This window comes from Pipistrellus kuhlii, unplaced genomic scaffold, assembly GCF_014108245.1.
Source record: "Pipistrellus kuhlii isolate mPipKuh1 unplaced genomic scaffold, mPipKuh1.p scaffold_m20_p_1, whole genome shotgun sequence".
NCBI classification, from domain to species: Eukaryota; Metazoa; Chordata; class Mammalia; order Chiroptera; family Vespertilionidae; genus Pipistrellus; species Pipistrellus kuhlii.
Genome location: NW_023425404.1, coordinates 168,181,051 through 168,444,080, shown reverse-complemented (window position 1 = coordinate 168,444,080; position 263,030 = coordinate 168,181,051). Strand labels below are relative to the sequence as shown.

At 38.2% G+C, this 263,030-nt stretch overlaps 5 protein-coding genes and 1 pseudogene across 12 annotated transcripts; 2 read left to right on the top strand and 4 right to left on the bottom strand.

Moving 5' to 3' along the window:
• Positions 1–2,565: 2,565 nt before the first annotated feature.
• Positions 2,566–3,532, bottom strand: LOC118706515 (annotated as a pseudogene).
• Positions 3,533–8,634: 5,102 nt separating this feature from the next.
• Positions 8,635–31,116, bottom strand: PDCL2 (phosducin like 2). The gene is made up of 6 exons (XM_036415879.2): positions 30,901–31,116; positions 25,556–25,676; positions 24,878–24,968; positions 19,752–19,895; positions 11,442–11,650; positions 8,635–8,827 (listed from the first exon to the last, which is right to left on the bottom strand). The coding sequence occupies exons 1-6, from the start codon at positions 30,904–30,906 to the stop codon at positions 8,670–8,672; spliced, it is 729 nt and encodes a 242-aa protein (XP_036271772.1). The 5' UTR covers positions 30,907–31,116; the 3' UTR covers positions 8,635–8,669.
• Positions 31,117–33,873: 2,757 nt separating this feature from the next.
• On the bottom strand, positions 33,874–61,379 carry NMU (neuromedin U). Of its 2 annotated transcripts, XM_036415857.2 has the most exons (10): positions 61,104–61,358; positions 54,187–54,245; positions 47,422–47,469; positions 44,996–45,055; positions 43,664–43,693; positions 43,524–43,574; positions 41,531–41,605; positions 38,528–38,581; positions 37,418–37,457; positions 33,874–34,195 (listed from the first exon to the last, which is right to left on the bottom strand). In XM_036415857.2, exons 1-9 carry the CDS (start codon positions 61,225–61,227, stop codon positions 37,422–37,424), a joined length of 537 nt encoding a protein of 178 aa, XP_036271750.1. In that variant the 5' UTR covers positions 61,228–61,358; the 3' UTR covers positions 33,874–34,195; positions 37,418–37,421. The 2 variants fall into 2 exon arrangements, with proteins under 2 accessions (XP_036271750.1, XP_045428406.1); XM_045572450.1 differs by lacking the exon at positions 41,531–41,605 and having other exon boundaries at positions 61,104–61,379.
• Positions 61,380–94,371: 32,992 nt separating this feature from the next.
• LOC118706492 lies at positions 94,372–168,136 on the bottom strand. Its single transcript, XM_036415843.2, has 14 exons — positions 167,965–168,136; positions 164,459–164,570; positions 162,817–162,891; positions 153,734–153,822; positions 142,039–142,198; positions 139,773–139,856; positions 120,960–121,024; positions 109,888–109,965; positions 104,739–104,799; positions 104,309–104,453; positions 103,944–104,020; positions 100,373–100,432; positions 96,776–96,823; positions 94,372–94,622 (listed from the first exon to the last, which is right to left on the bottom strand). Exons 1-14 carry the CDS (start codon positions 168,084–168,086, stop codon positions 94,422–94,424), a joined length of 1,377 nt encoding a protein of 458 aa, XP_036271736.1. The 5' UTR covers positions 168,087–168,136; the 3' UTR covers positions 94,372–94,421.
• A 16,106-nt stretch (positions 168,137–184,242) lies between these two features.
• EXOC1L (exocyst complex component 1 like) lies at positions 184,243–200,443 on the top strand. The gene is made up of 3 exons (XM_036423930.2): positions 184,243–184,917; positions 194,874–195,004; positions 199,923–200,443. Exons 1-3 carry the CDS (start codon positions 184,797–184,799, stop codon positions 200,187–200,189), a joined length of 519 nt encoding a protein of 172 aa, XP_036279823.1. The 5' UTR covers positions 184,243–184,796; the 3' UTR covers positions 200,190–200,443.
• Positions 200,444–211,369: 10,926 nt separating this feature from the next.
• Positions 211,370–261,894, top strand: EXOC1 (exocyst complex component 1). 7 transcript variants are annotated; one of them, XM_036415787.2, is made up of 21 exons: positions 211,370–211,517; positions 217,054–217,187; positions 219,804–219,934; positions 223,105–223,264; positions 226,438–226,458; positions 228,012–228,199; positions 231,401–231,628; positions 231,840–231,972; positions 232,594–232,703; positions 235,456–235,605; positions 240,139–240,244; positions 241,160–241,183; positions 244,459–244,503; positions 247,316–247,479; positions 248,044–248,151; positions 249,301–249,377; positions 250,107–250,335; positions 253,164–253,347; positions 255,357–255,556; positions 258,912–259,106; positions 261,243–261,894. In XM_036415787.2, the coding sequence occupies exons 2-21, from the start codon at positions 217,064–217,066 to the stop codon at positions 261,393–261,395; spliced, it is 2,730 nt and encodes a 909-aa protein (XP_036271680.1). In that variant the 5' UTR covers positions 211,370–211,517; positions 217,054–217,063; the 3' UTR covers positions 261,396–261,894. The 7 variants fall into 7 exon arrangements, with proteins under 7 accessions (XP_036271680.1, XP_036271688.1, XP_036271697.1 ...); XM_036415795.2 differs by lacking the exon at positions 226,438–226,458; XM_036415804.2 differs by lacking the exon at positions 241,160–241,183.
• The last annotated feature ends 1,136 nt before the right edge of the window (positions 261,895–263,030 follow it).

Genomic DNA, 263,030 nt, shown 5'->3' with positions numbered 1-263,030 from the left:
AAATTTCAAGAAGAGGAAAGACTCACAGCTCATTTTAAGAGGCCAACATTATTCTAATTCCAAAACTGGATAAAGACACAACGAAAAAAGAAACTTATAAGCCAATACCCCTAATAAATATAGATGCTAAAACCTTCAACAAAATATTAGTAAACCAGCAATACATTAAAAAGACAATACACCATGATCTAGTAGGATTTATTCCAGGGATGCAAAGTTGGTACAATACCCCCAAAACAATAAACGTGACACATCACATAAACAAAATGAAGAATAAAAATTACATGATCATATCAATAAATGCAGAAAAAGCATTTGATAAAATCCAACGTCCATTTATGATAAAAACTCTAAGCCAAGCAAGTCAAACTCAAAGGCTAACAATGGCCAAGTAAACAAGGTTTAAGTTTATGTGGACTGCAAAAAAACAAAAGCTTCAATTTTCATAGAAACATAGGCTTATTTCTATAGAGATGTGCTGAATACAAAGGGCTGAAATAAATGAGTCATCATTAACATAAAATAATAGAACATTTTAATAAAAACTAATATTTTTTTCTTGAACATTAACTTACCAGACACTGAATAACTGCTAAATTAATAAGTGTAACACCAATAAACCTATTTTTCTTATTCTCCAAAAGTGAAATATTTCCTGTTGCGCACACCAAACAAGTCAGTCCAGGACTAATGACGTGGCAATCGGCTGCTAAAATACTTGCTGCTAGTATAGTGGAGAGAAATGGTGCGCCTGTACGTAAAGCATGTAAGGGAAATGAATGCAACATGGTTTTAGTAATCAGTCATTAGCTAACATTGTATTGTAGTTCATTGTTAATAATTATGTATAACAGGATATTGTAAAAATTAAGAAATTTTTATTAAAACGTTTCTTACATACCGTTATATTGGCTGAGCCCCAAAAATATCATTGTGGGCCGCATGCGGGCCACAGGCCAAAGTTTGACATGCTTGCTCTAAGCAAAGTGGGAATAGAGGGAACATATTTCAACATAATAAAGGCCATTTGTGACAAACCCACAGCCAACACTATACTCAATGGGCAAAAACTACAAGCATTCCACTTCAGATGGGGAACAAGACAGGGATGTCTGCTTTCGTCACTCTTATTCAACATAGCACTGGAAGTCCTAGCCACAGCAATCAGACAACAAGAAGAAACAAAAAGTTAAAAAGGAAGAAGTAAAATTGTCATTAATTGTAAATGTGTATAAGTACCCTAAAGATTCTACCAAAAAAATTACTAGAACTGATCAATGAATTCAGTAGCTGGATACAAAATCAATATTCAGAAATTAATTGCATTTTTATACAACAATAATAGACTATCATAAAACAACAATCAATTCCATTAACAATTGCTTAAAAAAAGAATAAAATAACTAGGAAAAATTTTAACCAAAGACATAAAAAGCCTATACTTGGAAAATTATATGACACTGAATAAGGAAATTGAAGATGATACAAATAAGTGGAAGCATATACTGTACTCATGGATAGGAAAAATTAACATCATTAAAATATCCATACTACCCAAAGCAATTCAATGCAAGTTTTATCAAGAAACCAATGGCATATGTCACAGAACTAGAACAAATAATTCAAAATTCAAAAGATCTCAAATAGCAACAGCAATCTTGACAAAAGAACAAAGTTGGAGGAATCACACTACCTGATATCAAACTATATTGCAAAATGATAGTAATCAAAACAGCATGGCTTAAAAACAGACATATAGATCAATAGAACAGAATAAAGGGCCCAGAAATAAACCCACCTTAATAGTCATTTAATATTTGAGAAGGAGGCAAAAACATAAAATGGGATAAAGATAGTCTAATCAATAAATACAAAGGTGTTGGAAAAATTAGATAGACATATGCAAATAAATGAAGCTAGACCATCTTCTTACACTGTACATCAGAATAAACTCAAAATGAATTAAAGGTTAGACTCAAAACCATAAAAATCCTAGAAGAAAACATAGGCAGTAAAATTTCGGATACTATTTTTTTCTGATATATCTCAGAGTAATATTTTTTTTCTGATATATCTCCTCAGACAAGAGAAACAAAAGAAAAAATAAACAAATGGGACCATATCAAACTGAAACTTTTGGCACAGCAAAAAACCCATCAACAAAATGAAAAGACAACGCACTGAATGGGAGAACATATTCACTGATATATCTGACGAGTGGTTAATATCCAAAACTCAATATCAAATAAACAATCTAATTAAAAAATGAGCAAAGGACCTGAATAGATACTTCTCCAAAGAGGACACACAGATGGCCAATAGACATATGAAAAGATAGAGAGAAGCAGACAATGGGGGTGAGGGTGAAGGGGATTGTGCAAATAAGAAAAAAAAAGAATTCATAGACATGGACACCAGTGTGGAGATTGTGACGAATGAGGGAAAGGTGTGGGTGAAGTGGAAGAGGGTATAGGGAGGATAAATGGGGATGGAAATAATAAATAAAATAAATCCCAGCCCCATCACTTACTGTAATATCTACATGACTTTGATTTTTGTTTTTTGTTTTTTAACATATCAGTTATTTAATCGGGTTCTTATAAGAAATTCAGAACACCAGTTTGTGAGGATAAAGCCCATTGGTGAGAGCGAATGTAGAGCGGAAGTAACCCTGGAGCTGAGGAACAGCTTTGATTTTTGGCAGAATTTGAGAGTCCACAGCTTTCTGGTCAACCTTGCGCTGTTCTGTAATCTCGTATTTCTCCTTCTCTGTGTCGAAGATCTCACCCTCCTAGTGTTTGGGCTTGCGCAGCTTCTTCTTCTTGAAGTAAGCATCGGTGAGATGTTTGGGGATTTTCACACCACTGATATCCACTTTGGTGGAGGTGACGATGACAGATTTCTGGTGTGTTCTACGAAGAGGAACTCGATTGAGGGCCAGAGGGCCAGTCACAAGTAGTAAGCCTCTGTCAGCTGCTTCAGGAAAACCACCCTCTTGCCTCTGTGGCGCCCAGCGAGGATGATCAGGACGGCCCCAGGAGTGATGCTGGCCCGCAATCTCCTCACATGCTGGCTGAAGGGCTTCTTGTCATGGCTCAACAGCTTTCGAGGCACATCTTCAGTAGGATAATATCTAGGCATTTTGCGGAGTTTAACCACTCGGGTACCACCATTCTTGTCGCTACCAACTGGTTTTGTGACAGTAGCAAGGACTTTCTCCTTCTTTTTCTTTTCAATCCTGGATTTAGGGGCGGAATACTTCCTCTTGTACATGCCCTTTCGAGAACACATAGCCGACCGGGAATATCTGCCAAATGATTCCTCTGACGAGGACCGGGTTTTGGCTGCAGTGCGGCTTCCCCTTCTTAGGGGCCTTAACCTTGCTGCCGGCATCAGCCTTCTTGGCTTCAGGTTTCTTCTCCTTAGTGTCTGGCTTCTTCTCCTTAGTATCAGGCTTCTTCTCTTTAGTATCCGGCTTCTTGGTTTTCTTTTCACCCGCCATCTTGCAAGATAGGAAAGAGTCTACATGACTTTGAACAAGTTATTTCTGTTCTTCAGCTCCCTCGTCTGTAAAATGAAGATAATAACGGTCCCATCTGATAGGATAATTGAGAGGAGATATAGTATATAGATAGCACATAAGGGGTGTGTATGTATCTATGTGTGTAATTACACCCAGTACATAATAAATCCCAAGTTAGTGTTGGCTATTATTAATGATGTTCCTTTTTTGTATAATTCTTACATCTCTTTTGCTCAAATTTCCTAGTTCCCTATGTCCTGTCACAAAGTTCTTTCTGTACATTCATAGTACTTCTCTCATCCATCCTTTCACCAACATTCACTATTTTACCACTACATATTAAGGAAAATGGAACATAGGAAGTTTAAGACATGCATATTAGGGAATATAAGGTTTCTTTTATTTTCTTTTATTTTTTATTTTAAATATATTTTATTGATTTTTCATAGAGAGGAAGAGAGAGGGATAGAGAGTTAGAAACATCGATGAGAGAGAATCATCCATCAGCTGCCTCTTGCACACCCCCTACTGGGGATGTGCCCGCAACCAAGGTACATGCCCTTGACCGGAATCGAACCCGGGACCTTTCAGTCCGTAGTCCGACGCTCTATCCACTGAGCCAAACCGGTCCCGGCTATAAGGTTTCTTTTAGAAAAAGCTTCATGGTTTGCTCAATTACTCATATTCTTTCTAGATCCTTTAAAACAGAGGAAAGTGCAATAATACAAGATAGTATTATGAGCGTGACAGTAAAAGTCTAGACTTAAACCCTGCCTCTCCAGTCATATAAGCAGAAGACTTAGAAAGAGGAACAGGAGAGAATTACTGGCGCTAGCCATGTTCCTGGGCAGTACAGTGGCTTTTCCTTTTGATTTATCCCCCACCCCACTCCAAGTTAAACAAACAAGTCTCCAATAGAATTCGCTAGAGAAACTGGAGGGAGCTGTAAGGAGAAACTTTTATCTCATCCACTGACAGATTTGCTGACGTTACCTGCACCTACATAAGCAGGAGGATGGAGACTGGAGAGAAACATCTGGTTAAGGCATAGGATGAGTAAAGCAATGTACACTCCTATAATTTGGCATGGCAAGAATGTGTATGTTTCTCCTGGGTCCACTGATGCTCTGCAGAAGGTGCCGTTCAGGTTCGACACGGAAGAGGGGAAGACATTCTAGCAGCAAATGGCTGGATATACCTGAAAGTGGGAACTGAGCGAGACTGGAAGAAAGCAAGCTGCCGGCTGATCTCCATGTCAAAGAACTGTGCGTGGAGAGCCTGCCTCAGAGTTTATACAACTCTTGTGTCCACTAATGAGTGACCATGAAGATGCGACATGGATAGCACTTAACCAGCAGAGAGAAATGTATTCCTTTCTTCCCAATTTCCCTTCCAGACCCCACCCACACCAGAGAGAAAGGGCCTTGAAAAGAGAGGGAAATAATTGACTAAAAACAAACCGCACCTTCTGTCTTCAGAGTTCTTGAGTCACAGTTAAGTCAGAGAACTTGCCTTGGAACTGAGATTGGATTTTAAACCAAACATACTTTTATTTTTTGTTAATCCCCACCCGAGGATATTTTCCCATTGATTTTTAGAGACAGTAGAAGGGAGAGAGGGAGACACACAGAGAGAAACATCGATATGAGAGAGACATATTTATTGATTGCCTCCCACCTGCATCCTGACCAGGGACAGGGATCAAGCCTGCAACCCAGATATGTGCCCTTGACTGGAATCGAACCAGGGAACCTTCAGTCTGCACGCCAATGCTCTATCCATTGACTAAAGCAAACCAGGCACATTTTTAATAACCAAGAGTGTGGAGGAAAAAAAATAAAGAATATGTTCAAGATGTCTTTAAGGAATTTGCTACTCAATGCTGCTTAATCACCTAAGAATCTCATTAAAACAAAATTTCCAATTCAGTGAGTATGAGATGGGGCCAGAGATTCTGCATTTCTAACAAGCTCCCTGGGGATGCTTCTGATTCCAGGACCACACTCTGATAAACAAGGTACCAAAAGGTAAGAAAGGGAATTTCCAAAGAGCACAGTTGGCAGCAAGGAATAGAGGGGGGAAAAATATTAGGTTGGAACATATGAAATATCCATGTTTGTAGGTCGAAAAACAATTGAATATTGGCAACTAAAAAAAAAATCTTACCGAAACCGGTTTGGCTCAGTGGATAGAGTGTCGGCCTGCGGAATGAAGGGTCTGGGGTTCGATTCAGATCAGGGGCATGTGCCTGGGTTGTGGGCACATCCCCAGTGGGGGGGTGTGCAGGAGGCAGCTCTCTCTCATCAATGGTTCTCCCTTTCAATGTTTCTAACTCTCTATCCCTCTCCTTTCCTCTCTGTAAATCTTGTCCAGCTGGGGTATTCAATGGTTGAGCGTCAACATATGAACTAGGAGGTCACACTTCAACTCCTGGTCAGGGTACATGCCCTGAGTTTCAGGTTCAATCCCCAATAAGGGGTGTGCAAGATGCAGAAATCAATGGTTCTCTCTAAATATTGATGTTTCTACCTCTCCCTCTCCCTTCCTCTCTGAAATCAATACAAGCATTAAAAAAATTTTTTTGTTTGTATCCCATCAAATGAAAAATTCATAAAATGGGAAACACAATATTGGAATTATGTAATGCCTCTGCATTCTAACAAATATTTATGCCCTACTTAGAGTATAAATGAGGAAGCATAAGGAAGTAGTACTTTTGACCTGTGTACGGAGGCAGGAGTACTTGCCAGAAGTGTGTGTGTGTGTGTGTGTGTGTGTGTGTGTGTGTGTGTACGTACACGCATGCCCACTTTTAAAAATGGCTAGGGCTGGAATTACAGTCAGCCACCTTTAACAGGCTATATTTTTAGGATTTTTACAAATGTTAAAGTTTTCATGAACTGTGATTATGGATAAAATCTTACTGCCACCTGCTGGATTTGAGTTAAGAGTTAAGAGGGAAATACTATGCATCTTTTTAATTCAGATATCTTAAATATAATTTATTAGTATTTGCTCTTCATTTTTATTTAAAAAATATATACTTACTCGAAAAGGATTAAAAACTTTCTCCATTTGACTTCAATTGAGGGGGAAAATAATATTCATATTTATATGCATTAGGTGGCATTAAAGTTTCATTTTAAGTTTATGATTATATGGTTTTTCCTTTCATTTCCACAATGGTTTTATATTGAACAGAAATGTATCCAGTTATTTGTTAAAGAGAACTTCATGAGTTGGATCAGTATAGGTAATTATTTCTCTTATATAAGTGTGCACCATCACATGCAACTCACAATTTTCCTTCACAACTTTCCTTCCCTTCATCTCGAGCTGTATATTTTAAGAGCCCTTCTTTGCTCTTTTAGAAGGGGTCTTCCTAATTCCTAATTCCTAATTCCTTCCAAAGTTAGACTATTTTATGTTACCCCACCTGCTGAAATGAATTATAATTACCTTACTCAAATCTGTCTTTAACTTTTCTTCCAGTTCATCATTTCTATGCAGCCTCTATGATCCCTACATAGCCCTAAGAGCAGCAGTGAGCCTTTTCTTGACTCCTTGTTAAACTGTCTCACATCTCACAAATCTATTTTTGTAATCTAATCATTTCAACTTAGTCTAGATTCTCTCACAACTATAGTCAGAATGATGGGTCATCAAAATAAGCAAGGTAAAAAAAAAAAAAAAATCTGTTATTGAACTACTACCGGGTTTCCCCGAAAATAAGACCTAGTGCATGGAAAGATAAGACATCCTCTGAAAATAAGACCTAGCGCAACTTTGGGAGAAAAAATTAATATAAGACACTGTCTTATTTTCAGGGAAACAGGGTACATGCCAGATTTACCACGCTTTTCTCTAAAAATGGTGTTCATGCCCTGGCCAGTGTTCCTTAGTGGTTAGAGCACTGGTCCACACACTGAAGGGTCACAGGTTCAATTCTCAGTTAACGCCATGTACCTGGGCTGCAGATTCAATCCCTGGCCCTGTTTGGGGCCTGTGCAGAAGACAACCAATTAATGTGTCTCTCTCACATCAATGCCCCTCTCTCTCTCTCTCTCCCTCTCTCTCTCTCCCTCTCTCTCTCTCTCTCTCTCTCTCTCTCTCTCTCTCTCTCCTCCCTCCCTCCTTTCCACTATCTCTTAAAAATCAATGGGAAAAATATCCTCAGTTGAGGATCAACAAAAATAAAAAGTAAAAATAAATAAAAATGGTGTTCATTATTAAAACAAAACATCCTGCAGGTCTTCTGCAATATCCTAATTTGTATGTTTTCAGTTGATTTATTCTGGTATTACTATTAAAACATAGGTAAACTTCACAATATGCTTTTATCACTTCTACTGATTTAGAAACTTATAGTTGTAATGATTCTGTAGTCTATTAATGACAGTATTTATTCATTTTCTAACTTAATAATAGAACTGTTAAAACAGTAATAAGTGGATGTTTTTTATGTACTTTTTAGAATTGTTTACATTGCATTTTAAAATATATTTTTATTGATTTCAGAGAGGGAGAGGGAAAAGGAGATAGAAACATCAATGATAAGAGAATCATTGATCAGCTGCCTCCTTCACGCCCCCTACTGGGGATCGAACCTGCAACCCAGGCATGTGCCCTTGACCGAAATCAAACCTGGGACCCTTTAGTCCATAGGCTGACGCTCTATCCATTGAGCCAAACTTGCTAGGGCTAAATTGCATTTTTATATTGAGTGGTTATTTTTTTTAATAAGTGAAAAATTTCAAAGAAAAAGCATATGGTCACATTTTAAGTATTTACACTCAAGGCCCCTAAATAATAGACTTTAAATTTTATTAATATAAATTAAATGAAATTTCATGGTTCCCTTTCATCATTTTAATTCATAGGACTTGTAATATTATCATTTTTGTCCAAAATGGTTCAGAAAAAGAATAAGCCAGAGAAAAATAATTTAAGGATTCAGTATACATTCTGGTTTTGTTAGAGGCAATTTCTGCAATACCTGAAAGTTTTTTAAATGATGTCTAAGCTATAACTCTAACATGAAACTGACAACAAATCTACAAATTTTCTGATCTCTGATTATAAAGGCAGTGACAAATGAAATATTCAGTACATAAACACTTTAAATCTATTTATTAACTATTTCCCTCTATTTGGTATTGTCATCATCACTGTTTGAACTATCATTGTCATCATAAATAGAAGTGTTTCTTATTGAAGATACCATCACATCTATAATGCCTTTTTTGGGATTTTCTTCCAAATCAGTCTGTATTGCTCCAACTTCTGCTAACTTCCATTCAAGTTCTGCAATAATAACCCATCATTAAATTAGATTAAAATCTTAGAAAAATGAAAAGAATTTCTCATCTATATGAAGAGTTGATTCTAATAAAATTAATGTGAAAAGGGTATAGTTTTAGCAAATATGTGTGTGTGTATATATATATATATATATATATATATATATATATCTTAATTAAAAATGAATTGATACACCATAAATTCTTATATTGACACTCACCAAAATAGTCACATGGAAAACCCTTTTTTGTGACAAAGTACAGAAGGCTTGGTCACATTTAAATCCCTGAGAACTAGAGCAAAATACTATTGGAAAGGGTATTTTTAGAACTGTATGACAATGAAAGCACTACAATATCAAAATATGCACTGAATAGAGCATACTTATACTTAAAGGTAGAAATTTTTGTTAAAATTTTTATTTTAAAATTATTAAAAATAAGTTGTTTGAAAGTTCAAATCAAGAAGCTAGGAAAAGAACAATAAAGTAAACCCAAGAAAATCAGAAAGAAAACACTCAACAAAAGTAGGAAAACAAATAAGCAGAGGTGACCAACAAAATAAAAAGCTGGTGGCTTGAAAAGTCTAAAAGACACACCTTACACAAAAATGATGATAAGGGGGCGGGGAGGGGAAATAATAACAAGAATTGACATGGGACAAAGTAAAGATTTTAAAGCTCTGAGACTACTTATGAAAAAACTATTGCCAATACTTTTGAAAACTTTTATGAGAAAATTTCAACAAAATATAAAATACCAAAATATATCCAAGAGAAAAACTGAAAAAAATTGACTTGATAACCACAAACTCCCTCATTCCTTCAAATTCATCATTTTGTCAATTTTATTCCTAAGTACTGAGCAGATGAACAGCATATGAGGAAAATTACAAAATATATTACATTACAATATATAATATATACATATTATATTTATGAGGAAAATTATAAGAGACCAAAATAACTGACAAGAGATATCTCATTCATGGATAGGAATATTCACTGTTATTAGGATATGAAGTCTCCAACAAATAATAAATAATCAACAGGATTTTTTCCCAGAACTTGCCTGATTCTAACATTTATATGAAATTTTGAAAAAGATGCCCTACTAGAGACAACTAGATTGTTATAAAGCTATAGTTATAAAGCTAAGACCATGCTATATTGATTCAGACATAAACAAATAGTAGATATGTCAGAAAAAAAAACCTGAAGTATTTTTGAACCATAAAAAAATATATGAAACATTTAAAATAAGTGGGAAAAATACCTCACACACATTAAGATGGCTACAATAAAAATAAATAAATAAACAAATAAACTAGAAAATAGCAAGTGTTGGTAAGAATGTGGGACATTGGAATTCTTGTACACTGTTGGTGGGAGTATAAAATGGTGCAGCTAATATGAAAAACAGTATGCTGTTGCTCAAAAAATTATAAAAGAATTACTATTTGACTCAACAATTCTACTTCCAAGTATATGCCCCAAAGAATTGAAAACAGAGACTAAAACTGATTATTTGTACATAATGTTCATAGCAGCATCATTCTCAATAACCAAAAGATAAAAGCAACCCAAGTGTCCATCAACAGATAAATGGGTAAGCAAAATATGGTATAAAAATACAATAGAGTATTATGCAGCCTTAAAAAGGAAGGAAATTCTGATAAATGCTACATGAGGTCCAAGCTGGAAAAAAACAGGGTGATAAAACAAAGGGAGTCCTAGAGACTAGGAGAAGAATAGAGGATAATTCAGTAAGGCCAAAAACAGTTTTAAGGGAACTGAAGAGTGGATAAACTAGCTGTTAAAAACAACTATTCACAATGGCTTTAACACAATGGTAAGAGAAAAAAGATTTGTATAATATGAAATTAATACAGTTCCAAGTGATGACTTGATGAAGGATATGGCCTCAGAACTAAGTCAGGAAGTAAAAGTTAGTAAAGAAGTTAGAAATATCAAGTCCTGTGTTATGTACTGTGAAAAAGAAAATAATAGGATATATGGCCCTTATACTTATTAGGGAGACAAAATTCAAAGGGAATTAACCAACAAAATCAGATAGTATATGGATAAGTGAAAAGTAAGTTGTATAGAGAATATATGCAATAGAAATTCAATAGAGAAAAGGAAGACAGATATGAATTGGTCCAAAATCATATCATCGGATAAATGGAAAACTAGGAGACATATGAGGTTCTAGAGGCAAGAATAAAGAAGAGGAGGTAATTTGGGGCACAGGGAAGGAGTATGAAACAAAGTATAAAGGAACAAATGAGTGTGTCTGAGGTAGTGGCTGAAGACCAGCCTGGCTATGCAGAAACTAAAAAGCATTGGGAAATACCATTAGGTAAGTGGGCTGAAATTCGCAGGCAGAAGATTCCGAATTTTTAACTTATTTGAGACAAGGAACCAATAAGGACTTAAGGACTTGGGTGTTATGCTAAGAGTATTATTGTAGAAAATTAGTCTAGAGGAATACAAGCAGAGACTGGAAGAAAAGGAAGGCAATCTTAGGTTTTACGGAAATAAACTTCATGATATTGTTCATTTAGTGAAGTTTCATCTCTTTTTTTTTCAAACAAATTTTAAAAATAATATAATTACCTTCCATCTTGAGATTTATTCCTCCACATTCTATAATTCCAATGAATTTGCCTTCTATCTGACCGTTTTTATAAACAAAAATTGTTGGTAAACAATTATCATGATAGTGTTGAATACAGCTATTCACGATGGCTTTAACAAATTTAGTTTCTGGGAACTTTCTTGCTAGAAGACTGAGATGCTGATTAACCAGCAAACACATTGGTATGCTAAAAAGAGAAACAGTACATATAATATCTTTAAAAAAACAAACTACTCATCTTAGTCTAATAAAATAAGTGAAACATCTCCATAACAACAATATATATTTAGATATTCTTTTAATAAGCCCATATCAGTATTGTCCTTTATTGTTACCTTCAATCCTCCGATTTTTATTACAAACACCTTTATAGCCTGGGAATAAAGCTAGCTACCATGGGAATTTGATGCCTAACTAAGGCTAACCACATCTGACTTCCATCAGTTTAATCAAGCTAGTTCCTACTTTATAAGGCACTAGAGGCCCAGTGCACGGATTATGCACCGGTGGGGTCCCTCAGCCTGGCCTGTGCCCTCTCACAATCTGGGACCCCTCAAGGGATGTTGGACTGCCAGTTTTGGGCCTGATCCGGGCAGGGATGTAGTAGATATATTGCACAAAGCGGCAGGTGGCTGGGGAGGAGCCAAGCCGGAGCCCGAGCCCGAGCCCGAGCCCAAGCCTGGACCAGGTGCCACATCACTGGCCCCACTGTGCCTGCCGCCCAGTAGTGCTGGTGTGGAGGCCGGAAAGGCTCGCGACGCCTAGCTGCACGTGCCAGCTGTGAGCCTGGTGTCTGGCACCCGTTAGTCAGCTGTGCTTCCACTGTGGGAGCACACTGACCACCAGGGGTAAGTTCCTGCATTGAGTGTCTGCCCCCTGGTGGTCAGTGCGCGTCATAGTTACCAGTCGACCTATCATTCGGTTGCTTAGGCTTTTTTATATATATAGATAACAGAGAGAAAAAACTGACTCTTTTAGGGAACCCATGGCAGTTCAGAGTTGAAACAAAGGAATTCCAACTCTTGTCACCATCACAGGTTTATTTTCACTTGAAATTATCCAAATCCAAAATTCTATATCTCCAACGTCCTTGTTTTTCTTGACTCTAACAAACATCACCCACACTTTTCCTTGACATCCCACTCCATGCCACATTCTGTTCTCCTTAACCCAGAACTATTTCTCATTAGAAATTTAAAATTGATTGGAAGTGTAACCAAATCCTGTGATTTTTTTTTCCTGTTTTATCACTTATCTCCCTTTACTTCCATTTATCTCTTTTCTCCCAGTCTATCATTCACTCATAGCTTTATTAAAATGTTTCAAAGCTAGTCCTCTATTTATTCCATACTTCTTGCATTTCCTATGAAACTTTTCTCTGTTATTCTGCTTCCCTCCTTTCCTGTTTTCTCAATCTTTTCTTCTCCACTTTATATAAACACATTCAAGTCAGTAAATTTTTAAAAATTCCCTTATAACTCCCTGTCCCCTTCTAATAACTACTTTCTCTCCTTATGTTCACAGCCCAGATGAAAAAGAAAATAAAATCTGTATTTTTTGTTCACCTCCATTCTTGAAAGGCCCTCTTATTTTGGCTCCTGTGAAATACTTTCTATTGATTTCCTTTTTATTTCTTTGACTACCTTCTCCTATCTATGCCTCAAACATATATGTTCCATGGGATTGTGTTCTGAACCCTCTTATCAGTTCAGACACATTCTCTGGGCAATCTTATCCAATTTGATATAAACAGTTAATGAACTTCATTTCCCTTCCTCTCTTAACTAAAACAAAAATCTCATCTTTTGTCTCTATTTTCTTTTAATAAACTTAAATTGCTAGAAGTGTAGCCTTCCTTTTTGTTTTATACTCATTTCTCCATCATTAATATGAAGTATATTTGAAATAGTGTATGAGAAAACGATTAGTGTGAACTGTATTGATCAGGAAAAGCTCCTTTGAACAGACAAAATTGTTTTTTTTTCTCTTGGACTTCCTTTGTATGTCTTTAAAAAATATATTTTTTTTTAAAAAAAAAGTTCAACGTTTAATTGGCCTCTTTCATGATACCATAGAAGCATCCTATTTCCCTTTAGTATTTTCAACTCCTAAAACCTAACACACCCATAGTCTAAACTCACTGAGTGACTCATGCCAGGGCATGCTGCATGCTCCAGGCAGATGAAGATTCTTCTAGACTTTTGTGTGCTTTTCCTGTTTGTGGGACAAGAAAAATCATTGTAGTTCTTGTGAAAATCAAATGCATACTTCAGGAAACTTGATAAAAGTCACGAAGAAAAAAATGATGGTTAGATGTGGGCCAGACAAATATGAATGATCAGAGAAAAACACAGATTTCCCCAAATAGCTTTGCATGCATTTGAGTTCTTGCTCTCTTTAAACAAATCCTAATAATGGAAATCAATGAAAATGCACTAAGTTCTAATCAACATCTGGGAGAGGAATTTTATATATTATTCTCAATATATGTTTACTAAACTTGTTTCACAAATTTCAACAAAGTGGGTACAGAAAAAAATGTATGTCAACATTATAAAGGCAATATATGACAAGCCCACAGCTAACATCCTACTCAATGGTGAAAAGCTGAAAGCTGTAAGATCAGGAATAAGACAAGGATGCCCACTCTCATCACTTTTAATCAACAAAGTATCAGAAGTCCTAACTAGAGCAACTAGGCAAGAAAAAGAAATAGAAGGCAATCAAAATGGAAAGAAAGAAACAGAAGTGTCACTACTTGTAGATGATATGATATTATATGTAGAAAACCCAAAAGACTCGAAAAACTATTAGAACTAAAAAAGAAATTCAGTAAAGTTTAAGGATACAAAATCAATATATAAAAATATGTTGCATTTCTATACACTAACAAACTATCAGAAAGATAAAGAAAACAATCCCTTATACAATTGCATAAAAAATAACTAGAAATAAGTTTAACCAATGAGGAAAAGACCTGTATATTAAAAACTACATTAATGAAGTTAATTAAAGAAAAAAGCAAATAAATGGAAAGACATTCCATGCTAATGATTTGGAAAAATCAATTTTGTTAAAATGTCCATGCTACCCAAAGCAATATACAGATTCAATGCAATTCCTATCAAAATTCCAATGACATTTTTCAAAGAAATAGAATAATCCTAAAATTTGTATAGAACTACAAAAAAATACCTGAATAGCCAAAGCAATCTTGAGAAAGAACAAAGCAAGAGGTACCACACTCCCTGATTTAAAACTATACCACACAGCTATAGTAATTAAAATAATGTAGTGTTGGCATAAAAACAGACACAATAGGACGGAATAGAGAGCCCAGAATTAAACCCATACATATATGGTCTATTATTTTATGACAAAGAGCCAGCCAAGAATATACAATGGGAAAAGGACAATCTGTTCAATAAAAAGTGCTGGGAAAACTGGACAGCCATATGCAAAAGAATGACATTTGACCACTATCTTATACCTTAGACAAAAATTAACTCATCATGGATTAAACACTTGAACATAGGACCTGAAACCATAAAACTCTTAGAGGAAAACACAGGCAGTAGGATCTTTGACATAGGTCCTGGCAATTATTTTTTTAACCTGAAACCAGAAGCAAAAGCAACAAAAACACAAACTGATAATGGAAATCAATGAAATAGAATAAATAATCCTAAAATTTGTATAGAACCACATATGATTCAGCAATTCCACTTCTGGGTTTTTAACTAGAGAAAATGAAAACACTAGTTTTTTTTTTTTTTTTTTTTAAAGTATCTCTATGTTCATTGCAGTATTATTTACACTAACCAAGATACAGAAACAACCTAAGTGTCCATCAGTTCATGAACAGATAAAGAAACTTTGATATATACAGCCATAAAAAAAAGAATGAAATATTTCCATTTGCAACAACATGGACAAACCTGGAGGGCTTTTTGCTATATGAAAGACAGACAAGTACCTTAAGATCTCTCTTAAATGTGGAATCTAAAAACAAAACAACAAAAAGCAGCTCACAGATACAAAAAACAGATTGGTAGTTGCCAGAATGGAGGATGGAAGTTGGGAGAAATGAGTGGAGGTCACAAGATTAAAAAATAGGTCAAAGCAGAGAATTACACACACACACAAATCTTTATCTTCATCTGACATATACAAACATGCATCCATTTACTAATCTTTATACTGGTCCCTGGGCTGCTCATTGGAGTACCCCTTAGTTTTTTTCATCTAAACTACACCATGATGCATTGTCTTCTGTATTTCTGAAGTCTTGCACCCTGGCCAAAAATCTCTCTTTCTTCTACAACATCTAATGTTGATTAGATTGGTTCTACCTCCTCGTATCATACCCATCCTCTCCTCTCTGTCTCCTCTGCCTCACTCCTTTTCTTATCTGAGCTATGCCAGATTGCCCTAAATGGTCTGTTTCCAGGCTTGGTTCTCCAAATTCATCCTTGACCCTGCTGACAAAGGGAGCTCAGTATAAAAATCTCCTCCTGTAACAACTGCCCTTCCCTCAAGCTTAAAATCCTTCAACAGCTCTCACTGCCATTATGATAAAGCCTGGGCTCCTCAGTATAGCTTTCAAGGTTCTCCATGCTCTGGATTCTGCCTCTCGCTCCAGCATTATTCTCTGCCCGCTATCCTATTACTTAACGCACTCAAAAGCAAGATGATATCTCTTCTTTATGTGCGTTTGTTCAATCTGTACCCTCCACCTAAATTACCCAATTCAGCCTGTCTACTTCCTCCAACTCTGTAAACTTGAGGGATCTTTTCTCATTTGTGGAGGACAGTACCAGGGTAGAACTTAATTGCTCCCTCTTCAGTGCCATCACTCTACCCTAGAATTTAATCAAAGCACACAAAAGACTTTATTACCACATTTGTCTCTTCTCTAGCATACTGAAATTTCTTTAATGGCAGAAATAAATGTCTTATATATACCTTTGCATCTCCAACACCTACAAAATCTTCAGAAATACCCTTAAAATAAGTGATGTTATATATCATTTTATGGAGCAAGAAGCTAACAAGTTAAATGACTACATGTTCATTTATACTTCAGAATTCTTTTGATAATTATAACCTGCTACAAATGTAGACAATGCTTTATTTTAGTGAGTGGCCTACTAAAAGTAACATTAGAAATGCATGTACTGCCTAAATTAAATTTTCCAAACAAAACAATGCCATAAATTGACTTTAAAAGTTTCAGTTTTCCTCAAGTAGATGAACTTAACCCACTAATATCAAATTTAGGTTATTTTTCTCATTATTATCAGCATGAGAGCTGAGTCAGTGGTATAATAAACACTTATGGAGTGAGTGGTGTGAGTGGTGGAAGGCAGGTGGGCACTGGTGGTGGCAGTGAAGAGTATGACATTAAGAGAGTATGGCATAACAGACTGTGGTGCAAGGAGAAAGTAGCTTCTTGAAGACAGTTATGACAGCAAGCGGTAGGGGAACAAACGTGGATTTGGGCCAGAATTAAACTCCATGAAAATTATAAAATATTAAGGAGACCTCTAACATCAGAAAACAAGAGCATAGTTATGGTATGCGAGATTCAAAATATGCAATTAGGTATAAGAATAATATAGAATTTCCTCCTCCCACCCCACCAAAATCAGAACTTGGACACAGATGTAAGATTTAATAAAATCAGAAGCAAAGCTAATTTTAAGCTGAGCCACTAGGATCACAGGCCCAAGGTTAGTTAGATCCCTCTAAGGTACTCTATGTAGGCTGAGTCTTCACTTGGATAAAGAATGGGCCCAGTTCTAGAAATTTAGTGACAAAAATTATTAAAATTGTAAAACTTAGGAACCTAGTTAAAAAACAAACGCTTACCCTCCTATCATTACAAAAGGCAGCAGAAATACAAACTTAATAGTTATACTTCATTTTATTATATTAAACTATAACTATTATAAAGAATATTATGCCCTAGCTGGTTTGGCTCAGTGGATAAAGCATTGGCCTGTGGACTGAAGGGTCCCAGGCTTGATTCCAGTCAAGGGCACATTCCCCGGGTGGCGGGCTCAATCCCCAGGTGGGAGCCTGCAGGAGACAGCTGATGAATGAATCTCTGTCATCACTGATGTTTCTATCTCTTCCTCTCTCTTCCTCTCTGAAATCAATAAAAATATACTTTTAAAAAGAATATTATATTATATGAGTAAATATAACTAGACTTTATAAAGAATTATTTGTAACACAGATAAATCTTTTCCATTTCACAAATTTAATTATAAATTAACTAGGAACTTGGTGCACAAAATTTGTGCACTTGTGGGGGGTGGGGAGGTCCCTCAACCCAGCCTGCACCTTTCTCAGTCCAGGAGCCCTCAGGGGATGTCTGACTGATGGCTTAGGCCCACTCCCTGCCAGGCCTAAGCCGACAGCTGGACAACCTTAGCACTGCCAAGGAAGCAGGAGAGGCTCCCGCCATAGCCAATACGCTCACCAGCCATGTGCCTGGCTTCCGGCTGAGAGACACTTCCCCTGTGGTAGTGCACTGACCACTAAGGGGCAGCTCCTGCATTGTGCATCTGTCCCCTGATGGTCAGTGCATGTCATAGTGACTGGTTGAGTGGCCTTAGCATATAATTAGCATATTACACTTTGATTGGCTGAACAGTCAACCGGATGACCGAGCACTTAGCATATTAGGCTTTTATTATATAGAATTTTCTTATGTTTTATACTGACACATGAATGCATTTTCTTAATGTCAAGAAAACGAATATTTTATATAACTTTATTAGATTGCCCAAAAGAACCTTCTGAGCTCACAAATACTTAAAATATAAAAATGGATCCTTACACTTTAAGTTCATCAAAGCACATGGCAATTTGAAAAACCTGACACTAAAACTATTTCAACCTCTTCTATGAGTTTTTGAAAATTATTGGTCAAAACCAGTAATTTATATAGAAATAACTATTAAAATATTTTTATACCAGTGTATGGTAATTCAGAACCAATATCTATTCTGCTTATCATAATGGGTCTCAGGAGAAACATTAACACTTATGACACACAAATCTTAGTACTGTAAATGTTGTTATTTCATATACTTATTTGTGAAGAACCCACATCAGCAAATCTCCAAATTAGGTTAGCCAGATAAGTGGAATAGGATAAATGGGAAATTATTATTTAAAACTATTAAAAAATTATTTACCAACCATGTTAGTAAAGGTAAAATTATATCTTCTTTTATGGGGCATGATTCCTATCAAAAATTGTCTGAGGAGCTGGTGAGCTGATAAACAGCAGGGCTCTAATTTGCTCTTTATAGAATTTCTCTGAGGACCTGAAGAAAGAAGATGCTTTTTATTCAGAGAATGAAATAAGGACAACAAGGGCTACTGCCACGGCCTCCATTCCTGGATCGGATTAGAGCCCACACAGAGGGCTTGGGGCCTAACATTAGAGGTGCTGTTTCTATGAGAGATTTGTGAAGCTGGGAGTTTGTAGCTCCTCTTTGGCACAGATCTGGGGAAAGTTCACTCTTCCCATTATCATTATTCCAGGCTGGTGAGATGGGGGAATAGGGGGAAGGGCGCGCATATGGATTATACTTAGTACAGCTAGGTACTCTAAAATTAACTGGGGGGAACAGGGACATGCAAGGAAATTGTTCTGTTAAAAGAGACAAGAGATATGGTATATTCAAATGCACTGCCTGAGCCTTGGCTGGATTCAATTAAAAATATATGTATTTATAAAAGACATTTTTAAGTCAGTTGGGAGAATTTGAGTATTTGGGTATTAGACACTGTTAGAAATTATTGTTAATTTTGCTAGGTGAGAAAATGGAATTGTGGTATAGAGAAAAATGCCCTTATGTTTTGAAAATGCATGCTAAAGTACTTAAAAGTGTCATGGTGTGTATAACTTACTTTTAAATGTTTCTGTAAATACACACAAATGATACAAATATGGCAAAATGTTAACTATTGAATCTACCTGGCCAATATTTAGGGAGTTTATTTTATCCTTATATCAATTCTATATGTTTGAAATTTTCCATAAGTTTTATTTAAATTAACTGCTAAAGAATGCTTTTTTTTTCCTAAAAAGTATGACAAGTTCACCTAATTTAATCCCTACAGCCAATGACTCTATACATATATGTATGTGTAAATACATGTATGTCCTTTTGTGAGTAGTCTTTGTTATATGCTTTATAAACCCTTAAAACTAGTGATACATATTTTAAAACATTAGTATATTAATATTTTACAAAAAAGGTAATTACCTTGACCTGTACAGATGAATTATAACCCATACATCTTTGTCTGCATTTGTGACTTCATTCACATATTGATTTCCAGAAATTTCTAGTAACTCCCCAAATTTTTGTTTTTTCTTAAGAGCTTTCCATTCCTGTAACCGCTTTTCTCTAGTTAAAAAAATAAAATTACATAATAAAACTGTATATTCTTAAGGTCATTTCCATCTATAGTAACAATTTAGGGTAATGAATGTAATGCTAGTCAAAACCAGTAATTATTGGTCAAAACCAGTAATTTATATAGAAATAACTATTAAAATAATTTTATACCAGTGTATGGTAATTCAGACACTTTAAAAATTAGAGTAACTATTAATGGTGTTATAATGCAAATCAAACACTTTAAAAATTAGAGTAACTATTAATGGTGTTATAATGCAAATGTATCTGTTTATATGGAAATCTGTGTTGTCATTGGTATTGCAAGTAAGAAGTTAGCTACTTCTAAATTTATTTTTATTTAAGATTAGGTCTTAAACATAGCTATAGAGAGTTTATTTAGATACCGAACCAACAAATTCTCCTATACAGGTTAAATACTTGTATATAATAATCATAACAATGGCTAACATTTATGGAGTGCTTATTATGTTGCCAGGCACTATTTTAAGTGCATTAAGTTAACTTACCTTGCAAAAAACTATTTGAAGTTAATATTATTATTATCCCCATTTATGTACTCTCAACTATCATGCTAAACTGACCTTCAGTCTAAAGCCTTTGTGAATACATACAATTACTTGTTATAAAATTTATTGCAGGTAGAGAAGTGATAAAGAATGATGAGTTTGAACTCTACGGTGAGACTAGGCTGGGTTTAAATACCAGTTCCTAGTTACTAGCAGCATGAATTTGGGCAAGTTATTTGATTTCTCTAAGCTTTTGTAATGAGAATAATACTAATACCTACGGGTACTTGCACGGGGTTGTTGGGAATTGAATGAAATATTATAATACAGGTAAATGCCTTAGGATGGTGCCTAGCACACAGTGAGCATTCCATGTTACCTAGTTATTCATCCAGAGGGAGCCTTAAAGCTTTCTTAATCAATTCTCAAGATTTACATACTCTGATTCAGTTGTTGAATGCTTGGATTCATGAAGCAGATCTAAATGTTTTCTGATGCAAATGTCTTAAAAGTTACCAATTCTATATCCCTAAGTTATCTTGGGAATACTTTCTTCCCTTCTTTCTGTGTATTAATTGTATTTTCTTGTTTTCTGTATTCTCGCCTTATCCTGGACAGACTGCCCTTCCCAGGTCTAGTTAATTCTGAAAGATAGCAACCTCCTGCTGGAAAGCAAATTCCTCAAATGCAAACCAACCAGTCCAGAGCCCAATCCCTCAATCACCTCTTTTATTAAACTGAGCCACTACCCATCTGACCTAATTATCCCTGGGCCAGATACCAGATAACTAGAGGCAGCACCTTAGCCCACAGCCTGCCAAGGGTATTCAAACTAGCCAATCCTAAATGTGCTTACCCTGCTTCGCTTGTCTTTGCCATGGAAACCATAGTGAAGGCTGGTGCCCCTGTTATCCCTCCACTCCTGCCTCTCAACCAACTCCAGTGCTTCCCTGTGTGGCCTTGTACTGTGGGGCATGCCCCCTGTTCTTGAGAACTCTTGAGTAAAAACTCTTCCCAATGGCAATTATCTCCTCATCTGTTGGCTTCACTCTACATGAATAGATACAAAATCCTGGGTATATTTTAAAACACTCCGTCCTTATTTTACTAATTAGAAACATGTTAGGTGAAACCACACTACATAACAAGTAATCCAAGCGAAATGAAGCCTAGAGGAGAATGCCAAGAATACCGACACCCCTGAAGGGAGGGCCCCTCTCACAAATTTTCAAACCGAAGTCCTTCCACTTTCCCGCTACTGACCCAGATATTCTAAATTTAGTTACTCCAAAGATCTTTTGGGACCCGATTTTTTGTTGGCACTGGGTATTTAATATCAAATTCCTCAGTTTGATCTCACTGGCTTAGTATCTTTTAAAAATTTCAAAAAGTTTGTGTTTCCTACTTAACTATATCTCTTCCTTCTCCCCTATTCCACCTCTCTTCCTCATTGTTCTTTGTTATTTCAATGGAATCAGGCAGGGAGAGACAGAAAGACCTGGGTTAGCTTTGCCATCAGGAAGTGACTTAGTGCTCAGTAACCTGCATTTTACACCCAACAACACATCAGATGGGACTCAGTTGAAGAAAGTCCTAGGTATTTTAAGCAGCAAGAAGCTTACCTGTGAAATTAAGTGATTCACAAACTCAGTGGAAAGGAGGCGGCTCTAAACTGGGCCATCAAAATGACTCCCTGAGCAGCATTGCAAAATTGGTCTGCCAATGGAACAGGTTTCTCTGCTGCAATCCAGAAACTTGAGAAATTTGGAACTACTGTTCCGATTGTGCCCTAGAATCTAATTCCTCTGGGGATCAGAAAACTGCTGTAACAACTGTTCTTTCTAGGAACCTAACTCCTTAGCAGTTACTGAGAGAAAATGACAAAAGACACATCTGAAAAGGGACTGTTATCCTTACTACAGGAAAACTCAAAAATGCAACAATAAGAAAACAATCTGAAAATGAAAACGGGCCAGAGGCCTAATAGACACTTCACCAAAGAAGATAAAGAGATGACAAATAAGCCTATGAAAGGGTGCTCCACATCTATGTCTTAGGAAAAGGCAAATAAATCAAGAAACCACTACACCCCTAAGAGAATGGCCAAAATCTGGAACACTGACACCGCCGAAAGCCAGAGAGGATGTGAAGCAGCGGGAACTCTCATTCACTGGTGGTAGGAATGCAAAATGGTACAGCTTTCGGAAGACAGCTTGAATGGGCCGCACATTCCCATTTCTTTGTGATTCTTTTGTTGAAACTGAACATTTGATTCATATGTTATAACTCTGGAAATCAGATTCTCCTCCTTTCCCATGGTTTGTTTTATTATTATTGTAAAGTGTCTCTCTCCAGGGATCAGCCTGAGATGAAACCACAACGTCTTCTGTGAGCCTTCATCTTTTCCAAGGCATTTAAATTCCCCCTTACATATAGGTTGTTTTTTAATGTCCATAAAAAATGGATTTGGCTCCCTTAAATGCTCTGGAATCCTCCTGAGCCAATGGGGTTGACACAATGATACCCATACTCTGTGCCTGTACCTCTGCATTCAGAAGCAGCACTCCACAATCAGAACACAAGGTCCTTATTGCCCACCCTGCTCCAGCAAGCTTTACCAGAAATAAAGGTTGCTGTCCAAACAGCAGCCTGCCCTGGAACTAGAGGGTGAGAGATGGATAGCTATTACCAACTAAGGACTGAAATCGGCCACTACCAATTGCAATTTACCAGCCAAGTTTTATGGAAGCTGCAAGTGTCCAAATAGACTCCAGAGTTCCAAAGCTGTCACTTCAGACATTTTCAGCCAATGCAACTGTTGTCTATTGTCTAGGTAAAGAGATTGATTTCTGGAGTTTTCTATTTTGCCATCTTTCTTGACATTAATTTGGTCAGTTTTTTGAAAGTTCCTCAAATTTTGGTTTCTGATGTATTCTTATTAGATTGAATGATTATTAAAAAGGACACCGCAGAGGTGCTCTGTCATCTTCAGCATATCAAGTTACTTAATGTCAACATGTATTATTGGTGATTTTAACCTTGATCATTTCCATAAGATGGAGTCTGCCAAAACTCTACATTGTAAACTTACTATTTCCTTATAGTTATAGTATTTGGAGGGAGAGATACTTTGAGATTATGGAAATACCTTGCTTCTACTTAAAATTTCATCCACTCATTTTAGCATCTATCAGCAGATCTTGCTCACCGAGAATTATTGCTATGGTGATCTGATGGTGATTTTTCTATTTTCCTCATTCCATATACACTTATTATTTGGAATTTTTTAGTGAGGGAGAAGTGTTATTTCTTTTGAATTTGTTCATGCATTCAAGTAATTATATTATTATGAACTGATGGGTATTTATTTCATTATTTTATAATCTAATATATCTTTTTGTTGCAACTATCATCATTGAGAGATCTTTTTTTTTTTAATATATTTTTTTTATTGATTTTTGTACAGAGAGGAAGGGAGAGAGATAGAGAGTTAGAAACATTGATGAGAGAGAGTCATCGATTAGCTGCCTCTTGCACACCCTCTACTGGGGATATGCCCGCAACCAAGGTACATGCCCTTGACCGGAATCGAACCCGGGGCCCTTTAGTCCCCAAGCCGGCGCTCTATCCATTGAGCCAAACCGGTCCCGGCGAGAGATCTTTTAGTTTGGCTTCTATGCCTTAAACTTTTTCTTTAGCACTTCTTTACTTGCTGGCACAATAAGACACTCAAGACTTATATTGTACTTTCACAACTCACATCGTGGAATAAAGCAGTTTTCCAAGGAACACTAGTTCAATTTTTATGAGTGCCAGGTATGTTCATGGTGACTTGACATTGCTGCTTTTAACACAATTTACTGTGTGTGGTTTCTTTTTTTGTTGTTGTTATTTTTTTAATGTTAAAACAACCTTGCATTCCTAGGACTACTTGTCCAAAGTTCATTATTCTATTTTAAAAATTGCTAGATTAATTTGCAAATATTTTAAATTTTTGTGTCTGCATTCATAAGTGATATCTTCCTCTGGCATAACATTTTAATAATCTGTCTGTTTTTAGTATCAAGAAAAGTTGGGTAATATATGTACCTACTCTAATTTCCGAGAGAATTCATGACTGGCAATTAGTTATTAAATTATAGAAATCATTGGCAGACATCATGATAGAAGGAATATCACAGCCCTCTATTTATTGGCTGCTTATTGATATTTTCCACTTTACTCATATATCATTTGATGAAGTCCTATGGTACATTATTGAATAGTTTTTAATTTAAGCAAAGGCAAATGAATTTCAGGAAAAATTCCAATTTATATAAGTTAGTTAGTTTTAAAATCTTAAAAATTAGTTTTGTTATTTTTTAATCTATTTTGCAGACAAAATAGGGCTTTATCTTAGTTTCATTTTTACAATTCTTCATTCCAAAACTCATAAATTACCCCAATGAATCATCACTGTACCTATATGTTTCAATAGCTTTCATATCTTCATCATCAAATTCATCTTCAGCCTCTTTCAACTGTGCAAGAGTCATCTTTTCATATGGTTTAACTAAAACAATATAAATTGAAGGCAGTTGAGTTGTTTAAATATTAATTTTATTTTATAGTCACATATCTAGAAAAAAGATATCTTAGATAAATCAAGGTCAAAACTGTTTTAATGTTGCAGTGTTTGCAATATATAAAGCTATTTTGTGATTGATTGCTTTAGTTTTGTTTAAATATTATTACTCCCTCAGAGTCACAGAACTACCAGACTACATTTAAAAGTAGATGTAAAAATAAATTAGACCTCAGAAATTTAGATTTTCTCATGTATCAGGAAATCTTGACAAGTAATATATACTATATAGAATGACCAAAATATAAGATAATCACAAGGTAAAAAAATATGGTGGAGAGAGAAAAAAAAAAAGCTCACTAGGTTAGATATTAGGACATTTCAGCTCTGTTATTAACTAGCATGTGAATTTTTAACACGTGAATTAGGAATTTTAGGTATCAACAAAAGTATAATGGCACATATTAAATGATTTCTAATATCTTCTCCCCCTTGAAGTTCATGAAATACACTATCTCTAACATAACTGTATTACCCCCTTCATCCAGCCCACCAAATGCACAACTATAATATACCCATTGCTTCTTTCTGTAAACGTAAAACCATTTCTTCAATTTCATCTTTTGGCTCTTCTTTTGGAGGAAGAATGCCAAAATCTCTCAAAATTTCATTCCATTCTGTATCTTCATTTGGATCCTAGGTAAAAATAGAAAATCTATTAACACAGTTGTGTATTTTATTGTGTGTAAAATTGACATGTAGCATTTCCAACTGTGCAATGAACTCTACAGGTAAACATATAACTAGTTTCAAAGAATAAAACAAAGCGGTCTACTTTTTCCCATTTCCCAGAACTAATGGAACTACATACGTTGATAAACAGGATACATTCTCTACCCTCAAAATTACACTGAGGCATTTAATAAAAACAAACAAACAACAATTTAGAACACACCTGAAATATTAATGAAGTAAACTCAAAAAGTGAAGGAATATTCTCTGGTGAATATAGCACCGTGAACAATTCACACCATGAACAAATACTGTTTTGTTTCTATTTCTACATTCACATTCAAGACCTCCAGGTGAACTGGCTTCTCTTTTCAGCTATGCAGTTTCTTAGGACCCATATTCCCGGTTAAATCTTAGAAGAGGCCAGGAATCTTATTATAGTTCCATTTCTGTCTAATCACAATTTCTTCCTATGAAAGTTAGCCTTTTTTTCTTCATGATTTAGGATTTGATTTTCCTGCTTTTCCAGAAGTTGTCAATCATATATGAACTATTGTTTCTCTAGTTTGCCATCCATTTTTTCCTGATATTTCCAAAAGAAGGGAGTTAATACTGTGGCACACAAAGAAGATCACCTGAATGAGTTCCACCTTCTGCTATTCACATCCCTGAATAATCTCCTCTCCTTGATGATGGGTGGGAACAGTGCCACGCTGTTAACCAATGGAATATGGCAAAAGTGAAGGAATGCCATTTCTGTGAATTCCAGAGATTGGTAACTTCTATCTTGCCAGCACTCTCTATCATTTGCTGGCTTTGATGAAGCAATTTGCCATTGCTGAACACTACTGCAGATTTTATAAACATTGTCCCACAAGCCCACCCCTCCTTCCTCCCAACAGGGTCAGAAAGCGGACACTGAAGCTGCCAGAGCTGCTCCATGAACAGGGGTGTGGGCTGGACTGATTGGAAATATTTAAGAGAAACTGGCTGGCTAAGGTTTACATTACCTTAATAGTGCCTGCCAGGAGGGAGCATATGGTGCTCTGAGGAATAGGAGCAATAAGAAATCAGAGCATAAGGGATTGCCATGGCAATGTGGTTTTGGCTAGGCATGTTGGAGCAGAAGTCAGATTAATGAAGTTTGTGGTATTCATTTTTTTTTTTTTTTTAAGAGAGCATTTAACATGAAAAGGGTGTAGAACTGAGGACTCCATAGTTTGACTTTGGAAATTTGTTTTTGGCTCCACTGATCCCACCTGGTAAAAAGGGCTCTTTCTAGCATTGAATTGATGGGAGAAATGAAACTCATGCTTTGCATCAGTACAATCTGAGAGTATTTCCAAAGTATAGGAACAGGCTGGCTCCACGCTACTACAGAAAGCTTGTACTAAAGAGACAGTGGCACCTACTACTTATAATGGTTCCTGTGGACCTGTGTCCTTGTATAGGATTTTAGTTCCTCAACAAAGAATTACAGCAGGGTACTCTGAAGACCATCAACTAGATCTGAGAGGACTGTAGCACCCTCTGAACATGCAGTCCTAGGGAGATGGGCTCCTCCATGCTGAAACAGGCCAGTGTTTGATTGGGATGTAAACTGCACACTCGAAACAGCTGCAGTGAGAGGAAATCTATTGCCAAGCTCCCAGATATTGTTCTCATTAAAAAAAAAATCCTCTTGAACCATATCTTTCCATTTCTTATAGGGAATTCAGCTCCATTATAATCTTCTGTGACCACCATCATATATGCAGTCCATTGTTGACCCAAAAGGTCATTTTGCAGCACATGTCTATATTCATCCTTTTGTTACTAGCTTATTTCACTTCACATAATTTTTTCAAAGATCATCCATGTTGAAGCATGTTATCAAAATTTCCTTCTGTTCTAGGGCTGAATAATATTCCATTGTGTGTTCACACCACAGCTTGTTTTTCTAGTCATCCAATGATGGACATTTGGGCTGTTTCCACCTGGCTAATGTGAATAATGTTGCTATGAGCATATGCATAAAATATCCTTTTGAGTTTCTGCTTTCAGTTCTTTTGAGAATATACCTAGGAGTGGGATTGCTGGTTCATATAATAATACTATGTATGATTTTTAAAGGAATGACTGTTTCCCATAGCAGTTACACCGTTTTACAATCATACCAGCAATGCACAAGGGTTCCAATTCCTCCATATTCTCATCAATACTTGTCATTTTCTGTTTTCAATAATAGTTTTTTGAATGAGTGTGGTCTCTCACTGTGGTTTTTATTTACATTCTTATAATGATTAATGATACTGAGCATTTTTTATGCATATATTAGCCATTGTATATCTTCTTTGGAGAGGAGTCTATTCAAATTCTTTGTCCATTTTATCAATATATTTAAAATTTTAAATTAAGACTTAATATTTTTAGGGTAGTTTTAGGTTCACAGCAACATTGAGGGAAAGATACAGAGATTTCCCCTATACTTCCTGCCCCACAAATGCATAGCCTCCCCATTATCAATATCCACCACCAGAGTTTAAGCAAATTCTTCATTTAAAGCCAAAATAAAACAGCAACAATTTTTATTAGGACCATTATTATTATTATTATTAGCAGTTTTAGGTTCATAGAAAAATTGAGGGGAAGGTACAAGATTTCTAATATGCATCCTGTTCTCACACATGCATAGCCTCCCCCATTAGCAACATCCTCTACCAGAATGACATATTCGTTACACCTCATGAGACTTCATTGACATATCCTAATCACTCAAAGTCCATACTGTACACTATGCTGCACTCTTGATGTACACTCTATGTGTCTAGATAAAAATGCATGATGGCACGTGCCAATCACTATGCCATAATAGTGTGATTTAGAACACTAAAACATGCATCACCTATTCATCCCTCCACCACCCGAGCACTGGCAACTACTGAACTCTTTAACTGCCTCCATAATTTTTCCATTTACAGAATGGCTTCTTTCACTTGGTAATGTGTATTTAACTTTCCTCCATGTCTTTTTCATGGCTTGATCACTTCTTTTTAGTGCTGAACAATATTCCATTATCTGGACGTACCACAGTATGTTTATCCATTCCCTTACTGACAGACATATTAGTTGCTTCCAAGTTTTGACAATGATGATGTAAAGCTGCTATAAACACCCGTGTGCAGGTTTTTGTGTGGACAGTAAGTTTTCAACTCCTTTGAGTAAACACCAAGGAATGTGATTGTTAGATCAAATGGTAAGAATGTGTTAAGTCTTGTAAAAAACGCCCAAACTGTCTTCCAAAGGCTGAGCCATTTTGCATTTCTACCAGCAATGAAAGGGAACGAGTTCCTGATGCTTCCATATTCTCCTTAGCACATGGTAATGTCAATGTTCCAGGTTTTGGCCATTTTAATAGGTGTAGTGGTCTCTTGTTAGAATTTGCATTTTCCTGATGACATAGATGTGAAGCATCTTTTTATATGCTTATTTTTAATTGGTTTATCTTTTTGATGTTGAATATTAGTTCTTTATGTATTCTGGATATTAATTTTTTTTAATCAAATATATATTTTGAAAACATTTTATCCCACTCTGTGGTTTGCATTTTCATTCTATCAATAGTATTTTTTGTGCATAAAAGTTTAAATTTTGATGGAATCTAATTTAACTTTTTTATTTTATTGCCTGTGTTTTTGCTGTCTTATTCAAGAAACCATTGCCAATCTAATTATAGCAATTTCCCCCTATATTTTCTTCTAAGTGTCTTACAGTTTTAGTTCTCACTTCTAGGTCTTTGGCCCTTTTTCAGTTAATATTTGCTTATAATGTTGAGTTAGGAGTCCAACTTCATCCTTCTGCATATGAATATTGGTTTCCCAACACCATTTGTCCAAGAGACTATCCTTTCACTTAAATGATCCTTGCACCGTTATTGAAAATCGTTTGGCTCTATTTGTGAGGGCTTCTTTCTGTGCATTGTTTTACCCATTGGTCTTTCTGCCATTACCACACTGTATTTTTTTTAACCACACTGTTTTGATTACTGTAACTTTGTAGTATATTTGACATTAGAAAGTGTGTGCCTTTGTTCATTTTTTCAAGACTGTTTTGGCTATTTTGGGTCTCTTAAGATTTCATCTGAATTTCAGGATGGGTTTTTCTAGTTTTACAAAAACTATTATTGGGATTTTGATAGAGATTACACTGGATTTGTAGATTGCTTTGGGAAGTTCTGACATCTTAACAATATTATGTTTTCCAATTTACAAAGGTGTGATGTTTTTCTAGTTATTAGTGTCTTCTTCCTTTTTTAGCAATGTTTGGTAGTGGTCAGCGTACAATTCTTTTGTCTCATTGATTACATTTATTCCTAAGTACTTTATTTTTTTTTTTTTGATGGGATCATACATGGAATTACTTTCTTAATTTCCTTTTGGGTTACTTACTACAGTGTCTAGAAATGTCTTCATACATTGGATAAAATGTACTTGCTAGAAACCTTTATTTAACACCTAAGAGCTATCCAATTAAATGTATCTGTAGTTTGTGTTTAAAATATCCTAGTAAATTACATGGTCTACCTGAATGCCAAAATTAAATATGTAAAACAGGAGAAATCGCAGTAGTTTTAATTTGGAGAGGCAGGTGGGAAGAAGCTGTTTCTCCAAGTCAGAAAGTGAGAATTTGACTTTAAGAAAGACCCAAGAGCACAGGCTTCTGGTCCATCAGGGGGCTTTAGGCAGAGAGGAGCAGCCTGAAGGATGAATGAAAGCCTAACAGAGCTTTGGAGACCAGGCAGGAGAAACTTCAGGGGAACCTGGTCTTTTATCAAGACAGATGCAACCAGTATTTCCGTTCTGCTTGCTTGTTAATGCAGTGGGGCGGAATATTTAAACTGAATTACACTTGGGCTAAAGTTGCTGGTCTCTTTCTTAAGTCAGAAATCGTGCGGCAGTGAGATTTCCAAGACTCCTATGTGAAACACAATCTCAACCAACCAACCCCAGCGACAAATCTTGGGGAGTAGGGGAGGAGGAATGATGCTTTCCTAGAGTTAATGTGATTGTCTCTCAAATCTTGAGACTCACGCAGAATTCAGCTCTCCCCCAAAACAAACGTAGGCCCCGGCCCCGGAGGCCGCCCTCCCCTGGGGGGCTCAGCCTCAGGCCCAGGGGGGAGCTCCGCCAGCATCCCCTGGGACCCCGACCTGCATGACGTTCAGCCTCGACCTTCAGGCGACAGCGTCACTGGACCTTCAGGTGACGGCGTCTCCGGGCTCAGACGCCTCCTCGGGGGTTTGGGGGCGAAGAGAGTCCACAGCGCAGCCGGGACAGCGGTTCCCACCGCCGCCCCAGCGGGAGGGACCGGGCGCTTGGACTCGTTGCTCACGTGCCGCTGGCGCGGCTGCGTTGCCGGGCAACGCGGAGGCGTGGCCTGGGGTGGTGTGAGCGCTGATGCACCAGGTGCTGGGGGTTATTTACCCCAGGCTGTGCCTTCCCTGTTCAGCACGTGGTCCTGAGGGCTGCATCCCTCCCACCGTCTACACACCGTTCCCAGATCTAGGCATTGTTTCTTTCTTTTTTTTAAAAAATATATATTTTATTGATTTTTTTATAGAGAGGAAGAGAGAGGGAGAGGAAGAGAGAGGGGTAGAGAGTTAGAAACATCGATGAGAGAGAATCATCGATCAGCTACCTCTTGCACACCTCCTACTGGGGATGTGCCCCCAACCAAGGTACATGCCCTTGACCGGAATCGAACCTGGGACCCTTCAGTCCGCAGGCCCACGCTCTAACCGCTGAGCCAAACGGTTTCCGCTAGGCATTGTTTCTGAGCCCTCCAACACCCTTCAATCCCTGAGCCATGTCTTCATGGAGCAGTAATAACATCCTGGAGAAGGGACCATTCAGAGGAGACCTTCTTAGCGAAGAGCCCAGCCTCTGTAGTTGGATGGGTTTTAGGGGCTACCCAGCCCCAAGCCCCAACTGTACTTCCTGTGGTATGTGTACAATTTGGGGGAGAGGGTGCGTGCTGAGTTAAGGACCAGAGCTTTCATCAGATTCCCAAATGGCTCTTAAACCCCCCCCCCCCCCCCCCATCTTAAAAACGCACAGGATTAGGAGACAGGTTTGGCTTTAGGTAAGAAACCTAGATAGTTTGGGCTCCTTGGTGTTTAGGTTAAGAAAATGTTTACTAGGGCCGAAACCAGTTTGGCTCAGTAGATAGAGAGCATTGGCCTGCTGACTGAAGGGTCCCAGGTTCGATTCCGGTCATGTACCTTGGTTGCGAGCACATCCCCACCGGGGGGTGTGCAAGAGGCAGCTGATCGATGTTTCTCTTTCTTTCTTTCTTTTTTTAAAATATATTTTTATTGATTTTTTTACAGAGAAGAAAGGAGAGAGATAGAGAGCCAGAAACGTCGATGAGAGAAACATCGACCAGCTGCCTCTTGCACACCCCCCACCGGGGATGTGCCCGCAACCAAGGTACATGCCCTTGACCGGAATCGAACCCGGGACCCTTCAGTCCGCAGACCGATGCTCTACCACTGAGCCAAACCGGTTTCGGCCGATGTTTCTCTTTCATCAATGTTTCAACTCTCTATCCCTCTCTCTTCCTATCTGTAAAAAAATCAATAAAATATATATTTTTTTAAGAAGAAAATGTTTACTAGGAGCTGCCAGGATCATGGGATAAACATTTGAGGTTATCACAGCGTAACAACCATTTGCATGTTACATCTTTATTATATAGGATGGTCACAGAGAGAGTCTGATAAGATTTGGAGAAAAGAAAAAAAAAAAGATGTTTTTAAGGACACACTGGGGTAGTTTAACATCTGCAGTGCTCAGTTGTTACTTAATAAAAGCGCCATACTCCCTGCAGCCTATGTGTTTTGTGGTGTTTGTATATAAGATATAAATGTGTTAAATATAAAATATTTTAAAGCATCCCACAATTTTTGTAACTATGTTTTGGCATTTCTTCTTACCTTCATATCATGTGAGCCCTAAAACATGTAAATGGCCCAAGTCTCTGGATTTCTGAGAGTCCCTGGAAACTAATGGGACTTCCCCCCCCCCCCCTTTTTTTTTCCTAAAATATATTTTTTATTGATTTCAGAGAGGAAGGGAGAGGGAGAGATAGAAACATCATGTTGAGAGAGAATCATTGATCGGCTGCCTCCTGCATGTTCACTGCTGGGGATCAAATAGGCAACCTAGCATGTGGCTTGACCGGAATGGAACCCAGGACCCTTCAGTCCCCAGGCTGGCGCTCTATCCACTGAGCCAAACCAGCTAGGGCCCACTCCGTTTTCTTATTTTAACAATCCGAAATCCATGCTTGTTGGTTACTATGCATAGCACTACCTATGCACCTGTTGCTTTACAGCAGGAGGCCCTCTCCACTTTCAAGTCCCCAGCTCGTCAAAGCAAATCAATTTTCAAAGATGAATGTACCTTTGGTCCTATTCTGCTCCGTTCTTTACCTGTGTTCTTCACACAGATTGAGAAGTGAAATTCAGGGACTTTACTAGTTTAAGGTATAATTTAAACTAAAGTCAGTGGTCAACATTAACCAAGATACTCTGCTCTGATGAATATAATTCCTAATCCTGCCTAGTCAGAGCCACCCTTCCATCATCAGCCAGCGACCCGCTTGTTGGAGTTGGTGGTTATGCAAGAGTCAGGTTTCAAAAAGGAAAAACTCAAGGGAACTTGAAGGGAGATAATCTCAACATCTATCTGAGGTTAATTCTGTGTCCACCAAGCACTATTTGATGTAAAAAGTTCTAACAGTATATTCATGATCCTCTACTAGGAAGACTGTTTTTTTTCTGATAATGGACAAGACTGGTTGCCTTTTAGATGTTGCAAGATAAATAACTTATATTAAGATAAAGTGAATACTACTAGTTGGTAGAAAAAGCTAGTCCCTCGATATGTTTGTAGCAATAAGATGTCAATTTTACATAATATAAGTCAGAACTTGCTTATTGGACTGTTGGACGGATTATGGCCAAATTCCCCAATAGGCTTAGTTGGTATTCCTCCAGCAGGTTTATTTGGTATTCATAGTCTAAGATTGTTAGCTATTGGGCATTCTGGTATTTATAAGAGCTGGTGAATTTGTTACTGCCAAAATCCAAATAGGATAAACTAAAATAGCTCATTAAAGCTCAATTCTTTGAGTGCTTTTAATAAAAATAACAGAAGGGCATGTGTATCAGTACTGTCAAAAGCTGCAGGGATCAAAGGAATTTGATTTTACAGCTTTCTTGTACACTATTTATCATTACAACACTTAAGAAAAAATATTTTAAGATGCTCTTTTAATTTTCAACAAATTAGACATTTATAACTCCACCAAGAATGTTTACAACACAGATATTCTCAAACATGTTAAACTTAGCAAGGATTGCTTTTGAGAAAAGAAAACACACAAAATCTCAGTATATTTTGTATTCCATGGCATTGCTTCTGTGGAAAATAGTTGGTATTCTGTAAAAAGAGAAAAGTTGAATTTAGATTCAAGTATACATGAGCATGGAAATGTGTATATAATTTTTGTATATAGCTGTTCCTATAAATATTTTGTCATGTATGATAAAATTGACACTTGAGGTATTTCTCAGCGTTTCTTCAGTTTGTATATTTTTAGCTATCATTTAATCTTTCTAATCTTTCTTTGCTGGAACATTTACTCTGTATGTTTATATTTCCCCACAAAAATCCAGTATATAAAAGTGTTTTCCTAAAGCTCACTGATATCAACAAAGTTTATGAATAAAATATTTCAAAAGTTGAAGTTATTCCTCATGTATTTATTTCCTTATGTATTTGTAGTTAAATCTTCCCATTATATGTGTAACTGCTTTATAAATAAATATAAGTCATCAGGACAAAGTTTAAAACCTCAGATAATCACATAAGAAAAACAAAGAAGAAGTAATTATTGAACTGTTTTTTTTACTGACAAAATAAAATGAAATCCTGGGTGAATTAGTCTGTGTAAAGCCAAATTTTGGAAGCAATCCAGATAAAGCTCTTTTTCTCATCTTCAGAGAGAGTATTTTACTAAATTGATCAAATAATCGAATAAATTCTATTTCACATTTGTGTGCACGCTAATACTTAGTTTAATGTTACAATCATGGACTTTTTTTCCATTAAGTATTAGACTATTTTTTGTTTACATTATGTAAATGTCTCTACATTTGTAAAGTATTATGAAAGACTAGTAGCCCTGAGCACAAATCTGTGCGCCAGTAGCTCTCTGTGGGACCTGGCCACTCTGTGCCCACTGCCCAGAGGCTCTCTGAGGCCCAGAGGCCCATCTGTGCCTGGGCATGGCCAGAATCCCTCCACAGCTCCATGCCCGCTGCCTAGAGGCCCTCCGTGGCCAGGGTGGAATGCCTGCCTCGTCGCCAGAGCGACAAAACAAGCATTTCGCCAGGCTGGTCACTACATCTCTCCTTCCCCCCATCCCCTGCCCTGGAACTGGGGGACTCCACCAGAGCTTAGAGGACTGAGCGCCATCATCTTGTGACTATGGGCACCGCCATCTTTGTGACAGAGTGATGGTTAATTTGCATATTACCCTTTTATTAGATAGGATAGTTTCTTTTCCCATAACTCTTTGTTCTTATTTCCTTGAAAAAAGAAAAAATAAGAATATGTTGGCTCATATTTCTGATATGAGCAAGCCTTTGTTGAAATAGGAGTTAATGACAGAAATAGTTTGAAAATCTACATTCCTAACTAAGCCCCGTGATCATGTTAAATTTTTTCTTTACTTTTCTCATATTTATGTTTTATTTTTTTCCTTGTCCAACTGAATTGACTAATGCATTAAGAACCACATTAAATAAAAGGTAACAGAGCATCATTGCTTGATTCCTGACATTAATGAAAATGTTCTAAAGTGTTTTACTATCAAGCCTTGTACTTTGTTTGAAACCATTATATATATAATATGAAAACTCATCTCTTTATTCTGTTAATACTTCAGAAATTGATGTGGAATTTTACTAAAAGCATCTATTGAGATAATCATATAATTTTCTTCTAATGGTGAAAATATTTTAATAGACTCCCTAGTGTCGAACCATACTGAGTTGCTGGAACAAACTTCTGGTCATGAAATTCTTTAAATATACTGCTGAATACGGTTCACTAATATTTCTTTTCAATTTTGCATTAATATTGATAAACAACTTTGACCTTCAGTTTCATTTTTTAAAAATAAATCTTTATTGTTGAAAGTATTACAAATGGCCTCTTATTTCTCCATTAACCTGCTCCCATCCCAGGCCTTCACCACCCACATTTTCCTTTTCTGTAATACTTTTGTAAGATTTGGGTATAAGCTTCATTTAAAAAAATATGATTTTTATAAAAATATTTTGAGATTTTTCTTTCTTCTCTGAGGTGGAAAAATTCAAAATCTGTTAGCCTAGGACTTTTTGAGGGGATGGTTTCTGGATAATATTTTCAATTTTTTTCCATGGCTATTAGTCTAGATTTTTTTCTTCCTTCTAAAGTGAACTTTGGTAACACCTACTTTACTGACAACCCTTTATTTTATGTAGGTTTCTGAATAGATAGGCACAGAGATTTGTTAAGTACTCTTTAATAATATCCATTTCTTCCATATCTATTTTAATGTTTCTCTTTTCACTTGTAGTTTTGCGTATTTATGGTTTCTCTCTTTTTCTTAATTAGGCTAGGCTAATTAAATAGCTTATTTAACTTTTGAAGATAAACAGATAATTTGCTATATTTACCTATCCCTCCGCTTTACACTTTATTTATTTGATCTTTCATTTATAGTTTTATTTAGTTTGCTTTCCTTTCCCAACTTGTTCTTTTTTAACTTATTAAGTCCTTAATTTACTCATTCTTTCTTGCTTAAGAGTGTTTGAAGTCTTCAATTTTCCACCAAATATGGCTTTGGCAGAGTCCCATAAATTTTAATTTTCATTGTTTTCATTATCTTTATTATCTAAATATTGTATAATATGTTCAGCATATAATCTGCATTTAGGATTACATAAAATAGTAGTAGAACATACTTTTATTTCTGTGGTATAAATTTATCAATCCGCATTTGGGTTGATTTCAAAAGTCATAGCATAATAAGATATTAGGATTACTGTATTGTATTTATTAAACAAGTAGAGCAATTCAATAACCTCTAAGTGTCTACTGTATCTCCAGATTGGAGTGGGAACTGGGAGTCCCAAAGTAAAAGTCATGTTTTCATGTCTTCCACATTTTGTTATTCTGTAGAAAAACTATACTTGAAAAATAAAAATGATTTAAAAAAGAATCTTTGAATATGAATCATTTGGACGACGGAAGTACATTTATTCTGTAAGTTCTGACCCATTACATTGAATACTAATTGCCAAAATAAGAACACAATCCCTTACAAGTACTTGCACACCAAATGGTGGTGAGGTTACTGTCTACAAAAATCAATGATAACGAATATTGTGGCATAGCCTGAGGAATACACGACATGGATAAAGCAAATTTGGCCCTGAAATACTGACATTTTCCATCATATAGCCCTCACAGATCCTATAAGTATAGGCCGTATGGAGGAATATTAATGTATACATGCAATCAAATAATGGAAATATATTGCAAATAGTTTAATTTGTGGATATCTGAAAACAACAGAAATTTTCCAACTGGGTTGAATTGTGAAACACATACCATTTTAAATGTAACCTTCTGATCTTCTTCCATTGCGTGGCTAGAAAATAACAAATTAGCAATAAATCAGTGCAATTAAGGAAGGAAGATAATTTTATAGAAAGCAGCCTAATAATGATCTTGATGTGTGATATAATCTTTTTCCTCTATGTAGTCTTATTTCTTCCTTCAATTAATTCTCCAATTGGTTGTTAGAATTAGTTCTCAAAATGCAAATTTTACCATATGGTTCCCCTTATTTCTACATTAAAGTTGAAATTCCTTAGCTAAATATTTTATTGGCTATTTTCCATTAATTCTTCTCACTCAGCCCTTACAGCCTCTCTGGATCTCCTTCACTCCACAGCCTGGGTTGCATGTCTTTCTTTTAGAACCATAGCCTCTGGATTGAAGGTGCATTTAATATAGTATTTTGTATGTACTTATTTATCAATTTCCTGTATTAGGCTGTAAACTCATGGAGATAAGAATATAATCCTATCTGGCTTTATATTCTCAGCCTTTGATAGATTGTCCAGCACCCAATAGATATTCAATAATTAGCTGCTGAATAAATGAATGAAAAATTTCTGGTAATGTATTAGGGATACAAACATTTTAGAAAGTATAGCTGCTTAGGAAGAAACTCATACTTAATAGACAATTTGGACATACAAAATACTAACTTCAATGACAAAGATTTGTCTATTTATACCCTCTATTGTACTTGATTCTTTTACTTTTAAAAGTGGATGGACATAGTCATAACTCTCCCAATCTACTGAATAAAACATTTTGTAAATGAGTCCTTAGAACTTAAGGAGTAATACATCTTTAAGACACTCATTTCCTGCTTGTGAAATTTTATGGAACTAAACTGAGAAATAGGTGAATGTCTTCTGGGGTATTTACAAGCATGAGTAGTGGATTTGAGGCCACATATGCCAGTATTAAAGCAATAAATAAGTTGGTAAAAGAAGTAAATCTCAGACTACGACACTTGATGTCAAATATCTATAAATAAAGTTCAAAACTCAATTAAAACTTATAAGTTAATGCAAATAAATGCACAGTGAGAGTATTTTTCAATTTTGATACTGATTTTTTTTAAAAAGTACAGTACATGCATACCCTGAATAAAAAATATCTGCGGCTATGACTTGCAATAGGACCTTGAAATTCTCCCTGAAAGACAAAATGAGGACATTCCAAATCAAATAACAGGAGAAATAAGTGCAAATTCCTCTTGAAAGAACAGTGAAGCTCAAAATTATTTACTACTATCCTCATAAACAAAGAGGGAATCAAGGACTTGAGTATATAATTCATAACAATAGTTAATCTTTGCATTTATACTTGAAGAATTTTCAACTAGCAGTACAACAGAACCTTGTATTTTAAAATAATTTCCTTTACTAATATAAAGATTCTATTTTCAAGAATTTTGTCACAATGTATATTCGCCAATAAGTAGAAAGAGAAATGACAGACACTTTATAATGAACTGTATTTAAAATCTCCTTTCAGCATTTTGTTAGAACAAAGTAATTTCTTTAAGATACATATTATATGTGCTAACACAAAAAGGAAAAATATAAAATAGAATTGTCAGAGCTAAAATATACAATATTGCTATAGGAATTTATATAGCAATTTGAGAGTAAACCATATTTATTCATTGAGCCTTAAAAAGGGATTTTCCCAAAATAATTCTATCTATAAAAATGGTTATAAAAAATCAAATAGGAATAAATCAATTATTCATAATGGGTATATTGAGAAGTGTTTCTTTTCTTAAAACATTTCCTTTGAAATTTAATGGAAAAAATATTTAACATTTTATGATTTCCATAAAATTGGTTTTCATAGCTTCCTATTTTCAACTACTTACTATAAAAGTATCAGTATGGCATCCAGTAGGAAATGTGTCTACAAGACCTTTTTAAAGTTATTCTATAATATAAGTAAATACATATTTTTAAATTCTACGAAATAGCTCTGACAACTATTAAAATTCTGAAATCCCTGCATTATGACAAACATATCTTACATTTTCAATATTTTATATCTAATTCTCATCTTGACTAAGTCCACTCAAAATACCTAAAAGATTGGATTTTTTTTCTTTTAAAAAAGTACACATTGAAACTATACATTTATATTGTTATATTTTTAAAAAGGGCAAAATGTAACTTAAAATGTGCTAAAATTTAAAACTCTCAAATCCAAACATGCAGGTTGTTTTAGTCTTATCATTGAAGAAAAAGCAGTATATAAAATAATTTGGGAGGCAGGGGATGGAAGTGAGGATGTCTGGCAATCAAATTTTAAGAAAAGTGTTGGAATGTACTAGGATCTGAAAACTCAAAAATACTTCACTTAAAAAATATGTTTTAAAATTAGGCAACTTAGGCCTAGCAAAGCTAACACTACTGTAATTTTTTTTCTATTTATGCCTTACATTCTTTTCTTTCATAGGTTCCTAGGAAACTCATCTTTCAATATTGGAGTTATATTTGTCCAACAGAATATACTACCAAGTACAGTTTATATTTTTAGATTGTTGTCTGCAAATATAGTCTGAAATAATATTGTAAACTCATAACTTGATATATTTTAAGAAATTGAATCTTTAAATTGAAATCTTAGGCTATTCACAAGTGAAGCAAACTTCAAAGAGTAGAAGTTAATTTTTAAAAGCGCCTCTTCTAGAAAGCTTGATAATAATTGATTTGATCCTTTTCATACTGGAAATTCTGTAATAAAGGCTATTACAGTTCCTCTTACATTTTTATTTAAGCAGGTGGCAGCTACTATCTTCCTTGATGAAATCTTAGTTTAAGAAAGTGAAGAATTTGGGAGAAAACAGTGACCATAAAATTAAATTTTGAGAAATATATTTGCCTAAACTGTATGGATGTTTAAAAAATATTTGAAGACTTTCAGTGGTACATTTAAAAAGAATAAAATTAAGATGGCATTTAAATTAAGGGAACATATAAAACAAAATAATAGAAATAACCAAGACTAGACTATAAGGAATGGCATAGTGAAAAAAATATTTGCAAAGACTAGAAGTCAGAAGAATCTATTGGAATTTCTAGATTGACCACTTACTAGAATGATCTTGGGAAAAACCTTTCTTTAACTGTTCCAAATTGTTTTCCCTTTAGTAAGCAGGATAACAGTACTTACATAAGTGCCAACAGAGTTTCCAAAAGAATAAAATAAGAGAAGACTAAAAACTATAATTCATTTTAACAATGTAAGGCATTACTTAAAAATAATACCTAGAAACTTTCATCATTGAAAGAGTTAAAATTATTTTTAAATAACAATATAAACTCCTCAATTTCTAGTTTAAAAAGCTGTTAACAATGCTATATTTCTCTTAAACATAGATATTGATATAGGGCCATATTTTTGTTAATTGTGGGAAAAACAAAACACACCTACAATTAGTTCCTGATAGATCTATATCTTGACCCTAAAGTGTTACTTTTGCTAACACTTTAGAAAGATTGCCATCCCAGTTAGTAGCCAACTTGTATACAGAGGGACAGTACACTGTATTTTTTATTTTTTCTGTTCCCGTCTTCTGACTAGCCATAGAGGATGTGTCCTTTCTTTTTTTTTAAATTGATGAGAGAGAGAGAGAGAGAGAGAGAGAGAGAGAGAGAGAGAGAGAGAGAGAGAGAGATCAATTTGTTGTTCCACTTATTTAGGCATTCATTGGTTGATTCTTGTTATGTGCCCTAACCTGGGACCAAACCCACAACCTTGGTGTACCAGGACCACACTTAACCACTGAGCTACCTGGCCAGGGCCTGGCCGTGTCCTTTCTTCCAACCCAGAATAGGTTTCCTCGCTGGGAGGATCATGATCCTTGGAAGGGAATCTAATCCCAGCTTTCCTCACTGCGCCTAGCTTGAGATAGAAGGGCCATACTAGGAGGAAGGAAAATACCTGTGTTCTTTCTGAGTGTGAGAACATTTAGGCAAACAGCTGCTCCTCGGTTACCTGGGCGTTTCTGTGTGGTTTGTCCTGAATCTTTATAAATTACCCCAGCTGGGAATTGTCAGAAGGGCTGCCCCGCACAGAGTGGCAAAGCGCGCATGCAGCTGTGTTACATACGTCCGATTTGAACCTCTTCATTCTTCTCTCATGCAGTTGAGGAACGAGCTGCAGCAACGGATGCACAACAGACGACTGAGAGACACGAACACACACACAATGAGCACAGGGCTTCTCAGCACTGGGCATTCAGACGCGTTTCCTAATTGTCTCTCTTTACCCACTCTACTTGCTTCAAACAAAATAGAACCAGAAAGATGTTCTCTAAGGCGGCCTTCTGCGAGCATTTCAAAGAACTGGGGAGGATGCGCCAAGGGAGGCAATAAAATTTGGTGGCTCTGTGCTAGGATCTTTGCTATGACGCTGAGGAAGCATTTTCCCGAGGCTTCAGCATCTGCCAAGAAGTAGAACGCCTGCCTACATTCTACTTTTTTTTTTTTTTTTTTTTTTTTTTTTTTACAAAGAGCAGCATCTGCTTCCAGACTTACTCAATGATCTGGGGCAGATGAAAACAACTCGGGGGAAAATCAGTTTTTTTTTTTTATTATGGAAGCGTTTCTCTAGAACAGTGTTTCCCAAACTTCTCTCATGACGAGAATCACCTGGTGGAGTTGTTAAACTACAGGTTCCTGAATCCCAACTAAGAAGAGCTAAACTAGAATTTGGGGATCATATAGGTAAAATTGTATACTTACAATTTTAATATCCTTACAAAATTGTATACTTACAAAATTACTAAGCTTAGAGCACTAGTTAAGTATACAATTTTACCTATATGATCCCCAAATTCTAGTTTAGCTCTTCTTAGTTGGGATTCAGGAACCTGTAGTTTAACAACTCCACCAGGTGATTCTCGTCATGAGAGAAGTTAGGGAAACACTACTGTAGAAGATTACACTGTTCACACATCTAGTAATCTCCTTTATAAATGATATAGTTTATTGAAAATTCAACATATGGAACAGGATGACGGGGGACACACAAAAAATGACACAATGTGTTGTTGATAGCAAAAAATATGACTAAGATACATTTTTCTCGAAACGGAAAGATGCCAAGCAGAAGGAAATGAAAGCACATCGGAGACATGTGGTTACCTGCTTCAGTCTCATTTTAAAAGCATGGCTTCGATGGAACCGTCTCACAAGTATTAAAATCACTTATCAAACGGACTGCTTTAAGCCCTCTAGGAGGCTATCTGTCAACCAATTCAACTTGTCTTTGGTTTTTAAAGCCGGTATAACCTAACTTTCAACTCCTAATTTGTACGAATACTCAATGTAATAAACATTTAAAACTGAGTTTATGATTACAGTTTCCTTTCTACAGGTATATACATGTTTAAAATACACTATGCTCCTCATTCCCTAAATTGGTCCATAGCTGTGAGTCACAAGCTTAGAAAGAATATTATAGTCAAATTATTATTAAGTATTCTAACTGGAATGCCAAAGGAGGTTCATTAGCATTTTTTAAATGCATGCATAAGAAGAAAAATTACCACTAAAGCACAAAACTTCAAAGTGAACTGAATCCAAGTTATTGGTATCTGGCAAATCTTAGTAAATTCTCACTCTAATTGTCTAATGACAAATAAGGAGATCTTAGATATATCTAATTATATTTAATTATATTTTTGACAATTATATTTTAATAGTTTTGAATAAAACTATTTCTCCCTTGTACTAATCACCATCTAAAATAATATTTTTTTACTTGGTTTTATCTTTAGAATCTAAGTTCCATGACAGCAGGAATTTCTTTTTTAATTTTTAATTTTACTTACTGCTTTATTTCTAGCACCTAGAATTGTGATTAGCACATAGCAGATACTCAGTAAATAATTGTTGACTGGCTGAATGATTTTAATATATATGCAATTATTGAGATATAAAACAAATTAAATGTATAAATATTGAATGCTATTTGTTCAGGTATGTATAAACTTTTAAAGTAAAAAAAATAAATTTTGCTCTAGTTCTATTAAATAAACTGCAAAAATAGGTTTGGGAAAAAATACCAATCATTACTAATAAGAAGTAATTCTACTTACCACAACATTTGAGTTGCCCAACTTCCCTGTCTTCGAATAATGAAATAAGAACTGTTAAAAATAAATAGTGAGCTTTACTATAGATGATTAGTACTTTCCTTTATTATTTTTAATCTATATACTTATGGAAATCACCTTACCCTTTTGTTGTTAACTTTTTCATCTGTTTTCTGTTTAAAAAAGATATACAAATATCATTATATTATGCATAACATAAAATTATAATGTATATAATATGTAGTATAAAATTGTCACATAAGTTTTAAAACATGATAAGTTACATAAAAAATATAAGACTTAAATTGATTAAACATATATTGCTCTAAAAACATGAAAAATTAAAGACTGTTCATAAATAAAGTGTGTACAAGATCTTTACTATAGCATTATTCATAAGAGTAAAAAATTGGAAACATCCTGAAAGTTCAATATTGGGAAGGATATGATTATGTTTAAAATATTCAGTGAAATAGATAAGAAAGAGTCCCATGAAAATACTTGTAGCTGTTCTCACCAAGTAATAAGATTGTTATTTTTGCTTTCTTCCAAAAACTTTTCTATATTCCTCTTTTCCTCCACAAATCTGTTTTTAAGAATAAATCATCTCATTCCTATTTGTTGGTTTTTTGGTTTTTTTTTCTTCCTCATTTGCTTTTAATATTAAAGGAAACTAATGGATAAACACCATTGACATTTCTTTTATTTTAATTAGAAGAAAAAAAATTAGAAAATTACTATTAAAAACACTAGAAACAATACAGTCATAAACACTTAGTTTCAGTAAATATTTATGCTTTCAAAATATCAAGGTTTCTTTGATTTATTGTATGTGAAAGGCATGGCAGTCAGAATGTACCAATAATCATGGTTAAATTAGAATTATTAATGAAAAATAAAATTCTAAACCTTAGGCTGTTATCCTTAATAAGATAGTTTTAAAATAAGCTCATAGGTAAGATATAAAATATAAAATAAGGTTTGGTACATTATGCTATTTTTCAATTTCTCACCTATTCTTATTTCAGGACTAAAAGTTCTAGAAGAATCAAGTATTTTTAATAAGAAACCAAGACAGTAAGAATATAATTTTCAAACTGACATTGACAATATAATTTGATTTTTTTTTTTTTCATTCTTAACATCCTTCTCCCTAACAAAGATTCATGTGTTCTCCAATTGTAATGTGAGTCAGGGAGAGAAAAGAAGCCAAATGACCCCACATTTCTCTCATCTGAGGTAGAACACATACTTGAGAGGGACATATAACTTTTCAATCCATGACTGTAAACTTCATTGACCTTAAATCCTCAGACATCAGAGAAATTGAAGTATTTATTTCTCATCCAAAACCAACTTATTGTCTTCAAGCTCCTCTTGGCTTATTTCTTAAATAGGGTATTTTCTTCTAGTAGGAATTCCAAAATATCACTGAGCAATTTTTCCCTACAAACAAAATACTATTTCATCCTTACCTGGGCCTTTGGTAGAGTCCCCATAATTGTGAAGCAAAGCTCCGCCAATGCATTGGATGCCTAATGGAAATGAGAAGGTACACAGGCTATGCTTCTGTTTTAACAACATTTGCATAGAAGATATATAACTCAGAAAATTGGGAAAACAAGGATATTCCAATTACCTAGACTAGAATCCTTCTAGTGGCCCATTGAAACTGATGGAATTCCTTGATTTTTCTTGTGACAAAAACCTGGCTCTTAAACATAAAACCTTCCTTCCAATTAGCAAAAAAGGAATTATGTACAATATATATGCAATGACTAAGGCTTCCCCTGTGGTCCAGATACACAGTCCTCAGTACTTGCTAAGATTTCATGGAGTTCTATGACTGACAGTAAGGAAGGCATTGCCAAAAGAGGGATTATGGTTCCCTGTTTGTAGCAAAGTCTGAATCTACAGGCCAAAGCTGGGAGCCTGGCTGAATATTACTCATTCTTGGCTAATTTGGAAGTCCTTCAATTGCTCGAAAACAATGGGAGTTGGAGAGGAAGGAGCGGTCAATGGGGCACCCAACCTGACTTACCACCCTTCCAGGCTGCTGACTGCACACCCCGGGATCAGGTTTTTCAAAGCATCTGTGTACAGAAGTAGGGCAGGGCTCCCTGTGGTTAGCAGCCAGCTGGGTGTGGTGAGGAGCAGCACAAATGGACAAGCAGAGGCGAAACCTACTTTGCACAGAATTTAGCACAGTAGCGCCATAAACAATTGATGACTTAATAAAAATGCACACTGGAAATAACGAGGATCTGGAACCATAGGGTGATATAATTAGTGGTTAAAAACACGGGCTTATGAAGGTGAGCGGCCTGCAGCCCTAGAGCAATACAAATTCCGTTTCTACTCTTTGTTAGCTGTGCTGCTTTGGGCTGGCTACCTACCCTCTCTCAGCTTCGGTTTCTCCAGCCATAAATCAGGGATGACAACATCACTGCAGGGAGTTCTTGGAAGGATTAAATGTCAGTAAAGCTCTTAGTACAGTGCCAGGTATCTAGCAGTGAGCTAACAATGGCAGCATTAGAAAAATGTGTGAAGCTTGATTTTCAGCGGTATGTACTCATAATTTAGAAGACCTGTCAAAAGGGTTATTTGGGGCCACCAATATCCTCAACGTCTGAACAACAGTGAATGGGTGATGTGGTTGGGTTTAGTGAGAGATGTAGTTGTAATCATGAAACAGCTTCTTTGAGCATCCTTCCTAGCATCAGAGGTCTGCTGTGTTCTCTTCCATGTGTTTGTCTGCCACGCGAATTATTGGGTTATTTATTAATAATACTAGTGACCTGGTGCGCGGAATTTGTAATTTATTGAAGCACTATATAAACATGAGTCATTTAATTTTATATACATTTTACTAATTTCCTAGTAAATTAGTAAAGACTAGTGATACTGATTTAAAAAGTCAAGACACATGGATTTCAAACTCAATCGAGGGACAGAATATCAGCCCCCAAATACAGCAACAGGCTCATTATTTTAATTAGCACTTTAATTTCCAAAATGTGTGAATATTATCTGCATATATATTCTTCTTAGAGATAAAAGTCCTAGCACTTTACAACATAAGCTCTTAGCTCTCAATATTACCTGCAGATGATGTAATAATTTCTAATATATTGACATCTATACTAATAAAAGAGTAATATGCTGATTAGACTGGAAGACCTTCCGGACAAAGCCGAGGGCTTGGCTGGCCTGCAAACCGCCCCCAAGTGGCCATCAGCCCCTTGCCCAGACCAGCCATGCTCCCCAGTGGGGATCCCAACTCTGAAGGAGGTGTGGCCAGCCTGAAAATGTCCCTCAGCCACTCACCCAGGCTGGCCCCACCCCCCAAAAGGACCCCCACACTGAGCTGGACCCCCTTTAAGGCAGAGTTGGCTCCCACCTGTGCACCAGGCCTCTATCTATACTAATAAAAGGGTAATATGTTAATTAGACTAGGAGACCTTTTGGATGTCCTTCTGGACAAAGCCATGGTGGTGGGGCTGAGGCAGAGGCGGTTAAGGGAGATTAGGCCAGGAGGGGAGGGCAGTTGGCGGCAATCAGGCTGCCAAGGGGGGGCAGTTGGGGGTGAGCAGATTGGCAGGGGGGGCAGTTGGGGACAAGCAGGCCGGCAGGCAGAGTGGTTAGGGGCAATCAGGCAGGTAGGTAGGTGAGCAGATAGGAGCCAGTGGTCCCAGATTTCAAGAGGGATGTTCGAGAGGTCCCAGATTGGAGAGGGTACAGGCCAGGCTGAGGGACATCCCCCCCATGCATGAATTTCATGCACCAGTCCACTAGTGTTTTAATAAGTCCACAAAGTCAGGACAGATCCAAAGGGGAAAATGGAGCATTCAGCACTACACAAATGCCTCCATCATTACAAAACACCTCCCACTGGAGTTACCTGAGGCTGAGAACCAATGGACAGGAAAGAGGAACAAGCAGCATCTATCTGTAGAAAACAAAAATGCCAGTTACATCTTGGAGGTTGACAGAAAACAGCAGAAAATGGAAAGCAGATTTTACAAAATCAGGTTACCTATGCAATGGTAACCAAAGTTCCAATAATACTTGGATGGCCATAAGTCTGATTCTATAGTCTGGACTCTTGGATTTTGGGGAGAGGAGCCCCTTAAACTTTCTAAGGAAGTCCTGCAATTGGGATTTTCCAAAAATTCACCTCCAGTCACAGGGGTCCTATGTCCATCGGGATCATTAGAGAGTATAAAGATGCTTCAAACACTGAGGGAAAAATAGTTCCTGTGTTCTTCAGCCCGAGAAGTGTGAGTGGTGATCAAAAATGACCTTGGAATTAAGGAGCACCCTGTTATTATGTGGTTCTTTATTACACATAAATCTAGCCATACCATCTGAATTAAATGATAGTAGCATAAGTGCTAAATTACAAATATCATGGTTAGTAGTAGAAAGTGAAACACAACAAGGGCAGCCTACTAGTTTGCTACCACGGGGCCAGCATCAAAAAGGGTTCTATTGTACCAGAGTTTATTGAATCACATTTGGCATCTAGCAGTTCTCCTAAAGAGAAAACATGAAAGATTTTAAACTGTAATATAAAAGACTTACATTAATCATTCAAAAAACACTGTTGAGAAGTTAAGCACTAAGCTAGATGTCTGAAGTTATTTGTGGCAATTATTATTATTATTATTATTATTATTATTATTATTATTGGTGGCCTTTTAAAATGGAACTGGAAACAATGGAACTGATTCTTATCTTTCTAGAATCATCTAGGTTTATGACATACCATTGCAGGGGCCCCTTTCTAGTCTCAGAATCCTTTTTTGAACAGTTTAATTTAATTTCCATCCTCCCACCAAACTGAAGAGGGGTTATCATACTCTTCAGTCATAATTTCTCAAGTTCCTTGTTGCTTTCAAGTTGAACATGTCCTAAAATATATTATTCTCCAGTTAGAGAATAACAAAGGTGTCCAATATTATTATTTTTTTTAAAAAAGCAAGCTTAGATCTCTCTCCTCTTTATCCTCACAGAACTTGTCATCTTCTCTATATATCGCAGATGTGGGGGAATTGTTTTATCCCACGTATCCCTTGCTCCCTCTTCCATGCCATATAAACCCAGAATCATGAATATAAACACATACACACATATACACACACATGGTACACACATACACACACATAGTTATAAACTTCTTGAGGGCAGTGACTATGCCATATCTAACTCGGCTAGAGTAGGTTCTCAATAAATATTACTTAACTAAATGTAATTGAACTTATGGAAAAAAATATGAGACAAGTCAATTGAGAGAGGAAAGCCAAAAAAGGTACCCATGTAAGCTCTGAATTGTGACCCAGGTGTAATCTATCACCTCCCAATGATATTTACTGTGATTTAGCAGGTTGGAGAAAGCGATTTCTTCTAACATTTTTGTGCTGCTTAGGTATCTGAGCTCAAGGGGAAGGCTGTCCACCCACAGACCAGGCTGCCCATCTGCGCATGATGGCCATTGTGTCCAAGAATACAGAGCTCCAGAGCCCCAAGGTAAGTAATGAGTGCATCCACATCGTTTGAATAAAAACATCAGAATAAGAAAAAAACACCAATTAATTAAATTAAGAGATAATTGCAAAGCTTTTCAGCCTTTGTTCTCCTTTCTGTTAGAGGGCACAGCAACATCGCTGGCCCATTTGTTCATTGTACTCGGATTCTGGACCTAATGGTTTTAAGTGCCGCTAATGGCTTTCGAGAACTCTGCAGAATTCATTGATGAATTTGGTGGAAAATGTATTACCATATGACTGGCATTTCGTTTTTTTACAGATAGACGCTGCTTGTTCATCTTTCCTGTCCATTAATTCTCTGTACTTGGGTTGAAAATATGTGTTTCTAGTATTCTTAGCATCTTAACTTACTTAAATGATAGGGCTTTTACATCTCAGGGTTTTACCCAGCATTATCATCTAAATTATTTTTTTCAAAAATTTCCCACAGAATATTCTAGTAGATGGTTTCAAGCTAAAATAAATGTTTCTTTATTAGACTTTAGCTGTTGTCTAAGTGATCTTTCATCTTGTTTATATTTTTCTGGCATGTGTGTGTTTTGATATACCGAAGCAAAGATCCTTATAAAAAAAACTATGAATTCTATGCAATTAAAGACTGTTTAGTACTTGGCACTCACCATCTATCTTATCTTTTCCCTTATATATATACTATTGGGGGTGGCTAGGTACAAAGGGTATTCTTCTAGGTTCATAGCTCACTGTCATCATTGGGCTCTATTTATTATTTTTATCTTCCCATTTCCTACTCCTATTCCATCCTCTTATGGGCAACTCTTCTGTCATGTATGTGGGTCCTTCATTTGTTTAGGATCCTATAAAATGTTACTGTTGTTTGGTGAGCACATATGGCATTTTCTTACTTTTTTTTCTTTTTCAGTTAGCACTATACTTGGAGACCTGGCCATGATATTGGGTACTCTAGTATGCTGCTCCCAGCTGTTGGAGAATACCTACAATGTGTACCCACCACATGTTGCCTATACACTCCCTGATGATGGACAGCTGGGTTCCCTTGAATCCCTCCTTTACCTCCTGTATCTGTCCTCCACTCACGGATCTGTAGGAGAATATCTGGGCTATATCCTCAGGAGAGGAAATGGGGAAACCTAGGTGGCTTTAAAGATGGCTCTGGAGTTGACACTCTTACCATCAATGTGTGAGGGTACACACACCCCACATCTTTGCTAACGTTCGCCATTATGACACTTGGCCGCTTTCTTAATTTCCATTTCATTATTACTAATGAATTTAAGCATCGCTGTAGGCAGGTTTGTTGGCCTTTTAGGTTTTGTCTTAAATTGTCCTATCCTTTGACTATTTTTACCAGGATTCCCATCCTTATCCAATTGATTTGATAGTATTTCTTAGGTTATTCTAGAAATCAATCCCTTATCAGTTTAGACATTGTTCATATCTCATTTCAAAGGTTCTTTTCTTTTTCTGTGGCATCTTTTGTTGAAAGAAATCTTTACTTTTAATGTAAATCAATTCAGCATTTTTTGACCCTATGATTTATATTTGAAGTTTTATTTAGGGAGTCTTTCCCTGCTACTAGCTCCCAAAGATGTTTTCCTAGTAGAAAATGTTTTCTATTAATTTCATAATTTTACCCTTTATATTTAGACTGGAGGCCTGGTGCATGAAATTTGTGCACAGGTAGGATCCCTAGGATTGGCTGGCGATCAGGGCCAATCTGTGGGGCGACCAGCAGGGAGATTGGGGGGCCACCACTGGCACCTGCCTTGGCCTGCTTGACACCACCAGCTTGCCGGCCCCACCCCCCACCACTGCTGTCGGTTGCCTCCCTCTGCAGGCAACTGGGCAGGGTGATTGGGGGTGCCCTTCCTCTGGCACCCACCTTGGTTGGCCTGGGGCCTGCAGGCTAGGGGAAGCTCCTGTGTTGAGCATCTGCCCCCTAGTGTCAGTGCACATCATAGCAACCAGTAGTTCTGCCATTTGGTTGATTTGCATATTAGGCTTTTATTATATAGGATCTTTAATCCACCTGGAGCCCCCCTTTGTTAGGGTGTTAAGTTTTACTTTCCTCCATATAGAAAGACAGTTTCTCAACCCTCACTGGCCAAACACTCTGTCTTTTCCCCACTGAATTTTAGCATCACTTGTATTGTAAGTTAAGTTTGCATGTACCTGAATTTCTGTCTTACATTGGGTTCTCAGAAACAGGCCTTGAGATAAGGATGTTGATATAAGTAGATTTGGGGGAGGTGACCCAAGGAGCACTAATAGAAGTCCAGAGAAATAAAACAGGGACGAGAAGAAATCCAATGAAGGGAATGTTATCAAGCAGGTTATCACTATTCGTAACTGGGGTCAATATGTCTGGGGAGCTCTGGGAGCCAATGTAGAACTCAGAGTTAAGGTGTTTAGCCACCAACTCCCTTGGGTCACCAAGTGGAGGCTGCTCTCCGTGGGGGCATTTACTCTCAGGCATTTCTGGTGGTATGTGCCCTGAGCACAGGCCAAGCAGGCAGGTCCATAGGGGCATGCGATTAGAATCAGCAAATTCGGAGTGCCCGGAATGGTGAGTGAAAGGAGCAGAGCAGGGCACTGACAGTGTCTGTTAAACTCTCCAGGCTTTAGTCCCTGTTCCGTTAGCTAGTCCGTCTGTTCCTGTGTCCTTACCTTTTCTATTACTACAGTTTTCTAGTACTTCTTGATGACTGCTAGGGCTAGTTCTCATTCTTAGCTCTTTATATTTAAAATCTCCTTAGCCATTTCTAGACCTACACTTTTCCATATCAATTTTAGGTTACATTTGTGAAGTTTCTTAATGAACACTAAATGAATTTTCTTAATGTAATTCACTATGATTATAAAGGAGAAAAGGCATACTGCTTATTTCGAAAAATGCAGATAACGTTTTTAATTAAGTTCAAATTTGATTTAATATTAACAAAACTCTTAGTAAGATTATTATACTAAGCAAAATAAGCCAGTCAGGGAAAGACAAGTATCACATAATCTCACTCATATGTGGAATCTAATGAACAAAATAAACTGATGAACAAAATAGATCCAGAGACACAGAAGCATGGAACAGACTGAAATCTCAGAGGGAAGACAGAGGTGGGTAGATGGATGAGTGGGAAGAGATCAACCAAAGAACTTGTATGCATATATGCATAACCATGGACACAGACAATAGTGTGGTGAAGGCCTGGGGCAGCAGTGGGCTAAAAAGGGAACATATGTAATATTTTCAGCAATTTATTTTTGAAGATAATTTCCATGTCCAGCCAGTGTGGCTCAGTTGTCAAGCAAGAACCCATGAACTAAGAGATCACCAGTTTGATTCCAGGTCAGAGAAGCATTGATTAGATGCTCAAATCTCAGAGGGACGATAGAGGAGGGTGGGGGGAAGGGGAAGAGATCAATCAAAGGACTTGTATGCATGTATATAAACATAATCAATGAACACAGACACCAGGGGGTTAAGGGCATGAACAGGAGTGGGGTTGGGGGGGGGCAATGAGGGATAAGGACAGATATGTAATAATCTAATCAATCAATCAATGAATGAATCAATCAATCAAATATAATTTCCATGCCCAGCCGGTGTGGACCCATAAACTAAAAGTGATCAAGCATGGACCCATAAACTAAAAGGTCAGCAATTTGATTCCAGGTCAGGGCACATGCCCAGGTTGTGGGCTCGATTCCCAGTAGGGGGCATGCAGAAGAAACAACTCTCATCAATGTTTTTATCTATCCCTCTCCCTTCCTCTCTCTTTAAAATCAGAAGAGAATTTAAGAAGAGAATTTTCTTAACTCCATAAATTACATAATAAAATTCTAGAGCAAATGTATGCTTATTATGATTGGAATACTTTTAAAATGGATCCTTTCTAATTTATGGAAACTTTCCTTGCATGTTAATACTGGTCTATTTTTTCTTAATGTCCAATTATATTAGAAAAGAATGTATATACTATTTAGTGCAGGATTTTAAAAATATGACAGCTCAAATTTTTAAATTTTATGGTTAGGTCTTTGATAAATCTACTTTTGTGTTATCTGTTTTAATTATCTGTTTTGAGAAAGGCATATTAAAGTCTCTAACTACAACTGTTCATTATTCCCTGAAGTTCTATCAATTGTTAAATAAATTGTGAGGTTGTTTTGTTAATATATATTAAGAATGATTGTATCTTTATGTTTGTTCTTTTATTAGCATACAACATTCTTCCTTGTTATAACAGTTTGTTCATTTAATTCTATGTTATCAGATATAAGATTGCTATTCCGATTTTTTGCCATTCATATTTGCTTGGCACATCATTTTCCATCCTTTTATGCTTAGCCTATTTTGTTTTGTTTTCTGTTTTAAATGTACCTTTTATAGATAACATATGCAAACTCATATTTTTTTTCTAAAAAAATACAATCTGAGAAGCCCTGTCCTTTTTTTCACTTTTTAAAAATTTCTTTATTGATTAAGGTATTACATATGTATCCTTATCCCCTTATTGCCCCCCAAACCCCCACTCATGCCCTCACCCCCCTGTTGCCTGTGTCCATTGGTTAGGCTTATATGCATGCATATAAGTCCTTTGGTTGATCTCTCCCCCTTACCCCCACCCTCCTCTGCCTTCCCTCTGAGGTTTGACGGTCTTTTAAGTGGTGTATTTTAGCCCACTTTTTAAAAAAATATATATTTTATTGATTTTGTACAGAGAAGAAGGGAGAGAGAGAGAGAGTTAGAAACATCGATGAGAAAGAGTCATGGATCAGCTGCCTCTTGCACACCCCCTACTGGAGATATGCCCGCAACCAAGGTACATGCCCTTGACCGGAATTGAACCCAGGACCCTTCAGTCCCCAAGCCGACGCTCTATCCATTGAGCCAAACCAGTCTCGGCCCACTTTTTTTTTTTTTTTAATTTCTCTCTTATGAGGACTTATTTCTGCCACCTTACTTTGTTTCTTTTCACTTTTCCTTCTTTTATTTAATAAAAATTATAATTCTAAATGTTATAATATCAGAATGTTAGTAAAATTATAGCTGTCCCTAAACGTAATTATAGTATTTCATTTTACTATAAGTTCAAAGAAGGGTATAGTTTCCACTAATTTGTATGAGGGTAATTCTTTACCTCATTCCACAATTGTAGCTCTTCCTCAGGCTGTAATCCTTGAGGTAAAATTGGAGCACCTAAAAAAAAAAAAGTTAGACTCACATGTTAATATTATAATACGTATTAAAAAAATTAAACATTTATATATACATTTATTAGTTGCTTAATAGCGGGGATATGTTCTGAGAAATCCATTGTTAGGTGATTTTGTCATTATGTGGACATCATAGAGTGCACTTAGGGAAACTTAGATGGTATTGCTTAACATATACCTAGCTTAATATATACCTAATAGTATAGCCAATTACTGCTTCTAAGCTACAACTTACACAGCATGTTACCGTACTGAATCCTACAGGCAATTGTAACAAAATGCTATTTGTGTATCTAAACAGCCCTGGCCAGGTAACTCAGTTGGTTAGAGTGTCGTCATAATTTGCTAAGGTTACGGGTTCAATCTCTGGTCAGGGCATATATAAGAAACAACCAATGAATGTATAAATGAGTGGTTCAACAAATTGACATTTCTCTCAAATCAATACAAAATAATTAAACATATATAAATATAGGAAAGGTATACTAAAAATACAGTATAAAAGATTTAAAAATGGGCTCTGGCCAGGTTCTCTCAGTTAGAGCATCAGCCTCTAGACTGGAGAGTCGTGGATTTGATTCCTGGTCAAGGGCACATACCTCAGTTGCAGTTCTATCCTAGCTCTGATCAGAGTATGGCGGGGGCGGGAGGCGGGGAGTGGGGGAATGGAAGGGGGGGATGGAAAGTCAATAGATGTATCTCTCTCACATTGATGTTTCTCTTCCCTCACTCTTCCCCACCTCCACTCTCTCTATAAGAAAAAAACAACCAATGACATCACCCAAACCCAAGAAAGGTTTTTGATGCAGTCACAGATGTAATCCTCCCATAATTGCCTTAGTCTCTTCTCAGTGTTTTCCTCAGTTGCAGCAATAGCCTATTCAAAGTTCCTGCTCCTGTCATAGGCCTGAAAGGTGCTATAATTCCTTGATTCATTGTTTGGATCAAAGAAGTAATGTGTGAGATGATATAGAGATGAAAATCACCAATGAAAAGAGGATATCTTGGAGCATTATCAACAATAACCAAAATCTCAAAAGGTATATTATTCTCCAAACAGTACTTCATTTCACTGGCGCGGCAACTCAGGAGGACATCTTGGAAGAGAAGTTGGGTCATTCACAACTTCTTATTGCTCCTGTAGGACAGTGTGTGCTTATGGATAGGCCTCCAGGTCCTGGGGTTCTCACTCTGCCAGATCACAAAGGGTTTCCATTTGTAGCTTGTGACATGGCCCCGCGTAAGACTGTTCTCCTGTCCCGAAAAGCCTGGGAACCTGGCATCGACATGGCCTTCTTTTGTGTGTGTGTGTGTTTTTTTCTTTTTTCTTTTTTAAAATATATATTATTGATTTTTTACAGAGAGAGGGATAGAGAGTTAGAAACATCGATGAGAGAGAATCATCGATCAGCTGCCTCTTGCACACCCCCTACTGGGGATGTGCCCACAACCAAGGTACATGCCCTTGACCGGAATCGAACCTGGAACTTTTCAGTCCGCAGGCCAACGCTCTATTCACTGAGCCAAACTGGTCTTGGCAGACATGGCCTCCTTTTGGATGCAAGTCCTTTCAGGCATCCATTTCAGAATGGGGAGTTTTCATACATGCTGAACATTATTTGCTCTGGCAAGTAATTTTCCACTACAAATGCTTCAGCTGCCTTCACATCAGCCCGTCAGACGCACCACTCACTTTCTCATGATGTAATCAAAAACAAGTTTTGAATTGCCACCCGGAGGCTAGCAATAAACTCAACAGTGTAGTCGGGTCCAGCCTTTTCTCTCTCACATCATAGATTTGCTTAGGACTTTTTTGCTTTGACCACGATCATCATGGTGCTGAGAGGGGTAACTTCTGTGTCCGTTCTCCAATCCAGGCCGTGTCTGTCTGAGGCCCTTCTCAAATTATGTTAGTTTCTCTGTCTTTAAAGAAGTGGATCCTTAACAAGGAAGTAGATCCTGTCACTTTGTTCTTGTTCTTCAAGATTATAGTGATGGTGAAGTGGGGTATGCCTGACTGGCAAGCAACAACCATCACTGATCGTCCACCTTTGTAGTCAATCACTTTTAATTTTGTTTCCAGGTCAATCACTAAACACCTCTTATTGGCAAGATTAGCGGTGGATTTTGTTTGCTTAGGGGCCGTGATGAAAACAACATGAGATTAAATCAAGCACAAGAGAAAAGGAACAATTAACAGACACAGCAAATACGAGATGCATGAGGCTGCTGCTGGCATAACACAACATCCTGTTTTACAGCAAACCTTTTTTTTTTTTTTTTTTATCAGTATAAAGAGTACACTCTAAAATAATGATCAAAAGTATAATATAGTAAATGCATAAAACAGCACCATAGTCATTTTTTATCATTATCAAGTATCATGTACATTACCTAACTATTTGTGCTATACTTTTACACAACTGTCAGTGCAATAAGTATGTTTATACCAACTCACAAGCAATGCATTATGGCAGGACAATCAGATGGCTAGGACATCACTAGGCAATAGGGATTTTTCAGCTCTATTATATTACTAGAGGCCTCGTGCATGAAATTCATGCACTGGAGGGGGGTGTTCCTCAGCCCAGCCGGCATCCTCTCCAATCTGGGACCCCTTGGGAGATGTCCAACTGCTGATTTTTGGCCCGATCCCTGTGTGATTGGGCCAAAACCAGCAGTTGGACATCCCTCTCACAATCCGGGACTGCTGGCTCCCAACTGCTCGCCTGCCAGTCAGTCTGATCACCCCCTTACCACTCCCCTGCCAGCCTAATTGATGCCTAACTGATCCCCTGCTGGCCCGATTACTACCAACTGCCCTCCCCTGCCAATCTGGTTGTCCCCAACTGCCCTCCCTTGCTGGCCTGGTCACCCCTAACTGCCCTCCCCTGCCGGCCATCTTGTGGTGGCCATCTTTGACCACATGGAGGCAGTCATCTTGTGTGATGGATGGCATGAGAGTCAATTTGTTTATTACCTCTTTATTATATAAGAATAGGACCTCTATCATTGACTGAAAGGTCATTATGCAGCACATGACTGTAGTTACATTTGAGTTCATATAAGAAGACATACTTATGAAATAAACCTTTATAATATTATGAAGGCATTACTCTCAGGAAAGAATCACATATGTCCACACAAAAACTTGTATTAGTGCATGAATGTGCATGGCAGCATTATTCATAATAGCCAAAAGTACAAAAAAAACATCCAAATATCTACTGTCTGGTGTATCAGTAAAAAAATATAGTACATCCTCACAATAGAACACTATTAGCCATCAAAAGGAATGACAAATCTCAGAAGGAAGGGAGGAGAGGGAGACAGGAAGAAATTTACCAAAGAACTTATGTGTATATGGGCATAACCCATGGATATGGACAATAATGTGGTAAGGGCCTGTAGGAGGTTGATGGGGGCAAAATGAGGGTGGTGGTGGTGATATAGCTATAATATTTTCTTTCTTTTTTTTAAATTTTATTTTATTGTTGTATTACAAATAGTACATGTCTCCCCCCTCCCCACTATCTGAAATTCTTTCAACAATAAAAATTAATAATAATTATTATAATATAAAAGAACTACAGATGCTCCTCAACATATGATGGAATTACACCCCAATATCACAGCTTAGCCTAGCCCATATCAGATGTGCTTACATTAGCCTACAGTTGGGCAATTATGTTGAGTTTCATCTCAACAGTAATTGCCTCCCTCTTTTTGTCACCATAAGCAGGAGATACATTTTGTTGCCATGGTGGGATGCAAAACACAAAACACAATATCCCCAAAATGGTGGCAACACAGTGCTATTATAGTACCCTGCGGAGTGTCAGTTGGTTACCCTCACGATCACACGGTCCCCAGGGAGCTGTGACCTGCTGCCGCTGCCTAGCATCACAAGAGCTTGTCATACCACACACAAGGTGGGGCAAAAGTTTACAGTTGTTCGTATGGAAAATGATACAGTAATTAATAAATAACTACTAGTAATAGAACAAGAATAAACTCTGTTTCACATACTCACAACTGTAAGCCTACTTTTGCCCTATCCTTAATTGTTAGCCTGAGAAAGGATCAGAATTCAAAGAATAGTTTCCGCTAAATGTATATTGCTTTGTGCCACCATGAAGTAAAAAAAAAAATAAAAAAAATAGGACGTCGAGCCACCATTAGTGGGGGACTGTCTGTACTGGTATATATTACAACATCGCTGAACATCAGACATAAGAGACTAAGTCAAATACGACCAAACATTGTATGGTCTCACTTATATGGGATTTCTAGAAAAGGCAAATCAATAGTGATAGAAAAATGAATGGTTGCCTGGAGCTGGGAATGGAAATGAATTTTAAGAATTCTTCAGTGAGCAGGGGCCTGACTAGAAAAGGACACTTCTTAATTTAGTCCTGGGCACCTTATCACTTACTGTCACAGATCAAGTCAAGTGATAGCTTGTTGCAGATATCCCAAATGTTGCCCAGTTATAGGAAATTTCCTTCTTTATTTTAATACTAGTAGCCCTGCACACGAATCTGTGCGCCAGTAGTTTGCAAGTAGCTCGCTGCCGCTCTCCAGTAGCTCTCCACCCACTGCCTCGCCCTCCTGTAGTTCCCCCCACCCCACTCCCCTACTTCCCACCTCATAGCTTGCTGCCCTGCCCCCTCCTGTAGCTCTCCACCGCCCACTCATAGTTTGCTACCCCACCCTCCTGCTGATCCGTGTTCCGGTTGTTACATGGTCAGTCCTTATACTTCATGGCATAACAACCATTTGCATATTACATCTTTATTATATAGGATTGTTCTCTGAATAGTAAACAGTTTCCATCCACAGAATCCAACTGGCCCTTTGTCTTCTCATTGCTATCGCATGCTCTGCTAATTCATTCATTGACACTGTTTTATTTTCTTCTGGCTTCGTGACCTACATTAATATTTATTTGTTTTTAGACACATCCAGTTGCATCTCCTGTAAGGGTTAAATCCAGGTAGATTCTCTCCCAGGTGTGCTTATGTAAGTCAAGCTTCCCCATCAGTGTCATCTTTAGAGATTCAGGACTGGGGCACATCACACTGTGTATGCACCCTCTCCCCATTTCTTCACAACTGTGAGACATAAAATTAGCTTTTGGTATCAAGAGCAGTCTGAAGGGGAAAGAAGACACAAAAGGGCCATTTGGGAGGTCTCTGTGTACTGACAGATGTGTTTCATCCCTTTGCTTGAGAAAGGTTAGGGAATATTTATGAGTCAATCGATCAGACAGCAGATAGGCTATTTGGGAAATGAAGCCCAAGATGCATCTTTTTTAGAAAGCAGCTGCTGCCTTCCATAGTTTCTGTTCAATCAGCAGCACCCCAAAGTGCCCTCTCCTCAAAAGCAGGTATCTCTCACTGATGCCCACACCACTGCAAACACATACCAGGTAACCTGCATGGAAAGTACATTTGCTTTACAAAGGAAACAAACGAAAGAAAGAAAGAAAGAAAGAAAGAAAGAAAGAAAGAAAGAAAGAAAGAGAGAGAGAGAGAGAGAGAGAGAGAGAGAGAGAGAGAGAGAGAGAAAGAAAGAAAGAGAGAAAGAAAGAAAGAAAGAAAAAGACAAAATACACCACACGTTTAAAACTATGATTATCTGCTTCCTTGGCAAGCTAGATAAAGATCACCTTCCTAATTTTACCAATACTAAACTGAAAAATATCACCATTCCTTTGCATAAGTCACTGTGTCTCTGCTGGCTGTGATGGAGAAGGCTCTGGTTTCCTTTCTTTCTGTTTGCTTAGCTCTCAAAGTCAAACTACCTTGTTTTTCAAGCAGCGGACTCTTCCTTCTCTCCCCTCCCACCACCAGCAAGGAAAGGAGAAAACCAAAACCATTAGAGGACAATAATAAAAAGAAATACCTTGGGAAAAGGAAAAATAGCCTCTGTCTCCCCACCTCTACCTGAGAGCCGACCTGCGTGCTCTGAAAGGTCCCTGTTCCCGGTGACATTCTGAACAATGAGGAATGGGCCTGCTGTCTCTGACAGGGGGGAAGAGGGAAGCTGGGAAATGCATGGTCTTAGGCCAGTGGCTGCCCTGAAGGAGAATCCCTCAAGGCCCCTGGAAAGGTAACCCAGAGAGACTCGGTAAGGGATCTCCCCACTCTGAGGTGCGCTCTGCTCTACCCTCCCAAGCTTCCGACCTCCCCCCCTGACCATGTCTTTGCTTTTTCCACTTCTTTCCTCTAACCCAAGCTCAGGACGTCCCTGTGGCGATCAAGTCGCATCTGCTTTCCACCTGAGCTATAGCATAAGCTGAAAGCCTGTTCGCACAGGTGCCTCTCCAACCCTGTATGCTAAAAAACACAAACATAATAAATAAACACACACACACACACACACACACACACACACACACACACACACACACACACACCCCTTTTCCGGATCTGGCGCCTGAAACCTGCAAGGCGCAGAGCCTCTCGCTCTCACCCCTCTCTCTAACCCTCTAACCGGAGCGGGGCCGGTGTCTCCGGCGCAGACGGAGCGCTCTCCACACTGACTTCGCAGCGGCAGGTGCAGCAGCGCGCTCCCTCCGGTTCTGCTTAGACCACCGACCCCTGCGCTCACTCCGATCGCAGGGGAAGCATCTCCATTCCGCTCTTCCCGCTCCCGTTACCCGTGGGCGAGTTTCCCCGCCGCAGGCTGTCCCCCACCCCCCCGGGGGGCTCCGAGGCCCCTGCGCCCTGGCTGCAGCGCTGGGGCCGGGCGGACGGGGAGCGGGGCGCGCGGCCAGGAGGCTGCCGGGGGGCGCGGGGGGCGCGGCCAAGGGGTGCTGGGGGCGCGGGGCGCTCACCTTGGCCGGCGCCCGCCCAGCAGGCCAGCAGCAGGAGCAGCAGCAGCGGCGGCGCAGGGAGCAGGGGCGTCGCGGCCCCTTGTCCGGGGGGCGTCCTGGGGAGGCGGCTTGTTGCCGGCGGCATCTCGGCGCCTGCGGACGGACAGATGGACGGACGGCTCGGGGTTCGCGGGGTGGGTGTCGGGCCTCGCCTCTGCGTTCCCGGAGCGCACTCGTGGGGCTCGGCCGCGGATCTGCCAGCCCCGCTCGGCGCCAACTTTTAAGCCCCGTGGACACGTGGGCGGAGGCGGCGCGGAGCCCGGCGCCCCCCGCAGCCCGGCCTCCAGGCGTCACTCCGGCCGCTGCCCGACCCGCTCCGCCCCCGGGGGGACCCGCGCCCCCGTGCCCCCGCTCTGACTCAGGCCACCCAGGGCTTCGTCACCGCCGCCCTCGGGACTTCGGGAACGCGGAGAACGGAATTAAAACAATGAACCCCATTCCCTTCGTTGGAAAAATGGGGTGGCTTCGGAAGGGGAATGGCAGACAGGTGGTCCCAGGAGGCTGGGGCTTTTCACTTGGATTCGCCACCCTCTCTCGGTTCTTGAGCGCGTCTGGGACGTCCCTGCTTCCTCCCCCTCCTGGGGAAGCCTGCCCTGCCCTCCCCACCTCCTGTGGGACCCCCTCTTCTGACCACATAGCACCTGGCTCACTCATCCCTCCCAGCTCCTAGCAGGATGCCTGGTGCCTATGAAAACGCTGGTTCCACTGTGATGTTGATGCGCCCAAATTCCTGCGAGGCCTGAGGCCCCTTGGGGCAATGGACTTGTCTGTTAATGAAGGTCGAGAAGAAAGGACCTTGAGGGGGCTGGATCACACATACTGATAGGTCCTCCCTTCCCCCAACTGATGGACGGAGTGTGACCTGCACCTGCAGCCTGAACATTCCTGAGCACCTAACCAGGCACCTTCTATGGCCTGTACATTGAACCATCAATCAGCACCTGCCCCCGCTTTCTAAGTCCTTAATCATGTGCCTTATATGAAGCCACCAATCAGCGGGTGCCCAGTAACCTAAGCGCCATCCCTCCTCTTTCCTCCCCTCAAAAGGCGCCTTCACCCCTGCACTTGTGCTCTCTCTTCCTTTGGACGGCAGCCTAACAGGGCTCTTCTCTTCTAATAAAGCCTGTGTCCTGGTCTCCGGCCCTCTGTCTCATCTTTCACATGCATTTCTAACAAGTCTAGAAAGTCTCGGGGTTACCTTGTGGGTGGATTTCCAAGCCTAAGGTAACCCCTTTTCCTTTGCAGCTCAGCGGCTCTCCATCCCTGGAAGATGCATTCTGATTTCTAGGGTGACCCGACTTCTGCCGTCCCTGTGGGTGCTTTCCTTCCTAAGTGGAACTGTTCAGGAACAGCCTTTTTCAGGGTGGCCCCGATAAGGTTTTAATTTCCTTCTACAGAACGAGCGAGGGAAGGCCCATCTTGTTTTATCTCCATTTGAAAGGAACGCAGAGGAAAGCGTAGGAAGGAAGTACATTAACATTTCTTGAGGGATGTCTTTAAGTCAGGCACTTTCCCTTGCTATTTCTTTTCATATTCGTGGCATCTCTGGGATGTTGAAGTATTTTGCTCCTCCTTTGATGATGAGAGATTTATACCATCTGTTCAAGGTTGTCAGCATGTGAGAGAGCCACTGTCCCTTCTACTCTCCCAAGAGGCTCCTCCCCCAATCAGGCTTTTTAATGTATCAGGTGTGCATTGTGTGGCCCGCTATAATCAAGGCCTGCCCTTAAGGATACCACACTTCATAACAGAAGGACCTTCCCCAAAGGAATTTACAATTAGGTAAGGAAGCCCAAACTCACACTCAAAGAGCTGCATTACAAGGCAGCCTGGGAGAGTGCTCTGTCAGAAATACAGAGAGAAGCCAGGTTATAAGCCCCGCAGAAACAGTGAACAAAAATAATGGCTACCATTTTTCAGTTCTTTGTACACACAAAACCTGTGAGCTAGGCCAGATGATAGAGCCTGGTCCAGGTGCAAGGATGGATGAGAGCAGCTTTGATTCAAGAGTGCTTGTGCTTTGATTCATTCCCAGAGTAATAAAATAGTAGTGCAGACGATGCGAAGGAGGTAAATGAAATAAGGATGTAGGAAAGCCTCATTGCTTTCCTCCTGTCTCACTGAAAGATGCCACCTGAGTTCGTGGCCGATATGGAGCGAGATGTCAGTGGAAACAGAGAAGATAGTGGGCTCAGTGCTTTCTAATCAGGTGGCTCTCAAAGGATCAGCAAAAGAAAAACTCATGCATTACAAGTTCTGCTTTGTTTTTTTTTTTGTTTTTTTTTTCTTGCACAAACCAAGCTGTTCTGAATGTTCGTGTACAAGTTCCTTGGTGCCCATGTGGAAGAGTTTTCTGGGGTATAACTTCAGAGCAGAGGATTTAAGTCATAGGGGATAATCTAGTAAACTCTGCTCTACATTGGTTTTGCAATGTGCTGTGCCGATTTACACTCTACTTTGACCTTGCAATTACCTTTGCCAGTCTGGTGGGTGTGGCATCTCACTGTGGATTTGCAATTCCCAGTACGAGTGAGGTTGAATATTGGCCATTATTGTTTTCTCTTTAGTGAGATGTCTATGTATTTCTTTTGCCCATTTTCTCCCAGGGATTGTTAGGTTTTGTGTGTGTGTGTGTGTGTGTGTGTGTGTTTTCCATCCTAGTATAGGCATGTCTTATGTATTCCAGAACTTTTGTTAGTTAAATGTGTAGTAAATTTTACTCCATGTTTATGAGATTTTCTACTCTCTGTATGTAGGAGTTGTTACTTTTGAAGAAATGCTGAAGAAAAGCCTTGCAAACTAATGGTGATGCCATTATGTGATTGGATGATAAAAGAAGATGGATGGGGGATTCTGAGTACCATGCTGATTCCTCTCATCTGTTATTGCTTACATTCCTGACCACACATTGGCAACTGGACTTCAATTTCTGCTTACAACCTGCAAGAATTAAAACTCAGTTAGATCGTGGACTTCCAGATTGGCTAGACCTGCTAGCTTGTCATAGGAACGTCCAGAAAAGTCATCAACAAAAAACATTAGGAAGAGTAGGATGCTTGCATATCAGGAGAAGGGGAGAGTTGGCAATAAAAACCAAATAGAAATACAGGGAGGCAGTAGTTAACAATAGTGAAGTCTAGTAATAGGTGAAAAGACCCAGCTTTAGGAACTGAGAGTAAGGGCAAGATCTGAAGATTTAGTAATTCTAGGCAAGATCTGCATTCCTTCAACTATTAACTGAGCACCTAAGTTCCATTCTAGAAGCTTGGGATGCAGCAGTAGCCAAGTCAGATAAAAACTCTGCCTCGGTGGAGTTGGCAGATAGCAATGAGAAAACAAAACAAAAGTAATCTCAGATAGTAGTAAGTGCTACAAAGAAATTAAAACAAGGTAATAAAATAATAGAAGATGACTGGGAGTTGGGGGACATATACTTGAGACAAGAGTGTCTAGGCTTGCCTGCTCAGAGAAGATATTAGAGGCCAGAAAGATGAGAAGAAAACTGTCAAAAGAACTGTGAAAAGGTGCCAGGCAGAGGGAACATCACGTGCAAAGGCCCTGAGGCAGAAAGTAGTCTGAACCATTCAAGAAGCTGGAGGAAACCAGTGTAACAGACAGGAGGTGAATGGGTGGAGTGTGGGGGTCTGAGGTTAGATAAGTAGACAGGGTGGGTCCTGATCATTGAGAGGTCTTGGAGGCCATGGCAAGGAATTCAAATTTTTCTCTAAGTAAAATGGGGAGCCTTTGGGGGATTTTAAGTAAAGGGATAATCTGATTTAACTTTGGAAAAGAGTACCCTCACTTTTGAGGTGAGCAGGTTCTAGTAGAAGACTCTAGTAGGAGATTCTAGTAGTAGACTCTAGTAGAAGAGGTAGAAGGACATTGCATAGGTCCACTCCAGAAAAGAGATGAAGTACTATATATACCACAACATGGAGGAATCTTGACAATATTATGCTAAGTGAAAGAAGCCAGACACAAACAAATGGCTACATATTATATGATTCCATGTATGTATAATATCCAGAACAGGCAACACTAAGGAAACAGAAAAATAGATTAAGTGGTTTCTAGGGTCTGGGGAGATAGAGGAGTCACTGCTAATGAGTACAGAGGTTTCCTTTTGAAGTGATGAAAATGTTCTGGAATTAGACATCAGTAATGGCCCCATAATCTTGTGAATATACACTAAGTGGCCAGATTATTATGTGTTCAGAGATCATAATAATCTGGCCACTCAGTATATACTGTATATTAGAGGCCTGGTGCATGAATTCGTGCATGGGTGAGGTCTGGCCCGCCTGGCCAGGGGGAGGGGACATGGATGGTTGGCCAACTTGCCTGCTGGTCGACCTCCTGGTCAAGGGGACAATTTGCATATTAGCCTTTTATTGCATATGATACACACTGAGTGGCTCTATTATTATGAGTTCAGAGATCATAATAATCTGGCCACTCAGTGTACTAAAAACAGTGAATTCTGCATTTTTTAAAGGATGAATTTTATGGTATATGAATTAAAATCTCAATTATAAAAAAAGAAACAAGTCCAGACCAGATATGATGATGAGAACCTGTTGGACTGAATGGTGGCAGTCTGCAGTTTAGCACAAGAAAAATGTGTCTATTTTTGGTATGAAATATATAAATTTTGCTATTTAATGCCTAGATGTCCTTGGTAACTATGAAATCCTTCTCTACCACACTGTTCAGGCATCTACTTAGTTTCAAGGATACCTCTCAGCCCTCTCCACAAATGTCTTTGGCATCTGGATGAAATTTTATAACTGAGTTTGTCTTCTCTTTGAACACTAATATTTCATAAGTTTTATAGTGACTTCAATAAAATTGTCATAATTATTTTTTCTATCTATCTCTTCAACTATAAATAGATCAACCTCTGCTTCCAGGAATATCTCTTGACTAAAGTATTTTGAGTGAACTACATTGTCCTGAGAAATCATCCCAAGAGAAACACAGTTCTAAAAGACAACACATGAACAATCAATACCAAAAAATAATAATAAAAAAGGAAGGCCACGGACCAATTTACACCTACATTTCTCATGACTTCCTGGTGTAGGATAAATAACTTTGCCCTGATAATAACACTGTTATTCTTTTTTTTTTTTTTTTTTTTTTTTTTTTTTTTTTTAATATATTTTATTGATTTTGTACAGAGAGGAAAGGAGAGAGACAGAGAGCCAGAAACATCGATGAGAGAGAGTCATCGATCAGCTGCCTCTTGCACACCCCCCACCGGGGATATGCCCACAACCAAGGTACATGCCCTCGACTGGAATCGAACCCGGGTCCCTCAGTCCCCAAGCCGACGCTCTATCCATTGAGCCAAACCGGTCTCGGCAATAACACTGTTATTCTAAGATATACGGCACACAATTCTAAGAGATACATCATCCTTTGCAGGAGAGAGAAACTTTTCTTGTTTTCTCTAATTTCTTGAAAAATTAATTTGAACAGTTGAGAAAAATAGTGAGCAACATTCTTAAAAGTCCTTCCCCTGGAGCTGTTTTCAGGATCATCCAGTACCCATAGTGACTATGATGTGGACTGATGGCGAATAAGAGAATCTTGCCAATGTTTTTTTTTTTTTTTTTTCAAAAGCAGCCAGGTTTCGTCTTTTCAGTCTCTCGAGGTCAGGAGGTGCTGTGGATAGAGATACTGTGGGTGAATTCTCTCCACACAGGCCAGCAGCTGGGGTTCATCTCAGAGGGTCTTCAGAGGTAAATGCCTTTTGAGAATTTTTTTTAAAAAGCGATTTTTTTTTTTTTTTTTTAAAGCAACTCAATAACGTCTTGCAGTTCCTTCAGTGACCACAGGCTAGAATTTTCATGTGATAGATGTTCTGAGAGTAAAGCCATTATAGAAAGCAGTAACGTTTCTGCTAATTTGAAACATGACATTGAAAAAAATTCCCATCTGCCAAAGTCAGAATCTTTTCTTTGTTCCTTAATTTGCAATTAAAATATTAATACACACTCATGAAAGATTTATTGGATTTTCTTGAGATATTTATGAATCACCTCAGGGCAAATCTGGCAGTAAAACAGATACTTCAGACATATGAGGTTTTATTAAAACAGAACCTAAAATTAAATGATAGCTATAAAATACAAGGACGGATCAAGTAAATTTCATTATTTCTACACAGTTGTATAACCATTTTTTTATAGCTAGACTGGTTTTTTAATCTACTTAAGAATGAATCAAAACATTTTATTTTCTAGACATCTCATATCTATAAAAATACAGAATTTTCTTACATAAGCATATTCAAATAAAAATTTTTATGACATTTGGTCAAAGGAATTGAGAGGAAAAAATTGACATAATTTGTTCTTTGTAAAGAAATGCTATAATAATCTAGGAGACCTGGAATGAGTTTCTGAATATAAAAAGAAGTGACATTTCAGTTAGTATTATAAAAGGGTAATCACTACTCATTTTATCTCTACTGTCTCAAATAATTTTAGCTCTGATTTTTAAGTGTATCATACAGATATGAAGTGCTGAAAGTTGTATACATATGTATGCCATATCACTCTAAATTAAACACCAGTTGATACTATTTTAAGAAATTTGAGAATAAAATTAGCAATGCTGTCTGTCTTTGCTCATTTGTAAGGTAATCAAATTCCTTTTTCTAAAAAATGAATCACAGGTCCCTTTTCTATATTTCCTTACCCGTTAATATGATTTCAAATATAAGCTACCTTCGCCTGGCCAGTGTGGCTCAGTGGTTGAGCATCAGTCGATCAACCAAAAGGTCACAGGTTTGATTCCTGGTCAGTGCACATGCCTGAGCCGTGGTCCTGATCCCCAGTGAAGGGGCTTGCAGGAGGTAGCTGACTGATGTTTCTCTCTCATCAATGTTTCTATCTCTCAGTCTATACCTTTCCTTTTCTCTCACTCTGAAAAAATAAATAAAAGCATATATATTTAAAAAATATATTTTATTGACTTCAAAGAGGAAGCGAGAGAAAGAAACATCAATGATGAGAAAGAATCACTGATTGGCTGCCTCCTGCACACCCAACACGGTGTTCGTTCCCTCAACCCCGGGCATGTGCCCTGACCAGGAATCAAACCCTAAACTCCTGTTTCATAGGTTGACGCTCAACCACTGAGCCACACTGGCTGAATAAAACATATATTTTCTAAAAAGTAAGCTACTTTCAATCTTACTGAGTTTCAACCCTAATTTAAAAGCTTTTAAACAGCTTAAAGGGGGAAAAAGCAGAAATAGGTAGGTTAATGTATTTATTTCTTAGGGAAAACTGAATAATAAAAGTAGGCTTCCAAGCAGATCACCCCTGGTATCTTCTATCATGACATCCATATATTTAATGTCTATTGGGTCAAAGGCCAACAATTGGTTTGTGACAATTGTAGTTAATTAATCAAAATCAATTTGATCTTTGCATACCCTTCTATCCTCCTGTGCTTTAATTAACTCTATAAAACTGCGTCAGGGAATTGCCTCCAATTCCTAGCCTATCCTACAACGTCATTGCTCCACCTTAAAGTAGAATATTGAACTAATTTTATACTAGACAAAGCATCCCAGGCAGATAATATATTACCTTACTGATGGCATCTTCCTTCCTGACCACTTGATACTAAATAGCAACCTCCTCTCTCTAATCACTTCCTATGTTTTCCATATAGCTTCATTTTTTCTCCTTAGCACTTATTACCACTCAATATACCACGTTAGATATCTTTACCTATGTAGTTGTTGATTTGTTTATTATGTCTTCCTTTACTGGAAAAAAACTCCAAGTCAGATTTTTAATCTCTCCCATCATTTAAAATACACTTACTTTATATACACTTTCATTTTGTTCTGTTATCTCAAGTTCTTGGTGTTGTTCATTTGGCAACAACCTAAGTGCCCATCAGCAGATGAGTGGATAAAAAAGCAACTGTGGTACATTTACACAGTGGAATGCTGCACAGCAATAAAAAAGAAAGAACTCTTACCATTTACAACAGTATGGATGGGCCTGGATAGTATTATGCTAAATAAAATAAGCCAGGCAGAGAAAGATAAGTATCACATGATCTCACGCATATGTGGAATCTAATGAAGCAAATAAACTGGTGATTAAAAATAGACCCAGAGACTTAGAAGCATGAACACACTGTTGAACCTCAAAGGGAAGGCAGGGGGGATGGGTGGGAAGAGATCAACCAATGAACTTGTATGCTAGATGCATGACCCAGGGACACAGACAATAGGGTGGTGAAGGCCTCACAGGGAGGAAGGAGAGGCAAGCTAGGAGAGATAATGGGGGGTGGGGGGGTGGGAAAGAAGGACCTATGTAATCCTTTCAACAATCAAGATTTTTTTTTAAATGCTATGTGAGATTTACATTTAAAAATATATATATTTTATTGGTTTTTCACAGAGAGGAAGAGAGACTGATAGAGAGTTAGAAACATCAATGAGAGAGAATCATCGATCAATCGCCTCCTGCACACCCCCTACTGAGGATGTGCCCTCAACCAAGGTACATGCCCTTGACCAGAATCAGACCTGGGACCTTTCAGTCGGAAGGCTGATGCTCTATCCACTGAGCCAAACTGGTTTTGGCCAAAGGTAACATCTTGCATAACTACACTACAATATCAAAGTCAGGAAAGTGACATTGGTATAATCCATAAAGCTTATTCATATCTCACAAAGTTTACATGTACTCATTTGTGTGTGTGTGCAGTTCTGTGCAATTTTATCAAATCATAGATTCTTGTAACTTCCATCACTAAAACACAGAACAATTCTCTTGTATGTATGTACTTAAATTTGGTAATTTCATCTTGTTAAAAAAAAAAAAAAAGAACAATTCCATCACCACAAGACTTCCTTATGCTACTCTTTTATAACCATATCCACCACCCCCCTCATCCTAGCAACCATCTGATATTCTCTATTATTTTATTATTTTAAGAATGTTACATATATATATAATCATATACTATGTTACCTTTGGAGAATTGCTTTTTTTCACTCGGCATAATCCATGTTGTGTGTATCAAAGTCCATCTCTTTTTATTATGTTCTGTTTAACCATTCTGTTGTCACCTGTGGAAGGGCATCCAGTTGTTAGCTATTATGAATAAAAGCTGCTCTGAACATTTGTGTGCAGGTTTCTGTTTTCACTTCTCTGGAATAAATGTCCAAGAGTGCAATTGCTGGCTCATTTGGTTAATGCTTATTTAATTTTATAAAAGATTGAAAAAGTATTTCAGTGTATATACCATATTACTTTTCCATTATCAACGAGTGACCAGGTTCTCTGTATCTTTTCCAGCACTTGGTATTATTATGTTTTACTAGAGGCCTGGTGCAGGAAGTTCATGCACAGAGTGTGTGTGTGGGGGGTATCCCTCAGCCCAGCCTGCACGCTCTCCAATCTGGGACCCAGTAAGGGCCAATCCCAGAAGGGCAGTTGGACATCTTTCTCACAATCCAGGACTGCTGGCTCACAACTGTTCGCCTGCCAACCTGCCTGATTCCCCTTAACCGCTTTTGCCTGACAGCCTGATCATTCCCTAACCACTCCCCGCCAGCCTAATCAAGACTTAACTGCTCCCATGATGGCTCGATTGCCCTTAACGGCCCTCCTCTGCTGGCCTGGTCACTCCTAACTTCCCTCCCCTGCCAGCCTGGTCACCTCAACTGCCCTCCCCTGCAGGCATAGTCTCCCCTCAACTGCCCTCTGCTGCAGGGCTGGTCACTCCTAACTGCCCTCCCCTGCTGGCCTGATTGCCCACAACTGCCATCCCATGCTGGCAATCTTGTGATGGCCATCTTGTGTTCACATGGGGTTAGCCATCTTGTGTGTTGGAGTGATGGTCAATTTGCATATTATCTCTTTATTAGATAGGATGTTAGCCTATCTAATGGGTATATGTATAGTGATACCATATTGTGGTTTTAACAGCTTTTGATATTGGGTATCTTTTTATTGCTTTATTTGCAATCTGTATGTCCTCTTCAATGACATGTATGGTCATGTCTTTTGCCCATTTTCTAACTAATTTTTTTTTTTTTACTCTTGGGTTTTGAAAATTCTTTATATGTTCTAAATACAAAGTCCTTTATAGAATAGTTATTCACAAATGTTTTCTTCCAGGTAATGGCTTGGCTTTTCATCCTCTTCACAAGGTCTCCCAGAGAGCAAAGGTTTTAATTTCAATGAGGCCCAACTTTTCAAATTTCTCCTCTTATGGACCATGCTTTTGGTGTCATGCCTGAAAGATTTTCAGCTAGTCCTAGGTTCTAAATATTTTCTTCTGTGTGTTTTTTCCCTAAAAGTTTTATGGTTTATATTTATTTATATTTATTAGAAGAGATACTGTATTAATCCATCCACAGACCCACTCTCACTTTCCAGTACAGTCTTCCAGTTGACAGAAGGATCATACATCTATATTTATGTTTTATATTTAAATCTGTGGTTAATTTGAAATTAACTTTTTACATAAGGTGTAAAGTTGAAGCCAAGGTTTTGCCTGTGTGGACGTTCAATTGCTCCCACACCATTATTTGAAAAGGCTAGCATAAACTTTTAAAAACACTAAATTGCCCTTGGTTATATTTTCTCCCTTTTGGCATTATTTTCAAAGCTGTTTTAAAAAAGTAAGAGAACCACTTTTTCTTCAAAAGTCACTTTAGGATAATCTCGTTTGCGGTGATTTGATTTTACTGGATCTGCAGCGTCTGAAAGCCATTTTTGTTGACAGATCAATTGCATCTCATTACATCTCAGGAAAAAGAACACCACCCTCTCTCCCAACGAGCACACTCTTTAAGGCGGCGTGACCTTTTCCAGGCCAGAAAAAAAGTGCTGCTTGTAAAATTCATACTCAAACCCCAAGGGCCCAGTCATTTAACAGGCTCTTCTTCCTCAGCAAAGCCTGGCACTTACATGAGAGGCAATGACACCAATGCCTCAAGTGGGGCAGAGGAACTGTTTGAAAAAGCCCATGTGTGGGGGTAAGTCAGTTTACAATAAGTGTAGATCAAAACATGCTGGGGCATGACTTCATTTTTAAGAAAACACACTCAGTTTAGAATTTGAAAATGTCAAAGGAAAGACCTGGGCAATCCTTCTGTCAATTGGAAGACTGTCTCTGTGGATGGACTAATACAGTATCTCTTCCCCTGAATCCAATTCAGAGATCTTTATAATTCTCAGGGAAATTTGAACAGTTTTGTGTATATCCTAGAAAAAAAATCAATCCATCAGATGACAGGTAAGTGTACACAGTGCTGGTTATTTAATTATTGCTTAGATGTGGACATGAGAGAAGAGTAGTATTGGGTCTCAAGATTGGGATTTCAAAATCCAATATGGTTATATTGCTAAGATTTACCCTTGGCACTTTATGCCTGTGGAATAACAACAATGCTATAAAATAAAAGCCTAATATGCAAATTGTTCAATTGGGAGTTCGACCAGGAGTTCCATCGCTTGCTATGAATGTGCGATGACCACCGGGGGGTGGCACATTACATGGCAGGCTTTGGTGATATGGAGCTGGCAGTGGATGGCAGCTGTCAGCTCCGATGGGCCCCAATGAGAGCAGGACCACAGTGGGATGATGGAGCAGATGAACGGGCGGGGCCATGCCAAGGCGTGTGCAAGCCCGGGCCCAATCACCCCACAGATATCAACCAGCAGGGAGTGGCCGAGCTCCCTGTGGGTTTGCAGAGGAGCCAGTCTGTGAGGCTGGCTGGGAGAGAGCCTGATGCCCTCCTGGCTTCTCTGCAGTGTCACTGGGCGGTCCAGAGGCCTGAGGCATTTTGCTGCATCTCTGTGTGTAGGGACTCAGGCACCATGACTCAGGCGGAGAGGGGGATGTGGGGCCCAGGGGCTCAGGTGCTGCCCAGGGCCCAGAGGTCAGCTGGGACCTGCCTTTCCATGCCAGATGCTCACGCTTTGATTGCAGGCCAGGCCCAGGGACTGCACCTGTGCATGAATTTCATGCACCGACCCTCTAGTAATAATAATAATTGTACTTTACATATATTATTTTATTGAAGAAGGGGAAATTATCAAATAATAAAAATTAAAAAAACACACCACAATGGTATTGTGGAGGTTTATGCTTTATTTTTCCTCTTATTTTCACATGTTTTAAATGTGGTAAAAATAAGTTTATAAATAGAAATACATGTGCATATTTAAAAGATCATTGAGCTATACACTGAACACTTGTATTTTATTACATGTAAAATAGTTCTTAATAAAGTACTGAAAAATAGGGTAAATAATATGCACATGCAAAACACATTACCTATAAATCAATTTTGTTATTTTTTTTAAGAAAAAGAGAGACATACCAATTAAGGGCAATGTATGGGATTTATTTAGATACTAAATCAAACAAATCAATTATATGTAAATAAACAATTAGGCAATTCAGAACTAGATATTTGATGTTATTAAGAGATTACTGTTATGTTTTTAATAAATGTGAAATTTTCACACAATAAAATGCACAGATCTTAAATGTTCAGTATGACGAATTTTAACAATTGTATCCCCTTTAACAATATGGCTAACAATCACCCACAAAAAAGATACTGATACAGATATAGCTTTAGAAACAGAAAATTTCAATCCCTCAGAAAGTTCCCTCCTCTTCCTTTCCAGTCACTAAACCTTGGCTCTCAAGCAGGACATCAGTTCCTGGCTTCTGATGCCATAAATGAATTTTGCCTGTTCTTGGGCTTTGTACAAAAGGACTCACACAGTAATGTACTCTCAAATCCGCCCATTCCAAGAGTACAATTGAATTACTTTGAGTAAATTTGTCAAGATGTGCAACCATCATCTAATCTAGTTTTAGAATATTTTCATTAACCCAATTAGGTCCCTCATACTCATTTTCAGGTAATCCCATTTCCACAGCCAGGAAACTACTAATCTATTTTCTTTCTCCAATTAATCTATTTCCATTTTCTGGACAAATCATGCAAAATTATCCATTCAATAAGTGGCTTTTGTGTCTGTCTTCTTTCACTTAGCATATTTTTGAGGTTCATCTATGTTTTAGCATAGATCTGTACTTCATTCCCTCTTATTAGCTGAATATTTCATTGTACCATATTTTGTGTATCCATCCATCTTCAGATGAGCATTTTGGGTTCTTTCTGTTTTTTTGCTTGTATGGAAAATGCTGCTATGAACACTCATATGTGAGTCTTTGTTCTCACATATGTTTTCATTTATCTTGGGTAGATAAATGGGCCATATGGCACATTTATGTTTAACTTAAAGAAAAGGTCAAACTATTTCTAAAGTGGCTACATCATGTTACATTCTCATCAGCAATGAATGAGGAGTTTTGGTTTTCCATATATGTTATTGTCTTCTTGATGACAGCCATTCTAATGGGTATATATCAAGATACTGTTTTTGAGATCTATTCATGTTATTGCATATATTAGTAGTCTATTCCTATTTATTGCTCAACTAGAGGCCTCCAGAGATTGGGCCAAAATGGGCTCTCCGACATCCCCAGAAAGGTCCCAGATTGTGAGAGGGTTCAGGCCAGGCTGAGGGAGCCAACCGGTGCACGCTCAGAGCTGAGAGCAGCTACAGGAGGGATCTAGGGTGTGTCCAGCCCATCTGGCCTGGTCCCAATTAGCAGGACCCCAGCAGCAAGCTAACCTACTGGTCGGAGCGTCTGCCTCATGGTGGTCAGTATGCGTAACAGCTACTGGTTGAATGGTAAAAATGTTGAAGGGTCAAACGGTCTCCTAGGCTTTTATATATACTAGTAGACATTCAATTGTATGAAAATATCACGTTTTAAAAAATCCATTCTCCTGTTCATAGACACTTGAGTGAGTTCCAGTTTGGGATCTACTGAATAAAAATTATAAACATTCTTGCAGAAGTCTTTTGATACATGTAAGCTTTTGTTTCTTTGGGTGTAAATTCCTAGGAATAAAATTGCTAGGTGATACTATAGATACATATATAGCTTTATAAGAAGCTGCAAAGTAATTGTGCTATTTAAACTCCCAACAGCAATGTATGAGAGTCCCAGTTGTTCCTCATATTTATCCATCTTTTTTTTTTTTTTAATTTTAGCTTTCCTAATATTATTACTCTTTAAGGTAATGGTTGCATAGGAGTTACAGGTTTGTTTGTTTTTTATAGTGTTCTTATATTTTAGAGATAATGCTGGCATTTTTACAGGTGAAATTAAATGCTATTTGGAATTTTAATTCATAATAATTCAATGAGGGAGGTGGGCAGGGAGTGAGGTTGAGTTAGATGAGATGAGAAGCCATGAATTGAAGGTTTTGCTGCTGGGGGATAAATGCCTAGATGTTCACTGAACCTTTCTCTCGAATCCTGTAAGTTTGAAATTTTCATAATAAAATGTTTTAAAAATATATGTATACATTTTTTAAATGAACTGAAATTTGTAACTGTGAAAGCAGACATTATATGTCATTCTGGAACATCTATAATCTGTTCCCTAGGTACTACTTAGTAAATAACTATCTGAATGTTAAAAGGTAATAAAGTACCAATGTCTTATATACAGTTTCTCCTCAAAAACTACCCTTCTTGTACATGAGAATATCATTGCTACATTCAGTAATATAACAGCTTTGTTGTCACATTATTTGAACATTTAGAGAGAAACAAGTCTTAATAATATTGAGAAAATATTGGCATTTAGAGCTTTCTGACTAACATGGCTGATATTTTAAAGACTCATTTCTTATGAAATCATGATGGTATTATTTGTACCAATGAGAGAGAGAGAAAGAGAGAGAGAGAGGGAGAGAAACTCTATCAGAGAGAAAATAGATGAATTTATAACAAATAACTTTTGTTTTCTCTAAGCACTTTGATTGCCCCAGGAAAAATGGAAAACTACTTAAAGCCATTGTAATCAAATTTTATTAAATCATTAATATTATTTTCAGTATCTTGAAATTAAAAAACTTGCCCAGATGATAGATGAATAAATGAGAAATAAACATTATCTTTTTTACTATATAGACTTCTAATGTATTACTTTTGTTATTTCTTGTTAGAAATTAATTTTTACATTTATGAATAATATCAAAACTGCCAAACATTACCATTCTCATCTATAATGGTTGCAATTTTTTTAAACGACAATATGGAAATCTCAAAAAGGACACTGTCTAGTCTTGTGAGAGCCAGTCTCACAAGATAACTGATCATTCTTATGTCAAAGGACAGTTCAGAGAAAACAGTTCATTCCATGCATCATTCCTAAGAATTATGAACATTCTCTTGAAACGGCAATGAGACAACTCCCATTGTCCATCAGTAGCTCTGACAGCCAGACTTTCATTTGCAAGCACACACAGTACTCATTTAAAACTTATAAAGATATCTAGTGGATAATATCTCTTTTCTTCCCACAGTTTGATTGATGATTTAATTCTGTGACTTTCTCCTCTGTGCGGATATGACTTCATGAGAGCCCTTTTAAATTTCTAAGCCTAAGATAGAATTGAAGTGCTACTTTTCTTGGCTATTAACTGTAATATCTTGAAATTCACTTGACTCACTTTTGAATCTTATACACCAAAAAATGACATATTGCAGGCATCCTGAATTATTTAACTTTATCCCGAACAACTCCAGATTCATGAACTAAACTTAAGCTTAGCTGGATTATCAGTGATTGTGATAAAGGTAAATGGCTTTAGACAGTCCCCAAATTCTGTATCTCCCCAAGTCAAGGATTCCTAAACATTACAAAAGTGCCTGAAAATTATATACCCATCATAAATTATATTAAAAATATCAATGAAATGCTTATTTAAATGTTGTGAGTTTTTTTGTTTTTTTTTTTTTTACAGGAGTATAAGTAACTTAAAAGTGAAACTTTAAAGTTTTATTATAAAACTTTGTTTTATGAATGAATTTTCAGAAAATTTGAGCATTTAAAGTCCCCTTGTTTGGCAACCATTATCTCAAAACTAATGTCCCAGTGCACGAATTCATGCACATTGAAAGGAAATTAACAAGACAACAAGAAAGCCACTGCATGAGAGAACATATTTGCCAATGCTATCTCTGATAATGGTTTAATCTCCAACATTTACAGGGAACTCATACAACTTAACAAAAGGAAGATAAACAACCCAATAAAAAAATGGGCAATGGACCTAAATAGAAACTTTTAAAAAGAAAACATAAGGAAGGCCAAGAGACATATGAAAACATGTTCAAAGTCACTAATCAGCAGAGAGATGCAAATCAAAACAACAATGAGGTACCATCTCACACCTGTTAGAATGGCTACCATCAACAAATCAACAAACAACAAATGCTGGAGAGGATGTGAAGAAAAAGGAACCCTTTTGCACTGCTGATGGGAATGCAGACTGGTGCAGCCACTGTGGAGAACAGTATGTAGTTTCCTCAAAAAACTAAAAATGGAACTACCACTTGACCCAGTAATCCACTTCTAGGAATATGTCCCAAGAAATCAGAAACACCAGTCAGAAAGGATGTATGCACCCCTATGTTCATAGCAGCACAATTCACCGTAGCTAAGAATTGGAAATAGCCTAAATGCCCATCAGCAGATGAGTGGATTAGAAAACTATGGTACATCTACACAATGGAATACTACACTGCCATAAAAAAAGAAGGAATTCTTACCATTTGCAACAGCTTGGATGGCGCTAGAGAGAATTATGTTAAGCTAAATAAGCCAGTGTGTGTCATATGTACCAGCCGGTCAGTCTGTGGGACGGTCACTTAGCCTTTTATATAGATAGATTATGTACTATTCTTCCTCAAACTCTTGGGGAAATTTCAAGCTCAAATTATGGAGTTACTATACATAAATAACTACTCTTTTCAGCACCTTCCACATACTTCCCCCCAACCCCCAAGTACAGGCCTTTGAAAGTATTTTATTTCATAATTCCAAAGTTCAAGCTAAGCTTTATATTATATTTTTATATCTGAATGTTTCTCATGGGTCATGCCCAAGGCAAGATTTAAGAACAGAGTGTGTCTCCAAAAAGTGACTAAGAGATGCTGCATTTCAGGCAATAACACAAATCAATATTTTGTTCCAAAAATTCTGAACTCTGACACACATCTACCTCCTAAAATTTTGGACAAGGAATTATTGACCTGGATAATAATAACCATAACAACAACAATGTTAGTAAAAGTTTAGTTTTATAGTTTTCTCTCATTTTTAATTTTTTTAACAAATTAATTTCATATAGAAACCTCAATGATGAGAGAGAATCATTGATTGGCTGCCTCCTGCATGCCTCCTCTCCCTCCACTGGGAATTGAGCCAGCAACCCAGGCATGTGCCCTGACCAGGAATCAAACTGTGACCTGCCAGTTCAAAAGTCCTTAGCCACTGAGCCACACTGTCCAGGCCACATTTCTTTCTTACAAATCGTTGGTGAAGGATGAAAGCTGGGTCCTGCCATTTACATTTCACTCAGTCTATCTTCTTAACTCTACTAAAAACAGTTATTTATAGGAAGTAAAGAGGGAAATGAGAGGTGTCACAGTTTATTCTATTAATGGCATCAACTTATATAATAAAAAAATAAAGATAAATTAACAGGGTTTTCACTTTACTCAACAGGCTTTGTTTCTATAAAGAAAACAAGGTTTCAGGGAATTGGCTAAAAATCTTCTGTCCCTTTTAGCATATGGAATTTAGTAAAAGAGGTCAATAATTAATATCCCAGGATCATTACACTTGGGCACTAAGCTACTAAATGACAGGCCTATGCCAGGCCTAGATATGCCATCCATCCCAGGCTCTCTAAGCTGAGCAGCCTTGTCTCTGGATCATTCTGCCATCAACAACAGCCTTAGAGGATGACTTGAAATTTTAAGATAAGTGCTTATAAAACTCAGACCCTAATAATGATGCAATGCATTATTTTTGAGCACTGACTAAAGTTCTAGTAGCTTTCTAGTATAAGTATAAATATTAATTAATTTAATCTTCATAACTGTATGGGATACTATCATTCTTTTTATACAGGTAGAGAAACTGAGGTTTTAGAGAGATTATAACGGTAAAGACAGGAATCAAACCAAGGAGGTCTGATAACCCCACATGAGACAGAGACCTCTCAGTATTTTGAGAATCAATATGGTAAAGAGGAGAGAGACCACCTGACTCTCTCTTTGCCCATGTTGGGGGCATTTCTAAGTCCTATAAACAATTAGATAGGAACAGCCTTGAAAAAAGTATTCTTTCAGTACATATTTTATCTCCTCAATGCAACCATTTTTAAACTTTAATGTGCATATGAGTGAGTAAGGATGTTATTAAAATGTAGATTCAGACTCAGAAGATCTAGAATAGGGCCCAAGATTCTGCATTTCTAACAAGCTCCCAGCTAATCTGGATACTGCTGGTCCAGGGTCCACACTTTGAGTAGCAAGGCCATAAGATGCCTAAGTATATGTTTTTAAACACATAAACTCACAGACTCACCTCTTGTTAAATAGATATTATAACCAACATTTTATTCTATAAGTTTGTAAGGCTGCTCCTATATACTAGTAATTGTTTGTAGGACATAGAAATGCTCCCCAGATGGACCAAAGGGAGAGTCAGATGGTTTCTGATGCTGTGTGGTGAGAATTGAATCATTTTTATTTTTGTAACTTGGTATAACTGATATAACTAGCATGGGGGATTCTAAGGTATGCTTCTTACTTTATTGATAATATTATTTCCTAAGTTGGTACTTAACTTGCTAATGTTTTAGATTTTACCTAAAATAACAAAAATGTTAACCATAAGTGTAGTAAAAAGCAGTAATTTAATTTCCAGGATGTTCACACAAGTAAATTCTTTTTTATTATACTTTGTTATGAAGAAAGCAAACAATAAAAAGTTGTTTATATCTATTATTTTTAAAATACTTAAGTTTGAATTTAAAAAGTAAGACTAGAGCACATAAATTAAAAATGTCATTTATTGCCTATATGATACAAGGGAGCACAAAATTGCAAAATTACATCTCACACCTTTGCTTTTTAAATTTAAGGTTAGGTGAATATCAAAAGTAGTTTTAAATATAATATATCATTCAAAAAAGTGAACAGGCTTCAGACCAGCATACATATGATATCAAAGATGTACACACACACACACACACACACACACACACACACAAGGCAAGGATATGTACTGAAATAATCAATAGATATAGACACAATCAATGGTGAGAAGTCTTCTACCATTGTTTTAAGGAAACCTGAAAATGGCCCAACTGTTCCTTGTGAGCATGAAACAGTTCATGCTGTTCATCACGTTTTATTGAGAAAGTTGAGTTCCACCACTTCTGCTTGCCTCAGGATGGAAGAGTCAGTGAAAAAGATAAAAATCAGGAAGGATACATAGAAGCAAGTAGTGCTTTTCTGAAAGAATTACAATTACTTCAAACCATGAGTACAAAAATTAAATCAAAATATCACTGCACCTCTCTGTTTCCATACCTCATTTGTATCCAGAATTCTGAAAGTTGGGTTCTAAACCAAAATCGTCATGGGTGCCTACAGCCCACACTCATAATTCTGAATCTGCACTTTCATCAGCTGCCTGGATAAGAAGCCTAATGACTTTTTATTCCATAGTCTCCACTGTCCCTCAAGATGTCATACCTCATTCAAATGGGACATTCATCACCAGAACCTAAAGCTTCAGGGATCAGGTCTCTCCAGAAGAAGCTCAGCAACCCTTTTTACAGATAATCAAAGCCATGTGACTCTTCTCTGCCTGGCCACTTCCTGGTTGCTCACTGCAGGCTCCACCGAGAGCTCCACAGACAGTGGAGCAGAAGCTGTGGAGTCAGACACACCAGACAGACATTGCTCCCAATTCTGACCCTGGGGCTTGCTGCCAGCTTTATGCTCCTTTTTTCCTCCTGGATTTTGACATTTCAAACACTGCCTAGGTGCCTTGGTTGTTGAAGAACTTATTCTAACTTCTTCAGCACCTCCGCTGAAGGACAGCTCTGCACAGACTCTGCTGCAGGTTGAACAGAGCTTTTTCGGAGGACAGAATACTTAGAGCTCCATAAGGGAAGTAAGACTACTGTGTTTCCCCAAAAATAAGACATCCTCCGAAAATAAGACCTACTTACAGGTTTCCTTCTGAGTGAAATATAAGGCATCCCCCTGAAAATAAGGCCCCCCTAGGCTCTGTCTCAGAATGCTATTGCTAAACATGAGAGATTTGGTCCACTGATTCTGAAAGAAATGGAGTCACAAGAAATTCACCAGGAAATTCAGGAATTGGATTGTTATGATGGTGTTCCAGAAGATGATGACATGATTGTCATTGAATAAATGAGTAAATTCTTGATACTGTAGGATTCACAGTTTGTCTGGTTTGTGTTGACAACTACCGTACTACCGTACCATATACAAGTAATAAATTTCCTTTATTTTCATTTAACAATGAATGTGTACCGTATTCTTCTTCATGGAAAAATAAGACATCCCCTGAAAATAAGACCTAGTGCATCTTTGAGAGCAAAAATTAATGTAAGACACTACCTTATTTTCGGGGAAACAGGGTATGTGATGTTGCACCACATTAGCCTCCTACCCATCCTTCACCTCGGGCAGGTGCCTGTCAGGGGCCCTGTTCAGTAATGCCTGAATTCAGATGCAGGGAAACTCAGAAAACCATAGATTCCCCCCTTCGTGTGAGGTCTTCAGAGAGCAGAGGGGAGTATAACAACAAGAGCATTTATTCAGCGCCCATTGCCTATGTTTTAAGGCACTGTTCTAAGGAGTTTATACAAATAAACTTATCTATGTAATTATTCTGCAAAGCAGCCTCATGAAATATTGCCATAAAATAATACTTTTTTTTTGGACATGAAATAATGTTATCTCCATTGTATCAATATAAATGAAGACTTTGAAAAACAAAGGACTAAATTATTTAGTACAAGCAAAGCATCAGAACTGTGCCGGGGGGCACTTAGTAGGCTCGGTAAATGTTATCTATTTGTGTCACATGATGAGTAAGTGGCACGACTGGTATCACATAATTTGTATCACATGATTAGTAGGCTGGGATTCAATAAAGGCATCCACATGCTTACCCACCTTTTCCTGCCCCATCTATAACCTGAGCTCCAAAAACAGCCTGAAGTATCTGTAGTTATTCCATATAAATCTGGGAACAAGACTTGCTAGTACAGAGAGCTGATCCTGCTATTCCTTTGCTTAATAACCTTTGATGTCACCCTGCCACTTTCAGGAAGAGGACAACTCCCATCAGCATGGCATTGGAGGCCTCCTCCCATCTCACCCCAGTCACTGCTCCCCAACACCCAGGCTTCTGCTCATTGTTCCCTCACTGAGGCAGTATTCACAGCTTGTTCAGCGCGCTCTCTCTCTCTCTCTCTCTCTCTCTCTCTCTCTCTCTCTCTCTCTTTCTTTCTCTCTCTCTCTCTCTTTCTCTCTCTCTTCCTCTCTCCCCTCTCCAAGTTCTTTCTCTTGAAATGCCCTTTTCCAATTTCCCTATCTAATATCACCCCATCAATAAAATGTTCTCTGAAATCATTCCTTCACCTCCAATCCCATCCTGATGAATGGTTGGCTCACCTCTGTTTTCCCACAGAAAACTCCTCACATCTCCCTTAGAGCACTAACTACAGTGTATTAAACCCTCATGGTTTATATGTCAACCTCTCCCCATGGATTGACAATCCTTGAGTGGGAGAACACATGTGAAAATATTTTGGAAAGCATTCATAAAACAATTATTATTAAGTATCAGACACTGTCCTATATTATAGTTCATCAGCTTCTGGATACTGATTGGTCCTAAAGCTAGGAAGCTTTCCCTTCTCCATTGCATCACACCTTGAGCTCAGAAGAAAACCCTGAGACATGGAGCCAAGTGCAAGCAGTTTACTCGTGAGGTGCAGAAAGCACTGGTAGGGAATGAGGAGGTGAGCCAGGGAAAGGAAGGGAGCAGTCAAGGCTGTGTTATCGAGCCAGCTAGCATGTGGGCAGCTGGAGCTTAGTGGTGCCAGGAACCGGGAGGAACCGTAACACACACTCCAAAGTTACCCACCCTAGAGGAAAGGTCCCACCAGGCCTTGGCTGAGGGTATTCAGGGATATTCTCCCTTCCTTCCTTCTAGCCTGCTCCTTCCAATCTGGGCAGAGAGCATAGCTCTGGAAAAGCCCTCAAGCAACCGGTGCAGACACTGGCAGCTGGAAGTGGACTAGAGTGAGCTGAAGTGGCAGGGGGAGGAATCTGGGTGAGACCCTGGCAGCATCTGCTACAATGCCACTCTGAAATCCTCCAGGGCTGTGGAGGAGGAACGTAAGCCAACATTTTGGGAGGTTTCCAATCATTCTCACTGGAGAGTAAGAGCTTCTTTAACTCCTAGGATACAACACGAACTCCTTACCTTTGGAACTAAAGAATATAGATGGTTGGGAGCCTGAAAGTAATATGAGACTGAAGCAATGGATTAAAAAAAAATCTAATATAGGTTAGCTCTGGTATTACGTTTGCATTATAGATGAGGTTATAACTTCAAGGAATAGGTGAATATCCATGATGAACACGAAACCTTTTTTTTTTTTTTTTTTTTTTTTTTAAGAAGGTTTTAACAAATTGAGCACAGACTGCAAATGGAGAGCATGGCCTTTAGTCATGGATATAAGCCAAATAAATATAAGGGCATTTAAAGACCAAGTTAATAAGGAAGTCGGCAGATAGTGTCTGGGAAAGTACACCCCAAAGGGAAAAAAGATATTAAGAACTTGAATAGCCATCTGACACAACTGTGTTTGTGGTCTAGAGATCTCTTCTAGGTTTTCATAAGGGAGTTTTAGGAAGAACAAACCAATATAGGAGCAAAATATAAACGGCTGAAATCCAGGTAAAGGCTTGTGCGGAATAGTGCTATGTTATTTCCTAATTTCCCCCAGCAGTGTTTTCACGGCCATTTCAATAAGGAAAATGCAAGTTTCAAAAATAACTTTTTGCCTAGAGCTGTCTGATTTACCCCATTCAAGATAGCCACGTATATGAGGACAGTCTGGTGAAGGTAAGGAAGGGGGGACGGGGGTAAGAAAACGGCTTGATTGAAAAAAGGCAACACACATGCAAAGGTCGCCAAATTGAAAAGTAAATAAATAAGGATTCTTGCCCCCAAACAAGAAGAGAGAATGTATCTGTGTGATATTAACTCCTCTTAATAAAAATAAAATGTTGCAATATGAGAGGGTAGTCTACATAAATATATGGAAATGGGGATCAGGACAACTAAAGTTGGCAATGCCCATCTCACAGGGTCCAGGGAGAAAATACCAACCCTAAGGCAATGGCTACTTCAGGGCGGAAACCTGCTCTGAGTTAGAAATGACTGTTTTCTGAGACTTCAGCCATCTAACACCCTCCCTTTGCTTTGGTTTCATGCTGAAAGAGCAGCGAACTGACTTACGTCCACAATGGCTTTCAGATATTTTGAAACCAGGAGGACTTTCCTGGAGGGCAGATGTAAACATGTCACCATGAGAGAGCAGCCCCCATCATAATGGATCATTTGGCCAGCGTTTTTAGTTTTAGTTAGATCATGGAGGTCAGGAGACTTTTAGCAGGCTGAGAAAGTGAAGAGCCTAGGTCACAAAGCTAAGATTAGGGAATCTGGTGATTTCACCATAGATGGAAAGACCATCTATGAGGTCTTGCCTGGAAAACTAGCCAAGCCACCCCCACCCATATGGCCTCTGTACTTTCAAACTGGACAATATTACCCACATTCATTGTAAAGTGGAAAACCATGTACAAAAGAAAACGTTCTCAAAACACACAGGCAGCCGAAACTGGTTTGGCTAAGTTGATAGAGCATCAGCCTGAGGACTGAAGGGTCCCAGGTTCGATTCCAGTCAAAGGCATGTACCGTGGTTGTGGGTGCATCCCCAGTAGGGGGTGTGCAGGAGGCAGCTAATTGATGTTCCTCTCTCATCGATGTTTCTAACTCTCTATCCCTCTCCCTTCCTTTCTGTAAAAAGAAAAAAAAATCAATAAAATATAAATAAATAAAAATGGCTGTATTATTAAAACAAACACACACACACACACACACACACACACACACACACACATGCACGCAGAAAGCGCCAGTACCATATGAAGAGCCCAGACTTTCCAAGGCAAGCATAAACCTACGCCTACTCTGAAGATGTTACTCAACCCCCATGGCCTCCCCACTTCCCCCCAGCATGTGTTAGTGCCTTTCTACAGCAATTACCGTATTTTTCGGATCATAAGACGCACTTTTTTCCCCCCAGAAGTGGGGGGGAAAAGTCCCTGCGTCTTATGGTCCAAATATAGCCTACACATATACTTTAAAAAAAAAAAGTTTTTTTACTTGCCCGGCTCTGTGTGGTCTCTGTGTGCTTGCCCGGCTCTAAAATGGTTCTAAATGCTGCTGTTTACTTTACAGGGTTGATTACATGTATTTATGACTGTGATGTTGGGTTTTAATGCACATAAAATATTTTAGGACACTATTTGTTTCAGAATCTTTTTTTCTTCATTTCCCTTCTCTAAAAACTGGTGCGTCTTATGGTCCGGAGCGTCTTATGGTCCGAAAAATACGGCACTTGGCATCCTTGCTGGGACCTGGACCTGCTACGCCTGTAGAAGGGATTAGTGCCCTATCCATGAGGCCATTAAGATGTTCCTTTCGAAAAGAAACACAATGGCTAAAAGGATAGAGGCTTGTGTTGCAACAAGGGTCTTTTCACTAGCAACTATATCGTTGGGGGCCCAGCAGTTCCAATATTGAGGACACCGTCCATGTCAGGAACTGGTGAAGGCTTCCCAAGGGCAAAGACAGGTCTTCACTTTCTGTTGCCTGACCATGCCAACACAAGTCTTACTGCATAGCGGGTGCTCAACGGTAGACTAAATAAACTAATGCAATGTCTTATAGAAAATGTCATGGCGAATAGACATCAAACAAATGATAGTTTCATCATTTTCATTAGTGTAAAATATTATAAAATGTTATTTTCTCTTTTTATGCCTAAGTTGCCATGTTCTCCGATTTCCTGAATTTCTAATTGTTTTATTTGACTACTCTTATTTAAGGCTCTAATGGAAGACATGGGAAAGATGTTTTGTGTGTCCTGTAAACAGTTTAATTTATTAGGATTTTAGTGAGTTATTTCTAGATGACTATTTCTGCCTGTTATGTTTTACTTAAGTTGACTCAACTCAATCTCAACGTTTCCCAATATTTGATCTTGATATTTTGTGCATCTTTTATATTCCATAACAATGAAGTCCCTGCCTTGATAGAGCTCGTTTCTTAAGTTGGAATACAGAGAAGCAAATAAAAATAATTATAAGAATAAGTTAGATGTTATAAAAATTGCAATGGTTAGTATTATCCTAATATATAAAAACCCTGGGACATAACAACCAGTAAGAACAAGAGGCTGACCAACTGGAAGTCAGTGCTGGCCCTGCCCCCAAGCAAGCAGATAGGAGCAATCAGGCAGGCAGGCAGAGGGGTTAGGAGTGATCAGGTAGGCAGACCAGAGGTTAGGAGTGATCAGGTAGGCAGGCAAATGGTTAGGGATATCAGGTGGGCAGACCAGCAGTTAGGGGTGATCAGGTAGGCAGAACACAGCCACTCACAGGGCTGGCTCTGCCCCCCAGCAAAGAAAGAGGGAGGCCCAGGCCAGCCAAGCCATTGCACCCCAGCCTGTTGCCTGCAGAGGGAGGCCACCAGGGGCATTGCTGCACAGATGGCAAACAATGGCAGCAGCGGGGGTGGGGCCAGCTGCCTGCAGCCTGGGGAAGGAAAGCCCCTATAGGCCCTGATCTTAGACCAGGCCTAGGAATCCCAGATTATGAGAGGGTACAGGCCAGGCTGAGGGATTCCCCGCCCCTCCCCCCCCCCCCCCCCCCCCCCCAGTGCACGAATTTTCATGCACTGGACCTCTAGAATAAAATATAAGGGAACAGAGGGAATGCTTATTTCTGCTTCAGAGGGGGCAGCTCAGGTGGCCCCAAGGAGAAGAGGAATTCCAGGCAGAGGAAAAGGCAGGTCAGATGGAACAGAGGAAGGAGGTGCACAGTGAGAAATCTGTGGGGGAGAATGAATGGAGGTAAATCTGGAGAGATGGGCTCAGCAAGATTATAAAGGGGCTTTGTTTACTGTGCTAAGATATATTCAGAGGGTGATAATAAACCATCAAGAGTTTCAAGTGGGTAGATGCCTTGGTAAGATCTGTGGTTTAGAAAACCTGTGTTTTAGAAAGATCACTCTAATGCAATGTGGGAAGCTGGATGGGAGAAGAGTAAGCCAGAAGACAGGAGCTATTGTGCACACTCAGGACTGATTCAGGGAGTGGGCGTGAAGAGGAGATGGATGTAAAAGGCATTTCAACAGAACCCAGCAGCCTTACGATTAAAAGCGATGACGGCAACAGAATGGAAGAGAAACAGAACAGCATACAGGAGTGTGTGCATATCTGCCCATCCTTGTAGTCAAACTCAGTTTGTTACTTATTCCTTATTCCTCAAGCACAGCACCTAAGAAACTGCAGATTATGGATTATGTTTTACTTGCCTGTGTTTTGTGATTGCTCACTATTTTAGATTGGTTCTGAGTTTGTGATGAAGGTAATTGCTGGATATAATTTAACTTGGCCCCCTCTATTAAAAAGGGAAGGAAAGACCCAGAGAAACTATGAGATATAAATTCATGTTTGGGGAATGAAGAAAAATGTACTAAATTAAATTAAAATTATAAATAGGACTTCAAAAAAGGTTTATTCTGATTATAGCAGTTTGGGGCCTTTAAAAAGCACCGAAGTCCACAGAAATATGGCAAGCTGACTGCCAGTCCATCCACACAAGGAGCCACATCACTAAGCTACACTCTCTGCTCCTCACCCAAGTATCTCTCTCCTGTGGTTGCCAGGGAGCCAGGGGGAATAATCCTAGAGATACTAGAAAAACTGTAGGGTTTGAAGGGGAAGAAAAGAAGCATCAGCAACAAGTGGCAACCTGGTGAGGAACTGCCAACAAGGCAGTCTGCAAAATCTCCAACTCTTTCTCCCTCGCTACCTGGATCTTTGAAATTTGCCTCGTCATCTAGCCAGAAATCCTAGGAATAGCAGTTGCTCTGGGCTCGCACATATCCTGTTAAAAAATCCAAATAGTTCAGGAATTTTTTTAAAGGTTAGTCATTCTCAGATTACTATAAAAGGCAGGCATTTCTGCTCAGACCCTTCAATGGGCCAGAAGTAGAGCATAGTAGGACCAGAGAGGAGATACCTTAGGAAATAGGAGAAAGGAGGGGCCAGAACTCTGCATTCATTGCTCAGATAAGAGAGAGAAAACACGTTTTTGTTTCTAGAATTAAAACTGGAATGATTCCTATTAGTACAAATTCGGGTGCATCACAAGTAATTTAAATATGCTGTCATATCCAGAATTACGAATTTCATCCTAAAAACCCACTTCTTACAACTTATTGATTTGAGGAAAGGTGACCAGTCGCACAGAGTTTATTTAAGAACATGCTTTTTGATCTTGATACATATTTGGAAATTTTCATTAATTTCAATCCCCTCACTAAAGGTCTCCAGAGTCCTTTGCCTAACTCCTATCATTTTGGGTCCTTGAAAGCATGTTCGGTTAAATCAAGATGATACTTTATCTACTAGACTGAATCATGTAGGTGAGGTTTTACTATTACTATTGATAGTAATTACAATAATAATAGGTGCTCGAATCAAAGCACCTCAGTATGGAATTTAAGTAAAACAAATATTTAGTATATCCATGAGCAACATCAGAGTTAAATTTCATCTTTTAAACACTTAAAAATGAACTGTAATTGTATTATTTTAACCCAAATAAGCATGTGAGCAGTTATTTAATTTGGTATTTCTAACTCTTTTAGGTACATAGGTCATAAATAATTACTGCTAAATAAAGAGCTCCTTGAATCACACACAGCACTCAGCAAATATAAACTACTAACACTTTGACATATCACCATCGTTGATGTATATCATTAACTTCTGCACTTGTTACATGACAGGCACCTTGGACATACTTTTCAAAGGATACGCCAAATGTGTAGCATATTATCTTCTGTGACATTAATTATGATAGAGTAGAATGGAATACAGAGCAGATCTGATTTCAAGTCTCTCTGCGAAATGGCATTTTACTAATGGGAGCTTCCATGTAATTGTAAAATGGCATTGAGAATAGTATAATTAGAGAATAACATTGAGAATAATAATGTGGCAACATTCCAGCATATTGCATTCTTTTTTCTAGAATGTACTGCAGGGCCAGCATCACTTCCTCAGAGTTAGCTAATTGGGTCAGGACATGAATTAACTCCTCCAGACCACTGGGTACCAATTAATGCTAATTGTGGCTGTAATGAAGAATGGGCTGAAACAAACCTCAAGACATTTAATAGGATGAATGTAAAGTCATACTCCTAGGGACAAGGACTTTTAGAAAATGGATATCGTTCATCCTTCATTATTGGTGAAAGCCCATGAAATAGCACTGAGTGCTGAACCAGTTCAGAAATAAGACAATGATAGAGCACCTTATGACTGAAAAAGATAATAAAGAAATGGGCTTAAATCTGCAGGCAATGCAGGACCCCACTGCACCAATGCAGGCCTCCCTGGGGGCTCAAAACCCTTGCAAAACTTACTGCACAGGGAGAGCAGGCTGCTTGCTCCTAAAGAAAGAGGAGAAATGACATTGAGCTATAGCTGTCCATCTTCTCCCTCCAAACACCCATCAGATTAAATCATTCCTTCTGTAGGAAGACTGAGAGGAGTAGAGAGCCCAAGACCTGTTCAGGAAGGAGGTTCCCACCACACGAAAGGAGACATCGGGGGCGGGGTGGGGGATGGGTGGTGGTGAGAAGAATCCTGCCGTAAAGCAGGGAAGCCCAGAAAGACTACCCAACCTTCCCAGGATTACGTAGCTAAGTTTTTCTTGGGATATATCTTCTATAACTGAAACTTAGTACCCTTGAGAGGAGTCCTGAACCAGCCAGGGTTTGCAGAAAGCTTTGCTTCCTCCATTGCCAGAGGCAACCCTAGCCTCCCACTCTTTCCAGCTCCGTGACAGCTGCCATTTCTTTTTGGATTTGTTTACCTTCTACAATTGAAACTTCGTAGCCTTGAGTGGAGACTTAGGCCAGCAAGGACAGGCAGAAAGCTTGGCTTCCCCCATTGCCAGGGAAATCTAAGCCTCCCTCCTGCTCTCTGTGGCTGTAGCCATCTTTGTTGAGTTTATTTGCATACTCGCTCTGATTGGCTGGTGGATGTAGTGGAGTGATAGTTAATTTGCATATTACACTTTTATTAGGTAGGATTATGTTTTGATTGGTTGAACAGCTGACTGGATGACCAGACACTTAGCATATTATTAGGCTTTATTATATAGGAATATTTTTGCTCTCATTTAACCTGTAGCATATGCCTGGAGGTAGCTATGTTAAAGAAAAACACCTTAAAAGCAAATTAACCTCACAGTTCATGGCCTCTATCCTTGGGACATTGGGCAGTCACTGCTTTCTCTGTCCACATTGTCTTAACACCTCTTGTCCTCTTCTTGTGCAACTGCAAGAGTTTTGTGCCTGGGAAGAGTTATGTAGTGTTTTAAGAGTGAATATCAGCAGATCACACTATCCCAAAACCATGCAATGTAAGAACATGGAAAGAGACTGAAGATACAATTGGAAGAGAGGATAATTAATGGAGGAAAATTTTGGAGGAAGTGGAGCAAGTGCCTGCTCATCTGAAAGTCATTGAAGGCCAAGGTCCAGAGGTCCAGTAAAAAAGCTCAGAGTCCTCTAACTTAGAAAGTATTCAACTTTACAACTTCTCTATTGTTTAGACTTGTTTCCTCATATCAAAGCAACATAGTAAAATTATAAAAACTCAGGAAAAATTTGCTGTTTAGCTCTCAAAATACAGCCATTCCTAATACACATTTAAACTCTACTGGCTTCATTTCATTGAAAAATTCATACTACTTAAGGCCTAGGTTGATGAGAAGATTTAAGAATCACATTTATAAATGGTTTTACAAATGTCTATATTATAGAATAAGCATGATATAAATAATTTACTATTCAGTTATAGCCAGTGGGTTAATACCTAGACACAATTTGTGTCAAGGCTCATTAGTTAAAAAAAAAAAAGTGGAAAGTGGCTGACAAATTAATGGTAAAGGTAAAGGAAGATGACTTCTGTGTCTGTCAGAATAATAAGATTCATTGTCTCATTCTACTATTTTTAGAACCAATTAAATAACCAAACTCTGAGGAAGTGTGACACTTCCTAGCCATTTGAGAGTGGTTAATTTGAGGTGTGTCTTTGTTCTTTTTTTAAACTCTGTATTATGGAAAACTTCAAACTTATACAAAAAAGAGGAGAGTGTAATGAAAATTCAGGTACCCATCACTCAGCTACAACAATCTTGTTTCTTCTACACCCCTATGTATTTCCCCTGCGAATTATTTTGAAGTGAAGCTCAGATATCATTTTGTTTCATCTGTGTCTATGTATTACAATTTTTACTATTATTTCCAGTGCTTTCCTCCTGGGATTAAATTATTTATCAGTCATCAAAGAACAACAACGTAATAAGAACAACGGCAAGATTTTCAATAAATACTTGTTGAAAGACTATCTGTTGAATAAACAAAAGCCTAAAATTTATTGAGCATTTGCTGTGTGCCCAGTTCTGTACTAAATGCTTGGTGTGCAAAATTCACTTATCCTTATAACAACCCAAAACCATAAATATTACTATCTTCACATTTTAGGTGAGTAAAACAATGTGAAGAGATTAAGGGACTAACCCCAAAGATAAAACACAAATTAAATCAAATCAAATCATACAGAATAAAAGCAAATGACACTGGATATTTTAATAAGGCTTAGAATTTAGGCCTTTGAGAATAAAAGTAAATGTGGCAAGACATTAAAAAGTGGTGACTCTGGGTAAAGAACTATGGGAGGTCTTTATACTATTATTGCAACCTTTCATTTTAAATTACCTCTATATATAATCTCCATATATAAAAGGCTAATGTGCAGTGTCCCCTTGGGAGTTCAACTGGGAGTTCCATCACTCAATATGACGTGTGCTGACCACAAGGGGGTGGCACGGAACGAAGGAAGTTACTGGCCAGCAGCCAGAAGGCCTCGATCGGCCCTAATCATCAGCCAGGACTATGGGCCCTACCCACGCATAAATTTCATGCACCAGGCCTCTAATTTCCAAATAAAAATAAATTTGAAATAGGTCCCTTTTTTCCCCTCAACTAACAAAGTTCAAGGAAGACTTTGAGTGACATTTTTCATAATGGGCAAGGATTTCTCTTATTCCAGTCCCTTTGAAATGAGAACCTGAGTCAGGTTTATGTTTAGGTCAGTTTTGGGGGAGACTGGGGCAAAGGAAAATGATCCCAGGAAGCAGAAGTGAGGAAATGGGAAGAATGATAGGAAAGAAGAAAAAGACAACACAGGAATGCATTATCAGTTTGGTCTCTCACTCTAGGCACATGGGACTAATACAGCTGGCCACCTGTGGTAGCCAGCCTCCCAAATGGCCCCACTGATCCCTGCCTCCCGTGGTCACACCTGTGTGTCATGTCCTTCCACACTCCACCAGGGTTGGTCTATGTGACTAAAGCAGCAGAAGCGATGGTATGTCATTTTCAAGATTATTAGGTCATAAGAAAGACTACGACTTCCATTTGGGGCACTGGTCCTCTTTTAGACCACTCGCTCTGGGGGAAGCCATAGAGTGAGGAGCCTTAGAAAGGGGTCCATCTGATGAGGGGAAGCCTCCTGACAACAGCCACATGATGGAGTTGGCAGTGGGTGGTCAGGTGCAGTCATGCCTCAGGTGATTGCGGCCTTGGCTAACACACTGGTCGCAGGCTTGGAAGAGATTCTAGGCCAGAACCACCCAGCTACACTACTCCCTGATGCCTGATTTACAGAAATTGTGAAACAAGAAATGTGTCATTGTGAGCTAGCAAATTTGAAGTAATTTGTTACAAAGCAACAGATAACAAATATGGGACCCTCTGAGGGTCTGTGTTGAATATAGCTCAGAAACCTTCCATCAAAAATTGGGAGGCTGAGGCATTTACCCACAAAATCCAAGAATCTGGAAGTAGAATACTATCAACATGCCAGAGCTTGCATAGCTGGAAGTGGATGTGGGCAGCGGGTATCTGAGATAGGGCATCAGCAAGCTTCTGCTAGGGCCGTGGTCAGCAAACTGTGGCTTGCGAGCCACATGCGGCTCTTTGGCCCCTTGAGTGAGGCTCTTCCATAAAATACCACGGCCCGGGCGAGTCTATTTTGAGGAAGTGGCGTTAGAAGAAGTTTAAGTTTAAAAAATTTGGCTCTCAGAAGAAATTTCAATCGTTGTACTGTTGATATTTGGCTCTGTTGAATAGTGAGTTTGCCGACCACTGAGCTAAGGTATCTCAGGATAGCACCATGTTGACTTCGCCAAGATGAGACATGTTTCATATAATATGAAGCTCTCCTTATGAGCGCCCCCCTCTTTGTTTACTGTGTTGTTCTTTCAAACTCTGCCAAGTTCATCTCACAGAAACATTACGTAGGCAGAACTAGAATTTTTAAGACTATTTTTGTAATTAAAAAACACCCAGAGAAGAAAAGTTTAAACACACCAAAAAAATGGCATCATTCACAGGTCACCATTGATAAAATGTTGGGTCACTTAAAAATGAAATAAAATTAAATCATTGTGAATATAGAATAAAAGCAAAGCACAAATAACACTTGATATTTTAATAAGGTTCAGAATTTAGGACTTGGAGAATGAAAGTGAATTTTCAGCATAGCTGAAAATTTTCCATTGTAAAATGATACCACTTTACTTACTAAATCTTAAACACACTTTTCAGTGACAAACAGCAGTATATCTTATCAAGTTTCAATTACATTCTCCAGTATGAGGAAGTTAGCAGTTGGAGTTGTGAGCAAGTTAGGGTGTGGCATCATTTATTTAAGCAATAAAGAAACCCCAGGCCTGACCTCTGCAGAGGCCCTTCTAAGCGCATATTAAAATCACCTTCCAGTTGTGTTTTCAACCTCTTTTAAGATTTTTCATTATAAAAACAAAAATGAGCTGAGCCAGGGGGTCAGCTTCCCGTCTTCAGCTGCTGAGCCAGGAGCCTGGCCTTGTACGCATTCCACGCTTGTTGCTCTACCAGGTACTCCCTGATGTCCTCCTCTGTGGGGTATGCACACACCAGCTCTGCAGCAGTTCTCCTGCATCCGGGGCCAGCTTCTGCTAGAAACAAGCTTCTGGGGACAAAAATGCACTCCACTCCTTCACTAATCTAGAAGAGAGAATAAACATATTTGTTTTAAGTTGTTTAATTGATGAGGGAAATATAGCTGAGGGTCCAACGTGGATTTGAAAGAGTTAATGGGCCACTCAACCCCACCTGAGGACCTAATCAATCACCAGTATGTGCTGTGCACTCGAAGAGCTGCTGACCGTCTACCCAACCTGGGGACCAGGATGGCAACTGGGAAAGCCATTTGGGTCCATGTAATCCTGACATCCCTGCTTACCAAAATCCTAGGGCAGTGGTCAGCAAACTCATTAGTCAACAGAACCAAATATCAACAGTACAACGATTGAAATTTCTTTTGAGAGCCACATTTCTTTAAACTTAAACTTCTTCCAACGCCACTTCTTCAAAATAGACTCGCCCAGGCCACGGTATTTTGTGGAAGAGCCACACTCAAGGGGCCAAGAGCCGCATGTGGCTCGAGAGCCACAGTTTGCCGACCACAGACCTAGGGGATTCTGCATAAGGTCTATAAAGAGTTAGTTAAGCTGAAACCGGTTTGGCTCAGTGGATAGAGTGTCGTTCTGTGGACACAAGAGTCCCAGGTTCGATTCCGGGAAAGGGTATGTACCTTGGTTGTGGGCACATCCCTGGTAGAGGGTGTGCAAGAAGCAGCTGATAGATGTTTCTCTCTCATCAATGTTTTTAACTCTCTATCCCTCTCTTTTCCTCTCTGTGAAAAAAATCAATAAAATATATATTTTTTAAAAAGAGTTAGTTAAGAAAATATGAATCCTAATGGGATAAGCTATGCATGGTTTATGTATAAGATAGGTAGTTATATTAATATAATAATTTTCAGGTAGCATGGAATGTGAGTCTGATGTCAACCGTTAATCTTTCTCAGTTAACACACTGTTCTGTGCCTCTCTTCTGGTCCTAGTCGAGATCTACCGCTCCTTCCTTTGGGTCAGATGCTCTGCCTCTGACCTCTACGGTACACTTCTATGTTTTACATGGGTCCCCATGGGCCAGGGAAAGAGTTGTGAACAAGAGACTGATTCCTTTCTCACAGGAGACTTCATTCTCTCTTCAATTGTTCAACATTTCTGTCTCTCCCAAGGTTCAGCAGGGTTATTTCTTTTGGTTTTGCAGTTTGGGTTCTTTTTAAAATTGCTATTGCCCAATGCCCATGTAGCAGACATTTGGGCCTTTTAAATACTTCCAGGATGGGAGTGCCTCCAGGATTTTAAACAGGAAAACAGGATATTCCAAGTTGGATATGCCTGGAGGGCAATCTCTTATTATGTTAGTGACTTTGTTTCTAAAGTTGTTCCACTGCTCCAATATAAATGTCTCCATTGCAACTGCCTGCTCAGGAAGGCAGAGACTGGCCTCAAGCACACAGCTGCGCAGGTTCATTCTGTATGGAGTCTACAGGCCACGCTCTGGTTACGTGAGTTTCAGCACCTCCTTGAGTAAATACTGTTACTTCATATTATTTCAAAACTTTTGTGAATCTCAAAAAGTGAGAGAAAAGCCCAAGTCTTTATTTTTTTCTATTTTTTTTATTTATTAAATTATTATCTGTGTACATATTTTAACAATGCCCCCCCCCCCATACAGACCCTTCCTCCCCAGAGTTTTGTGTCCATTGGTTGTACTTATATGCATGTATACAAGTCCTTCGGTTGATCTCTTGTCTCCCCCAGATCTCCCTACTCTCCCCGCTGTAATTTGACAGTCTGCTTGTTACTTTACTGTCTTTATATCTATCTTTTGGTTTGTCAGTTTATAATGCTTTTTAATATCCATAAATGAGTGAGGCCATGTGGTATTTCTCTTTCATTGACTAGTCTTTAAAAAATTTCTGTTAAAATGGCATAAATCCTGACATGGAGAAAGGCAGATGAAAAAGATGTATTTGCTCTTGAAAACAAAAACAAAAACAACCCAGGAGACCAAATAAAATTACAATACAAATTTTAAAAATTTAATTCTATTTAAATTGTTTCAATAATTCCTAACCTGAAGTTTTTTAAATTCTCATGAGGACATGGTCCTCTTTGGATTTCACACCGTGTGGAAAGCTGCTGGAAACCGTTTTGGCTGTGAGCTCCCCACCAAATGGACAAAGCATATGACTTTGCTAAAAATGAGTCAGGGACCACTCTGGACAAAGGCCGTGCTCTTACCAGGTACACAGGAAGGTCACATGAATTGTCCAATACTTCTGCCAACCCCTAAAATTGTAAGAGAGCCTCAGTCACTACAGATGATAAGTACCTCTTTATCAGTTAAATTAAGCAAGAGACAGGAAGAGTTCAGTCAGAAGCATGGGTGTGTGTTTTTATTAATTCTTTTGTAGCAGTGGACCCACACATGGTTCTCAGGAGTCAAATAAAATGGGATCCTAAATTGTGTTTACAGAATTCTGAAATAAATATGAAGCTAGAATAATATGTTCATAAGGAATGTGCCACACTGCCAATGAAAACTTAAACATATCAAAGGCACATAATCTGCTTTTGTTAAGCTTTAAGAAATTTTCCTAACGGCAAAAATGAATGATTAGTCCTTCGGGGGATTGTGGGACTTGTAGGACAGAATAGTTTTTGTCCAAGAAAACAAAATAATAGTTGTCTAGACTATGAGGGAACGTGTAAATATTCATTGAAAATTATTGTTTTAATTACATATTTGCAAAAAAAAAAAAAAACAAACAAGCAATATATAGCAGATTTCTAATAGCAAGTTCTGAGAAGATTGTAATGTAATCTTAAGCCTCATTCCTCCAGAGCTCGCCAAAAATGGAGTCAGTGTAAAAAGCCAGCTAATGTGAGGCCAAATGAGGTGGGGTTTTTTTTGGTTCTACACCTGAGCTCATTCATAAAGACATTGCACAGTGACAACTTGCAAAGGCTATAGTCAGTTATCTTCCTTCACTGGTGACCACTGAAGTGCTAGAAATGAAGGCATTTCTTCTTTTGAGGTATGTAGTAAGTGATAATCTGTAAAAGTTACTGAAAAATACTGCAGGCCCTAGCAGGGTAGCTCAGTTGGTTAGAGCACCATCCTGCTATGCCAAGGTTGTGGGTTTGAGCTCCCATCAGGGCACATACAATAAGCAACCAATGCATAAATAAGTGGGACCACAGCCCTGGCCGGAGCAGTTCAGTTGGTTGGTTGTCCTCCCACGCATCGAAAGGTCGCTGGTTCAATTCCCAGTCAGGGCACATGCTCCGGTTGCGGGCTTGATCCCTGGCAGCCAATCAATGTTTCATTTTCACATCAAGGTTTCTCTACTCTTTCCTTCTCCCTTCCTCTCTCTCTAAAAATCAATTTAAAAATATTAAGTGGGATAGCACCTCCCCCATTCCCTCCCTCCCCCCGGTCTAAAACAATTTAAAAAGCGTATTATAGCCCTAGCAGTTTTGACTGAGAAGATAAAGTGTCAGCCTGTGGACCAAAAGGTCCCAGGTTCAATTTCCGTCAAGGGCATGTACCTTGGTTGCAGGCTCCTCCCTGGCTTGGGCTCTGATAGGGGATCCAGCAGGAGGCAACCAATCAATGCGTTTCTCTCACATCAATATTTCTCTCTGTCTTTCCTCTCTCTTCCACTCTCTCTAAAAATAAATAAATAAATAAATAAACAAGCAAATAAATAAATAAATAAATAAATGAAAAAATATCCTGGGGTGAGGAGTCAAACAAGCAAACAACAACAACAAAAAACGTATTATATGCATGTCTGATGGAAATGATTAACAATCAGGAAATATTTATTTAAAAATGTGTGTGAGACTGTGAGAAAGATAAATGAGATATGATCTTTGCTTTCAAGAAACCTCAGTCTTCTTTGGTACAGAAGACCTGCTTTTCAAATTTATCTAATTGCATTCTGAAAAAAACACACAAACTCTATTTTTTTTTAATGAAATCATGTTAGGAGGGAACTGACATGTTTTGCATAACTAATAAGTACCAGGAACTGAGCATATATTCTCCTACTTAATCCTCACAACAAGGCTATGAAGTGGATATAATTATTTTCATTTTGTAGGTAAGGAAACTGAGGTGGCTTGGATAAGGTCACATAACTAGGGCATGCCAGTCCCAAAAAGCCAATGCAAGCCGAAGTCTCTGGGTCAAATGCCAATGCTATTTTTATTACTACGGGATGCCCATGGGAACATGGGATGAAAAAAATCATTGTGAGATACACTTTAAAGGGAAATTTGCAAATGTTTTTAACTTCTAGGCTATTTATATTAATATTAAGACTTTATTAACAAAATTATATGGAGCCTTGATTAAATTTTAATGAAACCTTTCATAAATGAGATAAGGCAGGAACATCAGGAAACAGAAATATAATTAAATGTGTTGAAGGAATCAGATTAGGCTTATCCTCCAATTTACAAAGACCCAATCAGCCAAAACCGGCTTGGCTCAGTGGATAGAGCGTCATAGGCCTGCAGACTGAAAGGTCCCAGGTTCGATTCCGGTCAAGGGCATGTACCTTGGTTGCGGGCACATCCCCAGTAGGAGGTTGTGCAGGAGGCAGCTGGTCGATGTTTCTCTCTCATCGATGTTTCTGGCTCTCTTTCAATCTCCCTTCCTCTCTGTAAAAAATCAATAAAATATATATTTTTTAAAAATAAAATAAAAATAAAAAGACCCAATCACTTAAATACTAGAAAATGTATCATTGTCCTTTTATATTATGTTTTTAATATTATAATTTTAAATTTCAAAGGTAATGCCATGTAGATGAAAAAAGCATTAAGTCAGGAGATCTGAATTCAGTTTTCAGCCCTCAAATTACTGTGGTATTATTTTGGGCAGTTTACTTAATCAGTTTTAATCTTGTAGGACTACTAATATCTCTCCTATGCCATTCAAAAAACAACTCACCCACCCATCCATTCATCCATCTATCTATTCAACCACCCATTTATTACATTATCTATTCAATATATGTTTATTAAGCACCTACTAAGCGCCAGTCACCAGAGACAAGAGTTAAACTAGACTCAGAGTCTGCCCTCAAGGAGCCCACAGTCTAGAAAGAGACACAGACGTGAGTATAAAGCAATGTAGGAACATGTGGTGGGTGCTGTAAAGCAAACCTGCCCTGGCTGCAGCGGGCAGAAAGGAAAGATCACCTCCACTTGGTGAGAGATAGAGGGAAGGACACCCCACAGAGACCATGGGGGGAGAGAACAGGCGTCATGGAAAAGGTGACACTTGAGCTAAGTCTTGGGAAAGCATGAGCAATTTCCCCCAATGATTCTAGGGTGTGATGTTGGGAAAGGTGTTCCAGCCAGAGGCAACCACATAAATAAATACCCAAAGGTCCAGTATGGTGTGCTCATCAGCAAATTACACACAATTTGAGTTGGCTGAGATGTAGGGTAGGAGGAGGATGCAATAAAATGAAGACAGAGCAGATGGTTTGCCATTATGAGGAGGTTTAATTTTATTCTATGCGCATTGGAAAATTATTAAAACCCCTTAAATTAGAGTAAAGGAGTCAGATTTACATTTGAGGAAGATTATAGCTGTAGAGAATCAGTATGAGAATATTATAAGGAAACATGAAAATCTGTCATAAACCGTAAATGACTATATAAATCACTCTCTAAGTGTCCGCTTTTAGTTTTGGCTATATTACAGACCAGGTGTGATCAAGAAAACATGAATTCTGTGTAATTCTATGTATGTATTTAAATAAACCTCAAAATTTAAAATATAAATGAATTGTAATAAATTTAAAAAAAAAAACTTACAAAAACGTCACCTTGTTCCAGCACTCTTATCTCAACAAAACATGTTGCTGGTGAAGATCCCTAAAAAGAATAAATCAAAATATAGGTGATCTTTGAAAATGACAAGCGTGGGTAAGGTTGTAAAGAAACTGGAACCCTTGTGCAATATTGGCGGGAATGTAAAATGGTACAGCCACTATGGAAAACAGAATTGTGGTTCCTCAAAATTTTAAAAATAGAATTACCATATGATCCATCAATCCCACTTCTGGGTACACATCCAAAAAATGTGAATCATGGCCATGTTCATAGCAGCTTTATTCACAATAGTAAAAAATATAGAAGCAATCAAAGTATTCATTGATGCATTAACGGATAAATAAAATGTGGTATATATACATATAGTGGAATAGTATTCACTTCCTTAAAGAAAAGGAAATTCTGACACATGCTACTACACAGGAAAAATCTTGAGGACAATATGCTAAGTGAAATAAGCCAGTCACAAAAACACAAGTACTCTATGAATCTACTTATAGGAAGTATGTAGAGTAGTCAAATTCATAGACCCAGAATTAGAATTTGGTGGAAAGGGATGGTGCTCAGAGATATGTAAGTTTCACAGTGAGTGTGCAAGTACTAATTACAATGATTCTAAGACTAGTAACAGTTTCTAGAGGCTGAAAGCCCAAACCCAGTTGCCAGCAGGACTGTGTCTTCTGAGGGCTGTGAGAGAGAGTCTGCCCCGGGCCTCTCTCCTGGCTTCCGGGGGCTTGGTGTTCCCTGGCTTGTGGAAGCAATCCCTGAACTGGGCCTTCATCTTCATTTGGCATTCTCCCCGGGTGTATGTGGCTGTGTCCAGATTTCCCCTTTTCTAAGGACAACAGTCATTCCGGATTAGGACCCGCTCTAATGACCTTATCTTAATGACCTTAAACAACATCTATAACGACCCAAGTTTCAAATAAGGTCACATTCTGAGTTCCTGGGGGATAGGATTTCAATGTATGAATTTTGGGGGAACATAATTCAACCCTAACACTAGGATTACTGCCTCTAGTGAAACTCTCTGGATTTCCCAAATATCCCTGATTTTCACAAGTGTCTTTAAAAGCAAGGAGCCAATTTTACAAAATATTATCTTTACTAACATCTCCAGATAAAGGTAAATATCTTAATTCAATAAGCAAACAATTGAGATTCAACATCAATTTTAAAAATGATTAATCTAGAGCACATGTGTCAAACACAAGGCCCGCGGGCCAAATCTGTCCCGCCAGGCCTTGCAATGTGGCCCGCACCACGCTGTCATCACTGCACTCCGCTGCATTTCCATCACAATGACAGTTTATGACTGTTCAGTAAACCATTCGGCCCGCGATTTAGGCTGGATTTTAGATTTTGGCCCCTTCTCTGATTGAGTTCGACACCCCTAATCTAGAGTAACCAACCATGCTGTGGGCATTCGTAGGGGATAAATCTTTGCACGTGCCATGGCACCATGGAAAGGGCTGTGGCCTGGAGGTCAGGAAATTCGAAGCTAAGTCCCAGCTCTCACATTCACCATGGAAACATCTGGATGGCCACTGCCTCTTGTGTAGGAGTTGATATGATCTCTAGATTCCTGAGGATTCCTTCATTCCATTCTATTTTGTTATACTCCATTTTGAACTATTTTTTTCTATCCACACACAAATATATGAGCAACAGAGAAATGAATGACACAAACAGAGAAGCATGTTTATAATACCTGCTCATAGACTCAGAGATTTTTAGAAATAGAAAACTTTGATTTACTACCCTTATTTAATACACACAAAAATGGAAGCCTAGGGAAGCAAAATGACTAATCCTAAGACACACACATCATTCTTTGCTTGAATAACTTTAAATATGGAAAGAGTCCTAAAATTAAATTCACAGACCTAGGGGCTGCCATGAATGCACTTTGGGGGTCTATGTACCTTCTGAGAGTTTTGTGTAAAAACTGGTATGAATATGAATATGCATGTAAACATCTGCTTCTATTGGAAGGCGACTCTAGTTTTCATCATGAATCCTCAGCTCCTATGCCTAAATGTCTGGCATCTAAGAAATACTCAGTAAATATTTGATTTATATATATACTGAATTCTTAACCATAAAAAGTTAATAACCATTGAAATAGAATAAAATAGAATACAGTCATCCTCTGGGAAATAATCCTTACTGCTCCCAGAATGCTTTACCTGAAGTTTTTCATCATCCTGTAGTTGCAAGTCCTGGCTGAATTATACAATGTTGGATGTGCCTCTTAAACCAATTAAGGATGATGTTTAAATCACAATTTCATCTCCTTTAGGAAATCATCCATTTTTTATTTAACTGTACCATTCTGTTTAATTAACAAGGGTTTAGTGACAGTTAATAAATGATATGTTAATTAATTTAGGAAATTACATTGTGCTTATTAAGGTAATTTAAATTTTTTAAAGCTTGTAATTTTCCTTAGTTCCATCAAATAAGATATACCACATTCAATTAAAATTGAGTTACCTTATTTTATTTTCCTATTAGTCCAAGAACCTGGGAAAATCTCTAGTGTATCCAGGATACCTACTGGAATAATTATCAAGACCGTGACTTTCAAAAAGGCGGGGGAATGCCTTGGGCCCAAGAGAGGTGTTATCATAAGCAGAGACAGCAGCACTGTAGAAATAGGTGCTCAGGAAATATTTGATGAACCAGTGAAAGAAAAAAGAAGTAGCTAATGATGGTAGGAGGGCAGAAAACTCTCTTTGAGCAGGGAGTCACCAATATTAGAACAGCTGATGGGACATCCATCAATGCCGGGTGATGGGATTAATGATTAGATCCTCCTCTGCGAGAGAATGTGCTTTTTGTGGGACATTAAGGAATGGCACCAACATGATGATTGTCAACATAGATATCAAATACAATCATCTGTCTCTAGTTATCAAGCATTTCTTGTTGCTAATCCGTTACTAAGGGCTTGCAAATGGGGCCTCAAGACAAAAGATGTATGATACCCTGCATGAAGCAGGCCACGCCATTTGTGCCATAGAATTACATTTTTCTAAAAAACCATAAATGTTATTCACAAATCATTTGTAGTCTTTAGAAGCATTTGCAAATAATTTACTTTGCCAATGGAGATTAAAAGCTTTCTTCATCATAAGATTGGGTGCACGTCATAGTGAGCGATCGAAGTCCTGGTTAAAGTCCCAAGTGGACAATTTGCAAATTAGGCTTGGCTTTTATATATATAGATATTCAAAGAAGATTAAAAAAAACTTACAGAATCTTGCTATTTGTCTTGTATAGTTTGCTAGCCTACCCTATATCACAGAGAAAGAGTGGATTTCTGTCCTAAAAACTTCCTGAAAGGGTAAGTTATCAGTTTGACATGTTTAAGACTTAAAGAAATGGACACAGGATTTTGGGGTGCTCCCTAGGTTAGTGCGAAGACAACAGGGATCCTCCTATGTCTTTACTCTGCACCCCTGGAACAAAGATCTCTGATATTTTAGAGAGAAAAGAATCTTAGATTCAGACCTTCAATGACAAGTCAAATTGAAAGCATTTACCTTACCTGAAGTGGAGGTTTCTTGGTGTCTAGTGTTTTTTTCCTAGCAGCTGAGAATGAAGTCTTGGGAGAAACTGTGGATGCTTAAGCAAGAACAGATATTTTGTTGCTGTAAATTCTATTTTAACTTGTTCACATTATGATCCATTCTTTAGGTGTAATACTAGGCACTTCTTAAACATGGTGTTGTAGAATGAAAAGGGAAATGCTCATTTTATATTTTTTCCTCTTTTTAATAGTATATTGGAAATCATTTCATGTAATTAACAAAATAAATATAATGTGGCAGATATGCACTCAGAATTGGTAGATTACAACTCAGAAATAAATTCTAATGTTTATACAACATTATTAGACAGACATATTCTTACTTTCTAAACTTCTTCCAGTTACAGCAGGTGTTCCTTTTGGTGGAAGAAGAGTGTGGACATTTTTCCGGGTGGAAGAACGAGTCTTCATTACACAGGAACGTACAGATATTTCCTCATAGTTCATCTGAGCTATTATCCGACGACCCTAAAAAAAAAAAAAAAAAAAAGATGGTAATTAACTTAGTACGGAAGAAACTTGATGTTCTTAAATGCATCATCTTCTATATTGGCATATAAAGATGATTAACTTACAAGTGCACAAAGGAGTTGATACTATTGAATCATCTAATGTCACTTGGCAATCTGTATTTAGTTCAACTAGCCCCCTAGCTGATCACAAATACCACAGTCATCTAGAGGACATAATCATTGGTTGTAGCTCCCTGCCAGGATTTTAACTGAAAAAGCCAATGCTTCATTGTGTACTTACAGATATGATGAATACAAGAAAGTGGGAGTTTAAGTTGTCAGAGATAATGGTTGTTCCAGCCCTGAAAGAAAAGGAGGAGGGATGGAAATCAGAGACCACAGGGAATATTTATTCAACAAAAATGCTCATTGAGACTATGATGTGCTAGGCTAAAGATAAAAGGAGCAAAGCAGAGACAGTCTCTCAGTGTATGGAGTTTTATGTATTTTCCCATTTAGAGCAATTCTTGAGCATTGATGTGCCAACCTTGCAGATTTGAGGTGAAGGACAGCCCACAGTGCCAGTCCAAAAAAGCAACAATAGGTGCTATGTGTGCTCCCCTTGGAGATCTTGAGGAAATGCACCATAAACAAAAGTGGGAGGAGATAGCAGTTCAGTACATGGGCAATGATGGAGGCAGAAAGATTTGAGGTGAGGTTACTAAGTATTATATAGATGAAGCTTGATTTCGGTGCTCTGCTTCTGTCTATATGTAGAATTTCCTCTCAGTGGGTGACTCTGAAGCTCCCTGGCATCTTCCTAGGGTCGCCCTCTTGGTATTCACCGTGGATGGCCTCAGAGATCATCCAAGGCCAATAACTAATTTCTACTAATGTGATAAACTAATTTCTAAGATCTGATTTAAAGTCATTGATTTAAATAAAGGATATAAATTTTAACTTCAGCCTTTTAAATACACCTGGAATAGCAACAATGCTTTATATTCTCATGTGCTGTTAATCTATACTACTAAAAAGGGTAATATGCTAATTAGACCAGATAGACCAGATGTCTTCTGGATGTCCTTTCAGACAAAGCCATGGTGGTGGGGGCCCAGACAGAGGTGATTAGGAGTGATCAAATGGGCAGGGGAGAGCAGTTAGGAGTGACCAGGCAGGCAAGCAGAGGGGTTAGGGGTGATCAGGCAGGCAGGTGAGCGGTTAGGAGCAGTCAAACATCCCCAAAGGGGTCCCGGATTAGAGAGGGTGCAGGCCGGGCTGAGGGACCCTCCCCTCCCCATGCATGAATTTCATGCACCGGGCCTCTAGTTTAGTTATAAATATCAGTGTAAGTTAATGTGTGTTAAGTAGTAAGAGGCTATGAAGATGAAAAAGACATTAACCCTGCTGATAAGGGGCCTTATCACCTAGTATGGGTTGGGGGTAGAGGGATGAACAAACACTTTAATCAGTGAACGGTGGGGGCAGCATAGGCATGAGTGCCAAGACAGAACTGAGAGCTCACCCATGCCAGCTGCCATTTATGCACTCTGAGGTTCTGAGATGCAGCATGCTTATGGTGATGGGTTTTTGCAGCTAAATCTGCTATCAAGATCCCTGAATGAGCACAGGCCTAGATCTTCCCAGGCAGGAGAGGCAGAGAAGGGCAACCCCAGCAGAAACGGGAGCAAGGACAATCAGTGAGACCCCCCCCGCCCAAGGGAAAGATGAATCTCTAGAAAGAAGAGGCAGGGATCTGAGGCCCAGCCACTAGCACCCACATGAAAAATCTCTCTTTTTTCATTACCTTGGAGGATTTAGGTTAGATTTTCAAAGGAGCTGGCAGATTTCCTAAATGTACACACAGCTTTTCAGAGATCAGAGGGAGACTGATAAAAGGTTGCTGTCCCACTCTATCAGGTGGAAAGACTTTTGCATGAGTTTGATCTTTGTGGTTTCACCCAGTAAGGATGAACTCGTAAATCCAGGTCAGGCTGGAGGAAGGCAGTGCCTTGGCAAAGCAGCAGGAGACATTGTGGACAACTAGTCCCTTTAATCACTTCTCAAGTCACACCCAGCATTAGACCCTGAACATATGTCACAAAACTGATTCACAGGAGCCAATGCTCCCTCAAGTCTGCTGGATCCTTCCCTGCTTATGTTTTCACTTCTGTGACATTAGGTCAGGTTTTTCCCATTCTCTAGGAGGTTATCACAACAATCTCCTTTGTCTCCAGTAAATTTGATGGCAATGCAGCCTCTCTCAGCAAGGCCACAAGAATAATCCTTAAACACATTACCCCATGTCCTTCCTGTAGGTGCAGGTAGTTTTCTCCTAATGTCTTTGAGGCTGTCTAAAGTATTGAAGGCTTTCACCTACCGCCCTCTCCTAAGTTAATGTCTTCATCCTTCTACACCATACACTCTAGCCCAGAGCCACACACAGTCAGAGCTTGCTGTGACACCATTCTGGGCTATTTCCATTTCTGGACTCTCCATCAATCTGTGTCACTCAAAAGTTGGATTTATTGATAACTTTATTGTTTCCCGGGAAACCTCTAATTGATGACCTTAACTATTCACCTCTTAACACTTCTATAACTAGGTTGTGTTAATATTGATTTACCTGGTAATTTGCTTATTTTGATTTACCCTCCTCTAAATGTTATTTTGTTGTTTCATGTGTTATATTCTATCTCTCTAAGGAGCTTTCAATCTCCTTAAAATCAGAAACCATAACCTCCAGTCTTTTTTTCCCTACTCTCTTACTCTCATCTCCCCCATCTCCAAAACAGTATATTTTAAGCTATATGGACTTCTATCAATTAGCAAATTCATGAAATCAGTTTCATAAATCTCCTCCCAATATATTTAAGTGAAATAGAATAGAACCTAAGAAAACCAAAAACATCAGAGTGCCTCACCCATGGTGAGGACAAGGATCTTTCTAAAACTTTCCAGAAGCCAATTCCAGCATGTCATAACTGCAAGAGTTCCATCAAAAGGTTGATGAAACTTGGGGGAGGGCTGAGTCACATATGTTATCACCTGTTAGGAATGTCTAAAGGCATTTCCCAAAACCTGAAAAGGATACATAAATTGATTGTTTACTGCCAGACAGCTCCGGGCATATTAATCTACAAGTTATTGCCTCCTACTGGCCAAATACCTGAACAGCCAAAGGCAAATTCTTCCATTCTGACAATGGACTTTGTGTATACAAACCCTACCCTTTGATGTGTAAATCTTGCCTTAGGACAAATTGTGTTAATAAAAAGCAAGGGGTCCTGAGACGAGGAGAACTTAGTTCCTTTAGCTAAGTTTCCTCTGGCTCCTTCAATGCCTTCCAAAATTATGTTTTATCTCTGGACTCTTGATTAATTTACGCACAGCACCTTCTCCAGGTTCCTGAACCCTTCTAGATGCCAGATTAAGACCACCGGCAAAAACTCTCACATAATGAGAGAGCTGTGAGTGAGAGTGTGTTAGACTATGATTTAAAATATATTTCTTACTGAGTTGTGATCAGAAAACCTTGAGAAACATGGCCAGGGATCTACTAAGTATTGGCCCTATGCAAGAAAGTTGTCTTTGCACATTGATTTGGATCCCCCTAGCAGTTGCTCTTGGATTCCTGACACATTTCCTTTTGGTTTTAATGTCACCCTGTTGGCTCCAAGCATCATTTAATGACTCCCAGATTTGACCCTGCCTGCCCCTTGAATCACAGGCTGACCTCTGCATGACCCTATTCACACTGACCCTGCATGCACAATGCTCACATTGTATCGGATACACCTTTGCCCCTCCCACCAAAAAAAGCCCAGAAGCAATGGTGGCAAATGTGTTCACCTGGTTATTTTGGGAGCAGGGTCTAATATCCTCTTTCTAAATGATAGTAACTGACTTTATTATGTAATGGGGAAAAAAAGTCTCAAGAACATTAACATTTCGTGGGGCTACCTGGGAATAAAATTCTAATTCGTGAAGGAGCACTGAGACCCATGATCTTAAATGAGCAATTTAGTTGAATTTTAAAAATAGAGCAGCAAAAAAATTAGCATTTTGAAGAACTAAGTCCTGTGAAAAAGAAATTCTAATTACTAATTACTACCTGATGCAATAGTTGTTATAATAAAATATTATTTAAAAGGTCAATTGCTATGAAAATTCTATTTCAGTTATAGTTTTTCTTATTCTTGCCTTATACATAAAGATATAAATCAAAATTGGAGCCAAAATTTCTATAATTTCAAAAAAATATCTTAATGCAAAGAGGTTGCTTCAAAAATGGCTTAGAAGGGATTCTCCTCTACGATCACTTTGGTTAAAATATAGAAATTAGGTAGAGATTTGAGGGAAATTAGTAGCCTTTTTTATATTGCCCTGGTAATATCTATACTTTCACATGTTGGTACAGTCATAACATTCCATCTGCACTTTGCTCTGGAGCCATAAATGACTGTGCTGGTGCCATCAGTTGTTCTTACAACATTTAGAAAATGAAGATCACTTGCTTATCTTATTTGCTGTCATTTAGCTAAGAGAAAACAACATATAAACGAGGCTTATTCTTCAGAGGCAGCCGTAACTTGATAGAAAACTGCCAGGGATTCATTTCACTAGATACAGTAGTATATATTAAGTACACACTGGGGGAATAGGAATTCCCTGGAAAAATTGAGGGATACCCTGTCTCCCCGCATAGTTAGACGAATGGTCTTAGCATTTGGGCAAGGAAGCCCTTAATCCTTGAAGAAGCTAGAGGAAGACCTACCCAGATATCCATGGAGCTGGAAAGTCCTTTAGTGTTAGCACAATGAATAATAGACTGTTGCCTATTTTCTGTCAGCCAAACAATAGTAATAAGTGGGTAGATTAAGAAAATGGACAGGTGGGGCAAAATTATTAATATGAAGATTTCTCTAGTGCTGACTTGATGCTGGTCTCTGAATGCTTTTTCAGTTTGAACTGGTCTATAAGCCATAGGTGTGTCCCAACCCTGTTCTGCATTCCAGGAGAGCAGGGACGGCCTAGTTGTCCATTCTAGGACATGGCAAGTACCCAATAAATGTTTGTGACAGTTGGCTTCATCTTGTAGTGCTGACTTATTTTCTGTTCATTGCCATCTTCTCATTTATTTTATATTTTCCTCTATCCTCTTTGTGGAACAAGAAGAGTTATAAATGAATTCTACATAACGGCAAATTGAATATTGTTGAAGAGTGAAAGGATAGAGAAGTCACATTTAGTGAGAGGAGCCAGGTGAGACTTCATGAAAGAGGTGATTTTGACATGGTTATAAGCAAGAGGCAGAAGTGTAGCTGGCAAAGAGGACTCCTAAAAATGAAGAGAGCCAAGTCTTATAATTCATGTAATAAATTTTAGTCAAATGCTGATTTCCCGATTCTAAAAGAGAAGCTTAGGATACAAAAATGTAACAACGTGACCTGTAGTAACGTCGTAGAGAACAGTGAACCAGAAAGTCTATCTTTTCTTTTGGCCATGAGAAGAATAATGGGAGGCTCCTGTTGAGAGAGGAAAACAAATTGATCAGAATTTAAAAGAATACTCCAAGCTATTATTTTTAATTTTTAAAAGCAGCTATACTTTCTATTTTTCATTCTATTATTGTCTTAGTCCATTCAGGCTGCTATAACAGAATATCCCAGACTAGGTGGCTTATAAACAACAGAAATTTATTTCTCAAAGCTCTGAAGGCTGGAGAAGCCGAAGGTCAAGGTGCCAACAGATTGGTGTTTGTTGAGAGCTTACTTCCTGGATCACAGAGGTTGTGTTTTTACTGTCCTCACATGGTGGAAGGGAAGACTCTGATCTCTTCAGCCCCTTATGAGGGCACCAATCCATCATGACCTAATCACCTCCCAAAGGCTTCTCAACACCATCACGTTAAGGACTAGGTTTCAACATATAAATGTTGGCAGGACACAAAGCATTCCCTCTATAGGAATGATCAAAGACAAAATGCATTACTTTTCAGTCTAACAGTCCCTACTCTTGGCTAACCCCATCCCCCAATTAATTTCCTCTAGTTCCAACTGCAGTCAGCCTCAATCCTGCCCTTCCTTCTTCCATATTCCCAGCATGTGTTATTGTCAGGGTCACCCTAACCATGACACCTCTAACCCAGAAGGACCTCCCTGACCTATGATTCTGTCATGCCTTACGGAGAACTTTCCCTACCTCAGAGTTCCTAACCCCACATTCCGATGCCCTCAGATCAGTTTCCTTGGACAGTATTGCAGACCCACATCGAAATGGAATTTTTCCACTCTCCATGGACATGGTGATTTTCATCTCTGAGCCTTGCCTGAGAGGGCACCAGCTCTTTATACCCATTAGTTTTTTCTGGCTCTTGCTGCTAATTTCCTCTATGCTGTATAGCCCATGATGTTAGCAGCCTATTTATGATATTTCTTGAACTTAAAAATAATATATAAATATGTTTACCACAATGCCATGCATATGCAAATATTCCCAAATAATTTTTTCTACTTGTCTAATGTTTACGAGATTTGTCTCTCCAATATAACAATAAACTCAGTAATCATAATACCATCTGGTTTAACATTTTTCTTTATGCAAGCCATTTTTATATAAAATATATCTTGTACATATAATACAATATTTTTAATTTATTTTACATTTATCTTCTCCCTGAGAATAGAGCCTATAACCTCAACTTTCGTTCTTACACCTATGTATCCTCTACAACACTACAAACACAGGCACACAGTAAGTGATCAATAATTGACTATAATATTAATAAAATAAATGAAGGATTTAAGGCATACCACAACAACTGAGTAAGAGTGAGAGCTCATAATCAACTTCAAAGACTAAAATGCTTAGAAGTCACTGTCAGAGGAGTGTAATAGATATACCTTGAAATGTTCAAGGAGGAAGAAAGTTCTGCATTTTTAGCTCCTTGGATCATCTTGGATATCGAAGAGATCCATAGATCAATCTATACTTGGCAAGTGGAAAATAAAGCAGAACAAACAAAAAGCACAACAGAACCCAAATTTCCCTGTCTGCCTGGAAATAGGGAATGTGAAGGTTGGTGGAAATAACAATGGTCAGAGGAAGTCTAGAAAGTGGTGCTTTCCTTTTCCTGTTGGGACAGATCCTGTGTGGATGTGGCTGGTTGTTTCGGGGTCAGTACAGCTCATACATACAGGGAGAAGTTAGCTCTTCTGCCCAGGAATTCTGCTTCTAGAGGCTCCTGGTATAAATCATGATGGTTTTCTCTGAAAATGCTTTCCTTTGAACCAACTGCATTTTGAAATATAGAAAGCTCTAGCAGAAAAGGGATGGGATGGATGTGGGTTCACTTGGGAATGGTCGTTCCCTAAGCACTCAGTACTTCCCAAGCTCCACAGGCAATGCTTCATGCCTGCTCTCCCAGTTAGTCCGGACAACACCTTGCACACGGAAGCTCTGGGAAGTGAAGTAACTTGTCCCCGGCCACCCAGTGGCAGAGCCAGGCTCCTAACTAAGATCAGTCTGAATCCAGAGACAACGTTCTTTTCCCTGCATCAAACTGCCAATTAAACTCTATAAAAAGCTACTGAGCACGTGTGTCAGACACTGTTTTAGCTCCAGGGACATGGCATGAAACACACAAAATCGTGTCTTCAAGTAGTCTACATGCTTGGGATTCCCAAAGCATCGCTCGGGATAGTTAGAATCACCTAAGATATCTCTAAAATGCCCGGGGAGACAGAGAAAAGAATGGCGGTGCTATCCAAGTCTTAAATCAATAAGGACTTCATCCGGAGGCATTTGCATTCATTTTTATAAGGCTCACTAGAACCAGGGCAAATTTTTTTTCCTCTATTTGAAATTCAATGAAAGGCAGAAAAGACATGTGGGCACAGAATGATACTAGAAAGGGCCTGATTAATGTCTCATAGATGTTTAATTTCGTGACTCATCTTCTACCACTACAACTCCACAACATCCAACTGTGTTAGATACCAGCAGGTACCAGGGTCCACTTGGTCATTATTTGTTGTGTCATATTTAATCTTAAAAAGTCATTTTTTCCATTCTACACAGACTCTCCATGTAGCTATAATTACAATTTTATTCTGGCCTTCCCTTGACCCCAAAACTTCCAAAGTCTTTGCAGAGTGGCTACGATTATAAAGGAAATTGAATTTAGCAAGCCATTTCCAAGAATCTCCAAAGTGTATTTATATAATCAAGCAATGTAGAATCATTCTTCAATATTAATTAGAAGTCCTTTGCACCCACAATTTTTTTTTTCAATTTTAAGGATAGAATAAAAATCAACTGAGGATTGTTGTCTTGAAACCGTAGCACATTGACCTAAAGATTCAGGTAAGCATCAATCCCAAACAACTCTGGGAGAAACTACTTCGACCCCCTTAGTACCAAGAGGTCTTTTATTGGAATGAGAAAATTAGCAATTTTGAGTGTGACCTAATTCTGACCAAGATCAATGTTACAGAACACATTACCACCCTGTTTTTTTGTTTATTCAAGTTCCTTCCTAAGAGCATCCTGAAGAACACTTCTAAAAGTGAGCTCTCTGGGGACTTGTGTCCACTGTAAATAACTCTGCCATCCAAAGGAATAATTCAGTAAAATATAAATACAGACAAATCCTCTTCTCTGTCTCACCTTCCCCTGCTCATTAGGGTTCTTCTTTCCAGAAATTCACAGAAGTGCATATACACCATAACTATAAATGGAAGTGACTGACCTGGTTTTGGATTTTGTGGAAATAATGAGATTATATTATACACAATGAATAGAAGACAGTAGGAAAGAAAGAGAGACACAGAGAGCTGCCAGGTATCATAAAGGAACATAGGAGAATGGCAGAGACTGGATGAATTGGGAGGAGAGAAGACACTAGCACGGAAAGGAAACATTGTTGAGGAAATATTATTGGAACATCCCTATGGGTTATTAAAAACGTTCCTTCTTTTCCTGGGGCATTTAGTATCACTGCCTTATATAAGTACTCACAGAACTCACATTCTGGCATTTAAAAAAGAGAGAAACTCTTCATATATCTAGTAACTTCTTTCCACTGAGTAAAAAAATAATAATTTTTGAACTAGTTTAAGGCTCATAAGAAATTGTATACGTAGAACTGAGTTCCCATGGATCTTTAACCCAACTTCCCCCAATAATAATATGTTCCATCACCTTAGCACATTGTCAAAACTAGGACATTATGTTGTTCAATATTATTAAGTCAGGCACAGACCTTATTCAGATTTTCATTTAAACATTTTTCTTCTTTATTCTTTTTTTGTCTATTGTCCTACGAAGCTTCACCACATGTGCAGATTCCAGTAACAAATCAGGATATAGAAGTGTTCCATCACGACAAAGAAACTCCTTGGCGCTACATCCCCCACGCTGGCCAGGGCGACCACCATCGGGCTATTCTCTTTGACTCTAACGTTGTCATTTGGGGACTGTCATCACAGTGTGTGACTCTGCAACGGGCCTAATGCGCTTGCCCCTAAGATGCATTCATCACATTGATTTTTAAAGTTCCCATTAAGCAAACTTTAAAAGAAAACCAAAAACACTGTAAGCATCAAAACGGATCTGATCATTTTCCTCAAGCAGTATACATAGAAAAAAAGCATTTAGAATTCTTACAAAGAGAGAATGTGCCATGTGGAATAAACTGAAGAGCTGTTAATAGAGTTACTTCTTTTTTTTTTTTAAGCAATGTATTCTTTTTTAAAAATATATTTTATTAATTTTTTTTTACAGAGAGGAAGAGAGAGGGATAGAGAGTTAGAAACATCAATGAGAGAGAATCATCGATCAGCTGCCTCTTGCACACCCCCTACTGAGGATGTGCCCTTGACCGGAATCGAACCTGGGACCTTTCAGTCTTCAGGCCGACGCTCTATCCACTGAACCAAACCGGTTTTGGCTAGTTATTTCTTAGAGGAGATTAAAAGAAACAGCTTTGGCAAGTTGAAGGATCTTATTTTGGCTTTCCTAAAACTATGACATCAGGATCTCTGGGACCACAGCATTTTGGTTTATTGCTTAAACTAGAGACCTGATGCCCGAAATTCATGCAAGACTAGGCCTCCCTCCGCCTGGCTGCTGGCACCAGCTTCCCTCTGGCACCCGGACCAGGGCTTCCCTCGCAGCCCCCACTCCGTCTGGTCTAATTAGCATATTTTGCTTTTATTATTATAGATCGTTGTTGCTGTTTGTGGAGAGCAGACTAAAATTTTGGAGATAAAATTTTCATTAAGAACTTGATCAAATGCCAGTTCCTACACTATTTCTATATCTGTGATTAGTAACACTATTTTTGAAAAGTAGCAGATGTTCACAACCATTTCGACCATTAATGAAGAATACTTCTACTACACAATGTTTATTACTTCCCTCAGCACTTTAAATGCTCGGATTCAATGTAAAATCTGATGACGCTAACTTTTAACAAAACAGTGAAGTCTTCATAGCATAAAGTTACATCCAGAAACCTAAATTGGTTTTTAAACATGTAAATAGAAAGATCCTGTTAAACCTCTACAATAATAGTAACATATCTGCTAATGAGCAGCTTGCCAGTTCAATAGGTCCCTATAACTCACTATGCCAATGTATTTGGCCTGGGGCCGGGACTATCTTCTCTGAAGGCACAACTTCTGAGTTCTTTTCTGTCTTCTAATGATCACCTCACCTTTCTGGCTTCTTATTACAACCTTGGCCATGGCAGCCCCCTCCCAGGTTTCATGACAGGGCAGAACCCCCAGAGGCAGCTCTGCGGATCCTCCGGGAAAGGCCAGCTGTCTGTCAGGAGAGACAGACCATCTCCCAAGTCCAATTTAAAATACAACCGTTCTGCACACACCCAGGTGGAAATCACACACTCCGCTCAGTGCAGCTGGACAGCTCTTTCCCTAAAGCCGCAGGTCCAGTGATGGAAAGGAGGGCAAGTATGCCCTGGCCCGTGTTGCTCAGTGGGTAGAGCACCAAATCTATGCATTGAAGGGTAATGGGTTCCATTCCCAGTCCAGGGCACAAGCCTGGGCTTCAGGTTCAATCCCCGGCCCCCCTTCAGGTGCGTGCAGGAGGCAACCAATCAATGCGTCTCTCTCATATCGATGTTTCTTCCTCTCCAGCCCCCAACCCCTCCTTTACCCCTTCCTTACATTCTCTCTAAAAATCAATGGGGAAAAATATCTTTGTGTGAGGATTAAAAGAAGAAAGAAAGAGATAAGATAAAAGAAGGGAAGGCAATTATTTGTCAGGTTAACCCAGCAGCAGGAAGGGGGATCCCGCTGCAGCCAGTGGAGTGGAGGATGTGCCCCAGGTGCATGCTGTTAGGGATGGCAGCCAGGGCAGAGAGCAGGCAGGCAGCTGGCCACAGAGAGGCACGGCAAACCCCAGCAGGAGGTTGTCCCAGAGCACAGAGCAGGAGGCAATGAAGAACTGGAAGCAGCAAGATGGTGGGGGCCCAGACAGTGGTCAGCATAAGGAAAGTGTGGGAGCAGATGGCCATGGCAGGAGTAAGGGTTAGGGGAGCACAGCAGTGTCCCTGTTAGTGGCACTGGAGAACACATTTTGAGCTGGAGCACAGGAATAAGGTAAGGGAGAGAAAGGAAAGGGCAATGAATTTGATTGGCAGCCTACCAACCTAAGCACTTGAAACACGTGATCTTATTTAACCCCCCAAAACAACCGTGCAAGGTAAGTATTAGCCTCATTATACAGGAGAGAAAAGGGGTTCAAGAGGCTATCTTGTGTTGCCATCATCATACAGATGAGATGTGGAAGAGTGAGAACTTGAACTCAGGACAGGCTGGCTTCAAAAATATAATGTTGATATCCCAAGAAACTAGAAACACCAATTAGAAAGGATATATGCACCCCTACGTTCATAGCAGCACAATTCACCATAACTAAGATTTAGAAACAGCCTAAGTGCCCATCAGCAGATGAGTGGATTAAAAAACTGTGGTACATCTACACAATAGAATACTACACTGCAGTAAAAAAGGAGTTCTTACCATTTGCAATAGCATGGATGCAACTAGAGAGCATTATGCTAAGTGAAATAAGTCAGTCAGAGAAAGAAATATCACATGATCTCACTCATTTATGGAATATAATGAACAACATAAACTGACAAACTAAAACAGATCCAGAGAAACATCAATCAGACCATCAAACCTCAGAGGGAAGGTAGGGGAGTGTAGGGGAAAGGGGGAGAGATCAACCAAAGGACCTTGTATATATGTATATAAGCCTTGTATGCATGTATATAAGCCTAACCAATGGACACAGACAACTGGAGGGTAAGTGCATGAGTGAGGGGGATGGGGGAATAAGGACACATATGTAACACCTTAATCAATAGAGAAATTTTTAAAAATGCAATGTTGCTCCATTCACGCTGTTGTTTGTCGTAATTGTCCTATGTAATAAAAGGCTAATATGCAAATTGACCAAATGGTTGAATGACTGCTTGCTATGATCCACACTGACCATCAGGGGGCAGACACTCAACACAGGAGCTGCCCCTGGTGGTCAATGTGCTCCCCCTGTGAGAGCTCAGCCAGAAGCTGGGCTCACTGCTGGCAAGCTCAGCAGTGGTGGTGGGAGCCTCTCCCACCTCAGCAGCAGCACTAATGATGTCCTGTCCGACTGCTGCCTTAGGCCCGCTCACCCTGGGCTCCCTGATTGTGAGAGAGTGCAGATCGGGCTGAGGGCCTCCCACCCCATTGCACAAATGTTGTGCACCGGATCTCTAGTGTTCATTAAATGCCAAATATTTGAGAACACAGCTCCCAATACATATTTCTCCTCATGTCACTTACGTTTCCCCTTTCATTTATAATGTGCTAAAAATTAGAGACTTTTTTTCTCCCAGAATCTAAATTCACTTCCAGGGGCTAGATAGGGGTGTCGAACTCAATCAGAGAAGGGGCCAAAATCTAAAATCCAGCCTAAATCGCGGGCCGAATGGTTTACTGAACAGTCATAAACTGTCATTGTGATGGAAACGCAGCAGAGTGCAGTGATGACAGCGCGGTGCGGGCCACATTGCAAGGCCTGGCGGGACGGATTTGGCCTGCGGGCCTTGTGTTTGCACATGTGGTAGGAGATTGGGCATAATGTCAAGCGTATCTGAGAATGGTATTTGGAGGCAGCCAAGAGGAAAGCAGGATGCTGGGGCGAATAGGCCAGACCTCGCTTCTGAGGGGTCCCCAGAAGATGGAGGTGCACCAAACCAGAGACCGACACATGGAGGATGGGGCTGAGGCACGTCTTGTGAGAGCAGGCTGCACACAGAAAACCTGACGCTCCCAATGAGCTCTCCTCAGCCTCCCACAGGCACGCAGCCGGCAGGGGACAGATGGCTCTAAGAGGGGACCAGTTTCAGTCCAAGGAAACTGGGTGACGAATGTGTAAACATAGATTTCTTTTGGAATAAATATTCATTGTGAGTCTCTTGATTTTCAAAATGTATACTTCATGAACTATAAAGACATTTTTTTAAATGTCTCCAATTTTCCTCCTAATGTGCACCCTTCTAATAAAATTATTTCATCTAGTTATATAATATATATATATTGTCAGATAAGGAGTAGTCGGGCATGTAACCTTTCCAGTTTTGATAACTGTCAATACTGGAAGTTTCGAGCAATGTAATTTTTTAAAATTAAGGACTGAGGTTTATTTGGCATTCGAGAGCACCACCTGCTGGATTAATGAACAACAACAAGTCTGGAACAAAAGTGAATCTTCACATGGGTTTTTAAAGAACTGGTCATGGAACTCTATGAGGCTCATCCCTTCTCTTTTCTTTCCCGCCCAGTCGCTCCTTTCCTGCCTTTATTTACACCCTGAGGCTGTCCATGCCGCCACCGCCTAGCAGTACTGCTGAGCCCTCGGAGTGGCTACGGAGCAGGCTTCTCGTGCCTCATTTAATAAAATCTAGGATGTTTCTATGGTAAATATCGAGTAGAAAGGCAAATACTACTTTTGAAACTGCAAAGTTCAATTTTCTTCGAGGGACTGTTTCTTTTTGCCCGGGGATGGGTTTGTGGGGTTCTGTTTGTTTATTTTACACATTAACTACCATTCTAATAGATCGCTTTCACATTTCATTTGTAAATAATGCCTAGAGTCGACTGATTTACAGTATTTGAGCTTGTTGTTGTGATATGGCTTCCTAATGGCTTTTGAGAAAAAGAAGGTTGGTTTAGAGATACTTTTTTAAAAAGCCTCTGACCTCAAAGGACCCACAAGTGTTATGAGTGAGAGGAATGGCACAGATAAAAGACATTAGGGAGTGGTAGAGACTGGGGACTTAGAGATCTGTCTCAAAGGGTATACCTTATCCTGACCCAGCCAGCTCTTCAGTTTTTTGTTTTTTTATTTAAAGAAGCCAAAAAAGCCTGATTTTCATGAGACATCATTAAGTGTTTAAATGTTAGCAACAACAAAAACAACAAAAAAGACCTGCAGGCCAGAAGTGGCCTGTAGGCCAACCTCTGATTCAAAGTTGTAGATACTAAGAACTTACCAGATGTATTTTTTGGACTTCGCTCACTGGATGATAAAATATGAACAAGTGAGCGGTTTATGGCTAAAAATCCACTCCAGTCTCTGATCAAATCACTTTACCATGCCTAAGGACCTCGACCACTCAGTCAGTAAGTCTATGCTATATGCCCCCTGTTCCTTGACAGTCATGTGACAGGATCATGGATTGTTGAGATATCCTGGCAATGGCCTTTTATTCCTCTGGCTGCCCATGTGCCTTAAAGTAACCCAACACTCATCTTTTGACTACAATAAGCAACAGTTTAGCAGAACTGGGAAAGGCAGCTGTGGGGTTTATGGGCTTGAAACTTGCATTGCATTTCCAAACAGACACATGAATATGTAACTATAAAAATATATTTATGGCCCTGACCCATTTGGCCCAGTGGATACAGTGTCAGCCTGTGGACTGAAGGGTCCCAGGTTCAATTCTGATCAGGGGCATGTACCTTGGTTGCAGGCACATCCCCAGTAAGAGGTGTGCAGGAGGCAGCTGATCGATGTTTCTCTCTCATTGATGTTTCTAACTCTATCCCTCTCCTTTCCTCTCTGTAAAAAATCAATAAACTAAGTCACATGATATGAAAATTAAAAATAAATAAAATATATATATATATATATATATATATGTGTGTGTGTGTGTGTGTGTGTGTGTGTGTGTGTGTGTTAAAAACAAAACAAAACAAAAGAACACTTTAATTCAATTTTTGGCCATCATACGCTATAGTAAAGTCTCCTCATTCATACACCCTATTGGGACAACAGAGGCAATCTACCTCTGACTTAAGAAAGATGTTGACAGCATTTACACATTTTAAAGAGAAATTCATTAGCTTTCTTACTCAGAGTGCTCCAGGAAACAGTACAGGTTTTATGTTTTGGCCTGGGGAAAATTCATGGAGAGCATAACAATACTATGTAGATAACAAATTTCATGACAAAAAAAGATTTGAAGGATATTATTCTCTGCTTTGCTGAGCCCTCAGAGTGGCTACAGAGCAGGCTTCTCGTGCCTCATAAAATACTATAGATTAGATCATTTAAACAACAGAAATTTATTTCCTCACAGTTCTGGAGACAAGAAGTCCAAGGTCAAGGTGCTGGCTGATTTGGTTCCTGGTGATGGCTCTCCTCCAGGCTTGCAGATGGCCACCTTCTCCCTATGTCCCCACCTGGCCTCTCCTCAGTGCATGAGTGTGGACGCAGAGAGACTGCACTAGTGACCTCTCTGGCATCTTTTCTTGGAAGGACACTAACCTTATCAGATCAGGGCCCCATCCTTATGGCCTCATTCAACTTTACTTCCTAAAGGACCCCGTTTCCAAATTCAGTCACACTGCGGGGGAAGGCGCAGAGAGGACTTCAAGATATACATTTGCAACAGGACAGCAACGTTCAGCTGATAACAAAAGAGCTCCACTGTATTTCGTTATCATCTGTAGAATGCCTCTTGAAATTAAAATAATTAAAGCATCTCCTTTTTTAAAAATCGAGTATGAATGTTGGATTTTTTATCTTAGCCAAATTACTTTAAGCCCCCTTTCCCTGAACTACAGTCCTTTTCTGGTCTAATAGGCACACCTGGTGTTTATTTTTATATATTTGCTAGTCTTTCATAATGTTTCAACTTAGTCTCTGAAATGATTCTTCCTTCATTGTTAATGAATTTCCAGGTTCTAGCTTTCCATGGAACTTCAAGTCATTACTTATAATGTCAGCACTAGGTATAGCTTTTTCTCAGAACTTGCTTTAGAATTCTGGGATGTCATCAATTTATAATCGTTCTTGTACTCTCTGTGCAAGAATACACACCCTACTGGCTTTCCCCACCATAGACTTTTCTAGATTATCTTGAATTGTAAATAAGCAATATCAAACATCAGTTACTTTCCTCTAAAATTGCAAAAATTACATACAGGAAAATGCATACCCGAGGAAGCTGCATGTTTCTTGATATCGTTCTTGTACTCTCTGTGCAAGAATACAGTAGAAATCCTAAAAACAAAGTAAAAAATAATGACTTTCCACACACACACACACATATATAAAAATACATTCATATATGAAAAAACTATCCACCCACATATATATGAAGCAACCTTGGAAAATCATTTACTCTATTTTCCCCCTGTCAAGTCACATGATATTGTATTTTAAATCCTATACACCTCTGATTTACAAAATCGAATTTGTTCAATAAACAGTTATTTAGTAAATGAAATAAATTTCAACAGTAGTAATATTTTTAAAGCATTTCCATTTTCACTTAAAAACAAATTAACTGTGTGGTTGTTTTAAAAATCCTTAATTAAAAAAATTTTTTTCTTAATTTTTAAATTGTTTCATTTTATTATATAAACTATGGTGATATTATTAACTGTCCTTCAAATAAACTATTCTATTTCATAGATGATAATTTTTAATAATTTGAATAATAATATATGAAAAGATAATGAAGTACAAATGTATAAAGTCATTTTTTAAAAAGGCAATGCAGATAGACCTCGGGTTATGTTGGACTCGATGTACCTTGTTTTGTGGTTACATTGCCATCTCCCATTTATTTATTTTTTTAAATGTTCCATCATTTTGACGTATATACATATGTGCTTTATGTTTTTTTATTATTTATTTACCACAAGTAAAGGCCAGGAATTGTTATCTTTCTTTTATTTTTATTTTTTAATTTTTATTTCTGACCATTTCACTTCATTGCTGCTGTGTGTGTGCTCCACGTGAGTGGCACAGGTGCTCATGTAGGTGGGTTCCGACTGACAGCGAAAATCGCGGTACATTGCAGGAACGGATCTCTGATGTAACCTGAGGACCTACTGTAGTTGGTTTGACCATGTCCCCTAACATTAATATAAAACCAATGTGTGCACTGAAGGTAAAGAAAAGGTAAAAATAAACACTGGGATGTGTCTATGCCAGTTAAAATCCAAAATACTGCTAAAAACAAAACACAAGATATGGAGAAAAAGAAAAGATACACCAATGAGTAAAAAGGCAACTTTCTGTTTAATCTGAAACCAAGGATTTTTTCCCCTAAGTGTTTCAATCTTGGTTATTAATAGTGGCATTGTGTTTTATGATACAACTGAGCGCTAATTTCCAGAAATATCCGAAGACTTCCAGAGTTTAAGTTTATGTCAGTCAGGCTAGGCTAGGCTATTCTGCACTATCAAACAACCTGAAAACTTTCAGTTTAAAACACTATTTTATTTCTTACTCATGTGAATATCCATCGTATGTCAGCCATGGACTTTGCCTGCTCACAGAAGTTGCCAGATACCTAAGCTGACAGAGGCTCATCCTGACAAAAACAGAGGCAGGGAAGGCAGAAGATAGAGAACCCTGTGCTGGCTCTTCAAGGGTCTCCCCAGAAGTGCACCCAAGTCTACTCACATGCTATTGGCCAAAGTAGGTCACATGACCTAGCCTGGCATCAGTAGGGTGGGAATGAATCATTCTTGCCCTGGAAGAGACAGTCTTCCAATGGTCTTAACCGTATCCTACAGCTAGGATTACAAAAACAGACTCATCTGCTTCATCTCATTTGATTCTATTAACAACTCTCAGGTCAAGACAGGGGGGGGTGCTGTGGGACATTTCTGTAAAACTAACTCATCAGTGTTAACTGGTTCTGCTATTTCTGTTCTTCCACATTAGCTGTCAGACTGGCAGCAAAGGGTGGGACAAGCCATGCCAAGGCCCCTACCAAGCTGCTCTCAAGCCCACCTGCTTCATCCACCCTAGTTCCTGCCTTCAGAGAGTTCCCACTTCCTTGTACTCCCCTCCAGTCCCAGGAAAGGAGCAGGTGGGCCAGAGAGGAGATGACTGGCTGAGCGACATAAGCCTGGTTATCCGATCCAAGGGCATGGAGCTATTTGGGCAAGAGTGCAGCGGCGTCCATGGACAGTGATAGGAATGTGACATAGGAGAGGCAGGTGCCTGCGCCAGGTGAACCCTGGATGGATAAATGCTAAAAATAGCATGAGCTTCCTAGTTGATAGAATCAGCCAGGGCTTTCGGGAGGTTAGGCTCTTCGATCTCCAACAGGGGCCCAGGAAGGCTTCACAGATTGCTCCTGATCCAGATGTCAGTGATGCTCACTGCTTCTGCCACAGTCGTAGGTAAATTATGAGGGTCAAAGGAGTTCAGGTATAAAGCCTTTATTATAGGGTCTGACTTGCCGAAAGCCCTCGGTGATGTACTGACTGTTTGTTAATGTGCTACACACTGTGCAGGAGCCCACACTCCCTGGGCCTGCTGGGAAGTCACCGCCAGGAAAGTGGTTCTCACACACTCTCCCTAAGCCAGCAGGGTAAGGAAGCTGCATGGCTTCTCCCTGTCATCCCAGCGTCTCCTTTCCTCCTCCTCTCAGACGTAAAGGTGCAAGGCCCTGAGTTCCTCCACTGGTCCCTTTCATACATGAACCTGGGGCTGGAGTGCCTCCTGGGCCAACCCTCCCCAGATGTGCACGTTACACCTGACCTTCCACCTTCACAAACCCTGTTCCTCCGGAGGCTCAGAATGCATGAGGCACATGAGCCCTCAAGCACTGAACACAGATATGTTTACAAGATGAATAGCCGAAACCAGTTTGGCTCAGTGGATAGAGCATCAGCCTGTGGACTGAAAGGTCCAGGGTTGGATTCCACACAAGGGAATGTACCTTGGTTGTGGGCACATCCCCAGTAGGGGGTGTGCAAGAGGCAGCTGATCGATGATTCTCTCTCATCGATATTTCCAACTCTCTATCCCTCTCTCTTCCTCTCTGTAAAAAAAAAAAAATCAATAAAATACAATGTGAATAAAGAAAAACAAATTAACTTATAAATGCTCAGAATGTAACATCTACTACATCAAGAAGATCACAAAATCCAAATTAATCTCAACTCCCAATTCTAAAGTTCCATTAAACTTGTTATCCTCATAGTGTTCTACCCACTGCTCATTATTCCTTTTGGGCAGATGGACAGCAAATTAATTTGTCTGTCATCTTTTGGCAGGTTTCGCAGTATCAGAGGAAAATAAAAAGTGTTTTATTGATTCCACAGTGAATCTGAAAGGCTTTCAGATATATTCTAAAGTCAATGAATGCCCTGACAATCATCAAAAATAAAGGGCTAAAAAAAAATATGAAGAAAGAAAAGGATTGGGTGTCATGTTACTGGAATACTCTGGAAAGCAAACTTTAGTGCTAAAGCTACCAATAAATTTATAGCAGAGTGTAATGTAGTGTAAATAGTCCTAGAGTGGGGAGGAATTGGTTGTGTTCAAGGAACAGAGAAAAGGCCCCATACAGCTAGAGCATCGTGGGTAAGCTGTGAAATGTCAGAGAGCAGAGTGGTAAATTATCAGCCTCAATCTCTCTCTCCCTCCCTGCCGCCCCCCCCCCCTCCTTCACACACACACACATACATCCATGGCCTTTGACATATCACTTTGCAATTCCTCTCACAGAAGAAGAAATATATTTCCTTACTCCTGGACTCTGGCTTTGTTGTGAACTTTTATTTGGTCAATGAGATGTCAGCAGATATGACGTAACAACCGTGTTCAGATGCTCAGGTATGCCCTCTGGCGCTCACCCATTGCCTGTTGGTAACTGGTCCTAGGAGGAGAATGGAGCAGAAGGGCCCAAGGTCACTCGCAGTGTGAAGCAGAGCTGCCAGTCGGCAAAACCTAGATCAGGCAGCTGCAGCCAACCTGCAGGCCTGGGAGTAAGCCAGCCGACCAGCAGATCCAGGAGAAAAGGAGTTGTTTTAAGCTGGAAGTTTTAGGGTGGCTTATTCCTCAGTATCACTGTGGCAATATCTACCCAATACTGATCTTTGTGTGCCATAAAAAGAGTGTGTAATTGGAAAAAATAAAATATATTACACAACATACAGAATGATTGTATGTATGTGTGTGTGTGTGGAGAGAGACAGACATAGAGAGGAAAAGCACATATATGATAGATACTTTTTTAGGGGTTACTTCTTGAGCGTAGAAATAGTGAATGTTCCATTTTTAAGTTTCTGCAGTTTTACATCTTTTTTCCAGTGTTCCAGTGAGCAGAGTGGAACAAGGGATAAATAAGTAAGGTTCTATTTATCACAGCCAGCAGAGAACCTCAAAGGTCATTCAAAAGGTATTGAAGTTCCTTAGATGAATCCTGTTTGCCATTTAAGCTTGTCTGAAACCTCACTATTGTACTGACTAGTGTACTTACATATCCTGTTTTTCAAGTAAAACTGAGTCTGTAGCAGGGTATCCTGTGTCCTAACTAGACTGTGGTTTGCAGAATTGGTGACCTAGTGATCCTTACAGGATTCAATCTCCTTGAGAACTGATCATCACAGAGGATCATGTTTATGACTGAGGAAGAAGCTGCTCTTTTCTGACAAGGGTGCCAAGAGGGAAGGCAAGGAGCTGAACGAGATGGGATAGAATCTGTCCCCTGCACAGTCCGAGGCTCTGGTTTTGAATCAGGATGGAGAGAAGGTTTAACCATAACACCGAAGGGCAGGAGAAGACAGCCCTATCCCACAGTAGACGCACAGCGTAGAAATGGCTCTGTGCCCAGAGACATCCCACCCGAGCAGAAGAAAAAGCCTGGTGAGGAGGCAAGAACAAAAGAGTTTGAGAGGATAAGTTTCTGAGCACAAGAACACACCGCCTTGGGAAATGCCTGACATGGGAGGACCATTCCCAGGAGGGGCCGAGATTTACCGCGATTTGGGCAATCGTGTCATTAGAACTGAGAGCGGGGATGTGGGGCTCACAGGTACCCGATCACACAAGGCGCCAGGAGTTAGTCAGCCTGTCTTAGAGCCACGGTCCACCTCTCCTTCCCTGCTAAGGGATCTGTTATATATAATATTCCATGTCGATTATATTCCCATGTTTGTCGCCCCTTAGAAAAACACGATCCACAGGAACTTCTTTAACCATTGCTAAAGACTGCCAAAATTCTAGGTTTCCCTTTTCAAATTCAAGTTAATTCTGTGCTAATATCATAAAGACTCAGGAGATCTTCAATTACCTTTGAGTTCTCATCTAATTTTTTTTATTTTTATGATACATCTTTACTTGACATTGTGGTGAAAACTCTCCTCTGTGAACATTTAATCAAACACTAATCACATAAGCGTTCGTTTTTCAAAGAACAGCCCCATGAACTCGAAATCCTTGAAAATGTATTTGATTATGAGTGAAATCACTGACTATTCCTAAATAAAAATAGCAAGGTTTAAAAACTGGAGACTCCATGTCCTTTGCCACATGCCTCCATTCAGGTACTGGCCTGTACTTTTAACAAAGCTACATCTTTAAATGTGCCATAGGCGCTATTGGAAAGGACATAAATAATGGAAACTGGAGCCTGGAAAATGGCGAGCTGGCTCAGCCTCGGGGAGCATCATTTGTGAGATCCAGCTGCAAAAGCTAGAAGCCATAAAAAATGCATGCAGATTTCTTTTTAAGCATTAACACACCACTACTTTAAATGTTGGTTCTGACTGAGAAATTCCTCTCGGCAGGTGCTTTTTACCCCCATAACCTCTGCAAGCTGCCGGAGTCCCAGGAGACCAAACAAATTGCTAACTTAAAAATTCATTATAGAATTTGCTCCCTTTCCAAGACATGAGATGTACTCTATATTTGCTCTTCAGAACCCCCAGGGACCATAATCTTCAAGGCCCCGTGTGCTAATATGACGCCATCTCTTGTCCATTATTAATAGGCTGGGTAGAGTTTTTAAGAAACATATCACGCCCAAAAGTCCTAAAATGGGAAGTGAGAATGCCAGTAGCCGCATGTTAATTCCTTTAAACAATGTCAAAAGTGATGACAAAGAGGATCTCAATACACCCTATTGCTGAGAAGTGTGAAGTGTTACACTCCATACTTTTCCTTTGCCAACAGATGGTGGCAAGTGGAAGATGATGACTGGAGGCATGAAGTCACTGTGAGCAAAATAAATGCAATTCTATGAAGCTATGAAAAATAATATAAAATTATCCGAGATATAAAAGTATGGAGTTTAAGTATGCATTACACTGAGTAGCCAGATTATTATGATCTCTGAATGCATAATAATATGGCTACTCAGTGTATGTGTGTGTGTGTGTGTGTTTGTGTGTGTATACATATACATATATATATATTAGAGGCCTGGTTCATGAATTCATGCATGGGTGGGATCCAGCCAGCCTGGTCAGGGGTAGGGGACATGGGAGTTGGCCGGCCTGCCTACTGGTCGAACTCCTGGTTGAATGGACAATTTGTATATTAGCCTTTTATTATATAAGATATACACTGAGTGGCCAGATTATTATATATTCAGAGATCATAATAATCTGATCAGTCAGTGTATTTTGAAAATATAAAAACCAGCCATCTGGGCAAAGGCCCAGACTTAATACAGATAAAGCAGGTGGCTGCTTACCTTATCACATTTCAAAGACACTCATAAAGAGAGCACATAAACTCAAGAATGTTATAACTCAAATAGATTCAGTCAAAATGTTGATGTCAGAATAGGCCCATGGGGAGAAGGAGAACCAGTACTAGCATCCAGAACCAGGGAAATGGACCAAGAACAGAACAAAGCGATCTCTGAGAAAGTGCTAAAATGAGTGTGTGTGTGTGGGGGGAATGGTGTCATTAATATTATCCTATCTAAAAAAGAGGGAATATGTTAATTAACCCTCATGCCTTCACAAAAATAGTGGCACCCATAGCCAATAAGGAGGGAATATGCTAATCGACTGCCCTGTCCTCAAAGATGGCGGCATCCACAGGCACAAGATGGTGGTGCCCAGTCCCCTCAGCCCCACCGGGGAGGCAAGTGAGTGTCAGGTAAGCCCGGCCTTGCTGCACACCTGCCTCTGAAATCCCCCAATCCCCTCAGCCCCCCAGTTGCCCAGGGCCAGCACAAGGTGCAGGCAAGCCTTGGATGGTGCCTTCCCAGCCACCCAGAGCCACCCGAGGCTCAGGTAACCAGGGCCAGCCGAGGCTTGTGCTACCAGCAGTGGCAGCAGCAGAGGTGTGATGGGCTATCACCTTCCCCTGATCACCGAGTTGCCTCCTGCCCCTGAGGGCTCCCAGACTGTGAGAGGGGGCAGGCCAGGATAAGGGACCCTCCCCCGTCCAGTGCATGGATTTTTATGCATCAGGCCTCTAGTTTCAAAATAAACCCTTTGAGTCTAGTTCAAGATTAAGAACAAGATTTTCCTTCTCTGAAAGCATGGGTCTGAATTCAGTTCAAAGCACTTCTCTAAAATTTGGTCAATAGGTAATTATAGTATCATATAAGTAGATTAAATGGATGGAGGAATGGAAGAGGCCTAACCAAAGACAACTCATGGATTATTTAAGGATAATACTTCTGTCCTAAAGAAATACAGCACTTTTAAGAAATGCTATGGTAGACAGGTAGGAACAAAGAGAACAATTTGATTAGACAGAGGTACAACTAAAGTCCTAGAATGCTAAGAGTTTGGCTAGTAATTACAACCCATTCCAGAAGAGATAAGAGAGAAGCAAAATCATTTTAAAGAGATGGAATGGCTAAGAGTAAGATCTGGCTGTAACTCAATCTTGAAGACATTAGCATACATTATGAGAGAATGGTTACTCAGAATAGTAATAAGCCTAGAAACATAGCAAATGGAGGTGGAGATGGAGAAAGGGAAGAGTTGGAGGTAAGTACCCATCAGAGGTGAGACACAGAAATGGTGGGGGGGAGGTGACTGCCTCACTGTAGAGGTGCTCTGAGCTATGGGCTTGGATTTATTCCAGGCATCCCCTGGGACTGGATAAAAGATCCCTGGAGACCACTTATAGAACTTTACTTCAATTTTATTTTCACTTAGCATCCCTTTTACTGTGAATACAGCCTCTCAGGCCACCCTAATATTGGAAGGATTCATGAAATAATAAACATAACTATTTTAGTGACAACAAAATTAAGAAGCGAACATTCAGATTTACACCACTCTCTATAAATTAACACTAGTCTGTCCTCTCTTCTTCTCAGGAGGTGGCTTATGAAGCGCTGGCATGTAAATGTCTTGAATTGCAAATCTGACATCAGGCCCACACAACAGCCACTTCACCACCCCATGGGGAGGTTGGCTGCCTTTAGAGGCTATACTCCCTGATGTTACAAAAAAACAAAAACAAAAAGAAAAGAAAAAAAGAAACATATAGGAATACATAATCCACTTACCATCCTGTGAATTTAGCCCTAGATTATGTAGATCAGAAATCAATTGTATAAATCAATAGCCGATATTGAACCTATTAGGTTGTATAAGAATGAACACTGTACCTATTTTATTAGTAGTGGGCCCTAACACAAGGAATTTTTTCTTAAAATATTAGGGTATATTTTATTGATTTTTTACAGAGAGGAAGGAAGAGAGATAGAGAGCTAGAACGTTGATCAGCTGCCTCTTGCACACCCCCTATTGAGGATGTGCCCACAACCAAGGTACATGCCCTTGACCAGAATCGAACCTGGGACCTTTCAGTCCACAGGTTGACTCTTTATCCACTGAGCCAAACCGGTTTCGGCACAAGGAATTATTTTTTAATAAATACAAATTTAAGAAATGAAGGGAGATAAGGGGGTAAAAAGAAGGAATTCAGGTTCATTCCAGAAGATTAAGCTGCTAGTAAGATGTGATGACTTCTCATATGACTGTTAAGCCAGATGGCTTCAATCCTTTTGAGAAGTTGGTCATAAAAATTTTTAGAGGACAGAGAGAACTATAAAACTAGATCAGTTATGTAACTGAACTATTCATTAGAGTACAAGGCTATGAAGATGAAAGTTGTTCCTGCTTTAATATAAATATAAACAGATTATTTTGAGAACTATCTAGCTAAAGAGAGGAAAAAAAGGCATCTGAAAGTCTACTGTAATTTGCCTGTTATATGATTCAAGTTTACATGATCTATAGTGCTAAGTTTCACCAAAATGTATGATGGAGAGAAAATAGAAAAATAGGCAAGAGACCTAAATAGATACTTTTCAAAAAAAGACAGAAGGAAGGCCAAGAGGCTTATAAAAACATGCTCAAAGTCACTAATCATCTCAAAATGACAATGTGATACCATCTCACACTTGTCAGAATGGCTATCATTAAGAAATGACAAGTGCCGAAACCGGTTTGGCTCAGTGGATAGAGCATCAGCCTGAGGACTGAAGGTTCCCGGGTTCAATTCCGGTCAAGGGCATGTACCTTGGTTGCGGGCACATCCCCAGTAGGGGGGCATGCAAGAGGCAGCTGATCAATGACTCTCATTGATGTTTCTAGCTCTCTCTCTCTCTCTCTCTCTCTCTCCCTTCCTCTCTGTAAAAAATCAATAAAATATATTAAAAGAAAGAAAGAAAGAAAGGAAGGAAGGAAGGAAGGAAGGAAGGAAGGAAGGAAGGAAGGAAGGAAGGAAGGAAGGAAGAAAGAAAGAAGAAAGAAAGAAAGAAAGAAAGAAAGAAAGAAAGAAAGAAAGAAAGAAAGAAAGAAAGAAAGAAAGAAAGAAACGACAAGTGCTTGCCACAGGATGTGGAGAAAAAGGAACCCTCATGCACTGCTGGTGGGAATGTGGACAGGTGCAGCCACTGTGGAGAACAGTATGGAGTTTCCTCAAAAAACTAAAAATGGAACTCCCATTTGACCCAGTGATCCCACTTCTAGGAATATATCCCAAGAAACTAGAAACACCAATCAGAAAAGATATATGCACCCCTATGTTCATAGCAGCACAATTTACCATAGCTAAGATTTGGAAACAGCCTAAGTGCCCATCAGCAGATGAGTGGATTAAGAAACAGTGGTACATCTATACAATGAAATACTATGCTGCGCTTAAAAAGGAGTTCTTACCATTTGCAACAGCATGGATGGAAATGGAGAGCATTGTGCTAAGCAAAATAAGCAAGTCAGAGAAAGATAAATATCACATGTTCATTTATGGAATATAATGAACAACATAAACCGATGAACTAAAACAGATCCAGAGAAGAGAAACATCGATCAGACCATCAAACCTCAGAGGGAAGGTAGGGGAGGGTTGGGGTACGGGGGAGAGATCAACCAAAGGACTTGTATGCATGCATATAAGCCTAACCAATGGACACAGACACCAGGGGAGTGAGGGCGTGAGTGGAGGAGTTCTGGGGGGCAATGGTGCAATAAGGACACATATGAAATACCTTAATCAATAAAGAAAATATATATATATATATATATATATATGTTCTCATATTAAATGAGTTGTTCCTACTAAGCAAGTTTGAAATAAAGGCAAGACTGGTAATTATAAGTATGCTATGCATAACTGAGTGAAACATCTGAAAATCACTCCATTTTCTAAGTGATGGGGACAAGTTTTTGTAAAATCTGGGCCTTGGATGAGCAATAAGCAGCATGCTGTGAAGAGGTTTAACATTTATTCTCAGGAGAACATTTATTTCTCAGTGACTAGACCTCCCTTCGCTGGGATCCGGATCGAATACACTTGAAATGGTTTTGATGTATCGAGTTTCTGAGCAAACTACACACAAAGCCAGTAAGAGAAAACTGTGAAATTATAACGCCCATTGCAAACTTCTCGGGCAATCACAGCAAGTACCGCTGATAACCATCCACTCACGTGTAAGTACAACCTCTAATGGGTGTGTTCACATACAACATGAGGGTTTCAAGTTTCCTGTTACAAATCAGCTTCTGCCACAGTACTTGTTTTCCAGGCAAGTGCTGAAACCACTCCATGGCCTGGCCAGAACAGAGTACCCACCAGCTCTAGGCACCCCAGCATGAAACTCCCTTCCAAAACACAGGCCAGTTATGGACTTGTGAGGCTGGCTGGTGTCCTGAGATAAACTCCCACTGCTCAGTTTCCCTTACTGTTCAGGAAAGGGGCGTGGCTGCCAAATCCCAGGCAGCCAGGCACACCAAATGCTTACTTCTCGGTACCCTACACCATCTTTTATTTCGGAAAACTTGAAGGATAGTAAGTAAATGATTCGGCTAGCCGGTGAGGACAGAGTACATATGTCTGTGATTAAGGTGAGTCATGCCACAAAGCTGGGAATATGTTCTGGTAGCATATGACAGGATGGGCCACTATACAGTACATCTTGGCACACATGAATCAAGAGGCTTGTGTTATTATTCTGGGAGTTAGGAGGTTTCACAAACATCTCCCCACGCTTGCCAGTGCAAGCCTTTGGAACTTTACAGGCGGCCTCTCTCTTTCATTGCATCACTCCCCGGGAATTACTTAGACGGGAAACTGTGTGGTTGAGAGTGGAAGTTTTAGGGTCTGGTACTCTGGGTCTGAGTTCTACTGCTTATACGTCTTGGGCCCTGAACAACTTGCCTCAGATCTGCTAGCTTTCTTTTCTTCACTCTGTGAAAGAGAAACAAGAAGAGTCGCTAATGGAGTTATTGGGAGAATTGAATGAGATACTGCAAGTAAAATACACAAATCTGTGTTGTCGTTGTTTTTTAAAAAAATGTTTGGTAAATGATAGCATTTGGTATCTGTGACTCAGATGTGCCAGTTCCTCTAATCTCCCATTAGACCTCTGTCTATGGCCTTTTCCCAGCAGCCAGCTCCCCAGGGGCCCCAGGAGCTCATGATCACAGTCACCTCATTTACCGTACTTTCCTGCTCAAATATCCCGGGAGTCTACGGATGGCCAGTGAGTTGTATAACCACAGCAGCTCTGAAGTCAGAGTGCAGTGAAATCACTCTGGCCTGAAGTGGAACAGGAAGGCTTGGTGTAAGAAATGGAACTTTAAAAAAAAAAAAAAAATATATATATATATATATATATATATATATATATATATATATATATATATATATATGTGTGTGTGTGTGTGTGTGTGTGTGTGTGTGTGTGTGTGTATATATGTATATATATATATTATTGACTTCAGAGAGGAAGAAAGAAGGAGAGAGAGAGAGAGAGAAACATCAATGATGAGAGAAAATCATTGATTGGCTGCCTCCTGCAGACCCCACACTGGGGATTGAGCCCACAACTCAGGCATATGCCCTGACCAGGAATCTAACCGTGACTTCCTGATTCATGGGTTGATGCTCAATCACTGAGCCACACCGGCCAGGTGAAATGGAACTTTTTAAGTTAAGAAGTTATTTTATTTATATCTAACCTCAATCCAAAATATTGGTGGTATTTTTTAAAGCACATATTGAATGGTGAAAATAAATAGTGGAGAAAGTCAGAGGGAAGAGAGAATACACAGGGAAAAAGCATGGCTGGCCATAAGATTTCACCTAATTATGTTCCAGACCATCTAGAGCTAGATATGGGCAAATCTGGCTATAACTGTCCTATTACGAAAACAAAAAAAGGAAAATATGATCAATTGCAAAATTCATATATGCCAATATGTGTCTTCTATGCCAGCCATTGTTCTGAGCATTTTAGATGTGTTAACTCACTTACTGTCATAGTGGCTGTATGAATTGGTTCTGTGTTATTCAGATGGGAAAGTGAGGCTCTGAAAAGTTAAATAAATACCAGGACTCACTGTGGCAGCACTGAAATTTGAACTCTGGTTGCCCAGTTCACAGCTCAGGCTCTTAAGAACTAAGCAATGCTATTTTGATAGACAACATATAACAAATAATAGAAAGCCAGCAGTTCGGAGTGAGGATTTCCTAACTCTGAAAGCTAAGCCCACATAAAGACAAATAGTTTGACAAAGTACACTAGCTTCCAGATTGATGGACTTCCTAGGTCAGTTTAAAAAAATGTTTTATTGGCTATAGGCTCCTTCCTGGCATGGGCTCTGATCAAGGGCATGCAGGAGGCAACCAAGTGTTGAGTTTCTCTCACATTAATGTTTCTCTCTGTCTTTCCCTCTCTCTCCCACTCTCTCTAAAAATCAATGGGAAAATATCCTCAGGTGAGGATTTAAAAAAATGTTTTTATATATGATGCACAGCCCAGCTGATGTGGCTCAGTGGTTGAGCATTGTTCCATGAACCAGGAGGTCATGGTTCCATTCCTGGTCAGGGCACACGCCCAAGTTGCCGGCTTGATTCCCAGTAAGGGACATTCAGGAGGCAGATGATTAATGATGTTCTCTTATCATTGATGTTTCTATATCTCTCTCCCTTTCCCGTCCTCTCTCTGAAATCAATTTAGAAAAACATATTTAAAAAATATTTTAAAAATATGATGTACAGCTAACCACCTCTTGTTATTTGTGTGTGTCAACTAAGAACATAAGAACATTAAAACAACAACAGCTACCAGGAATTGCCAATATTATTTCAGGAAATAAATAACATGTAAGTACAAACACACACACACACACACACACACACACACACACACACACACACAAAAAATGAAAGAGTGTAACCTAAGCATAGAGGATCTTGCTTTACAATTTTGAATAAATTCAGCTTTGTGAAAAATGTTCACAGTCCTTGTTTTCTCATGTGCCTCTGACAGGTGAAGAACTGTCAGAGAGTGTCAGTATTTCTGACAGCCTCTCTTTGGAAGATCTATGACCCCAGGATAGCAAGGATCCAAAAGCAGACCTGAGACTCCATTCTACTCCAGGCCGGATCCCAGGAAGGTCTCAAAATTAAGTCTCTTAAGAACCAGGAGATATGAACACATCAAAAAACAACACAGAATGTCTGTGAGCAGCAGCCCGAGCAGGTGGACTCAATCCCACAAGATACACATATCACTCACCAACGTGAACACAGCACTGCAGGCTGTGAGACACGCCATGGCGACACGTGTACTGTCAGGCTATAATTTCAACCTGGAATAAAACTGAATACTCTATCTTTTCTAAGAGGACATGTTATGCTTAAAGAAAATGTAAGACTAACACCAGGAACATGATTCGATTTTCCTGATGCTAACACATGGGCAGCATTTTCCTATTTTGTTTGGTAAAGAATTTGAGTTGCTTCTAAATTTATGCTGAAACCCATTGGATGCTTTCTGAGGCCGAGACCAGCAGCTCCACTTGTTCAGGGAGTTGTATTTACAATACCTGCTGTTCCTATATGTCCATTAGAATGCAATTATCCTGCTTGGGGGAAAATAAAGGTCACTGGGTTAATGGAGCTCACCTTCTTTTTTAGCTCATAAATAATACATCAAATATAATATTTAAAAAGAAAACCACATCCCGCATAGCATTGTGTTTCTATTGCTTTCCTCACAGAACATTTGAGTACATGGCACTTACTATGGCCATAATCGCTGCAGCCCATCAAGTTCCTATAGCACTGGTTGAGACAAGAAATACTCAGCATGCATCTATTAAATTGATAGTCATAAAAACTCAAATGTTCAAGAAATTTCTCATGACATTTTCTTTTTAAAAAAATACATTTTATTGATTTTTTACAGAGAGGAAGGGAGAGGGACAAAGAGTTAGAAACATCGATCAGCTGCCTCTTGCACACCCCTTACTGGGGATGTGCCCACAACCAAAGTATATGCCCTTGACTGGAATCAAACCTGGGACCCTTCAGTCCGCAGGCCAACGCTCTATCCACTGAGCCAAACCAGTTAGGGCCTCATGACATTTTCAAGGTAGACTATAGTACATTCTACTCTGACTGTAAGGAGCAACTCACAAAATTATTTATACTAGCAAATATACAGAAAACCTATGGGCTTTATCAAAGTATTGGCAAAGATATGCATTTAAAATTTTTTAAACAAATGCGTACAGATTCAAGCACATTCCGTTGCTTCCAGAATGACTTACCAACAGTACTTGTAAGGAGACAGTCTTTACGACCGCCCCAATAATAATAAATATTTCTAGGCAAGAATCTGCTGCCACTAGTTCCCTAATGACAAAATGAAGACATTCCTGCCAGCTAAATAGCTGAATATGGCTCTCAGCCCAAAAAAGAGCCTAATCAATGTTTTCACTTCAGGCTTCCCAAGGGAACAACTAAGCAATCGCTCCAGTACCTGGCACATCAAGATTTATAAGGCAAAATAGGAACAGATGGCCTAAATAGCTTCAGAAAGCTATTTGTCTAGAAAAACTAAAACAAAAACAAAAACAAAAACCCACAAAAATGAAACAAAAACAGAGCATCTGCTACTATATCACTATATCACTCTGCCCCTAAAAATAAGGCTGCATGTCTCATGAGATTTACCTAAGAAATATTTTTTGAAATAAAAAGGGAGTTATAGTATACCTCCGAGCCTATTATAACAACTGTTAAACACTTATAAATAACTCAAAATAATGAAAATGAAAAAATCAGCTTTCCACTTGACGCAGGCTTATGTGACAAACTGCACCACAATCACCCAACAACAGAACCACACACAGCTTCTGCCTCCTCGTTACGAGTTTCCGCAGTAACCCAGCACAGCCCTGTGAAAGGCATATCAACGGACTTATAAACCCAGCAATGAACCAGACAACTGATTTCCTAAATAACACAGCAATGGTACTCCCAATTGTTTCAAAAGTTTATTCGAAGGGCATGTATCTGTCATCAACAGCCTATCATTATTTGTTTTTATCATCATTAATAGCAAAAGAGGTTGTTCTGCCAGGCACTGATCTAGCAGTTTTATGTCAGTTACCTAACTTAATACTTGAAAAAAAAAATCCTATGGTCTGTGAAGGGTGGCAAAATATACCACCCCAAAATATGCCACTTTGGCATAAGGATTATTTTGAGCTAAAGAAACCTAAAAACAACAACAACAAAAAACAGTGCATTCAAGAGGAGCATTCTAATCTCCCCTTTTCTTCTTGAAAACAAGAGATTAAAAACTCCCTCGTGAAAGATGCCCTCTCTGTACCAGAGAAAAGAAACATTTTTCAATGAAGAGTCAAAGCTGAGAGAATTCTATAAAAAACAGAACTTGTTAAAATAATTTGTATCTTCCTTTAGCCTCCTCATATATTTTAGCTACTTTTCCACAATCACCTCTTTTCATTTCCTTATGAGGACTCTTGTGTCACATAAAACTTATCTACATTTGTAAGCTTTTCTCTTGTTAATCTGTTCTATGTCAGTTTCATTTCCAGGCACAGCCAAAACACCCTAAGAGGGTAGAGGAAAAAGTCTGCCTCCCCTATATCTGTGATAATTTGTTATCTAATTAAGACTGTAGATCCATCAGCACAAAGCACTAACACTATTTATTTAATTTTTTAAATATATTTTATTGGTTTTTCACAGAGAAGAAGAGAGAGGGATAGAGAATTAGAAACATCGATGAGAGAGAATCATCGATCAGCTGCCTCCTGCACATCCCCCACTGGGGATGTGCCTGCAACCAAAGTACATGCCCCTGACTGGAATCGAACCCGGGACCTTTCAGTCCACAGGCCGACGCTCTATCCACTGAGCCAAACCAGCTTCGGCTAACTAATACTATTTAAATATAGACACTGATGAGGAAAAACCAAGATGGCAACATAAGGTAAACACCTAAATGTAGCCTACCACAACAATTTTAAAATTACAACTGGAAAACAAAGTGGGCATCGTCCCGAAACACCAGAAAGCTGGCTGAGTGGAAGCTCTACCAACTAGAAAAAAAAGAGAAAAGGACGCTGAGCCTCAGAAGCTGTGGAGGTGCAGAGATCCGTGAGCGTGGAAAGGGCAGGTAGTTAAATACGCCACTGGCTTAATTGCAGCATGCGAGTGGGCAGCTAATGCGCGGTGAGCTTTCTCTTTGGTGAGGAAAACAAAACCCCCCAATTGCACTGATATCCAGTTCTGGTTAGGGAGAAATTGGACTGTCTGGCGAAACTCGAGAGCAACCTTCTCTCAGAGCAGCGTGTGGCCAGCAGCCATTGCCGAGGGACTCTGAGAACAGGACACTCTTAGGGTGGGGCTGACGGGAAACCAAAGCTAGTCTGCACCACCCTGAGACTCTGCCCCATCCAAGCTGAGCACAGAACTTTCCTAGTGGAGACACTGCTAATCATCACAGCCATTTGGCTTGGAGATCAACTCTCCCCATTTGTGATACCAACAACAAGCAAAGCTTAACTACAACAAGACTGCACATACAGCCCACAAAGGGTCCACCACAGGGAACTGGGGAGGCTGAGCTACTGGGCCCTGCTAGGACACCTAGCACACAAAGCCACTCCATCAATTCAGGGAAGCAGCTAAAATGCGGAGACAAAGAGGCAGGCCTCAATTGAAGAAAATGGATGAAAGCAAAAGGCTGGATATAGAGTTCAAAACCACAGTTATAAGGTTTTTCAAGAATTTCCTAGAAAAAGCCAATAAATTAAAAGAGACCCTTGAGGATATGAAAAGGGATCAACTAAAAATTAAGCATACACTGACTGAAATAAAAAATATTATACAGAGACCTAAAAGCAGACTAGAAGATCGCAAGAATCAAGTCAAAGATTTGGAATACCAAGAAGCAAAAAACAATCCTCTGGAAAAGCAAAAAGCAAATAGAATACAAAAAGTTGAAGATAATATGAGAAGCCTCTGGGACAAGTTCAAGCGAACCAACATCAGAATTATGCGGGTGCCAGAAGAAGAGAGAGAGCAAGATACTGAAAACCTATTTGAAGAAATAGTGACAGAAAACTTCCCCCACCTAGTGAAAGAAATAGACTTACAAGTCCAGGAAACACACAGAATCCCAAAGAAAAGGAATCCAAAGAGGACCACACCAAGACACATCATAATTAAAATTCCAAGAGCAAAAGACAAAGAGAGAATATTAAATGCAGCAAGAGAAAAGCAGTTAGTTACCTATAAAGAAGCACCCATATGATTGTCAGCTGATTTCTCAACCGAAACCATGCAGGCCAGACGGGAATGGCAAGAAATATTCAAAGTGATGAATAGCAAGAACCTACAACCAAGATTACTCTACCCAGCAAAGCTATCATTCAGAATTGAAGGCCAGATAAAGAGCTTCACAAATTAAAAAAAAAAAAAAAAAAAAAAAAAGGAAAAGGAGTTCATCACCACCAAACCAGAATTCTATGAAATGCTGAGAGGTAATCTTTAAAAAAAAAAAAAGGACAAAAAAAGATAAAAATCAGGACAACAAATACGTAACTATCAACAAGTGAATCTATTGTAAAAACCAAGGGAATAAAAAATGTGATGAACAGTATTAATTGGTGAATATAATAGAATCAGGGGTATAGAAAGGGAGTGGACTGACAATTCTCAGGGAAAAGGAGAGTGGGAGGTGCGGGAAGAGACTGAACAAAAATCGTACACCTATGGGTGAGGACAGTGGGGAAGGGGAAGGGCAGAAGGTGGGGTAGGAACCTGGTGGAGGGGAGCTATGGAGGAACAATTGTAATAATCTGAACAATAAAGATTTGTTAAATTAAAAATAAATAAAATAAATAAATAGAGACACTTATTTTCCTTAGTGTTTATTCTCATTGTAAATATTTTTGTCTTTGAGCCCTGCCGGTGTTGCTCAGTGGTTGAGCATCCACCCATGAACCAAGAGGTAACCAGATCAATTCCTGGTCAAGGCACATGCCTGGGTTGTGGGCTCAATTCGCAGTAGGAGGCAGCTGATTGATGCTTTTCTCTTTCCGTGATGTTTCTCTCTATCTTTCTCCCTTCCTCTCTTTCTAAAATCAATAAAAACATATTTAAAAAATATTTTTGGCTTTAAAATGTATCTGGGCTCCCCAGAAAGGTTTCCTTAAAATATTAATTTTACTAAATATTATCAGATACTTACTTCTTTACTTATTACAAGAACCTTTACATCTGTTTTACAAAAAAATGAAGCAGGCCGATTTGCATTAGTTAAAAGGCAGGTTTCCTGAAAAATAGAAACAAATGGATTTCTTCAGGAATTATTTCAGCTCTGATGTTATTATTACAATGAAATTCTGGTACCATTGGAATTATAAGTATGCATCCAACTCTCACTGGGATTATAAGTATGTATCATTTTAAGCAAATAATTAAAAAAATAAATCTTGAGCAATAAAAAGCAATTGGAATTGATAAATAAGGACTGTCCTGATCTTACTTTCACATAATCTATCAGTCCCAGCAGCATTAAATGTAAGGGCTATTTTATAAAAACAGAATGCAGGGCTGAACAAGTCTTTATTCTGGAATACTTGCTATATTAAAACAACAGCATAATCTGCAAACACACAAAATGCTGTATGTTAACTCCACTCACCATTTATTACTTAAGAGAAAAGGGTGCTTTGTCCTACAGATGGCAAACTTGGAGTGGATGCTGACCTAAAACCATGAGGCTCAATGAGGGGTATGGTGTGAGTATAACCAAATACAAAATTATAACAAATTTTAGTGATTATAATATTGAAAAAGGTGTAGTAATAAAGAATCAAGGTGAGATTATCTTATTGAAGGAGGATAACATGACTTTAACATCTCTCTTTGCTTGCGATGGGACATCCATCTTATGCAACCCTTGGAAATAGGCACTCCTGGTTCTTGGGCCTTTGGACTTGGACTGAATTATATCTATGGCTTCCCTGTTTCTCTAGCTTGCAGACAGCAGGTTGTGGGACTTCTCTGCCTCTAATTCCTACAATATATCTCCTCTTACATATATCTGTATATTTCCTATTGGTTCTGCTTCCCCAGAGAACCCTATACAGATTTTGGTTGAGAAATACCAGTTCAGATGACCTCCAAATTTCTTCCTTTTAGTTAAAAAATAAACAAACATCAGTGGCTCCATTTGATCTGCTCACAGTTCAGGCAGCATGGCAGAGTAAACAGAGCACTGATTCAGGATTCTCCTTCATTTCTGCCACCAACTAGCTGTCTCAAGAGGAGCAATTCAGCTAACTGCTCTGGTTCTCCATCCACAAAGGTAGAGTGAAAGAGTTTGTTTAGCTGACCTCTGAAGCTCCATCCAACATTAAGGTGCTGATCCTGGGGAAGATCTTGATGTACAAAGGGCCAAAGGCTCTAAGTAAAAGTGCTTCCAGAGTGCCTCCAGCACTAGAACACTCAGCCAGTCACAGGCCAGCCAACATCTTAACCAAGGCTCAATCTATCAAGACATATTTGACCCACCAGAGAGGGTACATAATTAACAGAGGGAAGGCCGTGGAGAAAGGTTTGCTTTTCATTAAAAATCATTAGGAATACTTCTTTGTCCTTTGACTTCTCATTGGATTTGTTATCAATAAAATATATTGAATCCATCTCCTATTTGGTATTCCCATAGCCAGTGCCTTGCTTCAGAGTCTGCTCATCAATTTCCCACTGGCTCCATTTCCATGTTGTCCTATCCCTACTAACATAGCCCACCTATGTTAACATTCAGTAGATGATTCATCACATTATTCACTTGTCTAAATGTTAACCTGACTCATCTCCCTCTGACTTAAAACATTTCAACGAACTCTATTACCTATAGAATTAAGTCCAAACTCTTCATCATGGTTTTCAAAACCATATTAGACCTCAGCTGACATTTTCAAAATAAACGCCAGCAACTGTTCTCACCTCCAAGACCTCCACACTTAGGTAGTTTTGGATCCGAGGATCTTCAAATCAAATCTGTCCTCAACTAAATAAGAAATGAAGCAAGTTGTATTCTTACACACAAGCTGCTTTCTGCCCTAAATTTTATCCCTTTTGCACAAAGTATTTTACAAAAACAGACTTCCTTTAAAGAATTAAAAATATCTCCTTGAATCAGTAACTCTTTCGGTACACTTTTTAAAAAATACCAGCCTCCAAAGCTATAGGGTTTGTAACTCATTCATTTAATGGGCAATCATTCATATAGCAATCACTTATAAATCTTGCAGGTCCTGAATGTTGGCAAACTACATATCAGGCTACATGTCAGCTCTACACTGTTATAAAAAATATGCATTCTTTAAGCATTTCTATTACTGAAATATTTCATACTTGAGGATAATGTTATTTTAGTACAATGACACATAACTTAAATTTTTTTAAATAAAAATGGTAAGAGACTGAGAAATTAAGACAGTATTTACCCCTATGAAGTCACCTTCTTCAAACTCACTTAAAATGTCAGAGTTGGTATTTCTGTTCATGCTTGTATTACTTGACATGACCTTTAACTGTCCAGCAAGAATCAGGTAGCATTCAAGTGGTACATGTCCTTGTCTTAGAAGCATACTTCCAGCTTCAAATCTGGAGAGAAAGAATATTAAACACATTTCTCCTGCAAAATGGCAAGTTTGAAGTCATCATTGGCAAACAAAATGCTGTCATCTTCACCTGTAAAGAATTTTTATTTTTGTTCAGAAGCAATTATCTTCTTCTGGTATAGACCTTGAGGCAAGGATGGGAGCCAACCTGTTCACTGCCATGGCAGCGGTGCCGAGAATGGCACTTGGCCCATAAACTACGTCTTCAATGAATACATATGGAGTGGATCAGGAAGAGGCAGAGGGAGGTGTTGCACAATCACAGAACAGAAGGTCTCCATACAAATGAGTTCCTTAGATGAACCCTGTTTTCGCAAAACAGAGGCATTTTTAAAACACTTCTGCTGAATTCCTGATGTGAGGCAAGGTTTTTGGTTTTCTGGGAGACAAATTTGGTATTGATTAGTGTTTCTTTGATCAAGACTTTTTAAAAATACTTAAGTCCTCGCTTTTTAAAAAATTCATTTTACCATTTTATTTTCTTACATAAATATAACGCCTTCAAAAGGTTCTTGGAACTGTGGCAAAATGATTTATAAAAAAAACCCACCTTTACCATAGGCTAATTGACATAAACAAGAGTTAAGTTCCTATGGCATCTCAGCACCATTATAACAAATGACATTGAACAAAACAAGGTTATTTGAGGATGTGCTGTATTATACTCAGGAAAAGTTTTGTAAATCTGCTCCTTTTCCCTGTTTGTAGATATTGAGCCAGAGGACAGGAGTTTTCCCACTCCAAGTTTATAGAAACAACCATCCCTGGTAGTAATGCATAATAAACTTTAATGAACATTAAAAAAAAATCACTTCGGGCATTTGATAAAAAGATCAAGATTCCTTTATACCCTGGAAATTCTGGTTTGGTAGATCTGGAGTGGAGCCTAGGCATCTGTCTTCTTAAAAGGATCTCCAGATTATTTTGATAAGAACCACGCTTTGAGAAACATTGTATTTGAGACCAAGAACAAGCATTATTTACTTTCTTTTACTTACACGAGTAATTTTGTGAAGACTGGAACTGGGCATGTTCCATGAAATATTAGGAAGTCTGGATAACTTTAGAGTTTCATTTAATTACTACCCAGAATTCTTTCTTCCTAGAAGAATAAGAGTTATAATATCTATATTCCAAATTAGGCAGGAGTCATTAAAGAGAACGGTAGTGAGAAAGATGACAGTGTTATGTATTAAAGATACTCCCATCCCTGTGTTATCAGTGAGGAGGCCTGAACTCCAGCACTTGACATGGTATGAATCAATTAAATGATTTTAAGAAAATTGCTTACCTTCTATTATACTTCCAATTCTTTACCTATAAAATGGGAATGAATCTGTACCTACCACATACTTCATAATAATGTTTTAGAAGAAAATATGAAATATATTTAAATTATTCAAAGGGAAGATATTTATAAATAAAGTATTGGGATTTTGCCCTGTTTTAAGAAGTTTGACAATGTGAAGGAGAATTAGAAGCAGCACAGCTCCCCCCAAAATAACTATTCAAAGTAATAACCAAGTCTTCCACAGTTCCATGGAAGTTCTTATAAGAGAAGACATGAAACTCTTGAGTCAGAGACTCAAAAAGTATAACAGGAATATCAAGTGAATCAGTTGGGTGCCAGATGCCCATTATACTAATTGGATCACCAGCCTCCTCTGTAATTCATTGGACAAGGATTCCAGGGCTACCCATTGCTTCTGAAGCATTAAAATTTAAGAATATCACCCATACAATAAACCATTAAATATTCACAGGAGCCTGTACTCTAGTGTTAAATTGCAAAAGTATAACGGTAATCTCAGCATGGTTGCACCAGTCCCGAAGTCCCACGGAGCAATAGGGTGGCCCAGGGGAGTCTGCTTATGCAGTGGGGTAAGCCACAAGGGAAGAGCCAGAGCTTAGGGCATCCACTGCTTTTACAATAAGCAGTAAGTGAGCTGTCTGTCTGGAAGGAGACCAGGTACAGTATAATGTGTTAGTGTCTCAGGATTCCCAGTGGCATGAACAATCCTGAGGAGTGGCAGGGGTGGAGGCAGTGGGAGGAGGGGGTGGAGGAGGGAAGACCAGCCAAAGCCTTGAGATTTGGGCACATTCAGCAAGATGTATATGAGCACAAAAGGCTCCTCACAGATTGCATCTCAGGACACTGGGCTTATTAATGAAAATGAATAGAATTTTAAAATAAGGTTCTTCAGTTAACTTAAAGAATTATAATTCCAGTTCCAAAGGAAGAATATGTAAAAAGGAAATTTAACATTACTATCTTTCCTGCCTTTGGGAAGAGAATCACAGATTAAAATGTGACGACTCCTGATTTTCCACTATTTATGTTCATAGATACCAAATTTTCAAAACCATTTCTTTTACTCTGAAGAATTACAACATCATTAAAAATTGCTGAAGTAGGAGGAGGTAAGATGGCGGAAGAATAGATGGGCGGATTCTGAGCCCTCTCCCGAAGCAGAAAGAGAGAGCAACTGAGGGTCTTGTGCTGTGAGTGTTTATCGGCAAGCTGGGAGACAGTGAACACCAGTAGAAACTGCTGGGGGGCTGCTGACAGAGGTGCCCCTCACAGGGAAGCACCCACGAGAGCTGTGTCCCTGCCAGGAGCTCCCTACCGGCTTGGACAGGGAAACCTCGCCATTTTGAGAGGAAGATAGGATCGTGTCAGAGGCCTGAATATCCACAGCCGCAGCGACCACCAAGCATCTGTGACCCCCAGAACGCGGATCCCAGGCAGCGCAAACACCTGCCCTCATAGGATTGCCCCACTGCTCAGCGAAAAGGTCAGATTTCGCGGGGAGAGGGTGGAGAATGCTCGCGGCGAAAACAAAAAGCCTGCGCGCACAGAGCGCACTCGCAGAAGCTGGAGGACAAGGGCGGTGATTACAAGTAGAAGCCCCCCGCTGTTGGGCTGTTGTCACCCTTGAAAGAGGACGGGGCTCCTAACAGGGGAGATATCTAAAGAGCAACACATTTGGATCCGGCTCGGAGGGATATCGGAGAGTTGAGGGAGATTCCAGTTGCTCGGACCTGCCCCCTCCCCCCCTCCATAGTTCCAGCTTCAGAGAGGACAAAAAAAAAAAAAAAAAAAAAAAAAAAGCTGGAGAGGCTCTCAACCTAGAAACACTGCCCCCAGAGGCTAATTCACAAATTGACTCTAGTGTAATAAAAACAAAGCAAAACCTGCCTAAAAATCAGGACTGGATCATAACAATAGAGGAAGCGAATGACCTTCATTACTGCAAATTTTAATTAAATTTTTTAAATTTTATTATTATTATTTTTTTAAATTTTTGTTTTCATTATTTGCAACGTTTACTCAAGAAACTATTTTTTTTCTTTTTCCTCACTTGATTTTATCTTGATAATTATTACATTGTATATGTAATCAACATTATTACTACTACTAATTTACCTTTTTCAGCTTATTTTCTTTTGTTTATTTTTATTATTTTTATTTCACTTGATTATATATATATATATATTTTAATTTCAGGATTACTATTCTACAGTCTTTATCCTTCTTTCTCTAACGCTTTATTCTATCTCAACCCTACCTTTATGCCTTCACCCTCTTTCCAATCTTTTCCTTTGATACCCTGTTTATCTTAACCCTTTCCTGCTCTAGATTTCCCCCATTCCTTCTGTCTACCCCCTCCTAAAATTTCACCCTACTTGTATATATCTAATTTCCAACTACCTGCCCCAAACCCATTCACACCTCCCTCGCAGTTGTCCTAAAAACAAAAACAAAAAACAAAAAAAAAAATAGTCTTTCTCTCTAACTCTTTGAAGTTGTATGTTGAATGTTAACTTTACTGAAGTTGTATGCTTTTCTTTTATAAGATTGATTTGCCTATGCTTTTTGTTTGATTGTATGTTTTTGTTAGCTGGGTTCTAGTCACCCTTATTGGTGGTTATTAATAGCGCAAACACATTTCTATTCAGTGCCTTGTGTGTTGTACCTGGTTGTGCTGTATTTTGTGCCTTTAAATCAAAGCAGGAGAGAGAGAACTACACAACCAGACATCCTAGATCATGGGGAGACCAAAAAACAGCCCACATATGAAAAAAAAGCAGTCTTCACCAGAAAAGGAAGTAAACGACATAGAGGTAAGCAACCTACCAGAGCAAGAATTCAGAGTAACGATCTTAAGATGGCTAAAAAGAATGGAAGACAAATTTGACAATATGAGTAAGACCCAAGAGGAAATGAAAAAAACCCAAGAGGAAATGAAGATGACTCAAGATGAAATGAAAAATGACATCGCTACTATGAAGAACTCAATAGAAAGCATCAAGAGCAGACTAGAAGAAGCAGAGGATCGCATCAGTGAGCTAGAAGACAAGATGGAAAAAAATACCCAATTAGAGCAGCTTCTAGGAAAAAAAAATTAAAAAGCAGGAGGAGAGCCTACGGGAGCTTTGGGACAATGCAAAACAAAACAATATTCAAATAATAGGGGTTCCGGAAGGAAAGAAAACTGAGGTAGATATGGAAAACGTATTTCAAGAAATAATGACAGAAAATTTTCCTGAGATAGAGAAGAAAAAACCCACACAAATCCAAGATGCTCGCAGAGTCCCAAGCAAAATGGATCCCAGAAGACCTACGCCAAGACATATTATAATTAAATTGGCAAACACCAATGACAAAGTTAGAATCTTAAAAGCAGCCAGAGAGAGACAGAAAGTTACATATAAAGGAACCCCCATCAGACTAACAACTGATTTCTCAACAGAAACTTATCAGGCCAGAAGGGAATAGGATGAAATATACAAAGTCATGCAAAGAAAGGGTCTGAATCCAAGAATACTGTACCCAGCAAGACTATCAATCAAAATTGAAGGGGAAATCAGGAGCTTCACAGACAAAAAAAGACTAAAGGAATTTATCTCCACCAAACCAGCAATGCAAGAAATGCTAAAGGGTCTACTGTAAAAATAAAGAAATAGGAAGTGAAGAAGGAACACAGGGGTATAGAATAAAAATGGCATCAAATGAGTACCTGTCATTAATAACATTAAATGTAAATGGTTTAAATGCTCCAATCAAAAGACATAGGGTAACAGATTGGATAAGAAAACAAGACCCATGTATCTGTTGTCTACAAGAAACCCACCTCAGAAAAAGAGATGCACACAGACTGAGGGTGAAGGGATGGAAAAAGGTTTTCCAGGCAAATGGAAATGAAAAGAAAGCTGGGGTAGCAATACTTATATCTGACAAATTAGATCTCAGAGTGAAGGACATAATAAGAGACAATGAAGGCCACTTCATAATACTAAAGGGAGCAATCAAACAAGAAGAAATAACCCTGGTAAATATATATGCACCCAATACGGGAGCACCCAAATACATAAAAAAAACTGCTGGAGGACATTAAGGGAGAGATTAACAGCAATACAATCATAGTAGGAGATTTTAATACCCCACTGTCACCCTTCGACAAATCATCTAAACAAAAAATCAGCAAAGAAATATCAATCCTAAATGACTCACTAGACCAGATGGAATTAATTGACATCTTCAGAACATTCCACCCCAAAGCCACAGAATATACATTCTTCTCAAATGCACATGGGACATTCTCAAAGATAGACCACATTTTGGGACATAGGCAAAGTCTCTTCAAATTCAAGAAGATAGAAATCATATCAAGCATCTTCTCAGACCATAATGGCATAAAAATGGAAATTAACTATAATAAAAATAATCCAAAGAAATCAAACACATGGAGACTAAACAGCATACTATTAAACAAGGACTGGGTTACCAGAGAAATCAAGGAAGAAATTAAAAACATCCTGGAAACAAATGACAATGAAAACACAACAATCCAAAATCTATGGGACACAGCAAAAACAGTTTTGAGAGGGAAGTTCATATCCTTACAAGCCTATTGCAAAAAACTAGAAAAAAGTGTAACAAATGATCTAACTCTACAACTCAAAGAGTTAGAAAAAGAGCAACAAGAAAAGCCCAGTGTAAGTAGAAGGAAGGAAATAAAAAAAATCAGAGCACAGATAAACGACATAGAGACCAAAGAAACAATACATAAGATCAACAAAACCAAGAGCTGGTTCTTTGAAAGGATAAACAAGATAGATGGACCTCTAGCCAGACTAACCAAGAAACATAGAGAGAGGACCCAAATAAACAAAATCAGAAATGAAAGAGGTGAAATAACAACAGACCCCACCGAAATACAACGGATTGTTACAAAATACTATGAACAACTCTACTCCAACAAACTGAACAACCTGGAGGAAATGGACATATTCCTAGAAAAATATAATCTTCCAAAACTCAATCAGGAAGAATCTAAAAATCTCAATAAACCAGTGACTTGGGAAGAAATTGAAACAGTCATCAAAAAGCTTCCAGCAAACAAAAGCCCAGGGCCAGATGGCTTCACAGGAGAGTTTTACCAAACATTCAAGGAAGAACTAAAAACTATCCTCCTCAGACTATTCCAAAAAATCCAAGAGGAAGGAACACTTCCAAATTCCTTCTATGAAGCCAGCATCACCCTAATACCAAAACCAGATAAAGATAACTCAATGAAAGAGAATTACAGGCCAATATCCCTCATGAACATAGATGCCAAAATCCTCAACAAAATTCTAGCAAATCAACTCCAGAAGAACATCACAAAGATCATACACTACGACCAAGTAGGATTTATTCCAGGAATGCAAGGATGGTACAATATCCGCAAATCAATAAATGTGATACATCACATAAACAAATTGAAAGATAAAAATCATATAGTCATATCAATTGATGCAGAAAAAGCATTCGATAAAATCCAACACCATTTTCTGAAAAAAACTCTTAACAAGGTGGGAGTACAAGGATCATACCTCAACATAATAAAAGCTATATATGATAAACCCACAGCCAACATTATACTCAATGGGCAAAAACTAAAACCATTCCCTCTAAGAACAGGAACAAGACAGGGATGTCCACTCTCGCCACTCCTGTTTGACATAGTACTGGAATTACTAGCCATTGCAATTAGATAAGAGGAGGAAATAAAAGGCATCCAAATTGGAAAAGAAGAAGTAAAGTTATCCTTATTTGCAGATGACATGATATTGTACATAAAAAACCCAAAAGACTCCATTAAAAAACTAATTGACTTAATAAATGAATTTGGCAATGTAGCAGGATACAAAATTAATGCCAAGAAATCCATGGCTTTTCTATACACCAACAGAGAAACTGCAGAAACAGAGACTAAAAAAGCAATTCCATTTACCATCGCACCAAAAAAAATAAGATACCTAGGAATAAATTTAACTTAGGAAGTAAAGGACCTATATGCGGAAAACTACACGACACTGAAAAAAGAGATAGAGGAAGATGTAAGGAGATGGAAGAACATACCATGTTCATGGATTGGTAGGATCAACATCATCAAAATGTCCATACTTCCTAAAGCAATCTATAGGTTCAATGCACTCCCCATTAAAATACCAATGACATATTTCACCAACCTAGAAAGAACTCTCCAAAAGTTCATTTGGAACAATAAAAGACCCCGAATAGCCACAGCAATCCTGAGAAAGAAGAGTAAAGTAGGAGGGATCTCAATACCAGACTTCAAACTGTATTACAAAGCCACTGTTCTCAAAACAGCCTGGTACTGGCACAAGAACAGACATATAGATCAATGGAATCGAATCGAGAACCCAGATATCAACCCAAATCACTATGCTCAACTAATATTTGACAAAGGAGGCACGAATATACAATGGAGTCAAGACAGTTTCTTCAATAAATGGTGTTGGGAAAATTGGACAGACACATGCAAAAGAATGAAACTAGATCACCAACTTACACCATTCACAAAAATAAACTCAAATTGGATACAGGACTTAAACATCAGACGGGAAACCATAAAAATACTAGAAGCATCCACAGGCAGCAAAATCTCAGACGTATGCCAAAAGAACTTCTTCACTGATACTACCCCTAGGGCAATGGAAGCTAAAGAGAAAATAAACAAATGGGACTACATCAAAATAAAAAGCTTTTTTACAGCAAAAGAAACCATCAACAAAACAACAAGAAAGCCCACAGTGTGGGAGAACATATTTGCAAATGATACTACTGATAAAGGTTTAATCTCCAACATCTACAAACAGCTTATACAACTAAATAAAAGGAAGATAAATAATCCAATTAAAAAATGGGCAATGGACCTAAATAGAACATTTTCAAAAGAAGACAGAAGGAAGGCCAAAAGGCACATGAAAACATGTTCAAAGTCACTAATTATCCGAGAGATGCAAATCAAAACAACAATGCGGTACCATCTCACACCTGTCAGAATGGCCAACATCAACAAATCAACAGACAAGTGTTGGCGAGGTTGCGGAGAAAAAGGAACCCTCATGCACTGCTGGTGGGAATGCAGACTGGTGCAACCACTGTGGAGAACAGTGTGGAGTTTCCTCAAGAAACTGAAAATGGAACTCCCATTTGACCCAGTAATCTCACTTCTAGGAATATATCCCAAGAAACTAGAAACACCAATCAGAAAGGATATATGCACCCCTATGTTCATAGCAGCACAATCTACAATAGCCAGAATTTGGAAACAGCCTAGGTGCCCGTCAGCAGATGATTGGATCAAAAAACTTTGGTACATCTACACAATGGAATACTATGCTGCCATAAAAAAGAAGGAATTCTCATCATTTGCAGCAACCTGGATGGAATTGGAGAGCATCTTGCTGAGTGAAATAAGCCAATCAATGAAAGAGAAACACCACATGACCTCACTCATTTGTGGATAATAAAGAGCATTATAAACTGATGAACCAAAAGATAGATATAGAGACAGTATATCAACAAGTAGACTGTCAAATTACAGCGGGGAGGGGAGGAAGATCTGGGGGAGATAATAGATCAACAGAAGGACTTTTATATATGCATATAAGTACAACCAATGGACACAAAACTCTGGGGAGGGAGGGGATGTGTGGGAGGGAGGGGGGCAAAAAAAATCAATAAAATATATTTAAAAAAATTGCTGAAGTAACTGCTGCATCATAGAAGTATCTTCAAGATAGTAGTTGGTTTCTATGAATTAAGAATAGGAGCATAGTCAATAAGAATACCAGAGCATCAGAGAATGGAGCCAATCATAAGGATGTGATGGAAAAGAGAGAGAGGGGAAGCATGGGGAATGGAGGACTTACAAAGGGAAGAGATGGATGACAGGCATTATAATGGGAAAAGAGTCTGGTATTCAAGACAGTCAGATTTAACGCTTCACAGAAAGAACAGGATGATTCCACAATCCGTTTTCTCTCCTCTCTATTGTGAAAGTGGCTGAGGGCCACCATTCGCAGCCAGCTTTTCAAGTGCATCCCTTGGCTGCCAGATGCCCATTATGCTAATTGGATCAGCAGCCTCCTCTATAACTCATTGACACAGGATTCCAGGGCTCCCCATTTCTTCGGGAGCATTAAAATTTAAGAATATCACCCATACAATAAGCTATAAAATATTCACATGGGCCTGTACTCTAGTATTAAATTGCAGCTCCAGGATGGTTCTGCAATAGCCTATTTGAATGATGTGAAGGCATGCCAGTGCTGAATAGGCTTCTCCTGCTTAAACATTTAATTTTATACTTCCGGAGCACTCAAAGCTCTTGCGAATATTTATAGTTTGATTAAAATTATTTTCCTTAAGATTTTTTTTAAGCCCATAGATACAACTGCTCCAACCTAACAAATGCAGAAATTGGAGTATTTTTATTAAGAACAGAAAAAGATTTAATGCCATGACATTCAGGCATAGCTATGTATGTATATTGTATATTGAAATCTAAGAAGAGCCCATGAACATTATTAATTACTATAGATATACTGATTCATTTTTGTTTTTTATTCTTCATGGAAAAGGATAAATCTGAATAGTAATACTATCAATCTTCAATGAGTGAACTGTTGTTTATGACAAATAATTATCCATTAAAACTTATAAATAACAAGTAGCCCTGCACACGAATCCATGCACCAGTAGCCTGCTGCCGCCCTTCTGTAGCTCTCTGCCTGCTGCTCCCCTCTCTTTAGTCCCTCCCCACCACTTGCCTCTTCATAGCTTGCTTTCCTGCCCCTTCCTGAAGCTCTCCACTGCCCACTTGTAGTTTGCTGCCCCACCCTCCTGCTGATCCATGGTCTGGTCGTTATGTGGTCAGTCATTACATAACGACCATTTGCATATTAAATCTTTATTATATAGGATAATGATTTTTAAAATGAGACTGCATGTTATTACTACATCAGTTAACTTTTTCCAAGAAAGAATTATATACATGATGAATCTTGTATTAAACATGGTTATGAGATAATCATGGTTATGGGACAACAGAATCCATTCTGATTGGTTTGAGAAAGAAAGGATTTACTACAGGTATTAGATAGCTTATAGAATCTTCAGAAAGGTTATTTAAATAGTTTCTAGGCCAAATTGCCAGGAAAACCCGGTGAAGATGCTGGGCAGACCCCAGGACCATACAGTCAGGAAATTGGGCCACCATATCCCAACAAAAAATCATGTGGTCTTTGCCAATATCTATACCAGCAAAATAGATGGCCCGTGTCCAAGCTTCCCCCCACAACATATTAACATCACCTCAAATGACATGAAGAGCTATCTAAATCATATGTCCATAAGCTGAAAGAAAGGGGAAGCAGGAAAAGATAAGTTTTTTTATACTGTTGTTTTGCTTTCTTTGTATTCTAATTAAGATGGTAGGGTTTACATTAGGGAACACTATAAAAATATAAACCTCAAAAGATTTTGGGCAATCCCTAGTTGCAAATGTAAACTTCAGACTCTTACAATAAAGTTTAGAGTACTTTACCTAATACACTTTGCATATTTTCCTCTTTCTAGATAAATAAGTGAGCTGTTAGAACAGTCCAATCACTTCATTTTATTATTTTGGCATTTTGCTTATAATAAGCCTTGTCTTCATCTGATTTTCAATTATAGTTTCCTTTAGGTTGGTTTAAAATTCATGATTACACTAGAGTTCAAAGCACTAACCCCAAACTTTTACATATATCTTCTGGTAAATATTCAAGTTGTAACATGTGTTTTGTCTCTGAGTTTGGTTAAATTTTATTCACCATCTGCCCTGGCCACTGCTCTAACCACTGAACACACCAGCCAAAGCATACTATCTGCCTTTCCTAAGGGACTGCTAAGGCCCAAAGGAATATTTTTGTGTCACTTACTCTTTTTTAAAAAATACTTTTTTTTTTTTAAATTGATTTCAGAGAGTAAGGGAGAGGGAGAGATAGAAACAATGATGAGAGAGAATCATTGATCAGCTGCCTCCTGCATGCCCCCTACTGGGGATCGAGCCCGAAACCGGTCCATGTGCCCTTGACCAGAATCAAATCGGGAACCTTTAGTCCGCAAGCGGACACTCTATCCACTGAGCCAAAATCAGCTAGGGACTGTGTCACTTACTCTTGATAGATTGAAGTCTGGCAAAGTTGGAGCTGTACTTCTTTTGGCAAACTGTGAAATGCCCTATTCTTCTTTAAATATAGTTGAATCTTTAAATGAAAAGGGGGGGGGAGAAGAATAGCTTAGAAAAGGGCTAAAGGAAAATTATTATGTTGTTCTGTTATTAGTTCAGATCTGTTCAGCATTTCTGATAACCAAAACACGAGTAGATTTTATGTGTTCTGCAAAGATGAGCCATTTCTTATATGGTAGATGTTGGTAATTAAAATATTCCATATATGGATTTGTGAGAATTTGGTATGGTTTTAATATAGCAAAAATTCTCCTATGGAAGTAAAGGAAACACTAACGCAATAAGATGATCTTTTCCAGCATTTATGAAATCCCATGTTAGGACCCTGCCTCTGTGAAGAAGTTGATAAGGAATCCTTTAGAATTTAGTTTGTCTAGCAAAACATGCAGTAAAAACCAGGGACCATAAAAATAAAATCTGATTGTATCTGAAAGTCCTTCATTGGAAGATATTAGAGGTAAGAAGTTCAAACATGCCTTTCTCTCTCTCTCTCTCTCTCTCTCTCTCTCTCTCTCTCTCTCTCTCTCTCTCTCTCTCTTTTTAATATATTTTATTGATTTTTTTGGCCCCCCTTCCTTCCCTCCCATACATACCCTCCCTCCCCAGAGTTTTATGTCCATTGGTTGTACTTATATGCATGTATACAAGTCCTTCGGTTGATCTATTATCTCCCCCAGATCTCTCTCCCCTCCCCACTGCAATTTGACAGTCTGCTTGTTGCTTTACTGTCTCTATATCTATCTTTTGGTTCATCAGTTTATAATGTTCTTTATTATCCATAAATGAGTGAGGTCATGTAGTGTTTCTCTTTCATTGATTGGCTTATTTCACTCAGCATGATGTTCTCCAATTCCATCCAGGTTGCTGCAAATGATGAGAATTCCTTCTTTTTTATGGCAGCATAATATTCCATTGTGTAGATGTACCAAAGTTTTTTGATCCAATCATCTGCTGACAGGCACCTAGGCTGTTTCCAAATTCTGGCTATTGTAGATTGTGCTGCTATGAACATAGGGGTGCATATATCCTTTCTGATGGGTGTTTCTAGTTTCTTGGGATATATTCCTAGAAGTGGGATTACTGGGTCAAATGGGAGTTCCATTTTCAGTTTCTTGAGGAAACTCCACACTGTTCTCCACAGTGGTTGCACCAGTCTGCATTTTCACCAGCAGTGCACGAGGGTTCCTTTTTCTCCGCAACCTCACCAACACTTGTCGTTTGTTGATTTGTTGATGTTGGTCATTCTGACAGGTGTGAGATGGTACCGCATTGTTGTTTTAATTTGCATCTCTCGGATAATTGGTGACTTTGCCTTTTTCTCTTTTTCAAAGTATTTGGTTTTACTGTGCATTAATATTGCATCTGCCTGGCATCTTTGAAAAGGAATTGTGACGTGGCTACTAAATCTTTAAAATGTTTGCATTTTTAAAGGGTCTGAAAACAAAGATATTCTCACAACCCCTACCTCATACCATGTAAAAAGATTAACTCAAAATGGATCAATGATTTAAATATAAGACCTAAAAATGATTAAACCAGAAAACAAAGGAGTTTTCATGGCCTAGGATTTGGTGACGGATTCTTAGATATGACGACAAAATCACAAGCAAAATGAAGAATTAGGCTTCATCAAATTTAAAACTTTTTGCATGAGAGGAGAGTATCAGGAAAGTGAAAAGACTAGTTATAGAATGGGAGAAAATATTTGCAAATCATATCTGACAAGGGTTTAATATCAAGAACACAAAAAGAACTCTTACAACTCAGAAACAAAAAGACAAGCCAATGAAAAAATGGGCAAAGGATTTGAAGAAACATTTTCCCAAAGAAGACGTACAAATGGCCAATAAGTATATAAAAAGATGCTTAACATCTTTAGTCACCTGGGAAATGCAAATCAAAACCACAATAAGATACCACTTCACATCCTTGGGCACTGCTGGTGTAATTGCTGTGGGAAAACAGTTTGGCAGGTACTAAAAAAGCTATAGAATTATCATACCAACCAGCAATCCCAATTCTAGGTACCCCTTCCCAGACTCTCAATGCTGCCAATTACTTTCTTTCTCTATAGTTTTGCCTTCCACAAAATTATATAAATATAATCACATTGTACACTTCTTTTTATTTCTCACTTAGCAAAATGCATTTACGATCATCCTTGTCTTATGTACACCAGCATTTTGTTCTTTTCTATGGCCCATTTGAATTTCATTGCATGGATATATCAATTTTTCTAGCCATTCACCTGTTAACATTTGTAACAACTATCTTTAAAAGTTCTTTTTCATTACTAAAAAATTACAATGCCATCTAATTTCTAAATAAGTATAGCATTGTGTTAATGTTTTATTTTAATTCTTTGAAATTGGGTGATTGTAATGTACAGACTTAATTTACTATTGATAGAAATGCTTGACTAACTAAAAGGACTCCTTTTCTGACTTGCTAGATAAAAGTTTTCTGCAATAACTACTAAATTTAAAAACTTGGAATTTTAGAGTGCTTAAAATCTTAAGTTAGAGTTCCTGCATGTTATGAGCATACTTTTTCAAAAAATGTTATGCGATTTTAACCATTTTTTTAAAATATATATTTTATTGATTTTTTACAGAGAGAAAGGGAGAGAGATAGAGAGCTAGAAATGTCGATGAGAGAGAAACACCAACCAGGTGCCTCCTGCACACCCCCTACTGGGGATGTGCCTGCAACCAACGTACATGCCCCTGACTGGAATCGAACCTGGGACCCTTCAGTCCGCAGACCGATGCTCTACCACTGAGCCAAACCGGTTTCGGCCGATTTTAACCATTTTTAAGTGTACGGTAGATTGGCATTAATAACATTCACACTGTTATGCACCCATCACTACCATTTGTTTTCAAATCTTTTCCACCATCCCACTTGTAACTCTGTGTAAGTAATTGTTCTCCCTACTCTCTTCCCCAAGTCTCTGGCAACCACTGTTCTACTCTCTGCCACTGTGAGTTTGGCTATTTTATATACTTAATATAAATGAAACCATGAAGTATTTGTTATGTGATTGGTTTACTTAATTCAGCATAATGTCTTCAAAATTCATCATATTGTTTTATCTATCAGAAATTCATCCCTTTATAAGGTTGTCTTTTGATTTTTTTTTTTTAATCATAGTCATCCTAACAGGTATAAGTTGATATTTTACTGTGGGGTTTTGATTTGCAATTCCCTGGTGATTAGTGATCTTAAGTATCTTTTCCTATATCTGTTGGCCATTTGTATGCCTTCTTTGGAAAAATGTCTTCTCCATTCCTTTTCCCATTTTTTAATTAAATTATTTGGGTTTTGCTATTTAGTTTGAACAGTTTCTTACATATTTAGATATTAATTCTTATCAGAGAAATGGTTTGCAAATAATTTCTCCCATTTCATAGGTTGTCATTTTATTTAGTTTTTATTTTTATTTGGGAGATATTATTTTATTTTATTATTTTTGAATTGATTTGAGAGAGAGAGGAAGAGAAAAAAAGAGAGAGAAAAACATCAATCGGTTGCTCTGGCATGCACCCCGACAGGACCAAACCTTCAACCTGTGCTTATGCCCTGACCAGGAATTGAACCTGCAACCCCTCTGTACACATGATACTCAACCAACTGAGCCACACTAACCAGGCCTGTCGTTTTATTTTGATGATTGTTTCCTTTGCTCTACAGAAACTTTTTAACTTCATGTAGTCCCATTTGTCTATTTTTGCTTTTGTTGCTTGTGGCTTTAGTGTACATCCATGAAATAACAGCCAAGATCAATGTTGTTGTGGAATGCATCCCATTTACAATAGCATCAAAAAGAATAAAATACTTAGGAATAAACAACTGAGGAGGTGAAAGATCTGTACACTGAAAACTATAAAACATTGATGAGAGAATTTAAAAGCGATACAAACAAATGGGAAGACATCTCGTCATGGACTGAAACACTTAATATTCTTAAAATGTCTGTGCTACCCATAGCGTTCTATAGAGTCAATGCAATCTATCAAAATCCCAATGACATTCTTTACAGAAATAGAAAAACAATTCTAAGATTTGTATGCAACCACAAGGGATCCAGAATAGCCAAAACTGCCTTGAGAAAAAAGAACAAAGCTGGAGGCAACACACTTTCCGATTTCAAAATATATTATAAAGTTACCGAAAAAACAGTATGATATTGGAATAGAGACAGGCATGGGTCAGAATAGAGAGTTCAGAAATGAACCCACACATGTGTGGTAAACTGATGTTCAACAGGAATACACAGTGGAGAAGGATAGTCTCTTCAACAAACAGTGTAGGGAAACTGGATATCCAGATGCAAGAGAATGAAATTAGAGCCTTATCCTTCACCACACACAAAGATCAATTCAAAATGGATTAAAAATTAAATGTAAGACCTGAAGCTGTAAGGCTCCTAGAAGAAAAACAGTGGTCTTGCCAATGGTTTTATAGATAAATAACTTTGAAAAACAAAGTTTTAAAACTGTAGGGCTAAATGCAAAAGGCTGAAGACAGCCCTAACTGGTTTGGCTCAGTGGATAGAGTGTCGGCCTATGGACTGAAGGGTCCCAGGTTCAATTCCAGTCAAGGGCATGTATGTACCTTGGTATATCCCCGTGAGGGGTGTGCAGGAGGCAGCTGATCGGTGTTTCTCTCTTATTGATGTTTCTAACTCTCTATTCTCTCCCTTCCTCTCTGTAAAAAAATCAATAAAATATATTTTTTTAAGGCTAAAGACAAAACAATGCACTTGAGTTAGTAACTATGTATCTCATAGGGGTTCAGGTTAACAATTCTGAAATTACTTCACATATATAACAAAAAGGTAAGTATATTGTAGATAATAACAGCCAGGTTTGTGTTTTGGGAGAAAGATGCTATAAACAAGCAAAAGGGGAATGCTGGAATAAACGCCATGGTATAGACTGGAGTTGGAGATGTCAATATGACCTAATGTTTATTTTAATCTACCTACATATTGATATATGCATAAATGAATGTAGATACATAGGTTAGTATACATACAAACACTTGCTGGCTCTATGTGCTAAGAAGGCTTAGAAACAATGACTTTCAAGTTGCAATAAGAACAATTAGAGGGCAGATTTTGATTTCTAAATCTCATTCTGCAATAAAAGACTCCGTGCTTCTCAAAGAAATGGCTGGTTTTGGGGCAAGGGTATGGAAGAGACAAGATAAACCTGGAGCATCTTACAATGCCAGAAAGTTATTGCTAAAAAATAAATAAAAGTGTGAATTTGTCAAAAGAACACCTAGTCAACATTCCTGATGGCTAGAGCTGGAATAATTTGAGCAATATTGTGAACAATGATAGTAACTATTTATAACTCAAAGAATAAAATAAATACCTATAAGTCAATAAATATTCATTAGACCATTTATATATATAAAAATCTAAGCAATCAAATGACCTAACTGGTCAACTGGTTACTATGACGTGCACTGACCACTAGGGGACAGACACTCAATGCACAGGATTGGGCTCCCTCCTGTCTGGATCGGGCCTGTGGGGATTAGGCTGAAACTGGCTATCTGACATCCCCCAAGGGGTCCCAGATTGTGAGAGGGTGCAGGCCAAGCTAAGGACCCCACTGGTGCACGAATCCATGCACTGGGCCTCTCGTACTGATATAAATACACATAAATGAATGAAAAGAGGCAATTCTTCTACAGAAGAATTATAAATATAGATACAATGGGAAAATAGAACATCATCATTAGAGTATCAAAGTAATAACTGCTGCAAGATCCACTGACGAATGCTAAAATTAGTGAGTAAAACCTTAAAGAGAAACAGGGTATATACATTTCCTAAAAGGACCTCCCATCAAATTTTTATTAATAAGTGTGACAATTGTAACATACATCTACAATCTCTCTGGGCTGGGCTTAGCAATTCACTTTCAAAGGACAGAGTACAGAAAGAGGAAAATGGTAAATTTAAAGTAGAGAAACTGGCAGGCACCACCTTAGCAAAGTAATAAGATATTGATAGCACAAGCCCATAATCTAACCTCAGTCTAATCATGAAAAAAAGACAAACCAAACTGAAGGACATCCTGCAAAACACTGAACCAGTACTCTTCAAAAGTGTCAAGGTAGCCCAGCCAACATGGCTCAGTGGTTGAGCATTGACCTATGAACCAGGAGGTCACAGTTAGATTCCTGATCAGGGCACATGCCCGGGTTATGGGCTCAATCCCCAATGTGAGGCTTGCAGGAGACAAGTGGTCAATGATTCTCTCTCATTATTGATGCTTCTATCTCTCTCTCCCTCTCCCTTCCTCTCTGGAATCAATAAAAATATTTTTTTAAAGCATCAAGGTATCAAAGACAAGGAAATCGGAGGAACTGTCCCAGATTGAAGACTAAGAACACATGACAATGAGAGTAGTGTGGTATCCTGGCTTAAATAATGAAATAGAAAAACGACATCTCATAGAAAAAGCAGGGTAATCTAAATAGTTTGTAGTTTATCCCTGGCCTGGTAGCTTGGTTGGTTGAAGCATCGTCCCGTACACTGAAAAAGTTCCTGGTTCAATTCAGTGTCAGGGCACATACCTAGGTTGTAGGTTTGACCCCCCCAGGGACATATGAGAGACAACTGATGGCTGTTTCTCACATTGATGTTTCTCTCTCTGTCTGTCTCTCCCTTCCTCTCTCTAAAATCAATAATCATATCCTCAGTGAGGATTAAAAATAAATTGATAGATAGTTTATAATTTAGTTAATAGTATTTGTTGAACCAATCTTAATTTCTTAGTTTTGATTATTATATCATGGCTTTGTGAGCTGTTAACATTAAGGAAAGTTGGGTAGAGAGCATGCAAGTCCTCTGTAAGTCTAAAATTCTCAAAGTTTAAAAAAAAAAACAAAACTAGCTTCAGCTAAACACAGAGGTTACACTTAGAAACTTAAAATAAATGGGTCTCAATCCCAGATGACTGAAGCCAAAAATAAAAATAAATCAGCAGTGAACAGTTGTTACTATTTACCTATGCATTTCCAATGTCCAAGTTTCCCAAACTAAAATCTCCCAGGACTTTGGCTGAGGAAACTATCTGGTTGTTACTCAGCTGCAGACCCCGGGGTAGATTAAGGAGAATCAGCCCCAGTTCAATCTTTCTCCTCTCAGGCCCCTGCATCATGGATACAGGTTCGCACCAGTGAGAGGTTTACTGTTTGGGATGTCTGAGGTGAGATGAAGCAAATGGAAGTTGGTGGTAATTGGCACTTTGCAGAAAGGTTAATAAAGCATAAAGAACATATATTCCGCCTAGTGCTTCCTCTTTACCTAAAATGCAATTAGCATTGAAATATGCACCTACCTTTAGGGCAATGCAGAAAAGATCCCTAGATTATAGTAATTTTTATTCCCTGAACTGACAATTGTTCCTTTCGGATTCAAAATAAAACTATCCACTCCTGTCAGCCTCTTTTTGACAACATGCAGAACAAGATTTCCAGTCTGTCAACTCTAGATCTCCTTGAAGAAATAAAAGGGGGGTCTGAGGGTGGGAAGGAATTTTTGAATTTTCAGTATTTTGAAAAGTGGTAATGAGGTCATTAATTTACCTGCAATAAAGTAACTTGGGATAACATATAACTTACTTGCTTCAGCTGGATTCATGTCAGCTCAGCATGAACAAAAGTGCTGATTGACAGTTATATATATATATATATATATATATATATATATATATATATATATCTATATATATATATCTTTAATTTTAGAAAGCAGGCAGATAAATTAACTATTAATAAATGATTTTTGTTAGGAGATAAAGACCTTTCAAACATGGGTTTCATGGGGCAGCAATGGCTAGGAACCAGCATGCTTCTTACTGTGTAAGATGTCCTGCCCTTAGCTCTTGACTCTGAAAGCCACTCACCCTCCACTCCCAGCACTTCTTTGACCCTGGAAAACTTCTGGTATAAATTGAAAGTGCTTGGTAATTGAATGCCATTTAATTGCCTTATGTATACTCAAGAAAGCTGTATACTTGATAGTATGCATATGATTCATAATGAGTTGAATAAATATAGTATCTCTTTTTATACCTTCTGGAACCCAGTTCTCTACTTAAAATAGGTTCTATGAAAAAGATACGTTTACTTTAAATGTGTCTATACCATTTTCCCCCCAAGTTGTACATTCACTGTTGAGGACTGTCTGGACCCACACAAGGATTTCAGCTCACAGTCACAAGAACTTACATAGACATGATATTTAATGATATTGGTGGATTCAAGATAGTGTCCCAAGTATAGAAAACATTGACTTTTAGAAATGTCTGATGCCAAAGATGATGACTACACTTGTAATACAACACTTATTTTTTTTTTTTAGGATACTCTGAAATGCTTTATATTTTAAAATATTTAAAATCAATATCTCTTTTTACTTTGTAGCTGGTATACAAAACATTCTTTAGAGGCTAAAAAACAAGAAATGTACATTCAATTTACGTAAGCACATTAAAATTTTAACTGAAGCAGAGAAGGACTACCTAATCTCTTAAAGACAGAAGAAATTCATATCTACATAATGGGTTGCTGAAATTCATTCAAAGATTAGTAAATTAAAATTATGGAAAACATTTTCATAGGCTTAAATAAATTCATTTATATTCAAAATCAATTATTTATCACAAATACACACTTCAAACAAATATAACACAATAGGGACTCGATGATTAAAATTTCTTTAATCAATGTATGAGTAAATGAAAGAACAGTTTCACTAGATGTATGTATAAAAATATATAACTATTCCAACCATCTTTACTTAACCCCATTTTGTTTTTCTAAAACTCTAAAATTAAGCAAGGATTGGAAAGTAGAAAATAAGAAAAATAATTTGGCATAATGTTTTTATAATGTTAACCTATATTTGCTTAATTCATAGAAGAAAAGCATAATTGAATACATTGGAATAATCATATACCAGAGAAAATTTTTATTTATGTACCTCTCTGAGATTTTCTTGGCTTCTTTGATTAGGTTGAATGAGCAACAATGTTCTCAGCTTTTCAAAATCTTTGCTCTGTAAAACAAAGTGTACTTACATTTAATGCATCCTACCTGTCCCCATGGACACAATCTCTCCTAAAAATTTGGACAGGATTAATAGCCTAGGAACACTGAGTGTTATGTTTGCATAATATTGACTTTTAACTTTACAAATTAACTTTGTTGTTGTTACTTTAAGAAACAGATTTGCTTAAAACAATTGAAGCACCAAGTGTGGAATGCACTGGCCATAATATTGATAGACATGTTTGATTATAACTAAGACAACAAGACCATTATAACAAATTGAGAGTTTGCGTGCTGAAAAGTTATTTCTTGAGTTAATGAGTATGAGTCACCTCATGAATGTAATTCAATCTCATGTCAATCCAAATGAATAGAGATCACATTCACCAGACTCAATGAACCTATACAAGAGTGTCAGTATTTGTTTCCTTTTTATCTAGGGAATTAAGTTTCAAAATAGTGTTACTGGTTGAGGGCTATGCTATGGGCTGAAATACAACCCAGTTGAGTTTATCTCAATACAGTATCTTTCTTTAACTTTGTATCCCAGGTCTCAGGCTTTAACATAAAAAAAAAGTATAACCTCCCTCCTATTTCTTGATATCAATTTATTTTTTACATTTCATACCTGATTATTGGAATCTAAATATAGACCCAATATACTCTTAGATTTATTCTGATATATATATATATATGTATGTATATATATATATATATATATATATATATATATATATATATTATACACATATATGCCCACATGTAGAAACATACCATTTTACAAAAATAAAATAAACTATTCTGTTTTGTGACCTGATGTTTTTCTTCAGTGATCTACTACCTACTTACTTCCACTTGTACATCATCATTTTAATAGGTGCATCATACTCCATCACATGATACTTCATAATATGTATTTAGCCAGTTACCCATCAGCACCAAATTTAGATATCACTTCTTCCAAGAAGTCTTCACTGCCTCCCCAATTCTGGGTTTAGCTCCCCTCATTTATGCTTCAGCCACAGTCTACACCATTAGTATTGCACTCAACAAATGTTTAGTTGACTGTCTTCTTTCCTAGCTATATGAGGGCAGGGAATCAACTATATATGACTAATTGTTGTAACCCTGTACCTACTACAGTCAGTGCTCAGCAGAGATAACACCAAATAAATAATTGTTGAAATATAACTTGTTTCCTTTCTTTAAATTATAAACAATAAGATAAGTATTCTTGCACATGCAAATGTATGCATTTATCCAATCATTCTCATGGGGTAAGTTTTTAAAACTGGAATCGCAGAGGCAAAGTTATGCTCATCTTTAATTTTAATGCATATTTTCAAGTTGCCCTCTAAAATACCTGTAGAAATTTACATTCCCACCATCAATGAATGAATGAAACTGTATTTTCCCATATTCTTGAAATACTGAGTATAGTCACCTTTTTTAAAAACCTTTTCCCAGCATGTTATTATTTATTACTTTATAATTAAACAGAATTTTAAAAGATATTACATATTTTGATGGTCTTAAAACTAGACAGCTATTAAAATGCAAACAAAAATACTTACCAAGCTATATTTAGAATAATTGCTTATGCCAAATAATAGTTCATTAGCTGAATGATTCTTTATGCTCAAGTAAAATAGTGCCCATTCTTTTGCTTGACTCTTTTCAATATACCTGAAGGAGAAATGATAAATATAAATATATATATATATATATATATATATATATATATATGTATTTACTTGATAGAGAAAATGTGAAGAAAAAAAAAGCTAATGTGGAGATAAATCAGCTGGAGTAGAATATATACAGGTTAACTTGCAAGTTATGTATCCAGGGAAAACTCTAAGGTATGGATTCAAAAAACAAGGCAAAATTTGCAGCTTACTGTGGATGTTATTATATTTTGCTCTGAAAAATGAAGTTGCAAAATGCTTTGTCTTGATAGATTTTTCCCCCCCAAAGTCTATTATCCCAAAGGCTGTCCACAGGATTGCCTACCAGTACTACAAACTAAGTTTGTAAAAATAACACTCAAATTCTTCCTCTACTCCCTGCAGAACACTTGGTTAATTTTTTATTCAGGACATAATGCTCTGACTAGACTTGTATTGTCCAATATGTATTATACATGTAGCTAGTACAAATTGATGTGTGCTATAAGTATGAAATACTCACTGGATTTCAAAGACTTCGTATGAAAATAGGATGTAAAATATCTCATTAGTAATTTTTATAGATTACTTGTTGAAATGATATTTTGGAGATATTGGGTGAAAAAATATTAAAAATAATTTTACCGGTTTTTCCTCACCTCAACCTTTTTTTAATGTGGCTACTAGGAATTGATGAAGCGGGTTTCCAGGCATGGGAGACCGTGTAGAAGCTGAGCAGGACCATAAATCAAATATGAGGAAACTTTTTAAATACCAGATTATCTAGAACGATGGTTCTCGCTGTGTTATCACTCTATTGCTTTTGTCAGAACCTTCAAAGGTGTCTCAGAACATTCTAACCATGTTGATCTGGACTATGAGATAAGCAAACTTGAGCTAAAGAGTATGTCTCCCATAGCCAGGAGTGACCAATAAGAAGACCAAGAGGAGAGTGAACTTGAAGGACAGAAATCAGCTGCCCCAGCTAGTAGGAGATTCCCTTTCTCATGCCAGCCTTGGAATTCTAGATGTTGGTGGTGAGGGTTTTGTTTTGTTTTGTTTTTGCATATTTTATTTGGTTGTGCATTTCATTCCCTCGGTGTCTCCTTTAGCCTGTAACAAAACTGCAGAGGACCTCAATCCCAAGAGTTGCCTGAACCTCATCTGAATTTGCCACGTGCTCTGGAATCTGTGCGTTGGATGTCAAAGCTGTCATTCGAGTCCAGCTTTGTATCCATTTCCTTTCCCATGAGCAGATGGCAGCTGGTCCCAGTCACTTCACCTCTTGATCGGACCCATGGAAATCCCCAAATGCTCTGAGCTCAGTCTTGTTCAACTACTGGGTGACTGACACTCAGGATCTCTAAAGGTTTTCAACCATATATTACTGCAACAAAAAGCAGACCAGTGGTTGCTTGGGGCTGGGATGGGAGGCACTCCAAAGGGGCTGAGGAAACTTTAGGGAGTGATAGGTATTTTCAGTATTTTGATTGTGATGATGGTTTATGAGTATATATCTAAATCAGTTTAGCAAAATATATACTTCCACTATGTCAGTTATACCTGAATAAAGGTGTTAAAAACAAAACAGGCTTTCCTCATTTCATTGCTCTTCACTGTATTTTACTATACAGATTTTTTTTTTCTTTTAACAAATTGAAGGTAAGACCCACCACTGGCTTTATTACAATACTTGCTTTATTGCAGTGGCCTGGAATCAAACTTGCAAGAGCTCAGGGGGATGTCTGTATTAACATATATCCCTCTTATAATCAGTTTCATTAATCAAGAAACCAATGAGCAAATACTTATCACCCTCTCTGGCTAACTTCCTAACTCTGGTAGGAACAGAGTTTTCTTGGCCAAACGGGACTTCAGGGAAGACATTCTGTCAAATCCCTCACATAAATAAGGCAGTATTTTAGCAGCATCGCTTCCATATGTACTTCACTTTGTTAACCAGAAGAAAAAGTCATCTGATATATGTTTGAAATCAGTCAGTTGCTTGTCTTTCCATAGAAAGAAATCTCTAGTGAATAAAGAATAAAACTATATAGCAACGAAAATAAAATTTAACTATTTATTGAGCATTTGCTATGTGCCATGTGTGATTCTAATTGCATATGCTGTTAATGTAAAGTGCTATTCTGTTAATGTAAAGTGCTATTATAGTACATTTCACAACGTACTATAGCAGAGTCGTTAACTTAGGTTGGGGTTCATAGAAGCAGAGCCTGAGATGAAGGTTCTTGTGCGACGTAAGGCTCTCAGGTGAGAACTGCAAGGAAGTAATGTGAGCAGGACAGGGAAAAGGAAGAAGCAAGGCAAAAATATGGGCCCAGTTGCAGTCCTCCCCTCTAAGGTAGAAAGGTACCCCCATATCAAATCATCCCTTAGCCACAGACCACCCCTGAGAGCCTTGGGGTGTAACCTCTGAGCATATTCTGGCAAGACACCTTCCATCAGCAAAGGCAATGCTCTGAGCTGTTGGCAGCCTATACTCACAGCAGCTGGAGAGTGGGGCAGCTCTTTACCGTCTCCTCACCTATGAAATGGGACGGACGACAGCAGCCAGTTCAAACGCGTGTCAAAACCGAATAGTGTATGAAAGCACCCAGAATAGCACTTTACATTAACAGCATATGCAATTAGAATCACACATGGCACATAGCAAATGCTCAATAAATAGTTAAATTTTATTTTCGTTGCTACTTTTGTGTCCTCAGAGGTGCCCATACCAGTTGCCTTATTGCCAACACAGCTGGGCACCCAGGAGTGGCATTTTTGCCTCAATATTGCTTAAGGGTAACCCAAAGATTCCACACCTAGGTCACTGGCTAGACAGGTACACACATCCATGTTACATGGCATTTTCCTCAAGTTCGCAATCAAGCAAGATCAAACTTCCTGGTTTTCCTCAACATCAGCTGTTATTAATTCTGTGGTAAACCCTCCTCAGATGGGTTCTTCATCTAGCTCACCATAGAAAAACCACAACTAACACTAACACCCCTCTCTCGCCTATGCTGTGTGACCCCAATCATGAAACCAGAGTCTTCCTCAAGCATCATAGTTCCCAGACAGTTACAACCCATTTACAATCATAGTCTCAGGGGGCCACCTCTCTGGTGTTTGCATTCTCCAGAGGCAAATATGGAACAACGTAGGCGTTTCCTCGGGTTGTCTCCTGGTTTTGTAAACCAAGCTGACACCTGTTCACAGCTGACACCTGTTCACAGGTTCCCAGGAGAAGAAGGCAGACAGAGAACTTCCTGCCCCAGGGAGGACAGCAAATTCGAGGAGAAAACAGGCTCTGGGGGTCCTGCCCCAGGAGCCGCCTGGTCCCGCTGCTTTTCGGAACCAGCTCGGGAGGGCAGCCCCCTGGGAAGGGGCAGCTGGGCCGGGGCTGTTACCTTTTCATGTGCAGGGCCAGGCCGCACAGGTGCGCCAGGACGGCGGCCGCCCGCCGCAGCCTGTGCCCGGCCCCCGCCGCGGGCAGCGCGAAGGGGCCCCCGGGGCGTGGGACCTGGGCCATGGGCACCCCGACTCTCCGCTGGGACTCGGGGTTCAGAGAAGCCGCGGACTCCACTCCTTCCGAGGAGGCGGCTGGGGGGCGGGGTCCAGGGAGGACGCGCCTCCGGCCCCGCCTCTGGGGCTGGACCCTTTCGGGGGACCCTTGGGGCGCCCCAGCCCGCACCCAGCAATGCGAGCTTGGCGGTGCAGCTGGGATGAAGAAATGCATGCGTGGAGTTTTAATATTGAAGTGAATGACGTTGTTTGTGGAGATCGATGTTCAATTTACATTCCTTCTTTTTTTTTTTTATTGTAACCATTTTGTTTTATTCTTTTCTTATTTTTTTATTGATTTGAGACAGATTGATTTGTTGTTCCACTCATTTATGCATTTATTGGTTGATTCCTATATGTGGCCTCATGGAGATCAAGCCCACTACCTTAACATATAGGGACAATGCTGTAACCCAGTGGTCCGCAAACTCATTAGTCAACAGAGTCAGATATCAACAGTACAACAATTGAAATTTCTTTTGAGAGCCCAAAATTTTTATTTTTTATTTTTTTATTAAGGTATTATATGTGTACATATCTTACCATTGCCCGCCCCCCCCCCCGACTCCCATACATGCGCTCCCTCCCCAGAGTTTTTCGTCCATTGGTTTTGCTTATATGCATGCATACAAATCCTTCGGTTGATCCCTTATTTCCCCCATATCTCCCTGCCCTCCTCACTGTAATTTGACAGTCTGTTTGTTGCTTTACTGTCTCTGTATCTATCTTTTTGTTCATCAGTTTATAATGTTATTATCCATAAATGAGTGAGGTCATGTGGTGTTTCTCTTTCATTGACTGAGCCAGTACATTTGTTCTTAAAATAATACATGACTCAATGGGGGCGAGAGAGACCCTGGGATGGCCTCAGGTGCAAGCTTGAGAGCCTCTGTTGTTTAGGGGTGGGGGTGGGGGTAGAGAGAGATGTTTGTTTGTTTTTCTTAAAAAACGAGTTTCTGCCTGGGACAGCTGTGCGCTCTGACTCAGGTCTCCAAGGCCTCTGCGTTGAGTGCACAACCCATCCGGAGCCCAGGAGGGAAGAGTCCGCGGGCTGTCCCCAAAGTTCTTCAGCAACAAAGCAGGGCACTTGCATCTGGGCCTCTGGGAGAAAACGGCCAGAAGGAGGGATAAAAGCCCCAAGCAAAACCTGGCTGCTGTGGCTCTATGGTTGAGCGCTGACCTATGAACCAGGAGGTCAGTTCCCCGTGGGGTATATGCCCGGATGCCGGCTGGAGGGATGGCGAGCAGCAGGCGGCCCATGGGTGATTCTGTCTTCATCAACGTTTCTATCCTTCCCTCCCCTTTCCTCTCTGGAATCTATAACTATATATTTAAAAGCCCTAAGCAGAGCTTTAGGGAACTGCGTCGTGAAAGCTAACAGCTCTACTTTGCTGCTAGAGTAAACAAACGGTTCTTATGGCTCAAAGAGCCCTGGGAGTTATCCGAGACTGATTCATAAGTTATTGACGTTTTGGGGTGGGGAGACAACAATAGCCCTGTTTACTTTAAACTCCCTGGGAAACTAAGGTAAGTACGCTTCAGTTATTTATAAATACTTACAATGTCATAAAGCGATGGCCACTCACCGAACTGGTCCTCGATAGTTTTCTCGGGTGCGTTCCATTAGAAACACTTAAAAATGGAATCATGCCAACTCGGCAGGCGTGGCTCAGCTATGGTTAAGCATCACCTATGTCCCAGGAATCAAGGTTGGATTCCCCGTCAAGGCACATGCCAGGTTGGGGCTGGATCCTCAGGGCGGGGCATGCAGGAGACAGCTGATCCATGATGTCTTCTCATCATTGATGTTTCCATCTCTCTTTCCCTCTCCCTTCCTCTCTGGAATATATATATGTGGAATATATATATGGAATATGTATGTGGTATATATATATATGGAATATATATATGTGGAATATATATATATATATATGTGTGTGTGTGTGGAATATATATCGATATATATGGAATTGTGCCAGAAATATATGGAATCTCGATGGCAATATGCACAGAAACTACAAATGCAGAAAGAAGTTGCCTTTATGTTTTCTTGGAGGGAGAAGACTAATGGTTTGAAGGTTTATGAAGAGTTAGGTTCTTTTGGAAGACCCTCACATGTGAAGAGTGCTGGGAGAGAAACAGTGAAGTGAAAAAACCTGTAGTTCTCCTGTGTTTCTCCTTTACTACTCACACAAAACATTTCTTCACTTCTGGCCACCAAAAGAATGTATGGAGATTTTTTTGCCCCCACACCCAGCAACTCTCTGCGATATCAACTGGTGTCCTACAAACTAACTCAATTCTGACCCTAACTACCTGAAGTGTATCCAACTGGAAGCTCTCCGAACCCCCGTACTCTTGGGATTTTATGGAAGCCCCTCGCATAGGCATGGCCAGTTATCAACTCCGTTTCCAGACCCGCCCTGCTCTCCGGAGAATGGGGGGAGCGGGGTAAGGCCTGAAAACCCAGAGCTTCTCGTTATGGTTTGGCCTTTTCTGTGGCCAGGAACCATCTAGGACTCCACTCAGAGTCACCTCCATGGAACAGAAGGTGCTCCTCTTGCTCTTATCCCTTGGGAATTTATAAGGATGTTAGGAGCCCTGTGTCAGGAACCAAGGGCAGAGACCAGCATATATATTTAATTTTGTCTAACACACAGACTCTAGCTTATATCATATATGATGCATCTGACACACTAAAAACTACATTGCCTTTATTGTTTTATTATTTCCTATAGTAAAGAATTAAAAATTTATTTTGTATTTTTATGTTATGCCATATTAGTCCCTGAACATGTTAGAAACAGTATGTTTTATTAGGCAAAATTATTTGAGTTTTCCCTCATGGTCTGACCCATAGAAATCCATAGATCAGTCAACTACTCTTTAACAAAGAAACAGACTTTTTCACCTACTTAATCTTTTCCCTGATAAAAATATAAATTGTATTCTCTTTCTTTGCCATAACAGTAGTGCATGTTTAGAATGTACAGTGTCGTCAAGTGTATATGAAATACATAGTGCCTAAACGTGCTTTATATTTTATCCACTCTCAACAAGAAATGCGATTATTAGAAAGTGTGGGAATTGTGGTTATGCAAATATTTTGCATACAGATATTTTGCAAACATTCTAAACTTTATAAGTATTTAATGGTAGAAATTTCTTTTATATACAACGGACTTTATTAATTGATTTGCATTTCAATATTCTACAAGCCAATATTCTATATACACACATGATATTGGCATCTTCAATGTGAAGTCAATCCAGGTTATTGTTTTCCCAAACATTAAAAGAACATGAAGATTGAAGTCACTAGTTTTCTTTCATGAAATAGTATGCAGTGTCCAAGAACACAGTAGTCATTTAGGATGTTAAAAAGGACTTTCTGATGCCGTTTCCTCAACTATAAAAAGAGAGAGTTAAATTATCTAAACTTCTTTCCAGTTTTATAACTTTATTATTTTAATATTGTGTATTATATGGAATGCCCATAACAACCAGCAGTAACATTTTCTAAAGATCATAAATATTAGAGGGAGAAATCAATGAATAAATATGTTACATTAGGCAACATTATCTTTATCATACAGCCACATCCATTTTAAATTGTATAATTTCACAAATCCTTCAGTTTTGTACAGTGCTAGTAATTACCAACACCTAGAAAACTGCAAATCTGATAAGTACATATTTTAAAAATACCATGTGGAAACTCATCTAAAATAGTAAATCTATGAAAGCCACTGTTACTTGTATAATTTAATTTTTTAAAGAGTCATGTACACAATCAAGTTGCTGTTTTTTAAATGGAAAAGAATACAGTGATGAGTACAAGAATTCTCAAATTTCTTAAGATTTAAGTTGTGTCTGAACCTGATATAGATGATGTTCATGAACATGAGATCTATCCAGTTTATTCTAAACTTTCCTGTGCACAATTAATCAGAGCACTCTTCTAGATTCTGTAATAGACCTTTTTTTAGACTGTTCCCTATCCCAGTGATTGGCACCACTTTGTTCACTTGTCCAAAACAGAGATGTAAGAGTCATTTGTGACTCCTTCCTTATGCCAATGAAAACAACAGTGAGGTATCACCTCAGACCTGTCAGAATAGCTAACATCAACAAACCAACAAACAAGTGCTGGCAAGGATGTGGAGAAAAAGGAACCCTCATTCACTGCTGGTGGGAATGCAGACTGGTGCAGCCTTTGTGGAGAACAGTATGGAGTTTCCTAAAAAAATTAAATTTGGAACTGCCTTTGACCCAGTGATCTCACTTCTAGGAATATATCTTAAGAAACCTGAAGCACCAATCAGAAAGAATATATGCACCCCTATGTTCATAGCAGCATAATTTACAATAGCTAAGATCTGGAAATAGCCCAAGTGCCCATAAGTAGATGAGTGGATTAAAAAACTGTGGTACATTTAGACTACATAATACTGTGCAGCAGTGAAAAAAAAAAAAAAAGAATCTTTTACCATTTGAGACAGCATGGCGTTACCTGAAGAATATTATACTAAGCTAAAAATGTCAGTCAGAGAAAGACAAGTACCACATGATCTCATTCATACATGGAATCTAATTAACAAAATAAACGATGAACAAAATAGATCCAGAGACATAAAAACAGGGAACAGGGTGACAAATCTCAGAGGGAAGGCAGGATCGGGGGGTGGGTGGGGAGAGATTAATTAGGGAACCTATATATGCATAACCCATGGACATAGACAATTGTGTGGTTAAGGCCTGAGATGAGCAAGAGTGGATTGGAGGGGGTCAATGGGGGAAAGGGGGAAGAACATCTGTAATACCTTCAACAATAAAGATAAAATTTTTAAAAAGAAAAGAATTGAAAGCAGGGATTCAAGCAGTATTTTTTAAAAATATATTTTTATTGATTTTTTTTACAGAGAGGAAGAGAGAGGGATAGAGAGCTAGAAACATCAATGAGAGAGAAACATCGATCAGCGGCCTCCTGCACACCCCCTACTGGAGATGTGCCCACAACCAAGGTACATGCCCTTGACCAGAACCAAACCTGGGACCCTTCAGTCCGCAGGCCAACACTCTATCCACTGAGCCAAACTGGTTTCGGCCAAGCGGGTATTTTTACATCCGTATTCATAGCAGCTTTGTTCACAATAGCCAAAAGATGGAAGCAAATCCAAATGTTTATTGTTGGATGGATGAACAAACAAAATGCTGAATACCAGTATACATGCAGGGGAATATTAGTCAGCCTTAAAAAGAAAGGAAATTCTGACACATGCTACAACATAATGAACCTGGATGACATGATACTAAGTAAAATAAGCCAGATGCAAAAGGACAAATACTGGACAATTCCACTTCTATGAAGTACCTACAATAGTCAAACTCACAGAGACGGAAAGCAGAGTGGAGGTTACCAAGGCCTGGAGGGGAGGGGAATAGGGAGCTATTGTTTAATAGGTACAGAGTTTCAGTTTGGGATGATGTTGAAGTTTCGGAGGTGGCACGTGTTGATGAGGGATCCTATTATAGATTGCAAGAGGGCGCAGGCCAGGCTGAGGGACCTCACTGGTGCTCATGTACCAGGCCTCTAGTGAGTTGATAACTATCTATTGAAAAGTGATCACCATGAGTTTTGTGAACACTCATTGCCTCATCTATAATAATAAAAGCATAATATGCATATTGACCAAACAACTGAACAGCGGAATGGCCGTCCAGAAGACCACACTCTGGCACCAGGCCAGCCAAGGTGGATGAGATGCAATTGGTCGGGGGCCTGGCCATCACCCCATGATCACCCTTCAGACAGAGGCCCAGGCCACTGACTGGTGGGCTGCAGTGGGTGGGCAGGGCCTTCCTCTTTGGGACAATCTATTGCAGGGATCCTGGACTGTGAGAGGGCACAGAGTAGGCTGAGGGAACCACCCCCCCATAGTCCACAAATTCCATGCACTGGGCCTCCAGTCTATATATATAAAAGCCTAAGTGACCATTACAGCCAAATAACTGGAATGACTGGAACGACCAGCCAACCAGTCACTATGATGCACACTGTCCAACAGGGGGCAGATGCTCAACGCAGGAGCTGCCCCCTAGTGGTCAGTGTGTTCCCATAGTCAACATCCGATGGCCCCTCCCCCTGGCCAGCCAACTTCCTGTAGTCCCTCCTCCCAGCCAGCTGCCCCGCCCCCCATAGGCCTCGATTGCTGGCCAGGCCCAGGGACCCCACCTGTGCACGAATTCGTGCACTGGGCCTCTAGTTGATGAATAAGACACTGTCCTTTATTTCTCATGTGGAATATTGTGCACTGAGTCTAAAAATCATGGTAACATTTATGACAACAGAAAGCATTTCCATTTAAGCATTCTTAGTTCAACTCAAGTCACAAGTTTAATATTAATTTTAATGTTAATTTTCCCATTAGAAATATGATATCATTGTAAAGAGCAGCTAGACTAAGCAATGATATATAATTTACCATGCTTCAGACTTTAAAATAAAACCCTATGTGGGCACTTCTTCCAACAATACTCCATTAGGTGTCAGTTGAACACATACTAATGGGCATCTATAAAATAATTTTGTAAAGAACTTTAAGGACCTGCTGTAAGCATATCCTCTAACCCAGACAAAATGCCTTTTCCCAGAATAATGTGCTTGATGAATCATCAATCTTAGAACTCTAAATATGATTTATTATACTACTGTTATCATGATAGTATGGGTTATGATGCATGGTTTCTAATCCTATGTGGCTGTTTGTGTACTTCCTGAGGTCAAAGTAGCACAGGACTACACATAATAAATGCTCATTAAGCATTTGTAATATGTTATGAAATCATAGAACGTTAAAGCTGAAATGGGTCCTAGGGATTGATGAGTATACCTACCACTTTTTACAGTTAATAAAATACTAAAGAACATTCACATGTACACTATGTCAGACATTCACATGTACACTATGTCAGTGCATTTGCTCACAGCAATCCCATTAGACAGATAAGAAACAAGAATCAAGGAGGTCAAGGAATGTGCCCAAGGTTACACGGCTGGTCAGTGTTAATATCAGGATCCCAAACAAGGTGATTGGAGAGCAGAGCTTGTACTTTGAGGAAGCCCAGAGATAGATGTTAACTGATTTACATGCAATGATATGGTGGGCTGCTGAAAGTCAGACTAAATTCAGATTTAGTCTTTAGTGCATATCTGAAGTTTAAAAATGAATTTCTGACTGGTGATGCTCTTGACAGTAATTCCTTATTTTCATATGGTGAAATTTGAAAAGACTGTACATGTAAATTACTTCTACAAAAGTGTCTCTCTAAAACATTTATGTTCAGAATTTATAAAAAGTAAATATCACTCATTTCTTAAATAAAACAACAGAGGCTCGGAGAGATGAAGAGACTAATGCCAAATTATTGCACAGTTAAGGAAAAACAGGAACTGGGACCAGTCTCCTGCCTCCTGGGACAGGGCTGACTCCCCTTCCTTCCTCCTGCTCTCCCCCACCTCCCCTCCTCATCAGCTCCACACTCCTGGTTCTTTGTGTTGAAAGAGGCCTCTGTCTCCCATACTCTATAAACTCATATTCCAGACATGCCCTTCTGGAACTTTCTATTTCTCTAATTACTTTCACTGGTATTTACAATTATTCCCAGTCTCTGATTTGTTTATTCCCATTACTATCTATATCAGACCCAATTTATGTAGTAGTATATCCTCACATTAACTAGTTGCCACTTGCAACTTGCTCATTGCAAAGCTCTGGCCACTGCCAACATTGCCTCTCTTCCTAACACTGCTGAGGTTTAATTTATAGGAAAGAAGTCTCAGGAAAGCAGCTTGTAACTCAGAAATACCAGGCCAATGTACTAATCATATTTTTTTTTACTTTCTATACATTATAATGCCTTGACATCTTGAGGGCCCTGAAGACTCAGGAGGACTGCACCTCCCAAAGGTAGCTAATTCCTAAGATAGCAAACAACTTGCCCATGAGTACGCCTTTAGGTGCAAATCAACCAACCCAGAGCCTAGGCCCACAACCACCTCCTTTATCAAACTCTCATACACAGAACCAATATCCCCATTGCCCTTAGTCACCCCTATAGTCCAGAGCCTGTATAAATTATTCATCTAGCCAGTTCTAAACTCTTTGACCTGCCCTATCTTACTTTTCCTAAAGAGACCACAACACAGGCTTGTGCCCACACTTCCTCCTCCTTCTGCCTCCTGACCCACCCTAGTGCTTCTACAGGTGGCCTTGCCTGGAACACTATGCCTTCCGTTTTTAGAGATCTGTGAGTATAAACTTCTTCCTTCGTGAACATTTCTATGTCTGCATGTCTTACCATAACTGATTAAAAACAATCCCAGGTACATTTTTCAAGATAGCTGCTGAGCAGCACCCTTCCTCAGAGACCTGACTTTCAGCTCCCAGGGCCTCTCCACTCAGTTTTGAAGTTCTAATTATTTCAACCTCTTTGTTTCCTCAGTCCAAGGGGATGGTAGTTGCTGCATCCAGAGTTCTTTTGCTTTTTTCTGGTAAAGATGCTTTACACCTAGTCAACAATTCTTTACCTTAAATTTTCTCTGTCACTATAATTGTTGTGTTTTCTGCCTCTTGACTAGAGCCAGATGCATACACCATTTTATGGTTAATCCTGGCACTTGGGTTTGCAACAGAGCTTAATAATTTATCAATAGCTCCTGAGATATTGCCAAGGTGGAGGGGGGAGGTGTGTGTGGAATAAACCCAGCCAGTAAAAATTCTGGGAAACAAAAGAGATTCAGATCAACTTACAATGTGTCATTCTCAAGAAAATAATGCAAAATTCATCGTACCTTCCAATTCCTCATCTTATGCAGCAACAATAGTCTTAATCTTCACCTTGTATTAAATCAATACTGGAGACATATCCAGGTATCTGTCGTCAATAAAGGTCATGATACATACCTAATCTTATGAAAATCAATGACAATTATGTCATTGTCAGTTTGAGCCTTTATAACAAAAGACCATAAACTGGGTGTCTTATTTCTCAGAGCTCTGGAGGCTAGAAGTCTAATGTCAGGGTACCAGCATGGTGGGGTTCTGGTGAGAGCCCTCTCCTGAGTTGCAGATGCTGACTTCTCCTATATCCTGACATGAAGGAAAGGGAGTGAGCTAGCTCTCTAGACTCTTCCTTTAAGGGCACAGATCTTATTTGAGGGCCCTACCCTCATATCCTAATCACCTCCCAAGGTCCACTCTTCCTAATATTATCACACTAGGGGTTAGGATTTAACATGCGAATTTTGAAAGGACATAAACATTCCGTCCAAAACAGTATATGTAAGAGAAAAGAAACCCTTGCCATGTGAGATGACATCCTTATCTTCAAGTCATAAGACTCACTCAGTTACACCAGCTATTATTGTGATGACGGGTAGTGGGAAATATCTGGAGTAGATGGTAAAGGATTTGGGTGCTAATCTAGCTATAGCACTTCAGACTAACTTGGTGGCTGTGGGAACGACATGAACTTCTCTTGCCTCAGTTTCTTTATCTCTCAAATGGGAATATTAATGGTACTTGTTCTACTTACCTTACAGACTCACTCAATGCACTAAAAATGTGTAGATCATCTATAGGTAAGATGTTGTGGTAGGTATTCCAGGATATACAAAGAGATGTAAAACATGGTGCTTGCCCTCAAATGTAATGCAGCATTTTTTTTATCCATTCAACAAATATTCCTTTCAGGTAGTGTGCCAGGAGATAAGAATACAAGAGGTATCTAAAATACAATTATTTCCTTTTAGGAGCAAATAATCTGATTGAGAGATAAAACAAGGGCACATGTAACTAGAACAAGAAGCAGATTGTGCAATGAAAGGTTGAAACAAATCATCCTGACAGCTGTTGACCTAGTAAGGAGAAAGAAAGCTTTTTTCCCAAAAAAGCTCTAAAATTTCAGAGAGATCATTCAGGATCCAGTCACAAGACAGAAACCACGCTGGCTATTTAAACAGGGAAAATTTAACATAAAGAATTTTTAACTAGAACAGTAGGAGATAGTTTATTTAAAGTTAACCCCCCTTTTTAAAAATGGAAGTTATTAAACAAAACAGAACACACACCAAAAAAAGGGGTCCAGAAATAGCAGGTCTAAAACAGCAGCTACTGACTTGAAAGGATGTGTGAACAACAAAGGACTAAAGATGAAAGGAGCCCTCACTCTCTCAAGATGAGAGTCAGGCCTCTTAGAAAGGGATATGGCTTGCACAGGAACCAAAAGCCTGCTGGTAGTGAACTAACTGGGCATGGGGCACCGTCCAAGGCCAGTCTATAGAAACAACTTGCCATTGTGGGAGGGTGTGGACAACTGTTGCCAGAGGTCGTGTGTGTGTGTGTGTGTGTGTGTGTGTGTGTGTGTGCGCGCGCACGTGCTGATGGGAGGGAGAGCATGGCTTGTGGGCAAACCTGGAATCCCTGTGCAGCCTCGAGGTTACCACACTAAGTAATCCTTTATAATAATCCTATATAATAAAAGGGTAATTTGCAAATTGACCCTAATGGCCAAACAATGGGTCACTATGATACGCACTGACCACCAGGGCAGACGCTCAACACAGGAGTTGCCCCCTGGTGGTCAGTGTGCTACCACAGGGGGAGCTCTGCTCAGTCACAAGTTGGGCTGATGGCTGTGAGCACAGAGGCCCCTGGCAGGACCTTCTCCCACCTCCTCAGTAACATTAAGGATGTATGACTACACCTTAGGAGAGCAGGCCTAAGCCATCAGTTGGACATCCCCCAAGGTCTCCTGGGCTGCCAGAGGGATGTCTGACTGCCAGCTTAAGCCTAATCCCCCAGGGAGTGGGCCTAAGCTGGCAGGTGGACATCCCCTGAGGGGTACCAGATTGTGAGAGGGCACAGGCTGGGCAGAGGGACATCCCCCTCCCCACTGAGTGCACAAATTTTCGTGCACCAAGCCTCTAGCGATAATAAGGAAGAACCAGAATCTGGAAAGGAAATACCTTCCTGCTGCTATTGCTTTGCCGGGAAACACTATTATCCTCTACTGATGAAGTTTAACATCCTACTGGCAGGAAAAAGAGAAATGTTTATGGAGGCCCAGCTCCAAGATCACAAAGCAAGACAAGAGCCGAAAGTGGTTTGGCTCAGTGGATAGAGCATCGGCTTGTGGGCTGAAAGGTCCTGGGTTCAATTCCGGTCAAGGGCATGTACCTTGGTTGTGGGCACATCCCCAGTGGGGGGGGTGCAAGAGGCAGCTGATCAAGGATCCTCTCTCATTGATGTTTCTAACTCTCTGTCTCTCTCTCTTCCTCTCTGTAAAAAAATCAATAAAATATATATTTTTTAAAAAACAAAAAAGCAAGGCAAGGAAGGGTGTGATTTGGGACTAAGGGACCCTAAGGTAGGTTCCATCCTGCTGGACTCACATGCCGAGTCCTGAACCAATCACTGTGACCAGGGGAAGGAGGATCTGCTTAGCTAAGCCAGGACAGGGTCATGTGCTCACACCTATGCTGTGGTCAAGTAAACTGCAGGGGGAGCAGCCCCACCCCTACACTTGGAACGGCTTTTGCATAGAAAAGATGGATTCTTCTACCAGAAGAAAGGAAAGCGTGTCTGGCAAAGAAAAATAATAGATAGCATTTGCATGTTTTATATTGACCTTGAAATGTCCCATTTCATTCGTGGGTGCTAGTAGAGGAAAGGAAAAATTAAGACCTTTCTTTAACACTAATTACTCTATTTTCATCCATTTGAGAGACATTTGTTAAGCACCTATTACGAGAGGACCTCCTTCTTCCTAATCGTCAACTACTGGTATCTTTGTGGACCCACAGAACTGAAAGGTGTAAAAATGAAGATATAACTGGAAAAAAGGTTGAGACAAGAATATGGTACCTCTATGTACAGATCACAATGCCCTAAGAAATACGCTTATGACTTTGATGCAAAGTTTTGAAATACTACTCGGTCAAATGGGAGCAAGGCAGGATGGCCAAGTGGTTCAGAGCACAGATTACAGAGCAAGACTGCTTACATCCAGATCAGCTCCACCACAATGTGACATTGGGCACAAGTTTACTCAGATGTGCAATTTGCAAAACGTAATACCGACCTCATAGGATTGTTGGGAGGATTAAATGAGCTAACATATGCCTGGCTCATAGTAAGTACATATAACTATTAGCATTTATTATGAATTGGCTATTATCAGTTATGTAACAAGTTATGAGTTTCTCAACAATAACTAATTTGCAATTCACTTATCTCCAAAATAAGAAAAAAATTTACTTGAAAATATCTGCCTAGCTGCTATATATATTTTCGCATGGACAAAGGTGGTCACTTGATAGAAATAACTTTTTTTTACCTTAACACATTAAAGTAGCCTCTTAACGAACATATATTGTGTATTCCATGGACCGAATAGAAAAAAAAACAAAAACATCTTCTCAGTGTTCTTCTGTAGCATACAGGAGAAAATACAAACTTTTTTTTGTAACCTGTCTTTAAATGTTTATAAAATTGTATAAAAAGACAAAATCTTCCCTGAAAACTGATTGGTATATATATTTTGTCAAAAAAATTACATTTTCATAGAGTCCTTTTTTGAATTTATTTTCCAGAGTTTTTAAATGGTGCTAGCACATTCCGAAGGAAAGCTTCCCCCTCCCTGGCTGACTCAGAGCAACAATGAGGACTCCAGCACCGACCGTGAACCACGGAAGCTTGGCCATGACGCGGTCTGCACTGTTGGTGACACATTGAAGCCTGAGATATCAAGGATCTCAGCAAGTCCTCCGCGTGGAGTGCTGCAGTGTCAAGGATGAGTGGCCACAAAAAGAAGTTCTCTAACAACTCCTACCGCAGTCAGACTTATGGGACTGTCTGGAGTGTCCAAAACTAGAAGAAAACAAATGGCAACTCGAGAAAACACCCCACTAAGTACATCCATTTGTAACTTATGCCACATCATCCCCCCCACACACTTACACACACTGTCTTAATCGGTTTGGGATGCTATAACAGTATACCAGGGACTGGGTGGCTTGAACAACAAATACTTATTTCTCGCACTTCTGGAAGCTGAGAAGTCCAAGACCCAGGCACCAGCAGACTCGGTATCTGGTGAAAACCTGCTTGCTGATTCCTTCACTGTGTCCTCACATGGAGGACCCTCTCGGGGGGCTCTTTTATAAGGCATTAATCCCTTTCTTTTATAAGGCACTAATCCCTTTCACGAGGGCTCTACTCTCATGGCCTAGTCACCTCTCAAAAGCCCCATATTCTAATGCACTACATTGAGGGGCAGAATTTCAACATATGAATTTGGGAGCACACAAATCTTCAGTTCATTGTACATATTCACACACACACACACAATGTTCCTGAACTAGAACCAAGGAAGCACTTTGATTAAAGAACAGATATTTCTTGGATTAAACAAACAACAACATGATACAGTAACAGAATGTAGAGGTGCAACAGAAATTAAAGATTTTTATGCCAATACTGTCCTGATTCCTATAATAAAATTTTAAGAAACACAGCATAGTATTATATGTTATATAATCACACATAAAATGGCATCAAGCTCAGGACTTCATTGATAAAAAACATTTTGTTACAATAATATTTTTCCTCTAAAGACATATTGCCAAAGGTAAGAGCAATAAATGTGGAACAGATGTGAACATTGTGGAGGTTTAAGATGAGCTATCCTGTTTCCACAGAATTGTGTTTCCTCGGAGCGGAAATAGGGACAATCATAGATCTACCTCTTAGCTCTGTTGGAAGATTAAATTAAACAATGTCTATTTCAGAGGCCAGCAACGGAGCCCAGCATTGGTAAGCACTGATAAATAGTATTTTCCCTGGTCTCCTGGAGACCCCTCCATGACATAGGGTGTGAGGGCATACACAACCACAGCCTTTTGCTCAAGCAAAAGCACTTTGGAATGTGGGTCTGAAAGAACACAAAGAAGTTAGGGCCGGGCCTCTTTTCACAGTATTCACCGCTACCTACCTGTGCACCTACCGAGAAGCCCTGAAAAGAACTTTGCTTCAACGGACTCTCAAGTAGGCCAACTCTGTAATCCCAGAGCCCCATTAAGTGCCTTAGCATCGAGCTCTGTGTAAGCCCACCACTCCTAGGATTTGTGAATGTGCAAAAGAGAGAATGAAATGCACACACTATTATCCTGTTGCTCAGAGGACAGTTACTCCCAGATGTTTTTAAGCAAATAAATAATCCTGTGGTAGCATGAGAATGTAAAACTTTTCAAGACTAGGTTGGGAAGGGATTAAAGCAAGATCCCAAGCCGAAAATTAAAAAATAAATAAATAAATAAATTGTTCCTCAGTCTCTGGCCTAAAAATTAGTAAAAGTAAAATGGATCTGGACTACTTTTTAGACTCAGAAATTATAGTCCACTCCTCTGGTTGTGGGTCTGTTAGAATTCAGGCTTCAGTTCCTCAGATATGAGCCTTACATGCAGGGAAGTCTTTTCTTCTGAGGACTTTGACGCCCTGTATGCACCCCAGCGGGGCTATCTCTACACAGACACGTGCTTCAGTACTTTGCCCAGGATGGTGGATTGAGCTGGGCCTCCCTAGTGAAACAGTAGATATTAAAAATTCCTCCCTCGCCGAAACTGGTTTGTCTCAGTGGATAGAGCGTCGGTCTGCGGACTGAAAGGTCCCAGGTTTGATTCCGGTCAAGGGCATGTACATGGGTTGAGGGCACATCCTCAGTAGGGGGTGTGCAGGAGGCAGCTGGTCGATGTTTCTCTCTCATTGACATTTCTAGCTCTCTATCCCTCTCCCTTCCTCTCTGTGGAAAATCAATAAAATATATGAACTATGAACTAAAAAAAAAAAAAAATTCCTCCCTTGTACCCTGGCCTTCGTCCAAGTTAGAAAAATCCCCTTTCCCTTAAGAGGAGTCAAAATTGACAAGTTCTTGCTTTCCTGGGCACCGAGATGTAAAGGCCAGTCTGCCGCCTGGTTTCTGGGAACCATTTTGCTTCTGACAAAAAGGCAAGTCAGGTGGAGCCACTCCTCACTCCCAGCCGCTTCCTCCTGTCTTTGGAGCTGAACAGCCACAGTCTGAGGGCGGAAAGCCCGCTTCTGAGAATGGAGGCTGAGCAGAATGGAAAGCACTGGAGGCCCTCATTCTGAGCTAACTCTGGGCCACTTTCTTGCAGACCTTTTATCAGGAGAGATTGTTTAAAATCTTTTCTATTCGCAACTTTATGGCAGGTATTCTGTTGTCTACAACTGAGTGGCCCTCGAATGGACTAGTGCCTTGTTTATTTCTTTACCTTCTTTCCACCTCACTAAGCTCCACAGGAGCAACTAATTGTTCTATCCCCCTTCCCCCTCCCCCCCCCCCCCCCCCCCAATATTCCCAGTTCCTAGACTCAACCCTTGAAAAGTATTTGTTGAGTAAATGAATACCCCCCAAATCATCCCTGGCTCTACTTCTACAGAATAAAGTCCAAAGGATCAATCTGGCATGCTGGGCCCCAATTCATCTTTCCGGCCTTATCTGCCTTCACACATGCTACAATTTAGGAGAACTGGGCTGTTTCCTGTCCTCCCAAACACTCCCTGTGCTCTGCCGGGGCCGGGCTTTGGCTCACAGTGTTCCTTCCACCGAATCTGCCCGCTCCCCCGCCTCCATACTTTCTCGCATTCTGCAAGCTCTAGCTCTTCTCCCAGAGAACATTCCTCTGGTGCTTTCAAGCATCTTTTCTATGTTCCCTTCTCCTTTGTGCCATTTGTCACTGGAAGCATCTGTGATTATTGGGTGCTCCTCTCTAGCAGATTATACGCTCTCCTTGAGGAGAGGAAACCACGCTCCCAAGAAGCAACTATTGTATAATGCTTTTCCCCAGTAAGTACCTGGTACATTTTTCTTTGTGAGTGGGGAAATAAACAACATTAAAGTGAGCCCATTTAAAAAACTGTTTGAACTGAGGAATTGGTGCTGACTCTCTTAAAAAAAAAAAAAAAGAAAAGAAAAGAAAAGAAAAGAAAAAGGCACAAAGGTCTAAATGAATTGCCAGAGGGGAAAGAAAGGAGGGAAAGAGAATTGGAAGTGTCAGGAGCAAACACGGGTGCTCTTTCTCTTGCCGGTGATTACCAAGTCCTCAATGGAAGATGATCCCCATCGATAGAGTCAGGCAGCTGATGTATATCAATCACAGAATCAAGTTGAGGCAGCGGGCTTCCCCTGCACAGTCATGGGGAAGGGGCAAGGGAGGAACCAGGGACTCCACAAGTCTCTCTGCCGGTGCTCATAAATGTGTTCCACGTCAACAAACCACAGGAGAGCTCCAGAGAGCAGCCTGCCTGAGCCTGGATGCTGAGGAGTGACGGTGGGGCCAGTGCTGCTGCTGTATTTTGGCTGCTGCTGCTTGTACTGCTGCTGCCGCTGAGCAGATACCGCAGCGCAGCGAGGGGTCTGACCGCCTGAGCGCTCCGGGAGCCTGGGTCTGGCCGGGAAGGAGATGTGAAGAGGCTGGGAGCTGGGAGGTGGGCAGGGCTCACTGAGGAGCTGCAAACCAAAAGGAGGAATCCAGGCAGCAAAAGGAGAGAAGGGGTGAGTCTGAGCCAAGATATCAGGCCAAGGGAAGCTGGAGGAAATGTCATCCCTCGTCAAGGAGGACTTGGAGAAGAAACTGTTTAAGCCGCTCTCGCAGAATCTGTACGAGTTCATCCAAATCGAGCTCTCGGTCCAGGACAGGTACTACCTCTGTGTGTCAGGTAATATGTTTTTTCTGTTACCACTTTTGTACGTAACGAACCCCAAGATGCTTGGGTGATATTTTGGATTTGTTTTCCTATACAATCACAACACGTCTATCTTTTCGTGATAGCACTTAATTATGCTCAGTTTAAAAATTTGGATTCTACAGAATTTTGTAAGTGCTACAATGGAAGACAGAAGAGAGTACTGTAATAAGAATGTTTTGGCCAATTGTTCAGAAGTGAAAGTGGGTATGTAGTTTTCCTGATTTTATTATTTTGTTTCCAGTCTTTTATGTAATTCACTTGCATGGCGTGCAGTTTTTAAAAATGCAAAGGAGAGCTCTCTGTATATTTCAAATACGTTGGAGAATGATGTTATACAATTCCATCTCCGAGTCTGGACAACTAGGGCTCTCTCTTAGCATGCTAGGAAAGAAAAAAGATCTTGGGTTTTCTTCTGAGGGCTTACTTTTAATAGAGAACTATCTCTAAAATGTTTTCTCTTCTAGGAAGTAGAAGTAGAAATAATGCTCACAGAAATAATACTTTAATGGTAGAAATTAGCTCATGAAGATGGAACTTTTACTTCCTCTAAACTATTTAACTAAAATATTTTCTCTGTGGTTTTAAAATTTGTGAAAATTGTCCAAAGGTAGAAAGAGGCCTTTGCACGTGAGTATGATTTGCCTAACCAGTAATTTCTGTGCTGAGTTTAGACAGAAACACTCGAGCCATTATTGCATGTAATGTACAGCATTCCCTTTCCCCAGCCCATGCCTTTTAATACTTTCCAGGGGCTTAGGAGCGAAGAGCTTAGAAACTCTAAGTGTTCACTGCAAACTTCCCTTTGTAAGGCACACACCTCAGCATTTTCAGAAAACAACTTATCATCCCCTTCCAGGTAATTGGCTTAGAAGAACTTTCTAATGGTATCAAGAGAGAGTACTCTAAAGGGAGTAAAACATCTTTTTTAAAGTGTTAAGAATTCCGTTAATTCTAGTAAGTATAATACTCACTCAATAATAAAAAGCATGATATGTATATAAATCTAACACTTGACCTAGCATGTTTTGCTATATATAAGTACAAAATGTGGAATTTTTTTGCATTTTAGCAAGGTAAAAAGCTTAACAGGCCCAGGAAAAGAATTCAAAGTACAGAAAGAAATGGTACCATTTTAGAAACTGTATTGTATCCTAACCATCAAATGGTAAATTATTTTGACTTAATGTTAGAAATATACTTATTCTAACATTAACATTTAATAATTTCATACCTATTGAGATTCTACTTTATAAAGCTAATTACCCATCATGTAACATTAGTATACAAGTATTTTTAAAGAAAAACTTTTAAAAATAATTGCAATAATGTATATATCTAAGTTATCAAACTTATCTTAATGCCCGTTTCCAACTATATAATTAACTAAACTTCTTCTTCTAAGAAGAAAAAAAGTCTCAAATTACATTTTTGGCTATGGTTGTGATTTCCCCGCCCCTCCCAGCATCCTTGAACTCTGAGAAAGACACTATGGGCTGAGGTCACCTGCTGCCTTTTTTCATAAATGATATGAAACTTTTAAATAGAATTGGAAGGTCAAGGAGTTGGTATTATTAACATGTCTGAAGGCAACTCCTTTTAGGGTCAATATTCTCATCTGGAAAATGACCAAATGAAGTAGGTGATCACTGTCTTTAGTAAAATCCAATGATTCTGTCAAGTAAGAAACAAGGAAAAACAAGGTCCTCTCAGATATGAGGAAAAGAAGACAATATTGTGATATTCCAGAGAAAAGTTAAGATTATAAATCATGTTAGCTCACTAACTTTTCACAACTCTGATCTACTTCACATTCATCAATTTGAAAGCACTTTCCCCAAATGTAACATCAACATCTCTTTATGACCATTTCAAATACATTAAGACAGAACAGTAATTTAAGGCAAAATCAATGCAATGCTTGACAGTCCTAAATCTTTGACCATGCTTCACGCAGAAAATTGCCATTGATGTGAATCAAACAGGTCAGATCACAATTGTTGAGGCAAGTAACTCCAGATATTGAATGCTTGTCACCTCCAGGGAGTAGAGAGATGCATACTTGTGATTTCCTTTTATACCCTACAATCCAGCAGGTCTAACTTTTTAAGAATTGCACGTCTGGACTAGTCAAAATCCTACCATGTAATTTTCAAAATTTAAAGAAGATATGTTTAAATAAGTTAAATTTTCTGCTTAGCTGATCGGAGCCTGTCATTTGTAGGGGTCTCACAACCAGATGCGTGTGATTGGCTGCTATTTTGATACATTACCTGGTTGATGTAAAAAAGCAGATTACCATATGTTCAATCACCCCCTCTGTACTTTGCTGGGATTTACATTGAGGATTTCTTGGCATCTTAGTAGCCTCCCACCTCAGGGTCTGATGGTTATTTGTCCTCGAGAATAGCTTCCCCCAGTTTAGAACATCATTTTCCCTGGCAGTTAAAAGCAGCACCTTATGAAGGAGAGAGGAATTCTATTATGTGTGGGCACTTAGAAGAGAGAGTACAAATGAATCAAAGAAATTCTGGAGGCCTTGAAATGGCATATAAAACATTAACCATAATTAAGTGGAAAGCAGCAGGGCATGGTGCAATGAACCTTGGGAAGGCTGGGAATCAGACAGAACTGATGTGGAAGTGGACTCTACCTGCCTGTTTGAAATTAGGGACAAAATAATTAACCTCTCTGGCCTCAGACATCTCTGAAATGGAAATAATAACACTTACATCACACATACTAATAGTGCTCTCCTGTTAAGTCCTAAGTAGGAAAAAACAAACATGATAAATTATTTTCCAAATAAATAAAATAAAAAGTTGGGTTATATTTTTTAAATATATAAAAAAAATCTATTTACTGTGAAAACATATGCTGAAATATATAAATATACTGTAGATAAGTATAATAAAAATAAAATATACTGTAATAATATACATTAATATAATAAGTGCATATCTTTAATATGTAATAAAGAAATTATTGCCCTAACAGGTTTGGCTCAGTGGATAGATCATCGGCCTGCGGACTCAAGGGTCCCAGGTTCGATTCCGGTAAAGGGCTTGTACCTTGTTGCGGGCACATCCCCAGTAGGGGGTGTGCAGGAGGCAGCTGATAGATATTTCTCTCTCATCAATGTTTCTAAATATCTTTCTCCCTTTCTCTCTGTAAAAAATCAATAAAATACATTTTTAAAAAGAAAAACATTATATATTAAATTACATATTTTATAAATAAAAATTATACCCACATAAAATGGGAAAAACAAACATGATAGACTATTTTAAAGTATTTTTATATACTTAGAAAGACATTTTTCATTTGCATACATTAACTTGGCATTTACTAGAATTATGAAAATAGTATGCATAAATTCCCCACCCATATTACATTATGATGCCAGAACAGAAGGACTACTTCTCTGGGAACCAGAGAATCTAACAATTTTGTCAAATCCTCTATAATAATAAAAGTGTAACATGCTAATTAGACTGGACGTCCTTCCAGACAACCTTCCGGATGAAAGCTAGAGCTGCGAGCGCAGCCCGGGTCCCGGGTGCCAGAGGGAAGCCGGTGCTGGCAGCTGGGTGAACGAAGGCCTGCTCTGGCATGAATTCCGTGCATCAGGCCTCTAGTTTATAATAAGAATAGTACAATAAGGGTATTTTTAAAAGAATAAGTTAAGAAGAAAAAGAAACAAAATACTAGAGGCATTTAAACAAGAAACAGTTATTTCTCCCAGTCTGCAGACTGGAAAGCCCAAGATCATGGCATTGGCAGATGCCCTGTCTGGTGAGGACTCTCTTCCTATAGACAGCCATCCTCTTCCTGTAACCTTGCATGGTCTCACATCTTCTTATAAGTGTACTAATGCCACTAGGAGGGCTTTGCCCTCATGGCTTAAACACCTTCCAAAGGCCTCACCTCCTAATACCATCACCGTTGGGGTTTGGGATGTCAGCATATGAATTTGGTGATGGGAGACACACACATTCAATCTGTAGTACCCAGTTTAGTCCCAAAATTGATTTTTAAAAATATTTCTAGAAAAAAATGTTATATGAAAATCACTTTTTTTATGAAATCAGTAATAGCATCCTCAATGACCCTAAGACATCATCAATACATTGAAACATTTTCAACGAAGCTGCTTGTCTTTGATAACTCATGGTAGTTTTCCCCTATTATTTAATTTCAATGATGGAAACGATTATATAACACTAAGATTGTAAAATAAGTCATTTGTTTATTTAAAGTGTTGCTGTGCAGTTTCCTCATGAGCTACTTTTTCCTCCAGTCTGACAAATTCCATTTGTTCAATTGGCCTAGGTTCTTTCCATTTAGCTTCATAAATAGCAGTGACTATTTTAACATGATAATAGAGGCAGTTATTAATGATAATGTTTATTTTGAAATCAAAAGTGAAAATATATGGCGGACCTAATTTAAAATTGTAATTCTGAAAATGCTAACTAAAATATTAAAACTGGAGCTGGTTCATTCTGAATTTTCCTAAGTCTATAGATATTACTCACTAAGTAATAATTACTCAATGTCACCTCTGATGTTCCTGAAACCAACTCTCTAGCATTTGACTATATAAACACATTTCTGTTTTAAGACAATGTGATGAGTTTCCACTTTCCCACTCCATTAATGTAAATATGGCCATTTAATTTTGGCTGGCAGCACAGCTCAAGTGTGGGAATTAGGGATTGGGTCCAGTCCAGCATGAGTAGACTTCTTTGACTCTTGGCTGAGGACAATCTTGGAGCCTCGTTGGCTCCAGAGGAGGATATTTTGCCAAATTAAGGAGGCATAATTTGTCTCTGTGCTGCATCATTGTACCAAAAACTTACACTTAAAGCATCTTCTCATTTTCTTAGTTTGGTGTTAGTGGGACAGTGACCATTAAGTATAAGAAAACTTGTTAACTGGTAGATTCTACCTTCTTAACATCTCTTTCTCCATTCTCTCCCTCCAACCAATTCTTTATAGAATTACAAAAAAAAAAAAAAAAAAAAAAAAAAAAAAACTTTCTAAAATTTAAAGCTCTTCCTATTCACTTAAAATCCTTTCGTGACAACACTCCCCCTAAGTCCCCACAAACACATAGCTTTCAGGATAACATCTGAACTCCTTCACCTAGCATTCTAGACTAACTTGCTCCTTTCTGTCCTCCTTTATACCACCTAGTCACCCTCACACTTCAATCCAACATACCAAATACCTGTAATTACTAAAAAGTGTCAAGTATTTCATGCTTTTGTATATGTTGTTCCAGAGCTTCCTTTACCCTTTCTTCATTGTAACTCCCCCTGCCCTTTACAACTCAGAGGACCTCCTTCAGGAAGCTCTCCCCGACCACCAGATGGATGAAGGTGACCCTTCTCCTGTCCTTGCCTCATTCCCAGCACTGTGATCATGTGTTTTATTTTTAAAAACATAATTTTTCTTTTTATTTGGAAGTAATCCCAAACTTACTAAAGAGTTGCAACGATAAGAGTTGCACAAATAACTTTTTCTTCAAACAGTTGAGAGTAAATTGCCAACATGATGACCCAGTGCCCACACTAGTATATTATTGCAATAACATGCAAGGGCACACTCCTACATCAGCAATTTCCAACCATTTTCTTCTCATGGCACACATAAACTGATTACTAAAATTCAGTGGCACACCAAAGAACAGATTATAATTTTTTGATCCTGCATACAAAAATAATAGGTATCATTTTGATTCATTCACATTGAATGGCTATTGTTGTTATAGCTGTTGTCCTTTTTTAATTTGACAATCTAAGGGAAAAGAGGTCAATGTCCCTGATTAAATAGTCAGGTATTGTATGTTTAAAAAATTCTTATGGCACACCGGTTGAAAATCGCTATCCTACACAATCACAATACAACCATCACAATCAGGAAATTAGCATTAACCCGTTACTATCAACTAATCCACTGGCCCGATTCAAGTTTTAAAAATTTTTATATTAGTTTCAGATGTATAGCGTCGTGCTTAGACATTTATATCATTTACAAAGTTATAAGATCATGTATTATTATTTTTTTGTGTGTGAAGCCCCACTCCCTATAATCCCAGGAATGGTGCCTTATGGGAATTCATTAGCTTAGTGTTTAGTTCATGGCTTTATTCACAAGGGCACTCAGACATTTATCAAATTAATGAATCAGTGTGTCTATGATCAATTAGCTGATTATCATAACTTGAGGATGAGGCAGTGAAATTTGTTTCAAATTACATTTTCATATAATATCCTGTTTCGTCCCTCCATCCCCACCCTCTCCCACCCACTAAGTAGTGAGTGAGACAGCAAGCAGAACGAGAACATTGTCCTCTGGTTCTGAGACAGAGCCTTTGTCTGGACAGACACAAGTGCCTTGTTTGTCTACAAACAGGGCTTTTTTAGCGCTGGAGACATGTACATGGGCAGGAACCTACCATCTTTTGCAGAGTTTTAGAATTCTAAGCTATTTCTTAACTCCTGATTAAGATCTGCTCTAGATCCCCTCTAGGACATGGCCCTCAATCAGTGTCTTTGTCTCTTGAATATGCAATACCTCCTCTTCCAAACTCTTGGAACATGTTATCTACTATGTGATCTACCATGGAACATGGCAAATCACAACCTTTAGTCTCTTCTTATTTCTTTTTTGACGATACTCTAGCTGTCTTCTACCTTCACTGTTCTAGAGAAATTGCTTATATGGAGGAAATCAACGATGCTCCCAAGTCAGGTACAGTGCCTGGACTGAACTCTGGCTTTACCCAACAAAGTGACTTTACAGGATTATCTCCAAGTCTTTGAAATTCCAATCTCTCAATTTCCATATCATTGTGCTGTTAGGATTGTCTCTTTTTCGCTGGCATGTTTTTCTACTCCACTTTGTCTCGCCTCTTTCTTCTGCTCTTTTTCTTACACACCTGGTCTTGCAAATCTTTCCACACAGAAAAAAAAAAAAAAATCTCAAGTCCATATCCCCATTCTTAAATTATAAACTTCCAACTCCTTCTCTTCTGAAGTAAATCACTATTCCATTCAACCAGTTCACCTCCATACCTTCCTGTTTTGATTTCCATGAATGGTCATCAATGCCTCATTTGAAATCTTACCTGGATTTACCACTTCTATTTCCACAGCCCATATCCTATGCCTATGTTACAATAGTCTCTATCAGTGGATAGAGCCTTGGTCTGCATACTGAAAGGTCCTAGGTTCGATTCCGGTCAAGGACATGTACATTGGTTGAGGGCACATCCCCAGTGGAGGGTGTGCAGGAGGCAGCTGGTCGATGATTCTCTCTCATCGACATTTCTAACTCTCTATCCCTCTCCCTTCCTCTCTGTGAAAAAAAGTCAAAAAAACATTTTTTAAATAATAATAATAATAATAAAGAAACAAAATGAATAATTACTATATACCAGGTACTGTCCTAAGTCATTTAGATACTTGATCTTTTATCTTTATACCCTATGGGTTCCTAATGTCTGTCTACTTTCTACCTAAGAAAACTGAGTTTTAGCCGAAACTGGTTTGGCTCAGTGGATAGAGCGTCAGCCTGCAGACTGAAGGGTCCCCCTGGGTTCAATTCTGGTCAAGGGCATGTACCTGGGTTGCGGGCACATCCCCAGTAGGGGGTGTGCAAGAGGCAGCTGATCAATGATTCTCTCTCATCGATGTTTCTAACTCTCTATCCTTCTCTCTTCCTCTCTGTAAAAAATCAATAAAATATATTTTTTTAAAAGAAAAGAAAACTGAGTATTAATCTTTCTAGAGATTAAGTAATTTACTCAGACCACACTGCAAGAAGTGATGTCATGATCTGCATCCAGACTGTCTAATGCCAGCGTCTGTTAAATCGCACTGTCTTTCCCAGGGATCTCTAGTTCCTATCTCTTTTCTTCTTCACTGTATCCTGTGTATCACCTGACATAGCTCCCTCTTCTTAGATATGTCAACCTTCTCAGACTCATCTCTCCGGAGGACTGAACTGAGCCCCATCATCAACTTTAAGCTCAACTGGTTGCCTTAGCAGCAGTACACCTGCTCCTTCAGAGAACAATTACTCCTTCACCAGCCCCAGTGCTGGAGCTCACTGTCCAGGCCAGCCACCCATCCCTCTTCCCAGAACAGGGGTCAGACACCACAGGTCTACAGTGGTTCCTGTCACTTTTCAGACCCAGAGTCTTTCAAAACATTTTCACAACCTTCTTAACCTAGTTAATCTGATTGCCCACCACATCCTAACATCAGCCATGTTGTTCGCTTTCTCTAATTCTGCCTGGCGCAGTTCCACTTCTGTTTTTCATTCATTTCCTCCTGCTACCTTCACCTAGAAATACCCTCAGTATCATCCCCCAGCTTTCCAAACTGAACTAATTTTAAAGCTCTAATTCAAATGGTATTTATTTCATAATTCCTACCTTAACTATTCTAAGTCTCTCCCTTCTCAGAACTCCTGTCTGCTCCACATCACATATTCCAATAGGAATATCTATCCCTATGATAGTATTATAATATAATGCCTTATACATTCTCAATTAGAAGGGCAGGTCAAAGTAGTACTATCTAGAGCCAAGAGTCTTCCCTAATGACAGATTCCGGTTTCACGCTTAAAAGACAAAACCAGCTTACAATGTTCCAAGTGACATCATCCATCTTGAAAGAAAGTTTAAGATATTTGACTTTGCCAGCTCTATATACCTACATACCTTTATAATATATATTTTATGAAACTCATGTTTGTTAGTTTTGCCTCCCCAACAAAACCATAAATTTCTAGAGGACAGAGGCCATGTCTCATACTTACCTGCTGTGGCATCTCTAATAGCTGTATCAGATAAATACTCTTTTATTAGCTCATCACTAATTTTCAATTCAGTTTTGCTAACATTAAATGTGGACTCTTCTGTATGTTCATGTGAGACCAAAGACAATGATTTTAAGGCCAGGAAATTATTTCCTAATTTTGTTCACATAATATAAGCAATGTTTTGCCACACTTTTCAAAGGATAGTACTGAAACTTTTTGTCTCGGTGACACATTTTGAATACTAGAATTTTAGGGTGCACTACAGAGGATTAAAAAATCTCAAATAGGTCTATAGTAACTGTGATGCAAACATTTCTATATAAAAAAAATTCACAGTAATTTTTGGTCCTGGCTGGGTAGCTCAGTTAGTTACAGTGTGGTCCCTATATGCCATCCCCACTCAGGGCACCTACAAGAATCAACCAATGAATGCATAAATAAGAGAACAACAAATCAATGCCTTACTCATGCTCGCTCTCTCTCTCAGTCTCTCTCTCTCTCTCTCTCTCTCTCTCTATCTATCTCTATCTCTATCTCTCTGTATATATCTCTCTCCCCCCTTCTCTTTCTCTAAAATCAATAAATTTTTTGGAAATCTCACAGTGACTCTAAAAGAAAGCATACACATTAGTACTTGCATGGTCACTGTTTAACACTGCGTTGCTATATGAGCAGAACTGTTTACTTTCCTGACTTCACTTACTTATATTGCCGTAAATTAAAATTCCAACCTGTTCTGGTAAACACTTTGGCTCACTATATGCGAACGCTAAGCCTCTTATATCCTGCTCTGAGTTGAACCCCATTCCCCATAAGACTCATAGTTGAAAGCACATAGCTCAGTGTTCTATCTGACAGATATTATTGTGCAGTATGTAACCATAATTGTAGCAAGAATAAAGTTAACACATAGAGCAAATTTGGGGGCATACTTGTGAATATTCAGATACATCAGGATTCATAAGTGTGGTACAGATACAATGTAGGTTTAAGCTCATTGTAAGAAAAAGGAATATATAAATATTGAAAAGTATAATGACAAATAACTTACCTTCTAAGAGTTTATGTAAACTAAGTGTTTTTCTGTCCTACAGTGACCAAAAATGAAGAAGTGAAAATAATTATAGTGAAACACTACAGAATAGGTTTAGATGAAAAATATGAAGTAACAAAAAAGTGGTCTTTGAGTGATCTGCAGATGATTGATGGAAAAGAAGCAGATACTGTAAGTGTTACACTTTATAAGGGAGATGTGGGATCGATAAGCCTACTTCACATATTCTTGGCATGTAATTAAGTGTTAAGATGACATATTGTTCTTAAGTCATAAAGTGTAATGTACGGGGATGATGTACTGGGGGCTTTTTGTTTTGTTTTTATGAGTTTAAATTAGAATTTTGTCTATTATGTTTAAAAGCATCTTTCCCAAGGGCTTCTTAACAGGTTAAACACAATCAATCAATTCAGAAACGTTAAATATATGGTGCTACCACCACCACACTCTCTCTCCCTCAACTTCCACCATACGTTTAGGAGATTCCTTCCCTCATCTTCTTCAAACTCTCTGTCAGTTAGCCACTTGATCCTCCAGAAGGATCAGTAATTCTTAGGAAAGGGGTTTTCCTAGTCTCCTTTGTACTCTTATACTAATGGAGAACTTATTACCACATGAGGAAGTCCATTCTATTTCTGCATTGACATGCTTTATTTTTAAATTTCCTGTTTATGTTTAATCTCTACCTGCCAGTTCTAGTTTTGCCATTTGGAGCAATTCAGAACAAATCCAATCCTTCTTTCATATAGCAGCCTTTCCAATACTTGGGGTTGATTATAATGTTCCCTCAAGTTTTCTCTTTTCCAGGTTATCCTTTAAATCACTTTCACATGAAGATCACATAAGCCAATATGACAGGACATTGTAAACACTCAGAGGTAATACCATTAGTGTTACTTGTTTCCATGGCATTGCTTCAATATCCTTCACTACACTATTCTCTCTCTTTTGAAATGCTTCTGTTTTTCCAGAATAAATGCAATACTTTAGACTTAGGGTGACTAGTTTATATTTCTTTTGACATGCATTCCTTATTTCTATTAAATAGTTATTTGAAACCTCTGGTCTTTTGTGCATGAATTGCCATTTAATCTGGCTTGCCATACCCTCTACTTACATAGAATAAAATCTAAATGAAGGTCCTTAGTGATCTGACTTCTTTCTCTCTGGTCATCCTATCTTAAACTTTATAATCCACTGTGCTTCACTACTGCCTCTCAAGGCTTAGAATGCCCAATCGCCTCTATCTCTCATCTCCTTCCCAGATTCATTGGGTAAAGTCCTACTCGTGTCTCCCCCATTGAATTGTGGGTATAAGTGTGTTATAGCCATAATCTGACAAACTGCAATTGTTGGCTCTTTCTGTCTCTGGATGGAAAGCTTCTAAAAAACTGGGACCATGACTTTTCATCTTTTACTATAGCCCTCAACCTGACATATTAGGCACTCAGTAACTATCTGTATTATTGATGGATGAATTAGAATTTAAACTCATCTGTTCCTAATCCTACTAAATGCCATATTCTTAGTCTGGCTTATTTTTCCCATCTATCAAATCTTCTAATATTATAATTTTTAAAATATTTTCTGTAATATGATGCAGATGTAATGAGCACAACACTTAGGACTTCATTCAAGTCAATAATAAAAATGATGAAGCAGGAAGGGCTAAGTGAATACTTCTAGGTAATTGATAAGTTATCATTACTACTACTACTACTATTATGAATAGTACTGCTACCTGCTACCATACACACTTAGCAAACTCTTATCAAGTACCACATAATCATCACAAAACCCAATAAGTTACATTCTATTATTACTTTTGATTTACAGAGGAGAAAAATGATCCTAAAGAGATTAATTGACTTGCCAAGGTCACATAGCTATTAATTAGTAGAGCTAGACTTTACCCAGAAATCTGTTAATTTGTCTTGTTTTGATTGCTTATTTAACATCTCTACAAATTCAAATACATTCTCTCATTCATTGAGAATTTATGGTATATATTGGGCCTTGCCAGGCTCTGAGGCTACACATGGAGAATTAGACACACATAAGCCCTTAATTCTGCCATACTTACTTAATTATTTAGTCTGAATGCCTTAATTGTGTTCTTAAGACCTTTCTGAAATCAATATACTGTATACTATCTGCTATTATCATGACTTATCACCTAGGAATCTTATATTTAAAATTTTCCATGTTTAGCATGACTTCTTGGTAAAAGCATGCAGGATTTCATTGCTTCTTTCCTAAATACCCATACAGAATTTTTCTGATAATACATTCTACATAAATGTTAAGAAATAATTAGGAAATAGTTAAGTATATATATTATTGCGTATCAATCAATATGCTGGAATATTTTACACACATTTCTGTCCTTTAATTCCTTACAGACAATGTTGATTCTTCTCTTTCCCCTTTGAAGATCATTATATTTGACAGTGAAATAGATAGATTTTTAAAAGTTGACTATTTCTATTTTTCTATTAACTTTAGGACCAAAAACATTAAATTGCTGGAAGAAAACCTATTAAATCCAAAGAGTAGTTCTCTTAAAGATTTATTTTCTATGGATGAAATAAAAATATCCCAGTTGCTCTGGGAATTTCCACTCTCCTTCCTCTTAAAATTAAATACTTAAGAGTCAGCGTTTATATTTTTTTTCAATATCAGTGATACAGTTTTAAATAGAGCAATTTGAGCCAGAGAGTTGTCAGCTTTAAAAAGGAATGGGATTAAAATGGAAGTCAATTTATAATGCAGACATCAAAATGTCTGGGGATTTGGAGACTGACATGGTGCAATAGGAGAGAGAATGATGTAGCAAAAAAAAAAAAAAAAAATGAGATTGGGTTAACTAAAATCTTGGTTCTTGTTCTGGCTCTACCAATAACTTCATGTGTGACCTGGGCTTCACTTCTCAGGAAACTATTACCCAAGCTACAAACAAAAGATTACTGAGTGATATGTGAGGTCCCTTTTAGTTCTAGGATTCTGTCAAGAAAGAGAGAGGGAAGAAGGAGGGTGTAAGGAAAGGAGGGAGGTAAAGAGAGAAGTGATGAGAGAGGTAGAGTGTGTAGAAAGGAGAGAAGGAGAAAGGGTAGAAAGAAGAAAAGGTGGGAAAAAGGGGGAATCCTATTTTTAAAATTTGGTGTATTTGGCACCAAGGAGTAAAGGAGAAAACCTTTTCTCCCCTCCAGAAGTCTGTAAGTAGTTGTATCTTCTTTCATCACTACCCATACTCTCAAATTCATTACCCAGAAAAAGAAGGAAGAGAGGTGGGAGGGAGGGGAGGAAGGAGGGACTTGTATTCTATGTGCATGCCTGCTTAGGCTTCAATTTTTAGGCTAAAGGAAAAAAATTCTCTCCAAATATCTCAAAAGCATTAGATATATTTTCTCCATGATAAGACTCAACTGTTTCAATGAATAAACTATATAAGGCATGTGATTAGTATTTGGTAATAGAATGGATATGATTTCCTTTTATTGAGATTCTCTACTATAACTATGACATCTGGGGAAAATTTTATAAGATGTGACTAGGGGAACACTACACTTAACATCACCATGTACATTTTTTTTTTAAATGTTGCTTTAAATTCTGTTAATGGTATGAAGCAAGGTGGTATTAACACCAGCATCACAATCTCATTGGGGACATATTTGGGAAAGGGAACTATCATTTATTAAGCTCCATACTATGCATGCAAATTTCAGAGCAAACCTCTCAAAAAGGAGAAGAAAAGTGAGGGTCACATCACATAAGCACTCTGTCCGTGGTTACACTGGAGATTCAAAATGGTAGTTTAACTTCAAAACCCATCTTGTTTTTCCTGCCTCATTCAAGAATGTCCCTTTTTAAAAAAGAAGTTGCAGCTCAGCTGGCATGGCTCAGTGGTTGAGCATCGACCTATGTATGAACCTGAGTATCAAGGTTTTATTCAGAGCACTGCCAGGGTCATGGACTCAATCCCCAGTGTGAGGCCTGCAGGAGGCAGCCAATTATTGATTCTCTCTCATCACTGATGTTTCTATCGCTCTCCCTCTCCCTTCCTCTCTGAAATCAATAAAAATATTTTTTAGCCAAAAGAAATTGCAAATACCTAAGTCTCATATAATGTTTACATAGTAACAAATTATTCAGACTCTTGTTTGGTCTCTCTCTGCCTCTTTGTCAGTTAAAGGGCAATGTTTACCTCCACTACTTTTTTATGGAACTACTTCAGATCAGTTCAACACGTACTTGTTGAGAACCTAGTAGTTGCCATGAACACAAAGATAAATAATTCAAACCTTCTGCTCTCAAGGAGAATTGGGAGTTAGGCAGATAATAAATGTGAAAGCATTTGATAAACTAAAAAGCACTTTATAAATGCAAGGCATTGTTTTTACTGTTATTAGTAATGGTAGCAAGTATTATTTTAACCTACAAGACTTAGATTAGATTTGATGCCTGCTTTTTCTCAAAACACATCCACTAGAAATATAACAAAAGCCTAGAGAAATCCAAAAAGCCTAGAGGCAGCCTTAAGTAATTTTGTTCTGTTTCAGTCCAATGATTTAATGACCCTATTACTAACTTCAAAGGTAGTAATTTGCTATTGACTTCAAAGTCAGCAAGTTGGCGATCTGTGGTATGCCACAAGCTAATTAGCCATCCTGTATTTCACCCTTCTACCTTTGAAATAGTACAAGGAACCCATCTCCTAGTAGAGAAAAGGAGAAACATTTTCTCCTCTCCAGAAGTCTATAAGTGAGTTTATTCTTTTTTCATTCCTATCCATCTTCTCAAACTCACTACCCTGGCAAAAGTTGATAACTACACATTCTGAGACATGGTCTATTTGTATAACTGAAAAGTTACAGATGCTTCATAAATAATCTTTATGATTGTCTTAGAAGCAATATGTTTGAAGCAGGTTAGGTAGCTTTGGGAAAGCTCATGTGTAGATTTTAGAAATATGTTTGGTACTAATTCTTTATAATCAAGAAGCATATACAAAAGAATCTGAGAGAATCTAGGAAATCTAGTTCTTTTCTTGACTGCAAACATAATCATGTCTCTCTTTCTCTTCTAGGACAATCCATTTTTTGACCTGCACTTCAAGAAAGTGTACAGTTTGGAAGCATATAGTTGTGCTTCTAAATATTCCTTTGCTCGAACTGTAAATAAGCTGAATCATGCATATCTTAAGAAAGAATTACAGATCGTGAACTTTGATTCTACTTACATTAATGATGATTCTATTTGGTCCTCCAACAACAAGGATTGCTTGGTTCTTATGAGAATATGCTTTTATGCTTTCAACCTGCTGTGCCTGTCCCTCTGTCCCCTGCCACTCTGAAGATGCATTCCATTTTCTTCCAACTGTATTCTATAAAAACGGTTTCCTAAGTAAATATTGGCAGTCATGATTTTGTTTTTTCCCTGCATCAGTGACTGTTATTTATATGGAAATAAAGTGATGCTTTGTGAATTGCAGGGAAATGTGTTTCAATGTAATCATTCAACATTTGGGACTTTTTCTCATGTATTCCTTAGAAATTTTAGAAAGAGTCAGATAGCTCTGCCTGAATTAGTATTCTTCTAAAGAGTATCAAGAAGTATCTTAAAAGGCCTAAGTGTGTGTGTGTGTGTGTGTGTGTGTGTGTGTGTATATATATATATAGATAGATATAGATATAGATATAGATATAGATATAGATATAGATATAGATATCCCATATTCATGGATAGGAAGATTTGATGTTGTCAAGTTGTCAGCGCTACCCAAAGTCATCCACAGATTCATTGTAATCCCTATCAAAATTCCAATGGCTTTTTGAGTGTGTGTGCAGAAATGGAAAAGCCAATCCTCAAATTTATATGAATTCCAAGGGGACTCAAATGACCAAACAATCTTGAAAATAAATCTCTATTTTTAAAACTTACTACAAAGCTAAAGTAATCAAAACAGTGTAGTACTGGCTTAAGGATAGACATATAGACCCATGGAATAGAGTTGAGAGTTTAGAAATAAACCCATCATCTATGGTCAACTAATTTTTGATAAGGGTGCCAACCTCATTCAAAGAGGAAAGAATAATCCATCCCACAATGATTCTAATACAACTAAAATCCATGTAAAAAAGAATGAAACTGGACCCCTCTCTTACACTATATACAGAAATCAACTAAAGTGGATTATAGACTTGAATATAAGATCTGAACTATAAAACTCCTAGGTTATGTCTGCAGCAATTATTACTTTAATATTGTAATGGTGATTTTTCTATTAACCTAAATAAATTTTCTATTTTTATTACTTATAAAAACATCATATATCTGATAAGGGGGTAATAACCAAAATACATAAAGAATTTATGCAAATCAATAGCAAAAAAAAAAAAACAAACAAAATAATGAACCAATCCAATTAAAAATGAGCAGATGATCCAAATAGATATCTTTCTAAAGAAGACATACAGGTATCCAACAGGTATGTGAAAAGATCCTTGACACCACCAATCATCAGGGAAATGTAAATCAAAGCCACAAATATTATTTCACACCTGTTAGAATGGCTATTACCAAAATGACAAAAGATAGCAATTGTTGGAAAGGATATGAAGAAGACTCTTGTGCACTGGTGGTGGGAATGTACGTAAATGGATGCAGCCAATATGGAAAACATGGAGGGTCCTCAAAAAATTAAACATAGAACTACCAGAAAGTTCACTTCTGAGTATTTATCTGAAGAAAACATGTGGAAAGAACTTAAGTGTCTATCAATGTATAAATGGATTAAGAAATTACAGTGTTGCCTAGCCACTATACCTCAGTGGTTGAGCATTGACCTATGAACCAGGATATTCCTGGTCAGGGCACATGCCCAGGTGGTGGCTTGATCCCCAATTGGGGGCATTCAGGAGGTAGCCGATCAATGATTCTCTATCATCATTGATGTTTCTATCTTTCCCTGTCGCTTCCTCTATGAAATAAAAATATATACATTTTTAAAAATAAATAACAATATATAATATTCCTTTTTATATGCAGCTCAACATATATTGAAAAACAATCCAATTATCCTATATAATAAAAGGTAATATGAAAATTGACCCTCACACCCTCGCATCACAAGATGGCCACCCCCACGTCATCACAAGATGACCTGCAGGGGAGGGTAGTTGGGGGGGGGACAAGACCTGCAGGGGAGGGCAGCTGAGGGTGATCGAGCAGGCAGGGGAGCAGTTAGGTGTCAATCAGGCTGGCAGGGGAGCAGTTAGGAGGCTATCAGGCTGGCAGGCAGAGTTATTAAGGGCAATCAGGCAGCCAGGTAGGTGAGTGGTTAGGAGCCAGCACTCCTGGGTTGTGAGAGAGATGTTGACTACAGGTTTAGGCCCTGCGGGATCAGGCCTAAGCCTGCAGTGCAGTTGGACACCCCGGAGAGGTCCCAGATTGGAGAGGGTGTAGGCTGAGCTGAATTTCGTGCACCAGGCCTCTCTCTCTATATATAATGAAATATTGTTCAGCCATAAAAAATAATGAAATCTTTTAACTTGAAATAGCATAGATGGACCTTGAAAGATAAATATGATCTCTTATATGTGGAATCTAAACACACACACACACACACACACACACCACCACCACAGAAAACAAGTTGCTGGTTATCAGAGGGTGATGGAGGTAAAAAGAAAAAGTAATCAAAATGAATAATAAAATGAGATTAGCTTTCTGAGCTAGACAAAGGGAAGGGAAACAAAGAAGAGAAATGTTTAAGGTGTATCTATTTTGTGTGATTTCCTGCCTTCATTGACTTTTTCAATTATATGACTAGATATCCATTCTAGATAAGACAATTTCTCCTGTACCTACCTCAAAGGGATATGGAGAGAATTAAATGGTAAAGCCAGAGCTAATGTTAGGCACATAGTAAGTCTTGTTTAGAACATATTAACAGTGACACAGGCAATAGCAGCTCCTAGAAAGTGACCTCAGTAAGCACATAATACATGTTCTTAAAATTGGTAGTATAATAGCAGTTTAATTATGTCACTAGCTAGGACATCCATTGAGTCATTTTTTTAAAAGAGTGTCAATACATTGAAAGATAAAGAAAGATTGAGTACATTAGTTTGCTAGGGCTGCCAATCAAGTACCATAAATTGAGTGGTTTAAACAACAGAAATTGATTACCTCATGATTCTGGAGGCTGGAAGTCCCAGATCAAGGTGTCAGCAATATTGGTCCTATGAGGGCTGTGAGGGAAGAATGTGTTCCAGGCATCTCTCCTGCATCTTCACATCATCTTCTCTCTGTGCGTGCATCTGGGTCCAAATGTCCTGTTTTTATGAGATCAAGTCATACTGAAGTAGAGCCCACTCTACGGGGCCTTAACTTGATTACCTCTGTAAAGACCCTAACTCCAAAGTCCCATTATGAAACAGTCGGGGCTAGGACTTCAACATGTGGGTTTTTGGAGAACACAATTCAACCCATAACACCCCATTCAAGGAATGAGTTGAAGAGGGCTTAAGGGGACGTGACAACACATTCAATGTAGGATCCTGGATTGGATCCTGAAACAGATATTAGTGCGATAACTGGAAAAATCTGAGTAAGATCTGTAAGTTAGTTAATGATGGTATACTAAGGTTAATTTTTTAATTTTAAAGTCATTGTACCATAGTTATGTAAGGTGTTAACATTGGAAGAAACTAGGCACGGAATGTGTGGGCGCTCTCTGTGCCACCTATACAATTGCTCTGTAAGACTAATTTTCAAAATAAACATTTTAAAATACCTATTCGAATGATTTATATGAAACAGCTAAAAAATGAGAAGGCTATCATATACATATAACATCAAAATGTAAGGAAATGAGTTAGATCCATCTCACCCCTTAAAGTAAGTCACTTGGTTATCTAGCTGAGCTGAAAATGAAACTGCCATCTACAATAGTTAAGGACAACAAGTAAAAACAGCTTTTTGCCAAAGCAGATAGTTCAAATGATAGTAGGCTAGGCAAACCTCATAAATCTCATGCCAAGTCTTCCATTGGCCTCTTCAACTAATAAAAACCTATCCATCTAGCTCTGTGTTTGCTTCTCAGGTAAAAAGTTCAGATTGTGGTTAACAAAAAGGACCACTTCCTATATTGGAGTGATGTTTTTATAGAGAGAATAAAGACAGTATTTTATTAACCTTTGAATCATACACAAGAGGCATACAAGATATGTGTATTTATTTTCTTGATATGCAATTCTTATAAAGGAAATCTGACTTTTTACGTACTTACTGAAAACCAGATCACATTTGCCTTATTTTATGTTTCTTCTCTCCCCCCTTCGCCTTCTCCAATAAGAATATTAAGCCATGTAAAAATATTTATGGATATTGACAAACCCCATTATGTTTCACTGTCAAGAGAATAAGGTAAATTTTGTAGACATCCACAGATTTCAGTAACAAATCTTTTATTTATACTATATTGATGGAAATTTGCTCCAGGTAAACCAACTTTTTATTGCTGGGCCTAATATCAAGTTTTTGTACATTGTTCTAATATAAACCATCCCAGGCTGGACAACTTAGCAGACCACTTTTTACTGGATTTCTCCTAACAATGTTGCTTTTCTATGTCATGATTTGACTATCCCTATTTTGATTTCTACTGACTTTAAATACTTTGCCTGAAAAACTGAAGATTCTGTGAAAAGATAAGTAATAAGTTATTATGGAAGTGCCAGATTTTATATACATTTCTTTTTTTAAAATATATTCCATTGATTTTTTACAGAGAGAAAGGGAGAGAGCTAGAGAGCCAGAAACATAGATGAGAGAGAAACATCAATCAGTTGCCTCCAGCATATCCCATACTGGGGATGTGCCCACAACCAAAGTACTTGCCCTTGACCAGAATTGAACCCGGGACCCTTCAGTCTGCAGGCCGACGCTCTATCCACTAAGCCAAACCGGTTTCGGCTATATACATTTCTAAGGGAACAACAATCATGGTGACTCATCCCATGCCTCTCCTAGGAAGTCCCTAGTCCTTAAGGGCCTTCATTAATGCTAAAAATTAATCATCTATGCTCACTGTCACTAAGTAATGACAGCAACAATAACACCCTTATCTTTGTACAGCTTAAGTGGTACTTATCAGAAAGTTATTGTTATTTAAACACTTATTATTAGTTTATGTGAAAATGTATCTTCCCACCAAATTTTATCCATATAAATGGTAAGAACTTTATAACTCTTTTGGGAAAGGGAAAAATACACATGTAAAGCAGAGCATTCAACATTAAATTTAATTTTCTGCAAAAATGAATATGGTCAGCCTGTGTAGTCATTCATGTTTATATTGGTGTGTTTACACTTCTAGGATGCAGGTCTAGGCTTGCTGGTGGCATTGCTCCTGAATTCCCCAAGTGCAGAGAGTAGCAAATCCTATGGCCAGTGCTTGATCTGAGTGTATGAACAAAGTCACTCTGAGAATCATTAACCTCTATTTCAAGCCAAAACATGTAGACTTTTGTCCATTATGGCCAATTCCCAGAAGAGATTTAGAATTCGGTGAGAGATGATCTGTGTACTTAGAATCTCTCCAAATGTTAATGGGGAGTGTAGTACTGTATCTGTTATTGTAATATCACCCCACAATACGTATGTACATTCAATAAGATAGCTGTATAAAAAAAAGCTTTGAGATGCAATGTGATTTTGCAAGCCAAACTTTGCCTTCCTTGTCTCTGTACATCTTACTGCATTACTTCTCTATGTCGGATGTGCACCTATTATCTACCTAATATTTATCTACACTAATAAAAGGGTAATATGCCAACTAAACCAGGAGACCTTCCGTACATTCTTCTGGACAAAGTCATGGAGACGGGGCTGAGGCAGAGGCAGAGGCAGTTAGGGGCTATCAGGTAGGAGGGGAGGGTAATTGGGGGTGATCAGGCTGGCATGGGGGAGCAGTTGGGGGATGAGCAGGCTGGCAGGGGGACTATGGGGGGGGGTCTTTCTTTTCTGCGTCCACCTCCATCTAGTTGCTGAGTGGAGGAGCTGGGGGTTAAGGCATTAAAAAAAGAAAGAGACCAGAGGCAGAAATAGATTTATAAAGCTGGGAGTTAGATGGGCTCCATTCTCTCTGATGGAGAGGCAGGGAGCACCCAAGCAACGCAGCAGGTTTATTTTATAGGATCAAAGAAGCTCATTTGCATTCTTAAGTAGGCCCTAGCATTACTGGATTTACTATCTAGACCTGCCCCTGCTGACACCTGCATAAAGGTAAGTCAGAAACTGAATAACACCACCCCCTACCCCACCTTCTTGGGGGGGTGGGTGTAACCGGGACGGACTCTGCCAGTGCCTTGGGCTCAGCTGACAATTTAAAGAATGTCCATGTGCCTTCTCAGGGGGCCCTCTACAGGGGGGTAGTTGGGGATGAACAGGCTGGCAGAGGGAAACAGTTGGGGGTGAGCAGGCTGGCAGGCAGGGTGGTTAGGGCCAATCAGGCAGGCAGGCAGGTGAGTGGTTAGGATCCAGCAATCCTGGATTTTGAAAGGGATGTCCAACTGCTGGTTTATTGGGCCTAAACCAGCAGTTGGACATCCCCTTAGGAGTCCCAGATTAGAGAGGGTGCAGGCCGGGCTGAGGGACACCCCCATGCACAAATTTCATGCACCAGGCCACTAGTATTTAATATTTGTTTAATTAATAGTGACATAGGTAATTATCATCCTCATTTAGTGGCTCCCTGCCTTCCTTCTATAAAGCTAAAAATAAATGGGGGGTATTATGTGGAGATATTTACATCTGTTTCTAATAAAGCCTAAAACACATACCAATTTCTCTGTGTGCATAACAGTAGAGGCTCTTCTCTCATCCTGTCACTGTTAAAACCATTTACAAAGAAAGATTCTGGAAAGTAGAGCACTGTGATACTTTCTGTTCCAAAAATATTACTTGGTGTTCTTTGTGTCGATGCTAATGGTCTGACATGCCCGAAACATTGTTCATTCCTTAGATAGGAATGTGCATGACTGAATAACAAGAGAACAATGCTAAAAAATAGAAAGGAGAAAAACCAAAGTAACTGGCATAATAAAAGTACCCTAAGTAGGGAATAAGAAAAAAATAAAATTGTATAAACCCATATAATGTTGTCAAACATAAAATTAAATCAATCAGACTTAAATTAGGAGGCAGTTGGACTGTGGTAAAGTGGGCTATACCAAAGTCCTCTTCTGCCCAGCTGGTATGGCTCAGTGGTTGAGAATCAACCTGTGAACCAGGAAGTCAAGGTTCTATTCTGGATCAGGGCACATGCTCAGGTTGGGAGCTTGATCCTCAGAAGAGGGTGTGCAGGAGGCAGCCGATCAATGATTCTCTCTCATCATTGATGTTTCTGTCCTTTCTTTCTCTCTTAAATCAATTTAAAAAAAATTTTAAAGTCCTCTTCTATGAGATCCATAGAATTTCTCACTAAACAAAGTCCATGAAGTCAGTTGTACCACCCACCCATTGGCCATGTACTTCCCACTATTTTACATTGCTTCCCGAGTCTAATTTATGCAAATGACTCTGGTAACAGAAAGAGATATTCATTGAAACACTCTGTGCCTATTATGTGTTCTTGAACTAAATAATTAATTTGTGCCTCTGTTTTCTAGTCTTTTAAATTAGGATAATAAAAAATTCTTGCCTGTTGTGAGAACTAAATACTTAATACATGGAAAGTACTTAGAATAGTACATAGAACATAATAAGCGAACTGGGAATACATCAATGAACAAGAGAGATAAAAGGTCCTTGCCTTCATAAAGCTTCATTCTAAAGAAAAGAAAAGGAAAGGAAAGGAAAGGAAAGGAAAGGAAAGGAAAGGAAAGGAAAGGAAAGGAAAGGAAAGGAAAGGAAAGAGCAAATAAACAAACCAATAAACAAATATATGTCAGGATGTAATATCATAATATGTCAGGATAATATTCAATTCAATTCCCTGAACTCATATTCTCAAGTAAACTACCTTTGTCTAAAGCTCTGCTTTCAAATGGAACTGTGGGTACCAAAAGTGGCTCTAGAAAGCAAACCCTCAGTCTGGGATTTTGGAAGCTGAGCCTACAAGCTGATCACAAGACAATAAGGACCCCCCTAATGGTTTTAAGTGTTTTTGTGTTTGAAAATTGAAAGTGGTGATTATACCTAACAAACTAGTACAGTAGCCACAATTACTCAATGGTAGCAGATTGGAATTAGGTGCAGACAGAAGATGATTCGTTGGATTATATTGAGCATTATGAAAGCAATGATAATTATAAGGGCTGCTGACTTCTGTTAATTGCTTTGGCTATCTTTACAAAGGAAAATGACAGTCTCCGTTCAGCCAACAATCAAATCATGGCACACTGTAGAAGCAGGATAGCCACTGAGAAGCCTGTGCTAAAAATCAGCCCCAATATATAATCATAAGAGTGGCAGATCTGCAAAGGAGTCTTAATGCACAGCTTTGAAACATCACCCATTGTCAAAACCAGGGCCCTACTGTGAAAGTGATAGGACCTTGAAATCTATAATGTGGACATTTGTGTGGACATGGCTTATCATTTTAAACCCTCAGATTTTAGTCACCCACTGTGCCAACAGTCCCCTTAGTTTTTGTTGTTGTTGTTATTGTTGTTGTTGTTCCCTTAGTCTCAATAAAGGAAAGCAGCCTCTCCTTGTCTGGAAATGCTGCAAAGAACATATCTGGAGGAAAGTGCCTCCTAAATGACCTTATTTTTCTCAATATCCACGCCATCACTGACTTGAGCCTATAAGCAAGGTCAGATCTCCGCATAGCCTATGCTGGCAATTGCAAACCCTGCTCTAGAAAGAGCTAGCCCAGCGTTCCTTAACCTAGACCAGGGGTCCTCAATCTCAGCACCAGTAATAGTTTGGGCCGAATAATCCTTTGTTGTGAAGGGTTGTCCTGCATATTATAGTGTGTTTAGCAGCATTCCAACCATCCACATGCTTGTAGAATCCTCCCACTAATGAGAATCAAAAATGTCTCCAGACATTACCAAGTGTCCCCTGAGGCTCAAAATCACCCCAAGTTGAGAATCACTGAATGAGACTAACTCAAAAGGAATTACAGAACTGGCTAATATGTACCAAGAGGAATCATGGGACTGTGTGATAGTGACTATTTAGAATGTTGAACCCGAGGAATCAGGTTATAAGGCTGAACATGGGTGAACTTATGACATGGGCCCTTTACCTGTGATTTTAGATTTAATGTTTTGGTAAGAACATCTGGGGTCAGTCCTAATATACAGCCATGGTATCTCCTTAAGCTCGCATGTGATGAAAGTCTGTACTAAATGAGATGTTAGAACAATTCTGAATGTACACTGAAAGAAAAATTAAAATATTCAGGGAAGCCAGAATGTTAGAATGTTGAGTTTATTACGTGAGACTCAAGAGCCACCATTAGAATGTTTTCCCAAACAAACTACTGCACATAGCCTTTGTTTCAGCCTCTGCTTTTTGGGGAATCCAGGAGGAGAGGGGAAGTGAAGAATTTAATTTTTGGACACATAAGTTTGAGATGCTTAACAGACATCCAAAAGGAAATATTGGGGAGGCAATAGATACACAATCTGGAGTTCAGGGAAGAAGTCTAGGCTTCTGAAATGCAATTCATTTTCCAACTTTGCAAAAGGATGTCAACATAAAGGTCTGCTAGTAAAAAGGGGGGAGACAGTAGCACATGTAATTGTCACATAAGGAGTTTCCACAGTGTTTTGGAACCAAGCAGAAAGGACCTCAGGGTATTTATAAAGATAAGACTAGACACAGATTCTGCTCTTAAAAGGGAAGCTATTCAATGGAAATAAAAAGCATTCCAAGTAGCACTGACTAGAGCATATTGATATCAGTGGCAAACATGTCTCTAGTTCTGCTGATTTTTCCACCAAATTATATCTTTAGATAAACACTGAAAGACATTGCACAGCTTATTTGTCTCTTTCTCAGTGAACAGATCCCTGAGAGAGAGTTATTCCTTCTTTTGCATTCCCATGGAACTTATCTACCTCTGTTGTTGGGTTTACCACACTATACTGCAATTTATCTACCTATTTAATTCTGTCTTCCCAATGACAGTGTGCTCTCATCTTAGTGAGATCCCTGTCTTTGTATCTCCAGCACCTACACAGTGCCTGGCATAGAGGTGGCACTGTTTGTCAAATAAATGAATCCCTGCAGAACCCTTGCAAAGCACTGCTTTTGCACTGGAGCAAAGAAATCACTCCTTTGCCGAAACTGGTTTGGCTCAGTGGATAGAGCGTCGGCCTGCAGACTGAAGGGTCCCGGGTTCGATTCCAGTCAAGGGCATGTACCTTGGTTGCAGGCATATCCCCAGTGGGGGGTGTGCAAGAGGCAGCTGATCGATGATTCTCTCTCATCGATGTTTCTATCTGTCTATCTCTCTCCCTTCCTCTCTGTAAAAAATCAATAAAATATATTAAAAAAAAAAAAAAAAAGAAAGAAAGAAATCACTCCTTTGAATTCCTAACACCTCACTTTGGTCACTTACTTTTCTTATTCTGTACTAGAGGTCTGGTGCACAAAATTTGTGCAGCGATGTTGTGTGTGTGGAAGGGGAGGAGGAAGGGGTGTTCCTCAGCCCTGCTTGCACCCTCTCAAAATCATCCCTGTGGGAGCAGGCCTAGACTGGCAGTCGGACAGCCCTCTGGCAATCCAGGACTGCTGGCTCCTAACCACTCTGCCTGCCTGCCTGATCGCCTCTAACCACCTCTGCCTCAGCCCTTGCCAGCGAGGCTTCCACCAGAAGGTCTTTCAGCTGTCCAGTCTAATTAGCATATTATGCTTTCATTATTATAGATTATTATAAATGTATTTGTGTGTGTATCTTGTTTAGCCCTACCAGACTGTGAACTTCTCCAGGGTAGATTAATGTCTGAATCATCTCCCTCAGCTCTGGCCACCCTTCCTCCATCAAAGGGCCTGGCATAACACAGATGCCAAGAATATGGAGTAAATGAATCATTTGCTTTGCAACCAACGTTTGTATCATCTACCCTCAAACTTAACTCTGCATAGGCGTCAGCTCGTTAACACTTAATCGGAGCTCTTCTTTTAAAAAAAAATTTTTTTTTTATTATTCATTTCAGAGAGAAAGGGAGAGGGAGCAATAGAAACATCAATGATGAGAGAGAATCCTTGATGTGCTGCCTCCTGCACGCCCCCTACGGGAATGGAGCCCACAACCCGGGCATGTGATCTGACCGGAAGGGAACCTTCGCCTTCTAGTTCACAGATCGGATCTCTTCTTAAGTAAACTGTTAGGTAAATAACTCCTCCAGAGAGCGCCAAATCCTCAGGTTCCCAGGCAGATCCTGAGCGACAGAGGCCCCATACCACTGCCTACGGCCCACACGCCCCTTCCGCGAGTCCGGGCCCCACCTCTCCACGCCTTCCGCCGCCCCGTTCCTTCTCCGCCGGGTCCACTTCCGGCGCCGCTTATCACGTGCCCGGATGTGGGAAGTGGTGGCAGCACCGCTTCCGGTTCTCTGCTCGATTGTGGGGCGCGTCTTAGGAGCGGCTGCCGCTCCCGCCCCGTGGCCTTTCGGTTTGGGAGGACCCGCCTGGCACCGCCGGGTCGGCCGGCCTCGCGGTAAGCCTCGGGCCGCGCTGCCCAGGATCCCGGCGGGCGGACGAGCGGACCGCGGGCGCCGGGGTCTGGGGCGGCCCCTCAGTCCCCGGCTGGCTCGGCGCCCCGGCTAGTACTTCTCCCTCGGCTCTGGCCGCCCTTCCTCTCCCGCCTCTGGGTCCGGCCGGAGCCTCCCCAGCTCCTCGCTGCCTGTGGGCTGGGAGAGCCATCCCCACACATCCCACTGTGGACCCGCCCGCAGGAGCCGGGTGTCATTTGGGCGAACGAGCCTCATCGTTGGCTCTTTGGCTTGGACCAGGGCAGGAGGGCGTGACAGTACTTCCCCTTTTTTGTCCAAATACACATTTTCTTCTAAATCTCTTAGGTACGTTTCCCTGGGTCCGTGCACGGTTTTCTCCGCTGGATGACCGTGCTCCACGGGCTGACATGTCTTAATGGCATGCGGCATGCGGGGCCCAGCCCACCCGGATGCTCACTTTGCTAGGCTGTTTGCCAGGCAGTGTCTCTGATCAAACTGAATTTAAGGAAACAAGAACCAATGCAGAGTGTATGGCTGCCCCTGGAACGCGATCAAACGTTGATTCTTAAATCTGGAAAATAATTTCAGAGGACCTCTAGCGATATAGCCACTGTCTTTTCAGAAAAGTACCTGGTGAAGGTTGTAGGGTTCATCACTTGACCCTTAGGGTGTAAATGCCCAGGAGGCGCTGGTGGTGGTCTCTGCATGAACTCGTCTGTCGTATTCATCGCAGTAACCTAGAACAGTGCCTTGCACACACGTAGTATGACATCAGTATTTGCCGAATGAATGAGGGTCACATAGTGCCTTTCATTGTGCCTAACTCCTTTATGAGGTATGGCCAGTCCTCTCCCTACCACGAACCATATATCAGTTGTTGCTTTTAATCAGAGAGGAACTGTGTTGTAAACATTGGCCACTAACAGTCATTCATTTGACCGGTTTTTACCACTTCAAGGTTACCGCAGGAGGTGTTTGTTGAAGACCTACTAAGAAAGAACATAGAACTGTGCCAAAGTGTGTCTTTCTCCCCTTCCCTCCCCTTTTCCCCTTCTCCCTCTGTGTCTCTTAAAAGAGTTTTTGAGATGCACAAGCTTGCACTCTCATGAAGCAGTTTGCAGCAAGTGCTTGACTGCTTAGTAAGTACAGTTAAGTGCCATAGCAATTGAGAGGAGAGATCAATTTGGAATAAGATCTTTATTGAATCAACTTTATGTAAACAGTGAAATATAATTAGGGTTTGGATAGATGATATTCCCCACACGGAAGAGCATCTAAGCAAAGATTTAAAGACTAGAATGAACCACAGAGCGTGGAGTGGAAGGCTTGTTTTTGGAAACACTAACCAGGCTTGATTGAGCAAGAGCATGATTTGATGAAAGCTGTGCTTTAATATTCCTAGCTTGTTGAGCGTTTTGGGATTGTGGAAGCTTGCAAAGAGATAGCCAGATGTTGTACTGTTAAATAAATATAACTGATGTGAACCTGGATTAGTGCGTGGACAATGGGAACAAAATGGAAAGATATTAATGTGTTGATGAGGGGAAATCAACAGAATGTGGTAGCAGATTTCATGTTGACAATCAAATGTAGCAGATTTTGAACCTGGACATTTGTTCACAGATGTGAGAGTTGAGAAGGTGGAACTAAGCTTAGGGAAGTTGTCACTGTCATGTTATTTGATTTTCATTTTGGTTAATTTGTTAGGTGACTACTATGTCCTTGCCAAAGGAATACAAAGATGAGTAAGACATGGTCCTTGTCTACAAGGAGCTACTTTTAATGGGGGGAGAGAATACAACTAGCTAGAAAATATAGTTTTAAGTGGTATGTTAGCAGAGTACAGAAGAAGTGTTAGAGAAGTGGAAAGGGGATTATTCGTTGTGTACGTGTGACTGCTTCACAGATTTTGAGGGATGAGTTGGTCTTGCCCAGAGAGAAAAGAATTCCAGAAAAAGGAAATTGCATTAATAAAACCTAGAGATGGAGAAAGAAAAAAAAAAGAAAAGAAAAAAGTAAACTGGCCAGGATCCAATGTAGCTTGGGAATGGGGTGGAATAGAACTTTTAATACATGTGTAGGCCTTATAACATATTAAGGAATTAGTAACAAAGACATTTTGTAATAAGTGGAATGGAGGTTAAGATGGGTGAAGATGTAGAACGGTGGGAAAGAAAGCAATTGGTGAAAATTGTACTTCACGGCTTCTTTATTCTCTGCAGAGTAGATGAAGTCATTTGCAGAGAGAGAGGAGGCAAGTACTGGAGTTGGGGGTTGGAAGAAAGAAATAAGGATTTGCAACAACACTGATGGGGAGTAGGAAGAGGAGTCATTGAAGGAATGTTACAGAATTGCTAAGCAACATTGAAAGTTTAGCTGTGTTTGGATTTAGATATTTATAATGAATACAGTGAACAAGGCCTTTTTAAGTGGTATATGGTAGCACAAGAAAAGTGGGAAAATATATATCGTTTATGGAGATTTATAAACAGGGCGAACTTGTCTACAAACTGAGTAGTGAAGGGGTAGTGTGGGGGTAGGGAAATGGACACTGTTCCCAGGCTGGGTTGGAAAAGAAGCTTGGGAGAGGTCAGAGAGACAAAAGAGGAAAGAGATTGAGGTCAGAAGACTAGAGGCTGAGATGAGGTGAGAGAGGGAATATCTGACTTTTGTAAGAAAATAATTTTTTTAGTTGGAGCAAAGATAAAATTTTCACAGTAAAATAAAGGATACCTTGTTTACAAAAGTCTCCTTGTGTTATAAAAATTCATTCTGTGTTATTTACTTAAACATACTTTCTTCATTTTCCATCGAAATGCTAACAGAAGTGGAATTTCCAAAGCAAGCTCACATATATGAAATATATATGTATAAAGATACATTTCAAAAATAAGATTAAAAAGACTTTTTAAAATATTTAACTTCATCTGATATTTTTTAAAAGATGTCGAATAACATGAGAAAAGGGAGATAAATGAAAAAAAATTTTTTTTAAATCCTTACCCGAGGATATTTTTTTTCATAAATTTCTAGAGAGTGGATGGGGTGTGGGGAGAGAAACATGGATCATTTACCTCCCACACACACTCCTACTGGGTTGAGAAATCTGCAACCAAGGTATGTTCCCTTCTGGGAATCAAACTGTGACCCTTCACTGCATGGACTGATGCTCTAACCACTGATCAGTGGCCAGGGCAGAAACCAGTTTTTTATAGCAGTTTTATTGAGTTAGAATTTATATACCATAAAATTCATCCCTTTCAAGTGTATAATTCAGTATTTTCAGTATATTCACACGGTTATACAACTGTGACTACCATAATTCAAGGACATTTTCATCACACACAAAAAGAAACCCCATACCCATTAGCAGTCACCCCCTCTTTTACTCCAACCCCTAGCAACTTCACATCATTCTATCTCTGTGAATTTGTCTACTCTGGACATTGTATATAAGTAGAATCATAAAATATGTGGTTCTTGGTATCTTCTTTCACTTGGCATGTTTTCATGATTCATCAATGTTTTAGCATCTATCAGTACTTTCGTTCCTTTTTATGGCGGAATAATATTTCATTGTATGGATTGCATGTCAGTTTGTTGTATCAGTTCATCAATTGATGGATATTAGAGTTGTTTCCACTTTTTTGGCTTTTGTGAATAATGCTGCTATGGCCATTCATGTACAAGTTTTTGTGTGGACATAAATGTTCAGTTTTTTTGAGTGTCTGGATCATATGTTAACTCCATATTTAACTTTTTGAGGAATGCCAATCTGTTTTCCAAAGTGGCTGCACCATTTTATAATAGCCAGTATGAGAGTTCCTTTTTTTCCACATTTTTACCAACACTTGTCTTTTCACTTTGACACATCCTAGTGGGTGTAAAGTGATAGGTACCTCATTGTGGTTTTGATTTACATTTTTCTAATGTTAATGATGTGGAGCATCTCTTCATGTGCTTAAAATCCTTTGCTTGCCTGGCTGTTGTGGCCCAAGAGGTCTCTAGTTCATTTCGGATCAGGGCACAGGCCTGGGTTCTAGGCTCAATCCCTGGGAGGGGGCATGTAAAAGGCGCTGATCTAGGTCTCATTGATGTTTCTATTTCCCTCTTCCTTCGCTCTGAAATCAATAAAAATATATTTTAGTTCTTAATTGGACTGTTGGTCTTTTTACTGTTGAGTTGTAATTGAGTGGTAAGAGGTCTTTATATAAGAAATTTACATTTAAAGATTGAGCGTGAGTTATTTAATTTTTTTCTTAACTTTTTATTTTATATTATATCGATAATTAGAGGCCCAGTGCACGAAATTCATGGACAGGGGGGTGTGTCCCTCAACCCAGCCTTCACCCTCTCCAATCTGGGACCTCTCAAGGGATGTCTGACTGCCCATTTAGGCCCGAACTTCTCGGGATGGGGCCTAAATGGGCAGTAGGATATCCCTCTTGATCCAGGACTGCTGGCTCCCAACTGCTCGTCTTCCTGCCAGCCTGATCACCCCCTAACCACTCACATGCCAGCCTGATTGCCCCCAACTGCCCTGCCCTACAGGCCCAGTCGCCCCCAACTTCCCTCTTCTGCCTGCCTGGTTACCCCTAACTGCCTTCCCCTACAGGGTTGATCGCCCCCAACTGCCCTCCCTTGCAGGCCTGATGCCTCCCAACTGCCCTCCCCTGCTGGCCATCTTGTGTCCACATGGGGACAGCCATCTTGTGTGTTGGAGTGGTGGTCAATCTGCATAATACTCTTTTATTAGATAGAATAGAGGCCTGGTGCATGGATGGGGTCCAGCTGGTTTGCCCTGAAGGGTGTCCCGGATCAGGGTGTGGGTTCCTTTGGGGCGTGGGGCAGCCTGGGCGAGAGACCTTTGGTGGTTTGCAGCATCCCTGGCAACCCAAGCAGAGATCCTGGTATCTGGGATTCATTTATCTTCTATAATTGAAACTTTATAGCCTTGATTGGAGGCTAGAGCTGTCTGGGAAGCTTAGCTTCCTCCATCACTGGGGGCAACCCAAGCCTCTTGTTCTCTTCAGCTCCGTGGCCACCACCATTTTTGTTGGGATTTATTTATCTGCTATAATTGAAACTTTGTAGCCTTGAGCAGAGGCCAGAGCTAGCCAGAGCGGGCGGGAGGCTTGGCTTCCTCCATCAATGGGGGCAACCCAAGCCTCCTGCTTGCTCCGTGGCCATAGCCATCTTGGTTGGGTTAATTTGCATACTCATTCCCGATTGGCTGGTGGGCCTGGCTTGTGGGCATAGAGGATGTACAGTCAATTTGCATGTTTCTCTTTTATTAATGTAGATATTGGTGAGCACTTCCAAAGACTAGACTTTGATAAAACTGGTTCTCTAATTTCTTTTTCAGCTTTTTATTTTTATGATGTAGATATATTAATGTATTAAATCATTCTTCCTATGCTTATTAGCCATAAATAAGATCATTTTTATCATAAATGGAACAATGTAAGATAGAATGATTTTGAGAATGAGCTTAATGTATATATTTCCATTTTTTTTCAGCTGAGTAAAGATGACAGCAATCAAGCATGCGTTACAAAGAGACATTTTTACACCAAATGATGAACGCCTGCTGAGTATTGTCAATGTCTGCAAAGCAGGAAAAAAGAAAAAGAACTGTTTTTTGTGTGCCACAGGTGAGTATTTAGTAAGAAAAAGTTCTTGTATTTTCTAGAGGACTTTTTAAAATATTCTCATTTTTCTAGCTGAAAAACTATTGGGCCGGCAAATTTATTCTTTAAAAAAATTTTAATTGGGTATTGAGTAGATACAAAAGAATTCTATTTTATATATATAAAATGAAGACTAACCATACCGTGATACTTGGGTTTTTACAGACTATTAATACTTTCAATCTGGTGGTTGTGAAATAGTATTTCATTGTGGTTTTAAATTGGATCTCCTTAATTAATAATGAGATTGAGCCTCTTTTCACAAATGTATTATCTATTTAGTTTCCTTGTCTAGGAAATGTGCCTGTTGGCCCTAGCCAGGTAGCTCAGTTAAGAGTGTTGTCTGGGCCGAAACTGGTTTGGCTCAGTGGTAGAGCGTCAGTCTGCGGACTGAAGGGTCCTAGGTTCGATTCCGGTCAAGGGCATGTACATTGGTTGCGGGTACATCCCCAGTGGGGGGTGTGCAGGAGGCAGCTGGTCGATGTTTCTCTCTCATCGACATTTCTAGCTCTCTATCTCTCTCCCTTCCTCTCTGTAAAAAATCAATAAAATATACATATTTTTTAAAAGATTATCGTCTGGGTAAGCCAAGTTTCAGGTTTGATTTCCAGTCAGGGTACATATAAGAATCAACCAATAAATGCATAAATAAGTGGAACAATAAATCGATCTCTCTCTCTCTCTCTCTCTAAAAATCAATTTAAGAAAAGAAATTTGCCTATTAAGACCTTTTTCTCATTTTTCTGTTGTGTTGCTTGTCTTTTTGCTGTTTTAAGTGCTTTATATAATCTGGATACTAATCCTTTGTTGTATATTTGCATCCCAGTTTGTGGCTTACATTTTCACTTTTTAGAATATCTTTTAATGAAATTTATTATTTTAATTAAATCAAATTAATCAATCAATCTGATTTCCCCTTTTGGTGTTTTACTTAAAATATCCTCCCCTATCTTGGAGTAATGAAAGTTTTCACCTATATTATCTTCTAAAAGTTTTATAATTTTACCTTTACATTATAGTCTTTAATTTGTTGTGTTCATGTTTGTAGTGATGAGTGTGAATGTATCTGTTTCTGGGTTCTTATATTTGGTTTTTATTTTATCTTGTTTGGTACTTTATTCTTTCACCTAAATTTTAGAATCAACTTGTAAAGTTCCAGATTTTGTTGGTATTTTTATTGGAATTGTTTTGAATCTGTAGTTCACTTTAGAGAGATCTTGCATTTTTAAATTGAGTCTTGTCCAGGAACATCATGTAGTTCTCCATTTATCTGGGTCTTTTTGTAATGCTTTTTGTAATGCCTTTCAGTAAGGTTTGTGGTTGTAAAGGCTTTATTCCTAGATTTTTGATCCTATCATAGCATTAATATACTTTTAAAGACTTTATTTTTTAGAGCACTTTAAGTTTACAACAAAATCGAGAGGGAGGTAGAAATGTTCCATATACCCCTTCCTTGCCCCCACATATACATAGCTCTCTCTTTATTAAAACCACTCACAATACTGGTATATTTGCTACAAAAAAATGAACCTACACTGACACATTATAATCACCCAAAGCCCATAGTTTTCCTTAGCATTTACCCTCTTGGTATTGTTCTTTCTGTGGTTATGGATAAATGTATAATGATTTATATCCATCATTAAAGTATCATAAAGAGTATTTTCTCTGCCCTAAAAATTTTCTCTGAGTTCTGTCTGTTCATCTCTCCCTCACTCCTAGCAACCACTGACCTTTTTACTCTCCATATTGTTGCCTTTTCCAGAATGGCATAGTGTTGGAATCACACAATATGTAGCCTTCTCAGATTGGTTTATTTCACTTAATAATATGCATTTAGAGTTCCCCCATGTCTTTTCCTGGCTTGATAGTTCATTTCTTTTTAGTTCTGAATAACATTCCATTGTCTGGATATACCACAATTTATCCACTCACCTACTGAAGGACATCTTGGTTGCTTTCAAGTTTGCAATTATGAATAAAGCAGCTATAAACATCCATGTGTAGGTTTTTGTGCAGACATTTGTTTTCAGCTCCTTTGGGTGGATGACAAAGAGCACAATGGCTGGATTGTATGGTTGGAGTATGTTTAGTTTTGAAAGAAACCAAGAAACTATTTTTCAGAGTGAGTGTACTATTTGCATTCCCACCAGCAATGCATGAGAATTCCTGTTGCTTCACATCCTCACCAGCATTTTGTATTGTTAGTGTTTCAGGTTTTGGCCACATTAATAGGTGTGTAGTGTTAGCTTATTGTTGTTTTAATTTGTGGAGCATGTTTTTATAATGCTTCTTTGTGATCTGTGTCTCCTCTTGGTGAGGTGTCAAGGTTTTTGGTCCATTTTTTAATCAGCTTTTTTTTTTCTTGTTGGGTTTTAAGAGTTTCATTTCTCAAGCAATCTGCTTCTGGCCCTCTAGTATGATTTAGAATTTTTCATTAGTATTCTAAGTATTCTTCAGTCATAGCAAAATATTGCTTCTTTTTTAGTAGTGTATTGCTATATTTGCAATGAGTGAATGAATGAATGACAAATGAGTAAGTGAGTAATATTTCTAACATAAGTGTGTTTCATTCAACAGTGACAACTGAACGGCCTGTGCAGGTGAAGGTGGTCAAAGTCAAGAAGTCTGATAAAGGAGATTTCTACAAAAGGCAAATTGCTTGGGCCCTTCGAGACCTTGCTGTGGTAGATGCCAAAGATGCTATTAAAGTATGTGGTTTTTTTAGGTGCTTGCTTTCTTTTTTTAACCTGTGTTCAAAAAGTGTCTTTCATTTTATGGCATAGTATTATGTCTTTTAAAATGGTCTAATCTTGCTGTTTTGTGATCTACTGGTCCATTAGCTAAATAAGAATTAGTCTAAACTGTATCTTTCAACTTTCCATTCCCCACTCTTAGGCTACTGAAAATAAGTACATATATATGTTTGTTTCATTGTTTTTGCTTTTTTTGAGCTACAGTTATGTTTGTGTACAAGACATAAACTAGAGCAAAATTACCTTGAATCTGTGCATTTCTGTATATAAGTCAAGTATTCTTAGTATAAAATCCATAAATTAGTACAGATTTAAAACAGTGTATTGTTGTTTTTTTTAAAAAAAATCTTTGTTCCAGGAAAATTTAGTTCAAAAAGACTTGTAAAACAAGCAAAGTACATCTTTCTCGGTCCTCACAAATTAATATGGAATCACCCGCTGAAGCACCTTTTGAGGCCATTGTCTGATGTTTGTGATTCAGTTAAAGGAAATGATAGTGGGTTACACACCTTATTTTAAGGAATTTAAAGAAAAAGATATAAAGCCTAAACCGGTTTGGCTCAGTGGATAGAGCATCGGCCTGTGGACTGAAAGGTCCCAGGTTCGATTCCGGTCAAGGGCACGTACCTTGGTTGCGGGCACATCCTCACTGGGATAATTTTTTAATAAAGCTAAAACAACTTTAGGAGAGCCTGCATATCTGTAGAATTCAGATCTTTTTCAAATACAGAGAATGCCTTTTCTTCAATACAAACTGGGCCTTTGCTTTTATTCCTAAGGAGAACCCTGTTTTTAGAAAACTGTAGAAACAGGGTTTTATGGGTGTGTATATTTGGGGGGGAAATCAAAATGGGATTTAAAAATTACTTTAATAAATTATTTAATAAATAATTTCTGTTACTCTGTGGAGGGATCAAGAGTAGAGACTCTGTTGGTAGGTTTCTGTTTAAGAGAAAATACTTTTAAGAGCTTTTTAGAAATATATCTTTATTGAAAAGCCCTTTTTCCTTTAATAGATTTCCACTTCATAACCCCATTGACTTGCATAATTCGCTAACGTGGCTAATGCTTATTGAAATGCATTTTCACAGATGACGCCTTATTGCTGTCTTGCTTATGGATTTTTATTTTATTTTACGTAAGCACCTTGATGTGTTTATGCTATATATGGATATAAAACATAAAATTTTTATACATAGCCTAACATTAGGCATTTAGTATCACACATTGATTTGTGTGACTCTTGCCACTGGAGCACTCAGCTTGTTTTATGGCATTATGGGAAATATTCCCAGAGAAGAGACTATTTCCCATCAAGTTTCATATTAGTTGCCAATACTCTTAGATTTTTTTTGTAAGTAATAATGCAACTACCTATTCATTGTAAATGTAGGTTTTTAATCTTTTGACATTCAATTCTGTTTATTGAGATATAAATAAAATTAGTAGTTCCATACTACTATAATATGATTATACCATGCATGGTCAAATCATGATCCCTAAATTATCCCAGGTCTTCACAGTATAAGTCTGATAAAATGTCCCTTGCCTTTAAGGTCTTTATTTACATTTTGTTTCCCCTAAATAACACTTTAAATTAATTGAATATATTAATAACTTTCTGTAAACTATTGAGAACATTTGAGCCTTTTTTTTTTTTTTTTTATTCTTTGGATACGAAGAAAAGTATGCGTCCATATGTTTTCATTTTTATATTGTAGTAAAGTAGTTTTACATTCAAGGGAGAATTAGCCTGGCATGAAATTATTGCTGTAATGTGGCTCAAGAGACATGTAGCATAGTGCAATTTCTTCACATCAGATGAGGTTCTTTTTTACTTTTGAGACATCTTTAATTATTCTCTATTTTCAGAATTGAAAATAGAGGCAGTCTCTGCTTTTTACCTGACCTGTTCTGGAGAAAACCACACGAGGATATAGATTGTATTTTTTCTTATCCTATATAATAAAGAGGTAATATGCAAATTGACCATCACTCCAACACAAAAGATGGCCACTCCCATGTAGTCAAAGATGGCCACTCCCATGTAGTCAAAGATGGCCACCCCCATGTGGACACAAAATGGCTGCCACAAGATGGCCAGCAGGGGAGGGTAATTGTGGGCAATCAGGCAAGCAGGGGAGGGTAGTTTGGAGGGACCAGGCCTGAAAGGGAGGGCAGTTGGGGGGACTAGGCCTGCAGGGGAGGGTAATTGGGAGTGACCAGGCTGGCAGGGGAGTGCAGTTGGGAGTGACCAGGCCGAGAGGGGAGGGCAGTTGGGAGTGACTAAGCCAGTAGGGGAGGGCATTTGGGGGTGACCCGGCCTATAGAAGAGGATAGTTAGGGGCAACCAGGCTGGCAGGGGAGGGCAGTTAGGGATGACCAGGCCAGCAGAGGAGGGCAGTTAGGGGTAATCGGGCCAGCAGGGGAGCAGTTAGGTGTCGATCATGCTGGCAGGGGAGGGGTTAGGGCGTAAACAGGCTGGCAGGCAGAAGCGGTTAGGGGCAGTCAGTCAGTAAAGCAGTCAGACAGGCAGTTGGGAGCCAGCAGTCCTGGATTGTGAGAGGGATGTCCCAGATTAGAGAGGATGCAGGCTGGGCTGAGGGACATCCCCTCCCCGTACATGAATTTCATGCACCAAGCCTCTAGTATGTTATAAGTAGAGATATATTCTTTATCAAGGAAATAGTGTCAAATCAAAGTTATGAATAAAGTATATTATCAAAGAAGAGGTAAAACTATGATAAATCCCCATAGGCAATTTAAAAAGAAAAATTAGGTCTGCATCAAAGCTAGAGACAATTGTAATTTTGAAGATTAGGAAGCTGAGACACAAAGCCATTAAATAGACATCCTATACTTTTACTCATAGACTTCAGGGAGATAGGAAGAAAATTACCAAAACACTATGTTGTTTTTAGTCTAGCTTCTTTTTGGAGGTAAATAATGTTTTTGCTCTAAATTGAATTCTCTGAGCTATTCTCTACAAGTCACTTAGCGATTTTTAATGGTTTTTTTCCCCCCAAGAACAGCTTCAACTTCTTTTTGTTTTATTGAAATGTACATTTTACAGTAATGAAAATGGGATATGATCAAAAACAATATCTTGTATATTTTTATTTCAGGAAAATCCTGAATTTGATTTACATTTTGAAAAAATATATAAATGGGTTGCCAGCAGCACTGCTGAAAAGAATGCATTTATTTCATGCATTTGGAAATTGAATCAACGCTATCTCCGGAAGAAAATTGATTTTGTCAATGTCAGTTCACAGCTTTTGGAAGGTAAAGTTAAATAAAAATGTCCATGTGAAATCAGTTGTATCTATAACTGAATATATAATTTGATATTATTCAAAGTAATTAGAATACTGAGTTGCCTTTTTTGTAAAAGAATTTAAAGACAGCCGAAACCAGTTTGGCTCAGTGGATAGAGCGTCGGCCTGTGGACTGAAGGGTTCCAGGTTCGATTCCGGCGAAGGGCATGTACCTTAGTTGCGGGCACATCCCCGGTGAGGGGTGTACAGGAGGTGTCTGATCGATGATTCTCTCTCATCGATGTTTCTAACTCTCTATCCCTCTCTCTTCCTCTCTGTAAAAAAATCAATAAAATATATATATATTTTTTTTAAAGAATTTAAAGATAATTTTTATTGCAGAAGTGAATGTTCATTATAGGACCATTATAGATAATTGATACATTAAATTAAATAAATGAAAATCACATAAACTTAATCCTCAGAGATAACATTTTGTTAGAATTCTTCTAGCCTATGCATAAATACTTTTTCAAATAAAGAAATTTGCATTGTTTCATAACTTGCTTTTTCATATTAACGTATCATCAACATTTTCTATGTTATTAAATACTTACCCAACCTTATTTTTAATGGCACCATATTATTCCATTATATGGGTGTGCTATAATTTATTTAGTCATTTACTTTTAATTTTCCAATATTTGCTTTTTTTAAAATATATGTTTTTATTGATTTCAGAGAGGAAGAGAGAAGGAGAGAGATAGAAACATCAACAATGAGAGAGAATCACTGATTGGCTGCCTCCTGCATGCCCCACACTGGGAATAGAGCCCGCAACCTGGGCACATTCCCCAACCTACAATCAAACCTGCCTCCCGATTCATAGATGGGCACTCAACCACTGAGCCACACCAGCTGGACCAATCTTTGCTTATTTTAAAAAATTCTAAAATGGATATCTTTGTAGCTGTAATTTTGTGCAGAGTATAGGTATATAGTTGTAATGGTTAAAAATGCAACTCTGGAGGGAGATTGCCTGGGTTCAAATCCTGGCTTTGACATTTACTTAGTTGTGTGACTTGAATTATTCTGTGTTTCAGTTTCCCGTATCTCAGAAATAGAGGTAACAAAAGTATCTACCCCATAGGATTGTTGTGAGGATTAAATTACTTCATATATGAACACTAGAGCCTGAAATTTGGTGCATGAAATTTGTGCATCAGGGGAGGACAAAAATGCTACTTATTAATTATTTGAAAAGATATGAGATTTATTATTTTAAACTTTCAAATAATATAACTTGTTAGTTATTTGAAAATATATCTGATTTATTCTTTTAAACTTTCTTAAAGATATAACATTGTAAGAAAATGGTTCTGTATGCCTTGTAGATGCAATTTGTGTTATATTCTTTATCTCAGAAAAAGGAGTTGAAAGAACAGAGTGTTGTTCCTCTTTATTGAGGAAAAAATTAGATTTGTCCTAAGTTGTATATTAACATTTAAAAATAGAATCTTCTATTTTGTCAACATTTGAAATTGCCAATATTCATCCAATCTGACCTATAAAAATAGCAGTTTCAGATGCCTCAAACAATTCCTCTTCTTAGTCACTTGTGTCTGTCTTTTCTCTATGTTGTTTTACTTACTCTTTTTGTTTGGCCATGGGTCTTGCTCTCCTTACATGTAGTATTCTTTCTCATCAGTTACAAATTAGTGAGCCCATTGTTTCAGGCTTAATGCTTAGAACTTGCCGAGTTAGGCCTTGAGCTCCTCCCCCCAGTAAAGCTGGCCTCTGTAGGAGCCTGCAAGGTTGCTCTCTCACCATCAGATTCCAGTGTCTTGGTAATAGAGTGTGTTGAGGGAATGACCTTCAAAATCTGTTTGGTAGTTTTTCATGCCTTAAATAGTGGTTTAATTTTAACTAGCATTTATTTACTTATTTATTTATCTATTTAGTTTTAAATTTCAAGGTTGAACATTCTGTTAAAGTGATTTCAAAGCTTCTGCCCTCTTTTCAAATATTACTTATCTCCAGATGTTATTTATTGCCTAACATGTATTTTAAATCAATACATTTTATGAAGTCAACAATATGGGAAAATATATACCTGGCCTATATTTACCTCATTAAGAAATATTATCAAAATTAATAATGAGAAGATTACTGTTATTGAGAATGAAGTTTCTATCTTAAAAAAAAAAAAAGTTTAATTTTTCGGGGCCTAAAACAAAGGTGTAGATGTTTTCATTTTTATAAATATTAACCCAAATTGAGATCAATTTTAAGAATACTGAGAGAAGATCTTTAAGGATCTCATTTTGAAAATCACTTTCTATAAATCAAATAAGCATTGTGTTGGCTTAGTGGAATTCAGTTTACAAACCTGTTTTAATGTTTTATTGGACTTTAAAATCATAGCCATTAATTCCCTTTAAAAAAAAAATTAGATGTCTCTAATCTTTGAATGATGTTAGAAAACAAATGATCACCATCTCCTTTTAAGAGATAATCATTCAAGAAAGTAAGATGGTTCATTGTGAATGTTAGCAGTGGTGACCTAGTAGTTTTTATTCTCAGCAGAATATAATTTTTAAAAGAGGACTTTGTTAGCAGTTGAAGTCAAGTATTCAGTTGGCCTTTACTTTTTCATTTTGTAACCAGGTTTGTTTGTTTTTTAATTTTTGAGTTGAATCCTTAAATGCCAGCTCAAACTGATATCTTATGTGTTTTTTAATTGCTTCAATTTTGTCCTTTTAACAGTGTTTTATGACTAATCCATTGTGAGGGTGTGTCAGTCCTGGTAAAGAAAGCTTTGGTCCTTGAGTGAAAATACAATAACTAGACTAAATGCATGAGTCACAACTGACCCAAAAATAATCCGCAGAAAGTGATCTGTTTCCCAGTTTTCTCCTACAAGGACTAGTCCATATTGTTTCTTAAAAAACTAAGAAAAAATAGAAAGATAAATGTATTTTTAGTAACTCTGAAAATGAATAAGAAAAATAAACTCTGGAAATGTAGCTTCTTATGGATTTTTCCACTTTGTAATTAATTTTGACATTGTCTTTTAAACCTTGATTTAGCATGAATGAAATATGGGTAGTATTTTAAATATTTAAGCCTGTATACTTTTCTACCCAGCTAATATTCTTTGCTTACTTTCCTCTGCTTTTTTCATACCTTTTTACTCTCCAGAACTGCCTAAAGTTACAGAAGGTGCGTAACACCTTTTCTTCTTATTCTATTCTGTATATTTTTATTACTTGACATTGTTATGTACTGTTGGTTGCATATTTTATGAAATTGTGTTCAGGGACACGTTTATTACTGCAAAATCCATACGGTCATAAAATTAATGATACTATTAACTATTAATTTCCAAAGAACTGTTTCATGGGAGAGAAAATACTTCTGAAACAGTTATGAACTTTTAAAGTGTTTTTTTATTTTATTTTTTAGGGTTTGTTTATCTGACATATCTACTTGTGTAAATTTCTGTACAGAATGTTTGGGGCAGTCCCTGTTCCCTGGTGGCTCATAAGCTGTCACACATGACAGTTTAACATTTTCATGATGAGCTAAAATGGACTCATTCAAAGAACAAGGACTTGGTGATGCCTCTCTAAAGAACTTATATACTGTAATCTGCAATTTTTAAATGTTTTAGTTTCCTTTTTTTTTTTTTTGTCTCATATTAGCTAAATGTGCCTAATTATCATTTCTTAAGAGTTCTTTGTCACTTAGAAATAGCTGTTTTTTGTTCTAGGATGAATTAACATGTCAAGTCATACTGAATGTAAATATTTTCATAGAAAATAATGTATATTTAAAGCATCCAGTGTTTGTGATTGAAATCGTGTCCCACTGAGTTTATGAAAATTAGTAACTTTATTTAATAGAGATTTATTTTGGGGATAAAAATTATTTTTTAACCTCTTTTAACCTCAAGTTGTATATCAAATCTCACATGCTAAGTGTATTTAAAAAATTGAACTGAATCATTTATCTAGAAAGCACCTCAGATTTGATCTCTTGGTCTTTTGTTATGAAGCATAAGAACCCATGTAAATTTCTGTAATTTTAAACAGCCATGTTATTGTTGCTCTTTTCATTATAGAGTTGTTGAGAAGTCTTCGATAGCTGATCTTTAGAAATTTCATCAATGCGTGTGAAACTTTTTTTAAAGAAATGGAAATATCAGTTAATATTTTCAGTGCCCAAAATAAATTGTGGATTGTAGATGATGCATTTTTTCATTTCAATTAAAAGTTACTGGAAAAAAAGAAAACAACATTATTACAAAGGCGAAAAGAACAAAAATAACAGAAGAAAAATGTTACCTGGTTAAAAAGGAAAGCAAATTGTTTTCTTGTGTCCTAAATTTTTAATTGTTTTGTTAGAGCAACAAGCACCTCAGGCAGGATAAAAAAGGGCTAGGCTTGTTTCATGTGTTTTGTTTCTGTTTTTGTTTTTTAGTTTAATTGTGTTTGGGGAAATTGGGACTAAAGCCTATTTTAACACGTCAGTGAATTAGACTGCATGTTTGTTTGTTTTTTAATAATAAACATATTAACAGGTGCCATTTTTTTATAAAAATACGTTTTTCATATATTTTGAATCACTTTCCTATTTTTCAGCCACTGAATGTGACCACTTTCCTATTTTTCAGCCACTAAATGTGACCTGTGTTTATAATTTACCTTACCTATAAGTACCATGTTACTGTCCTTCCTACTTTTTTTACTATTTTAATTTTTACCTTCTTTAAGAATCTGTTCCAAGTGGAGAAAACCAGAGTGTGGCAGGAGGTGATGAAGAAGCAGTAGATGAATACCAAGAGTTAAATGCTCGAGAAGAGCAGGATATTGAAATAATAATGGAAGGCTGTGAATATGCAATTTCTAATGCTGAGGCCTTTGCTGAAAGGTTGTCCAGAGAGCTGCAGGTGCTAGATGGGGTAAGACTATCTGTAATCTATGATTAGTGATGTGTAGTGGATTGCGAAGACTAGTGGTAATCCTATTTCACTGCCTCCTGTGTGCTTATTGCTGTCTTTATTACCTGCTGCCATCAGTCTTTTACTCTTCTTGATCAAATGCCAGAACCATTCCTGCCCGTTAGGCCAGTGAAGGCAGTTGGCTAAGGTATGAATTTTGAGAGGTTCTTGATATGAAATGAAGTAGCCAGCCAGAAACCAATTTAGGAGTTAATTTGCCCAGCCTCTGAAACACCTCAGAATAGTTCAGTGCAAAAGAATAGCATTTTTGTGGCTGTGGCTGGGGATGTGTGTGTGTGTATGTGTGTGGGGGGGTGGGGGGGTAAAAAATTAGAGAGAAATTGGGCTGAAATAAGGGAATCATTTACCATAAGGGAGCAGAATAAGTGTTGTGAAAACAGGAGAGTCAGTAGAAAGGATGTTTGACTCCTCTGCTGAAATGTTTTAGAATAGATCCTTTAACTTGTATACACAGTTTCTGAGTCTATATATAAATGTACACCTTTAGAAAGTAGAGAGCTAAAAGGAGCATTGTTGATGTGAAAAAAATCTAATATGAACACTTGGAGTTTTTTGTTTTGTTTAGACAAGGTAAACATTTAAGAAAAACCTTCAGAAAATAAGGAATATTTTAAGAGTTAAAGAATTTTAATATTTTAACTTTTTATTCCTTGTCCAAGTTTTTTCCTCATAACATGTTACCTGCCTTCTTAATGTGGCTTAGTGGTTTATATTTTCTAATTAATATACATATGTACTAAGTCATATTTCTTTGCAATTTAATTTTAGATTTGGCAACTTCTATATTTCAGGGAATTAAAACAGTAATCAGAAACATTTAGAAAACAGTAATAATGTGGTTTGTTACTGCTTTGCCTAAAAAAAATATGTAGTTGCAAACAACAACAAAAAGAGAAAAGACCATAAAAGGAACTTTCTTATGGCTATATGCTCTTCTACATCCTATAGTACAAATTGTACTGCAGTTATAAATTAGTTCCATGCAACCTCAGAGATTGCTATACCACTGCTAGCCTCTTGCCTACGGTGTTACATAGGTGATTATGCTTTTGTTTAAGGTTTTACATAAATGTTAAGAAATATTGAAAATTCCTATAGCTAGTAGAATTGGAAGAAATGTTGGAGGTGACATAGTCTTTGGCCACTTAATTTAAAGAAATGAGAATATACCATTAGTAATCTATAATAATAAAAGCATAACATGTTAATTAGACCAGACGCTCTTCCAGATGAAGCAGGGCTGTAAGGGAAGCCCGGGTCCCAGGTGCCAGTGGGAAGACAGTGCCAGCAGCCAGGGGAAGGAGGGCCTACTCCTGCACAACTTTTGTGCATCAGGCCTCTAGTATATAATGGGGCAGAAATACACTTGTACAGTCTGTGAAAATATAAAATACTGAGACCTGGTCCCTAACCTTGACATAGATGCAAGTGTATCTTCTTGAAATGCTATGTACAAAGAACATAGCCCTGGCCAGCACTGCACAGTGGTTAGAGTGTCAGCCTGAGCACCAGGGGATGAGGGGTTCAGTTCCAAGTCAAGGGCACGTACCTTGTTGCAGGTTCAACCCCTAGGCCAGGGCACGTGTAGGAGACAGCCATTTCAATATGTCTCTCTCACATTGATGTTTTTCTCCTCCTCCCCCATTCCCTTCCATTCTCTAAAAACCAATGGAAAAAAATATCCTCACTCCTCAAGTGAGGATTTAAAACAAGGTGGAATCCTACCTAATAAAAGCGTAATAAGCAAATTGACCATATCTCCATTACACCTAGAAGTCATGCTCACCAGACATGCCCACTAGCCAATCAGAGCGCGTATGCAGATAAACCCAACCAGGATGGCTGCGACCACAGAGAGCAGGAGGGAGGCTTGGGTTTCCCAGGCAATTGAGGAAGCAAAGCTTTCCGCCTACCTAAGCCTCCACTCAAGGCTACAAAGTTTCAATTACAGAAGGTAAACAAATCCAAACAGAAATGGTTTCCACCACCGAGCAAGCAGGAGGCTTGGCTCCATTTCAGGCTACAAAGTTTCAATTGTAGAAGGTAAATAAATTCCAGATACCAGGGCCTCCACTTGGGTCACCAGGGGTCATGGCTGGCCTGCAAACCACCACAGGCCCCTTGCTCAGGCCACCTCACACCCCAAGGGAACTTGCACTCTGATCCGGGACACCTTTCAGGGCAAACCAGCTGGCCCCCAACCCATGCACCAGGCCTCTATCCTATCTAATAAAAGAGTAATATGCAGATTGACCCATCACTCCAACACATAATATGGCTGCCTCCATGTGGTCAAAGATCCTGCCCCCATGTGGACTCAAGATGGCCACAACAAGATGGCCAGCAGGGGAGGGCAGTTGAGAGAGACCAGGCCTACAAGGGAGGGCAGTTGGAGGCGATCAACCCTACAGGGGAGGGCAGTTAGGGGTGACCAGACTGGCAGAGGAGGAAAGTTGGGAGCAGACAGGCTGGCAGGGGAGCAGTTAGACATCAATCAGGCTGACATGGGAGTGGTTTGGGGGTGATCAGGCTGGCAGGCAGAATAGGTTAGGGGCAGTCAGGAAGGCAGGCAGGCAAGTAGTTGGGAGCCAGCAGTCCTGGATTGTGAGAGGGATGTCCGACTGTCCATTTAGGCTCGATCCCACTGGATATCTAAACAGGCAGTTGGACATCCCTCAAGGGGTCCCAGATTGGAGAGGTGCAGGCTAGGCTGAGGGACACACACACACACACACACACCATATATCAATTTTGTGCACCTGGCCTCTAGTCCTATCTAATAAAATAGTAATATGCAAATTGACTATCTCCGCTATACCCACAAATAACGCCCACCAGCCCATCAGGAATGAGTATGCAAATTAACCCAACCAAGATGGTTGCGGCCATGGATTGTGAAAGGGATGTCCCAGATTGGAGAGGGTACAGGCTGGGCTGAGGGACACACACACACTCCCCATGCACAAATTTCATGCAATGTGCCTTTAGTATAAACATAATGATGAACCAAAGTAGATGTGTATATATATACATTCCAGTCTTTGTTACTTTACTGCAAAGAGATTTGTCACTGTTTCATCTTTATACTTCTTTTATACATTTAAGTACTATACAATGTTACTTTTGTTTTTAACTTTGCAGGCTAACATCCAGTCAATCATGGCCTCTGAAAAACAAGTGAACATCCTGATGAAGCTTTTAGATGAGGCTCTACAGGAGGTAGATCAGATTGAATTTAAACTCAGCAGTTATGAGGAAATGCTCCAAAGTGTGAAAGAACAAATGGACCAGATCTCTGAAAGCAACCACCTAATTCACCTTAGTAACACTAATAATGTAAAACTCCTGTCTGAGATAGAGTTCCTTGTGGTAAGTGTGGTTATAAATTACCAACAGCAAAAAATAAATAAATAAAAATATAATGGATAATATGTAAAACCCACTTGTAAGCATTTTTCTAATTTTCTTATGAGAGCAAGGTTTAAAATAATTACAAGTCCTAGTGATAAGAATGAGTAGCCAATTACCTGTGAATTTCCCAAAAGTGCAAGTGCAAATGTTGTGTTTACATATATTCCAGAACCATATGGACTTGGCCAAAGGTCATATAAAGGCCCTTCAGGAAGGAGATCTTGCTTCTTCTAGAGGCATTGAGGCCTGCACCAATGCCGCCGATGCCCTTCTGCAGTGCATGAATGTAGCTCTTCGACCAGGTTTGTTCATTGGAAATGGTAAATGTGCCCAAGGATCAGCGATTAGTTTGTAACTTAACAAAATACTTTTGACGAGAAATATTGTACATGGGGCAAGTGGTTTAGGGTTACGTGATTAACTATTCAAACAAGTTTCACTTATTTCCAAACATATTTCTGTTGGCACTAAGAACTTTTTCATTTCAGTTACTTCCATCAGTGATCCAAGTTAACACCATGACTTTACTTCAGTACAGTCCACAGAACCTGGCACAAAGCAGATGCTTTGGTTAGACCAGAGATCATAAAGTGTTGCTAGACCAGTGATTCCAAAACTTGACTTTGCATACAAATCAACTAGAAGGCTGGTTAAAATACAGATTGCCAGCCCCCACTTCCAGATTCAGTGGGGGCTGAGACCTTAGAATCCACATTTCTAAAGATGCTGAGGAAATACCACTCTTTGAGAACTGTGCTATACGATTTTTCCCCTTACCTTTTTTTTTTTTTTTTTTAAAAAGCAAACCAGTGAATCTTTGGGTTCTTCAAAACTGAAATATGGATACTTTTATAAATATACCCATGAAACATTGGGGAAATCTTTCTACCCATTAAAACAATCAAGAAATAATCTGATTTCAGGCCATGACATGCTCCTGGCAGTCAAACAACAGCAGCAGCGCTTCAGTGATTTGCGAGAGCATTTTGCCCGGAGATTGGCCAGTCACCTCAACAATGTTTTCGTTCAACAGGTAATTTTAATTTATTGTTAATACTGGCATATTCTTGTAGTTGTTTATATATTACCTTAAATTTAAATCCCTACAAAAAAATTGTATTTCATTGGGATCTCAGCATAGTCTTCACACATTTATTTGATTTTAAGATTTTTAATTACGTGCATATTTGCTCATAGATGTATTTAGCACCTCAACTGCCTCTGTTGGTTCCTTTAACTAAACTTCTCTGATTCTAGAAATCATATAACTATATATGCTTGCTTACTTCATATACCATTAAGATACTAAGTCCAAACTTGTTACATGTTTACTGTTTGGCCTGTTTCATTTTTCAATATTTTGAAGTAAGAACCAGGATTTGATTAAGTGTATGAAATGTTTCATTGGCTCTGTGTATTTATTTACATGAGAAAAATGACTATAGCACAATTGTAAGTCTCAGTTGATTTAATCTCACATAAGTCATTTGTCTACATTTTTACATGGAAAAGGATGTTATAATTAAACTTGTGGCAATAATATTAATATTAATAATATTAGAGTACATTAGAGGGATTTGATAAAAGGCATTTTAATATCTGATATAGTAAGCTAGGTTTCTTATGTTATCTGTTTTATTAGGGTTATTGGGCAAAAGCAATTGTGGGAAATTTTGTTCATTAAGAAATGCTGTCTGAAACATTGGGTTCTTATCTTGTTTTCAATTGTATTTACTATATATTTTATTTCTGATTAGTTTACTCAGGCTCTCCTTCACTTATTTCCAAACTATAATAGGTCCTCCTTTCTTTCGGTGCCTGTGATGTGAGTACATCAAATTTGGCTAAAGCTTCTCTGATTATTTTTATTTTTCTATAAAGTTTGCTAAATTTAACAGCCACAGAATCTTTATAGATCATAACTTGCTGATTTAAGCTACCTGTTAACCATATTTGTAGCCATTTTTTAATGTCCCTAGTGAAAGTTTATTTTGGCCAAAAAGGCATTTAATCTCATTCTGCTTGCCTTTCTTCTATCATTCTTTCACTCACTCATTTATTTAGAAATCATTTGCCAGGTGATTGAAATTCATACCAGACATTTATTTGGGATAGATGAGCAGCTGATCCTGCTGTCAAATAGCTAACAGTCTAGGGAAGGGAAATAGATACTCAGGAAGGATAAATGTTATGATAATAACTATATGGGAGCATAAAAGAAGATGATCTAAGCATGTGAGGGGGAAGTCGGGAAAGACTCTTAACATTTCACTTAACTTAAAAAGTGTTGAGAAAAAAAGTAAATCTAGGTTACATAAGAAATACTAATTCACATTTTTCTTACAGAATAATTTCAGTAATATCTATAACCACATAATTCCTTAGTTTTTAAAAATGACAGTGATATTATCCTCATTTGTCAATGGTATTGGAAGTACCGGTTCATAAACAATAGTTCTTTCTGCACCCTTAATTGTTTGTTGTAACAATCAAACACTTATTTTTTTGCTGCTTTGCCGTATAAACTAATGGCTTGTTTAAAATGAATGCTTCACAGTTCTGAAAATCTAACATGTATTGTTACATGTGAATGATGCATGTTAAAAACCACAATGTTGCCAAACCCTCGGATATGCTGAAGAAGGTGGAAGATGATGTGTCAAGTACAGAAAATAGATTTTCTATGTGTTGAATTCAGTGCATCAGGTCAACTAGAGTCTGGAAACCTGGATATTTCTATTCCTGGTTGTGGGATAAACTAGTTGGGAAAATTTGATTACCTCATTATGGTACATTTCTTTGTCTATTTTTCATTGTGTGCCCATTACGTACACAATATAGTCTATATGTAAGAATAAGAAGTAGCTCCCAGCCTCATCACAAATGGAGATTGTGCTGCTTGTAAGGAGGTTAATGTACTTAAAGCTCTATAGCAATGTGTACATTAAATTGCTAATTGGTAACTAATATCATAGTATACATATATGTAAGTGCTAATGAGGTTTAAGACATGTTTTTAAAAGGAAATAGAAGTGCAACTCACATGACTGAGATTCCAGTTCTAGCTTTCCTTCTATGTAACCTGAGCAAATGACTTACCACTGAGTTTTAATTTGTTCTTCTAGAAAGTAAGGTTATTGAATTATATATATTCTACCAGGACTATTTTTGTTTTCTAAAACAAAAATCAGGATACATCATCTGTCTAAGGCAGTTTAATTTACTTATATAAAAGTCTTATCAAGGTTTAAAAATAAAATAGTGTAGTTACTTATTTAACAAATTAATAGAAAAAATAAAATTCTATTATCATTAGTGATTATCCTGGAAAGCCCAAGATATAGTCACCTAAAGTCTTTCTTAGTTCTATTCTATATTCCATATGTACCACCTATGTAGATAATTTGTTTTAAATTACTTTCCTATTTTGTATGTTTCTTAATATAGTTTGTATCATGATGTTTATTTGCTTAGTAAATTGTAAAATGATATGGAAGAGATAAGCTTCATCAACACATTCATTTTCAATTCCTTTAGAATATGAAATGAGTAGTTGATTTATCAAAGTGCCATTCTTGATTGTTTATGATTATTTTTTGGTGGTGATGTTCGGTTGGTATACACAGGATGATAAAAGAGGAAGTAAGTACTCAGTTATTTTTCTGTATTCTGTTGGCTTTGCTTATCCACATTTGGTCATTGCTTAGAATTTTCAGTTACAACAATGTTTCTTTATACTATCAATGATTATTTATTTATTTATTTATTTACTTCACTCACTCTAGGGTCATGATCAGAGTTCAACTCTTGCTCAACACTCTATTGAACTGACTTTACCCAATCATCATCCATTTCATAGAGACTTGCTCCGATATGCCAAGCTGATGGAGTGGCTGAAGAGTACAGATTACGGAAAATATGAGGGACTGACAAAGGTATGGATTTGATCGATTTGACATCACTGAGTATAGAGCATAATCTTTTCGAATTAGAGTTTATGTATTCAGTTCCCCAAGTGGCATTTGAAATACTCCAGTACATTCTTAGCAAAGCAGAAAATAATTGAGTTTCTGAGTGCTCACTAATGAGGGAAAACATTTATTTTATTTATGTGGATAAAGAGCAAAATTTTATTTATTTTTTTAAATATATTTTATTGATTTTTTACAGAAAGGAAGAGAGAGGGATAGAGAGTTAGAAACATCAATGAGAGAGAATCATCAATCAGCTGCCTCTTGCACATCCCCTACTGGGACTGTGTCCGCAACCAAGGTACAAACAAGCCCTTGACTGGAATCGAACCCGGGACCCTCCAGTCCGCAGACCGGAGCTCTATCCATTGAGCCAAACCGGCTTTGACAAGAAGAGCTAAATTTTAAATTTCAATATAATATAGTATTAGACCATACTATATGTAGTCTGAGGCATCATTCGTTTAGTTAAATGCTATAATTATTTCCTGATTTTTTATGTGAAATATAAAAACTTGAGAGCATGAAGATGTGTGAGTGAGGCATTCACCGTTTAAGAATTTTTAATCTGTTCTATTAAACAGGTGCAGAGTACCTCTTTATTAAGCAAGCATTTCACTATGCCAGGCCTACTTCTAAAGAGCTTTAAGTCTGACTAGGAAAAGCAATTAACACTGAAAACAATCAGCAAAAAAATTAAGTTCAAAACTGGAAATGAGTTTGAATAATATGACAGTTTAGAGAAGGGAAATCCGTGACATGAAACTGTGGGGGGAAACTTTATGAAAGACATTGAACTTGAATTGAGAATATTGGAATTGTTAATATAAAGGTTTTTTCCCCTGTATCTTTCACATGTGCTTATGAAGAAAAACTTTCTAACAAATAATTTAGAGAGCAAACTAACCTTATTTTTTACTAGTTTTGCTAGCAAATTTTTTTCTAGTTTTTTGCCTAGTTGGCTTTCTTTCAGAATATTTCATAAGCAAAGATTATTCTCTCAGATAATTAATGTTTTTGCATGAACCCATTTTATCCTTATATTTACTGAAATAATTATTGCAATTCTTATCCAGTATCATTGGTTCATGTTTCATAAGAAGGCAAGGGTTAGGTAGAAATTTATGAGAAGTGTGATGGTAAGAAAAAGACAGATTGTACATTCTTATCAACATATTGATATCAACATATTTGGTAATAGGACATTATTATGTATGTCTCCCCAAATCTGGCTCCATCTTTTTCTAAAGTCATCATAAGAAATTGGACATAAACATTAGTGAAAATATTTTTAAATTTAAATTTAAAAAATACTTTTAAAAAAAGAACACATATATGTATATATCATAAGGTGTTCACATGTATTTTACTGGCTAACCATTTTAGTTAAGATTGTTATTGTTCCTCAGAGTAAGTATTATGTAACTTTACTGTTCTGTTATATATTTGTTTTGTTTTCATTCAACAGAATTCTGATTTGGAACTATCTTAAGGAAAAATATTTACATTACTGGAATTTTTTGCCTTTTGAAGTTTTAGGAGGATTAATATTTTGAATAATTAAACATTATTATATTTCCTTAAGAGTTTTTTTTGCCAACAAGTGTTTTGTCCCCTAGTGAATATTCAAATAAGTAATCAATAAGCTTTTTGTCTAATTGTGTTCTTAGTGAGTATTATTGCCCTGTCTTTATATATAATGCATTATTCATGAATGTAATTTAACCTGAAGAAATAAGACTGTAGCCAACCTAGTGATGATTTATAGGATGTTTCTCTGCTCACAGTATATTTTAATTGACAATATTAATGAGGTATGTGTGTTTTTTTTTTAAATGAAATTGACTTATTTCCCAAGAATGTTACTTGATCCTGTGGTTTGAACTTTTGACAGACTGTGAATTTTACCTCATAATCTAATTTGGTTGCTGAAGTGTTGTCAAAAACAGGTATTTTATTAAAAAGGAAAAAATGGGAGGAAAGAATGGAAGAAGAAAAGAAGAAAGGAAACATACAAACCAATGTTTCTTTACTAAGAAAAATAAATAAACCCAGATACTATTTGCACTTAGTTTGGTGTATACAGCTCCTGATTTTTGGTGGGAACAGGAAAAGCTTGTTTCATATTCTTTAGAGTAAGAATCACGAGGTACTGCCTCTGCTCTGGCTAACTCTAAGAAAAGCCTTGACTTTTGTTATATACAATTGGAGCCTGTGTAAAACAGGGGTGTCTTGGTCATGTAATGAGCTCAATTGCCCAGATCTCTTTCTCCCAAGACAACGACCCCTCTCTCTGACTGGTTTTGCATGTAGGGCGATAAATAGAGACAGTCCATCCATGCTTGGGTAAGAAAATGAGCTTTCCTCTCCTAATTAACTTCCTGAGGTTGATAGTCTTGAAGATTACTCAGACATCTTCCTTTGACCTTTTGAAGTTTTGTGGAATTTACCTTTTTGTTTAAAGAAAAAAAATAAAACATGGAGGTCTCCATAGACTCTACAGTCAGCACAAAATAAATTGAAAATATGGTCTGAGATAAGATTTAAATTCATGGTAGTTACATTTCAGTTAGGTGCTATAAGGTGCTAAGAGAAGGAATACATACTCACAGTGAGATACATCTTTCAGAATTTGGTAAATGAATGAATTAACTGATAGTGACACTTAACCTGTGACTTTGACCTCCAGTGAGTCCTATTTTGAGTACCTGGGAAAAAGGTATCCAGTTATTTGCATCCTATTGAAAAAGGGAGTGATTTGCAATAGTCTGCTGAAGTCACTGTTTTCTAGATTACAAATAACTATTTGAAACCATTTAAATTGCTTGGATAGTAATGTACACTTGAAACAATTTAAGTATCAGAATGCAGTCTCTCAAATTGACTGATTTCAGTAGAAAACCACTAATGAAGATTTTACAAATAATGCAAAGCTACTTTTCCATTTGTCAGTCATTTACTGATTTGCAGTGATCAACATTTTTATCAGAATTTAAACTTGAAAAATGACCCATTGAAAAAGCCCAATAGGAATTAATTTGGGGGTATATTTTCACTTATATTTGCTTTTAAAGTTTTGCAAAGATCATGGGAAAGAATTGCCTGTTTAACTTATGAGCGTAATATAATCTATGAATTGGGAAAAAAACAACAGTATTTATATTATGTTTCATCCAAATACTTTTTTATAAGGATATAGCTATAAAATATCTTTTTAAAAAATCAGTAGTGAACTTTGAATTGGTATACAAATATTTACATAATATACCTTTTGAAAGGTGTACCTGATATTTAAAGCAAGGTACACCTGTTGTAAAATTGGATATATTAATTTGAAATAATAAAGGAAGTTGAAGCTTAATTCCACAATAAATTTAAAAGAATATGTACAATTTTTCTGTTATGGGTTTATTTAAATTTAGTCAAACTTTGTGTATGGAATTTAACTTAGGGGTTGGAAAAATACATAACTTCCTACTGTTGAAGAATCCTTCGTGAGGGTATGTGATGATAGGCAAATATGATGAAGAAATGAATATGTGTGCTAAGTAATAGATGTTTTCGTTTGAGCTAAAATTAAATTTGCCTATAAAAATAAATTATTTTTATGAAAACTGTAAGATATAGTAGTTAAATTCTTATTGAGAGTAACCCAAGCTGACAGGGCAAAATGAAACTGAATATACTTCTTCGGTGCCATTGACACTATCCGTTTTTAAAGCAATGTGGCAGCATGGAGGAAGAGTTATAAAGGTTCCTATACTATTTGGCCCTGTAATTCCACCCTTAGGAAATTATTCCAAGGAAAGAACTCATTAGAAGTGAAAAGCTTATTATAACATTGTCTGTCATAGCAAAACATTGAAACCACTTAACTAACCTGTGTTAGGGGATTGGTTTACTAAGTACAATAGTAGCACATCAGCCTACCACTGTATAATACTTTGCAGTCATTAAAGTGTGAGACTGGAGAAGCATGACTGTTCTGACTCAGATATCCAATACTGTATAGGATATCTGTATTAAAATGTGAAAGTTGCCAAACCCGGTTTGGCTCAGTGGATAGAGCATCGGCCTGTGGACTGAAAGGTCCCAGGTTCGATTCCAGTCAAGGGCATGTACTGTGGTTGTGAGCACATCCCCAGTAGGGGGTGGGCAAGAGGCAGCTAATTGGTGATTCTCTCTCATCGATGTTTCTGACTCTCTATCCTTCTCTCTTCCTCTCTGTAAAAAATCAATAAAGTATAAAAAATAAAATGTGAAAGTTAACATATAAAGATGAAAATGTGATTATGTTCCACTTCATATTTTTATAAGTTGTTAATGTTCAATATTTTTTTAAAGACAGGAAATAGCCTACTTTTTTTCATCCTGTGAACTGCATCAAAGTTTTAGACCACAAAATTTAAAATAATCATGAAGGATTTGGGGGTATTAAAAAATGGAAATTATTTTATTTGTTTTATTAATAAAAAGTACATGTTACTTTTATTTAAGAATTACATGGATTATTTATCACGACTGTATGAAAGAGAAATTAAAGATTTCTTTGAAGTTGCAAAGATCAAGATGACTGGCACAACTAAAGAAAGCAAGAAGTTTGGTAAGCCTAGGCACTTCAGTTCATTGATTTCTATTCTATTAAAAATGGTTTTATTTTATTTAAATGGTCTAATTCTAAGACTTTTTAAGCAAGGAGAAAGAAGACACAGTGGGATTAATGAAAGAGTAAGTCTGATGCATTTGGTTTGCCTTATAGGTATTTCATAGAAGAAATATTTGTATCTGCAAATGGTTTCTTGCTAATTAAAATTCTACTCTATGTGAGAATTCTGCAGTATGCTATAATTAAAAGTACATATTCATAGGAAAAGCAGTTACCAGAAAATGAAGTACAGTCTAGCCTGGTAGAGAAAGTATTAGACTAAGAGACACATGTTGAGCGTTCCTAAAAGATTTTTAACAGTTGTGGGCAAATCACTGTTCTCTTTTTAAGTCATTGCTCTCCACAGGGAAATGAAAGTGATTCCTGGCTTCTTACTTCTCACTGGCTATTTTGCATCAAAAAAGAAAGTTTGTGTTTTATCTCCTGCCAACGGGCTATAAATATGTCACCAAAATTTCTTCTATAGTTAAACCTTATTTTTCTAAGCCATATTTTTGAAGCCTATTCTTTTGTTGTTGCTTCTAAATATGTTAAATTGACAAAAACAAAACATGATTTGAAAAGATAACCAGTGAAAGTATTAAGTTGCGAGGAAGGTGATTTGCCAAGGCCACATTCTGCTGTCGCATGTACCCATCTCTGGGTTTCCTTTTGGATGGAGTTCTGTGCCTATGAAGTCAAAACCTAGCCTTAAGTGGCTACAATGTGTGCTCCTCGGTGTGTCTGCGTAGCTCCCTTTAGAAAAATGAGTTTAGCATTTGCTTGTTGAAAGGAGCCTATGCCCTAAGCAACTCCAGTAATCGGGAAACAGGGCTTGAAATTGATAGCTCATCTTTCCATTCTTTTCTTTAGGACAGAGAAGACTGTCTTTAATGGGTAATTATTTTGTAATTCACCGGATGGTTTGTTTGTTTGCTTGTTTTTAATACAACACTAATATATTGAATCTAGGAGTCCAGGCTTTTGAAGTGGTTTGAATCTGTATACAAATACACTTAGGTAAAGAAACTGATGAGAATCTTGGGACAATAGGCTTTTGGAAACAGAAATGCTAACTCATCCTAAAGGTTAATTGTTATTAAACAGCAGTGTGTTTATATCTTTGTTAATGTTTCACTGTGAATATGTTATGCTTTTTTTTTAAGTAAACACAATATTAATGTAGTTACATGTTTAATGTTTTCATTTAGTATATCTGTCACCACTTGTTAGTGAATCATTTTATTTTGAGAGTACTCTTCTACAGTATATGAAAACTGGAATTAAAAAGGAAATCTTTTTAAAATTAACTCCTGAAGAGGCCATTAATCCCAGTATCAAAATTGATTATCAGGCCTAAAATTCACACTAAGATAAATGACATAATATAAATATAATTTAAATCAAGTACAATAATAAATATTTTTAAATCTTTACCCAAAGATATGTTTTTATTGATTTTAAAGAGAGAGTTAGGGTGAAAGGGTGCAAGAGAGAGAGCGAGAGAAATATTGATGTGAGAGACAAACATCTGTCAGTTGCCTCCCACATGTGCCCTAACTGGAGATTGAACCTGAATCTTAGGTATGTGCCCTGACCAAGAGTTGGACCTGCAGCCTTTTGTTGTATGGGACGAAGCTCCAGCCAAGTGAGCCTCCAAGCCAGGGCCAAGTACAATAGTAGCTTAATGGTGTCGTTGCATTAACCTAAGACCTAGGATTTTCATTTCTTGCCCCTTGAAAAGTTCTTAAATTATCTTGTTAAATATTTTTATATTAACATAATACACATGTAGAAGGCACTTTTATAGTTTTAAAATTTTAAATTATATCTCTTCAATGAATCTATTTAATAATAAGGAATAGGGGAATACTTTCTGGAGGTTGATGGTACTATAAAGTTATATAATTTCAGTTATTTTGATATCAGTTATAACAGAAGAAAATACTAAGCAAACAATTCAGAGGACAAAAATAGTTTAGTCCATCTTGAAGTATTGTTATTCAGCATTTAAAAATAAATTTCAAGTTAAATACAAATGACTTAGTTCTAAAGTAGAATGTAAAAGTTTTAAATATATCTTTTTAATTATTCAAATAATGTTTAAATGAATTTTAATAGTAATTATAATTCAGATAAAAGTCTGAAATTTCAGAATGATGACTTTTTAATGAGCCAAAATTAATAATAAATAATATTTAAATGAGTTCTTTTTTATTTGCTCTGAAAATGCTAGGTCATAGATGCTAATAGGAATAGAAAGGCAGATTGCATATACTTTACAAAGTACACTGTAGTCAGTATAGCCATAGAGATTCAGGGGAGTACTCTCTTTATGAACCAGTCTGGACTCAGATCTTTAACATCTACTTAGTTCATATAATTCAAAATTAGGTTAAAATGCCAGTAAAGAATATCTTCTTTGTGATAGGTCTTCATGTAAGTCATTGCCCTTTATTATTAATAGATTTACTTTGACATCCTCAGAGGGCTGGAATTTTCTCCCCAAGATTGATATTTTAGTATATTCTACAACTTTGCTTAATGAATTGGCAGGCAGATGAAATTTAGTATTTCTTTTTTAAAATCACCAGTTTTTTCTTTCTACAGCTAAGATAACACAGAGACACACATTATTTTAATTCATTAACATATGTATTTATATAATTACTGCCTCTCATATTTATTTTAATATTCCCAGATCTTTAAAATGGTAAGCCAAAGTCATTTTTTCGTTCTGTGATTCTCCACTAAACTAAGAAATCTTGTGGATTGCAAAGGAAGTCTTCAATACAAGACTGGATTTACAATGGCTAGAAATTCAATAAGTACTTATTGATTGCCTATTATATAATAAGCACTGCTGAGTTCTGAGAAAGCAGCATAAGCACAGATCCTACCCCATGATATTTATAATCTAGAGGGGATTATTTAAACATATTTAAAAGTCTACCTGAAGATTTTTACTTGTTTCTGATAAATAATATGAACTTTTTATGAGCCCCAAATTATAGTTATAGGCACTAGTAGTAATTCTTTATTCTTTATTGGCTACTTAAAAATAAAGTATATGAAGTATTAGGATTTGGAACTGATGACTTAGTAGAGTGACACCTTAAGGCCACCAGGGGTATTGTTCAGGTTGGCCAGCTAGTAGCTCTAGCATGATCCTTGCTTGCCACTTTGATGTCCACCTTTACTGTTTCATACTCCTTTGAGCTTCAGGAAGCCAAGGCTGGGGAGATATACATGTCACTGGTGTGACAAGTTAGTAGCTTATACTTGGGCTTTTGCCTTGAAGTTTGGCAGTGACAGTTGACATATTTTTTGTTTTTTAAATATTTCTAAATTATGTTCTTTAATTTTCTGTTTCATTCTGTAATTTCTTTCTTTGCTTTTCATATCTACTTCTAATTTGAGTTTAGAATGTTTCGCAAGATGATCTCTATAATTCATCTAATAAATATTATATATACAGAAGTTTTAGAATAAAACCAAATGATCCTTAAAAGTTTAAAAATTCCTGTATTAAACCAATTCCTTTAACTTTACCCTTCCATCCTCTCTTCTCCGGATAAGTAGTATTTTTATATAAACCTTTCATTCTAGGTGTTCACAAGGCCAGTTACTAAATAATACAGCTTGATATTTTGAAATGGTTTTGAAACCCCAGTCATATCATTTTTTATCAGATGTAATGTAAAATAATTTAGTACAATGGAGATTCCAGGGAATCTGAAATTATGGGTACATTTTATGTCTAAATCTACAGCTTCATTTTAATAAATTTCCACTGCATTAAATTATTTACTTAAACCATATTTTTTTCTTCAGAAACCAAAACTTATAAATATAGTCTTTTAAATTTAAGTATACCAGCTTTATAAACTTAAAACAATCATTTAAAGTATGGGGTGGTTTTACAAATATAGATAGTTTTATCTGAATATTAGAGTAAAAATAATACATGAAAAGATAAGTATTTTCTTTCATAATTTTTCCAACAGTAGCTGACCAACTAAACATACGTGCACCTTTTGTTACTTGATGCTCATGGTTCTCTGCATGTGTCTTTTAAACTAAAGCTTAACTTCCTCTTGTGCATGGTTTGTGCAAATTGCAGTTTATTAACTTGTCTTTGTCTTTGATGCTTGCAACCTAATCCATCACAGCTACACTTCCTCGAAAAGAAAGTGCTGTCAAACAGGAAACAGAGAGTGAGTATGCTGAGTGTTAGTAGGTATTCTCAATGCATGTTTGTTTAATGTTTAGAAATTAGTTGTTTGTCTTGAAACAAAGTTACACTTAAACTATTGATTGCTCTGAGGTATTTCCAGACATTGGTGAAAGAAAACCAACATGATGGTAGTGATGTGGTTATATCAAAGGAATATCTAATAGAGTTGAAAATAAATGGTGTGTAATCAGAAATTTATAAAAAGTTTTAACCATTATATTTCTATTTTCAGGCTGTGATTAGAAACTATAAAAATTGTTTTACATGTGGTCAGATTTTATATAATGAAACCAGAATTTGTCTTTAATTGTCCTTATTGTATCTTCATTTGTCTCATCTGACCATCAGTAAATAATAGAGATTCACTGAGAGATACTCAAGAAGAATTTTAAACCGTATTTATACTTAACTCTGAATGACAGTATCATATTTTCTTATAAAAATGGAATTCTTTAATTCCTTTATGTTTGTAAGATATTGTCTAGCCATATTGTTATAATTTTTCTTCATGACAATGATGGATACCTATGTTTATACTTAAGCCCAAATGTCCCATATTTATATCGTTAATGATGTATCATATTTTAGTTGTCTTTTAAATACAACAGGTTTTCGGAGGGTGGGGTTCTCCTTGTTTTTAAAGAACTGCAATTAATCAATTCATTTAATGTAAAAGAGTTTCTGGGCTCAGGAATGTATTAAGTTGAGTCATGTAATTGACTTTTTTGTAGGGCAAGAATGATCAAATATTGTCAGTTCATGTGGTATAGCCTAATATGTTGATTTAACTTGGAGGATGGTAGTATTGGGATATGGCAGTTTTCTTTTTCTTTTAATATATATATTAATATACATATTTTATTAATATATATATATTTTTTTTCAGAGAGGAAGGAGGAGGGGTGGGAGATAGAAAAATTAGTGATGAGAGAGCATCATTGATCGGCTGCCTCCTGTACGCCCCACACTGGGGATCCAGCCTGCAACCCCAGCATGTGGCCTAACCAGGAATAGAACTGTGACCTTCTGGTTCATAGGCCAGCGCTCAACCACTTAGCCACACTGGCTGGGTGGGATATGGCAGTTTTCTTCAGAAATTTAACAGTCATGTTAAGCTAGTACACTGCGGGAGGGAGAGGGGGGAGTCAGTGACCATCATATTCATGTCTTTTGAATGGGAAAGAAATAAATCCTCATCTACTTTAGTCTAGCTATATCATCAAACAACTTTATGTTTATGATGAGACAGAGAATGACATAGATTTGGGGATCTTTACTGTCTTTCACTCCTATAGATCTGTGTAGTTTCACTACTCTTTACAATATGCTCAGGAATAGGTCACAAACGTTAATATCGGTCTAGTAATAATTAATGTCGTTTTTAACATTCGTTTAAAATCTTGCTTGGCGTTGACTTGTATTGACATAACCTTCAAACACGTGGTATCTACAGAACGTGTGAAGTGCAATTAACAAGTTTTGCTTGAAAAAGTTTGTGTTTGGTTTGGTTTTTGTTGCAAAACTAGGGCTAAGAAGATGGCGGATGAAGAGCATATGCGGCACTGCATGCTTTACGAGTTCCAATTAGGAAGAAAAGCAAGTGAGGCTGCAAAAAACATCTGTAGTGCTCTTGGGATCAAGATGCAGTTAGCGCCAGAAAATGCCAGCGTTGGTTTGAGAAATTTCGCAAGGGAAATTTTTCGTTAGATGACAAGAGTGGTCGAGGCCGTGTGTCCAATTTTGATCAAGAAGCTCTTCAAGCTTTTTTGGTGCAAAATCCTCAAATTACCCAACAAGAGCTTGCGACAACTTTAAATTGTTCACAAAAAACAATTTCCAATCAATTGCGTGCACTTGGCAAAGTCCAAAAGTTTGGAAAATGGTTTCCTCATGAGTTGACCGACAACAACCGTAATCAAAGAGTCACAATTTGCAGTTCGCTCCTCTCTCGTCAAAACCGTTTGCCGTTTTTAGAGCAAATTGTTACTGGAGATGAACAATGGGTGCTGTATGTTAATTTGAAAAGGCGGCCTCAATGGTTGGACAAAAATGAGGCTCCGCAGCCCACGCCAAAACCTGACTTGCATGCGAAAAAAGTGATGATGTGTGTTTGGTGGAATTTTAAAGGAATTCTTCATTATGAACTTTTACCATCTAACCAAACCATTACAAGTGCAGTGTATAGTGCCCAATTGGAAAGGTTAGCCCAAGCTTTAAGAGAAAAAGAACCCGAGCTGATTAATCGGACGGGCGTAATTCTTCACCACGATAACGCACGACCGCATACTGCAAGAATCACTGCTGAAAAACTGCGCCAGTTGGAATGGGAAGTTCTCCCTCAACCTGCATATTCTCCTGATATTGCCCCTTCCGATTACCATTTGTTTCGTTCTTTGCAAAACTTTCTTCTTGGAAAAAAACTTAATAATGAAGAATGCCTCAAAAATGCATTGACCGAATTTTTGGCATCAAAATCACAAGAATTTTACAACAGAGGGATTAGAATGCTTCCTGAGCGTTGGGCACAAGTAGTAGAAAACAACGGCAACTATATTGTTGATTAAATTTTGTTGTATTGTTTAAATAAATTCGATTTAAAAAAGGTATTAGAAAACGACGTTAATTATTACTAGACCTAATAAAAGAGGACACTCCACAACCTGTCCCATGTGGTAGTCCTGCATCCTAACTAATATGAGCCCTCAAAAACTAAAACGGGCAGATAGCCTTGATCTATGCTATGGATCTTTATTCATGAAGGTCACAACTCTCAAAGTTTTATTATTTCTTAGGTCTTCATGGAAGTTCTGGGAAATTAACTGGATCTACTTCTAGTCTAAACAAACTCAGTGTACAGCCTTCAGGGAATCGCAGATCTCAGTCGTCTTCCTTGTTGGATATGGGAAACATGTCTACTTCTGATCTCGATGTTGCAGACAGAACCAAATTTGATAAGGTAAAATAAAAATAGCAGGTACTTCTTCAATACTAATATTAGTTTTCTAACAGCAGTCTGTTATTGCTTTAAATGTATTCAAAGATTTGGTTAACCAGGTCTTTCCTATTTTGAATCTGGGAAAAAAAAATACTAGTCAAATGGCCACTAAATTGTGAACTATCAATTAAATTACATTATAGCTTTATTAAATTTCGTTATAAGTCATAAAATGCTTGCATCTTAAATCTAAGTTCTTTAAGTATCTACAAGGCAAAGAGGAAATAGCAGCTTTTATGAAGCAGAACTGTTCTCTGCAGTGCATTAAATAAGCTTTAAAAGTCTGTCTCTGTATTTCTCTTTCCCAATTTCAAGTGAATAATTATTATGAATTTAATTTTAGGTATGTTTTGCCCCTGCTATGCCTTGATATACTGCAATATCCTGTCAATCTTGGAACAGTTTGTTTTGGAGATTCTATTGAGATTATGGATAAAGCATTTATGGTCCCTGCAGAAAAGTAAATTAAATGTGGAATGTTATTTTAAGTATTTGGTGCAGATCTTTTATTTTGGTTTTCTTCAGATCTTTGAACAGGTACTCAGTGAACTGGAGCCCCTGTGCCTAGCAGAACAGGACTTCATAAGTAAATTTTTCAAACTACAACAACATCAAAGTATGCCTGGAACTGTGGTATGGCTTATGTTTGTTTATTGACTAAGTATATAGGATCTGTAATATAATTAGCTTAATTAATATGTTGTCACAGTTCCAATATTAGAACAGAAAAAGAATGGGTTTATGATATAAGGACTTCTAAAATAATTTTTGTCATACTACAAGACAATAAAAACAGTGATAGTTTGCACATATAATTTAATACTCCAGACTGTCTTAAGCCTAAACATTATCTAAGTTATTGAGGGAATAAAATATCTGAATTTATTTTGAAAAAAAAAAACTTTGAAAAGCGATTTTAGCAGTCATTAAGAAAAAATAAATTTTAAAAAATGTTTGGTGTTTGAGTATATATACCATGTGGGGCAGGGAGGGGTGGGAAAAAGTGGGAAATAAAAGGTGAGGCTTCAACTCTGACTTTTTTCCTTTGACTTTGTTATTAACTAGCTGTGAGACCTTCAACCAATTATTTAATCCCCAATTTCCTCATTTCTCATCTGTTCAGTGGATATTATAATTCCTATTCAGCATGCTGCTCAGGTGGCAAAAATTTAAGAAGAAAATTAAATGAGATAGTTGCTAGAATATTTTGAGAAACTTAAAATCACAATGCAAATAAAGTGATTTTAAAATTAAGGTCATCTTAAAGAGCCACCATATAAAATGAAAGAAATTATTTCAAATGGGTGGGATTTTGTTGTTGTAGGTGGTAGTAGTAGTAAATTTGCTTATATCTTAACTTCTATAAGAATTCTTGATAGCTTTTTTAAATGCCAAAGTTCTTTTAGAATGGTTTATGAGATTAACTTTTAGTTCTCTGTTACAAGTTCTTCCTGTATGTTTTCTGTTATTCGTTGAGCTGCCCACTCATTCCAACCTCCCCCCCTCCACCTCCTTTATCTTCTGTCTTCCCACTTTCCCCTCATGTGCACATAAACACAACTTTCCCCCATAATTCTCATATAAAAATGTAAGAACAAATCCCTTCATGGTCATTCTTAAGTAGCATTCTAAGTAGTTCTGTCAGTGATGCTATCTTTAAAAATCATTATTTTTCATAATGTATTCTCTCCTAGGAATTTTAAAACAGAGCAGGCTTTTGCTATCTAAACTAGTCATATTGTTGGTCTTTTATTATATAAAGTACCTGAATAATTTTTGCAGACTGAAGCAGATGACCTAGATGGAGGAACGTCATCAAAGCAACATATTTCTGGCACACCATTGCCCGTTTCATCTGAGTATGTATTGGTTATTATCTATTATTTTGGGAAAAAATAAACTTTAAATTTAACATAGAGGAGTGCTGCTCAGTAACCTGATGGCTTATTAACCTAACAGCACTCAGCAGTGACAAGTATGCCCAGTGTCTTATTAAACATCTTACTGAATTAAAACCTGTCCTGTTGTATGACTCTATGGCTCTTTGCTCTAGTAGAGTGGTCGGCAAACTCATTAGTCAACCGAGCCAAATATCAACAGTACAACGATTGAAATTTTTTTTGAGAGCCAAATTTTTAAAACTTAAACTTCTTCTAATGCCACTTCTTCAAAATAGACTGACCCAGGCTGTGGTATTTTGTGGAAGAGCCACACTCAAGGGGCCAAAGAGCCGCATGTGGCTCACAAGCCACAGTTTGCCGACCATGGCTCTAGTACAAAAAAATACAACCAATTTTGATGCTTCCTGGTAGGAAGCAGCATTTGAATTGCCATGTATTTCTTGGAAATCACAGAGCACATTTCAGGATCCCAGCTTTACAAATGATAGTTATTTTGAGTGATAAAACTTAACTAAAAAATATTTTATATTGGAAACTGCTGAAGAATACTTAGTTCATCATATTTAGACATTGTTAATGAAAATGTAATATTTTAGTTGTTTTGTATATGCCCAGTGGGTTAAAGTGAAAGATGAATATACCTGAAGCTCAAAACAACTTGCTACATTTTGTATGTTTTTTGAACAGGAAAGATATGATCCGCCAAATGATGACTAAAATATTTCGCTGCATTGAGCCAGAACTGAACAACCTAATTGCATTAGGAGACAAAATTGATAGCTTTAACTCCCTTTACATGCTAGTGAAAATGAGTCATCATGTGTGGACTGCACAAAATGTGGACCCTGCTTCTTTTCTGAGCACTACATTGGGAAATGTTTTGGTGACTGTCAAAAGGAACTTTGACAAATGCATTGTAAGTTCTTTCTTAATAACTTAGAATTGTAATTATTGCAAAAAACAGGTAAATGTATTTAACAGATTTCCAGCTCTCCATTTGGAGATCTACTGTTCAAAATGCCCAGTGCCTTGAAGCAGGGTATTGGCTGCAATATATATATGAACAAAGGTAGTTTGATGATACCATGCCTGTCAGCTTCTCTTCTACACTGAATCTTGGCAAGCAGATGGCCTAGAAAGTGCAGCTGCTTTAGAGATCTACTTGGTAACTGAAATCTCAGTTAACTGATTAGTGACCAAAGGTTAATGAAACAATTGAAACTATCATTTGGATTTATTGTATTTTTTCCTAACATATTCCAATGAGAAAATTATTAATTGGATCATTTTTATTGTTTAAATTATTTACTTTGTTCATTTTATATTTAACTAGGGGCTCAGTACACAAATTCATGCACTTTGAAAGGAACTATGGTCCGAAGGGCTTCAGTGGGCACAGGGGCAAGTCTCGGCCCATCCTCCATGCCCCGCCTAGCCCCTCCTACCACAGCCCCCAGTCCCCTGCCTGCCAGCAGCCCCACTCCCGCTATCACCACTCCCACACGCTGATGGTGCCAGCCCTGCTAGCACCCACTGAAGGCATGGAGCAATAAGGGCCTGTGCTGAGTGATTGGGGCCAGCACCAGCAGCAGTTGCGTGTGGCAGCTACTGCCCCAATCTCCCCTCAGGAGCAGGGGGAGGTGGAGAAGCCTTCAGGGGTAATCGGGGCTGGCAGCCATTGCTTACACCCACTGACTGTGCCAAGCGGCTGGGCACCAGCAGCAGGTGCGAGTGGCGCGAGTGGCGGCTCCAGCACCAACTGGATGCAAGCGGCAGCTGGCCAGCCCCAATCACCCCTCAGGAACAGGGAGGTGGAGAAGCCCTGCAGGGCGATCGGGGCCGGCAGCAGGTGCGAGTGGCAGCTCCAGCAATGGCAGAAGGTGCGAGCACCAGATGGGACTGCGGTGCACTGGAGCAAAGAATCTTTAGTAACCACCAGAGGCTCATCCCAATGACAGCGACCAGCACACCGCCTTGGTCTAGCACTCCCACTCACCTGCTCCACCATCCCACTGTGGCCAACACCCACAATGTTTGTGCGCGCCTCCTCATGGTCAGCACATGCCATAGCCACTGGTAATTCAGTTGTTCCGTGGTTTGGTCTATTTGCATATGAGGGTTTTATGTAGATAGCTTTAATAAATAATCATATCACTATTTTAATAATTGTTCTTACAATAACTTTCAGAAGTTATCATTTTCTTCCTCCTAATAGGAAAGGAAAAATCATTAACAACTTCATTTTTTTTTTTTTTTCTGTTTTGGTAAGCTTGTAGGTATGAGTTGGACTGAATCAGATTCTAAAGAAAGGTTTTTTTTTTATTAAATTACTTGGTACATGAAAGTGGTTATGTATCATGAATATCTCTCCTGCCTATTATAAAGCCAGAGAAGACAGCTGTCATTTAGAACATTGCCTATTAATGTCCAAGTATATTCAGGCTATAATTATATTATGTGCATTTAAATGTCACACAGAATAAAAATCTCCATAAAGCTTAATAACAACAATAGACCAACATTCACAAATTAGTGCTTACAATGTACCAGGCACTGGTCTAATACTTTGTACAGGTTATCTTATCTAATACTCACAACCTTCTCTCTCCCACATAAGGTAGATGCTCCGAGAGGTTGTGTTACTTTCCCCAAATCAACAGTTAAAAAGTGATGGAGCCAGTCTGGTTTCAGTACCTAAGATCTTACACTGAGCTCTACTACCTCCGTTTTCATTCTTCACAGTTATCAATACTAATGAAGTAGACTAGTAGTAAAAATAATATGAAACGGTTGACAATACTCACAGTATTTTCTTATATTAATACCTATAGCCTAAATAATTACTTTTCTAATCCACATGTCATATGGTTTTCTAGTTATACCCACAACATCTCAACACAGTGGAATTTTGCATAGAAGTTGAAAATGGTCCAACAGTACTTGGCAATGTAATTCTCTCTGTGAATAGATTTAGATCCTCTGAGAAGTACACAGAACCATAATTGAATTCCATGGATCTTTATGAACCCAGATGTTAGATTCTGTCTATATGAAACATCCCTTTTATACTTTGTCACCATCCATACATAAGCATTTTCCTGAACTAATTTAAAATACATAGCAAGTACATACATGGAAAATTAACTTTGTAATCTAAATCCATAGTAGAAATGCCTGTTCTCCCCCTCTGTTTTCACACCCCAAAAACACAGAACTTGTCTATCCAAACAAATTTTAGATTAATGAGAATTGGAAATGGCTATGTTCCTCAAACTTGGCCACTTGGGCACTAACTAGGAGAAACTTGTAAGAGATTCTGTATGTGTTCTGGTATCACCCGTGTCCCCAAATGGCCAATTGCCTATACTTACCTTTCATAAATGATAACCATGTTTATTGATTGTTTTTTTGTTTGTTTTTTGTTTAATATATTTTATTAAGTTTTTACAGAGAGTAAGAGAGAGGGATAGAAAGCTAGAAACATCAATCAGCTGCCTCTTGCACACTCCCTACTGGGGATGTTCCCCCAACCAAGGTACATGCTCTTGACCGGAATCGAAGGCCAACGCTCTATTCACTGAGCCAAACTGGCCTCGGCCCTATGTATTAATTTTTAGTTGGTAAGCATTCAAATTGTTCTAGGTACTAAATTATATCTTTCCTCTATGATGTGTACATTTGATTATACTACCTTGCTTTAAGTTGCTTAGCTATTTGTCTCCCGTGCTTTCTGCCTAACTTTAGAGTAACCAAATAAGGCAAATGGAAGAAGTAAAAATCTCAAAGAAGAGTAAAGTAGGAATTCTTCCATTTGTTGCTGAATTTGAAGAATTTGCTGGGCTTGCAGAATCAATCTTCAAAAATGCTGAGCGTCGTGGAGATCTAGATAAAGCATATACTAAACTTATAAGAGGAGTATTTGTTAACGGTAAGCTTTTGTTATGTTCTAAAGAATTTTTTGGTTGGTTTTTATCATTTCTGGTAACTCATAAGCTGAGTGGAAATATGTTCATTGTTTTTCATATTCTATAGTTTTAAATTGGCTGAAATTAAAAATTTCTGAAATTTGAAAAACAAAGAGCACATAAAATTTATTCATATTCATCAGGAAGCACTTAGATTTTAGAATTTATATGGACTTATCACTATGCAAAACTGAATTCACTTTTTAAACAAAAAAGGACCTCCCAGATTACATATGCATTTTTGCAAGTCTTCTGAAGATGATAGGCAATGGTGTCTGTGTGACCTGAAGCAAATCAATTCACTTTTATAGACCTCAATTCTCATATCTGTCTCATTAGATAGATTAATGCTAAACTTCTATAATTCACTGTCTTCCTATATCAAATCCCCCAATTAAATTACAGAGAAACAGCGTGATGTGTCATTTAATTTGAAATAAATTATCCAAGTGCATGTATTCAGGAATTGACAAGAGGTAGATCATTTCACTAATTGCATGTAACATTTTCAGCAGAAGTAGGCCAATGGAAAAGATAGATAAATTATATGACTCAATGTTTGTATGATTGATATTTCTTTTACAGTTCAAATAGCTTTGCTTTGTCTGATTTTGAAATAGACAAAGTTGTGCTCATTGCACAACTGCCAAAATCAGAAGGCAGTTTTAAAAATCAGATGATATGTAATCTCTTCATGCAGAATACCACTTAATTTTTTTCCTTTAAACTTTTCTGTACGTCTCTTTTCCTCTTATAAATGTGCATATATTATATCTGTATGTTCTCTAATATAAAAAATTGTATCATACCTTACTCACTGTTTTGGAGCCTGCTAGATTATAATCCAACTCTTCCCTTGTTAGTTAACATAGATAATCATACTCATTTCTAATGATTACATAGTATTCCATGTATCGGTATTTATCACCAGATCACCTATTGATAGGCATTTAGTTTCTTTCCAATTGCATATATTTTTGTGTGCTTGTCCAATAATTTCCTTAGGGTAAATTACTAGAAATGGAATTGCAGGGTCAAAAGGTTTGTATATATCTCAAAGTTTTTGCCAAATTGCCATTTAGAGAAATCATACCAGTTTAGTGCTATGAGCAGTTGGTGAAAGTTTGTCACATCTGTACCAATGATGAAGATTACTAGGTATTAGCAATGTTTTTATTCTTTGTCAAATTAACAGACTATACATTTATTTTGCTTGTGATATTTTTTTTACAACGTAAGAGCTTTCAAATTTTTTTTTAATATATTTTATTGATTTTGTACAGAGAGGAAGGGAGAGAGATAGAGAGTTAGAAACATCGATGAGAGAGTCATCGATCAGCTGCCTCTTGCACATCCCCTACTGGGGATATGCCTGCAACCAAGGTACATGCCCTTAACCGGAATCGAACCCGGGACCTTTCAGTCCCCAAGCCGACACTCTATCCATTGAGCCAAACTGGTTTCGGCAGCTTTCAGATTTTATGTCAAACTTATCCACTTTCCCCATTATGACTTCTAAGTTTTGGGGAATTTTTAGGAAGGTCATACCATCACAAAATTATTTTTTAATTCACTTTATTTCTTCTTAATTCTTATTATCATATTCACTTTTTTATTTATACATTTTAAGTACTTGGACAATTTAGAATTTATTTGTCTAAAAGATGTAAAATAGTAACCCAGATGTATTCAGCTGGTTGTCCTAACACAGTTTGAATAACTCATCATTTCCCCACAGATTTGAAAAGCCACCTTTATTGCATAATATAAATGGAACTGTTTTAGAATGATATTTTTATTAGATTTAGGTAGATGTGAAGATTCTTCAGTGCAGTGTATTTTTCTCAGTCCAGAAATGTGTTTACTTCTTAAACTTACAGATGAAAAACATCACATAAATGTTTTTATAGCTAAATATGATCAATACTCACATCAGGATTTTTTTATTTGTTTGTTTTCCTGTTTTATTTAGTGGAGAAAGTAGCTAATGAAAGCCAGAAGACCCCGAGGGATGTAGTTATGATGGAAAACTTTCACCATATTTTTGCAACACTTTCTCGTTTGAAAATCTCATGTCTAGAAGCTGAGAAAAAAGAAGCCAAACAAAAATACACAGATCACCTGCAATCTTATGTCATTTACTCTTTAGGACAACCTCTTGAAAAACTAAATGTAAGTATATTTTCACTTAGTATCTTTTTCCTGGTTTTGAATACATATTCACATGTTTACATATGAAAAACACAACAGTCATCTTAAATCTGCTACATGCATGAATGTACGAGGATAAGGAAAGAAGAGAGATTCAGTTACTGAAGCTGCCAGTACACTGCTAGATGCTCTGTATTCATCATTTCTTTTAATTCTTGTAAATAATGATGTGGGTAAGATAGTATTATCTGTATTTTACAAATGAAGACACTGAAAGTAAATAATCTTGCTTGAAGTTTTAGCTAACCTTTATCCCTAGTTCAGATGAAGATTTCAAAATTTTATCAAGCTAAAAGAAAGACCAAAAGATGTTTTATGCATTACCTTTTCCTTTCCCTTCTTTTCTTGACTTGAGTCATTCCCTACAGCAAGTTCAGTCATTAAAATTAAGAAATGATGGTTTTAGCCAAAATCAGTTTGGCTCAGTGGATAGAGCATCAGCCTGCGGACTGAAAGGTCCCAGGTTCGATTCTGGTCAAGGGCATGTACCTTGGTTGCGGGCACATCCCCAGTAGGTGGTTTGCAAGAGGCAGCTGATCGATGATTCTCATCAATGTTTCTAACTCTCTATTCCTCTCTCTTCCTCTCTGTAAAAAAAAAAAAAATCAATAAAATATATTTAAAAAAAGAAAAGAAATGATGGTTTTAAAAAACTTTGCAATATAGTACAGCAGGTCCCTGAATAAGGTCATTTCATTCAATGTTGTTTCTTTCAAAGGTTGATGAGATGCCAGGAACTTCAGTTTTATTTATAGTAATTAGCCTATGGTAAAATTGGTTTCATTATGCATCATTTCACTTGGTCGTAGATACTGTCTACGACATTATGATTACTGTATAAGCTGAAATGGACCCTGCTAACTGACTTTGTCCACAATGTGATTAGTCATCTTTTATAAGTTTTTAACTTCAAATTAGAGGCAAAATAAATAATATGTATTCATTGTCCACAATTCAAAGAAATATTTAAGCAACATTTAACCAAATGCGGAATCAATACCTTATAAAACTCAAGGACTTTTAGGGGAAAAGGTCTATCTCGGACCTAAACCAACGTAATACTTAACTATAATATTAGAAGCATTCCCTTTGAAATCAAATTAAAGCAGAAATATTGCTAGAGCCTTTATTAATTTAACATTGTTATGGAAGCTCTAGCCAATGCAATATTACCTAAAACATTAATAAAAGATAGAGTCAAGATTGTAATTACCTGTATATAATATGCTAAAATGATTGATCTCTGATAAAGTGGTAGGATTCAAAATAAATATGTAAAAAACAGCTTATTTCCTCATGTCATAATGACCAGTTAAAAGAAATAATTGCAAAGAAAATTTTAGAGGAAAGTATTGAGAGGGGATTTGGTTTGTCAGTATTAAATCATAGTGTATAATGCTCAAATAAAGGCAGGCCAGTCAATAAAGTGACATATTAAAAAATACAAATAGCTCAATGGATTGGACTGTTGTCCCCATACACAAAATGATTTCGGCTTCAATCCCATCAGGGCATATATAGGAGGCAACCAATCGATATTCTCTCTTACATCTATCATGTTTCTCTTTCTTTCTTTCTCTCTCTCTTTCTCTCTCTCCCCCTCTCTCTCTTTTACTCTTAAAAATCAATGCACATATCCTTGGGTGTGGAATAAAAAAACAAAAATATACATATATACATAAAAGACAGCCTACAAAGAATATGTGTAACAATACAACAATAAGTATATTTACTATACAAGATTTTTAAAAAATAAATAAGAACTGAGACTCCCGTATATAAATGAGCAATAATTCAGAATAGAGTACTAATCATGTGAAAGCAAGTTAACTTCATTGATAGCCAAATAATTGTAATAAAGCAACAAATAAACTTTTTCACTCATCAAAATGACAACTATATTTTTGAGTTGTGATAATGTTCATAGTAATACGGTAAGACTGCTATATGGTGAGTCTCAGATACTGTTGACAGAAATTTGCATATCTGAAGAATTTTCAGAATATTTTCCCAAATATACTCCTCAACTGAGGAATTGTAGTCCTAGAAATTTATGCCGGAAAGTAATCAGTAATGTGAGTAAATACCAATGTACAAAAATATTTATGACAATTGTGTTTATAATAGATTGTTTTAAATCTGAGTAGATTTTGCCAACACTGAAAAAAGTGAAAAATATTAAATATATTCAATACTGGAGGAATGCATAAATAAACTTTAGTTCAGTCATCAGATGGAATACAATGCAGACATTAAAATTTATACTTCCGGGGGAGGAATCATAAAATATTAAGTGGAAAATACAACATACAGAAATTATAATCTTACTAGAGGCCCGGTGCACGGGTCTCTTGGCCTGGCCTGGGCCCTCTCACAATCCAGGACCCCTCAGGGAATGTCAGACTGCCAGTTTCGGCCAATCCCCGCAGGCCAGGCATATCTAGTATGTGTATAAGATCTTTGGTTAAACTCTTCCCGCACTCTGAGATTCATTAGTTTCCATGCCTGTGCGATGAGCATCTGCCCCCTGGTGGTCAGTGCACATCATAGCTACCGGTCAAATGGTCCTTCAGTCGCTTAGGCTTTTATATATGTTGACTAAAGGCCCAGTGCACCAGTAGGATCCCTCAGCCTGGCCCCTCACCATCTTGCAATCCGGACCTCTTGAGGGATGTCGGACTGCTGATTTTGGCCCAATCCCCACAGCATCAAGCCACAACCAGCAGTCCAACATCCCCTGAGGGATGTAGTAGTGCACAAAGCAGCAGGTAGCTGAGGAGGAGCCTGAGCCCAGGCCAGATGCCACACCCCTCAATCCAGACCCACTGCACCTGCCACCACCACCACTCAGTAGTACTGCCACGGAGGTGGGAGAGGCTTGGGCCACCACAGCTGCGCTCACCAGCTGTGAGGATGGCATCAGGCACCTGTCAGTCAGCTGAGCAGCACTCCCGCTGTGGGCATGCACTGACCACCCGGGGGCAGCTCCTGCATTGAGCGTCTGCCCCCAGGTGGTCAGTGCGTGTCCTAGCTACCAAGCGGCCGGTCATTCAGTCGTTTGGTCACTTATTTTATATGTATAGATTTATTTACCCCACACATAAGAAGTCTAGGTGGAAATCTAAAATGTTAGCAGTGGTTATCTCTAAGTGGTAGCATAATATAATAGGTGATGGTTATTTTATTATTTATATTTTTACACATTGCCTGGTTTTTACAAAGTGAATATGTACTATTTTTAATCAGGTTTTTTTTTTTTTACATATAAGTGAAAAATAAAAGCTTTTAGCCACTATTTCTTTTCATTTCCTTAAAGCATTTCTTTGAAGGCGTTGAAGCTCGTGTAGCACAGGGTATAAGAGAGGAAGAAGTAAGCTATCAACTTGCGTTTAACAAACAAGAACTTCGTAAAGTCATTAAAGAGTATCCTGGAAAGGAAGTGAAAAAAGGTCTAGATAACCTCTACAAGAAGGTTGATAAACATTTATGTGAAGAGGAGAATTTACTTCAGGTATGCTTAGTTCTTTTAATCACCCTAGATTGCACATGCTTACATATATTGCTATTCTCCAAAATATTCCTTTAGAAATGCTACAGATTTTTTAATTTTAGTGCAGGAGGAAAGTTCCATAAAGTTTAGACCAGTGTTTTTCAACTTTTTTGGGCAAAGGCACACTTGTTTCATGAAAAAAATCACGAGGCACACCACCATTAGAAAATGTTAAAAAATTTAACTCTGTGCCTATATTGACTATATATAAAGTAATTCTCTTGAATAGGAATCAAATAAACACAAAGAAAGTATTTTATAATTACTTTATTATGAAATATTAAGTAAACAAAATAGTGAAAAATTATAAAATTCTTGTCTTGTCTGCACCTACGGCACACCAGGCAACATCTCTGTGCCGCGGAACAGCGGTTGAAAAACTCTGGTTTAGACCAAATTAATGAATTCTGAGGAAGGAGGGAATTATATAAGTTTAATGGCTTTCCTTATATATTTTATATTTATGTTTTATTGTTTGAGGCATTAAGTTGTTTCTCTTTTGTTTTGGGTTGGGGGATTTTTCATATTTGAGAGGAGTAAGTAGAATATAGTATAGTGCAGTCGAATGATTCTGAGCTTGGGGTTGGAGATAGAAATAGGTTCATAATCTGGGTCCAGATTAAACTAACTTGACTTTGGGCAAGTTAGTTATCCTCTCTGGGCCTCAGTTTTCTTATTTGATCAATGGAAATCATACCCCCTAATATGGTGGGCGATATTATTATTATCACTGCCATTTTATAGATGAGAAAATCAAAGTATATAAAGGTGGCATAATATGACCAAGATCCCATAGCATATGGATGGGAGAGCCAGATTGAAACTCCAAATCAAGCCATTAATTCTTATAAGCCAGACTGAAAGGCCCAGAGATAAGACTAATTCCGATTTCAACATCATCAAAGGCTTTGGGTAGCAGGGCCATGGTCAGCAAACTGCGGCTCATGAGCCACATGCGGCTCTTTGGCCCCTGGAGTGTGACTCTTCCACAAAATAACCCGGCCTGGGAGAGTCTGTTTTGAAGAAGTGGTGTTAGAAGAAGTTTACGTGTAAAAAATTTGGCTCTCAAGAGAAATGTCAATCGTTGTACTGATGATATTTGGCTCTGTTGACTAATGAGTTTGCCAACCACTGGTGTACGGTATTACATTTGTGTTAGCCTCTGAAAGTAAGATAATAATTAACAGATAAAATGGGAGGAGAGGTACTTCAGGTGACAGAAATGTTGTGAGCTAAAAGATGAAAAGCAAAAAGCGTAATACTGTTTAGTAAATAGTCTTAAGTTGGCAGGAATTTGGGACTTACAAGATTTAGGGTTTATGAGGAAAATTCCTGGAAGTATACACTCCCTCAACTGTCAACTAGGGATGATGATCATAGACCTTCCTCCATCAGGTTGTCATGAGACTTAAATAGGCTAATATATACATAAAGTACTTTGTACTATACTGATACAAAGTAGGCATGAATAAATGTAACCTAGTATTAACTAATAAGTCAATGTGTATATCAGATTCTATCTCAATAATTGTCTATAGATTATATATTCTTTGGATTGCAGATAATTCTTCTGTCTCATCTTGGTGTGTTCACTGTGGCATCAAGCAGTGTGTTATGTAATCAATTTAAAGTTTCCCTTGAAATGAAACTGAAGCATTAACTATTGCATTTCATTTAGTTAATAGTCTTAGTTCCATACATAATTGTGCATCTCCACATCTGTATTGGATATTTAGATATAATAATAGCTAAAATGTAATGTGTACTTACTGTGTGTCACTGTTGTAAGTACTTTACTACATTCACTCACAGTATTTAATCCTCATAAGAAACTTAGGAGAAAGGTATTATTATTATTATTATCATTATCATTATCATCATCATCATCATCATCATCATCATCCTAGTTTACAGATGAAGAACTTAGGGCACAGAGTGATGGTGTAACACACATATCTTTAAGTAGAAGCTAGGATACATGTTTTTTCATTATTACACTCTGCTTAATTTTTAGACTATGTCTTGACATTATTTCTGCATGCTTGATTGTGTATTCTTTCCACTCAAAGTATGACTTTTATTTTTGTTTTTATAAAGGTGGTGTGGCACTCCATGCAGGATGAATTTATACGCCAATACAAGCACTTTGAAGGTTTGATAGCTCGCTGTTATCCTGGATCTGGTGTTACAATGGAATTCACTATTCAGGACATTCTGGATTATTGCTCCAGCATTGCACAGTCTCACTAAACTTTATGAAAGAAGAAAAATAAATGAAGAAAGCACTCTGAGTATACTAGACACTATCAAAAATATCAGCAACTGTTTTGAGAACCCAGCCTTGAAACTTAATGTATTTAAATGTCAAATAAATAGATAACACCATACTACACATTCAAGAGCAAGAAGTACCAGCTTATATAACAGCTTTATTTAATCAATAGTACGTGTTCTAACTTAAAGTATTTATCTTTTAAAATGCCTTTAGCATTTTTTCTATGACAACAATTTTCCTTTATTGCCTAGCTTCTTGTATTTGTGAGTGGTTATCCTATGAGTAATGCATTGGGAATTTTTCACCTTCCACTAATTCACTATTGCTTATAAATCATGTACTACTAAATACTGTACAGAACTTTTCCCCTCTTTCTAATATGTATATGATAAGGGATCTTTAATGATCAGTTATAAACTCAGATTTTGAAATTATGTGACCATGTGGCAATGACTCTGAAATAAAGAAATTTTCCCAAAAAAATTGAAGTTTGCTATTATTAGATGTTACATGTTACATGTTAAGAGACTATTACTCAAAAAGTTCTTACATGTCCATCTATTGATATATATATATATATATATATATATATATATATATATATATATATATATATATAAAAAGCTAAGTGACCGACTGTACATCCATCCATCCAACTGACCGACTGGCCAGTACTTATGCTGAGCACTGGCAATTTAAAAAAAGTTGACTCGCGCATGCACAATACATGAAAAGCTCTCACTGGTGCCAAACACATTGTTTTGATCCATCATTCTTGATTGTGAATTTCTTAGGCCTAAAAATGAGCATTTTCATAAATTAAATGAAGAAATTTTGGATATACTTGATGGAGATTTTCACACCTATTTGAGTGATGATTCCATTGATTCAACAGATGATGCCAAAAAGGAAAATTTTCCCATCGAATTTCTTTTTTTTTTTATATATATTTTATTGATTTTGTACAGAGAGGAAGGGAGAGAGATAGAGAGTCAGAAACATCAATGAGAGTCATCGATCAGCTGCCTCTTGCACACCCCCTACTGGGGATATGCCCGCAACCAAGGTACATGCCCTTGACCGGAATCGAACCCAGGACCCTTCAGTCCCCAAGCCGACACTCTATCCATTGAGCCAAACCGGTCTCGGCCCATCAAATTTCTTAATAGTATTACTCCTTCAGGAATGCCATGTCATAAATTAAAATTGAAAGTATTAATAGATGCAATCATCATGCTACTGAGAATCTTAATAGTAAATGGGGTCTTTGTAATGGTACTAGATTTATTATCAAAAGATTGCGACCTAACATAACCGAAGCTGAAGTATTCACAGGATCTGTGGAAAGAGGTGGTTCTGATTCCAAGAATTGATTTGTCCCCGTCTGACATTGGCCTCCCATTTAAATTAATTCAAAGACAGTTTGCCAGCATTTGCAGTGAATATTAATCATGAGGACAAACTCCAGACAGAGTAGGAATATTCCTATCTGAACCCATTTCAGAAATGGTCAGTCATATATTGCTTTCTCTTGAATTTGAAAAGCATGTGACTAATTAAAGTTGTAAATACTTCATCACAAGGGAAATTAGTCAAGCACTCTGAAAGTG

Coding starts and splice junctions, on each gene's coding strand:
- PDCL2 (XM_036415879.2), bottom strand. Junction 24,969..25,555: donor TTTACAGAAAGAAGCAATGG/GTATATTATAGT, acceptor ATATTGTTTTAG/TTAAACCATATGAAAAGATG. Junction 19,896..24,877: donor AAAGCTATTGAAACATATAG/GTACAGTGATGA, acceptor TTTTTTAACTAG/AGAAAAGCGGTTACAGGAAT.
- NMU (XM_036415857.2), bottom strand. CDS start 61,227: ATGCCGCCGGCAACAAGCCGCCTCCCCAGGACGCCCCCCGGACAAGGG. Junction 38,582..41,530: donor TGAAGAGGTTCAAATCGGAC/GTATGTAACACA, acceptor TTTGTCTTTCAG/GGAGAATTTCAAGGTCCTAT. Junction 37,458..38,527: donor GCAGATATTTTTTATTCAGG/GTATGCATGTAC, acceptor GTTATTTTCTAG/CCACGCAATGGAAGAAGATC.
- LOC118706492 (XM_036415843.2), bottom strand. CDS start 168,086: ATGGCCCAGGTCCCACGCCCCGGGGGCCCCTTCGCGCTGCCCGCGGCG. Junction 153,823..162,816: donor GCCAAGAAAATCTCAGAGAG/GTACATAAATAA, acceptor TTTCATTTAAAG/ATTCAACTATATTTAAAGAA. Junction 139,857..142,038: donor AAGAAGGTGACTTCATAGGG/GTAAATACTGTC, acceptor TCTATTTTTCAG/GAAACCTGCCTTTTAACTAA.
- EXOC1L (XM_036423930.2), top strand. CDS start 184,797: ATGTCATCCCTCGTCAAGGAGGACTTGGAGAAGAAACTGTTTAAGCCG. Junction 184,918..194,873: donor GTACTACCTCTGTGTGTCAG/GTAATATGTTTT, acceptor TCTGTCCTACAG/TGACCAAAAATGAAGAAGTG. Junction 195,005..199,922: donor ATGGAAAAGAAGCAGATACT/GTAAGTGTTACA, acceptor TTTCTCTTCTAG/GACAATCCATTTTTTGACCT.
- EXOC1 (XM_036415787.2), top strand. CDS start 217,064: ATGACAGCAATCAAGCATGCGTTACAAAGAGACATTTTTACACCAAAT. Junction 231,973..232,593: donor GAATGTAGCTCTTCGACCAG/GTTTGTTCATTG, acceptor ATCTGATTTCAG/GCCATGACATGCTCCTGGCA. Junction 259,107..261,242: donor AAGAGGAGAATTTACTTCAG/GTATGCTTAGTT, acceptor GTTTTTATAAAG/GTGGTGTGGCACTCCATGCA.